The sequence below is a fragment of the Scyliorhinus canicula genome, chromosome 6 (genome assembly GCF_902713615.1).
Source record: "Scyliorhinus canicula chromosome 6, sScyCan1.1, whole genome shotgun sequence".
In the NCBI taxonomy this organism is placed as follows: domain Eukaryota; kingdom Metazoa; phylum Chordata; class Chondrichthyes; order Carcharhiniformes; family Scyliorhinidae; genus Scyliorhinus; species Scyliorhinus canicula.
Window position 1 is genome coordinate 64,120,318 of NC_052151.1, and position 261,255 is coordinate 64,381,572.

At 47.5% G+C, this 261,255-nt stretch overlaps 2 protein-coding genes across 12 annotated transcripts; one reads left to right on the forward strand and one right to left on the reverse strand.

Annotated features, from left to right (window-relative positions):
- The first annotated feature begins 15,639 nt into the window (after positions 1-15,639).
- tbpl1 (TBP-like 1) lies at positions 15,640-96,190 on the forward strand. 3 transcript variants are annotated; one of them, XM_038799388.1, is made up of 9 exons: positions 15,640-15,812; positions 42,318-42,433; positions 61,954-62,036; positions 62,283-62,475; positions 74,287-74,369; positions 76,703-76,766; positions 84,930-85,033; positions 85,323-85,417; positions 93,785-96,190. In XM_038799388.1, the coding sequence occupies exons 4-9, from the start codon at positions 62,341-62,343 to the stop codon at positions 93,862-93,864; spliced, it is 561 nt and encodes a 186-aa protein (XP_038655316.1). In that variant the 5' UTR covers positions 15,640-15,812; positions 42,318-42,433; positions 61,954-62,036; positions 62,283-62,340; the 3' UTR covers positions 93,865-96,190. The 3 variants fall into 3 exon arrangements, with proteins under 3 accessions (XP_038655316.1, XP_038655317.1, XP_038655315.1); XM_038799389.1 differs by having other exon boundaries at positions 15,653-15,816; positions 62,288-62,475; XM_038799387.1 differs by having other exon boundaries at positions 15,656-15,816.
- Positions 95,337-228,985, reverse strand: slc2a12 (solute carrier family 2 member 12). 9 transcript variants are annotated; one of them, XM_038799386.1, is made up of 7 exons: positions 166,225-166,333; positions 165,468-165,582; positions 153,894-155,228; positions 153,390-153,476; positions 143,352-143,484; positions 138,137-138,216; positions 95,337-95,530 (listed from the first exon to the last, which is right to left on the reverse strand). In XM_038799386.1, exons 1-7 carry the CDS (start codon positions 166,231-166,233, stop codon positions 95,490-95,492), a joined length of 1,800 nt encoding a protein of 599 aa, XP_038655314.1. In that variant the 5' UTR covers positions 166,234-166,333; the 3' UTR covers positions 95,337-95,489. The 9 variants fall into 9 exon arrangements, with proteins under 9 accessions (XP_038655314.1, XP_038655311.1, XP_038655312.1 ...); XM_038799383.1 differs by having other exon boundaries at positions 153,390-153,512; XM_038799384.1 differs by lacking the exon at positions 95,337-95,530 and adding an exon at positions 103,630-103,705 and having other exon boundaries at positions 153,390-153,512.
- Between the last annotated feature and the right edge of the window lie 32,270 nt (positions 228,986-261,255).

Below are 261,255 nucleotides of genomic sequence, written 5' to 3' on the forward strand. Positions count from 1 at the left end.
CAATTAGAAACATTTATTTAAAAAATGGTTGCAATCGGTAATCCTGGTATTTGATTAGCTTTATTGATAACTTAATATTTACTGTATAATTTCACGAGTAGCCAATAACCATCTTAAATTCTTTTCCTATTAAGAAGTGTTTGCCGTCGCCCTTTAAAGAGTTTCCTGGTTTCTTAGTTATTTCAATTCCTTCCCATTTGTAAATATTTTTCAGGGATTTGGTTCCGGTTATCGGGTTGTCAAGTGTTCATGATGTGATGGGAGAGAAAGAGGTTAATGACACACTAAAGCAGACCAGCAAAGTTAGCATTACATTTACCCCTTTATTGTCCAGCCAGAAGCTTTCTTCGTCACCAGTGCCACCTAATGGCAATGAGCGATAAATTCATTGCATCCTGCAATTATTAAATCCACAATGACAACATTTAAATACACCCAGAATTAATGGAAATGTTATATTTTTAGCTCTTGATACCAATATTGGTGGGGGAAAATACCAGCCGGTAGCATTAACATGTTGCACAAAAGTGTCAGCTGATTTTAAAAAAAGAACTCTCACCACTGAATCACAAATGTCTGGTTTCAAATCCCACTCTAGGACTTGAGCACAAAAATCAAGGTTTACACCCGAATGCAGCCTTCAGGGGGTGCATCATTGGAGGTGTTGTCTTTTAGGTGTGATTTCAAACCCAGGTCCTCTCAAGTGAAACCGAAAGAGCCCATGGCACAATTTTGAAGAACAGGGGAGCTATCGCCAGTACCAGGCCAGTATTTATTCCTCAGCCACCATCACAAATGGCCGGAGAATATGGTCATTATCATTTGCTGTTTACTGGAGGTTGCTGTGTGTAAGTTCTTTGCCACGTACATACATTACAGCCTCAAAATACACCTCAAAAATACTTAATTGACTGTTGTAAGGGCCCTTCCTGTTGATTTTTTAATTTCCAATTTATTTTATTTTGCCGTTAGCATTTTTGGTCGATAGTTGTTTAAGTCGAGAAGAAGAAGTGAGGAACTCAAAAGTTACAAAGTAGTACCCTGCGCTAGCTTCCGAACAGCAGAAGAATCTCTCTCTCTCTCTTAAACTAAAGGAAGGGGTGCTAGAAGACAACCAACTGAAACAAAAACCCATCTTTTTTACCTTCATCATTATTTTTAAACCCCTCTTTTCCCCTTTGTGTTTGTTTATCTGATGTGTGTATGTGTGTATATAGAAAGTGGGGGTGAATTAAAGAGGGGGGTTAGGAATTACATAATAGTTAACCAGTTGTATTTGCTGCCTATTGAATTATAGTTATTGTTATTAATGAAAGTAATTGTCTTTAAATTTACAAACCTGGTGATGGTAGTTGTTGGGCAGCCAAGGGACAAAGACTGCAGGTGTTTTTCTAAGAATTATTTGGTCGTTTCAATTGTATTACGATTCTGGGTTAAGTGGAGCTTCAATTGACCGCACGCTAGCCCAGGCGGCCATATCACTTTGAGATGCATTGTGATGTCAGGTGGTCGTGAAAGACTCAATATGCAAGTCTTTCCTTAATTTTGAAATTCAATTTCCAAAGTAAGAGATACAGTTTTCTCATTTTGAATTGAAACAAATTACGTTGTAATGATATGTCCAGCTCTTTATTCTAGCTTTCTAGTGTAGAAACTAAAGCCAAGCTTGAGTTACCCATGAAGGAATTGGGCTGTGTCTATGTGGAAATAATTGATTTTCTATAGAATCTTCCTTGATCTCAGGATGTGCAAAAGTATTTGGAGTGAATAAAGTACTTTTTTGAAATGTTACCTGCTGTAATATGGAAGAAATGGCAGCCAGTTTGTGCATAGCAAGCTCCCACAGAGGGCTGTTATGCTAATGGCCAGATCATTTGATTTAATGATGTTGGTTGGGCAGATGGGCAGAACACCAGGAGAATTTTCCTCCTTTTTTGTATTTAATGGGAGGAGGAGGGACTGAATGACGCTCAGCAAGAGGACATATCCTAACTGAACTTCAGGTATTTCCAGTGTTTAATATTGCCATTATGTCACTAAAGAATCTCCCAACTGATGTGACCACATCTCCAACCTCAGTGCAGGGAAAGATCCATATTGCCAGTGGTTGCTAAGGTGGTCCTTGCTATGGATTTTCACCCATCTGGTTCTGGCTAGGCAGCTACTGGAGACATGAGCAACCTCCTGCAGTGCACTGTTGCATAGTATTGTCACTGAGGTTCTCTCTGAAAAGTGAAAAAACTTCATTCCCTATTTCCAGACTGAAGCAGGTGGCGGAACCACAACAGTTAACACAGATTAGAGGTTTCCCCATGATGCAGGATACCAGCGACTGCACACATATTGCTTTGTATATATACTGTGTCAACTCCCTCATGTATCTGAACTGATAGGGATGACATTTGCTCAACTTGTAGCTGATGTGTGACCATAGACAGCGCATCATGCAGGGCAATACCTGGTATCCTAGCATTCATTCTGCAACATTCCACTATATTTCAACCACCATAACAAAACAAACAGTGGCTATTGTTTTGTTACCTGTCGAGATGGTAACTCAGTTACAGTCGACGCTCTGGAAAGAATGCTAGAAGTCGTCCAGTAGTTTGAAGGTAGGTTTATTGTGCTACACAACTTAAATGATTGCGTGAGCTCTTACTTAAAGAACTGCACTTGTAAATGAGGTTACACTTTTCTATGCTCTGCAACTAGGCCTGACCACACTAGCAGCCCTGAGCTCAATTTCCGTCCCTGTTCTCCTCACAGTCTGTTCAGCCAAAGTGAGGGGGAGGGCCTTCGGCGTCACTCTTATGCATTCCTGTGCTGCCCCCTGGTGGTCTTTCCATTACCCATCAGCCCCTTCTGTACACACTCAAGTAAGGATCACTACATCCCCCCTTTTCACTTTTTTTATCATCGTTGCAGAGCTGTAACTAAAAACAAATTCAAACAGTTAGTTTTATATACAAAGACAGAGCAGAGCAATGATTGTATCAGTCCATGTTCACAAGTTCAGGCGGCTGGGTGCATGTCTGATCCGGGTAGACCTCCTGAGTGGGCATGGAGATCCAGAATCTTTTATGTCTGTTCGAAACCCACTGCTGGAGTCCCAGGATGTTGCATGACAGGGTCCTGCAGATCTAATGTAGGGAATGCAGGTTGATGAGGTGGAACCTTTATCAAGTTCTTGGCAATTGAGTCGAAACAGTATTCCATCATCACGCTTCACAATGTAAGATCGTGGCGATACTTGGCGGAGAACCGTCGCCATGTTAGACCAACCCCCAGCCGGGTCTCGCAACCTCACCGTGTTGTTGATTGCTAACGGATGCAGCACTTTTGCCTGCCGGTCATAGTGCTGCTTTTGTACCTGACGTTGGTGACGCATCTTGTCCAGGACTGGCGAGTGATCGGGATTGGTGTAGTGTAATGCCGGTAGCGTTGTCCGCACATCACGATTGAAGAGCATTTGAGCTGGTGATAGCCCAGAGCTCAAAGGCGACGAACAGTATGACAAGAGGGCCAAGTGTATGTCGGACTTTGAGTCAGCAGCCTTGCTGATTAGTTGTTTAATAATGTGGACACCCTTCTCCACCGTGCCATTTGATTGAGGAAAGTGTGGACTCAACGTCACATGCTTGAAGTTGTACTGTTTTGCGAATTTCAACCACTCCCAGCTGGCAAAGCAAGGACCATTGTCGGACATGACTGTCTGTGGGATGCCATGCCTGGAGAAGGTTTCTTTGCAGGCTTTGATAACTGACGCCGCTGTGAGATCCAGGAGTTTCAGTACTTCTGGAAAGTTGGAGTAGTCGATGAGCAGAACATAGTTTCGACCCATGGAGTGAAACAAGTCTATGCCAACTTTTTCCACAGTGACGTAGCCATCTCATGCTGCTGGAGTGGCTCCTTGCATTGTGCAGGTCGATGCTTTTGACACGTATCACATGTGAGCACCATGTTCGTTATGTCCTCGTTTATCCCAGGCCAAAACATGATCAAAATGCTGCAAAGTCTTCCACAGTCGCGCGGCTGGCCTGTTGCTTTTACTGGTTGCGTTGGTTCTTTCTGGTCTCTAACCTGATCTTTCTAGTGCTGTTCAAATAATCAATACCTGGTACCATGTTTTGTTACCTGTTGAGATGGTAACTCAGTTACAGTCGCGCTTTGGTAAGAATACTAGAGGTCGTCCAGTAGTTTGAAGGTAGGTTTATTGTGCTACACAACTTAAATGATTGCGTGAGCTCTTACTTAAAAAACTGCACTTGTAAATGAGGTTACACTTTTCTATGCTCTGCAACTAGGCCTGACCACACTAGCAGCCCTGAGCTCAATTTCCGTCCCTGTTCTCCTCACAGTCTGTTCAGCCAAAGTGAGGGGGAGGGCCTTCATCGTCACAATTATACATGCCCGTGCTGCCACCTGGTGGTCTTTCCATGACCCATCAGCCCACACTCAAGTAAGGATCACTACAGCTATCGAGCAACAAGGACTATCCGACTGATGGCAAGGTTCATGACATCAGTTCACAACTGATGTGCATGAATTCACCAGGTACACACCAAGAGCAATGCCGCCATAAAGAAATTTGATAGAACAGATCTTTGGTGTCCTGAAGCAATGACTGCTCACTCTGGAAAAGACCTGTAGTACCCTTTTGAATGGCTATCAAGATTTGTTATTGTACACTAGATGCTGCCCAACACTGCCATCATGGGAGAAAAGCCCTAACCACCACCTATTAAGTAAGAGGCGGGGCAGCACGGTGGTGAAATTGTTAGCACTGCTGACTCACAGCGCCGAGGTCCCAGGTTTGATCCCGGCTGTGGGTCACTGTCCGTGTGGAATTTGCACATTCTCCCCGTGTTTGCGTGGGCTTCACCCCCGTAACCCAAAAATGTGCAGGCTAGGTGGATTGGCCACGCTAAATTGCCCTTCGTGTCCAAAATTGCCAATCCAACACGTTATGAGCAGGTGGAGAGTGAACTGATTCCCCTCTATTCAGCCTCCTCAGTTGATCACAAAGAGGTTTATCTTTATTTTCGCGAGGATATGCCTTTACCAATTGAAATGAATTTAACTATTTAAGCTGTGAGCAGTAAGGAGCCAATCAAACAATGTTTTCTTGAAAGAGCAAATTTATTTAGTCACTAAACCTGAGGGAAATTAGCATCCAATAAAAAAACCTAAAGGAATATGTGGTTCAGTGCCCTTTGACTGTCATTGAGGCATAGATTTTTAAACGTTGCAGCTGATTTGGATTTGCTGGTTTTATGGATGTAGTCAGATGTTGGAAATGTTGCAATTCTTACGAGTTCGCGGTTCGTTGGTAGATTTCTGGTAATGTTGGCTTCTGAACCAGGCCATACACTTATTCCAAAAGATTGAGGGGGAGAGACCCCAGACTTTAGCCTGTATTCTCTGCTGAAAACTTTCTTGCAATCTCTCTGCAGTGGCTTCAGCCAGGCCAGCTATACTTCACCCATTGTGTACTTCCAAATAGTTTTGCATAGTGTAATGATTCACAGGAGGCAGGAGTCCCGTCACCACACCAATATTTATTGCCAATAACTATATACAAGAGCAGCTCCAACAGTGCTGCTAGCATTCCAGTCAACTTAAGACTGGATCACAAAGCTTACACAGGTGCTTATATGGGCCCTCTCAATTAGCTATCATTGAGAGAGCTCATACTCCAATTGGCCAACCAATAATGCTAATTGGAGGTCATTACACCTCCCCCCCTCCAAGATCCGAGGAATTCCTGCCAGCTGGCATTCCTCTGAGCTTCTTCCTGCTCCTCATGTCCGGGGTCTGTCACCTCTGTGTCGTCTGCCGGGCCGTTCTCCGACGTGGGCGGGGTCTACCTTATAGGTGCCTGTCTTTTTCTTGACGACCTCCTTGGAAGTTGTTCTTCCTCCTCTTCGGGGAGAGGTGTCGCGGATGCCTCGTCGAACGTGTCCATCCCCGACTCTGACGATTGGATGACGGGGTCTGGAGAAATTGCTCAGGGCTGGGGTGTGGGTATCCTTTCCGTCTGGGCTATCCCAGCTTGAGGCGGTCCAGCTTCGCCTGCCTCCAGGTGTGGTTCCGCTGCCCTTATTTGGTCTAGGTGTTTCTTCAGCACCTTACCTCCTATCGAAACTTCATAGAATATGGGCCCTGTTTGGGACTCTACTGTGCCTTTGACCCACGTTGGTCCATTCCCATAATTCTTGACCCAAACCGGTGCCCCCACCTGGAAATGTCTCTGCTGCCGACTATTATCATGCCCCCTGCGTTGGGCCTCCTGTTGTTTCTCCACTTTCCCCATTAAATTTGGTAAAAGGAGACTCAGCCTCGTTCGCAGCCGCCTTCCCATTAAGAGTTCAGCTGGCGGTATGCCCGTTGTGGAATGCGGTGTGGTACTGTAATCAAACAGCCAGCGGGAGAGCTTTATGTCCATTCACGCTGCTGGCTGCTTCTTGAGTCCAGCTTTTAGTGTCTGGACCGCTCTCTCTGCCAGTTGGACGCTGGATGGTAAGGGGCCGTTTTGATGTGGCGGACTCCGTTTTCTTTTAGGAATTTTCCAAATTCCCCACTTGTGAATGCTGTTCCGTTGTCCGACACCAATACCTCCAGAAGTCCATGTGTTGCAAACGAGGCCCTGAGCTTTTTGATTGTCTATGCTGTGCTTGCCGTGTTTACCCGGTGGACGTCCAACGATTTGGAGTGGGCGTCCACCAGTGGCGGACTGGCCAGGATGTCAGCTTGCCCGATGGCAAGTGGGCCCCTGATGAAGTGGGCCCCCTATAGCAAATAAAAATGCAATAAAGAAACAAACACAGACAACTGTTTTAGTAATAAAAAGGAATAAGAAAAAAAAGAGAACAGGACACAAATAAGCAGTACATGAAAAGGAACGAAGCAGGGGAGGCAGTGGAAAGATGTGGAATAGGGGGGCCCGGGTTGGGCATAATTAAGGAAATTCCATGTTTTCAGCAAGAGTGTGTGAATTTAAAGATAAAGTTACAATTCGTGATTTGAGATGGTCGGCAACTTCAAAGGATATCAAGCAGTAGTCTTGGTTCAGCCGGTACATCGGTCCGGGGCCCGGAGAGCCAAGAAGGGGCCCGTGAATCTCTGAAGGGCCCTTAAAAATTATAATTAATTAGATAAATAAATCTCCAACTTCTTTCCTGAGATTTGTATTCTAACTTAATAAAATATAATTGTTTTTAAAAAGAGCAATACCAAATAAAAATGCAATAAAGAAACAAACAAATAATCACTCAGTGTATGAAGGAACGAAGCAGTGTTAAACGGATGTAAAAAGGAATGGAGGGGGGGGGGGGGGGGGGGGAGGCTGGTTCACCCGGGTCGGACATAGTTGGAAATCCACGTTTTCAGCAAGAGTGCGTGAATTTAAAGATAAAGTTACAGTTCGTGATTTGAGATGGTCGGAAACTTGAAAGGATATCAAGCAGTACATAGGGTCGTGAGGTCACTGAAAAGGAGAAGCGGTACCTTTGACCGTGAATCATGAGGTCAAAGATATTGAAGTGATAAGCCATGATCGGTAAACTCAAAGGGTTGCGACTTGTAACACTACACTGGTATCAAACTGGACATGTTAACTTTGGTCGTGGGACCATTCTTAATGTCTTACTATAGTCGGACCAAACTTCTAAGTTTCAACAGTTGTCTCAGTTGCTTGCTGGTGTGAGCACTGGACAGTGGATTGTCTCCTCTTCTGAAGCTGCATAGGCCACAGTAGTATTGACTAATGAACATAGCCTATTGAAGTGTAAGTAAGTTATTTTATATTTTTTATCAAGTAGGGGTTTATCTGGCGTTCCTTCAAGTTATTCTTGCAATCATCAATATTCATTTTTCCCAATGTGGGCTATTTTTAATTAAGTTTTTATTTCAGGAATATTACCCCTACCAGCATGGAAAAGAAAAAGAATAAATCTGGGTCACTAAAACGCAAAGAACAAAAAGAAGCAGAAAGGAAGGAATCAGCCAAGCGATGCAGGCCTATTACAGAGTTTATAATACCACAAGCACAATCCACATCAATATCCAGTTCTGCAACAAATAATCAAGAAGCAAGAAACAATGCACATGGTGATGATGCAATGACATGCGAGTTACAAGAACAGAGAAGAGCTACTTTGAATGTAGAGACAAATACAAGTGCATCCATTACTAATCAAGCCAGGCCCAATATTTCTTCTGGCTTCCTTGTTCCGGTATCTGTACTGCCTGTAGTTGCAACATCTGAACACATAGCTTCAACTAGTGACAGGGAATCATATATTCCTTCAAGCATAAATGACTTGGTTTCTGAAGCACATCCTGTAAATTAACCTACGCAAGAAAATGAAAGATCAATTACTGGAATCTTCCAATATCCATCACGAGCAAAGCTAAAACAGTTTTTTGCTGAACATCCACTTCAGCCACTTGATGATCTGCCATTTGATGCTCGTTTGTATGAGAGGAAAATTATGAATGACTCAGTCCCAAGAAAATGGCTAACATATAACAAAGAAAATAGATGCTTATATTGTTCATACTGCTTAGCCTTTGAGTTTCCCAACATTTGTAATCCATCACCCTTTGTACGTGGCTTTAGTGACTACAGGCGTATTAGCCAGAGCTTGACTTTACATGAATCGACAACAACACATGTCAGAAATACTCAGCAATATATCAGTGTGGTTAATGATGGCACCTTAGATAAATTTTTTGCAGCATCACTAATTAAAAGGAAAGAAGAAGTATTGAAGCAGAGAAGTATTGCCATGAGGATTATAGACATCATAAAGATGTTAGGCAAGCAAGCACTTCCTTTTCGAGGTCACAGAAATGAATCGGCCTACACTCTAGATAATGAGGTTCTGAATCATGGCAATTTTTTAGCTACAGTGAAGTTGATGGCAAAATATGACCACATTATGGCAGCTCACGTTTCTACAGTGCAAAACAAGTCTAAACAAAGAATCAAATGATTAGAGCAACAAGGAAAGGCTCAAAGTAAAGGCTGTGGTGGACTTGTTACATACCTGAGTAAAACAACAATAAACATGTTAATCAAAATTATGAAGAATATGATACAAGAAAGAATTAGTCATGAAGTTTCTCAAGCAAAATATTATTCTATTCAGGTTGATTCAACACAAGATAATTCATCCATTGATCAGTTTAGCATTATTATTTGGTATGTGCTTAAAGGTATTATCTGTGACCGACTACTTTCAGTTGTGCCAAGTAATGATGGTATAGGACAGGGACTTTTTGATCTATTGATTGAAACATTACAGCATCTTAAAATTGACCCCCAAAAATGTTTATCTGATAGCACAGATGGCGCTGCAAGCTACCATGGCCAGTATAATGGTTTACAAAGTAAAATTGCTGATGCGGCTGATCAACATGTTCATATATGGTGCTATGCCCATGTCTTGAATTTGGTGATAACTGAAACAACAAAATGTTGTGTGCCTTCAGTTTCTTTTTTCAATTTGCTCCAGAATATAGCAACTTTTGTGAAAGCATCATACAAGAGAATGGCTGTATGGATAGAAGTTGTTGGAAAACATCTAGGACAAGAAAAAAATGAACGATTAAAGCTAATTGGTGAGACCAGATGGTCAGGAAAATCCAATGCAGCAACAACTATATTTGGACGTTTTGATGATGCCGCTGCCAGTACTTTCGTAAATCTATTGACATGCTTATCAATGATACAAGATTCAGAAAAGTTTGATACAAAAACAAAACATGAAGCAAATGTTTTACTTCAAAGCCTTCTATAGTTTGAAACCATATTGACAGCATTTACTTACTTGTATATATTTGAAACTAGAACCCCGTTATCAAGTTATCTACAGCCAAGTGGTTTAGGTATGTTTACTGCATGGAGTTTGGTAGATTCAGCTACAACAAAGTTGAAGGAACAGACAAGTACATTTGATAATGTTCACAGCAAGGCTTTGGAATTTGTAAATAAATGTAATGACAGGATTTCACAGGTGAATATGGATGAAAATCAAACATTGGAAATTGATGCGTTGGAAACAGCATTGCCAGTTAAGAGGCAGAGGAAGAAGAAAAGAATGGCAGATGAGTTTATTGATGATGAAAGAAATTCCTCAGATTCTCTAGCTGATTTTCGAGTAAATGAGTTTAACCTAAGAATGGATTGCATTGTCCAGTCACTAGAATCACGCTTTGTACAACACAAACAGTTGTATAAAGATTTGTCCTGTTTGGACCCAGCTAAGTTTAAAACTATTGCCGAGAAGGTCCTTGAAGATGAAGCATTGGAAGGTATTATTAAGCTGTTTCCACAAATCAGCAAAGATCAAGTAATATTGGAATTGTTTTCTTTTGCTTCAAACTTTGATGTATTAAAGCTATTGCTTAACGATGGTGAGAATATGGATTCCAGTTGGAACAATTGTAAAATTTGCAGCACTTGCCCATCATGTGTACTAAAAATTCTGGCATCCAACAGATTTCATGACAAGGCATATGATAACCTTTATGAACTTTATAAAGTCATCTGCACACTATCAGTTACTCAAGTCCAATGTGAGAGGACATTTTCAAAGCTAAAGATCATAAAGACAAGGTTAAGAAATTCACTGTCTGAGGAGAATTTGGAATCATACATGTTGCTATCCATTGAAAAGGAATTGTTAGATGAATTGGATGCAGAAGCAATTATTGGCAGATTCGCACAATCATCTAGCGAACACAAACGATTGCTCTTAATATAGTGGACTGCATGCAATGCTCTATTGTGCTTTTGAACTATCTGTTAATGTGTAAATTGTGCAGTAAACTATTTAAAAATATCAACCAATTACTTAAAATAAAAATAAAATTAAAAATTCAATTATAACATTCTGTATTTACATTTGGTATCTACTGCCAGTAATATGTACAGTACATGTACACTGTAATTACTAAGAAATACACATTTTTTCCATAAACATTTTAATTGTACCCTTTTTTCCATATGTATTTTTTGAAAATTTTATTTATTCTTTATGAAAATTAAATGATAGCATTGTAGTTGTGGGTGGGCCCCCTTTGTCTCCTGGCAACCAATATTTTTAGACCCAGTCCGCCACTGCCTGCTGCATGTAACCATTTCTCCTCATGTCTCCATTGTTTATTTTGTCAATTGCCTTTCACTCTCAATCCACCAGTGGAAGCAGTTTTTCCCTATCTACTCCTACACTTGGGCATTCCCCTACTAACTGCCTTCAGCATGTCTTTGACTATCCCGCACAGTGCTACCCTAGAGGCCGCAGCACAACTGGTGGAGGAAGAAGTTGGAGGAGGAAGGGGAGACTACAGGTGACCTTGAAGGATGACTCCAAGTAGCTCTTTGCCTTCAGCTTTACTGACTGCACCACCTAGGCATGGGTAGCAACCACCTTGATTGACTGGCTGAATTATAACATCCAGAGCAATGGCAAATTGGAAGTTGAGGGGGAGCATGAATGATGTAATCCTGAGAGAGGACAGCAGATTCATACTCTATGGAACCAGTGTCACTCATCCAGTGCAACACCCCACCAATCCTAGTAATCTGTTGGTGAATAGAACGCTAGATTCCTAATCACCTTGCAAGCTCCTTTGAATACTGGTATTAAGAGACACAATGGCAGCAGCCTAATCATCCACTGCAGTACTCAAATGTTAAGTGACTTGCTGTTTGTGCTGTAATGTTAAAATATAAAGATATGGCTTTCCCTCTTTGGTTAGCCCCTGCTGTCTCTGATAGTGTGCCACCTTTTCCTGTAAAAGAGAGGGAATTGTGTCAGTTAGTGGCATGCATAGGAGGTCTTATGGTCCAGTGGTAGCATCTCTACCTCTGAGCCAGAAGCTCTGGGCTTGAGTCACAAGGATTTAAATGAGCCTCGCGGTGTCAGACATCAGTGCAGCTAAATGGCAGCCATTGCTATCTCGGAGTTTGCGACCCGAAACCCTCATGACCCTACAGGGAGATGTGACCCACAATTTTGGGAAGGCCTGTGATGCAGACTGATGGTATGTTATCTGTATACTAGTTGAGCAACTAATTGTATTTAAGCACGTTACAATTATGAGATTTAAAAGATGATTATATTTTAGGACAGGATCTTTAAATTTACAGTCACGTGACCTGTTCTGAAGGAACAGGCAGGAAAGTGGAGTTAAGCCCACAATCAGAACAGCCAATTGATCAGCTGAATGGCCTATTCCTAACCCTATTTCTATCAGCTGTGTATACCATTGTTATGGGCCCGGGTCAGAGAACACCAAAGTGTATCATGGAGCTCACCTGACCCACAACTTTTAATAGATTTCGGTTATGGGGAGCACAAAGGCCTACTTGACAGGTGTGATGCAACAGAGATCTAAAGTAGAACATAGAACATACAGTGCAGAAGGAGGCCATTCAGCCCATCGAGTCTGCACCGACCCATTTAAGTCCTTACTTCCATCCCATCCCAGTAATCCAATAACCCCTCCCAACCTTTTTTTTGTCACTAAGGGCAATTTATAATGGCCAATCCACCTAACCTGCACGTCTTTGGACTGTGGGAGGAAACCGGAGCACCCGGAGGAAACCCATACAGACACGGGGAGAAAGTACTTTTAAAACAAAACAATGTTTATTCTATGAATCCAGTTAACATTTTATAAACACACAGTAAACATCTTAGCAACTATCAACTCAAATACTTCCCCCAAAGAATACAGTACTCTATAAGTAACCTTTAATCTTTCCTAGCAACACCCATTAGACAAATACCCTCTTTAACACAGACATCAGGTTTAAATTCTCTACTGAGAGCAGTTATCACTTTTAAATTCGCAAGTGATCTGAAGGCATTATTTTCATACAGAGAGATCAAAATTACACCTTGTTTGGCTAGATGCAGCTCCAACTCTGAAAATGAAACCAAACACACACTTTAGCTGCCAGCTCAAAAACGACAGACAGCCCAGCTCCACCCACACTCTGACATCACTGCAGCTATTTGATAAACACCCCTTTCTTAAAGGTACATCCACTACAGCTATTTGATAAACACCCATTTCTTAAAGGTACTCTCACATGACTCCATCTACAAGATGCACTTCAGTAACTCAGGAAGGTTCCTTAGACAGCACCTTCCAAACCCACAACCACTACCATCTAAAAGGACAAGAGCATTAGATACCTGGGAACCCCACCACCTGGAGGGTCCCCTCCAAGACACTCACCACCTTGACTACGAAATAGTTCACTGTGCCTGGGTCAAAATCCTGGACTCCCTCCCTAACAGCATAGTGGCTGTACCGACACCTCAAGGACTGCAGCAGTTCAAGAAGGCAACTCACCACCACCTTCTGAAGGGCAACCAGGGATGGACAATAAATGCTGACCTAACCAGCGCCACCCAAATCCCGTAAATGTATTAAAAAATATATATACAAATGATTTGGGGAAAATGTAACTGATTTGATTAGTAAGTTTGCGGACGACACAAAGGTTAGTGGAATTGTGGATAGCGATGAGGACTGTCAGAGGATACAAAGAACAAAGAACAATACAGCACAGGAACAGGCCCTTAGGCCCTCCAAGCCTGCGCCAACCATGGTACCTGCCTAAACTAAAACGGTATACACGTACGGAGTCCACATCCTTCCATTTCCACCTATTCATATATTTGTCTAGATGCCCCTTAAATGCTCCTATCGTACCTGCTCCCGCCACCTCCCCTGGCAGCGCTATCCATATATTAACCACGCTCTGTATTAAAAACTTGCCTTGCACATCTATTCTAAACTTTGCTCCATGCACTTTAAACCTATGTCCCCTTGTACTTGACTCTCCTACACTCGGAAAAAGCATCTGACTATCCACTCTGTGGATACAGCGGGATATAGACCGGTCAGAGACTTGGGTGGAAAATTGCAAATGGAATTTAGTCCGGACAAATGTGAGGTAATGCATTTTGGAAGGTCTAATACAGGTGGGAAATATACAGTAAATGGCAGAACCCTTAAGAGTATTGACAGGCAGAGGGGTCTGGGTGTTTCAGACCACAGGTCACTGAAAATGGCAACGCAGATGGAGAAGGTAGTCAAGAAGGCATACGCACGCTTGCCTTCACGGACGGGCATAGTAAGCACAGTGGTTAACAATGTGGCTTCATAGCGCCAGGGTCCCAGGTTCGATTCTGGGCTAGGTCACTGTCTGTGCAGAGTCTGCACGTTCTCCCTGTGTCTGCGTGGGTTTCCTCTGGGTGCTCCAGTTTTCTCCCACAAGTCCCGAAAGACGTGCTTGTTAGATGAATTGGACATTCTGAATTCTTCCTCAATGTACCCGAACAGGCTCCGGAATGTGGCGACCAGGGGCTTTTCGCAGTAACTTCATTGCAATATAAGCCTACTTGTGTCAATAAAGATTATTATTATTGAGTATAAAAATTGGCAAGTCATGCTGCAGCTGTATAGAATATTAGTTATGCTACACTTGGAATATAGTGTTCAATTCTGGTCGCCACACTGCCAGAAGGATGTGGAGGCTTTGAAGAGGGTACAGAAGAGATTTATCAGGAAGTTACCTGGTATTAAGGGCATTAGCTATAAGCGGTTGGATAAACTCAGTTCCTTCTTGCTGGAACGACGGAGGATGAGGGATGACCTGATAGAAGTCTACAAAATTATGAGGGCAGAGTGGATAGTCAGAAGCTTTTTCTCAGGTGGAAGTCAATTACTAGGGACATAGGTTTAAGATGTGAGGGGCAAAGTTTAGAGGTGTGCGAGGGAAGTTCTTTACAGGGGGTAGTGGGTGTCTGGAACTTACTGCCGTTGGAGATGGTGGAAGCAGGTGATAGTGACGTTTAAAGGTATCTTGACATGAATAGTATGGGATAAAGGGGTACGTACGGGCCCCAGAAATGTAAAAGGTTTTAGGATAGCTGGGCAGCATGGTCGACGCTAGGCTTGGAGGATGGTTCTTATGCTGTTCTTTTCTTTGTTCTATCATTCCTCAGATAAGGAGACCAAAACTGCACACAATATTCCCACTACTTTATGGGATGTCCTGCCCTCTTTTGCCTAAATAGCTGTGGGTTAAGATAAGGCCGGTTCAGTCACATGAAAACCCATGTCAATGTGTGAATCTGGGTAGAGGTCATCCTCGAATATAGGGACTGGTACAAAGAGAGGGAGGCGGAAAGCAGAGATCAAAGTGGGAGACAATTGAAGTCAGAGGTACATTATTGCAGCATGATCGCTGGGGCTAAATGTCTTTGTGCTGCAGCGTTGAATAACTTCTGCTTTGGTAGTGTCAGAATCATAAACATCAGTAACCCACCAACAGTTATAAATGAAGCTTCGATCGGGTACATAACTGGTGGGGAACTTGGCAGCGTGTAACCGCAGCAGGAGGCTTGCCGCTGCCGCTGAGGCTGCTGCCAAGCGTTCGGCTGTCAGCCACCAAATGCGGCCAAGGCAGAACGGTTCAAAATTCCCAGCAAACTCCGGCCCAGTCTGCGCGCCACCGCCTCACAGGAAATCCCGCCCCTCCGCCGCACCCATTGGCTGGCCAGCGGAGGCGCCGTGCTCTGACTAGCGGGCGGAGCTGTCGATCAGAGCGCGCATGGACGCTTCCGGGTCTCGGTGCGTGCGCTCAAACAGTAACAGTGTTGGAACGTTGGTTCCTGGACCGTTAAACCGCCGCGTTCCAAACAACAACAAGGAGAGAGGGGGGGTGGGGGAAGAGCCGAGGAGCGAGCGGCTGCAGATCCCGGGCTGAGCTGAGGGACAGGCCGGTGGGTGAGGAGCCTTTCATTAGTTCCTTCGGCACTTTGTGAACATGCGCGGCAGAGTTCCGATATCCGGTTCTCCCGGGGCCTTGGGCGAAAATGGGAGTTTAGGAACCGGCGGCGGTGCGTTTTGTGCTGGCCTTGAACGGGCAGTGTGATCGGGGGCGGGCGCTGCCTCCTGGAGCTGATCAGTGAGGGAGGGATCAGTGTGTTGGCTGGTGTGGGCCCAGGGCTTGGTTCAGTCACAAAGTGCTCAGTTATTTTCGGACGAGGCAAAGCCCACTCCCCTCCCCCGGACCGGAAAGCTGCTGTGCGGGCTGGGGTGGTGGCTCCACAATTATCCCCATCCTCAGAATTGTCACAGCGCGGAAGGAGGCCAATCGGCCCATCCGCTCCATACCGGCTCCCCCATTGAACAATTAACTCCCGTCTTTGCCCCCGCACTTTTCCGATGGAGGAATTTGGACTAAGACTGTAATGAGGTCAGGAGACGGGTGGTCCTATTGAGCCCAAATTGAGTGTCAATGACTAGGTTGTTGCTGAGTATTGCCCAGTGGTCTGCTCTGGAGGTCCCCACCGTCACACATGCCAGTCTTTAGCCAATTCGATTCACTCCAGGTGATATCAAGAAACTGTAGGAGGCACTGGATACTGCAAAGGCTATGGTCCCTGGCAATAAAAGACTTGTGCTCTACAACTTGGTGCACCCCTTGCCAGGCAGTTCAAGTACAGCTACAATTTCTGTACACAAGAAACAGGACAAATCCAACATGCCAAATGAAATGAAATGAAAATCGCTTATTGTCACAAGTAGGCTTCAAAATGAAGTTACTGTGAAAAGCCCCTAGTCGCCACATTCCGGCGCCTGTCTGGGGAGGCTGGTACGGGAATTGAACCGTGCTACTGGCCTGCCTTGGTCTGCTTTCAAAGCCAGTGATTTAGCCCTATGCTAAACATCCCAATTGCTGCCCCATCTGTCTACTCTCAGTTAGCAGTACTATCAAGCGGCACTTGCTCAGCAATAACCTGCTCACTGACGCTCAGTTTGGGGTTCCGCCAGGGCCACTCTGCTCCTGACCTTATTACAGCCGTATCCAAACCTGGACAAAAGAGCTGAACTTAACATAGAACATACAGTGCAGAAGGAGGCCATTCGGCCCATCGTGTCTGCACCGACCCACTTAAGCCCTCACTTCCACCCTACCCCGGTAACCCAGTAACCCCATCTAACCCTTTTTGTTCACTAAGGGCAATTTATCATGTCCAATCCACCGAACCTGCATGTCTTTGGACTGTGGGAGGAAACCGGAACACCCGGAGAAAACCCACGCAGACACGGGGTTAGGAAGTCTAAATAACTGGCCTTGGTCTCAAAATAACATTTGACCAAGTGTGGCATCAAGGTGCTTTAGCAAAACTGAAGTCCGTGGGAATCAGAGGGAAAACTCTCCACTGGTTAGAATCATACAAAGAAGATTGATTTGATTTGGTTTATTGTCACATACTGAAGTACAGTGAAAAGTATTGTTCTGTGGCCAAGGAAACATACCCAGTATGTGCATAGTAGACAAAAAGAATAATCGACAGAGTGCATTGACAATGGTACATCAACAAATAGTGATTGGTTGCAGTACGAAACAAGGGCCAAACAGGAGTAGCATAGGGCATCGTGAATAGTGTTCTTACAGGGAACAGATCAGTCTAAGGGAGAGTCGTTTAGGAGTCTAGGTACTGTGGGGAAGAAACTGTTCCTATGTCTGGATGTGGGGGTGTTTATACTCCTGTACTTTCTGCCTGATGGAAGGGAATGGAAGAAGGCAAAGCCTGGGTGGAAGGGGTCTCTGAAAATGCTGTCTGCCTTCCTGAGGCAGAGGGAGGTATATACAGAATCAATGTGAGGGTGGCAAGCTTGTGTGATGCGTTGGGTGAGTTCACCACACTCTGCAGTTTCTTGCGATCTTGGGCCAAGCAGTTGCCATACAAAGCTGTGATGCAGCCGGATAGGATGCTCTCTATGGTACATCTGTAGATGTTTGTGAGAGTCGATGCAGACAAGCCGAATTTCTTCAGCTTCCGTAGGAAGTAGAGACATTGTTGGGCTTTCCTGACTGTTGTATCAACGTGAGCGGACCAGGACAGGCTGTTGGTGATGCTGACCCCCAGGAACTTAAAGCTATTGACCATCCCCACTTCGGAGCCATTGATACAGACGGCGGGGGGTGTCGTGGTATGCTTCCTGAAGTCGATGATCAGTTCCTTGGTCTTTCTGAAATTTAGAGAGAGGTGCACCATGCAATCAAGTGCTTTATCTCCGTTCTGTAGTCTGATTCAGCGTTGTTTGAGATGCGTCCCACCACAGTCATATCATCCGCAAACTTATAGATTAGTTGTGGTTTTTGGAGGTTAATCATGTCAGTCCCAGGACATGATTGCAGGAGATCCTTGGGGTAGTGTCATAGACCCACTGTTTCATCCATGACCTTCCCTCCATCATAGGTCAGAAAGGGGGAGTGGTGTTTGTGCACTTTTCACCACTTGTGACTCCTCCGATAGTGCAGCAGACCATATCCAGATACAGCAAAACCTGGACAACATTCAGGCTTAGGCTAATGTATGACGTGAATGTTGCTAAGTGTCATTCAATGACCATCTTGAGTCAGTGAATCTAACTATCTCCCCGTGACATTCCCTCATTGAATCCCCCACTATCAACATCCTGGGGATTACTATTGACCAGAAACTGAATTGGACCAGCCATGTAAATACTATAGCTACAAGAAGAGTTCAAAGGCTAGGAATCCTGTGGTGAGTAACTTGCCTTCTGACTTTCCAAAGCCTGTCACTAATGCAATGCACAAGTCAGGATTGCGATGGAATATTCTCTCCTTGCCTAAACAACACCACCTTTGACACCATCCAAGACAAAGCAGCCCTTTTGATTGGCAGCCCATTCACCACCTTCAACAATCATTCTTCCACCACGATGCATAGCGGAACTGTGGTGTACCATCTGCAGGATAAGCTGCAGCAGCTCACCAAGGCTTCTTTGATAGCACCCTTTCAAACCAACGATCATGACCAGCTAGCTGGAAGGATGCATGGGAACAGCACAAACTGCAAGTTTCCCTCCAAGCCACACACCATCTTGACTTGGAAATATATTACAGTAAGAAGTCTTGCAACACCAGGTTAAAGTCCAACAGGTTTGATTCAAACACGAGCTTTCGGAGCGCAGCTCCTTCCTCATTCTGCGCTCCGAAAGCTCGTGTTTGAATCAAACCTGTTGGACTTTAACCTGGTGTTGTAAGACTTCTTACTGTGCTCACCCCAGTCCAATGCCGGCATCTCCACATCATGGAAATATATTGCCATTCCTTCACTGTCTTTTGGTCAGAATCCTGGAACTCCTTCTCTGACAGCACTGCACCGAACCTACATGGGATAAAAGCAAATTACTGCAGATGCTGGAATCTGAAACGAAAGAGAAAATGCTGAGAAATCTCAGCAGGTCTGGCAGCATCTGTAGGGAGAGAAAAGAGCTAATGTTTTGAGTCCAGATGACCCTTTGTTAAAGCTGCTTTGGCAAAGGGTCATCTGGACTTAAAAGGTTGGCTTTTCTCGTTCCTTACAGATCTTGCCTGACCTGCTGAGTTTTTCCAGCATTTTCTCTTTGGTTACCGAACCTACATGGATTGTGGTGGTTTAAAAAGACAGCTCATCACCACCTTCCTGGGGAATTGGGGTTGGGCACTAAATGCTGGACTAACCAGTGACATCCCCATCCCATGGACAAATACACTTCATTATAACAGAGGACATTTTTAAAATGTATTAGAATTATATAATTATAATGGAAGACAGTTGTAATACCACACTCCTCTTACATACCCAGAGAAATGTGGGTACAGCCTGAGCTGGATCTGAATGGGACAAATACTTAGGGTAGGGTGAAGTGGCGGAAGGCAATCCATCTGACCAAGCAGCAGCTGCTACTTACTACTTCCACTGGTGAAATATGATGGCTGCTGAATTTCATTGATTTTTTTTGTGGAGCAATCCAGTCAGTCCCATTCCCCTGCTCTATCCCTGGAGCCCTGTAGTTTTATTTCCTAAAGTAGCCATCCAATTTACTTTTGAAATTGGTCACCTGTTTCCACCACCCTTGTAGGCTGAGAGTTCCAGTTTGTTACCACTTGCTGTTATAAAAAAAAAAGTTTCCTTCCCCACCCCTCACCTGCCAATCTTAAAACATTAATCCTTGTGCCATCAACTAATGTGAACAGCTTTTCTTTGTTTACTTTACCTGAACCTGTCATAATCTATCATCTCTCCCTTCAATGTTCTTTGCTCCAAGGAGAAAAACCTCAAGTCCTTTAACTTGCCCTTTTACCTAAATTCCGTCATCCTGGAACTATTCTGTAAATCTTATCTGCACCCTCTCAAGGATCTCATATCATTCCTAACAGGTGGATGGTAGTACAGTGGTTAGCACTATTGCTTCACAGCGACAGGGTCCCAGGTTCGATTCCCACCTTGGGTCACTAACTGTGCGGAGTCTGCACATTCTCCCTGTGTCTGCATGGGTTTCCACCGGGTACTCCTGTTTCCTCCCACAAGTCCCGAAATAAGTGCTATTAGGTAATTTGGACATTCTAAATTCTCCCTCTTGTGCACCCAAACAGGTGCCGGAGTATGGTGACTAGGGGATTTTCACAGTAACTTCATTGCAGTGTTAATGTAAGCCTACTTGTGACAACAATAAAAATTATTATTATTATGGTGACAGAACCAGATGAAATGTCCTATTTGTGGCCTAACCAGAGTGTTACATGAATGCAACATAACCTCCCTGCTTCTGTGCATAATACCTCTTTGAAGCCCCAGATTATATATTTTGTAAACTATTCTCTCAATATGTTTGCCGCCTTCAAAGATTTATGGATATTACATCCATCTGCCCTTGTACCCACTTTAGAACTGTGCATTTAATTCTATATTACTTCTCCCTATACCTTCTGCCAGAATGCTTTACCGTACTCCCCTCTTTTTAAAATTCTATCCGCCACTGGTCTGACCCTGCTGTTAGCCTATCTGGGTTGTGTTGAGGTCAATTGCTCTAGGTGCAGGTGACATAGTAACATTAACAGAAACATGGCTCAAGCCAGAACAGGACTGGATACTTACCATCCTGGGTTTTAAGCTATTTAGTAGGAACAGGGTAGGTGAAAAGGGAGGAGGTGTTGCCATCTTGGTCAAAGATAGTATCATAGCTCTTGAACGAGGTGCAGTTCCTGAATTAGAATCTGTATGTTTGGTATTTGCTGTAGACCTCTAAATAGTGGGGAGGAAGTGAGAGGATTTATAGACAGATTATGGAAACATGTAGGACAAGTATGGTTGAAAGAGCTTAGGATTTCAATTACCCTAAGGTAGACCGTGAAAGGGGTAGAGTGTGGGGCATGGAAGGGGAGAACGTTTTGGGACAGTCCTATCGGAGCAAGCTGTGCTAGATCTACTCCGACGAATTGAGGCAGGGCAGGTGCAGAACATCGAGTGGGTGAGCCAGGGTAGCGATCATAATATACGATTCAATATCAAGTTGGAAAAGAATAAAAATCAGTCACGGATTAAGATCCCAGACTGGAAAAGGGCAAATATTAGCGGTGTAAAAGTTGAACGGGAGCAGGTTGATTAGAAACGCATTTTGGTGGATAAAAAAATGGATGAAAAATGGGAGACTTTCAAAGGAGAGAATAGTGTAGAAATAAATACGGGTATTGATAAAATAAGGAAGAAAAAAGAGGCATATGATGCATATCGGAGTAATAATAGCAATAGAAATTGGGAGAGTATCTCAAATGCAGGAGAGAGACTAAGACTGGATTAAGGAAAGCTAAGAGGAAACACGAGGAAAGCATGGCAAGCTGTTCTAAAAACAAAAATAGTAAAATATTCGTCAAACATATTAATTGTAAAAGATTAATGAAGGACAGAGTGGGGTCCGTAAGGGACAAGCAGAGTCAACTGCTCACTGAAGCGGAGGGTATGGATGAGTACTTTGCTTCTGTCTTCACCAAACTAGAAGATGGTGACAATGGCCCAGTTGAAACTGTGGGTATTGAGCAACTGAGCAGTATAGTGATAGATAAAGAAATGATGCTAAATATGGTGGCAGCACTCCAGATAGAGAGGTCGCCAGGCCGGGATGGGATGTATCCTAGATGGCTGAGAGAGGTAAGGGAGCATATTGCGGAGCCGTTGACAGAAATTTTCCAGGCCTCTCTGAATACGGATTAGTCCCGGTGGACTGGAGGATTGCAAATGTTGACGCTGTTGTTTAAGAAGGGGGAAAAGGATAACCCAGGAAACTAGTCTTGTCAGCTTGACAACAATAGTGGGGAAACTGATTGAGGCCGTAATATGGGCTGAGATAAATATACACTCAAGAGAAAAATAAGTTAATACTGGACAGTGAAGGGCAGATCATGTCTGACAAATGTAATTAAGTTCTTTGACGAAGTGACGCAGGCAGTGAATGAAATTAGTGCCGCGATTTTGTATATTTGGACTTTCGGAAACCATTTGAAACAGTGCCGCATGGCAGGTTGGTTAGCAAATTAAAAATGTTTGGGATTGATGGGTCCTTGGCAGTATGGATTAGAAGTTGGTTAAGAGATAGGAAACAGAGGGGAGGTATAGATGGACATTTCTCAGACTGGAGACAAGTTGAAAGTGATGTTCCCCAGGGTTCAGTATTGAAAACCCTTGCTTTTTCTGAGTTCTAAAAATGATTTAGAAATGGGTGTTTTGGGCAAAATCTCTAATTTTGCAGATGATACAAAGCTAGGGAGAATAGTGGATTGTGAGGATGATGCTGAGTGACTTCAGAGGGACATTGACAAGTTGGCCAAAGGGGCAGACACCTGGCAGATGAACTTCAATGCAGCGAAATGTGAGGTAATGCATTTTGGTTGAAGAAACACGGGGAGACAATACATGTTAAATTGTACAACTTTGAGGGGAGCACAGGAACAGAGGAACCTCGGGATTCAAGTACATAATTCCTTGAAGGCTGCCAGGAAAATTCATAGAGTTGTTAAGAAGGATTATAGCATCCTTGGATTTATAAATAGTCATAAAGTATAAAAGCAAGGAAGTGATGCTACACCTCTACAAATCATTAGTCAGACCACATTTGGAGCATTGTGTTCAGTTCTGGGCACCTTATCTAAGGAAGGATGTAATAATAATTGCTTATTGTCACAATAGGCTTCAATTAAGTTACTGTGAAAAGCCCCTAGTCGCCACATTCCAGCGCCTGTTTGGAGAGGCCATTATGGGAATTGAACTCGCGTTGCTGGCTTTGTTCTGCATTACAAACCAGCTGTCTAGCCCACAGAGCTAAACCAGTGGTGTTAAAGCCCTGGAGAGAGTGCTGAGGATATTTACTCGAACTATACCAGGAATGAGGAATTTTATATACAGGGAAAGATTGGACAAATTGGGCTTGTGCTCCTTGGAGCAGAGAAGATTAAGAGACTACCTTATTGAGGGGTTCAAAATGCTGAACAATTTTGACAGAGTAAAGAAGAATATTCCGTTTCCACTAGTTGGTATGTCACTCGGGGTCACAATTTCAAGATGGTCAGCAAGAGAGTAAGGAGTGAGATGAGAAAATTCTTTATTCAGAGTTGTAGGCGTTTGGAATGCGCTGACCGGGAGAGTGGTGGAGGCAGATTCCATAGATTTCAAAAGAGAGCTGGATATATATTTGAAAAGTATGAATGTGGAGGGCTATGGAGATGGGCCTGGGGAATGGGACTAGCTGGCAAACTCTGTTGGGAGCTGGTGCAGACATGATGGGCCAAATGGTTGTCTTCTGAGCTGTAAATAACAAAAATTGGCAACATCCTCACTGCCACATATCCAAGTTTGGTATAATTGGCAAATTATGAAATTTTACTCTATATTCTAATACCAACGTAATTTTATAATTTGTCAAAAAAGCAGCAGTCCTAGCACTGATCATGGAAGAGCACCACTGTCTATCATCCTCTCGTCTGCAAAAAACTATTTACCACCACTCTATTTTTTTAACCATTCTGGCATTTTTGGTTAAAAATTTACATTACCCTCCTTTCATAAGCTTTCCTTTTGTTAGCCAGCCTTTAATGTGGTAGTTTGTCGAATGCTTCTTTGAAATCCATATAGACAGCATCCATTACATTTTCTTCATCAATCGTCTCTGTTAACCCATTGGATCAGTCAAGCACAATCTGTCCTTTGCAAACCTGTGCTGCAGATTTATTTCCCCCTGATTATTGTACCATTACTACTGTTAAACTGACAGCCCTATAGTTAGTAGGGATGTCCTTGCACCCTTTCTTGAATAAGGGTGACACGTTTGCAACTTTACGATCCTGTGGCACTTCTTCTGTATCTAGGGAAGATGGGAAATTATGCCAAGTCTTTCTGTTATCTTCTTAGCAACCTGGGATGCAAGCCATCCAGACTTCTCTCAGCATAGCCACCCTTTCCAAAACCTACTGCCTTTAAATTTTCACCCATCCATTACCTTTACCATCTCTGTTTCGACTGATATATTGTCAACTTTCTGTTCCTTGGTCTGACATCTTTGAATTTGTCTATATATATGTTTCTGGAACATACCTCTTCATTCCCCTGAGGAAGAATCAGTGCTACGAAAGCTAGTGTTTGAAACAAACCTGTTGGACTTTAAGCTGGTGTTGTAAGACTTCTTACTGTGCTCACCCCAGTCCAACGCCGGCATCTCCGCATCATTTCTTGTAGAGGTCAGGGTCGCCAGACTTGAATGCCTCAGACCGAGACTTCAGCAAGCAGTGACTATCCCTGTTCATCCATGGTTTCCGGTTGGGAAACACGCAGATTTGCTTCTTTGCACACAGTCTTCTACACACTTACTAAAGAAGTCAGTTACTGTAGTGGCGTACGCGTTCAGACTGGTCGCAGAGTTTTTAAATACTGACCAGTCCACTGATTCTAAGCAATCCCGTAGGAGATCATCCGATTCCTCAGACCAACAATGCATGATTTTATCCTGGCTGGATCCCCTCTCATCGCACTGAAGTTGCCCCCTTCCAATTTAAAAGTTCCAGTTTAGATTGTTCCTTGTTCTTTTCCATTACTAACTTAAACCTTATGATAGGATTGTTAAGTAATGGGTTAAGCAACATTGCAATTGTCTCATTTATGTTAAGTGTTCAATGATTGTCTCATTTATGTTAAGTGTTCAATGATTGTCTCATTTATGTTAAGTGGTCAATGATTGACACTGATATGTAAAGGGGCTTCAGGTGGACTCTGGAGCTGGTGATGATCTGTAGAGTTCTGTGCAGAGTGAGTTTGAACCATTAAAGGTGTGTTGGTGAAAAAGGAGCTGAACTCTTGCCTCTTCATATCACAGCATCTAGTACATGTTAACAATGGTAGCAGAGGATGGTTGCTGTGTAAATGTGAAGGCTTGAAAGATACAATTTTTCCAGATCAAACCAAGGAGTGGAAAAAAAGGGAAACATGGCTGAACCCAGGACAAAGATGGCTGGTTATGATTATCCTCCCCTATTTTCTGAAAGGGAATCATACGACCAATGGAGAAGTGCAGTAGTTATGTGGACTAAGGTGACTGCTTTAGGAAAGAGAAAACAAGGTATGGCATTGGCTCTTTACCATATGGCATTAAAATCCGAAACAAAGTGCTTTCTGAGCTGGAGTTGGAAGAGTTAGACTCAGAAGAAGGTCTGGCGACTCTATTACTTTATATGGACAAGATTTATAAGAAAGATGACTTGTTAAGTGCGTATGAAGCATGGTCGGATTTTGATAAGTTCCGGAAAATGGAGGATTTATCTATGGAAGACTATATAATGGAATTTGGCAGACTATATAAAAAGCTGCAGAAACACAGGCTGGAATTTCCACAGTCTGTGTTGGCCTTTAAATTACTTGACTTGTGCTAGAGTGAGCAACATGGATAGACTCCTGGTTTTGACAAAAGTTCAGTTTACGGATAACGATACCTTATTCGAACAGATGACAGCAGCTTTGAAAAAAGTTTGGGGGAAACATTCAATTCCAATTGCTCTGATGACCTAAATAGGTCAGCCTTCTATAAGGTAGAATATGGAAGATACACTACTAACAGGATGGCGAAATCGTATGGCTACGAACAGGCCTCAAGACTATAAAAGAAGACCGAGACAAGGAAATTATGAAGACAGAAACCCAGTTAGAACCTACAATAGGAGGATGAAACCCAGAAATGCACGGGGCATGATAAATCGATGTTTTCGATGTGACTCTCAATACCATTATGCTTTCAACTGTCCAACTCGTTATGATAGAGTATTTGAAGCGACACATGACACAGAAGAGTCAGAAGAGGAAAAAGATAGTGACCAGAAAGAAGGCATTGTCCTATTAAGAAGCTGTTTTGCGCTGGTAATGAGGGTGTTGGTTGCAGAATCTTTTAACTGTGCTGTATTGGACAGTGGCTGCACATTTACTGTGTGTGGGATTGACTGGTTAAAATGTTATCTGGACTCATTGGATGCTGAAAATCGTAACAAAGTTAAGGAATTTAAAAGTTCCACAAGTTTCAGGTTTGGGGATGATAATACTCTGAAGTCGCTAAAAAAAGTGGTGATCCCTTGCAATATTGCTGGAGTGAATCATTTTATTAGCACAGATGTTGTATCAAGTGAGATACCTTTGCTTCTGAGCAGACCGTCGATGAAGAAAGCACACATGAAGCTGGACATGGAACAGGATAAGGCAACAGTTTTTGGAAAGACGGTGGACTTACAATTTACACAGTCGGGACATTATTGTATTCCATTATTGACAAATAATGTTTCAAGTAGAGTGGTTAAGGATGTATTAATGACAGTTGATAATGTGACTTTAGCTGGTAAAAAGCTTATTGTAGTAAAACTGCATAGGCAATTTGCACATCCGTCTCCTCGGAGGCTGAAGAATTTATTAAAGGATGCAGGGGTAAGGGATGATGACTATTCTAAGCTGATAGAACAGGTTAGTGATCGCTGTGAAGTTTGCAGGAAGTACAGAAGGACACCAGCACGACCGATAGTAACCCTACCGTTGGCCAGGGATTTTAATGACATTGTGGCCATGGACCTTAAGATCTGGGATAAAGCAAATAATATATTTATTTTGCATTTTGTAGATTTAGCTACCAGATTTAGTCAATCAACGATTGTACGAAGTAAAGAAAAGAGAGTAATTTTGGACAAAATTGTGGAAAAATGGATCGGGACAGGAATGGGTCCACCAGCAAAATTCTTTACGGACCATGGGGAAGAATTTGCTAATGATGAGTTTAGGGATATGTGTGAAAACATGAATATCAGAGTTATGAACACGGCTGCCGAAAGCCCGTTTAGTAATGGTGTCTGCGAAAGAAATCATGCTGTTATCGATGACGTGCTTCGGAAAATTTTGGGAGGTCGACCAAACTGCACGCTAAATTCAGCTTTAGCATGGGCAGTACATGCAAAGAATTCATTGCAGATGGTTGGGGGCTATAGTCCTTATCAATTGGTGTTTGGTAGAAATCCTAAAATTCCCTCCATTTTGGATGACCAGCCTCCAGCTTGAGAAGGGACTACAATTAGCTCAGGTTTTGCTGAACATTTAAACATGTTACATAGCAGTAGAAAAGTTTTTTTGGAAGCAGAAGTCTCTGAAAGAATTCGCAGAGCTTTAAGACATAATGTACGGCCATCAGATGCCGTTTTTCAACAAGGAGAAATGGTATACTATAAGAGAGACAATTCTAATGAATGGAAAGGCCTAGGGAAGATCATAGGCATAGATGGCAAAACATTTATTTTGCAACATGGTAATCAAACTGTTAGGGTACATTCATCAAGGATAATGGGTACCGATTACAAATTTTCAAATTTAGATAGAGCAGACAGACAGACAAGACGAGGAACCAGAGTCATCTGGTACGCGTGTGTTACAGAACTATGTGGACCAGTTAACTGATATAGACAGGGTTTCTGGAGAGGAACACGTACTTCTGATAAATTAGATCAGGCCATTTTTCCGAAAGGGCAACTGCCAAAGGTTGGTACAAAAGTGACATACTTGCCTGAAGGGTCTACTCAATGGAAGGATGCAACTGTTATTAGTAGAGCAGGGAAGGCCACTGGAAAGTATAAACATTGGTTGAATGTACAGCATTCAGGGGAGGAAGTTAAGACAATGGATTGGGAAAACGAAGTTCAAAAATGGAGGGCACAGAAACGCAGTGCTAGTTCAGATAGTACATCGGATAGTGAACAGGTTCGCAGGAAAAGGTCGAGAACTATTGAAAGAACATCCCGCTACAGAAGAGAAAGATCAAGCAGTAGCAGTACAGAACGAGATACCAGGCAGGAAAGGGGACGTAGTTTATCAAGATCTCGGAACAGGAGACCACGAATACTAATAGAAGTAGAAGCCCACATGCATGTGAGATTTTGGTGGCTTCAAATAAATTAGATGAAAAAGTTATCAAAGATGCTAAACAGCAAGAATTGCATAGTTGGAGTGAATTTGGGGTATACACGGAAGTACCGGATGGGTTTAGCTCACTGGGCTAAATCGCTGGCTTTTAAAGCAGACCAAGCAGGCCAGCAGCACGGTTCGATTCCCGTACCAGCCTCCCCGGACAGGCGCCGGAATGTGGCGACTAGGGGCTTTTCACAATAACTTCATTGAAGCCTACTCGTGACAATAAATGATTTTCATTTTTTTTCATAGGGGACAAAAAGCTCTATCCCACAGATGGATTTGTACAGAAAAGGTTCTTCCAGATGAAACTTGTAAGGCAAAGGCCAGGCTTGTGGCAAGGGGATTTGAAGAAAGCTTAGACGATCAGGACTTGAGGGTAGATTCATCTACAGCAGGAAAGGTTATTTTAAAGATCTTCTTGGCTCTATTAGCCACAAAGGCATGGAACTGCAAATCTATAGATATAAGAGCTGCCTTTTTGCAGTGGCATCAGCTCCAGAGAGACATTTTTCTCCGTCCTCCTAAAGAAGCAGCTAACACCGATGGGGTACTGTGGAAGTTGAACAAATGTGTATATGGATTAAATGATGCATCTAGAGTGTGGTACTTTTCGGTGAGGTCAGTCTTGTTAAAGTTAGGCTGTTGCCAGTTGAAAGCAGATCCTGCAATGTTTTACTGGCACTATAAGGGAAATCTTGCTGGCATCTTCATGATGCATGTCGATGATTTTTTGTGGGGTGGGACTAGTGATTTTGAAGCTATTGTAATCTCTGGTTTGAGGAAAGAATTCAGGGTTGGAAGTCAGGCTTCCGGGGCATTTAAATATATTGGTTTGGAAATCGGACAGACTCAGTTAGGGGCAACTTTACGTCAGCAATCTTACTTGGAAAGCATCAGTCCAATAGCAATTAGTCGTGGCCGGGTTTCACAAAAAGACGCAATGGTTTCAAAGATAGAAAAAGAGCAACTGCAAATTTTAATTGGGCAACTGAACTGGTTAGGAAGACAGACTAGACCGGACGTGAGTTTTGATGTTTTAGAGTTGAGTACAAAGGTGAATGATCCCAAAGTGGAAGACATAATAAGAGCAAATAAAATGTTGGCCAAACTAAAAATGCAGGAGTGTGTTTTGAAGTTCCCTGTTTCAGGTGATCCTAGGCATTTGAAACTCATAGTTTATAGTGATGCGTCCTATGCAAATTTATGTGATGGGGTTTCAACCGCAGGAGGTTTTATAATTTTTCTTTTGGGGAACAATGGTAAATGTTGCCCTCTTGTGTGGGAAACAAAGAAAATAAGGAGAGTGGTCAAAAGCACTTTGGCTGCTGAGACATTAAGCTTAGTGGAAGAGGTGGATATGGCCTTTTATATAAGACAGATATTGACAGAAATTTTGGGATTAGAGGATTTAGGTAATATACCTATTGACTGTCACATTGACAATAAATCTCTGTGGGAAAATGTGCACTCTACAAAAAGTGTCAATGAAAAGAGGTTACGGATAGACATCGCAAGTTTAAAGCAGATGTTGGACAGAGGGGAAATAACAAAAATTAAATGGGTTGACAGTAGCTATCAACTGTCAGACTGTTTCACGAAAAGAGGGGCTAGTTCACAGAAACTTTTAGATATCGTGAATGAAGGGCGCCTGTTTCTGTGAATGTTTTTTTTCTCTTCTACTTAAAAAAAAAAAGGGGGGGGGAATCAGGTGTGTGTTTTAGTTTCTTGAAGTTTTGTTTTTACCTAATTGTTTTTTTTCTCCAAGGAAGGGGAGACTGTTAAGTAATGGGTTAAGAGGCATTGCAATTAGTTGTCTCATTTATGTTAAGTGTTCAATGATTCTCTCATTTATGTTAAGTGTTCAATGATTGACACTGATATGTAAAGGGGCTTCAGGTGGACTCTGGAGCTGGTGATGATCTGTAGAGTTCTGTGCAGAGTGAGTTTGAACCATTAAAGATGTGTTGGTGAAAAAGGAGCTGAACTCTTGCCTCTTCATACCACAGCATCTAGTACATGTCAACAAGGATGACAACTCTTATCTAAATGTTCCCCGCAGACACTTGGTTCACCTCATTTCCCAGCACCAGATCTAGCAATAGCTCCTTGCTAGTTAGGCTGAGTGCATATTGATCAAGGAAGTTCTGACAGCATTTCATAAATTTCTTGCCCTCCTTACCTTACTCTTAACATTATCCCAATTGATATTTGGGTAATTCAAGTCCTTCAACACGATATGGTAAAGTCACCGTAGTCCCGCATAGAAGCATAGGCCGCTTTCCCCCTTGAGGGGGAAAGAAAGCTGACTGGTGGTGGTTTAACCTGAGTATCACCACACCTTGGGCGGTGGGGCAAGGTTGAGAAGGTGGGGCCTTCATGAATAACCTGAACACAACTTTATAATTTGTGCACATTTCTGTGATTTCCCTGCAGATTTTCTGCTTTATCCCTCTTTCACTGTTCGAGACCTTCTGAATACCTCTGGTAGTGGTAATGGTACCAGTAATTTTAATCATATCATTATTGCTTCTCTGTTCTAACCAAATGGATTCTGTCCTTGCCCCTCAAGGACATTCTTTCCAACACTCCAGTCCCTTCCCTAATCAGTTATGTCACCCCATCTTTTATCCTTCCCTAACTTTTCTGTAAACTTTGTATACCTGAATATTAAGTGCCCAGTTCTCACCATTTTAATCCAGATTTCTGTTTTACCACTACATCACACACTGCTATTTGCGCTTACATCTCTCCAAACATGTTCACCACATTCTCCGTATTTAGATATATGCATTGTAAACCTGTCTTTGTATTCCTTGTAGTCCTTCTTGGTCTGGGTACTGTCTGATTGGTACTAATACATTTAGTGCACATCAACTTTATGCATGTTATTCCTCTTTTTGGCTTGATTTGCTAATTCGCAGTCCCTTGCAGGCTTAGTTTGAACACTCCCAACTGCATGTGTGAACCTCCCCACGAGGGCATTGATCCTAGTCCTGTTAAGGTGTAACATGCCCTTTTGAAAGGGTGTCTCCTGCCCCAGAACGGGCCCCAATGCCCCAAAAGTCTGAAGCCCTCCCTCCTGCACCAAGATTTAAGATGCATATTGATCCTCCTGATCTTCCTTATTCTACTATTGTTAACGTGCAACACTGGGAGCAATTTAGAAATTACTGTTGAGTTCATACATTTTATCTTTCTCCCTCTTGAATACTGATCATCAGACCTCGGTACCTTCTCTCTCTCATGTCATTGGAACCAATGCGTACCACAATTGCTGGCTCATTCTCTTAGCTGCAGATATTCTGCATCCTATGGCGGCACCACAATGACCGATATTGAAATAGCTTTATCCACCGAACTATGGAATAACGATATTTCTCCTGTGCTCTCTCCTCCTGTTTGGTCCCTTGTCCAATGGTACCATGATTTGGACCACGCTTCCTGAAGTCTCCAATGCTGACTACTGGTTTAAGAGTGGCACACCCCGAAGATTCCCGCACTTTCTGCCTCTTCCTATTCTTCCGGATGGCCACCCATCGACTAGCCTGAACTCTTGCTGCCTGTGGATTGGTCACCTCCTGGAATATACAATTGGCCTCCCTGATTCTCTGCAAATACTTAACTGCCCCTCAAACTCATAAACCGTGGGCTCAAGCTCCTGTAGCTAGAGACGCCTCTTGCACACATAGTTCCCTGAGGCAATTGAAGTGCTCTGGCGTTCCCACATGGTGCGGGAATTACAAGCATCAGGTCTCAGCTGCCCATTCATATTCTAAAAAATCTCTCTCCCTTCTTAGAAAATAGTTAGTACCTTGTTTAACCTATTAATTTTATACTTTTTATTTTTTGTTCTGAACATTGGTAACAACAACAACTTTTATTACCCTTGAGAAGGTGGTAGCAAGTTACTTTCACCTGGATCAGCTGCAGTCTATCTTCTGCAGATACTCCCACAATGCTGGTAAGGCAGTTGCAGAATTTTGTGATGAGGGGGCAGTGGTATAGTTCCATGGTGTAGGCCTGGAGAAGAACCTGCAGATGCTGATGTTCCCTTTCATCAGCTGTCCTTGCTTTTCCAGAGGTTGTGGGCTTGGGAAGTGTTGTGGATGGATCCTTGGCAAGTTGCTGTCTCTATTGACCTGCTCTATGCTAATACTTCTATTAACTCACTGTTATACTTAACTCATCCATTAATTTCTTCTCACGATACACTTTCTAATTCTCCCTGACTCATGCAAACTTGTTCTCTCCCCTGCTGAATCCCCTCTGCCACTATTGTCCATGGGTCTCTGCCTATTGAGTGGATGATCAGCCATGATCATACTGAATGGTGCAGTAGGCTCGAAAGACTGAATGGCCGCCTCCTCCTATTTTCTATGTTACTCCTTCTCTTATGTTATGTTCTAATGAATCCCTCCAGTCAGGGTTGCCCCTTGCCACAGTACCAAAATGGCCCTTATCAACGTCACAAATGACATCCCATTTGACTGTGATAAACTCTACTTAACCTGTCCGCAACCTTTGGGGCAGTTGATCACACCATCCACCTCCAATGCCTCCACCATCATCCAGCTGGATGGGACTGCGCTCACTTGGTTTATTTCTTATCTATCCAACTGTAGCTAGAGAATACCTTGTAATGGCTTCTCCTCTTGTTCTCAATTTGTTACCTCAGTCCTCCAAGGATCTATCCTTGAGCTCTGCTATTTCTCGTTTATATGCCTCCTTTCATGAGACCTATCTGAAAGCATATCATCTTTGTGTGTACGCTGACAACTTTACCTCAAGTGTTTTTCAAACTTTTTGTCCGGGGACCCATTTTTACCCATTCATTGGCAAATAGGGTTAAGGAAAATCCCAAGGCTTTTTACACGTACATAAAAAGCAAGAGGGTAGCCAGGGAAAGGGTTGGCCCACTGAAGGACAGAGGAGGGAATCTAAGTGTGGAGCCAAAGGAAATGGGTGAGTTACAAAATGAATACTTTGCATCAGTATTCACTAAAGAGAAGTAATTGGTGGACAGCAGCACGGTTCAATTCCCGTACCAGCCTCCCCGAACAGGTGCCGGAATGTGGCGACTAGGGGCTTTTCACAGTAACTTCATTGAAGCCTACTCGTGACAATAAGCGATTTTCATTTTCATTTCATGTTAAGTCTGGAGAAGGGTGTGTAGATAGCCTGGGTCACATTACGATCAAAAAAGACGAGGTGTTGGCGTCTAGAAAAGTATTACGGTAGATAAGTCCCCAGGGCCTGATGGGATCTACCCTAGAATACTGAAGGAGGCTAGAGAGGAAATTGCTGAGGCCTTAACAAAAATCTTTGGGTCCTCACTGTCTTCAGGTGATGTCCCGGAGGACTGGAAATAGCCAATGTTGTTCCTTTGTTTAAGAAGGGTAGCAAGGATAATCCAGGAAACTACGGGCCGGTGAGCCTTGCGTCAGTGGTAGGGAGATTACTGGAGAAAATCTTTCGAGACAGGATCTACTCCCATTTGGAAGCCTGTTAGTGAGAGGCAGCATGGTTTTGTGAAGGGGGTCTCGCTAACTTGATAGTCTTTCGAGGAGGTCACAACGATGAGTGATGCAGGTAGGATAGTGGATGTTGTCTATATGGACTTCAGTAAGGCCTTTGACAATGTCCCTCATGGCAGACTGGTACAAAAGGTGAAGTCACATGGGATCAGAGGTGAGCTGGCAAGATGGATACAGAACTGGCTAGGTCATAGAAGGCAGAGAGTAGCAATGGAAGGGTGCTTTTCTGATTGGAGGGCTGTGACTAGTGGTGTTCTGCAGGGATCAGTGCTGGGACCTTTGCTGTTCGTAGTATATATAAATGATTTGGAGGAAAATGTAACTGGTCTGATTAGTCAGTTTAGGGACGACACAAAGGTTGGTGGAATTGCGGATAGCAATATGGACTGTCAGAGGATACAGCATGATTTAGATCATCTGAAGACTTGGGCGGAGAGATGGCAGATGGAGTTTAATCCGGAGAAATGTGAAGGTCTAATACAGGTAGGGAATATACAGTGAATGGTAGAACCCTCAAGAATATTGACAGTCAGAGAGATCTAGGTGTACAGGTCCACAGGTCACTGAAAGGGGCAACACAGGTGGAGAAGGTAGTCAAGAAGGCATACGGCATGCTTGCCTTCATTGGCCAGGGCATTGAGTATAAAAATTGGCAAGTCATGCTCCAGCTGTATAGAACCTTAGTTTGGCCACACTTGGAGTATGATATTCAATTCTGGTCGCCACACCAGAAGAATGTGGAGGCCTTAGGTTTGGGTCTCATGCAGGCCAACCTTCGGGTCTCACGCGGGCCGACCTTCGGGCCTCACGCGGGCAGAACTTCGGGTCTCACGCGGGCCGACCTTCGCGACCCACCATTTTATCTTGCCTTTAATGCGAGAGGTGAGCCTGCTTGGTCCTTATTTACTTGTTTGCTGCTGACCAAATGGAGGATTCGCAATCGTTCCCAAATCACGTGACATCAGTGTTCGGGGCCCGTTACCTGCTCTCTACCTCGATTCAGGCAGGACGATTGCATTGAATTAAAAAAAAATCTTCCTCTGAGTCAATGCGCTGGTATCAGGAGGAGGCGGTGCTTCTCGCTTGGTTCTGCGCATGCACGTCGATGAGCGGAAACACATGCGCAGTGCGCCCACATTTTTTCATCTGGTTACGGCCATAATTTTCAAAGCCGCTTGCAGATGGCATAATTAAATGCCGGATGTTGCGTGCAAATTCATGCGATCGGGAACGCTGCGACAGACTGCTCCACGACCCTTCTGACACCCACCCGCGGATCGCGATCCCCGTTTTGAAAATGCCTGCTCTACCTCTCCACTACCTCTTTCAACCCCTCCACTGAGTCTAAATTATAGACTCCTCGTCCCACATTTCTATTCTGAGCGGGTAGAAAGTTCCTTGAGCTCAGTATTGGGAACACTGAAACCATTGTCTTCAGCCCCACGGCGAATTCTGACAGCTAGATACCAGCTCCATTTCTCTCCCTGACAACTTTGAGGCTGAACCAGACTGCTTGCAATTATGATGTCATATCTGACCTTTCAGATAAATCCTTGCCATCACTAAGACCCCATATTTTCAGTTCTGGAATTCACCTGACCCTGTCTGTTGATCTGCTGCTAAAACCCTCATTCGTACCCGTATTAATTTTAGACTTGACTATTTCAGTGCACTCTCAGCTGACTTCTCACATTCCATCCTCTAAACTTGAAGTCGCTAAAATTGCTACCCATGCCCTAACTAACATTAAGTCCCATTCATCTATCACTCTTCTATTCACTCAACGACATTGGCTTCTGGTTAAGAATGCCTCCATTATCAATATATTTTCCTTTTTTCAGATCTCTCCATGGTCTCCTTCCTCACCATCTCTGTAATCTCCTCCGACCCCACCACCCTCCAAGTTATGTCTTCCTCCAATTCTGGCCTCATGAACATCCCTGATTTTATTTTCACCACCATTGACAGTATGCCTTCAACTGCCTAGGTCCTAAGCCATTAAGGTGCATCTGAAAACCAACCTGTTGATTACATTTTTGGTCATTTGTCTTAATATCTCCTTGTGAGTTGGTAAATTAAGTTGCTGATGTCGCAAAATGGCTGATTGAGCCCTGAACCAAGTAGACGGTTGGCCAGGGATAATTGCCAAATTCTTCAAATGATTGAAGAAGTTAATGTTGGATCTAAATAGACATTACTGTAACTCTATTTGCTGGATTTATATGGAAATTATCACTATTTGAAGACTAAACCAGCTAAGTGAAAGCCATTCAACAATAGCTAGGTGCAGTGACCATTACGAAGGAGAAGGTTCTGGGGAAACTGAAAGGTCTGAAGGTGGATAAGTCATCTGGACCGATGGACTACACCCAAGGGTCCTAAAGGAGGTAGCTGAGGAAATTGTGGAGGCATTGGTGATGATGTTTCAGGAATAACTGGAGGCAGGAAGAGTCCCAGAGGACTGGAAAGTGGCTAATGTAACACCACTGTTCAAGAAATGAGGGAGGCAGAAGACGGGAAATTATAGGCCGGTTAGCCTGACTTCGGTCATTGCTAAGATTTTAGAGTCTGTTATTAAAGATAATATCGCAAAGTACTTGGAAGTGCATGGTAAAATAGAATTGAGTCAGCACGGCTTTGTCAAAGGGAGGTCGTGTCTAACAAATGTGTTAGAGTTCTTTGAGGAGGTAACAAGGATGTTAGACAAAGGAGGTGGACGTGATTTATTTAGATTTCCAGAAGGCCTTTGACAAGGTGCCACATAGGAGACTGTTAAATCAGTTAAAAGCCCATGGTGTTAAGGGTAAGATCCTGGCATGGATAGAGGATTGGCTGACTGGCAGAAGGCAGAGAGTGGGGGTAAAGGGGTCTTTTTCAGGATGGCAGCAGGTGACTAGTGGTGTGCCTCAGGGGTCTGTGCTGGGACCAGAACTTTTCACAATATACATTAATGATCTGGAAGAAGGTCCTGAAGGCACTGTTGCTAAGTTTGCAAATGATACAAAGATCTGTAGAGGGACAGTTAGTATTGAGGAAGCAAGGGCTGCAGAAGGACTTGGACAAGCTAGGAGAGTGGGCAATGAAGTGGCGAATGAAATACGATGTGGAAAAGTGTGAGGTTATGCACTTTGGAAGGAGGAATTTAGGCATCGACTATTTTCTAAATGGGGAAATGCTTCAGAAATCAGAAGCACAAAGGGACTTGGGAGTCCTTGTTCACGATTCTCTTAAGGTTAATGCGCAGGTTCACTTGGCAGTTAAGAAGGCAAATGCAATGTTAGCATTCATGTCAAGAGGGCTAGAATACAAGACCAGGGATGTACTTGTGAGTCTGTATAAGGCTCTGGTCAGAGCCCATTTGGAGTATTGTGAGCAATTTTGGGCCCTGTATCTAAGGAAGGATGTGCTGGCGTTGGAAAGGGTCCAGAGGAGGTTCACAAGAATGAACCCTGGAATGAAGAACTTGTCGTATGAGGAATGTTTGAGGACTCTGGGTCTGTACTCAGAGTTTAGAAGGATGAGAGGGGATCTTATTGAAACGTGCAAGATACTGCGAGGCCTGGATAGACTGGACGTGGAGAAGATGTTTCCACTTCTAGGAAAAACTAGAACTGGAGGACACCACCTCAGACTAAAGGGACGGTCCTTTAAAACAGAGATGAGGAGGAATTTTTTCAGCCAGAGGGTGGTGAATCTGTGGAACTCTGCCACAGAAGGATGTGGAGGCCAATTCACTGAGTGTCTTTACAACAGAGATGGATAGGTTCTTGATTAATAAGAGGACCAGTGGTTATGGGGAGAAGGCAGGAGAATGGGGATGAGAAAATATCAGCTATGATTGAATGGGGGGGCAGCACGGTGGCCTAGTGGTTAGCACAACCACCTCGCGGCGCTGAGGTCCCAGGTTCGATCCCGGCTCTGGGTCACTGTCCGTGTGGAGTTTGCATATTCTCCCCGTGTCTGCGTGGGTTTCGCCCCCACAACCCAAAAATGTGCAGAGTAGGTGGATTGGCTACGCTAAATTGCCCCTTAATTGGAAAAAATAATTGGGTAATCTAAATTTATATTTTTTTTAAAATGATTGAATGGGGGAGCAGACTCGATGGGCCAAGTGGCCTAATTCTGCTCCTATGTCTTGTGGTCTTATGACCTAATCGTTTGTATTGTTTGCTGGTCAATTAGGGTATTGCTTAGTTGAAGTTGATGATTAAGAGAACTGGCACTTGAAAAAATGGATGGTGGAATTATCTACTGGTGGTCAAGGTAAAAAGTGTTCCATCTGCTGAGGGCAATTCTCCCACTGTCTGCCACAATCTTGGCAAAGAGATCATGAGTCCAAATGGATATACCATATAATTGGACACGATATATAAGATGACTCCATTTTTCAGTGCTAAATTATGTTTAGGTCTGTACTCAGCATATATGTCAGCACCCCTCCTTTTCACTAAGGCATGCTATACTTGCATTAGGGGCCTGTTTTAATTTTTCACCTCCGAAATGTTGTTTTACTTGCCTAAGTTGGCATAAGGGATCAAGTAGGTGAGACAGGCTGTGCTACCAAGGAAATGGGTTGGAGTTCAGGATGCACCCACGCAGAGCAGACTGCACATGACCAACAGAAATATGTTCTCCAGCAAAATGATTGAAGTATGAACCTGGGTTCAATCTGATAGTCATTACACTTGCTAACTTATCAAATAATTGCTGCAGTGAGGGAATCCAGTGTTAGTGAAAAACTGGTTCAAGAATGAAGGGAGGAGGAATCATCCCTGAAGAAGATGACCAATATCAAAAGCACCAAAAGAGCCAGTTTTCTGCAATGCTTCATCAGACAACAACAAAAACATGAGTTCTCATTAAGCCACATCAGCCCCGTGGATGAAATACCCATGAATTTTCACATGCCCTGCAATCAAACTGGAATGAAGAAGGTTCAGAAACCGTTCTCCTGAAAACCACAGGATATGAGAAGACAAGTGGCACCAGTTTGCATGACCAGAACAAAATTGAAGCTAATGATAATTTTCAAATGTGCTGAAAATCAAGTTCACTGCAGGAGATTTTATGCATGCCTGTATCAAGGGTTGAATGGATGAAGGTGGAGTGAAGTTATATGGGCAGCACGGTAGCATTGTGGATAGCACAATCGCTTCACAGCTCCAGGATTCCAGGTTCGATTCCGGCTTGGGTCACTGTCTGTGCGGAGTCTGCACATCCTCCCCGTGTGTGCATGGGTTTCCTCCAGGTGCTCCGGTTTCCTCCCACAGTCCAAAGACGTGCAGGTTAGGTGGATTGGCCATGATAAAATTGCCCTCAGTGTCCAAAATTGCCCTTAGTGTTGGGTGGGGTTACTGGGTTATGGGGTTACTGGGTTATGGGGTGTTAACCTTGGGTAGGGTGCTCTTTCCAGGAGCCGGTGCAGACTCGATGGGCCGAATGGCCTCCTTCTGCACTGTAAATTCTATGTAAATATATCTCAGTAATATATGTCCTGTTGACCTACTCAAAAAAAAACTCCGCTTAGTAGTGGGTGACGTGTTCATATGACCTGAGGTCAAGACATGCTTGCAAAGAAATTGTAGTTAAACTAGGCGGTCCAACATCTGTAGTTGAACCTTTAAATGCTTACCTCAATAGACCATTCCAATATCATGTCTGAGCTGAATGGAATAGGTAGATTGTGAAAGAAAAAACCTACCTGAGGGGAACTAAGCCCTGTTTGATGTTCCGTGTGATTTCTTCATCAAACCGTAGGATGTCATTTGGGATGCTATTATTCATAGAATTTATAGTGCAGGTGCACATCACTCAAAAAAATGGAGAATATCCAGTTCAATGGATGGAGGAAATTATTATTTGTGGAGGGATGATTCTGAAATTGAAAGCCAAATCTCATCCAGAGTGCAATTCTTATGATGATGCCATAGTCAAAGCGACGTTGCATGGATTTGATGAACTCTTTGCATCAGATTCCAAAGACAATGAATTTAACCATTTAAACAATGTTTTGGTTGTGATTTATGGTATCCTTCCATTCAGTAAAATGTGTCAGATCGATTTAACTTGAATTGTCCATGTTATCTTTTTTCACACTTCAAAATGGGTGATTGCCAGCACCGGTGGTTCACATTTTATACTTGGTGAATAAATTGGCCATGCTCCTCAAAAAAATTTTAAGGTTTCAAAGGTTGACTTATATGCCTCAATCTAAGAAATGTTATTTCTTTTGAGAATTATTCAGAATGGGATGCTGTACTCCGTCTGTGTGCACATACACACTATACAATGTGTTTGTCAGATTTATTCATGTCAGATCTGAAATAGGTGACAGCTGCTGTAACTGGAAGTAACAAATAACAGCATATGTGCAAAGTGCATCACCGTTGAAGGCTGAACCTTAAGTTAGTTCTGCCACATTACAGTTTTCGTACAAAGATCATTCGAGTGCAATCCCCAAAATACCAGTGATCCATGTAATAACCTAATTTGATTTGATCAGCCCGATCGCTTGTGCTTTGGAGAACCTGAAGTCCGAGTCTCCTACTTGTTGAGCTTTGCCTGCATGTAGTTGAACTTCAGTATCAAATATTGACAAACCAAGTCACGGAAGTGTCCTGTCAGGGCTGAAATGGGATGTTGTTGCACGTGTGCCCTGTATATTGTGCTGTGTTAATATTAATATTATTATTATAGATCTGTCAGGTTTTTTTTGCATGTCTCAGAAATAAAACTGGAAATATGCTGCATTTATGTATTTATCCCTATTGATGTAAAGTCAACTAATTTACTCTAGTACTCCATCCAGCCAATCCTTGTATTAGTATATGGGTATTCATTCAATGATCTTGACGTACAAATGCTGCTTAATCACAGTTCTAACTATGGTAAATTATTGTTGAATTTATCTGAGAAATGTAATGTTTTAATTGTCAGAATTATATCAGTCTGGATTATTGGCAAGTCGTTTGGCATTTAATGGGTAGCTTCTAGCATAGTGGTTAGCACTGCTGCCTCACAGCGCCCACGTTCGGTTCCAACCTTTGGTGGCTGCCTCTGTGGTGTTTGCACAAACTCCGTGTATCTGAGTGGGTTTCCTCCAGGTGTTCCGGTTTTCTTCCACAGTCCAAAGATGTGCTGGTTAGGTGGATTGGTCATGTTAAATTGCCCCTTTGTGTCCAGATGTGAGCAGGTTAGATGGATTGGCTATGGTCAATGTGCAGGGTTATGGGGATAGGGTAGGGAAGTGGGCCTCGGTGGAGTGCTCCTTTGGAGGGTCAGTGCAGACTGGATGGGCCCAATACCCTCCTTCCGCACTATAGGGATTCTATGGATAAGATGGCATTAACATGAAGAAAGTAATACTTCACCATGAAGGTGGGGCAAATAGCCCTTTCATCAGGAAAGAGATGCATATATTTGAACAGTAATGTAAAGAAAATACACACTTTCATCCCCAACAATTGGAACTATTCTTCTCCATAATGTCAACCAATGTTTCGCAAAACGTTTCCCGATGTGACCCCATTTTAATGTCTCAGACTTGCTGTAACGTCAGAGTGAACATTTAGTGGGTGGGGGGTGGAAATCATAACTTTCATCATTTAATTATGCATACTAACTTTAAACATATGAAAATCAAGTGTTTTTAAAGTTGAACTGTTTTTGTTATAATGCTATCTTACTCACTGAGCCTAATGAGACTCATGCATACATATTGTGCAGCTTCTCAAAAGCTGGTAGTGTGATTGGTACGGCACATCTAATCTCAGATGTGGCATCCAACTTAATCCATATCACGATTTAATGCATACCATGTTTTTTTTAATTGGGTACGTTCAAAGCACATACACAGACTGCCTGTGCAAAGCTGCTCACTCCTCTCCCCTCTCAGTGAACTGTAATAGGGGAGAAAAATTGAATGTGGATATCATGGGACCTCAAAGCTCGTCCCAAGATTTTCCAGGCAGTTTCCACCCCAAAATCTTAACCCAACCCATAGTTTGGAAACTTTTGAAATAAACCTTGTATCCTTCATTATCAGCAATGCTAAATAAATGTAAGGCAACTTCTGAATAATCTTAGAAAGGGTGGCAACTTATTAAAAAAGTAACTTGTGGTACTGGTCTGAGATAGAAGCCTAAGGTGGAAATGTATCACAGAAGAAAGAGAGATTGCTGTTGAATGAAGAGTGCCAAACAATAGGAAGGTGAAACCGCACTGGTTTTTGAAATCTGGTAATTTTGTACAAGAACACAATGTGAACAAACCATGATTTAGAAATTATTGTACACCTGTAATGTTCTTTGTCCTCATTTTCGGAACTCTGAATAGTACATTAAAAAGTTACAAGATTTAGGCACTGTCTTTAAAATGATTGATATGCAGTCTTAATTTGTATTACTTCATGTTTTGACAGATAATTAATTCGCATTCCAGCCAACAACTGAATTTTGAGCATCTTGCCTTTGGAGGAGATGAACCTTGGGAATTGAAGGAAGAGGAGGGGGTAAAATCCGTAATTTCACAAATACGGTATGCTGAGGTCCATTTTAAAAAAAAGTCCTAGGTGTCGATTGATGCAAATCTTTGGGAATATCTACATGTATACCATGTAAAAGGCTGTCAACATTCAAGGAGACACTTAAAACGATGTCTTAAAATAAAAAGCAAAATACCGCAGAGGCTTGGAAACATGAACGTATGAATTAGAAACAGGAGTAGGCCACCCAACCCTCTAAGCCTGCCCCGTCATTCAATATGATTATGGCTGACTTGATTTTAATCTCCTGCCTACCTCCGATAACCTTTCACCTCTTGCTTATCAAGAATCTATCTACCGCTGCCTTAAAAATATTCAACGATTCTGCCACTACTCTCTTGAGGAAGTGAGTCCTAAAGGCTCTCAATCTTCTGCGTTTTAAATGAGCGACCCATATTTTAAACAGTGACCCCTAGTTCTCGATTGTCCCACAAGAGGAAACATTCTTTCCATGGCCACCCTGTCAAGTCCCCTCAAGATCTTGTATGTTTCAATCATATGGCATCTTATTCTTCTTAACTCCAGTGATGCAAGCCTAGTCTGTTCAGCCTTTCTCAGATAACAAATCAACCTATTTCAGTATTAGTCTAGCATGTTCTAGTCTAGTTTCTGATGCATTTACATCCTTCCTTAAATAAGGCAACAAATACAGTACACAGTACTCCAGATGTGGTCTCACCAGTGTTCCCCACTCTTGTATTCAATTCCCCTTGCAATAAACGATGACATTCTATTTCCTAATTACCGGCTGTACCTGCATCTTAAACCTCTTGAGATTTATGCACTCGGATACCAAGAGCCCTCTGCATCTCAGAGCTCTGTAATCTCTCACCATTCAGCTAATATGCTTCACTTTCAGACTTTCTTGTTTTATATTTATTTGCCAGATCTTTGCCCAGTCACCTAATTTGTTTATATCCTTTGTAGCCTCCTTATGTCCTCTTCACACCTTACTTTCCTACTGATCTGTGTCATCGGCAAATTTAGCAACCATCTCTATCTAAATAATTTATATAAATTGTAAAGAGTTGAGGTCCGAGCACTGATCTCTGTGGTAGGTCACTCGTTACATCTTGAAAGCCAGAAAATTGCCCACTTATGTCTCCTCTCTGTTTCCTGTCAGCTAACAAATCTTCTAACCATGTCAATATGTTACCCTTTACACCATGAGCTTTTATTTTGCGTACTAACCGGATCAAATGCCTTCTGAAAATCTAAAGTTAAATGCATTCCACGGCACATATTACTTCAAAGTACTCCAATAAATTGGCTAAACATGATTTCCCTTTCACAAAATATATGTTGACTCTGCTTGATTACCTTGAATTTATGCAAGTGTTGCAGACGACACTAAAGTCGGTGGAGTTGTAGACAGTGCGGAAGGATGTTGCAGGTTACAGAGGGACATAGATAAGCTGCAGAGCTGGGCTGAGAGGTGGCAAATGGAGTTTAATGTGGAGAAGTGTGAGGTGATTCACTTTGGAAAGAATAACAGGAATGCGGAATATTTGGCTAATGGTAAAATTCTTGGTAGTGTGGATGAGCAGAGGGATCTCGGTGTCCATGTACATAGATCCTGAAAGTTGCCACCCAGGTTGATAGGGTTGTGAAGAAGGCCTATGGTGTGTTGGCCTTTATTGGTAGAGGGATTGAGTTCCGGAGCCATGAGGTCATGATGCAGCTGTACCAAACTCTGGTACGGCCGCATTTGGAGTATTGCGTACAGTTCTGGTCGCCTCATTATAGGAAGGACGTGGAAGCTTTGGAACGGGTGCAGAGGAGATTTACCAGGATGTTGCCTGGTATGGAGGGAAAATCTTATGAGGAAAGGCTGATGGACTTGAGGTTGTTTTCGTTAGAGAGAAGAAGGTTAAGAGGTGACTTAATAGAGGCATACAAAATGATCAGAGGGTTAGATAGGGTGGACAGCGAGAGCCTTCTCCCGCGGATGGAGGTGGCTAGCACGAGGGGACATAGCCTTAAATTGAGGGGTAATAGATATAGGACAGAGGTCAGAGGTGGGTTTTTTACGCAAAGAGTGGTGAGGCCGTGGAATGCCCTACCTGCAACAGTAGTGAACTCGCCAACATTGAGGGCATTTAAAAATTTATTGGATAAGCATATGGATGATAAGGGCATAGTGTAGGTTAGATGGCCTTTAGTTTTTTTTTTTCCATGTCGGTGCAACATCGAGGGCCGAAGGGCCTGTACTGCGCTGTATCGTTCTATGTTCTATGTTCTATCCCTTCTTGAATAGCAGCTGTTTTAGCTATTTTCCTGTCCAGTGGAACCGTGGAAAATTAAAACCAACGCATTAATTATCTCTCGAGTCATTTCTTTTAAAGCCCTAAGATAAATGTCATCAGAACCTGGCAACTTGACAACCCATCTTTGTGCAATGTTGTGTGCTTGTTTCTTTAATTTTGATGCTATCTTTAACTTTTGTAGTTAACTAGGGGTGGTGAGTCCACCCCTTGGAATTTATCCATTCTGTGTATTCTCAAATATCTGCCACTGCATCTCGAATGACTATCCCTTAACCTAAATTGCCAGTTCACTTTCATGCCTTCATTATTGCCAAGTTTAATAATTAGTCTGAGGCCCACTCGTCTTTCCCTCAAACTGAATGTAAAATTCAGTCATATTATTAAATGTAGACACAAATACAGCATCTGTGGAGAGAGAAGTAGTTGAGATTTATGTTGTATGTATTTCTTCTTCAGAGCTAAACTCCGTTCATCAGTTCAGGTCTGAAGGAGAGTCATTTTCAACTCAATGGCAACGCTCTTTCTCCGATATAGACACTGCCAAACCTGATCCTTCACTGTCACTGGACCAAAATCCTGGACCTCACCTCCCAGCACATTGTTGGTTTACCTTCATCACATGATTGCTGTAGTTCAAGGCTCGCCATAACCTTCTGCAGAGCAATTAAAGATGGACTGGTATTGCTAGAAATGCTCACATCATTATCATATTTAAAAAGTTGGAAAGACATGTCATTGCAACAGCAGAAATGGAAGTTTCTTCTTCTAAGGGCAAAGAATGTGCAATAGATGCTGTTGGGTATACACCAACTAGCTGCACAATGAGATAAGCCTTAAAGGACGTGACAGTGATGATAGTGGATCCAATGGTTATAATATTCTAAAATCCCCCGGATGTAGGAAAGGTTCCAATCAATTTTTTATTTTTGCATTGCTTCCTCTTTTACCTCCTAGTCTATGGGATACCTATGTAGTCTGAGTTTCTTCCATGTCCACTTTTGAGTAAGATACCAACTCCTGCCATATTACTTCAATCTCCTTTTTGTTCTCCCCTGTTCTGAGTTAGAGAACTTTTGTTGCTTTGAATTGTACTTTACATATGCAATTTTAGCAGATGTTCATGAAGGTGGGACCCTAAAGTTTTTCCAAGTGTCAACTGTGGTCCAAAAGTAACATTTGCTTTTGCCTCCCAAGTGAAGAGATTGTGGTTTACAGACTTGAACACACAATCCAGGTTGACAGCTCATTGCAGTACCATGGGAGTACCACACTAATGGAGGTTGTAATCTTTGAGTTGAGCTCTCAATCAAAGCTTTATCAGCAGGACACAAATTTCTATGTTACTATTCATAAAGAGCAGATGAAGTTGATAGTGTATGAGCAAGCATTTATTATTCAACCAGCACCAAAACAAAATGTTAATTGGTCAGTTATTCAAGCCTGTATTTGCTACTTTGTGCAGAGATTGGAGGGGGGGGGGGGGGGGGGGGGGGGGGTGGCTGGCGGCTGCATTTATTCCTCTTTTACCGCAACTCATGGAATACCTATATACTCTGAATTTCCTCCATGTCCACTTTTGAGTAACATACTCAACTCGTGCCCTATTACTTCAATCTCCTTTTTGTTCTTTTCCCTTCCAGTCACCTAGTAATGTCACATTTTGTTCCTTCCCTCTTTTATATTTTGTTGACTTTGTAAATGGTTCCAACTCTTCAGGCACAGTGCCTCTCTTTTGAAACCTCTGTTAACACTTCCTGCTTCAAAAACTGCATTTGCATAGAATGCCTAAAGTGCAGAAGGATGCCATTGAGTCTGCGCTGATCCTACCAAGAGCATTCTACCTAGGCCCACTCCCCCCTCTATCCCTGTAGCTCCACCTAACCTGCACATCTTTGGACCGTGGGAGGAAACTGGAGCACCCGGAGGAAACAGATGCAAATTCAACACAAGCACCCAAAGACAGAATCAAACCCAGGTACTCTGTGATAAGACAGCAGTGCGAACCACTGTGCCGCTGCCTCTGTTACCACACATCAACGTTGCTGTCCAAATTGTTGAATGATATAATAGTTCCAGCATAGAAGGTGATCATTCAACCCATCATGCCTATATCTGCTCTCTACAAAAACACGTCAACCAGCCCCTCTGCCCTACCTTTTCTCTGTAGCTTGCAATTTATTTTTATCTTCAGATAATTATCCAACACTTTTTGAAAGCCATGATTGAATCTGCCTACACCACACACTCCGATCCTAACCACATAATACAATAAATAAATAATATTTATTGTCACACGTAGGCTTACATTAACACTGCAATGAAGTTACTGTGAAAAGCCCCTAGTCACCACATTCCGGCGCCTGTTCGGGAACACAGGGAGAATTCAGAATTCTCAGCTGGTACGGGAATTGAACCCGCGCTGCTGGCCTTGTTCAGACTGTGCTTAAACAAAAAAAAAAATCCTCATTACGCTGGTTCTGTTACCATTCACCTTACGTTGGTGTCTTCTGGTTCTAGAGCCTTCAGCCAATGGGAATAATTTCTCTTTCTGTCCAGGCCGATTAGTCTTTGGATATCTTTTATGAAACCTTACGTCAACCTTCTCAGCAATGAACGGTCCTGGCTTCCCCAATCTAGCCACCTAATGGAAGTCCTTAATTCCTGAAGTAATCTGTGAAAATCTTTTCTGCCACCTTTCTAATGCCTTCTTGTCCCTCTAAAACGTGGTATCCAGAACTCGGCAGAGTACTCCAGTTAAGGCCTAACCAGTGTAGATATACCCATTCTGCTTCTGCCCCCATCTTAATTTACATCCAATTTTGGCTGATCATGTTCTGTGAATAACCTTGGGTTATTCCACTATTTTAAAGGGACTGTTAGAAAACAAAGTTCTTTCCCGAAATTACAACAATTTTGGCTGTTATATGCTTTGATATATTTTTGAGGTTTGAAGTGCAAGTTTTTCCTTCCAAAATATTTGTATCAGGCTTGCTGAAATTTACATATGCTGGTGGCAGTAAAATATGTCACAAATGTGTACATGAGGAGCAGCACGGTGGCTTGTCAGCACCAGGGAGTGGGTTCGACTCTGGCCTTGGTGATCTGTAGAATTTACACATTCTCCCGGTGTCTGTGTGGATTTCGTCTAGGCGCTCCCATAGCCCAAAGATGTGCAGGTTAGGTGGATTAGCCACAATCAATGGGCGAAGTTACGATGATAGGACGGGGGAGTGGGACAGTGCTCTTTAGTGGGGGTCGGTGCAGATCCGATGGAACGGCATCCTGCAATGTAGGGATTCTATGCAAAGAGAAAAGCAGCCTACCTAGACACCTCTTTCTCTTCTCCCCCTAATTCAGTTTCCACGTTCCTACTCCCCAATTTCCCTTGCACAGACTTTGCAGCACTTATTTCTTCTGTTAAAGCAACCCCTTCTAATCCAGTTCTTAACCATCCCTTCTTTAACAAGTCTATCCAATTCTTCTATGTTCACCTCAGCCCCAGGCCATCAGTGTTGCTGGGCACCGCTGGTTTATCGGTGATCTTCTGTACATCAAAAATTTAGAAGTTGTGATGTTTATTATGACTTCACAGCATTCATTTCTATTTGTAATTCCTTAGATTGGGGTTTCCAAACTTTGCGCCTTGGAACCCTTGGTGACTTTCTAAGTGCACCTGGGAACCCCAATCATTCTCATGATGGCGATGCCCCTTTTTTGCCGCAAAATAGGTGCGAAGACAAATCAAATGTAAACCAGTCTTTTCTAGCTACAGGTAAATCTTATTTTTACGAAGTGGGTCAGGGTCACGGCTGAGTTTATTCTGTAAAACAGGATTTTCCTTAGAAATCGTAGTAGTTGGAGGAGAATTGGAAGTGATGAGTGCAATACTGTGTGGGGACAGTTTGAACGGAACGAATGATGACATGTATGGCTGAGGGGGATGGCTCTGATGAGGGGAAGGAGAACTTGCCTGTAAACCATGAATGGGCAAAAAAATGTAATACATTGATCCTTTGAGGAAACGGGCATCTTACAGTGTGTTATGGAGTGGGGTGGTAGTAGGTGATTTGGTGGGTCAGAAAGGTATTAGCGGAAGATGTAAAAGCAATGGGGAAACAAATGCCAGTTCCTAAATTATGCCAAAGATAGAAAGCATCTGCCTACATCAAACCATGTACGTGTATTGTGCCTTGGAGTTCTGCATTTTGTCAGTTTGAAGTTATATTTTTCTGTAAAAGCCACTTCCCACAGTAATGACACCATCTATGTGATATCTCTGATATCACATTACGTTGGTGAATCGCCCCTTCGTGTCTAAAGGTTTAGGTGGGGTTACGTGCATAGGGTGGGGATGTGGGCCTAGATAGGGTGCTCTTTCAGAGGGTTGGTGCAGACTCAATGGACCGAATGGCCTCCTTCTGCACTGTAGGGATTCTATGAGAAAGGATACTTGGCTCCAGGCATGATTTTGTGCAGAAATGGGGATATGGTATATCAAAAACAAGCTTTATTACGAACACAGTATTACTAATTTTAACTGTATAAATATAAATAGCTTTCAAGTACCAGTTTTACAATGCTTATCAGTACAATGACACCATTATTCTTAACTATTATCTTTATTTCCACTCAAACAATGCTCACCTCAAACTAAAATCCACTTTTAAAATACTGTTCGCAGACTCCGGAATACTTGCTGTAAAGAGACTTGGATAAACCACTTTGAGAAAGTGATATCCTTCAGGAAACAGCTGCAGATTCTTGCCTGTTTCAACTTGCTGTTTAAACTACATATCCTGTTCACAGGCAAACCTTTAACTTATTGTCTTTAGATCAGCTGCCTCTGGTCTGTCCCCAGTCAAGTCATTACCAGAACTATTTGGAAAGAAACTGCTCGTCTGCCCACAAACAGATCTTTAACTGAACTGTATTGAAAGTAACTACTTGTCTTCTGTTCACGTAAATACATAGAACATAGGAGCAGGAGGAGGCCTTTTGGCCCTTCGAGCCTGCTCTGCCATTCATCGCGATCATGGCTGATCATCCAACTCAATAGCCTAATCCTGCTTTCTTCCTATAGCCTTTGATCTCATTCTCCCCAAGTGCTATATCCAGCCACCTCTTGAATATATTCAAAGTTTTAGCATCCACTACTTGCTGTGGTAATGAATTCCACAGGCTCACCACTCTGTGTGAAGAAGTGTCTCCTTATCTCTGTCCAAAATGGTTTACCCTGAATCCTCAGGCTGTGACTGCAGGTTCTGGGCACATCTATCATTGGTAACATCTTCCCTGCATCTACCCTGTCTAGTCCTGTTAGAATTTTATAAGTCTTGGAGATCCCCCCCCCCCCCCCCCCCCCCCTTCCTCGTTCTTCTGAACTCCAGCGAGAACAATCCCAATCTAGTCAATCGCTCCTCATATGACAGTTCCACCTGGAATCAGTCTGGTAAACCTTCGCTGCACTCCCTTGAAAGCAAGAACATCCTTCCTCGGAGAAGGAGACCAAAACTACACACAATACTCCCAAGTGTGGCCTCACCAAGGCACTGTGCAATTGCGGCAACACATCCCTGCTTCTATACTCGAAACCTTTTGCAATGAAGGCCAACATACCATTAGCCTTCTTTACTGCCTGCTGCACCTGCATGCTTACCTTCAGCGAATGGTGCACAAGAACACCCAGGTCCCCACACACACACACACACGTGTCTGTCTGTCTCCCTCTCTCTGTCGCTCCCCTCTCTCTCTCGCTCCCTCTCTCTGTCTCTCCCTCTCTCTGTCTCTCCCTCTCTTTGTCTCTCCTCTCTCTCTCTCTCTCTGTCTCTCTCTCTCTCTCTCTGTGTCTCTCTGTGTGTGTGTGTGTCTCTCTCTCTCTCTCTCTCTGTCTCTCTCTCTCTCTCTCTGCCTCTCTCTCTGTCTCTCTCTCTCTCTGTGTGTCTCTCTCTCTGTCTCTCTGTGTCTCTCTCTGTGTCTCTCGCGCTCACCTCTCTCGCGCTCGCCCCTCCCGCGCTCGCCCCTCTCGCGCTCGCCCCTCTCTTGCGCTCGCCCCTCTCGCGCTCGCCCCTCTCGCGCTCGCCCCTCTCGCGCTCGCCCCTCTCGCGCTCGCCCCTCTCGCGCTCGCCCCTCTCGCGCTCGCCCCTCTCGCTCTCGCCCCTCTCGCTCTCGCCCCTCTCGCGCTCGCCCCTCTCGCGCTCGCCCCTCTCGCGCTCGCCCCTCTCGCGCTCGCCCCTCTCGCGCTCGCCCCTCTCGCGCTCGCCCCTCTCGCGCTCGCCCCTCTCGCGCTCGCCCCTCTCGCGCTCGCCCCTCTCGCGCTCGCCCCTCTCGCGCTCGCCCTCTCGGCGCTCGCCCCTCTCGCGTCCGCCCTCTCTCGCGCTTCGCCCCCTCTCGCGCTCGCCCCTCTCGCGCGCGCCCCTCTCGCGCTCGCCCCTCTCGCGCGCGCCCCTCTCGCGCGCGCCCCTCTCGCGCGCGCCCCTCTCGCGCGCGCCCCCTCTCGCGCGCCCCCTCTCGCGCGCGCCCCTCTCGCGCGCGCCCCCCCTCTCGCGCGCGCCCCTCGCGCGCGCCCCCCTCTCGCGCGCCCCCCTCTCGCGCGCCCCCCTCTCGCGCGCCCCCCTCTCGCGCGCCCCCTCTCGCGCGCCCACCTCTCGCGCCCCCCCTCTCTCGCGCGCCCCCCTCTCGCGCGCGCCCCCCTCTCGCGCGCCCCCCTCTCGCGCGCGCCCTCTCGCGCGCCCCCCTCTCGCGCGCCCCCCTCTCGCGCGCGCCCCTCCCGCGCGCGCCCCTCTCGCGCGCATCTCTCTCTCGCGCATCTCTCTCTCTCTCGCGCATCTCTCTCTCTCTCGCGCTCCTCTCTCTCTCTCTCGCGCCTCTCTCTCTCTCGCGCGCCTCTCTCTCTCTCGCGCGCCTTTCTCTCTCTCGCGCGCATCTCTCTCTCGCGCATCTCTCTCTCGCGCACTCACCCACATCGCCTTCTCTCACACAACACACATGTCTCCAGCCCATGCCTCCCTCTCTCTTGCTCTGAATCTGCTGTCCACGTTCTACCTGGTATGGAGATTTGAATTTGTGCGTGTGTAGGTTGGCTGAAACTTATTGATCAAAAATGAACAAAAATGGCTAATTCTATGGTTTATCTCCTCAACAAACATGTAATGAGGTGTACTTCCACACAGCAATATTTGCTCAACCAATTCCACGGACCCCTATTTGGGAACCCCTGCCTTTGATAATGCAGTACAGCATGTCTACATACAGAAGAATCTGGACAACATCCAGGCTGGGTTGTTAAATCACAAGTATCATTTGACCACATGGATACCAGGCAAGGACCATCTCCAACATAAATACCTAACCACTTGATATTACCATTCTCTAGATCTCACCATCAACATTCATTGACAAGAAATTAAACTGGGCCAGTGCTATAAAGGTTGGCTAATTTTGTATGTCAAGACTCGATTGAAACTAACCGCAAATAATTTGCTCATTTCTAAATCTCATCGGCACGGTGGTTAGCACTGCTGCCTCACAGCACCAGAGACACTGGTTCGATTCCGACCTTGGGTAACTGTCCGTGTGGAGTTTGCACATTCTACCTGTGTCTTTGTGGGTTCTTCCGGGTGCACTTGTGTCCTCCCACAGTCCAAAGATGTGCAGGTTAAGTGAATTGGCTATGCTAAATTGCTGATAGGCTGGGGGTTAAGAGTGCGATTGGGCCTAGGTGGGGAGCTTTTTCAGGCGGTCGGTGCAGACTCAATCGTGTCTTATTGCTGATCTGAATTGCTGTATTGTCTCCTCTTCATAAGAACACAGCATTGGTGAATCTGTGCCTACACTACTGAGTTAACTAAATGTGGACTTCACCACCTCCCCCACATACTGCCACCTATAAAATACTTTCTTCCAAACTATAAAGCGGCTTTACTAGATGTCAAATTAGCCATGAATGTTTATAGGTTATTAATTTGGGTCCATTGTGTAGGTGGACTCTGTAATATTCAGATGCAACTTTCTTGGCCTCCCTTTCTTGAGGGACAATGGGTGCACACCAATGGGTCACTGTTTCGCTTGCCAGTGTCTGGATCTCTGCAGTGGTCTCTCATGTCTTTCCAGTTGCAGTGTCTCTTCTCTTTGCCTCTTTTCACTCCCTCCTACCCTCCTGTCCATCAGCTTTGGAGATTGCTGGCAACTTGCTCCCAACACTTGTGTCCATGTCACAGGACTTCATGTCTGTTGTCTTTGAGGTGAAGGGATGCGGTGGCAAGTGGGTCTGGTGCCAGTGGCGTGCTTGCTGTACAATATTTCCTTGGGGATCCTGCCATTCTCCATGTGGTTCACATCTAGAACATAGAACATAGAACAGTACAGCACAGAACAGGCCCTTCGGCCCTCAATGTTGTGCCGAGCCATGATCACCCTACTCAAACCCACGTATCCACCCTATACCCGTAACCCAACAACCCCCCCCTTAACCTTACTTTAATTAGGACACTACGGGCAATTTAGCATGGCCAATCCACCTAACCCGCACATCTTTGGACTGTGGGAGGAAACCGGAGCACCCGGAGGAAACCCACGCACACAGGGGGAGGATGTGCAGACTCCACACAGACAGTGACCCAGCCGGGAATCGAACCTGGGACCCTGGAGCTGTGAAGCATTTATGCTAACCACCATGCTACCCTGCTGCCCCTGAAGCGCTTCTGCCTCAGTATGGATAGCAACACAGCATTGATTAACCTTTTGCCGACAGAGTACTGAGTTAACTAGATGCAGACTTCACCACCTCTTCCACATCGCGCTACCAAACACCAGAAAACAAGTGACCTTACAAGACATTGAAGTAGCCATGAATGTTTCTGGATGTTATTGATTTAGCTTGTGTAGGTAGACTTTAATATTCAGATGCACATGGTTTAGAGTTGAAGTATGGATGATCAAATTGATACTAAAGCATGTGCTAATTCTCCTTTTCGAAGGACTTAGTTTAATAACTTAACCTAAAGTTCCGAAAATTTGTCAGAACTGAGTTATTGTACTGTGCTAAAATCTGAATTTAGTTAATTGCTTTTAGCAAAATGTTAGCACTTTCAGTAGCCAATGTAGAACAGGAATCCTTAGTTTTTTTTCTGGTATTTTAAATAATTATGCAGCCAATGATGGTGTTGGAGCCTCCGAACCCTACACTCTGATAATCTTTATTAGTATCACAAGTAGGCTTACATCTGTGTTCTTCAAACTATTTTTCCGGGACCCATTTTTGTCAATCGGTCAACCTTCACGACCCACGCCGGCCAACCTGCGCGACCCACCATTTTCTCTTACCTTGTTTGCTGCTGATAAAAATGGAGAAAATGGTTTTGGGTCCCTTTGGCCCCCCCTACACACTCCTCCAATGGAACCTGTTGGATGAAGGTGAAGCCTTCCGGTGTTGGAAAGTATGGAGTCTCCATCTGTCCAAAGTTCTGAATTTTTTTCCTGTAAAATTTTATTAAATAACCCCCCGCCCCGAACTTGTAAAAAATAAAATAAAATGAGTTTAAAAAATGAAGAAACCCCCCCCCCCCCCCCCCCCCCTGAAATTGTTTTTAAAACAATTTAAAAATGGAAAAAAAAAATAATTAATAAAATAAATGAATAAAAACCACTACAGAACTGGTAAAACAAAAAGCTGCAACCGTTTAAAAAAAAATAGCAGCCGCACAGCGCATGTGTGCCCGATTATCGGCGCGCATGCACAATGCGGCAGAATTTTTTTTTTAACATGTTTGTGGCCGCTTGCAGCCAGTGTTATGAAAAGCGCAGGGATTTGCGCGATCGGGAGCGCCGCGGACAACGGCTCCACGACCCTCCCGACACCCGCCCGAGGCCCACTCGTGGGTCGAGCTCCCGACTTTGAAGAACACTGGCTTACATTAACATTGCAATGAAAACAAAGAAAAATACAGCACAGAACAGGCCCTTCGGCCCACGATGTCGTGCCGAACTTTTGTCCTAGACGAAGAACAAATTAATCTACACCCCATCATTGTACTGTAATCCATGTACCTATCCAATAGCTGCTTGAAGGTCCCAAATGTTTCCGACTCAACTACTTCCACAGGCAGTGCATTCCATGCCCCCACTACTCTTTGGGTAAAGAACCTACCTCTGAAATCCCCCCTATATCTTCCACCATTCACCTTAAATTTATTACCCCTTGTAATGGTTTCACCCGGGGAAAAAGTCTCTGACTGTCTACTCTATCTATTCCCCTGATCATCTTATAAACCTCTCTAAAGTCGCCCCTCAGCCTTCTCCGTTCTAATGAGAAAGGGCTGAGCACCCTCAACCTCTCCTTGTAAGACCTACTCTCCATTCCAGGCAACATCCTGGTGCATTGTCCTCTCCTCCTTTGAGCCTGTTCAAGTGAGATCGTGAGGACCATGCAGGCTTATCATTCGCATTAAAGTTAAACGAACGTGGCATGTGTCGCCGGTTTGGGTCCCATAGGTCAGCCGGTTGGCAAAAGTGGGAAAAAAAGTTTGGAAAAACACCGGCTTAAACCATACCACATCTCATATTTGATAATATTTCTCTATGTTCAGTTATGAGATGGCAAATTTGCAATCCCAATTTTTGAGGGAGACCATTTTTATGTCCATTTTTCTCAGTAAGATTCATTTGCTCACAAAGTGGTGAGACAGGGAATGCAATTCATCCTATTGTAGAGTACATTGGAAAAGATTATATAAAATGAAATGAAAATCACTTATTGTCAAGTGTAGGCTTCAGTGAAGTTACTATGAAAAGCCCCTAGTCACCACATTCCGGCGCCTGTCCAGGGAGGCTGGTACGGGAATGGAACCGTGCTGCTGGCCTGCTTGGTCTGCTTTAAAAGCCAGCGATTTAGCCCAGTGAGCTAAACCAACCCCTGTAATATAAATCATTTCAACAAAAATTGGACTACTTAAAAGCAGGTAACCCTTGAAATTTCCTACAATATTGGTAAATACAAATCTATTTCAAAAACAATAGATTAAACCAGTGAACATTACACAATTACTAGAAACACTTCTCCTACAAAGATTGTAATGCAACGTACTCGGGAATGTTTTTGACAATGCAAGATATGAAAGGAAGAGGAAACAGAAATAGCACCTGATACCATAAGTTTCATTTGAATCAGTGTTTCCATTACTAGCAAAAGCAAATTACTAAAATGATCAGCAGATGTAAATTGCTGCAGACACACATCTGCAAAATCAACTGAACAACAGAAGCATTTTCCAATACTTTGTATACACTGAGCATTTCAGTGGTGGAAAATTTGATTTTAATTTTTTACTCCTTTCCCTTGCTATTGTTTACTTCCAAAAATCCAACATCCTTTTCATATAAATACTTTTATTATTAGGTCAACTATGAATAAAACGAAGAAATGGTTGAGTTAGAATCCATATTCTATAGTTGTGACGAGAATCTGCAGAGCATGGGAAAACCAGGTCCGCAGGTGATGAAATAATATATGTTTGCCCTGCTCCTGGGTGGCTTTCACTTGTTAATAATGTTTATTTGCATTTATGTTAGAGTACTGTTAAAATCCCCTAGTCGCCCCACACCGTCACCTGTTCGGATTCACTGAGGGAGAATTCAGAATGTCCAATTCACCTAACAACACGCCTTGCGGGACTTGTGTGAGGAAACAGAAGCACCCGGAGGAAACCCACGCAAATACGGGGAGAATGTGCAGACCCAGCACAGACAGTGACCCAAGCCGGGAATCGAACCCGGGTCTCTGGCGCTGTGGAGCAACAGAGCTAACCACTGCTACCGTGATCATTAGCTGATAATCAGTTTCTATTTTGCTTTCCTGAGATTGCCATTGCCCTTCCCCATTCCATTTTAATGTCTGCCTCGCCCCTGTATGCCTAATACAGGATTTTCTAGGACACTTGTTTTCTCCGCAGCAAATTTCTTCTCATCAACTAAACAAACTTAATGAGTTTCGGATGAAGATTATTAATACATAGGATTTCTGACAAATCACCACAGGTGAGGGATGTTTGAAATTATAGTTTTTTTTTAATTTTAGTCTTTTTTATTCATTCATGTAATGTTGCTGGAAAGGCCACCAATTATTACTCGCCCCTATACAACTGAATGGCTTGCATAGTCACATCAGCGAATAGTATGAGGGTCAACCACAGTGTCGTCGTCTAGAGTCACATATAGGCTAGATTGAGTATATTTGGCAGATTTACTTCCCTAAAGGGCATTATTATTGAACCAGATGAGGTTTTTAAAAAATAATTCAGTAGTTTGTATGGCCACCATTGCTCCTACATGGGCAATTTTTATTCCAGATTGTTTAATTAATGACAGAGTGGGAACTCTGAAATGAAAATCGCTTATTGTCACGAGTAGGCTTCAATGAAGTTACTGTGAAAAGCCCCTAGTCGCCACATTCCGGCGCCTGTCCGGGGAGGCTGGTACGGGAATCGAACCGTGCTGCTGGCCTGCTTGGTCTGCTTTAAAAGCCAGCGATGTAGCTCAGTGAGCTAAACCAGCCCCTAATGTCTACCTCATTAGTCCAAGCATCTGGATCAGTGATGGGCAGCCTAGGCTAGTGAATGGGCTGCATTAGTGGCTTTTCATCATGTCCGAGTGAAATTGGGCATTTGTATGAACCGTGAATAAGATATGCATTTAAAACACACCAAATAACCAGTTACAGAATATACTCAAATAAACATTCATGTATTAATAGAACTATCATCAGCTACAAATGGCAAATCCAAATGTAATGTTTACACTTGCAGACTCTCTTCACTATTCAGCTATTCAGGTTTCCAAATTATTCAGTTTTCCAAACATTAGTTTGTTGCGCTTCTTGCATTTGATGTTTTCCATAGCTGAAAAGTCTGCTTGCATGTATGTGTTGATGCAAATATTGAGATCAACTTTGCAATGCAAGAGAACTGGGCCAGACCTTTTCAACATATTCTGCATATGGATTTGCTGTGTTGACAATGATCTGAACGTGAAAGAAGTTATTCTTAGATCCGTTGGGAACACATGGGCGAGCAGAGGGCTCAGTAATTTTCAAGGTATTTACTGATTATTTTAAAGAGCACGAGTGACCTTTGGAAATTCCCACATTCCTTTTCTCTTTATCTGGTTAATTTCATCTGCTTCCAGTGCACGGATATGAAGTAATTTCTCTTCAAACCTCCTTTTATCAACCCCAAGTTTTTGACATACTATGCCACATTTGCTCAGTGCATATTCATTTGAGAGCAATGACAGGAAGTGATTCAGTTCATTCTGGAAGAAAAGCCGTTCTCAAATCATGCTGCCAGTGTAGACCGTGCTTGTATGCGTACTAATGGATCATATTTTCTTGCCAGCATTTTCTTCAAGTTTGGGAAGTGAGTGTAGTCACAGGAAGGTAACTGAGTGGGTGTTAACTACAGGTGCAGCATGAACTTTGTTGCACTAGCAACTAGTGTGGGAGATTTCTCCCCTGCAGTAACTTGAAGTTCAGGTGACCATTGACTTTTTAAAACCCCGTATTATTCCCGAAGTTCTAGGCGGTACAGGGGACCTCCACCTAAACAGAACTCTCCTCCGGGCTATTAGCGAGGCAAAGACTAGGACAGCTTTCCCCGGACAGGCACCGGAATGTGGCGACTAGGGGCTTTTCACAGTAACTTCATGAAAGCCTACTTGTGACAATAAGCGATTTTCATTTCGTTTTTCATTTCATGCTCGCCTGCAGCACCGGTGAGTCTGATACACCAAAAATGGCTACCAATGGGCACGACTCCTTCCAGCTAAATGCCCAAACTCCATGAAATTGTATCAAAGAAGGAGACCCAGAAACTAACCAGCTCGGGACAAGCCCAAAACATGTGCATGTGATTCGCCGGCCCTCAGAGCACTCTTCACGTCTATCAACCATCCGTGAGAATAACCCACTCATACGCATCTTAGTCAGGTGCACCCTGTGCACCACCTTGAACTGGATCAGTACAGATCTTAACCAGCGCACTTCAATGTGCATGACAAGGTCTCCATATTCTGTTTCAGTGTGGTCAGTAAATTGCATGAACTGGAGGTGATGCAGGGGGCGAGCACATATGAAGCTAACAATCTGGACCACTTTGTTCATTATTTATAATCTTAATTATCACATGTAGGCATATATTGACACTGCAATGAATTTACTGTGGGCAACATGGTAGCACAGTGGGTAGCACTGTTGCTTCACAGCTCCAGGGTTCCAGGTTTGATTCCCGGCTTGGGTTACCGTCTGTGCAGAGTCTGCACATCTCCCCGTGTCTGCATGCGTTTCCTCCAAGGGGCTCCGGTTTCCTCCCACAAGTCCTGAAAGACGTGCTGTTAGGTCATTTGGACATTCTGAATTTTCCCTCTTGTATACCCGAACAGGTGCCGGAATGTGGCGACTAGGGGCTTTTCACAGTAACTTGATTGCAGTGTTAATGTAAGCTTACTTGTGACAATAAATGGGCTGCTTTAGCTCAGTGGGCTAAACAGCTGGTTTGTAATGCAGAACAACAAGGCCAGCAGCCCGGGTTCAATTTCCGGACCAGCTTACCCAAACAGGTGCTGGAATGTGACGACTAGGGGCTTTTCACTGTACCTTTATACTTGTGACAATAAAAGATTATTATTATTAAAAGCCCCTAGTTGCCACAATCCAGCGCCTGTTTGAATACACAGAGGGAGAATTCAGAATATCCAAATTGCCTAACAGCATATCTTTTGGCAGTTGTGTGAGGAAATCGGAGCACCCAGAGGAAACCCACGCAGACATGGGGAGAACGTGCAGACTCCACACAGACAATGATCCAAGCCTGAAACTAACCTGGGATCCTGGAGCTGTAAAGCAACAGTGCTACCGTGCCGCCTAGTTACAGCTTTCAGTCTGCCTCCCTTGTCAAGTTAGGGCATTTTTTGGTGTATAATGCAATGCTCACCAAATATGTTAGGTACGCAAATGTTCAACAAAGATCCAAATCAAGGGTATTTTCCTGTTGTGGAGGGGCACCCATCTGTTGTAAATAATAGAATTTTTATCCAAACCCGTGCACTTTAAATTAATCTGTTAAAGCCATGAAAAATTCTAATGTATTTCCAAGAGATCGAAATATTCTTCTTTCACGTTCAGATCATTGACAACACAGTAAATCCATATGCAGAGCTGAGCAATGTCGTTAGTATTTTTACATTCATCCAGTGCTACACTGATAGCCTCACTTGAATGCCCAGATCTGAAAAGCTGCTCTGCCAGATTGGTAGCAATTTCTTGCACTCTGCGACTCACAGTACTCCTGCTGAGTTGCAGACATTTAACAAGTTTGATCATTTCCTCTTGGTTTTAAACTCGGCACATATAACATATGCAGATTTGATGATACATTTTTCCACAAATTCATTGCCTGAGAATGACTTTCCATTTTTTTTTGTAAGTAACCAAGCATTACAAAAGCTATCCAAAGTCACGGCATCATTTTCATTTAATCTAAGTACGTGCCTCTAGTGTTTTGAAAATGAAAATCGCTTATTGTCACAAGTAGGCTTCAATGAAGTTACTGTGAAAAGCCCCTAGTCGCCACATTCCGGCGCCTGTCCGGGGAGGGTGATACGGGAATCGAACCGTGCTGCTGGTCTGCTTGGTCTGCTTTAAAAGCCAGCGATTTAGCCCAGTGAGCTAAATCAGCCCCTTCATGGCTTCCTTCAGATTTGAAAGCTATTGAGCACGTTGGGCAGAAGCTACTGGAAAATTTGCGTTGTGAGAGGAATGGTACATTTCATAATGCCTGTTAACATTGTACTTTTTAGGGACTGCTATCACCTCATTGCAAATTAAGCACAATGGTCTCGCTTTCTGTTGAGTAATAAAATAATCCAGCTGTCAACTCTCTTACCATTCTGCCCGCACCAATTTCTTTTCTCTTTTTTGCTACTACTTCCTCTGCACTTGATTTTGCATTTGATTCGCTTTCCTCACCATACCACTTCAACAAAAAGCAATCCATTAGGCAGGAGCAAAGTAGATAACAGCCAGAAAATCAATAAAGAAACGCAGCCTCTCACATGTGCTCTTGGAATTGAACACAGTGGTCTCCCTGCGTACACAGAATGCATTGGAGTGCTGCTTGAAAGGTGGGAACTGCAGCATTGCCATCAGCTGTAAGAAGGCGATCCTAGGGCAACACGGTAGCACAGTGATTAGTACTGTTGCTTCACAGCGCCAGTGTCACAGGTTTGATTCCCGGCTTGGATCACTGTGTGCGGAGTCTGCACGTTCTCCCCGTGTCTGTGTGGGTTTCCTCTGGGTGCTCCGGTTTCCTCGCACGAGTCCCAAAAGACGTGCTGTGAGGTAATTTGGACATTCTGAATTCTCCCTCGGTGTACCTGAACAGGTGCCAGTAACTTATTGAAGTGTTAACAATAATAACAATTATTATTACACAGTTGGAACCTCGCCCACATAGCAGCGCCAGCTGCCTTCAATCGCAAAGCGCGATCCCGGAATGAACTCTCGATTCTTTTGCCCGTCTGCTGCATTGTTGACGAGACTCAAAGGGCCGCACTTGGATCCCTGACGAACCGTATACTGACCGCAAGTTGCCTACCACTGCTCTGGATTATTATTCCAGTCACGTAACCACTCCAGGCCCATAGCAATGTGATTGGCTCATAACTGCACTCCGCCGGAGAAGGACCAAGCAAACCATTCAGTTGTATTGAAGAAGGCAGCGCAACACCACCCTCCCAACGGCACTTGGAAATGATGCCCACATCCTGTGAATGTATTAAACAACAATCATAATGAACTGTATTTTATTTGAGGATTATAGAAAAACAACATTGCCACAGACAGGATAGTTCTTTTGACATTTGAACATCAAAAACAGTAATACACCGTTAATAGATAATGATTTCCAGCCATGTACAATTTGTGTCTACAATTGAGGCATTAAAAAAGAACAAGATTAGCCCTCAATCTGTCAAATATACATTTTACCCAAGTTATTTCAGCTTTAACTATGTGCCCAAGTTCTGCTTTTAATGTTTGGGAGCAGAATATCCTTTGAACAGTTCTTTTTGTTACTGCGATAGGATTTTTTAATGAATGCCATTGGTTTTTTTTTTAAGGTATCCATTATTACATTGCAACACAGTTATGGAGCATTTAAGCTGTAAACCAAGCTGATGAGATACTTTTATTTCACTTGTAGGTTTACTGGTACCTTTTCTGCCAGACTTTGTTCACATCTGCCTTTTACTCAGACTCCAGAATTCGGCTGCCCAGCTGGCTATGGTGAGTATTTTTTCTATTGGCGTGAGTGAATTAGCAGAAAATTGTGGGCTATGTGTGGGCTTGTGCGGTATACTAAGCAAAATGTGACTTCCCTGCAGTACCCTCAAAATTTTATAGACTAATTTTATGAAAGCTGCTTTGAGTAAGGTGCTCCAAACATTGTGTAATAGTTGTTTGTTGGTGTAGAATACATATTTTTAGATATATCTGTAAAAATGAAGTTAACATTTTGTTGTTCTAATCTAGTATAGCACCATCTAGGTGGCATGCTGTCTCTTGGTCAGTTGGATAACAAGCCATACCCATGGAACCGGACAATGATATTGCACTGGATATTTTGATAACAAATGTAGTCTGTGTCTTTAAAACAAGATGCCATTTAAATCTGAGGACGATTGCACTGGAAGGAACAAATGTGATCTACAAAAGAGACGTTGGAGTAAGTTCTATTCTTTGTGTCGTCACTTCTGCATCATTATATTACTTGCAATAAACTCTGACCTCTTTGCTGCTGCAGCAAACAATGCTGATTTATTTAATAAGCGCTAGATTAATCTTTTCTGTTATTTTTAGTTGATTTTTATAACATGGAAAGTTCAGTGATTTTCAGATCTTCAGCTTTGGCAAAGATCATATATTTGTTCATGCTTAACTTAATGAACTCTTATGATTTCTATAGATAATCTTGGCATCAATGTTTTGCTCACAAGTCCATATAGACAAAATTGAAGTATATGACAAAGCAGATGGCTACTATAGACTTTGGAGTGCTAACTGACGTTAGATTTCAGACATAATCTTTTGGTGTATTTTCGATTGCTGCCTTTTTATTATTGCAGAATTCAAAGAATGGACAAAATGTCAGCATTAGCATTCTGTTTATTTGGTGTTCTGTACTGATTTTGACCTAGTTATCGTCTATGTTTAAATCCTCCATTTTGTAAGTTGAATGCCAATTAAACTGTAGCAAAGCTTCTGTTTTGATCAAGTTAAATTATTTTTCTCTTTGCTATTTATTATCCGTCAGCCAACTATAGACAATATTGGCAGCGGAGAGAAATATTATTAGTTGGATTAGTGTATCTCAGAATTATTTATCTTCCTGTGGAAAATAAAGATTCTGTAGTATTAATCACAAAGAACTGTGTATGTAGAATCCAGGTACAATCCTGTGCAGAAGAATGGCATTTGTCTGCCATGCCTGTGAAAGCTGTTTGTAGATAAATCCATTGTACACATTTTCGCTTTGAGTAGTTATCCAGTTATCTTTTGAAAAGGGGGAAGGCAGAAAGCAGAGGGGTAGAAAAGGAGGAGGCTGAGAACGGAGCGGTAGGAAAGGGGAAGCCCGAGAGCGGAGCGGTAGGAAAGGGGGAGGCTAAGAGCGGAGCAGCCGTGTGTACTACAGTATATACAAGATGCATGCAGCTACTTGACCCACCCAAGGCTCCTTCAACAACTACCTCCAAACCCACAACTTCTACCACTTCGGACAAGGGCAGCAGACACTTGTAAACATAACCATCTGCAAGTTCCCCTCTGAGCCACGGCATTCAGACTTGACATTATAGCATTGTTCCTTCTGCACCGTAAGATCAAAATCCTGAAGTACTTCCTAGCAGCACTCCAGGTGTACTTGTACCATGCTCCCATCACCTTCTCAAGAACAGCCACATTCCATGAGAATATAACAAATAAATGAAAAACTGCAAAGTAATGTTGTGGCAGATGGAGGAACAGTAGAGAGAAATTTTAAGCTAGATTAAGTAATTAGTTAAAGGATGGGAAAATATAAACTAAGTTGATTAAATACATAACCGTTCATCATTGTGGATATTGGAGGATATGTCTGTGGTGATGTGCACATGCATATCTGTATATGATTGTGCCAATGAATAAAATTGTATATAGCTACCAATGTATATAGCTGATGATCAATACATGTGATGACAGTTATGACCTCCTGCCAGTAGGTGGAACCAGTCACACATGGAGCCAGTCATATATATCGGATGACTGACGAGCCAAGGGCACTTGGTAGCAGGACGGACAACAGGACAGTCGCACCTCACCTTAGCTCTACAGTAACTTAGATATAATTGTGTTTACATAGGTTTGTTGGTTACCTCCCCACGTGTTAAGAATAAATACTTGCTGTAACCATACACTCATCTTCATGATCAGGAGAGTCATAGAACATACCATGGTACCAGGAGTGCTGAAGAACTAAAGGTAACTGCAGACAAGACAATCCACGCTGAAGAATAGAAGAACCTGAATGAACAGCTTCTCTACCAACCTGATGAACTAAGGATTTGTGACTCCACGCACAATGTGAGATGGATGGTTTGAAGGTACACCACCAACTTAAAGTCTCGGGCAATCTGGACACAAACTGGTGCGGGTTTGAACAGCAGTTCGTATTCTATCCTTTGGCCCATGGCTTCCAGGCACTGTCTGATGAAAGGCATGTGGCATATTGCATTGCTGCTAACGAAACAGGTCTGCAAGCACTTGAACTGTATAACTCTTTCAGTTTTGATAACAAAGAACAGAAGTATGATGAGGTAATTCAGCACTTTGATATTCATTGGTCTCCTAAAAAACAACTTTTGAACGAAACGTGTTCCATTCCCATGCCAAAAAAGATCAGGAATCGTTTGACAACTCTGCAACGGATTTAAGGATAATGGCCCAGTCGTGCAACTTTGGACACTTGCAGTTTCAGTGATCCGTGATCAAATTGTTTATGGGATCTCGGATGTTGCGCTTCCAGGAACGATTGTTGAGGGAAGACAACCTCACACTGGACGTCATCATCAGAATATGCCAGGCAAGTGAGCTATCTGCGCAGCGTATCGGTGCCTTCAGGACAGAAAATGTTGGCAGCAATCTTGGAAGCGATGCTGGCATCATAAATGCTGTGACGTAGTTCATAAAAAAACGTGGTTCTCCGTGCCGGTGCCCATTTTGAACGCACCGCTACGCGACATCAAAAGAAACGTCGTCTCGGTGCCACTTTATTCGCCATTTTGTGCCAAAATGTGGCAACAGAGACTTGCTGCGGCGATGCCATATTTTCAAAAAATATTGTTACAAGTGTGGCAGAACAAGTCACTTTACCCGCTGATGCACAGTTGTCCGGACAGAAAAGATGAGTCTGGACAAGGACAAAGGAGATAACAAGGGGCCAGTGTGAATACGGTTCTGAAGAATGGCGCAAACAGTTTGGCTGGCCGAAACATAGAAGTGGCCCTTTCAGTCTGCAGTCACAGTGAGGTGACTGCAGGAATTATTGAGGACAGATGGACAATTCCGGTAACGCTCAATGGAATGACCATCAAGTGCAAACCCGATACGAGAGCAAGGGGGAACCTAATCCCGTTCTCGGCGGTGCAGCGGCTAAAGATTGAACCTCACATCACCTCGGCAGGCTTCTGAAAGACTACAATGGTCAATGGATCCCAACTTTGGGAGAATGCGAGGTTGATGACACTGTCAAAGAGGAAATGCACAGAATACTATTCTCCGTGGTGGAGACGGAGTGTGATTCACTCATTGGGGTGCAGGCATGTGAAGAGCTCAGGGTCATCAAGATTGTGCATACCACAGAGTGCATGACACCCCGCCGACATATCTCAGTGGAGTCGATCTCAAATACACATCGGAGGTATTTCAAGGGTTTGGCACCCTAGCCTTCACTTTCCACATACGACTAGGATGTCAGACCGGTAGTGCATGCGCCCAGATAGGTGCCTGCTCTGCTGAGGGAGAATCTCAAGGCTGAGCTGCAGTGGATGACAACCCTGGGTGTCATTAGGCGCATAGAAGAGCTCACTGACTGGGTAAACTCAATGGTATTCGTAAAGAAACTGAATGGAGACCTGAGAATTTGCATGGACCCCAAGGATCTTAACATGAACGTTAAAAGGGAGCACTACCCTATCCAAAAGAGGGAGGAAATTGCATGCAAATTGGATGGAGCAACATGCTTCAGCAAGCTGTATGCGTCGCAGGTTTTCTGGCAGCTCCAGCTTGAATGAGGCAAGCACAAGACTGTGCACTTTCAACATGCCCTTCAGCCAGTACTGCTTCCAGCAGATGTTGTTCGGTATCATGTCTGCGTCAGAAATCTTTCATTGGGCCATGGACCACATAGTGGAAGGGCTGCTGAGTGTCCGTGTCTATGGCAACATCATAATCTGGGGTCCACGCGTGAGGAGCATGATGCAAGGCTCTTTCAAGTTGTCAAAAGAGTCAGTAAGAATGGCTTCAAACTTAATCAGGTGAAATGCCAAGTCGGCGTTGATACCATCACCTTTCTAGTAGATAGGCTATCATTGAAAAAATTCACGGCCATTATCAAGATGCAAAGACCCATGGACAAAGGGTGTGCTGCACATTCTGGGTGTGATTAACTTTGTGGAAAATTTCATTCCCAACCTTTCCTCCAAGACATCAAACCTCAGGGCATCCATTAAGATGGATGTTGTCTTCTGGTGGTCACCAAAGCACGAACAAGAATGAAAAGTGCTGTGTGTTTCGCTGACAACGGCGTCTGACCTGGCCTTTCAGACCCGGCACAGAAGACCAATATCTCCACGGATGCATTTCAGGATGATATTGGAGTAGTATCTCTGCAGCAAAGTACAAATGGGGATTGGCTGCCGGTGGCATATATTTCAAGGGCCATGGCAGAAACAGAGCGCAGATATGCGCAACCCGGGAAGGAATGCCTGGGGCTAGTCACAGGTCTCAAAATACTTCACGATTATGAATATAGACTGCCCTCATTTTTAGTTGAGACGGACCACAGGCTGCTGGTTGCGATAGTCTACAAGAACCTATGCTGGATGTCCCTGAGGATACAGCTACTCATGACAAACTCCCAAGGGTATGACTTTAACCTGATCTACACACCAGGAAAGTTTCTTGCTGTCGCCGACGCATTCTCGAGAGCTGTGGCCATAAATGAGGTCTGTAGGGGCAGCACGGTGGCACAGTGGTTAGCACTGCTGCCTCACGGTGTTGAGGTCCCAGGTAGGATCCCGGCTCTGGGTCACTGTCCATGTGGAGTTTGCACATTCTCCCGTGTTTGCGTGGGTTTCGCCGCCACAGAAAGTGCAGGGTAGCTGGATTGGCCACACTATATTGCTCCTTTATTGGAAAAAATGAATTGGGTACTCTAAATTTAAAAATAAAAAATAAATGAGGTCTGTCCAGGGGCTGATGAAGTTCGGCTACATGTCTACCTGGTGACTACGTCACTGCTGATATCAGATGAAAAATCGAGGCTAATCAAAGCAGAAACGGCCAAGAATCCGATAATTTAGAGGGTCAGCAGTTGTCTGAGGGAAGGTTGGCCAAAAGGCTGTGTGTAGTATAATGTTCGTGCCAAGCTCAGTGAGGTGAATGGTCTTTTAAGGCAGCACAGGATTGTTATCCCACATACGCAGAGGCCGTTTATGCTAACAAAGCTTCACAAAGGGCACCTGGTCATTGAAAAATGCAAATGCAGGGCTCGGGAGATGATATATTGGCCAAGCAATACCCAGAACATAGCAGGTATGGTTGAGCAATGCGATACCTGTCAGAAATTCTGCTGCAGACAGAGCAAGGAACTAATGCAAGTGGAATACTTTGTTGCCAGTCCTTGGCATAATGTCGATCTGGACTTGCTCCACTTAAACGGGAGAGACTACCTGGTTGTCATCGACTACTTCTCAAATTACCCAGAGGTGGCACAATTGCCCAACGCGACTGCTCACTGTATAATCTAACCAGTCAAATCTATCTTTGCCCAGCATGGCATTCCATCTGTTGTCATGTCTCACAATGGTCCTTGTTTCAGTAATCATGAATGGACTGAGTCTGCTCGCCGATTATGATTTACCTCGGGCCCACTCTATCCCTAGTCGAATGGGAAGGTGGAAAAGGGCGTACACATAGTAAAGCAGCTGCCCTGGACAGCTGAGAATACACATGTACCTCATCTTACTCAGCTACCGTTCAGCCCCACTGGTAAATGGCCCGTCACCAGCGCAACTGCTTATGTGCAGGCAACTGTGAACAACCCTGCCTGCGGAGGAAGCTCGTTCTGCAGGAACAAAAGTAGAAGAAAGTCTACGATAGGTCTGCAGAATCGAGGGCCCCAATGGGCAAGGCAAGCAACAGTTCTTCAGCAAGCGGGTCTGCACTCTTATAGGGTGTTTACTGAGGATGGCTCACTTCTGCGCCAAAACCGACAGGCGCTCCTCAAAGCACAACGGCCTTTTGTGCTTAACCCAGCATGCAAGTCTGGGTGTAATCCCAAGCTGGAAAAAGACACAAAATGTCCAACACATCTTGGTATTGCTGATGCATCTGCAGTGGTGCCGGGGGAAAGGCCAGCGATTTGATGAAGGTGGGGCACGCTCACCAACTCAGCCGGTCCTCAGACGGTCAACCAGAGTTAGACGCAAATCTGATAGACTGAACCTGTGACTGAATGTTCAAAAAATGTGGTTGTAAATGCACCTTTCTCCAAAGGAAGGGGGATGTGGTGATATGCACATGCATATCTGTATGTAACTGTACATAATTGTACCAATGTATATAACTATATAATAGTATGAATGTATATCGCTGGTGATCAATGCACGTGGTGACAGTTATGACCTCCCGCCAGTAGGTGGAACCAGACACACATGGAGCTAGTCATATGTATCGGATGACGGACAAGACGAGGGCACTTGGGAGCAGGACGGACAACAGGACAGTCACATCTCACCTTAGCTCCACAGTAACTTAGATATAATTGTCTGTATGTAGATTTGTTGGTTACCTCTCCATGTGTTAAGAATTTGCTATAACCATACACTCATGTTCTATGCTTGTCTTCATGACCGGGGAGCCATAGAACACAACAATATTGATTTATGAAACCTCCAAAAAAGGTGGTCAACTTGTATGCAAAATATAAAATGTTAACTGCTGTTGAGGGTGATTGCCATTTTGAAATGTGAAAAAATACTCTGGTAATTCATATTCAATAACTGCCATCTCAATTTAATAAATTAATTGCACAAAGATTCCTTTAATGCAATGAAAATGTTTTAAAATCCATCAAATTCACTGTCTTTTACATCAGATGCAAAGAATTTATCGAATTCCTTCTGAGTTACTTTGACTATGGCACCATCGTAAGGATCCAAAGATGTGCAGGTTAGGTGGAGTGGCCATGCTAAATTGCCCTGAGGAGGAAGTAAAAAGGCTTGAAGGTGGTTTAGACAAGTTGAGTGAGTGGGAAAATACTTGGCAAATACAGTATAGCGTGGATAAGTGTGACGTTATCCACTTTTGAAGGAAAAACAAAGGCAGAGTATTATTTAAATGGTGAGAGATTGGGAAACATTTATGTACAAAGGGATCCCAGTGTCATTATTCCAGGCATTGAAAGCATCGTACTGATGCAGCAAATATTCAGCAAGACAAAGTCTAGGAGGCAAAAGATCGTGACCTGCCTGAGGGGCCGACTGAGTACTTTGGAAAGATGCTGGCAGAGCTGTTGGGGGAAGGGAAGCTCCCGATATGAGCTGGGCAGGGCTCATCGGTCGCTCAGGCTCAAGCTGAAGGCAAACGAGCCACCGGAGGCAGTTATAATTTGCTTTCACAAGTTTCACGTCAAGGAGCAGGTCCTGAGTTGGGTGAAGCAAAGGTGTGTGGTTGGAAAGCGTTGATATTCAAATATACGGACTTGACAATGGAGCTGGCGACGAGGCGGGCAGCCTTCCAATGGATGAAGGCAGCACTCTATAGTAACGGCATGAGGTTTGCCGTGGTCTACCTGACGAAGCTGAGGGTAACCTAAATTCGAGAGACTTCTACTTTTGAGGCGGTGGAGGTGTCGTTAAGGCCGAAGGATTGGGACTGAAATGCGGGATGGGAGTGGGATGGGGACTGTGCTTTATCTCTCATTTTGGGTTATTTTTCTTTTGTGTGGGGGGGGGGAACAGCTGGGGTTTTTGGGTTGATTGAATAGGGAAGAGTAGTTTACCTTTGTTATACTCTATAGTTAGTTGTAATTATATTGCGTTTCGGGGTTATGCCGGTTTTCTGGGGTGCAGTTTTTGCTCTGGCTTTGTTCGTTTGTCTTTGGAAGGAGGCTGCAGCGATGGAAATAGTTCAGGTGCGGGATAAGATGGGGAAGGTGGTGGTGGCCTCAGAGCAGATCTATTATTGAGGAGTTTTGTCAGGTTCTATATAGATTCGAGTCACTGGGGCAGGAGTGGGAGATGAGGGCGTATCCGAGGCTGGGTGAGGAGGATAGAGCGGCCCGTGAGGGAGCAGGAGGCGATTGGGAGATGTAAGCAGGGAAGGCGGTGGGGCCTGACGGGTTCCCAGTTGAATTCTATAGGAAATTTAAGGATAAGTTGGCGCTGCTGATGATGGGAATACTTGAGGATGCGATAGGCAGGGGTGTCTTGCCACAAACGATGGGATAGGCTTTGATTTTGCTGTTATTAAAGAAGGATAAGGATCCAGTGGAGTTGGGTCGTTTCAGCACATATCACTATTTAATGTGGTTGCCAAGATATTGGATGATGGATTTGTTTATTGGCACGTGTACCGAGGCACAGTGATAAGTATTTTTCTGCGAGCAGCTCAAACAGATCATTTAGTACATGAAAAGAAAAGAAAATACATATTGGCAAAAGTGCTGGCATCAAGGTTGGAGGGATGTCTTCCGAAGGCGATTGGGGAGGATCCGACGGGATTTGTGAAGGGAAGACAGGTGTTCTTGAACGTGAGGAGGTTGCTGAATGTGATCCTGTCTCTGGCAGAGCGAAAGAATACTGAGGTGGTTAGGTTAGGTGGCATGGGTGCGGCTGTTGTATAAGGAACCAGTGGCATGTGCTTGCATCAACAGCATTAACTCGGGGTACTTTGCACTGCATCGGGGTACGAGGCAGGGGTACCCCATGTACCCCCTGTTGTTTGCATTGGCTATAGAGCCCTTGGCCACCACACTAAGGAGCTTGGGGCTGTGGAAAGGGATAATGAGAGGGGGCGCTGGAATATTGATGTCCGTATACGCTAATGATCTGCTATTAAATACCTTGGAATCGAGCAAGTTGTGGGGAGGATAATGGAGCTGCTCCACAAATTCGGGATGTTCTCTGGGGAGGATGGTTGCGAGGTTTCAAAGATGGGATGAGAGGGGGCTCAAGGAAATGATGAACTTGTTCCTTGTGGGGCCATTCACAAGCCTGGAGGAGTTAAGAGCGAAATTTGGGTTCGCGCAGGGGGAAGGTACCTGCAGGTTCGGGATTTTGCAAGAAAGATTTTCCCGACCTTCCTGATAGCCGGTTTTCATTGCTGGAGGCGGGGCCATCAGCGGGAGGCTGGAAAGGGTTTGTTTCAGCGATCTATGGGAGGATCCTGGAGGAAGACAGGGTATCTATGAAGGGGATTAAGGCAAAGTGGGAGGAGGAACGGGGGTAGGGGTGGCATAGAAGAGGGATTGTGGTGTGAGGTGCTGCAGAGGGTGAATACCTCGACCTCGTGTGCGAGGTTGAGGCTGGTACTGCTGAAAGTCGTACTTGGGGCGCAGCTCACAAAATCGAGGATGAACAGGCTGTCGAGGGGTTGGAGGATGGCTGTGAGCGATGTGGAAGGGGCCCCATATGTTTTGGTCCTGCCGGATAAAGGTTTTGGAGGACAATATTTAGCACAATCTCGGGGGTCTTGCATGTGGATGTGGAGCCCGGTCCCCTAGAAGCCATATTCGAGGCGTTGTACCGTCCTGAGTTGCAGGCAGGGGTGGATGTTTTAGCCTTCGCCTCACTGATCGCTCGTAGGTGGGTCCTGTTGGGTGGAGGTCAGTCTTCCCACCCTGTTCCTCGCATGGTGGTGGGATCTGCTGGAGATGTTGACCCTGGTGAAGGTGTTGAAGTTTAGGGTTGTTCATCATGCATTTTTAAGACTTGGTTACCTTTGATTGTTGAGGTGGGGGAAGGGTTTCTTAGGTTTGAATGGGACTTTCTGTTTATATATTGTAGGGTTGTTCTTGTTTTTCTTTTGTATTGTGAAAATATGGTGAATAAAAATATATATTTTTTAAAAGCGTCTCCATAATATATAGTTTGATCATAATTCTGCTGATTGTCAATCAAGTTGCGTTCTCAGCATAAGCTCCTCATTTAGGAATTCTTGTGTAGCATCTGTATGAAACACCTGCAGAAAGATCTCTTTTTTTTTAAATGGATTAAATGATGATTGTATCTTCAAATTCAATTGCCATCTAAAAATATAGGTTTAATGGGCATAGTACAATGCACAAAGAAGCTGAAATTCTTCCATTTGGACATGAGGTGTCACTGTTTGCTCATTTTAACCTATAAAATGGAGAAATGCTGACATAATTCCCTCTAGTATAAACCCCTCTGAACTAAACATTTTTTGCTGATTCTTTTATTAAAAATTTTATTGCAAGATAGATCATTTAATTTCTTGGCATCATTGGAAGTTTCATTATTCATAAAATCAGTAATTTATAATACTGCCCACTGAGAATTATTTCAATATTATGTTGCATAGAAGTTCCCCTTAATAGATATAGAAAATGTTTACTCATGCATTTATCTTTTGAGGATCCTTTTGTGAACAAAAAGGTCCATGATCACAACCAAGATTTCCTTTGTTTTCTGTTGTACGATTGATTAAATAACTTGCACACTTAAGAATTCATCTTGTGCGGTTGACTGTTTTTGTATTTTCACTGCAGCCATTACTGTCTAGGATAAAGAAACTCTAACTTCCATACAGCTCTTTATTAAAGGAATTTCCGATTCTATCATCTATTTCATCATAACTCAACCTGCGATAGTCAGCTAGGGTTTTTCACACTTTTGAGAGAACTACTTTAACTCCACCATCAGTGTGACTAATGTATCTTGTACACAGCGATAATGTATTTGTTCTGTGACTTCAAATAAAGAGACAGGCAGTTTGTTAAAGCAGAAAGCAAAGTAATAAAGAATGCAGAAATGTTACATTTGACAACTGTAATAGATTAACACTGAACAGTCATAAATATGAAGTTGATATTAATATAACTCAACATGACAAGATCAATTTGAATTAGAACAAATGGAAAATTATGGTGTGTGCTTGTGATTCTTGATGTATGCCCTCAACTGATGAGGCTGCATAATGGTTGCACATATTGAAAATTGGCCCTGTATTTTCCGGTGTATCTTTCAATAAAGAATTGAGAATCTTTCCCCACAGATGAAAGGCATGTAATTCACCATTGTCTTTCATTTATACTGTATTTAGCTAGAGACAGTGTACTGCTAGAGAGACAGATGGATCTTGGAAGGTGTATGTTGCAGATTAAGCAAAATAATCCTGGGCCTTTAGGAATTAGAAAGAAAGAACTTTTCCTCATCATTTGCAATGAAAATCTGGAACTCTCCCAAAAGTTACAATGTCGGGAGCAATTTAAATTTTCAAAACTGAAATCAAGTTTTTTTTTGTTAGGATACTAAGGGGTATAAATTGCAAGTGGGTGGATTGAGTTTGAGGTACAGATTAGCTATGATTTAAGTGAATGGCAATCGGGTTTGAGGGTCTGAATGTTCTAATCCTGTTTCCCATGTGCGTCTTGAATAATAGAATGACTAGAACTTCCACTTGCTCCCACAGAAATATTATTTTATTTTACAGGCACAGAGATCTTCAGTGCTATTTTTTAAAATTTGTATACACTTTTCACTGTAATAGTAAGTGTCCTGTATATAATCACTTTGATTTTTATGTGTGAAGTATTGATCTAGCTACTGATAAATTAGCAATCATACGCAGATTATATTAGTTTTAAAAAAATCAATGAAGTAGTAAGCCTAGATGCAAACCTTTCCTTGATGAATATTAGGCAAGACTTGCATCTAGAAATAACTAATTTAAAGCATGTATATAAAATTCTAATCATGTCGGGAATAAAAGTGTTTAAAATTATCAGATAAATCCTAATTACCAGTTTAAAATATGAAATAATAAATAGCTGAAAAATAATGCATATAAAATGCATTGTTTTACATTTAAAAAACACACCTAAATTTTAGGTACAAATTATATGCAAGTATTTTTACCAAGGCAGCCCTCTGACATTTTTGCATATAACATGATCCAAATTGAATGAAAATATAAATGTGGCATTCTCCGTCAATGTACAAGGACACAGATAATGGTTTGTTTTATATGTTTTCAGAAGGTGTTAATGAAACTGAGGAAACCCAGGATAACAGCCACAATCTGGTCCTCGGGGAAAATCATATGCACTGGAGCTACAAGGTGAGAATTACTTTTTGTTCTTTAAAATCCTTTTATTCTATTATTATTGTTGACTGATGTAATCTTGAACTTTGTTTTAATGGCTAGCATTATACATATATTGGATGACAACTGAACTGGGGAAGTTTAACTGTATTTTCCTGATAAGTGGGGTGAAAAAAGTCTATCCATTTTCATATAGACAGTGATGTAGTATAAAATAAGACGTTAACTCTAAAACTAATCTTTTTATTGATGAGTTCTTCCCGAGCTCAGAGGAGTTGGAGGAGGAGTTTGAGTTGCCAGGTGGGAATGGGTTCCGGTATCTGCAAGTGAGGGATTTTGTGCGGAGGCAGGTTTCCACCTTCCCGCACCGGGGGCTACAGGATAAGGTGGTGCTGAAAACAGGAGTAGGAGAGGGAAGGTTTCAGAGATCTACAAGGAACTGATGGAGTGGGAGGGAGCCCTGATAGGGGAGGGGAAGAGAAAGTGGGAAGAAGAGGTGGGTGGGGAGTTGGAGGCCGGATTATGGGAGGAGGCCCTGAGGCGAGTCATTGCATTCTTGTCGTGTGCCAGGCTCAGCCTGATACAATTTAAGGTGGTCTACAGGGTGCTCATGACTGCGCGGATGAGCAGGTTCTTTGAGGGGGTGGAGGATAGGTGTGGGGAGCTGTGCGGGGGGTCCTGCTAACCATGTGCATAGGCTTTGGGTATGTCTGAGACGGAGGGGTTTCTGGCAGGGCTTTGCTGACGTCATGTCAGAAGTTTTAACGGTGAGGGTGGTGCCGAGTCCAGAGGTGGTGATCTATGGTGTGTTGGAAGATCCGGGAGCTCAGGAGGTGAGAGAGGCCGATGTCTTGGCCTTGGCCCCCCTGGTGGCCTGGAGACTGTTCCTATTAGGATGGAGGAACTCAGCTCTCCAAGTCGGGGGTATGGGTTAGTGACATGGCGGGGTTTCTCAGACTCTAGAAAATTAAATTTGCCTTGAGGGGATCGCTGTAGAGGTTTGCCCGAAGGTGGCAACCGTTCATCGACTTCTTCGATGAAAATTAGACTGTCAGCGGGGGGTGGGACTAAGGGCAGAAGCACCAGTGGAAAGGGGGATGGTGGTACTGTTTGTGTAAGCCATGTTGGCTGGGAGTTGTCACTAGGGGGGATGTGTTAGTTATATTGTTTTGTTCTTGTTGAAACCTGATGTTTAAAATTGTTAAAATTATAGGTGCCTCAATAAAATATTTTCTAAAACAAAACTCTTCGTAAACGAATTATTGCTTTTTTTTTAAAAACCTGGGATGATGTCTATTAGTATACTGAGAGAAAATATGCTGAGGTGTCCTAGTTCAGAATTCTCTTGGTTCATTTGGCTTGTCATGAGGAACGGTTGAGGACTCTGGATCAGGACTCGATGAGTTTAGAAGGATGAGGAGATCTCATTGAAACTTAGAGAATACTGACGTGGAGAAGATGTTTCCGCCAGTTGGGGAGACTAGAACCCAAGGGCACAGCCTCAGACTGAAGGCCAATAATCCTTTATAATTGAGATGAGGAGGAATTTCTTCGGCCAGAGGGTGGTGAATCTGTGGAACTCATTGCCGCAGAGAGCTATGGTTTCCAAGTCCTGAATGTCTTTAAGACAGAGAAAGATAGGTTATTGATTAATAAGGGGCTCAAGGGTTACGGGAAGACGGCAGGAGAATGGGGATGAGGAATATATCAGCCACGATCAAATAGCGGAGCTGACTTGATGGGCCGAATAGTCTAATTCTGCTCCAATAGCTTATGATCAAAATAGCTTGGTCATAAATGGACAGAAATTCAATTACAAAAAAGATTTGGTCTAAATTTTGAGTTTTGGAACTCTTAAAGCAAAGCACTGGGAATGTATGTTTAGAATTCAGATGATCAATGTGCACCTCTATCTGTGGACACAGTGCACAAGAAACATGAGTGAAATTCAGATTTGATGGGGGAACAAAGCAATTGGCAGCAGTTTGCCCACCTGTTGTGCATCATGTCTGATTTTCTTTTTGATTAATGTCAGAGGAAAGGAACATTGATCAGGGTGTACACTGATTGACTAATCTGCAGCTACACAATTTGCATCCCAGCAAGGTTAAAATTTATTTAAACATTTGTCCGCTGTCTCATTCAATTGTGTTAATAAGTACAAATTAGACTTAATTAGATGTCAATCAACTATTATGTATTTCTTCATTTTATTAAGAACACTCCCTGCCCAATAATTTAATCTTGTATTTAAAAACTGTGATGCAGTTTTTATTGTACTTCACCTGAAATATAATGTTAGAAGATTTTTTTGTACTCAATTAAAAATATTTTCAAACTCAATTTAGTGAAGAAGATGCAAAAACTGGTGCTCGAAGATTAGCCCGCCTTCTGCAGAAACTGGGTTTTCAGGTAATTATTTTGTATGCCATATCTATATAGCAAGTCTAAATATTGAGCTATTGAAATCATTGCAATCCATTTAAGCTGGTGCTTTAGTTTTGTGGTGTCTAGATTTTAAATAAGTTGTGCACTGCTGTGTAAGATTTGCACTAAGGGGCGGCACAGTGGCGCAGTGATGAGCACTGCTGCCTCATGGCACCGAGGACCTGGGTTCGATCCTGGCCCCGGGTCACTGTCTAAGTGGAGTTTGCATACTCTCCCCTGTGTCTGTGGGGGTCTCACCCCCATAACCCAAAGATGTGTTGGGTAGGTGAGCTGGTCACGCCAAATTGCTCCTTAATTGCTAAGAAAAAGCAATTGGGTACTCTAAATTTATAAGAAAAAGAAGATTTGCACTGAGTGACCTGTTCTCTGCTACAATTCAAATTCTAATTTCAGATTAGAGTTGAGGGTGATTCTACTTGTGTGTCTTGCCTATGTTTAAATTCTTCTGGTGTTCATTAAGTCTGTTTTACCTCCAAGTGCAAACATGAGATGTTAAGTTGAGCCTGGCCAAATACACTAAACTTTATAATTTGGTTCCTCAGCATCATTGTTCTATAGCACTTGGGCTAAGGAGGTCCGGGTAAGAAGAAAATTATGCACATGTCAAATATTTTTTTGATTTCATTAGCACTTTTTTTTGTCAGCAAGGTGATGCTCAAGTTTGGTGTCTTTTCTTGCTAGGCCTCTCACGATGCTACTAGCTTAGAGATTTCTGGGTCATACATCAGTTCCACTGTAAGCAGCAGGGGCTGAATGTTTGGATTTTATATTTCTTGTCTCTGAAATGCTATCCAAAGGTGTCCCTGCTCCAGAAAAATTGGCTGGTTATTCTAAAAACCTCGCCTAACTTTATGATGGAACCACTCCAGGACACAGTGGGCTGGATTTTGTCACAGTCACGGAAGCACAAACGATGGGCTGGAAAGTTGGGGCAACCCCTCCACAGTCGCTTGGGGGATACTCAGGCTCATCTTGCAAATAATGAGCGATCTTTGGGCTCCTGACCTTTTCAGGAGTGAGGGCCTGCCTCTTAGTGCTGCCAGTTTAACGAAGCGGTGGCATCTGCTGGGACTACACCCAGACAATTGACACAGCCATGGATGCTGCCCTCTGAACAAGTAGGGTTTGGTGTTTCCAGGACCAGTCGTGCACATTTCGACAATGGATGAGGGCATGTGGTGTTGCCATTTCCACCGGGAACGGGCCCTCCATGGGCAACGGCAAGCCTGGTAAAATGGCACCAAAGAGAAAATGCTGGAAAATCTCAGCAGGTCTGGCAGCATCTGTAGGGCGAGAAAAGAACTAACGCTTCGGGTCCAGGTGACCCTTTGTCAAAATGGCAGCAGTGGAATTAATTGACCACTAATTGGAGAATATAAGACTCACTGCTGAAACTCACCAAGGCTCCTTAGCCCGCACCTTAAAAACTCTCGACCACTACTATCAAGAAAGACAAAGGTAGCAGATCCATGGAAACACCAATACCTGGAAGTTCCCTCCATGCCACTCACCATCCTGACTTGGAAATATATGGCCGTTCCTTCTCTGTCGCTGGGCCAAAATCCTGGAACTCCCTCCCTAACAGTACTATAGATGTTTGCACACCCCATGTACTGCATTGGTTCAAGAAGGCAACTCACCACCACCTTCTCGAGGGCGATTGAGAGTGGGCAATAAAATGCTCCATAACAGCAAAAAATATTTTTATCAACTGAAATATTAAACATTTCTAAAGTGATTTATTTTTTGTTATTTTTGATTTAAAGAGAGAGAAATGATACTATGTTAAACAGTCTGCCTTCCTCGTAAGTATTGAATATATGCACAATAATGCAAGGGCTAGTATGAACCGCAATTTACAATTTTATTTCCTGCTAATTACCAAAGGAAGTGTTGCAGAACACTTTAAAGGAATGAAAAAGTGCAACAGGTTGGTGGAGTTCAACAACAGGGTCAAAATATATTGTGGACTTTTAAAAACAGAAGAAATCTGAAGATGCAACTGCTGATGATGGGATGAAAGAGAGGTTTGGCAAGTGTCAGAGTGTAGAAGACAATATAAGCCTAGAGGAAATAGCAGAAATGCAGAGGACCAAAAACTTGGAGGAATGTGAAAGTTATGTGACGCAAGGAGCCAGTAGGTGTTGATATGAGCGAGAGTGATAAGGATGTGAACTGTAATGAGTATAAAGATCGCAGTATATATGTTATTTGTACCTTCTGGATCACAGAAGTGGAGTTGCCAGCTAGGATCACCTTGGAGGAGGTCGTTTGTAAGGTATTACTGACTTGAATTAGGATTTTGGCAACAGAGAGTCAGAACTAAGGTAAATGGAGTGATGCTTTGGAGATGACCTTGGTGATGGATTGAAAATAAAGGCGAAAGCTGAGAGCCAAATAGTGGTGGTGGTCAGATTTTTGATTGAAATATAAATAACAATGTAATTGGTATGCACTTAATCACAGTGTGTAACTGATAATTGATGCAAATCGAATTTTGTATTTATTCTGTAGCTACGGCCTGAACCAAGGTGATAAATGTTGAATGACCTGGATTTACTGAAGTAGCAATACGGCTATCCGCACTCGCTGTTATTGAGGAATAAATGTGTCAACAATTTCTGGCATCTGCACCTGTGTGGTTAAGCAGGGAAATCTAGAAGTTATTGTTAGTCGCCCTGCTCCTACTCAATTTTGCAATTATTGAGCAACATGCCATTTAAATAGATGAATGGTGTGAAATTCTCGTACTTACCCACTTGTTACCAAATATGTTGTTTTACAAGTACATTTAAGGGTAAAAGGATAACTAGGGAACAAGTAGGGCCTAATAAGGACCACAGTGGTCATTTGTGTGTGGAGCTGGAGGACGTAGGATTTTAAATGACTACTTGTCAGTGATCACTCGTGAGAGTGACGGTGTGGGTATAGAAATCAGGGAGAAGGACTCTGATAAAATTCAAGAGATTTACATAGACAGAGAGGAGGTTCTGAGTGAACTGGCAGGCTTAAAAGTAGACAAATCTCCAGGGCCAGATGATTTCGGATTTGATTTATTGTCACATGTACCACGGTGCAGTGAAGAGTATTGTTCTGTGTACAGTCCAGGTAGATCGTTCCGTACAGAAAAAAACATAGGACATACATGAAAAAATGAAATGAAAATTGCTTATTGTCACAAGTAGGCTTCAAATGAAGTTACTGTGAAAAGCCCCTAGTCGCCACATTACGGCGCCTGTTCAGGGAGGCTGGTATGAGAATTGAACTGTGATGCTGGCCTGCCTTGGTATGCTTTCAAAGCCAGCAATTTAACCCTGTGCTAAACAGCCCCAGGTTGTTAAGTGAGGCAACGGAGGAAATAGCAGGGGCGCTGGCAATAAATTTTAATTCCTCTCTGGCCAAGGGGCTGGTTTAGCTCACTCGGCTAAATCGCTGGCTTTTAAAGCAGGCCAGCAGCACGGTTCGATTCCCGTACCAGCCTCCCCGGACAGGCGCTGGAATGTGGCGACTAGGGGCTCTTCACAGTAACTTCATTGAAGCGTACTCGTGACAATAAGCGATTTTCATTTTTCACAGGAGAGGTACTGGAGGATAGCCAATGTGGTACCATTATTCAAGAAGGGAGGAAGAGATGAACTAGGAAACTACAGGCCAGTCAATCTAACCTCTGTGGTGGGGAAACTATTGGAAGCAGTACTGAGAGACGGAATCAATCTGCATTTGGAGAGGCAGGCATTAATCAAGAACAGTCAGCATGGTTTTGTTAAAGGGTCTGACCAGCTTAATTGAATTTTTCGAAGAGGTGACCAGGTGTGTAGGTGAGCGAAATGCATTTGACGTAATCTACTTGGACTTCAACGAGGCTTTTGATAAGGTCCCACATGGGAGACAGATAATGAAGATAGAAGCCTATGGGATCCAAGGAAATTTGGCAAATTGAACCAGAATTGTCTGAGTGGCAGAAAGCAAAAGGTGATGGTCGATGGTGTTTTTCTGATTGGAACCTGGTGTAGTCCTGCATTGATCAGTGTTGGGGCCCTTGCTGTTTGTGGTTTATGTTAATGATTTGGACCTGACGAGGGCGGCACGGTAGCACAATGGTTAGCACTGTTGCTTCACAGCGCCAGGGTCCCAGGTTCGATTTCCGGCTTGGGTCACTGTCTGTGCGGAGTCTGCATGTTCTCCCTGTGTCTGCATGGATTTCCTCCGGGTGCTCCGGTTTCCTCCCACCAAGTCCCGAATTACGTGCTAGTTAGATGAATTGGACATTCTGAATTCTCCCTCAATGTACCCGAACAGACGCTGGAATGTGGCGACTGTGACAATAATAAAGATTATTATTATGAATGCAGGTGGGTTGATCAGTAAGTTTGCGGATGTTATGAAAATTGGGTGGGCATAGTAAATAGTGAGAAGGATAGCCTTAGATTACAGGAGGATATAGACCGGCTGGTCAGATAGGTTATCAGTGGCAAATGGAATACAATCCGGATAAGTGTGAGGTGATGCACTTGGGCAGGACAAACAAGGCAGGACCCTGGGAAACACTGAAGATCAGAGGGACCTTGGTGTGCACATACATCAGTCCCTTAAGTCAGCAGAGCAGGTAGATACAGTGTTTAAGAAGGCTTGTGGTGTACTTGCCTTTATTAACCAAGGCATAGTGTTTAAGAGTAGGAAGGTTATGCTGGAACTGTATAAGACGTTGGTTAGGCCACAGCTAGAATATTATGCGTAGTTCTGAATCCACATTATAGGGGGAATGTGATAGCATTGGGTTGGATTTGTTTATTGTCACGTGTATTGAGGTACAGTGAAAAGCATTTTTCTCTGAGTAGCTCAACAGATCATTAAGTACATGAAAAGAAAAGGAAATTTAAAAAATGCATAATGGGGCAACACAAGGTACACAATGTAACTACATAGCATCGGCATCGGGTGAAGCATACAGGGGTGTAGTGTTAATGAGATCAGTCCATAAGAGGGTCGTGTAGGAGTCTGATAACAGTAGAGAAGAAGCTGTTTTTCAGTTTGTTCATGTATGTTCTCAGACTTCTGTATCTCCTGTCCGCTGGATGAAGTTGGAAGAGTGAGTAAGCCGGGTGGGAGGGCTCTTTGATTATGCTGCCCACTTTTCCCAGGCAGCGGGAGGTGTAGATGGAGTCAATGGATGCGAGGCAGGTTTGTGTGATGGACTGGGCTGTGTTCACGACTCTGTGAAGTTTCTTACGGTCCTGGACCGAGCAGTTGCCATACCAGGCTGATGCAGCCAGATAGGATGATTTCTATGGTGCATCTGTAAAAGTTGGTAAGAGTTAATGTGGACATGCCGTATTTCCTTAGTTTCCTGAGGAAGTATAGGCGCTGTTGTGCTTTCTTAGTAGTAGCGTCAACGTGGGTGGACCAGGATAGAATTTTGTGATGTGTACCCCTAGGAATTTGAAACTGCTAACCATCTCCACCTCGGCCCCGTTGATACTGAAAGGGGTGTGTACAGTACTTTGCTTCCTGAAGTCAATGACCAGCTCTTTAGTTTTTCCGGCATTGAGGGAGAGATTGTTGTCGCTGCACCACTCCAAAGGTTCTCTATCTCCCTCCTGTATTCTGACTCGTTGTTATTTGAGATCCGGCCCACTGTGATCGTATCGTCAGCAAACATGTAGATGGAGTTGGAACCAAATTTTGCCACGCAGTCGTGTGTGTACAGGGAGTAGAATAGGGGGCTAAGTACGCAGCCTTGCGGGGCCCTGGTATTGAGGACTATTGTGGAAGAGGTGTTGGTGTTCATTCTTACTGATTGTGGTCTGTGGGTCAGAAAGTCGAGGATCCAGTTGCAGAGTGAGGAGCCAATGCCTAGGTTTTGGATATGACCTTGGCTGGGATTATGGTGTTGAAGGCGGAGCTGTAGTCAGTAAATATGAGTCTGATGTCAGAGTCCTTGTTGTCAAGATGCTCTAGGGATGAGTGTAGGGCCAGGGAAATGGTGTCTGCTGTGGACCAGCTGTGGCGGTACGCGAATTGCAGTGGACCAAGACGTTCTGGGAGTATGGAGGTGATGCGCTTCATGACCAACCTCTCTTTACTTCATTACGACTGAAGTCAGGGCCACCGAACGGTAGTCATTGAGGCACGTTGCCTGGTTCTTCTTTGGCACCGGTATGATGGTGGTCTTCTTGAAGCAGGTGGGGACCTTGTAGTAGAGTAGGGACAGGTTAAAGATGTCCGCAGACGCATCTGCCAGCTGGTACGTGCAGGTTCTTGAGTGCACGACCAAGGATCCCTTCCGGGCCCGCCGCCTTCCGAGGGTTCACTTTCAGGAAGGCCGATCTGACTTCGGAAGCTGTGATGGTGGATATGGGTGAGTTACGGGCTGCTGGGGCGCTCGATAGCGGATTGTTGGTTTCCTGCTCGAACTGAGCCATAGAACGCATTGAGTTCATCGGGGAGGGGTGCGCTGCTGCCGGAGATACTGCTCGGCTTCGCTTTGTAGCTTGTTACATTGTTTAAGCCTTGCCACAATTACCGAGAGTCTGTCTGTGACTCTAGCTTGGTTTTGATATTCTCTCTTGGCATCTCGGATGGCTTTGCGGTGGTCATACCTGGATTTCTTGTATTGATCAGGGTCGCCTAACTTGAACGCCTCAGACCTGTCCTTCAGGGAATCAATCTCGCGATTGAGCCATGGTTTCCGCTTAGGGAACGTACTGCTTTCTTTGGCACGCAGTTGTCCACACATTTGCTGTTTGCTGATGAAGTCTGTGACGGTGGTGGCATGCTCATTTAAGTTGGTCGCTGAGTTCTTAAATATGGACCAGTCCACATATGGCCCGGAAAGGGTGCAGAGGAGATTACCAGGATGTTGCCTGGGCTGGAGAGTTTTCGCTGTACCAAGAGAGATTGGATTGATTGGGGTTGTTTTCCTTGAAGCAGAGGAGACTAAGGGGGGATATGATTGAGATGTATAAAATTATGAGGGACAGAGAGTAGACAGGAAGAATTGTTTCTCCTTGGAGGAGGAATCTATGACTAGGAGTCATAGATTTAAGTTAAAGGGTAGGTGGTTTAGAGAGGCTGTAAGGAAAAACCTTTCACCCGAAAAGGGTGGAACTCTGCCTGAAAGGGTCTTGGAGGCAATGACCCTCATAGCATTTAAAAAAGTATTTAGAAGTGCACTTGCAATGCCAGGGCATACAAGGCCAAGTGCTGGAAAATGGGATTTGAATAGTTAGGTGGTTGTTTTTGACCGGCGCAGACGGGATGGGCTGAAGGACCTTTTCAGTGCTGTTGACCTCTGACTGAAGTTAATTTTTAATGGTGTGGTAAGTCTTGATTACTACCAGACTCGCTGGAGGTTTCCCACACAAAACATTTTAACCAGCTTTGTGTGATTATAAAGTATGCAAGAAATTCAAGAGGATTACAGTACTGAACATTTTTTGAACCGGATTTGACCATGATCTTAGCCATACTCCATGCAGTGTCAAATGCAGTGGTGTGAGATGGTCTTTCTGAAGCTGCTCTGCAGAAATGGCAGGATTTCCGCATTCTAAAATAGTTGATACGACCAACTGCGTTCTTTCGAATTTATAAGAAAACAAAAGTAACCTTAGTCCCATAAATAAGTAATATTTCACTTTCTCAAAGTGGATTACCCTTGGCTGTTTTCCACATTATTCCTTAAAATTTGCAAAAGATGTTCCAGTTAATTATCTATTTTACCTCTAATGCGAATAATATTGAGTGACTGAAAAGATTATCATTTTGCTTCTTTTAATTTTAAAAATCTGTTTCTCTGTGGGTTTGACAATTCAGTGTCGATTACTGTTTAATTAAAGATGGTTTGTGTTATTCATTTGCCTGCCTCTAAGAGTGAGCTTCAGATTGCTACAAACATGTATAGGGTTATTACAGTCAGTGGAGCGGAGTCTTTTATGTTGTCAGCATGTGCTGGATAGTATCTCAGTGCCAAAGAGGGGAAGCTATTGTCCAAATGATCACACATTCCAAATGTATTTGTATTTCAATATTTTCACTGCCAACTATAAATTTAATACAGGCGGATGTTTAAATATTAATAGAACTACGTTAGATCATTTTTTTAAAAACCCTTCTCTCTTCATTCTGAAGGTAAAATTTGCTGGCTATAAAGTTGTCAACGTTCTGGCTGTATGCACTATGCCATTTGAAATTAGGCTACCAGAATTCACTAAACGAAATCGGCCAATTGCAAGGTATGTACTCAGAAGTTGGTGATTAATAATATGGTGGCAGCATTGTCCAGCAGCATCTGAGTAAAGACCAGAGAAATGAAAGATCTCTACCCCAAATACAAGCTCACCTTGTTTCTTCTCAGATGTTGATGGACCTATGTACTTCCAGAATTTGTTTTTATTTCAGATTTGCAGCATTTGAAGTGTTTATCTTCTTTCTCTCTTGCGTATTGCTTTTTTGTAAACAATCTCTAAGATTTTGTGTTGTTATTTTATGCGGTCACTGAAATTCAGTGTTTTTCTCTTGCAGCTATGAGCCAGAACTCCATCCTGCAGCGTCTTATAGAGTTAAAGCATTGAAGGCTACGCTTCAAATTTTTTCCACAGGAAGTATAACAATAACAGGTGTGCTTGCAAACCTCGGAAGTTAAAATCAGCTACTGTAGCCACTAGCTTCTTCATTTTAGGTTCCTCCACATTTCATAAGCTTTGTAAAAAAATAAGTATTTTAAGTGTGTAAAAATGTGTCCACCTTTTTAAGCATTTCCATTGCATGAGATCATTATGCCACTGTGCACAATTTCTTCCTCACATTAAGTATTTTCTCCAAAATATCTGCATAGTTCTTGGTCTGCTGTTCACCATCAATTGTGCAGTACTATTAAATTGCTTAACGTACATTTTCAGAATTTTCATTATTCCCTCCCACAACAAATTCATTGCTTCAGGTCAGAGATATTCCTAAAATATTAACTTGAAAAAGATGACAATTTGCAGTTGTCAAAGAAATTGTTAACTGTTATGAGAATAGTATTTAATAGCTAGTTACGTTATATTAAATAAAATCAACTCATTACTTTAGCGAAATTGATCACCAAAGCAGTATTATCCAGATGTTCTGGATACCATTGAGAAAAAAATATAGTTGCTGAGAAGCTACATAAGGATTCATTATTAATTCAGTGTTCTGTTTTTCTGTTCTACTGTTAACCTCTTTATGACTCGCAATTTAATTTCCTACCATTTTTGAGTACTAAATGCTCGCATTCATCAGCATAGACTTACTTTTCGTGGCAGTTTGCTTAACAAGTGATTTTTATAAATGGCTTTTAAAAAGTATCACTGCAACAAAGCAGGATGAAAACAAAAGTTTGAATTGAACACCTGCTTGACCTTGTATCATTATTGTGCTAATAATTTTTCATCAACACAAAATACACCAGTGGATAGCAAATACTCAAGTGAAGTATTGCAATTATTTTTTCAGTAATGAGGAGGATGATATGTGTTTTGAATAGAGAAAAGATTATAAAAATCAGATTCTGAAACAGCATCTGAATCACAGAGTAGACTGGATTAATTAAGTTGGCAATAAGACACTTGGTTGGCATATTGTAATTTCAGCTAGTAGTTTTGTTGACTTGGCCATATTTGGCATTGATGTTCTAAAGTGTTTTTTCACTGTACTGGATAATGGGTTTGTAAATTTACTGTTAGAGCAAAGCCAAATGCATGTATGGAGCATAGTTCTATTCTTAGGGGCTGTTTAGCACAGGGCTAAATCGCTGACTTTGAAAGCAGGCCAGCAGCACGGTTCGATTCCCGTAACATCCTCCCTGAACAGGCGCCGGAATGTGGTGACTAGGGGCTTTTCACAGTAACTTCATATGAAGCCTACTCGTGACAATAAGCGATTTTCATTTTTCATTGTTGAAATTGGTGTGGGCAGTCGTGATTTTAAAACTGAGTTAGAACATGAGATTGAAGCAGGGGTAGGCCATGACGCTGCTTGAGCCTGTTCTGCCATTCACTAAGATCATAGTTGATCTTCTATCTCAGCTCCACCCATGCTACTTGCATTTCGATTCCTTTCGTACTTGAAAATCTCTGTTCTCTGACTTGAATATGTTCAACAATTGACCATCAACATTTCTCTGAGATTGACTATTAAAAAGGTTCACAACCCTTTGAAGAAATTTCTCCTCATCTCAGTCCTAGATTGTTCTATTCTGAGACTGTGGCCTCTCGCCAGGGAAGCATCCTCTCATTATCCACCCTGTCAAGCCACTTGATCATCCTTCATTCTTCTAACCTCTAGAGACTATAGGCTTAGTCTACTCGATCATTCCTCAAAGAGCAATCCACTCATACCAGACATTCGTTTGGTGAGTCTTCATTGCACTTCTTCTAAGCAAAGCACATCCTTCTTAGGTAAAGAGAACATATCTGTACACACTACTTCTCTATTCTCACCAAGGTTCTTTATAATTGCAGTAAGACGTCTTTACACTTGTAAGCTAATTCCTTTATAATAAATATAACAATAACATTTGCGTTCCTCATTGCTTGCTGTATCTGCCTGTTAACTTGCTGTGATTCATATTTAAGGTACCCTGGCCTCTGTGAACACCAGCGTTTCCCCCCTCACATTATTTTAAAATGTTCTGCTTTTCCATTTTTCCTACCACAGTAGATAACCTTACATTTCTCCACATTACAATTCCATCTCTCATGTTCTTACCCACTCACAATCTGTCTAAATCCTTTTGCAGCCTCTTTGCATCCTCCTCACTTGAATACATTGCATTGTATCCTCTCATTTAAGTTGTCTGAGGCCCATACCAATGCACAACTTTTTTTCTTTTTTTAGTTAAGGGACAATTTAGCACCTCTCATCTAAGTTGTAGGGCAGACTTCTCCCATTCAGCGGCAGAGTGTCCACGCCGTCGGAAATGACCTCGCGACGTGAACAGGCCGCTGGGAGTACTGATTCTTGCCCCTACAGGGGGGCAGTATGGCGCTGGAGCGGTTCATGCCGCTCCAACCTCCCATCCCGGCGTGAACAGTGCGCCGCGGGATCCACGCATGTGCAGTTGCACCGGCGTCAACGAGGACATGCGCAGTGGCGCCAACCCGTGCATGCACGGTGGCCTCCCTCAACGCTCCGGCCCCGACACAACATGGCACGGGCGTTCAGGGGCTGGCGCGTAAGAAAATAGGCCCAGGGGGGGCAAGAGGCTGGCCCGCCTATCGGTGGGCCCCGATCAATCGCGGAACAGGCCCCATCGGAGACCCCCCTCTTCTCTCTTCTCCCCCCCCCCCCCCAGATAATTCCGCCCAATGTACGTAATGTGTATCTGCAAATAAAAGCTAGTAAGTGCATAAAGACATGACTTCAATGTTTTATCCTTCATTGCCTGGCTATTCAAGTTTTGACAATGATTGCTGTTTCCCAGAGGCTTCCTTATTACAAAGTTATTAATTAACCTTATGGTGCACAATGCTAGATCTAAAATAGTCTATTCCTTCGTTAGTTTCTGACACTTATTTAGAAAATAATCTTGAATGCATTCCATGAATCATGCTCCATACCATTATTGTAAATTTAGTTTGCCCGGTTTATATGAAGATTAAAATGCTACATGATTACTCTATTATCCTTGTAACATATATCTCAAATTTCCCAATTTATACTCTGTCTGACATTACAACTACTCCCACCATTATTTTCTTCCCCTTTTTTTTTCTTGGCTCCACTCAAACTGATTCTAAGTTGCAATTTCTTAGGAGCATGAATTCATGGAATGCATACAAGCTAAGGTCCTTTCTCTCTTCTGTCTTTATCATCAGGAAAACGCCTTTTCCTTTTCCATTTCTCCCTCCCTTTTCTAAAAAAGAAGAAAGGTATCCTGGAATATTTTAATTTCCAAACTTGATCACTCTGCAACCACATCTCCATAATGTGGGGACATGGTAGAGTAGTGGTAATGTCACCGGGATGGTAATCCAGAGGCCCAAGTTAATGCTCTGGTAATGGTAACTGGCGGATTTAAATTAATTATGATGAATCTGGAATATAAAGCTAGTTTCCGAAATGTTAATCATGAACAACCATCACTGATTGTTGTCAAAGCCCATCTGGTTCACTAATGTTCTTCATGGGGGGAAATCTTCCATGGTCTGGCCTACATGCAGCTCCAGACCCACAGTAATGTGGTTGACTCTTAATTACCTTCTGAAATTGCCTAGCAATTTAAGGGAATTAGGGTGGGCAACAAATGCTTGCCTTGCCAGTGATGTCCACATCCCATGAAAGAATAAAGAAAAAATAATGGCTTTTAGATCAAATCCATTAATTTCTGTATAATTCCTCTATATGTTGCACACAATCAAATAAAATGTTTCTAGCCTTCACATACCCCCATTTTGTCCTGATGTTACTCAAGTCTCTAATCCTCACAATACCTTTGCCAAGCCTTCATTTTCCATACCCTCGTTGATCCACTTTGTTTCTTTTTAACCAAATCACTACTCTGCTTAACAGATTCAGCATTTATTTTGAATTTATCCTTTCCTGGATCCCCTCTCTCTTCCACCCGCACCTCCTAACCAATTTAAAGTTTAATCTACCGCCCTAGTTTGCAAGGGCAGTGATCCCAGCTCATTTTTCTTTCTTCTTTTTATTTTATAAATTTAGAGGACCCAATAATTGTTTTTCCAATTAAGGGGCAATTAAGCATGACCAATCCACCTAACCTGCACATCTTTGGGTTGTGGAGGTGAAACCCACGCAGACATGGGGAGAAGGTGCAAACTCCACACGGGCAGTAACCCAGGGCCGGGATTCGAACCAGGGTACTCAGCACCGTAGTCCCAGTGCTAACCACTGTGCCACATGCCACCCCCAATTCCAGCTCATGTGAGTGTGCCTACCCCAACAGAACAGCTCCCTCGCCCCTGGTATTGATGCTAGTACCCCATGAATTGAAATCTCTGCCTCCCACACCACTCCCTACCACACATTATCTGTTTGACCCTAGCAAATTACATATGGCTCAATTAACAATGCAGAGATTATTACCTATGAGATTCTGCTCTTTAATTTCAACATTACTTCCTCAACCTCTTTCAGCAAAACTTATTTTCTAGTTGTGTGTATGTTGGTTCCTGGACGGATCACAGCTGGATCCTCTTCCTCTCATTCCAGGTTTTTCACGAGCCACACAATGATGTCCTTAAACATAGCACTGGCCAGGCAACACAATCTTCAGAACTGTTTTTATGCTTTGACTACTGCTTCCTATGACTCCGGCATTCCTTTCACTCCCCTCATTTAAATTACCTCCTGCACCATGGTGTCATGGACAGTTTGCTCATCCACCCTGTAGACCATGGTCCCATCTGCAAGAACTAGGAACATATGGTCCATCTGACTTCCTCAAGTACGATCTTGGCTGACCTTGGGATTCAAATCCATTTTCTCGCCCGTTCCCCATACTCCCTTAATTACCTGAGACACTAAAACTCTCACCATCCCAGCCTTAAACATATTCAACGATGAAGCATCCACAAACCTTTGGGATAGAGAATTCCAAGAATTTGAGTGAAGTAACTTCTCCTCATCTCAGTCCTAAATGATAGACCCCTTTTCCCAAGACTGTCTCTCGCCCCAAGTTTTAAATTCCTCGACCATCAGAAACAATTTCTCAGCATCTACCCTATGAAGCCCCTTCAGAATTTTGGGTGCATCAATGAGGAGCGCAATGTGGCTGTTCCCCCTTGTGGGAAAATCTATGACCAGGGAGCATAATCTCAGAGTTAGGGGTCACCCATTTAAAACAGAGAGGAGGAAGAATTTCTTCTGAGGGTAGTAAATCTGTGGCAATCTTCACTGTAGAGGGCTATAGAGGCTGAGTCATTGAGTATATTCAATGCTGAGATGGACAAATATTTAATCAGTAAAGGGACCAAGAGTTATAGAGATAAGTGGAGTTGAGGATTATCAGATCAGTCGTGATCTCATTGAATGTTGCAGCAGACTCGATTGGCTGAATAGTGTCCTGCTCCTACATCTTATTGCCCTTCATTCTGAAAAATGAAAATCGCTTATTGTCACGAGTAGGTTTCAATGAAGTTACTGTGAAAAGCCCCTAGTCGCTACATTCCGGCGCATGTTCGGGGAGGCTGGTGCGGGAATTGAACCGTGCTGCTGTCCTGCCTTGGTCTGCTTTAAAAGCCAGCGATTTAACCCACTGTACTAAACCAGCCACCATTCTTGTAAATACCATACAATATGAGCCCAATTTACTTACCCTCTCAACATAGGACAACCCCCTCATCCCTGGGACCAATTTAGTGAACCGTTGCTGCACAACCTCCAATGTGAATCTTTTGGGGCAGCAAGGTAGTACAAGTGGATAGCACTGTGGACTCACAGCGCCAGGGTCCCAAGTTTGATTCCCCGCTGGGTCACTGTGCGGAGTCTGCACATTCTTCCCGTGTCTGCGTGGGTTTCCTCCTACAGTCCAAAGATGTGCAGATTAGGTGGATTGGCCATGAAGGTTACGGGGATAGGGTGGAAGTGAGGGCTTAAGTGGGTTGATGCAGACTTGATGGGCCGAATGGCCTCCTTCTGCACTGTATGTTCTGTGTTCTGTTCTATCCTTTCTGAAACGTGGAGACCAAAATTACACAGTATGCCTGATGTGGTCTAACGAGACTTATTTATTCTTGTACTCTGGTCCCCTTGCAATAAAGCCCAATATGCTGTTTACCTTCCCAATTGCTTGTTACACCTACATGCTAACTTTGTGTTTCTTGTACAAGCACACCCAATCTCTCTGAACATCAGCACTTGCATGTTTCACACAACTTTCAAAAATGTACTGCTTTAGTATATGTAGACCAAAGTGAATAACTTCACACTTACATTATAATTCTCTGCCATCCTGTTGCACACTTGCTTAACCTATCCATATCTCTTTGCAGTCTCTGTGTCCTTCCCATCTAGCTCGGTATCATCAGCAAAGTTTTTTTTTTTTTAAATAATTTTTATTGAGAAATTTTGATTTTATACAACAATAACGCACCTTAGTAAAATACCGAAAATAACAATAATATTAACAATCATATACATTCGCCCCATCCCCATGAACAACCCAGCATTTTAACAACAACGCAAATTAACACACTATAAAGTTACAGAATAAACACTACAATAATGCCCCCCCCCCCGGGTTGCTGCTGCTATTGACCCAGTTACCTATCTCTGAGCCAGGAAGTTCAGAAAAGGCTGCCATCGTTTATAGAACCCTTGTATTGATCCTCTCAGGGCAAATTTGACCTTTTCCAATTTTATAAATCCCGCCATGTCACTGATCCAGGTCTCCACGCTTGGGGGCCTTGCATCCTTCCATTGTAACAGAATCCTTCGACGGGCTACTAGGGACGCAAAGGCCAGGACACCGGCCTCTTTCGCCTCCTGCACTATCATCAGCAAAGTTTGATACGCACAGGGCTAAAGAGCTGGCTTTTAAAGCAGACAAAAGCAGGCCAGCAGCACGGTTCAATTTCCGTACCAGCCTCCCCGAACAGGAGCCGGAATGTGGCGACTAGGGGCTTTTCACAGTAACTTCATTTGAAGCCTCCTTGTGACAATATAAGCGATTTTCATTTCATTTCATTTCATTTCATTACTCTTAAGTCATTAACATAGTTTGTATAAAGCTGATGCCCAAGCACTGATTCTTGTGGCATTCCACTATTTGCTGCCTGCCAACTTGGGAAAAGCCCTGTTAATGCCCACTCTATGCTTTCTATTGATTAATGAACCTCCTGTCCATGCTAAAATATTACACCCATCTCCATGAGTTCTTATCTTGTCGCTTTTGCTTTGGTGTGGCATCCAGTGGAATGCCTTTTGGAAATCCAGTATATTACATTCCTGGTTTCCTCTTTATCGACCCTACTCATTATATCCTTAAAAAAACTCTCATACATTTGACAAACAGAATTTCTTTTTAGCATAGGTCAACATGATTTTACTAATCATATTATGCTTTTCTATTTGCATTCTAATACTTTCTTAATAACGGATTCCAGCATTTTACGAATAACTGATGTTCGGCTAACTGGCTTGTAGTGCCCTATTTTCTCTCCCTACTTTCTTGAAAAGCAGTGTCACATTTGCTAACTTCCAATCTAATGGAGTCTAAATAATTTTGGAAAATTATAGCTAGCGCAGCCGCTATCCCTGCAGCAATCTCTTTTAGAACTCCAGGGTGTCGGCCATCGGGTCCCAGGGAGTTGTCAGATTTAAGCCCCTTAAATTTCTCCAATACTTTTTCTCTGATACTAATTTCCTTAATTTACTCACTTTTTACTTCAAGGTTACCATCTATTATTTCTGGTATGAAACTTGTGCCTTCTGATGAAAACACAAGTATTTGTCTACTATTTCCTCATTTATGATGATTTCTCCTGTCTCTGCTTCAAGGGATCAATGTAAACATTAGCTTCTCTCCCTCTTTCTAAACTCATAAAGGCTCTTGCAGGTGGCAAGGTGGCACAGTGGTTATCTTTGCTACCTCACAATGCAAGGGATTTGATTCTGGCCTTGAACGACTATCTGTGTGGAGTTTGCACATTCTCCCTGAGTCTGCGTGGGTTTCCACTGGGTGCTCTGTTTTCCTCCCACAGTCACAAAGGTGTGCAGGTCGGGTGGATTGGCCATGCTAAAGTTCCCCTTAGTGTCCAAAGGCTAGGTAGAGTTAGGGGATAAGGCGGGGGAGTGGGCCAAGGTAGGGTCGTCTTTTGGAGGGTTGGTGTAGACCAGACAGGCCGAATGGCCTCGTTCTGCACTTTAGGGATTCTATGATTCTGTTATATTTCTGGCTAGATTAAGAGCAAACTATTCAAAATGTTAACTTTGCACTGTAGAATTACTTATAAAAAGTATGATTTATAATATGCCTTTTTCTTTCTGTACCTCAGCACCCAGTATACAGTGTGTTGCCACTGCAGTGGAGCAAACTTATCCATTAATCTTTGAGTCCCGAAAGATGATCAAATAACCATTCCTATTCTGGGACCATCCTTTGATTATTGAATGGATGACTACACAGGCAAATTTGACCATATAATAATTCCAGGAATGGACATACAGTAAATGAGAGACTGTGAGATGCTTATAAAAATGTATGAACACAATGCAAATGTATTCATATTGGGATGTTAATATTGTTTTATTGTGAACTGTTTACATGACATGATGCTGCTGTTTTTCTTGGGAGAGCTCTCTTAGTCTGTGCAGTAAGGGGAACAAGGTTATAAAATGTGCACTACATTTAAAGTTGAACCATTTTTTCTGGTTGAGCTTTGTGTTTTATTGTGAGGTCTTTTTAAAAAAGAAATTTATGCTGTATATGGAAACCAAAGATGCCACCAATATCACTGTCCATTTCGGTTAGTGTTTAAATGAAATTAATAGATGTGTATTTAATTTTAAACAAGAACCCTGCCATCAGTCACAATTTCTTTCAAAATTTTTAAATAGCGTAATTTAGCCTTAGTAAATCCAAAACATTATTTGGGAAAGCAGTTTTAACTAACAGGTCCCTCACAAGTAATAGTAGTTGAAGTTAAATTCCCATTTAGTAGTGATTAAAAATTTCAGGTAGATATGGACTAAGAAGTTCATTTTAAAAATGATTTTGAGAGTTGATGTAAAATGGAGGGTTCCTAAAAGTTGGAGTCAAATCACATCCTATTAATTAAAAAATCTAGTGCATCAAGCCTTTTACACAATGTAGGGTATTGAAAACTGTTTAAATATTTGCATGGTTGCTTGTTGATTTTTAAAATTGATTAGCTAAGACAAGAAACTTCATATACGGCATCAACTAATAGATCAAAAAAGGCAGTGTGAAGTTTATTAAAATAGTTACATGCTGTGATGCATACCATTTATCATATCAACCATTGGAAATGTATCAAAACATAGTAACAAGTATTGCATTAATTATTCTAAAGCAGTATCTTAGGAAACTTTTTCTGTATTTGAAAATAACTTTCATGGGACTAGAATCGTATAGCCCATAATGCTGCAGAACGTGAATTTAAACTTCTACCAGGAGCCTCACACCCTCACAATAAAGAGAATCTCACTAATGTTGGTGAGTTCCAGTGTTTTTTTCATTTGTGCTTGCTACAAACTTTGATCGGTTAAACTCTTGAGGTATGAATATTTCATACTCCAGAAAGAATGGCGGTGACTACCCATCACCAGTGAGATTTCTTCTCTGAACCCAGATTTACTTTGTCTATGTTTTAATAAATACTGACTTGAAAAAGTGTTTTATGATCCGCAACCTTGATTTGAAGTTCTTTAATGTACCTATTAAAAAAGCAGACTATTGATTACTACTTATTTTAAAAGAAACTTCTATTGCCCTTCAACCATTACCAATATTTTAAAAAATCAATTGTTACAGTTTGACCATCGTTGCTCTGCATAATAAACTTATAATGTTGCCGGTATTCCATCAAATATTTTTGATTTATAATGAAAACAAGATTTCAATTCTGCAAATTACTAAGAGTTTAAAACTTTTGACTTTGTGCTATAAAAATCACACTGCACTCTGGCAGTGAACATGTTCTCGATTCACTCCACTTTTCCAAGCTGAATGTTTATTCCTCAGGTTGAGCGTCCATCCTCATGAGCATTACAAGTGGCATCTGTTTGATACAAGAATACTGTTGAATTTCAAACAAGAATTTACTTTATCATTGCGGTTGTAAGGTAATTCACAAACAAAAATTTTCAATTGGACATTACATCATCTAAATTAACATTAAAATTCACATAAAACATAATCCTTTGAGTACTGGATAGCACTTTTGAATAGCATATTTTCTGTTATGTATGTTTATTTTTGTACATTTCCAATCCTCAGCAAAGTTGTAGTAGGTAGATGTATGCACTGTAAAATATTGATTTACAATATTCTCACAATAAATGTAGTCCTGAGTATATAATAGTTGCTTATTTGATGTAGCAAGGCTTTCTCAGTATCAAAGGGTTATGTTGAGCGACAGAGTGCATCTGTCATGTAAATAGTCTACTTCAAAATATGTCAACATTGTTGCTTAGATGTTATGTCTTCATTCCAATTGGCAGCAGTTGGAATATTGTATTGCTTTTATACCCTAACCTTGGAAATTGCATCTGCTGTTGAATTTGAGTTGGAAAGGACAATTATGTATTGCAAAGGCTAAATGTTTGTGTTGATGAGATGTGGTTAAGATGGTATACTTTTTCATAGAAAATATGTAACTTTGATATGTAAACTGTAAATTCAGGAAAAAAACTTCAAAATCTACTCATTTGAAGAAAAATGTGTTTTGGATTGCTTTAAAGATTTCAATAACAAAGTCACCTTGTTAGCTTGACGTGTGAACACTTGAGTGTTGAAGATGGAAATCCTGGAGCGTCCGTGAATGCATGTTTCAATGAGTAAACATGTGTTCGCTCAAGGCTGAACCAGACAAAGCCATGGGGAATGATTTGGAATTGGGAAAATACAATTAGCATTGTAAGCTGCAGACTTTGTGTGTATTCTGACTGGCCTGCAGATAGAACACTCATTGTTTATCAGGGGTTTGTGGCATGTACTGGTAAGAATATTGCAATACTGCTCTGAAAATATTGTAACCTTATTTTGTGAGCGATAATGGACCACCGCGAAAGTGTGATGCCTTATTATCTACAAGACTTCAGTTTCAATGGAAATGGTGAACATTTGCTTTTCCTGGTGTGCATGATTGTGACATTGGAGTCTATGTACGAAAAGCAAGGTCAAGGTGAGTTCGGTAATACTGGTGGACCAAAGAAATTCATAGGCCTCTTCTAAAATTAGTTTTTTTTTGATTACTTTTATCAGAGTTACAAAGCCAGAGCTCAGAGTGTGGACAGGGGCAAACCCCTAAACCAGCTCCTTGCCTGCTCCAAAAACCAATTCAAATTGAATCCAATTCATGGGCCCCACAAGAGAGACATACCAGATCCAGGCATCACACCTGACCTCACGCTCACCTTAGCCAAAAGGCTGCTAGAAGCAGAAATTGATTCCAATATCATTGTCCTAGTTACAATTCTCGATCATTGTAAATGAATCAAATTTCCTTGTTAGTGGATTTAACATTACTGTGTTATCCCTAAAAGCTGCTGGGATTTGCTTCAATACTTTGAAAATAAGGTGATTATTTTGAAAGGGAATGCTGAAATGAATTAGAACTCTAGCCCCAAATATAGACTACCCCAGATCAAGAGCACACCGTCAACATTCACCCTCACCTGAGGTCAAGGCTGCAACTTCACACAGGCACTTGTGTGAGAAAGTGAACCACGACTTCCCTAAGGAAAGCGATTATGAAGTGATAATCGATTTTCCCAGATAGCCAGTTAAATAATTTGTTGCCAAGTTATAATTACCCAGGTATAAGGGTCTGGGGGGGGGGTCTCCTCAAAAATTGTATCTTCTCACTTTCAGAAAATACTAGAAAGCTGGGTTCTTAAACTGCATGCAGAAGACCGCAAGAGACATAATACTTTACCAACTTAATTACAAATTTATTACAGACTTATTTAACAGGTAATACACCTTAAAGTGGGTAAGCACATCACAACATTAATGACTAAAAGATAAAATATAGTCTTAGTTGTAAGAAATCTAATAAAACTTTAAAAATACAGCACCACTGCTAGTATCAATTCAGAATACCCAATCCTATTCAAAGTAATGTTTTACCCAAATCCCTGAGTGAATCAGTTGCTGGCAGTTGGATTCAAAAGCTGTCTGCTGTACCATATCCAACCGCTTGACAACTGGAGAAACATTGAGAGGGTGCTCCCAGTACCCTTCTACAACATTCCTCATCTTCTGAAAGGAAACGAACAGTTAGAAGTTCTAAACCAGTTTGCATCACTGTTTAGTAGCAATGGGTGTTGCCTCTTTGATTACTTCCTTTTAGATGTGCTATTATTCAAAAATTCTTAAATATGTGCTTAACATCTTCCCTGTTTACCTCCCAATTGTTCTTTTATAGAAGTGATTTTTTTAAATGGAGAAATAGATTTTGTGAAGTCTGTTTTTCTAATTTGCAGCGGTTAGTTCTCATTGTCTCCTGAAGGAGAGACAATACCATAAAAGCTTTTAAAGTTCCTTTGAAAATGACTTAAAATAACTAGAGCTTTTCCTCATCTTTCCTTAGTATGAAGCAAACTTGAAAGGCCCTGGTGTTACTTTGTGTGGCACAGACAATGTCTGTTTCATACCTGTTGAAACCAAAACTGTCAGCTAGAGCTGCCCATGTAAATGTTGTGAGGCTTCTGGGTAAAAATGGCTATACATGAATGTGTGGTCACTTATAATACCTGAAATACTTGTGAATTCTACCTATTCATGTATTTCCTTCACAGTGCTACATTTTGGCACATATCTCCTTTCTATTCTTTAGGAGCAGGAGAAGGCCATTCAGCACTGCTCTACCATTCAACAAGTTGGTCGACCTCAATCTGCACTATCCCCATATCCCTTGATATCTTTAATATATATTTACATACAGACCATTTTCTGATTTTGCAAATGGGAAATCAAGACCATAAAACCTTCAATTGAAGGTATAGAAGTCCAAGAAGGATGTGCAGAATCAATATTTTGTAATGAGAATAAATGTAATGGGAAAAGTTGATGGGAGTGTGACAGAAATTGCACCGAGAAGTAAGGTTTTGTAGACAAATAATTCTATGCAAGTCAATGATTTTTGGCAAAATTTGGAAAACAGTTGGTCTCCCATGATAATTTATTTTTAAATACATTTAGAGTACCCAATTTTTATTTTTTTTACAATCAAGGGGCAATTTAACGTGGCCAATCCACCTACACTGCACATCTTTGGGTTGTGGGGGTGAAACCCACATAGACAAGGGGAGAACATGCAAACTTCACATAGACAGTGACCCAGGGCTGGGATCGAACCCGGGTCCTCCGTGCTGTAGGCAGCAGTGCTAATCACTGTGCCACCATGCCGCCCTCTCCCATGGTATTGATTAGGGTGAATTAAAGAATACACACCCTTAAATTCCTGAAGTTAAAGATTGCAAAATTTCTATTTCCAGAAGGCTAGAAATTTTAAACGACCATGTCATTCAGAATGGAGCTGCAGGTGTAGTTTTTGAGCTGCTGCCTCTCCCAATCTATGTTGAAGTTAAAATCCCCCATTAATACTATTTTGGCTTTGCAACACACTTACCTAAGTTCTGCATTCATACAGTCTAGCACTTAAGAGCTGCTACCGGCGCAGGAGGTCTATACACAACACCTGTTGCAGTTTTAGATCCTTTACTGTTTCTCAGTTCCACCCACAAGGTCCCCACAGAATGCTTCCCCTCATTATATCCTCTCCCACCAATGAATTGATTCTGTTCAATTTCTAACCAGTTAGGGTACTGCCCCCCACTCCCGCCATTTCTCTTGTCCATCCTGTAAACTTTATAATCTGGTCTCTTTAGGTTCCCAGGCCTGACCATCATGCAGCTATGTCTCCATTTAGGCAACAAAATCTTATCTTCAATTTGAATTTGTGCCTGCAGCTCATTTAATTTATTCCTTATTCTGTGCATTTGTGCGCCATGCACTCTGAGCTGTCCCTCAACAATGAAGCTTTACCCATTTATTCTATTTTCTGGTTTAATTAATATACTACTTATAGTTTTGTCACTACCTGCTGTGCCGCAGTAGGACTTCTGACTTTCTTTACTCTGACCTGTCACTTGTGACTTGTATTTGAAACTATATTGAATTCCCCAGTGGCCTCCACCTCCCTCCCAGCCGCACCCCCCCTCCCAAATTTACTAATTTAAAGTCCTTTTTACCACTTTATTTAGCTTTTCCACTAGGACACTGATCACAGACCAGTTCGGGTGGACCCTGTCCCAACGGTACAGCTCCTTTCTGGCCCAATACTGATACCAGTGCTGCACAAAATGGAACCCCTCTTTCCCGTACCAGTCATTTAGCCACGTGTTTACTTTCCTGATTTTCTTATCTCTCTGCCAATTTGCATGTGGCTCGGATAATAATCCAGAGATTATAACCCTTTAATTTTGTTCCTAATTCCTGATCATCCCTAAACAGGTCCTCTGGCTTATGTTGTTGGTCCCAGGGTGGACCACAACAACAGGATCCTCCCCCTCCCTCCAAAATCCTTTCAAGCCAGTTAGAGATATCCCTCATGCTGGCACCAGGTAAGCAACACACCATGCTTGACTTGATCCTGTTTACAAAGGATGCTATCCATACTCCTTGCCTATTCAGTCTGTCTAAATCCCTTTGAAGCCCCTTTGCATCCTCCTCATAACTTGCATCCCCACCTAGTTTTGAGTCATCAACAAACTAGGAAATTGAGAGTGGCTGGGTCCCAAGCACTGATCTTTGTGATACTCCACTAGTAAAGGAAGTGCAATAATGAGAAAGGATATTGGCTCAAAAAATCTAGATGCAGAATCTGCATGGGTGGAGATAAGAAGCAACAAAGGGGAAAACTACTGGAAGTTGGCTAATATTTAAGGAATAAATGTATGCATTGTAACAGTTATACATTCCTTTCTGGTGCAAAAAACAGGAAAAGCGGCCAAACTAGCTAACGAAAGAAATTAGGGACAGCGTTATATCCAAACAGGAGTCACATAAAGTTGCTAGAAAAGGTGGCAAATCTGAGGCTTAGGAGCAGTTTAGAACTCAGCAATGGAGACCAAGAGATTGATCAAGAGGGGGGAAATAGATTATCAGAGTAAACTTGCAAGGAACATAAAAGCGGACTGTTAAAGTTTCTAAGTGTGTTTTTTTAGTGAAGATCTCTTACAATCCAAAACAGGAGAATTTGCAATGGAGAACAAGGAAATGCCAGAGAAATTTTAAAAACTACTTTAGTTCTACCATCACAGAGGAGGCACAAATAACTTTCCAGAAATGCTAAGGAACCAATGGTCAAGTAAGAAGGAGGAATTGAAGGCAATTTTAGTAAAAACAAACGCTGGAGAAATTGATAGGACTGAAAGTCAATAGATCTGAAGGGATAATCTACATCCCAGTGTACCATTAGGTAATCATGGTGGTTAGCATTGCTGCCTACGGTGCTGAGGACCCGGGTTCAAATCCCGGCCCTGGGTCACTGTCCATGTGGAGTTTGCACATTCTCCCCGTGTCTGCGTGGGTTTCGCCCCCACAACCCAAAGATGTGCAGGTTAGGTGAATTGGCCATGCTAAATTGCCCCTTGGAAAAGATAATTAGGTACTCTTAAATTTTTTTTAAAAATAAGCTAATCATGGAAATAGTGGATGCATTGGTTGCCATCTTCCGAAATACTACAGATTCTGGAACAATCTCAGCTGTTGGAGGGTGACAAATGTAATCCTATTTCAAAAATGAGGGAGAGAGAAAATGGGGAATTAAAGACCTGTTAACAATGTCAGTAGTAGGGAAAATGGTAGTCTATAAGGATGTTTTAACAGGATACTGGATCTGAATCCCGCATCGGTTGCGCATGTGTGATCAGTGGGCCTGGAGGTGACCATGATGTGAGCTGCTGGATGCAATCGAACCCTGACGGTGATTTCACGCTGGCTGGCCAATTCTCTGGCAGCTAGCGTGAAACATGCTGAGAAAGGTTCTTCATTTGGGGATGAAGGTTGGGCTAGGAAGGCAAATGGTATGTTGGCCTTCATGGCAAGAGGATTTGAGTACAGGCGCAAAGATGTCTTAGTACAGCTGTACAGGGCCTTGGAGGGAACACACCTAGAGTATTGTGTGCAGTTTTGTATCCTTACCTAATTAGGATATACTTTACAGAGGAAGTGCAGCGAAGGTTCATCAGACTGCGTCCTAGTCCTAGGAGGAGATTGGGCTGACTAGGCCTGTTTTCTCAAGAATTTAGAAAAATGAAAGGGAATCTCACTGAAACATAACATTCTGACAGGGCTGGACCAACTGGATGGAGGGATGTTTCCTCCAACTGAGGGGTGGTCTAATGTAAGGGGGCCCAGTTTCAGGATACGGGTATGCCATTTAGGATTGAGATGAGAGATTTCTCCACTCAGAGGGTGGTGAAATTGTGGCATTCTCTGGAGGCCATGTCACTATGGGGCATAGGGAGAAAGAGGAGTAGCCATGATCACAGGAGTGGTGGAGCAGGCTTGATGTGCTAAATGACCTACTCTTGCTCCTATTTTTGATGTTCCTATGTCAGAGTCATGGAGGTTTACAGCATTGAAACAGGCCCTTCGGTTCTACGCTAGTCCCAAGTCCTATCATAGAAAGGATATTAAACTAGAAAGAATGCAGAAAAGATTTAGTAGGATGCTTACCAGGACTTAATGGTTTGAGTTATGAGGAGAGGCTGGAGCATAGGAGACTCATTTGGCTCATATCCCTCAATACCCATCTTGCCCATATAACTGTCTAAATGCTTTTTAAAAGACAAAATTGTACCTGCCTCTACTACTGTCTCTGGCATCTCATTCCAGACACCACCCTCTGTGGAAAAAATTGCTCCTCTGGACCCTTTTGTATCCCTCACCATAAACCTATGCCCTCTAGTTTTAGACTCCCCTGCCTTTGGGAAAAGATGTTGACTATGTACCTTATCTATACCCTTCATTATTTTATAGACCTCTAAGATCACCCAAAGTCTCCTATGATCCAGCCTCTCCTCATAACTCAAACCATTAAGTCCTGGTAAGCATCCTACTAAATCTTTTCTGCATTCTTTCTAGTTTAATAATATCCTTTCTATGATAGGGTGACCAGTATTCCAAGTGTGGCCTTACTATTGTCTTGTACAAGTCAACAATACATCCCAACTCCTGTATTCAATGTTCTGACCAATGAAACCAAGCATGCCGAATACCTTCTTCACCACCCTGCTTACCGGTGACTCTACTTTCAATGAGCTATGAACCTGTACTATATCTCATTGTTCTATCACTCTCCCCAACTCCTTAACATTAACTGAGTAGGTCCTGCCCCAATTCGATCTACCAGAATGCATCACCTCATATTTATCTAAATTAAACTTCACCTGCCATTCACTGGCCCAATTGATCAAGGTCCCGTTGCAATCCTAGATCACCTTCACTGTCCACTATGCCACCAATCTTGGTGTCAGTGTGCCAACCTGAGAATGGTCCATGTTTTCCAATTGCTTTCTGTCAATTCTCGATCTCTTGCTTTTTTTCTTAACCAATGGGGTTATACTTGCATTTCCTGCCTTCCAATTTGCACAAACCTCTCCAGAAGCTATAGAATATGGAAGGTGACCACCAACATAACACTTTCTCTACAGCCACTCTTTCAACACGGGGATGTGGATCATCAGATCCAGGGGCTTGATCAATTTGCAGTACCGTAAATTTCTCTAATACTATTTTTACTAACAAGATTTTTTTCAGTTCCTCATTCTTATTAATCCCTTAGTTTGCTAGTGTTCCCGACAGGTGTTTTGTATCTTCCTCAGTACAAACAGACGCCAAGTACTGTTGTTTCACTGCCATTACCTTAATTCCCATTATAAATTTGCACATCTCTGCCTGTACTGGATGCACATTGGTCTTTGCTATTTTTTTTCCTTTTTACATACCTATAGATGTTTTACTGTTTGTTTTTGCATGTCGTCTGTTTACTCTCTTTTCTCATTCTTTATCAGTTTCCTGGTTCTCCTTTACTGAATTCCAAAATGCTTTCAATCCTCCGGCTGACTACGTTTTGTGGCAATTTTATACGCCTCTGCTTTTAACCTAATGCCATCATTAACTTCTCATAAATATGAAAGCAAATGACTGCGGATGCTGGATTCTGAAACAAAAACAAAATACTGGACAATCTCAGCAGGTCTGACAGCATCTGTGGAGAGAGAAGGGAGCTAACATTTCAAGTCTGGCTGACTTGCTCTTCTGATCTAAGATCCACTCTCACTGATCTGCGGATGATGCTATCCTTTATTACCACCTAATTTTCCTGTTTGCCCTTGGAACATTCAGTTCCCAGCCTTGGTCAACCTACAGCTATGTCTCTCATCATACATATTTATTTCCATTTGTGCCGGCAATTAATCTATTTTGTTACAAATGCTGTGTGCATTCAGATAGAGTGCCTTTAATTTTGCCTTTATTATTTTTACAACCTCCAGCCTTATCTTCTGGTGCACTCTTACATTTATACACTCTGTCCCTTCCACACTCAGATTATTAATTTCCTTATTGCTACCTTGTCCTCTCTTTAATTTACCACATCTGTTTCTCACATATCCATCTTTGAGCCAAGCAGTTAACTCTCTAATCTTCGAGGGCAGCACGGTGGCCTAGTGGTTAGCACAACCGCCTCACGGCGCTGAGGTCCCAGGTTCGATCCCGGCACTGGGTCACTGTCCGTGTGGAGTTTGCACGTTCTCCCCATGTCTGCGTGGGTTTCGCCCCCACAACCCAAAAATGTGCAGAGTAGGTGGATTGGCCACGCTAAATTGCCCCTTAATTGGAAAAAATAATTGGGTAATCTAAAAAAAATTTTTAAACTCTCTAATCTTCTTAACCCTACTCCAATTTTCTCATGGCTCGGGTAGTAATCCAGAGATTATTTCTTAACTTTAAGGTACTGCTATTTAATGTAGCCCCTTGTTGCTCATACTCTTAGCAGAATCTCTTTCCTTGTCCTACCTATGTTATTGGTGAGCCACAACAACAGGATCCTCCCCTCCCACTGCAAGTTCCTCTCCAGCACAGAGCAGATGCCCAAAACCCTGGTAATGGGCAGGCAACGCTGCCGTTTGGACTCCACCACATTCCTATCAACTCCTTGGGCATGATTCTCCAGCCTCGTTACACTCGCACTCCAGTGTAACGAGGCCGGTGAATAGCGGTTTCCGATGTAACCAGCCCGCGCCCCGAGGCGAATTCGGAATCCTGCCGAGAAACCAATTATCACCACTTAAGGCCCACTTCCATGCAATTAACTAGAGTAACCCGTCATCCAACGGCCACCTGTCATTCACCGGCCTCCCCAGGAAGTGGTCACCCTGGCACAGATCAGTACTCCTTTTGACAAACATGAACCTGGCAGAAGAGCTTCTGTGGGGAGCCGAGGAGGGGATAGCAATCTATGCTCACAGGCAAAGAGACGACTGTGGGGTGGGTGGGGGTGGGGGGGGCACTGGGCTTGCCACTCAAGTGCTTGTTGTGGAGGACCCCTGCAGGGATGGGCCGCCATGGGAGGGAGGCTCTGGAGGGGAAACTAGGGGAGCAATCGTTCGCGGCACCACCGTGGATCCCACCCCATTCTGGGGACAAACCCTGCCCCTGCCCCACTGATCACCCATAACTCCCACTGACTGTTGAGGCTTCTGGCTGCGGGGCTGAAGGCTATCGTTGATAGGGAATTGGTAGTCGTGGTTAAGTGAGCAGTTAGCACATGCCAAGTGGGGTCCCATGGGTAGGCGGGCCATTGGGAGTATGTGGGAGCCATTGCCTAGCATTCCGATCACACTTTGCCTGGACGCTGTGGGAGTCAACACCACACACGCAGCAGCCAACATCCGAACTACCAGGGGATGGGACACAGCTCCTGGGACATGTCCACGCTGGAGGGTGGCCGGGTGTCATGGGAATGGGGGGGTTGTTGACTGGAGAGACAAGCAAAGGATCGGGGGTCAGCCTGCATTGCGGAAGAAAGTGACAGAAGCATTATAATGTCTGTGCAAAAAGTTGTTTCATGTGCTGTTCAATGCCCCATTTCCAAATAGTGCTGCCCTTCCCCAACCACCGGCCCCTTACCTAACCAATTCACCCTCCCCCGGTGCCCTCAGTGATGCTCTGTGTCCCCAGGACACACATCTGAGGTGGAGGCAGCCAACTTCTTACCCTGTCCATGGTCTTCACTGCCCCCCGTGGGACTCCCCTGGGGCTGGTACTGGGTGACATCCCCAGTGAGGCAGACATACTGCTGAGACCCTCAGCCATGGCCGTCACCGACTGCATGATGCGTTGGACATTTTCATTCATGCTGCCGATGTCATGCACCAGGCTCTCCGCTGCGGCCGCCACGCTAGCAGTGTTGGCCTCGGTGCCACACATTGCCGGTGCCATCTCATGCGCCCATTGCCTCTGGGACTCCTCCAATTGGCTATGGATCTGCTGGAGTGATGCTGACCTCTCCTTCTGAATATCCAGGTTGGTCCTTATCATCTCCATCAGCTACAGGTAACTCTGTTCCAGAGGTTCAGCATCAGGCTGGGACCCAGCTGGATCCAGGTATCCAGCAGACCTCCAACTGCTGTCTTGCCTTGGGGTTCCTGCCTAATGTGTCGGTTTTCAGAAAAATGTAAACGTTCCAGCCACGCATGATAATTAGATATTCAGTTCATTTTCGGACTTCAGTTCTTTTTGTTTAGTTTAAAACTGATTTAGATGGATGGACATTCTGGGTCGTTTACACTGTTTTGACAGTTTCCATTGATCTTCCATTGCTGTTCAGGTGGAAGATTGGGAGAACCCTAGCAGAAATTGTGGTGAGTCAAACGCAGGTGACACAAAATTCCGCTTATGTTGAAGTCGTCAGCCATTACCACCGGCAGAATAGCAACACCGGTAGAACGATACCTGTGGTATGCCAAATTTCAGCACTGGTAACTCCTAATTAGTCCGAATGAACATGTCCAAGCTTGTCATGCGCCAAGCAAACCGAGCGGAGTTAGCCAACCCAAGTGCAAAACCATGGCATGCTGGGATGGTCATCATTTGACAGCAATATCTCCTTCTGCAAGGATGTGAAAAGCCTGCGAGTATGCCTAAACCTGTGAGCAAGTTGTTGGTCGGAGAGAAGATGAAGTTGATGTAACAAGTGGAAAACTGGAGCATTAAGCAGAAAGTGGACATTGTGTTGGAGTGGGAGGTTCCACCATCAAGTTTGTCCTCCATTGTAAATCCCAAGGCAAACGTCTTGGAACAGTTCAACAAAAAGGCATTTTCTCCAGCAAGGAAGAGGATAAGAAAGGTTACATATCCCAATACTGAAGAAGCTCTGCTAATGTGGTGCAAGGCAGCCTGAGCAGAAAATGTACCTTTCTCCAGTCCAATCCTGCACGGAAGGAGTAGGGAATTCCATAAATTTCCAACCATCTGTGGAAAGAAATTTCTCTTGATCTCAGTATTACTTGATCAACCCCTTATCTTGAGCCTGTACCCCTATGTTCTCGTGTCCTTAGGCAGGGGACCTCTGTCTGCCCTTCGGAATCCTGTACGCTTCAATGCGATCACCTCTCAGGAATATTTGCCACTGCCTATTTATCACCATATTTTTAGTTTATTTACCCGATCAATATTAACCACCTCTCCCCTCATTCCTATGTAATTAGATTTGTTTAAATTCAAAATTCTTGTTTTGGACTCGCAAACTTAATATTGAATTCCATTATGTTATCACTTTTTCCCAGAGTAATTTTTTTACTATGGAATTGCTTATTGCACATTACTGATCTAAAATAACTTTAACCATGGAATCCTACAAACTCATCTTCTAGGACTACATTTGTCAATTTGATTCGTCCAATCCATATGAAGATTAAAACCCCCATGATTATTGCATTGCTTTTGTTACGTGCTCCAAAGATTTGCTTAATGCTCTGTCCAACAGTACAACTACTGTTAAGGGACTGATAAATTACTCCTGCATATTCTGATCTTTATTCTTAATCTCTATTCTGATCTTTTGAATGGGTTTGGAAGACTTTGTCAAAGGAGTACATCTTATAAGTGATACACACTGCTGCCACTGTGCATTGGGGGCGGAGGGAGTGAATGTTTAAATGCATGGAAGGATTGCCAAAAAAGCAGCTTTATCCTGGATGGTGGTGAGCTTTATGAGTATGGTGGACTCGTGTGGACAAGGGGAGCGTATTCCATCACACCTGTAGATGCTGGACACGCTTTGGGCAATTAGGAGGTGAGTTACTCTCCACAGAAATTTCACCCTCTGACCTGCTCTTGGAGGCACAGTATTTATATGGCTAGTCCAGTTCAGTTTCTGGTCATTGATAAGCCTCAGGATGTTGATTGGGATTCAACAATGGTAATGTCAGCGAATGTCAAGGAGAGATGGTTAGGTTCTCTTTTGTTGGGGTTGGTTATTGTTTGGCACTTGTGTGGCGTGGGTGTTACTTGCTACTCAGGGAATGAAGGGTTGTGGGGAGAAGGCAGAGAATGGGGATGACAAACATATTAGCCATGATTGACTGGAGTTGATTGGCCGATGGCCTAATTCTGCTCCTATGTCTTATGGTCTTATCAACCCAAGCCTGGATATTGTCCAGCTTTTGATTCACATTGATACGAACTGTTTTGGTATCTGAGGAGTCGCTGAACATTGTGCAATCATCAGCGAACATCCCCATTTCTGACCTAACGATGGATCCCCCAACATATGACAATACACATCGGCACAAAATTATTTATTGAGTAAACGTTTTGACCCATGACTGAGATTTACCAGTCAGCACAGCATGAGAAAGAACTTCCTGCTTGTGATAGGCATCACACCACTTTTTGTATATGGTTTCCTGTTGTGTTTGTTTACTTTCACACAGAATCTCCAAAAAGTTCATTATATATTTAAATCAGGACATATTATAGTGCAGCTCTTGGTATGTTGGGTTTTACCCCCAGGTCCCACTCAATACTTGATCTTTACATTCAAACTGGGTGTTAAGAACAGAAAGATATATCACATTGGGTTAGGAACTCTAATCAGGCAATGTATGAAAATTCCTTTCAAGGTGTACAATACCAAGATTTCAAGTCGAAGTGTAAAGAAGGAACAGTAAGAATACGAACAAATCCCCAATTTAGCAGTGCATCTTGCAAATGCTATGCAAGTTGTCATCACTAGAAACTCTCAAACAGCTACATAGCAACAAAAGGGAGAACTGTTGGTGTAGGCTCTAGTTTAATGGAGGTAGTTGTAGAGCTGAACCATCTGCTGCAAGGTGACTTGCCAGGAGCCTCTCACTCCAGGGATGGCATTACCAAGGCACCAGCCTTCTCAACTGTTGTGCTCTGTCTCTGCCAAGGCTATAATGGGGATCATCTCCAGTGACTGCAACTTTGTTATCCACTTCAAGCAAGTGGGTGAGACAATATTGGTCAGGGACTGAACTTTCACAAGGTAAATGTGGATTATTTGATCCATTTTGCTTGTTCCACCATTTTTGTTCGCAGTGACCAATTTCAATTCCCTGTCCCTTTTCTGTGTCTTTTTTGTATTTGCCTCCCAAATAAGTACATATTTCTCTTAAACACCTGAGGATTTCTGCTGATCTGGGCACTGTGTTCCACAGTCTCATAACACTTTATTTGAGGAAATATTTTCTGATTTCAGTTCTAGCCAGTTTGAACGAAACCTGAAATTCTATCCCCATTATTCAAGTGTTTAAACATTTAATTAAAGTTCCCATTTTCAGGGAATATTACCCATATTTATTTAAACCAGTTCCCTTTATCTCCTCCAGAGAGGCCCTCTTCCTTCATCAATTGCCCATAGATATCCAAGCCTAAGCGAGGTCCGCAAGGAAAGTGTCGGGAAAGTCAGAAAGCCGATGGCAATAGTGTCCTGTTTGGCACAGTTGCGAGGCACAGAGGAGGTTGTGAAGATGCTCCGTAGGCAGTTAATTGAGAAGGAAGAAATGAACGAGTGAAACAGTAATGAAAGCGAGAAGATAATTGAGCAACTCCGGGAACAGTTAGCAGCTAAGGATAAGGAAATGTAAAATGCGCACATCAATCTTGTCTAGTTCACCTTAGTAGCTTCCAGACCCAGTATGATAAAGCCTACCAAGATACACAGCGCGCAGTCCTGGTAAGAGAGGAAACAGAACATCAGGTCGCCCAGTTAACTAGCAAATGAGCAGATTTAAAAGCAGCTTTGAGAGCGCTCCACAGCTCCATTAAGGAATAAAAGCAGAGTACCGTTGACCATGCTAAATGCTGACAGAAGATAGAAAAGTTACAGTCGCTACTATCAGTACAGAATGGCTTCAGGTACACTTTTGGGCAGGATTTAGATGAGGAAGATGCTCCTGATTGGCAAGAATTAAATGAAAGCGCCCCAAAATACGTAGAGAACACGGGAAATCAAAATCGAGCCTCGCACGTCCCAAAAGGAAAAGCACCCGCAGCACCGACTGCACAGGCAGCACACACCCCCACTCACAATTCAACCCCAATGAATCCGGTTACCACACAACGCAAGTCATCAGGTCAGGATGAGCCTGATATCGTTTACACCACCCCACTATCCATAACCCAATTAAGAGACGCTTGCACGAAAATTAGTCCATTCCAGCCCACCGCAGACCCACACAGCTTCTTTGAGGAGGTGCGCCAACAAAAAGTTATGTACGGCCTAGATGAGAAAGAACATAGAACATAGAACAGTACAGCACAGAACAGGCCCTTAATGTTGTGCCGAGCCATGATCACCCTACTCAAACCCACATATCCACCCTTTACCCGTAACCCAACAACCACCCCCCCCCCCCATTAACATTACTTTTTTTTTTAGGACACTACGGGCAATTTAGCATGGCCAATCCACCTAACCCGCACATCTTTGGACTGTGGGAGGAAACCGGAGCACCCGGAGGAAACCCACGCACACAGGGGGAGGACGTGCAGACTCCACACAGACAGTGACCCAGCCGGGAATCGAACCTGGGACCCTGGAGCTGTGAAGCATTTATGCTAACCACCATGCTACCCTGCTGCCTGAAGAAGAAGTAAAGCTAATAGTTATGAGCCTTAGCCAGTCCGTAAGATCAGCTTTTCCTGAACCCCAAAATGTAGCAGGAGGAACCCTACAGGAAATGAAAACAGCCATTTTAGATGCAATCGGGTATAACAAAGGAGATCCAGTCGAGGGTTTAAATCACTGCAGGCAAAAGAAGGGAGAACATCCGACGCATTTGCTGGTCGTCTATGGATTCATTTCACGGCAGTCTACAGACAATTGAACCACGCACACCTAAATGAGGAGAACACCACTAAATGGTCCCGCACCTTAGTCTCGCATGCCACAGACGCAGGTCAAAAGGCTTGTGTAAACTACGACCCCGCAGACCACACACACAATGAAGTTTCGGTGATGAAACAACTTTTTAGAGCATGGAAACAAACCCTACACCGGCAGGCAGATTAGGATGAGATAGAAGCAAACATGCACCCACTTAGGACTAGCCAGGACCCAGCATGGATAAACAAGGGTAGACACGAGGGACAGCACCCCAGAGCACAGGCACCACAAGGTTGTTACAATTGTGGCCACATAGACATTACACTCACGACTGCCGACAAAACAGCCCGAACCAGCAACGATACCAACAACCAAACCCCCCACCTAAGAACAATGTTAGGCCCATGCATAATGTTAGCACCCCTTCAGATGACTTAGCGTTTAATTCCCTAGATTGACGGTGTTCGGACTCCCCAACTTGGGTCTGTGACACACGCTGGGATAAATCAGGCAGATCAGTAGTTACAGGCACAGTTCGGGGACATACAGTTGATTTTCTTTGGGACACAGGAGGATCCCGCACCACTTTAAACTCCTCCACCATGTTTCAACAGGACAAATGGCCCATCACATGCACCATCACCCTGAGTCGATTCACCGGCCACATGCAGCAAGGATATATTACAGCTCCCGTACCCATTCAGATAGCGAACATTAGCACCAGACACCCTGTCGTTTTAGTTGACTTACCTTAAACCGCAGAGCACATTTTAGGCATTGACTTCATGAGCTCCCATAACCTATCATTTGACCCAGTAAACAAATGTGTATGGCGAATGGCTAAAACAGCTAGGGCTCCCACTACACTCACAGTAGGGGATTATGAAAACAGGATTTTCTCAGTAGGGGACTATTGGTTTAATCCACAATTAGTGCAGACCAGACGATTAGAGAGGTCCTCATAAAACACAAAGCTTCATTCGCACAACACAAACACGATTGTGGGAAGATCCCAGATACGGTAAAGATTTCAGATCCCGATTCAAAGCCGCAAAAGCAATATGGTTTCCCACAGCAAGCCGAGGGTGAGATTTCGAAAGTTAGTAACAGTTTGTCAGACCAAGGAGTTATTCGATCTGTAGCATCCACAAATAATGCCCCAATATGGCCCGTAAAAAAGCCCGATAGTTCATGGCGGCAAACCCCTTTAACAGCCCCCACTGTTGCCTCGTGTCCCGAGACCATGCTCAAACAGGGAGTACAGGCAAAATATTTCACAGTGCTGGACATCAGCAATGGCTTTTGGTCTATCCCACTAAACAGGGCCTCTCAGTATAAATTTGCATTTACATTTCAAGGGCAGCAGTACACGTGGACATGCCTCCCACAAGGATTCCATAACTCCCCCTCCATTTTCCACTGACAACTGGCCAATGGACTTTCTAAATTTTCCCGACCCGAATATAATATGTCGACGATCTGTTCTTGCAAACGGACACAAAAGAAGAACACGTAGAGCTCTTATCTGAATCTCTAGGCCTACTGCGATCAATCGGATGTAAGGTAAACCCAAAAAGGCCCAGACTTTAAAGAAAAAGATTCTTTATTTAGGCACCATTATCACCTACGGGAAGAGAGAAATTGAGCAAAAATGGATCGAGTCCATCGTTAAATTGCCCCTGCCCCAAAATGTCACTGCACTCCGGTCATTCCTAGGTTTGGTAGGTTATTGCAGAAATTATATAGATGATTTTGCCACCAAAGCAGCCCACTCTCAGAGCTCCTTAAAAAGAACGCCCCATGGGAATGGCTTCCACAGCACACAGGCACCATTGATGATTTAAAATGCACCCTAGGCACAACCCCTACTTTACAAGTTCCAGACCCAGACCTGCCTATTAAAAGTAGCAACCACCGACCCAACCCTATCAGCAGTGCTCCTGCAAGAATGACACAATCACTTAGGACCTGTAGCCTATGCCTCAAGAGTATTAGACCCTGTAGAGTAAGGATTCTCTGCCTGCAAGCAGCACTTGCTTGCAGTCTTTTGGGCAGTACAGTATTTTGCGTACATCACAGGCCTCAACCCAGTAACGATCTTGACTGAGCACACCCCCACGCAACTATTACTAGACGGTAGATTAAAGGATGGTTTAGTCAGCCAAATCAGAGCAGCTCGCTGCACATTACTGTTACGTTAAACCGCACCAAGACCAAACATTTCTGGCTGATAATCTCCAATACGCAGGGACCTCACATGAGTGCCAGATCATAGCAGCCCAAGACCACACAGGACCCTTTATCCCAAAGTCGCTGCACCCCCGAGCAGGCAGTAAGACACAGGATTCCCAAACCACAGGGAATACTTAAAAAATTTATGTGGACGATTCCTCCACAATCGAAAATGGAATTAGAATTACTGGTTGTGGAATTTACGTGGACGACGCACAGGGACGCCCGTCAGAAGAAATCTCTTTAAAATTGCCCGGCCACCTAGGTTCACAAGCAGCAGAACTCGCAGCCATAGCCTATGTAATTCAGCACCCCGACTCTTTTCCAACTCCCGCAGATATACACTCCGACAGCCTGTGTGTGTGCAATAGCTTAACAGAATTCCTGCCCCTGGGGGAATCTCGATGTTTCAGCCGATGGAAAACCCCCACCCTCTGCCCCGTTGTTAAAGCACATTCTCAAGACAGCCTCAGATCGCACAAACGGTATCATTAAAGTAAGAAGCCATTATCGATCCTCCCCACACGGTAATATAAAGGCAGAAGCCTTAGCCAAAGCAGGATCACGCCATGGTCACTTCTGGCAGTCACCCGAAAGTGAACTGATACACTCAGTCCAGGTTTCCCAGACCAATATTGAGGATCTATCTCAAGCCCAAAAAGCAGACCACACCCTCAAACAGGTTTTAGACGGCAACTTCCCAGCCCCCTTTGATTAATGTAGGGACGCACTGACTGTACAGGATGGCATAGTTTTAAAAAACGGAATTTATGTGGACACTCCCAGGATGGAAACCAGCTCATTTACCAATTTCATGATGGACACGGACATCAGGGGATAGACAATACCATTGCCCATTTAAGACCTTTGTGTTGGTGGCCCGATTTAAAAAGCGATGTAACCCATTATGTAGAGAATTGCCTTATCTGCGCTCAGAACAATCCTGAACGTTACTCAAAGAAAGGATAAGTACATCACACCCGACCTGTGAATGGCCCTTGGACAAATTTGCAAATCGATTACATTGGCCCCTTCCCCCTTGCAGAAACGGTTTCAAATATGTGCTGGTTACAATCAACACCTTTACTAAATGGGTAGAAGCATTTCCCTCAGGGACAAACGCAGCAAAGGCCACCGCTAAGATTTTGCCCCAACAGATATTCACATGCTGGGGTCTCCCCCCGCAGCATTGAGTCAGACCAAGGTTCCCACTTCACCGGCAGAGGCATGTAAAATGTTTTAACAATTTTTGGGATCAGGCAGAAATTCCATATGGCATATCACCCCCAATCCAGCGGCATTGTCAAGAGAATGAATCGAACTTTAAAAGCTACCATTAGGAAGATGGTGCAAGAGGACAATACCACCTGGGACACAGTCCTCCCATTTGCTCTCATGTTTATTCGGAACACAGGTTCCAGTTCCACAGGTTCCACCCCCCACACTCTCAGGACCGGACGGCCTATGAAGGGTATTGAATATTTATTAGGCCTCGAATTGGCTAGCCCTACAGTAACCGCCATCATCCACGAAAAAGCAGTCCAACAGGTTACAGATAACATTAAAGTGGCACAACTCGCTGCAGCTGGCCGATTAGGCGCTAGAAAGAAGCAGAGTAAAGTCTGCTTTGACAAAACCATCCACCCCATAGAGTACACAGTCGGTCAGCAAGTAATGGTCTCACTTTACAACCCCAGTTCTTTCCTCTCCCCAAATTTGCAGGACCCAACTTCATTTCCGACGAAGTGAGCCCCTCCGTGTACAAGATAATGTACCCCAACGGTAAAACTGGTTGGTTCCACATTAACCAACTCAAAGTCTACGGATCCCAATGTAGCCACTCCCACCACATCTCTCTGGCAATAGGAGACGATTATGCCCCGCCCATCCACAACCTAGTCCAACCCCTACGCCAACCCTCCCTCAGCCATGCTGGCATTTATCCCTTGTCCACGCCCACAGACCCGAACTTGTGTCCGCCCACAGGTACGGACTTTCACCTTGAACTTGACTCCGACGACAGCGAGAGCCTCCCGGATTTGATTACTATCCCTGAACACTGGCGCCATCTCTCTGCCCCCAGTCACCCCAGCCCTTGGAGCCACGGCTTAGACATCTTTGACCCCCTATATGCCCTCCCTCAGCCACCGCCACAGCCACCACCAACCACAGTAACTTGCCCTCCACTCCCACTGCCCTTACAACTCACAAACAAGCTCCTCTTTGGCTCCGCAACAACTCTTGCAGACTAGTAAGGCACAACGATTCAGATTATCCTACGGCCCACGCGGCCAACGCACAGAAACGGCAGACACGAGTCTGGCAACCGGGAGATGGTGATGATTCAGATACTGACTCTCGTTTCAGTGATGCTTTTACAACGCTGTTTGGTAGAGAACCCTGAGGTGTCCAGATGATGAGAAAGAGACACCGCCTCAGTATTAAGGTGTCCAAAAGTCTTATGGAGCCTGCCCAACTTTTTCCTTCTTTTTTCTACTACATGGGTTTAGTTCATGTCAGCCGACACAAAATTATTCTTCTGATTCCAGGGTACGATGCCCTATATCAGTTAAAGGCACAAGTTTATTGAGAAACAGATCACTGTTCTCCCAGTCTTTATGACAAGTTTCCACACGACTACAAACTTTTACCATCCACTCCGGGCACCCAGGTACGGAGTAACGGCACTGATCCCCGCCCTACCTGAGGACCCCAAATGCATCTGGTCAATTAAGCTCAGGGAGTGGAGTAACGGCACTAACCCCCGCCCTACCCGGGGATTCCACCCATTCTTATCCCGCAGCGGCCCACACGCACCTCATGTTCCCATCACTTCATACACTCTGCTGTACTCTGCGTTGCCTTTGGCAGGCCTTAGTTCACCTTCTCTACTCTCCCTTTGGTTGTAGTATAAAGAATGCATTTTGCCACATTCCGTACGCTCGCCCCTTCTTTCCTTTACCTTCCGCAACCTCCTGGTCGCTCCCCACCTGCCGTTTACATATATGACACAATTGGTTGCTATACACACTGCTACACGTGAACTACCTCTGAACCCTGGTACAAAACTATAAAACTGGCCGCCCTGAAATTCGGTTGGTTAAGATAAGCCTCAACCACCACTGGTTGTAAGTAAAGAAAAGACTGGTCGAAGAAATTGTCCGCCCTCTCCCTGCATCGACCACAAGCTGCGAGAGTCTCTGTATTTTAAACATTTGCATTTCTTGTCTCTCCAAAATTGTATTTAAACAAAAAATAAGGGAGTCACACATGGTGACAATCATAACGGGTCATTGGAGTAAGGAGAGAAAGACTAATAAAACAAGATATTAACCAAAGATAATAACAGATACTATGCTTGCAACCCCCCCCAGGATTACACGGAAAACAGAAAACACAGGATGAAGCACGGACAGCTGACATGCGTTTGGATCATCGCTGGACTTCTGCAACTGCGCACGCAACGGATTGTTTTAACAAACCCCACACCAGCCCGGGCACTACATCACACATAAAGCCAGATATCGAAACCCCCACCTGGTGCGAAAACATTGCCAAATGGAACCCCCTTTCATACATAGTAGAGGCCCTTCGAGTAATTGCAATAATCTGCAGTGTCATTCAGACACTCCGACTCCATCAATGGCAAGCAAAAGCCTCCAGCTCCCCGATATATACAGTCCCATCCCCCTTCTTTGGAATTCAACAAAATTGAACTCATGTACCAATCGCTGCTAAAAAATAAACCACGTACCTCTTTAACTTTATTAGGATTAATTAGAAATGTGATGCTGCTGTTTTAAATTTTGTACTGTATATAAGCTTTTTGATATTCACCAGCAGCATGAGAGTAGCTTAGATAGTGTTGGCTAGAGATCAACTGTGCAGCTAAATTAAATGTTTTATCGTGACCTGAATTAGCGTGACCGTTAGAGATGAATTAATTTATGGATGTATCAATGGAATATTAGGTAAATGTCCCAAACCATAAGATAGAGTAGATTAGAACCTTGCCTTGACCAAGGGTGACAGGTCCACCAAGGATGAACAGGGATCCACAGTGTGATCCACCACGCTTCGTGTTCAGGATCAAGAGGACAGAATGTAGCCATCTAAGATGGTCACCTGCAAAGGACCATGGGAATTATGGCCAAGCCAGGACTCAGACAGATACAGAGCCTATGTCTATCTGAAATGAAAAAATGAAAAATGAAAATTGCTTATTGTCACGAGTAGGCTTCAATGAAGTTACTGTGAAAAGCCCCTAGTCGCCACATTCCGGCGCCTGTTCAGGGATGCTGGCGCCGGAATGTGGCGAAATACAGGTAACCAGGCCTGATCGAAACCCCCGCTCGTTTGCATTTTAATGGTCCATTTCTCAGGACACTAGAACTCCAATCAAGCAACCGGTATAGCCACAGACTGATCGGCGCCACTCCCTGTGGTAGTCACTACTGTTGTATATATATCGCATATCAGGTGTATTATGGGAAGGCTCCTTGCTGGCTCCGCCCAGTAGGCAGAGTATAAATGTGTGGGCTCTCCAAGCTGCAGCCATTTCGGCAGCAGCTGCGGGAGGCTACACATCTCTGTGTAATAAAGCCTCGATTACACTCTACTCTCGTCGCATCGTAATTGATAGTGCAACAATTTATTACGCAGAGGTTTTACAACGATGGATCTCCGCATAAAGCCTGATCGCCTGCAGCTGCACCCTCAAGCAGACAACACCAAGCCGGCCTTCGCACATTGGCTAGCTTGCTTCGAGGCATACATCGGATCTGCGGCAGAACCACCCTCAGAGGCACAGAAGCTCCAGATCCTGTACACGCGGCTGAGCTCCGATATCTTTCCCCTCATTTGGGACGCGCCTACCTACGCTGAGGCCATGGTGCTACTGAAGGAGAACTACACTCAGCAGACCAACAAAATCTACGCCAGGCACACCCTGTCCACGCGGCATCAACTCCCCGGTGAGTCTGTGGAAGATTTCTGGCATGCCCTGCACGCCCTGGCAAGGGACTGCGATTGCCAGGCCGTTTCGGCCATTGAACATTCTGAGCTTTCGTTACGGGCAAAGGGTCATCGTACATCCTTCAGCACCTCTTAGAAGGGTCTAGTCTCAACCTCGCGGCGACCAAGAAACTCACAATCTCACTCACAGTCGCCCCCCGCAATGTACAGGCGACCGCCCGCGCCAACCCCATGCCTGCGCCGCGCGGCAGCCAACCAACCCCGAGGGACCCAAGTGCTATTTCTGCGGAAAGACAAAGCACCCCGGCAGCGCTGCCCGCTCGATCGCCGCTGTAACCAGACCCATTGTCCCTGCACACCCCACGTGCGACCCGTGGGCGCCACCATCTTCCTCGCCTCAGACCATGTGCGGCCCGCGGGCGCCGCCACCTTTAATGCTGCCCGCACATGGGTGCCGCCATATTCTCCGCCTCAGGGCCCCTGCTCGTCGGGCACCTCATCGGGCCGCTCATCACCTGCAACTGTCGCCAACCAGCCAGGGTCCTTCCAACACTATGGGCAGCACGGTAGCATGGTGGTTAGCATAAATGCTTCACAGCTCCAGGGTCCCAGGTTCGATTCCCGGCTGGGTCACTTTCTGTGCGGAGTCTGCACGTCCTCCCCGTGTGTGCGTGGGTTTCCTCCGGGTGCTCCGGTTTCCTCCCACAGTCCAAAGATGTGCGAGTTAGGTGGATTGGCCATGCTAAATTGCCCGTAGTGTCCTAAAAAGTAAGGTTAGGGGGGGGGTTGTTAGGTTACGGGTATAGGGTGGATACGTGGGTTTGAGTAGGGCGATCATTGCTCGGCACAACATCGAGGGCCGAAGGGCCTGTTCTGTGCTGTACTGTTCTATGTTAACACCAGTCGTGTATCGCCTCCATCACAATCGACCAGTCCCGACCGCACAACCATGCGACCACGTCGACAACAGTGAAGCTCGATGGGCACAAGACATCATGCCTTCTGGACTCCGGGAGCACTGAGAGCTTCATCAGGTTTGAGGGCTGATTCCATGGTAGTTTTTTTAAGTCGATTAAATTGATGCGACCATCAATTCACTCAAGGGCACGAGTAGAAGTAAATTGTGGCTTTAATCGACTTACAACTGAGCCTGCCTGCGACTAGCTGAACTGAAGGCAGGCTCGCAAGACCGCAGCACTTTATACTTCTGGTTGTGGGAGGAGCCATGGGCAGAGACATGGGCGGAGCCAAGGGCGGAGCCCTGAAAATGCTCCTCATCTCCCCCTGTGGCAGAGCCGCACAACGGCTCACAGATGGAGCCCACAGGGACACAGTGTGAATTTATATTATACATTCACCACATTCACCCCTTGTTAAAAAATCAAGTCCAGCGGGGGTGACGGGTCTATAAGTTGAGGCGGTCCGGTACTCGAATCGTTCGCTGGGACCGGCGGAGCACCGGGGTTGCAGCCGCTTCGGATGGCTGTGGGCAGATGTTCGGTGTGAATCCGAGGGTGGATTCTGGGGCTGGTTAGTTCCTAGCTTCGTTCCTGACCGGTGTGACGGGTGAAAGGGGGCGCAGGAAACCTGTAGGCGTGGGGGCGCAGGGCGTGGGGGGTCGGCTGGGGTGTGGTGTGAGGGCTACCTCGGCAGTAGTGGTGGATCCTGCAGGCGCCCGGTCCCGGAGGGAAACGGTGTCCTTTTGGCCGTCGGGGTGCTCGATAAATGCGTAGTGGGGGCTTGAATGTAGTAGTAGGACCATTTCTACCAGCGGGTCTGTTTTATGTGTCCGGGCGTGCTTCCGGAGGAGAACCGGGCCTGGTGTCCTCAACCAGGATGGAAGCGAGGCTCCCGTGGTAGTGCCCCTAGGGAAAACAAATAATTGCTCGTGAGGAGTCTGATTAGTGGCCGTACACAGGAGGGACCTAATTGCATGGAGCGTGTCGGGGAGGACCTCCTGCCAGTGGGAGGTCGGGAGATTCCTGGACCGTAGGGTCAGTAGGACGGTCTTCCAGACCGTCGCGTTCTCCCTCTCCACCTGCCCGTTCCCCCTGGGGTTATAGCTGATAGTCCTGCTCAAGGCGATGCCCTTGTCGAGCAGGTACTGACGCAGCTCGTCACTCATGAAGGACGAACCCCTGTCGCTGTGTACGTAGCTGGGGAAACCGACCAGGGTGAAGACACTGTGCAGGGCTCTGATGACGGTATGGGAGGTCTTATCGGGGCATGGGATGGCAAACGGGAAGCGAGAGAATTCATCTATGATGTTAAGGAAGTACACATTACGGTTGGTCGAAGGGAGGGGCCCTTTGAAATCGATACTCAGTTGTTCAAAGGGCAGGGATGCCTTTACCAGGTGGGCCTTGTCTGGTCTATAGAAGTGCGGTTTACACTCCGCGCAGATCGGGCAATCCCTGGTGATGGCTTTTACCTCCTCGGTGGAGAAAGGCAGATTGCGGGCCTTGATGTAGTGGGCGAGCCGGGTGGGTGACCCCCGGGTGGCAGAGGTCATTGTGGATAGCCTGTAAACGGTTGTCTTGCACGCTGGCGCATGTGCCGCGGGACAGGGCATCTGGGGGCTCATTGAGCTTCCCCGGGCGGTATACGATATCATAATTATAGGTGGAGAGGTCGATCCTCCACCTCAAGATTTTGTCATTTTTAATTTTGCCCCACTGCGAGTTATCGAACATGAAGGCAACCGATCTCTGGTCGGTGATGAGGGTAAACCTCCTACCTGCGAGGTTGTGCCTCCAGTGCCGGACGGCTTCCACAATGGTTTGAGCTTCTTTTTCGACTGAGGAGTGTCGGAGTTCCGAAGCGGAGAGGATTCTGGAGAAGAAACCTGGTTCAGAGTGGCAGCGAGAGCGACATCTGAAGCGTCGCTCTCCACTTGAAAGGGAACGGATTGATCTACCGCCCGCATGGCGGCTTTGGTAATGTCCTCTTTAATGCAGTTGAAGGCCTGGCAGGCCTCGACTGACAGTAGAAAGAGTGTGGTCTTAAATAGATGGCGGGCTTTGTCCGCATACTGGGGGACCCACTGGGCGTAGTAGGAGAAAAATCCAAGGCACCTCTTGAGGGCCCTGGAACAGTGAGGGAGAGGGAGTTGTAAGAGGAGCATACGGTCCGGGTCGGGGCCCTAGGACCCCGTTTTCCATGACGTAGCCGAGGATGGTTAGTCTGGTTGTGCGGAAAACGCATTTCTCCTTATTGTATGTGAGGTTGAGTTTTTGGGCGGTTTGGAGAAATCGGTGGAGGTGGTCATTGTGGTCCTGCTGGTCGTGGCTGCAGATGGTGATTTTGTCCAAGTACGGAAACGTGGCCCGCACTGGTCCACCATTCGATCCATTGCTCGCTGGAACACCGAGGCCCCATTCGTAACGCCAAAGGGGACCCGGAGGAAATGGAAGAGGCGGCCGTATGCCTCGAACGCCGTGTAGTGGCGGTCCTCCGGGCGGATTGGGAGCTGGTGGTATGCAGACTTCAGATCCATCGTGGAGAAGATGCGGTACTGGGCGATCTGATTGACCATGTCTGCAATCCGGGGGAGGGGGTACGCATCGAGGTGCGTGAACCGGTTAATGGTCTGGCTGTAATCAACCACCATCCGGAACTTTTCCCCGGTCTTGACCACCACCACCTGAGCTCTCCAGGGGCTATTACTGGCCTCGGCTCTAATAAATACCCTGTCCTGCAGGCTATACCTCCTGCTGCGAATGGCCACGGGTTTGCAGTTAGCGGTGAGGATAGCGAAGAGTGGAGGGGGGTCGATTTTTCGAGTTGCTAAACTGCATATAGTGAGAGGGGGCAGGGGTCCGCCGAAGCTGAGTGTTAGGCTCCTGAGGTTACACTGAAAATCGAGTCCGAGTAGGAGAGGGGTGCAGAGGTCTGGGAGGACATACAATTGGAAGTTGGACTAGTTGGCGGCCTGTATCGTTAGTGTCGCAACCGTGCGCCCTTGTATCTGGACTGAGTGCGACCCCGAGGCGAGGGAGATATTTTGCTGTGCTGGAAATATCGAGAGCGAGCAGCGTCTTACCAGGTCTGGATGAACGAAGCTCTCGGTGCTCCCGGAGTCGAAGAGGCACGGTGTCTTGTATCCGTTGACTTGAACGGACATCATGGAGCTTCTGAGGTGCTTTGGCCACGACTGGTCCAGAGTGACTGCGTTGAGTTGCGGGTAGTTGGTGGCTTGATCAGCGGTGCTGGAGCGGCCCCGTGATGACTGTCCGCGGAGGTCGTAGTCGTCGATTTGCATATCGGGTGATGGCCAAGATGGCGGCCCCTGTTGACCACACGTGGCAGGCAACGAGGAAGATGGCATCTAAGATGGCCATCCCCATTGATCGCACGTGGCGGGTGGCGAGGAAGATGGCGCCCAAGATGGCGCCCCATGAATTGCACATGGCCGGCCACGTGGGGGAGTATTGCCAAGATGGCGGCCCCCATGAGTCGCACATGTCGTGCGGAGGTGGAGTCGGCAGACATGCTGCCACATTGCGGGGTCTGCGGGCCTGTGACTTGGAGGGGCGATTGTTCTGGATAGCGTTTGAGTTTGAGGATTTGGTTTAAGCCAGGCATACCTTTGCAAAGTGCCCTTTCCGTCCGCAGCTGCTGCAGGTCGCATTGCAGGCCGGGCAGTGCTGCCGTGGGTGTTGGGGCTGGCCGCAAAAGGGGCACGATGGCGCTCCGTGGTGGGCGGGTGTCCGCGCGGCGCAGGCCTGGGGTAGTCTCTGGTCGGAGGTCCATGATGGGGTCGCGTGGTCGGCTGGGAACGAGTTTAAACTTTGAAAAGTGACCTCCAACGAGGTTGCTAGCATTACTGTGTCCTCCAGGTTCTGGGCCCCTTTTCTGAGGAGACGCTGGCGCACGTAATTGGACCGGACCCCTGCAACATACACATCTCGGACGGCGAGTTCCATGTGCTGGGAGGCTGTCACAGCCTGGAAGTTACATTCCCGTGCTAGAGCTATTAGGTCGCGCAGGTAGTCTTCTAGCGACTGCAGGGCGCTGGCGGCGGGTAGTAAAAATATGCCGCGCGTAAATTTCATTTACGGGCCACACGCACAGGCGGTCGAGTATCGCGAGGGCCTCGGTGTACGAGTCGGTACTATCAAGTTGAGTTCAAATGCGATGGCTCACTCGTGCTTGTAGAAGACTGAGTTTCTGTTCTTCAGTAACAGCGGAGGTAGTCGACGCAGCCAGGTAGGCCTTTAAGCACCAAAGCCAATGCAGAAATATTTCCTTCTCTTCTGCAGCCTGTGGATCGAGTTCCAGTCGATCAGGTTTGAGGGCTGATTCCATGGTAGTTTTTTTAAGTCGATTAAATTGATGCGACCATCAATTCACTCAAGGATATGAGTAGAAGTAAACTGTGGCTTTAATCGACTTACAACTGAGCCTGCCTGCTCCAGCAACTCGGCAGCAGCGTCAATGCTCCAGCACCTCGGCAGCAGGGTAAATGCTCCAGCACCTTGGCAGCAGCATCAATGCTCCAGTACCTCGGCAGCAGCATCAATGCTCCAGCACCTCGGCAGCAGCATCAATGCTCCAGCACCTCGGCAGCAGGGTCAATGCTCCAGCACCTCGGCAGCAGCATCAATGCTCCAGCACCTCGGCAGCAGCATCAATGCTCCAGCACCTCGGCAGCAGCATCAATGCTCCAGCACCTCGGCAGCAGCATCAATGCTCCAGCACCTCGGCAGCAGCATCAATGCTCCAGCACCTCGGCAGCAGCATCAATGCTCCCGCACCTCGGCAGCAGCGTCAATGCTCCCGCACCTCGGCAGCAGCGTCAATGCTCCAGCACCTCGGCAGCAGCATCAATGCTCCAGCACCTCGGCAGCAGGGTCAATGCTCCAGCATCTCGGCAGCAACATCAATGCTCCAGCACCTCGGCAGCAGCATCAATGCTCCAGCACCTCGGCAGCAGCATCAATGCTCCAGCACCTCGGCAGCAACACCAATGCTCCAGCCCCTCGGCAGCAGCATCAATGCTCCAGCACCTCGGCAGCAGCATCAATGCTCCAGCACCTCGGCAGCAGCATCAATGCTCCAGCCCCTCGGCAGCAGCATCAATGCTCCAGCACCTCGGCAGCAGCATCAATACTCCAGCACCTCGGCAGCAGCATCAATGCTCCAGCACCTCGGCAGCAGGGTCAATGCACCAGCACCTCGGCAGCAGCATCAATGCTCCAGCACCTCGGCAGCAGCATCAATGCTCCAGCACCTCGGCAGCAGCATCAATGCTCCAGCACCTCGGCAGCAGCATCAATGCTCCAGCACCTCGTCATCAGCATCAATGCTCCAGCACCTCGGCAGCGGGGTCAATGCTCCAGCACCTCGGCAGCAGCATCAATGCTCCAGCACCTCGGCAGCATCAATGCTCCAGCACCTCGGCAGCAGCATCAATGCTCCAGCACCTTGGCAGCAGGGTCAATGCTCCAGCACCTCGGCAGCAGCATCAATGCTCCAGCACCTCGGCAGCAGCATCAATGCTCCAGCACCTCGGCAGCAGCATCAATGCTCCAGCACCTCGGCAGCAGCATCAATGCTCCAGCACCTCGGCAGCAGCATCAATGCTCCAGCACCTCGGCAGCAGCATCAATGCTCCAGCACCTCGGCAGCAGCATCAATGCTCCAGCATCTCGGCAGCAGCATCAATGCTCCAGCACCTCGGCAGCAGCATCAATGCTCCAGCACCTCGGCAGCAGCATCAATGCTCCAGCACCTCGGCAGCAGCATCAATGCTCCAGCACCTCGGCAGCAGCATCAATGCTCCAGCACCTCGGCAGCAGCATCAATGCTCCAGCACCTTGGCAGCAGCATCAATGCTCCAGCACCTCGGCAGCAGCATCAATGCTCCAGCACCTCGGCAGCAGCATCAATGCTCCCGCACCTCGGCAGCAGGGTCAATGCTCCCGCACCTCGGCAGCAGCGTCAATGCTCCAGCACCTCAGCAGCAGCATCAATGCTCCAGCATCTCGGCAGCAGCATCAATGCTCCAGCACCTCGGCAGCAGGGTCAATGCTCCAGCACCTCGGCAGCAGCATCAATGCTCCAGCACCTCGGCAGCAGCATCAATGCTCCAGCACCTCGGCAGCAGGGTCAATGCTCCAGCACCTCGGCAGCAGGGTCAATGCTCCAGCACCTCGGCAGCAGCATCAATGCTCCAGCACCTCGGCAGCAGCATCAATGCTCCAGCACCTCGGCAGCAGCATCAATGCTCCAGCACCTCGGCAGCAGGGTCAATGCTCCAGCACCTCGGCAGCAGCATCAATGCTCCAGCACCTCGGCAGCAACATCAATGCTCCAGCATCTCGGCAGCAGCATCAATGCTCCAGCACCTCGGCAGCAGTGTCAATGCTCCAGCACCTCGGCAGCAGCATCAATGCTCCAGCACCTCGGCAGCAGCATCAATGCTCCAGCACCTCGGCAGCAGCATCAATGCTCCAGCATCTCGGCAGCAGGGTCAATGCTCCAGCACCTCGGCAGCAGCATCAATGCTCCAGCACCTCGGCAGCAGCATCAATGCTCCAGCACCTCGGCAGCAGGGTCAATGCTCCAGCACCTCGGCAGCAGGGTCAATGCACCAGCACCTCGGCAGCAGCATCAATGCTCCAGCACCTCGGCAGCAGCATCAATGCTCCAGCACCTCGGCAGCAGGGTCAATGCTCCAGCTCCTCGGCAGCAGCATCAATGCTCCAGCACCTCGGCAGCAGCATCAATGCTCCAGCACCTCGACAACAGCATCAATGCTCCAGCACCTCGGCAGCAGCATCAATGCTCCAGCACCTCGGCAGCAGCATCAATGCTCCAGCACCTCGACAACAGCATCAATGCTCCAGCACCTCGGCAGCAGCATCAATGCTCCAGCACATCGGCAGCAGCATCAATGCTCCCGCACCTCGGCAGCAGCATCAATGCTCCAGCACCTCGGCAGCAGGGTCAATGCTCCAGCACCTCGGCAGCAGGGTCAATGCTCCAGTACCTCGGCAGCAGCATCAATGCTCCAGCACCTCGACAGCAGCATCAATGCTCCAGCAACTCGGCAGCAGCATCAATGCTCCAGCACCTCGGCAGCAGCATCAATGCTCCAGCACCTCGGCAGCAGCATCAATGCTCCAGCACCTCGGCAGCAGCATCAATGCTCCAGCACCTCGGCAGCAGCATCAATGCTCCAGCACCTCGACAACAGCATCAATGCTCCAGCACCTCGGCAGCAGGGTCAATGCTCCAGCACCTTGGCAGCAGCATCAATGCTCCAGCACCTCGACAACAGCATCAATGCTCCAGCACCTCGGCAGCAGGGTCAATGCTCCAGCACCTCGGCAGCAGCATCAATGCTCCAGCACCTCGACAGCAGCATCAATGCTCCAGCAACTCGGCAGCAGCATCAATGCTCCAGCACCTCGGCAGCAGCATCAATGCTCCAGCACCTCGGCAGCAGCGTCAATGCTCCAGCACCTCGGCAGCAGCATCAATGCTCCAGCACCTCGGCAGCAGTGTCAATGCTCCAGCACCTCGGCAGCAGCGTCAATGCTCCAGCACCTCGGCAGCAGCATCAATGCTCCAGCACCTCGGCAGCAGTGTCAATGCTCCAGCACCTCGGCAGCAGCATCAATGCTCCAGCACCTCGGCAGCAGCATCAATGCTCCAGCACCTCGGCAGCAGCATCAATGCTCCAGCACCTCGGCAGCAGCATCAATGCTCCAGCACCTCGGCAGCAGCGTCAATGCTCCAGCACCTCGGCAGCAGCATCAATGCTCCAGCACCTCGGCAGCAGTGTCAATGCTCCAGCACCTCGGCAGCAGCATCAATGCTCCAGCACCTCGGCAGCAGCATCAATGCTCCAGCACCTCGGCAGCAGCATCAATGCTCCAGCACCTCGGCAGCAGGGTCAATGCTCCAGCACCTCCGCAGCAGCATCAATGCTCCAGCACCTCGGCAGCAGGGTCAATGCTCCAGCACCTCGGCAGCGGGGTCAATGCTCCAGCACCTCGACAGCAGCATCAATGCTCCAGCACTTCGGCAGCAGCATCAATACTCCAGCACCTCGGCAGCAGCATCAATGCTCCAGCACCTCGGCAGCAGCATCAATGCTCCAGCATCTCGGCAGCAGCATCAATGCTCCAGCACCTCGGCAGCAGCATCAATGCTCCAGCACCTCGGCAGCAGTGTCAATGCTCCCGCACCTCGGCAGCAACATCAATGCTCCAGCACCTCGGCAGCAGGGTCAATGCTCCAGCACCTCGGCAGCAGCATCAATGCTCCAGCACCTCGGCAGCAGTGTCAATGCTCCAGCACCTCGACAGCAGTGTCAATGCTCCAGCACCTCGGCAGCAGTGTCAATGCTCCAGCACCTCGGCAGCAGTGTCAATGCTCCCGCACCTCGACAGCAGCATCAATGCTCCAGCACCTCGGCAGCAGCGTCAATGCTCCCGCACCTCGACAGCAGAGTCAATGCATTCGGAACGCACATACAGTAGACACAGTTTGCATATCATTAGCGGGCCTGATCCGGTATTCTCCGGGACTTCCGCGATTCTCCACCTCCAATGGGCCGAGTCCCCGACGCTGCGGGTCACTTGTACTTTTAAAAATCGTGAAACTGTGTGGCGGCTGCTGAGGGAGAGAGGGGGGCAATGCAAGGTGTCCAACATTGCCATAATTTGCTGTCAGTTGTGTTGCTGGCCGGGGGCTTCTGCCAGGGCCGGGGGGAATAATGGGGTGTGGCCAGACGGTGGTGCCGGGGTGAATGAGCATGGAACACAATTGGCGCAGCTGGCAAGCCAACCAGGCAGTTGCGCACGTTGCTAACAGCCCACTTTGAACTTTGAACTTAGGGCCATGGATCGTATGGGTCTCCCCCCTCCCCCCCCCACCCCACAATCCACTCCCCTAGGTGCCCTCTGGCCCCACCCGACCCGTCAGCTGTATGGGCATGCTCCATCACAACCAGCGCCATCTTGTTGAGTGTAAGTGGGGATTGTAATGTGTTTGTGTGGCTGCAGGTTGTCAGCCCCCCAATTGTCAATCACAACCCAACGAATACCTCACCAGCTGTGGCACACGTTCTTCTGTTGTGAAAGTCAACGAATTCTGCATTGGCGTCAACATTCTGGGCGGGATTCTCTGATCCTGAGGCTAAGTGTTGACGCCGTCATAAACACCGTCACGTTTTATGACGGCGTCAACAGGCCCCCAGGAGCAGCGATCCTGCACCTCACAGGGGGCCAGCATGCCACTGGAGTGACTCACGCAGTTCCAGCTGCCGATACTGGCATCAGAACAGGCGCCGTGGGTCCGCACTGTGGCTGGCGTGAATTCGCACATGCGCATGAGTTGCCTTCTCCGCGCCAGCCCCAACATGGCGGAGTGCTACAGGAGCCCGGCGCGGAGGAACATACGCCCCCACCAGGATAAGCCGGCCCGCCGATCGGTAGGCCCTGATCAGCGAGCGGGCTGGTTCCGAGGGGCCTATGTTCCTCCGTGCCGGGCCCCTGTAGAGCTCCGCCATGTTGCCCGGGGGCCGGCGCGGAGAAGGGAACCCACATGCATGCGCTGAATCACACCGGCCGTAGCGCGCATGAGCAGAATCAGGCCGGGCGTTCTGTGCATGCGCGGAATCACTCTGGCCGGAGGCACGGGCAACACGGTAGCACAGTGGATAGCACAATTGCTTCATAACTCCAGGGTTCCAGGTTCGATTCCGGCTTGGGTCACTGTCTGTGCGGAGTCTGCACGTTCTCCCCGTGTCTGCGTAGGTTTCCTCCAGGTTTTCTCCCACAGTCCAAAGATGTGCTGGTTAGGTGGATTGGCCATGATAAATGGTCCTTAGTGTCCAAAATTGCCCTTAGTGTTGGGTGGGGTTACTGGGTAATGGGGATAGGGTGGATGAGTGGGCTTGGGTAGGGTGCTCTTTCCAAGAGCCAGTGCAGACTCGATGGGCCGAATAGCCTCCTTCTGCACTGTAAATTCTCTGAAAATACTATGAATTCTATGAACCCACGCGGGCTGGAACTGCGGTGACCACTTTGGCACCGACCTAGCCCCCTAGGAAGGGGAGCATTCCCCATTAGGGACCATTGACGCTGGAGTGGTTGGCGCCGCTTTCACGCCGGCGTGGGGACATAGCCCCATTATTGGAGAATCCCGTCCATTGACCACCAATGCAGCAACCATTCTTCAATGGTGTAGCTCTCACCTCAGAGTCCACAAGGTTATGGACTCAAGCCCCACTCCATAGACTCGCGCACATGTTGGCCTGGATTTGTGGTCATTGGCAAATGAAATAAATTCATTGAATATTTGCGTACACACTTTCTGTACTTCCTAATGTGATTTGCGATAATTGGAATACTTAAGAAGTGCAGCACCCTCTCCAAGGGTATCTGAATCTGTGTGAACAGGGCAAGCAATAGTATGTGTTGTTAATTAATTAGATTGAAGATTCCTTACTGAAACATGCAGAGGCTGAATCAGGAAGTACAGTTAGGATATTTAATTCTATGCCAAAAACATACAGAAAGTGAAACAAGGAAAGGGAAAGAAAGATTGGAGAAACAGAAAGAAAAATGCAATTTTCCATCTCCAACATATTTAAGCTCTGAAAGAATGAGTCAATTTTCAATGCGAGAGAGGTTGTTTAACAGTAATTAAGACTTAACGTGCAATTTAAAATACACTTAAAAGCCCTAACATTTTCTGGCAGATTTAACGGGTATCCAATGCACAAGTATCTCAACTTCACACCCTTTGTATGTTCGAACAGTTACATCTTTCAGCAAGAGACTGTTAGAATGAAGCTTATGGAGGAGCAGGAAAACTAGGAGAGCAGCCTCTGATTTTGAATCTTTGAAGTTACTGTTCAGGTTTTTCTTTAATAAGTGAGCTCTGATAGCCCTGTCATTACTCAGCACAAAATGTGGGCCATCGGAGGCATGTGCATTACAGAGGGAGAATCACATTATGAGAAACTGGACAGCTATGTACACTACAGGTGGGCAGATGTCCTGATGCACTACTTTCCCACTGTAACCTAATTTAAGAGTTGGTTGGCTCAGTTTGTACCAAGCTGAGTTTAAGCCAGGACGTTGTGACTTGGGGTCCCATTCTCAAATTTAAACACTCAATTCAGGCTGACACTTCAGTGCCTTACCGAGAATGCATTCCAGTTGTAGAGATGTTATAATTCAGATGAGTAGCATTACTACTATCTCATTTTAAAGACAGAAACAAAAATATTTGAAAAAGGTTATATAGTAGAATTTGAAAAGAACGCTTGCGCAGTAAGGCAGCAATGGAACACCGACATATTTTCTTTATTTCTATTTATTAAAACCACCATGGGTAACCAACTATCTGATATAATCTGCTGCTGGATATAATGCTTCTGTGTAGGTTTTATATTCAAATGATTTCCCACAGTAAATGATTTCCCATTCATGGGAAATTAGAAGCTATATTGTTGCTCAAGGGGTTGGCCATGGCTTAGAAGTGGTAGACGTAGTCGGCATGAACAGCTTCACTCACAGAATTTAGAAAGAGGTTAAGAGGCATATTCAACATAGAATGTTAGTTCCGTTTTTCTCTCCACAGATGCGGCCAGATCTGCTGAGTATTTCCAGCACTTCTGTTTTTGTTTCAGATTTCCAACATCCCCAGTACTTTGCTTTTATTTGAGAATAGATGACTCTGCAAGTGAGTGAAGTAGATACTTTTGATTGGTCATTCAAAATAAAACAAACAGTATTTTCCTTACTCACCGCATGTGTGTACTTAAAAAATAAAAACATTCTCACAGATCTGCTTACAGAGTAAGGCAACCCTCTGCTTGCAAACCCCCTTACTTTACTTATGCTGAGTGTGTTTATTTTGTACTGGTTGTCAATTAAAAATCCTGTGGCATAGAAGGAGGCCATTCAGCCCATCAACTCCATGCCAGCCAGTCAGTCCCATTCCCCTGCAAGTTTATTTCCTTCAAGCTCACATCTAATTTCCTTCTGATAATCCCCTCTTCCACCAACATCACAGTTATCACCACTCACTCCAGGAGTAAGGGGCTGGATTCTCCCAAAATGGGACTATGGCCCCATGCTGGCATGAAAACGCTGGAGTTTTACCTGAGAGATTCCTGGAAAAAGTACAGCCAGTCAGTCCCATTCCCCTGCAGGGGGCTAGCAGGGACCCGGAGTGATTCACGCAGCTTTAGCTGCGGATACGGGTGCCCGGACTTCCGGTTTTGAATCTACACATTGGCACGGTGTGGCCGCTGCTCCGTGGCAGACTCGGACCGCGGAGCCACACAAAAAATGAGACCCCCAATTGGGTCCCGGAGAATCGCCGGACCGTCGCCGGGCCCGATTTCGGCGTGAAAGTGGATTCTCCTCCTCCGTGCTGAACGCAATTTTGCTGCGGGGCTGCGGAGAATCTAACCCAAGGTCTTCCTGTAACTCTTATCCAAAATCTTAAACAGCTTTTCTTTGTACACCTTATTTGAACCTGTCATAATCTTGAGCATTTCTGTCAAATTTCCCCTCAGTCTCCATTGACCCCAGGAGAAAGTCACAGCTTCTCCAATCGAACCTTGTCTCTTAATTTCCCCATCCCGGCAACCATTCTAGTAAAATTCCTCTGCATCTTCTTAATACATTCTTCCTAAAGTGTGACACTCAGAACTGAATCTGATACCCAAGTTGTGGCCCAACCAGAGCTTCATAAAGGTTCAGCATAAGTCAATACCTCAATTTATGAAGGCCAAGAAACCATAATAATAATCTTTCTTGTCACAAGTAGGCTTACATTAACACTGCAATGAAGTTACCTTGAAAAGCCCCTTGTTGCCACATTCCGGCACCTGTTCGGATACACAGATGGAGAATTCAGAATGTCCAAAGACAAAGACAAGCATGTCTTTCGGGAGGAAACTGGAGCACCCAGAGGAAAACCATGCAGACACAGGGAGAATGTGCAGACAACGCACAGATAGTGACCCAAGCTGGGAATTGATCCTGGGACTCTGGCACTCTGAAGCAACAGTGATAGCCACTGTGCTAGTGTGCTACAGCCTTCCAAGATGTATGGAAATGAGCTCCCAGGCCCCTCTATCCCTGTGTACTCTTTAGAACTGTGCCATGCACTTTATATCGCTCTCCCTATCCCTTCTGATAAAATGCATTAGATCATATATCTCTGCATAAAGCTCCATCTGTGAAGTGTCTGCCCATTCTGCTAGCCTATTTCTGTTGGGTTGCAGTCAATTGGTATCAACCTCACTATTTTCCATCCCTCCAAGCTCGGTACGATCAGCAAAATGCATTCTAGTATCTAAGCAATTTCAGTTTATTTGTCCATCGAAAAAGTCTTCGCAATACTGGTATTTGGGGAACACCACTGTCACCCATCCCCCTGTCTTAAAAACAACCTCACATGAGGGCCAAATCCTTCAGTATCTGAATTGTCAGAGAACGGACATATGTGACGGGATTTAACGGAAACGTTTCTATGTTCATTTGTGGCGGGTTTTTTTAAAATTAAAATTTAGAATACCCAATTCTTTTTTTTTCCAATTAAGGGGCAATTTAGTCTGGCCAATTCACATCTTTTTGGGCTGTGGGGGGGAGACCAATACAGATATGAGAAGAATGTGCAAACACCCACGGACAGTGTCCCGGGGTCAGGATCGAACCCGGGTCCTTGGCGGCGTGAGGCAGCAGCGCTAACCACTGTGTCACCATGATGCCAATTTGTGGCAGGTTTTGCAGGGTGCTGAGCTCCCCACCACTATCAAACGACACTTAGTCATGTTTCTCTCCGGTTCACACCATGATTTTGGTGCGATCTACCAGCTGTTCATGCCAACGTGAAATTCCGGTCCCACACCGGCGCCAGGTTACTTGGCGGCGAGGGGTGCAATTGCCGGGAAATCCCGTTGACAATGGTGGGGTCAGTAAATCCTGCCCTTAGAATATTTTTCAGCACTGGGGAGCTGAACTCAGAATTTGGGCTGCCATTTTGAAAAGATTGCCCAATCTCTAACTGAGGGACCCCCACCCGTGAGCAATGCCACCCCACATACACATGGGCATTACCCTGCACCACCACTCCAAGTGAGGACACCCTGATTTTGGGTCCCTGGGGGCCTCCTCTTCAGGCCCCCCCCCCCCAGGTCCCCTTACAGGACCTCCCCTTCAGGATCCTCATCCATCAACCCCCCAACCTCCCACAATGGTTAGCACTTCTTCCTCACAGTGCCAGGGACCCAGGTTCAATTCCAATCTTGGGTCACTGTCTGTACTTTCTCCCCATGCCTGCATGGATATTCTCCAGGTGCTCCAGTTTCCTCCCACAGTCCAAAGGTGTGCAGTTTAGGACTGGCCATGCTAAATTGTCTCTTTGAATCCAAAAAGGTTAGGTGGGGTTACTGGGTTATGGAATGGAGTGGGGGCATGAATCTAGGTAGGCTGCTCTATCCAATGGTCAGTGCAGACTCAGTGGGCCAAATGCCCTCCTTCTGCATTGTAGGGATTCTGTGATAATTGTGCCCTAATACTATCCTATATACTGTATCCATGTCAACGTAACTAGTGTCCAACTTTCTAACCTTATGGGCTCTAACACTCCTTCTCGGTGGTACATCAGAAGTGGAGGCATCCTGTTGCCTGTCTCGCCCGGGGTAACCTGGGTATCCCTTGCAGTTGTTCTCTGGTGTGATGGGGCCTGGATGGGTCCGCCAGTCTTCCAGGTGTCACAGGTGGCATGCTACCACCCTGCCATGTCCACTGCCAGGGAGAGGTGAGGGGGAGTCAGAAGTGCTGCAGTGTTTCAGCACCTCCCCTGTGATGTCAGCAGCATGGTGCACTCCAAGCACTAAGTGCATTCCAATCAGTCATGCGTGTGATTGCTATGAACTTACCTCTCTTTGATGTGACCAATGTTTGTTAGCATTGGGGTTTCATCACTTAGGGTCACTGATCCATGAAGGGAGATGAATGAATCAAAGCATCTGTTGGTTTGTGGAAGCTGTCAATCACAGCCCACTGCAAGAAGGTATTGAATGGCTTGCAGTTAATGGATCGGTGGGGTTGAAACACAGGTCCCAGCTGTTCTCCTTTGAGGAATGGACACTGGAGTCTCCAGGTAAATGTTACAGCTGTAAATATTTTCACCCTCCCTGTCTGGACTGCTCTCTAGCTTCCTGACAGGGGTCTCTTTTCTGGGGCAGCAGTAGGGGGGTTGGTTTGTGGCAGGGGTGTCCATGTGGGGGTCCCTCTGGTTAGGGGGTCCCTGTGGGGGGGGGGGAATCCTTCAGTTAGGAGGTTCCTGGGGGCCTCCCTGTTTATGGGGTCTCTGGGGGATTTCTTCAAATTGATGCGGTCCCTGGGGTGGAGGGCGGGAGGGGGGGGGGGTGTCCCTATTAAGAGGGTCCGAAGGAGGGGGTGTAGGGGGTCTGGTAGAGGAGGGGTGGGCAGGCAGGTCATTGTGGGGGGAATTGGTTGGCCCTCGGATGGACTCTGGGAGAAACTCCCCTAAGAAGTTACCCCGTTGGCCTACCGCGAGGCCCACCATACCAGGGGGATGCTGGTAGAGACCACAAGTGATCCTCGTCCATGTGATTCCCAACCCCGGGGACAGGAGAATCACGGTGGCCTGGAGCATAGAGTGCCAGGCCCGCTAACTGAATGCAATTGGGTCATTAAGACATGCAGAGTGTTCGGGTCGGTGCCGTTCCCGATTTTCCACCGAAGGCCGAATCTCCGTCTCATCGGGAAACGGGATCTGGACATGACAGGACAGAGAATCCAGGCCATCATTCTTTTGAAAAATTCCACCCAGTGTCTTAGCTTAGCAAAAGTCCTTTTTGAAGAAGTTCAACATATGCCTGACCCGCCGATGAAATACATTCACACATCACATCATCATGACATTTCATCACATTCTCCATCTCCTTGGTCATTCAAGGAACCCTTTGATTTCTCCACCTTTTATCCTTGTTGGGATTTATCTAGCCTGTACCTGAAACAGTTTGTCCTTCAAGGTGACCCACGGTTCAAGGATCGGGCTGGGGTAAAATGCACACAAACCCAGGATCTAGTAACAATACTGGACCCTGGGTGGGCGTAATACTGACAGAACCCAGCACCACTCCGCTGTGCTCTTGGCAACCTGGACATCAACCTCCTGAGTCCTTGATCCTGGGGATAGCCTGCCGCTGTCCAGTTAAATGCATGAGTGGCACTTAATTTGGCAGGCCTTCTCTAAGATTATCTCTTTCAATCGTACTGATATCATTCTTAATTAACAGAGATATCCCTCCACCTTTTCTAGCTTCCGGCCCTGCACCCTTGAATATTTGGGTCCCAACCGTGGGCATCTTTCAGCCATGTTTCTGTCTGGCTATCAGATCATATTTATTTCTATTTGAGCCATCAATTCATCTGTTTTGTTATGAATATTATGTTGATTCAGATGCAAGGCCTTTAACTCTATCTTTTTACTATTTTTGCAGTCTCTGGCCTTCTCTGTTGTGCATCAGTGAGCATGCAGGACAGTACTAGAGAAGAGAATGATACCATTTTACATCAGAGCAGACTAAGAAAGACCACTAGGAACACAAAGACATGTTTGCAATGTATAAATAAAGAGGTGTGTGGTTGTGAGCTAAAAGCACAAATCTCACGAGACGAGTAATCCAGTGTCCTCAATTTTGCCTCTGGACCCCATGACGTCTCATGGTATCAGGTCAAGCATGGGCAAGGAACCCTCCTGCTGATTACCACATCCTGCATCCCTTTAGCTGATGAATTTGTACTCCTCCATGTTGAACACCACTTGGAGGAAGCACTAAGGGTGGCAAGAGCCAGAGTGTACTCTGGGTGGGGGACTTCAATGTCAGGATCTGATGACTACTGACCGAGCTGGCCGGCTCCAAAATGGCATAGTTGCCAAACTGAGTCTGCGGCAGGTTGTGACGAAACCAACAAGAGGGAAAAACATATACAACCTCATCCTTACCAACCTGCCGGCAACAGATGCATCTGTTCATGATAATATTGATAGGAGTAACCACCACAGGTAGGAGACAAAGTCCTACCTTCACATTGAGGATACCCTCCCATCTTGTTATGTGACAGTACCATTGTGCTAAATGGGATAGATTCAGAACAGATCTAGCAAGTGAAGACTGGGCATCCATGGGGCGCTGTGGGCCAGCAGAATTGGACTTAACCACAATCTGTAACTGGCATATTCCCCCACTCCACCATTACCACCAAGCCAGAGGATCACCGCTGGCTCAATGAGGAATGTTGGAGGGCATGCCAGGAGAAGTACCTGAAAAATGAGGTGGGTGAAGCTGCGACACACAGCTACTTATAAGCTGCAAGTAATAGTCAGAGCTAAGCCACTCCCCAATCAATGGATCACATGACCCCTTCCATCATTTTACTGATGAAGAGTAGACTGATAGACAGTATTTGGCCAGATTGGTTTTGCCTGGTTTCTTGTATACATTAGTGTGGCATGCACAGTGGTTAGACCTGTTGCTTCACACGCCAGGGACCAGGTTCGATTCTAGGCTGGGGTCTCTGTCTGTGCGGAGCCTGCACATTCTCCCCGAGTCTGCGTGGGTTTCCTCCGGGTGCTCCAGTTTCCTTCTACATGTCCCGAAAGATGTGCTTGTTAGCTGAATTGGACATTCTGAATTCTCCCTCAGTGTGCCCGAACAGGAGCTGTAGTGTGGCGACTAGGGGATTTTCACAGTAACTTCATTGCAGTGTTAATGTAAGCCTACTTGTGACACTAATAAATATTACTATTATTATTATAGTTCTCGTTAAATAAATGGTAATTGTGTTTAAACCTGGTGACTGTAATTATTCCACGGCCAAGGGCCAAAGACTTTGGGAAATTTTAGAAGAATTATTGTTTAATTCGCTTGCCTTGTGACTCAGGGACAAGTGGGGCTGGAATTGACTGCACAGTTGTCCAGAGTATTGTCACACAAGGTACAAGTCAGGAGTGTGATGGAATACTCTCCCCTAGCCTGGATAAGTGCAGCTTCAACAACACTGGAGAAGCTTGACACCATCCATGACAAAGCAGCCCGCTTGACTGGCGCCCCTTCCACAAGCATTCATTCTCTCCACCACCAACCAACAATGGAAGCCGTGTGTCCCATCCACATGTTACACTGGAGGAACTCACAAAGACTCCTCAGACAGTACCTACCAAACCCACCACCACTGATGTCGAGAAGAACAAGGGCAGCAAGTACATGGAAACACCACCACCTGGGAGTTCCCTGCAAGCCACTTATCACCCCGATTTATGTCACCATTCCTTTATGGTGACTGGGTTACTGGAATTCCTTCACTAAGAGCACAGTGGGTGTACCTACACCACATGGACTGCAGTGGTTCAAGAAGGCAGCTCACCACCACCTTCTCAAGGGCAATTAGGGATGGGCAACAAACGCCAGCCTTCCCAGCAAAGCCCACAGCCCTTGAAAGAATTTTTTAAAAATACCAATATTAGTTTCCCACTTTAGAGACTCAGTTGGCAGCCAGGTAGGAAGATCCTCCACGGGCCTTCCTTCCAATGGATTTAGTTGAGGTGGAGGTGGGGTTCCTCGACACCACCCTCAGCCCTGATTAAATGAAGACTCCACCATCAAACCCGTAATGGCAAGGGCATGAAATTCCACACTAGAAACTTTAGCAGTATGGATAGTTTGGTTTGTAGATTGTTTAGCATGATGATGGGTCATAAGATGCACCGAAACACATTTACAAACAATCATGTGCCAATAAATATTACCAAGCTATATTGGTAGACCATTGTATCCAGAGAATGAAGATCAATACGATTTTTGAATGAAAACAGAATTTGTAAAACTTCAGTGCGATATCACTTCAAAACAGTCATTTTCCTTTTGGAATACAAGTTACAAAGTAGAGTAGGCAAAAGAATTTTCCAAGCCCTGTGTATGGTATTGGATGCCAGTAGCCCAGATGGAGCTCTCACCGTCAATGCGTTTCCGAACCAGTGTTGGAATCAGTTCCTTTATACGTTCAGGTCGACAGCACAGATTAGTTATGTTGTTCCTGGAAAATTGTTAACATTTCATGCTGGTTAGAATTTAATTTGCTTTTCAACTACAAATCTATTTCTTTAATTACATTAACGAAGCGTATGCTGGGCATCAAGACAAGTCAACCAGTTTTCAAAAGATTACCTTTGCTCAAAGTAAGCCAGGCTGAAACGATATTATCAAGGACCCATTCTCAGCTGAAAATAACCATGAGCAAGCTAACGCCAGAGAAGCATGTTGTTGAATGCTAGTACAATTTTTCTAGTGAGAGTACAATTGTTAAAATGCTGTATTCAAATCACTTGTCATTTCATAGGGTTATAGAAAAGTCACAACACAGAAGGAGGTCATTCGGCCCATCTTGTTCATGCCAGTCCGAGGACATCCAGGTGCCCTTTCTAATCCCACCTTCCCGATCTATAGTCTTTAATCTTACAGCACTTAAGGTGCAGATCCAGCTGGTTTTTAAAAGAGTTTAGGGTCTCTGCCTCAACCATTAACTTGGGCAGTGAATTCCAGGCATCCACTACCCTCTGCATAACAAAGTTCTTCCTCATGTCCCCCTACACCTTCTGCCACTTATCTTGAATCTATGTCCCCAGGTTCTAGAATTCTCCACCAAGGGAAACATTTTATCCTGTCCACTCTATCTCTTCAACTCATAATTTTGTACACTTTAATTAAGTCACCCCTCAGCTTTGGCTGCGGAAGGGTGGCACGGTGGCACAGTGGTTAGCACTGCCGCCTCACAGTGCTGAGGACCCAGGTTTGATCCCAACCCTGGGTAATTGTTCGTGTGGAGTTCGCACATTCTCCCCTGTGTCTACGTGGGTCTCACCCCCACACCCCAAAGATGTGCAGGGTAGGTGGATTGGCCACGGTAAAGCGCCTCTTAATTTGGAAAAGAAAATAATTGGGGTCCAGATTCTCCGGTTTTGAGGCTACGTGGGGAGAATCCGTGGAAAGAATCAGCGGCACCCTTTCACTGATGCTGCAACATGTGAGGGGCTAGCAGCCGTGCAATGTAAAACCCCGGCCTCCACAAAATAAACGGCCAGAGAATTGCTGGGTCCGTAGCTGCGCATGAGCACGGCGCCGGCCGTGCCTGGACCTGACCTGCCAGATAGTGCCCCCATGGACACCCCCTTGCCACCCCCTGGCCACCCCTACCAGTCTCCCCAGCACTTGCAGAAGCCCCCCTGGCCAGCAGCACAGTCGCCATGCTGGGTTCCCTGGCTGGGACCAGCAGTGAACTGCGCCGTCGTGAAGTCGGCCCATCGGGGGCGGAGCATCGGAGAGAGGGCCTTCAGTTGACATGCTGAGGCCGTTCCAATGGCACACAACGCACACCACAATGACGCTGTTTCGGAGGGGGCCCCGTGAAACCTGCGTCAAACAGACTCCGCCTCCGATTTCACCGTAAAAAGGGATCTTCCGCCTGATCGCCGATTACGAAATCTGGGTCGAAAAACAGAGAATCTCGCCCCGGGTACTCTAAATTAATTTTTAAAAAGCTTTGGCTGTGAAAACCATGTCTAAAGTTTTGCTTCAAATGTCATGAGCATTGAAGCACAACAATTTGAAGCCATTCCAATCAATTGGTCAAGGAGTGACACTAATGGCAGCTCAGTGATCTACCAGTCTTCTCATCTGAGAAACTGGGCTGCTAAACTGAACAAGCATTGAGTCTCCGGAGGAGCGTGCTGTTCACCATAATAGTTACTTTAGTCACACTACGCTTCAAGGTGCTAGACGTACTTTTGGGGAACTTGCCTTCTACAGAACCTTGATTTGAAACCTTTTAAACTTTATTTGTGTCTACTGTTTCCAATTAATTTAGTATATTTTCTAAATACGTCCAAGTGAATACCAGAAACCAAGGCTGCAAATAACTGCAAGTAATTTCCCTAAGTTATAAGATGGCCCTAGCTGGACAATCATTAGGAAGCCTTCCAGTGCACCATCTTGGTAAGCTGTGCAACTTTAGCTGGTTAAACGCCAGCAATGTTAAGAACTTTTGATGACCCCGAAGCTTTGGGTCTGTCAACCCAGCACCTCTCTGGCCTTAGATCATTGGGGTATCCCAATAGAAGGGGGCTGTGCATTCTCTATCAGCCAAGCAGAAATCCTGGACACCTGCTTCAGATATGTGGCCGACCAAAACAAAACAAAATAACCTTATGTAACATTTTTTGTAAGCAAGCTGGCATCTTCTACAATTATACCAATGACACAGAACTCTATTTCAGATATACACTCTAATTTCCTGTTCAGTCCTAGATGAGCCATCGAGTAGAGATTGCTGAGGAGTTGCTCCTGCACTGTTGCCGTAACTTTGTCCAAACCACACACAAGCAATGTATTTGCCACTCTATGGCAAATTTACAGTTCTGAAAAAATCTGGGGCTTTACCGTCCATCAGCGCAAAACTGGGAAAAGCAAAACCATCCAATCTTGGCTCCCAGGACTGTAATAGAGATGATATGGAATTGGAAAGCCAGTTCAGGATTGCATTCTCAAGTCTATTCTTTATGATTTCCCTGTCCATACCCTTCAGAAACTTCAACTTTTCCAAAATGTCATCGCTTTTATCCCCTTCTACTTAAAATCGCAAAAAAATATTTATTAGCTTCCTGTGTACCTCAATTTGATTTTGAAATCTTCACCTTCCTTATCAAATCTTTGTTTTCCCTGAATGATCTCCCCAACTATTCCTGTAAATCTGATTCAGAATTATTCCATAAAGAACAAAGAAAAGTACAGCACAGGAACAGGCCCTTTGGCCCACCAAACCTGTGCTGATCATGATGCCCTAATTAAAAACAAAACCTGCCCTTATTCGGTCCGTATCCCTCTATTTCCTCCCTATTCATGCACCCATCCAGATGCCTCTTACATGTTGCTAATGTGTCTGCTTCCACCACATCCTCTGGCAGCGCGTTCCAGGCACCCACCACTCAGCGTGGAAAAACTTACCCCACACATCTCCCTTAAACTTTCCCCCTCTCACCTTGAACCTGCTCGCACTTGTAATTGGCACTTCTACCCTTGGAAAAAGCCTCTGACTATCAACCCTGTCTATGCCTCTCATAATTTTGTAGACCTCTATCAGGTCTCCCCTCAGCCTCCGTCTTTCCAGTGAAAACAATCCTGGTTTATTTAACCTCTCTTCATAGCCAACACCCTTGAGACCAGGCAACGTCCTGGTGAACTATTTTTACACTCTCTCCAAAGCTTACACGTCCTCCTGATAATGTTCCATGTTGCATGTGCCTCAGCTTTTTATGTATTTATTAATTCATTCACGGGATGTTAGCGTTGCTGAGAGGGTCTGCATTTATTGCCTATTTGAAAAAATGAAAATGAAAATCGCTTATTGTCACGAGTAGGCTTCAAATGAAGTTACTGTGAAAAGCCCCTAGTCGCCACATTCCGGCGCCTGTTCGGGGAGGCTGTTACGGGAATCAAACCGTGCTGCTGGCCTGCTTGGTCTGCTTTCAAAGCCAGCTATTTATCCCTGTGATAAACAGCCCCTGTGAAAATTGCTTATTGTCACGAGTAGGCTTCAATGAAGTTACTGTGAAAGCCCCTAGTCGCCACATTCCGGCGCCTGTTAGGGGAGGCTGTTACGGGAATTGAACCGTGATGCTGGCCTGCCTTGGTCTGCTTTCAAAGCCAGCGATTTAGCCCAGTGTGCTAAACAGCCCCTATGTGATTTATAATTGTTTATAATTGTTTATAATTTATAATTGTTCTTGGCAACATTTGGTGAAGGGGGACAACATGGGTGGCATGTGTAGCACAGTGGGTAGCACTGTTTCTTCACAGCGTCAGGGCCCCAGGTTTGATTCCCGGCTTGGGTCACTGTGTGTGTGGAGTCTGCACGTTCGCCATGTGTCTGCGTGGGTTTCTTCCGGGTGCTCAGGTTTCCTCCCACAAGTCCCGAAAGATGTGCTTGTCAGGTGAATTGAACATTCTGAATTCTCCCCCTGTGTAACCGAACAGGCGCCGGAATGTGGCGACTAGGGGCTTTTCACAGTAACTTCACTGCAGTGTTAATGTAAGCCTACTTGTGACAATAAAGGTTATTATTTAAAAAAACAAGGACAGAGTCGATAACTGAGCAGAACTTGGTGAAGGAGAGAATGCAGTCAGCAGAGTTTCAGGTGAACTAAACTTTTCAGAGGGATAAGTCAACAGAGCATTGCAATATTGTCATGTCTGGATAATGGTATGAATCAGATTTTTTAATGTCAATTTTCCCCTTCTATCCTAAAGACATCAACGTATTTTCAGAATAAAGCGTGATCAGTGCTGGACACCAGCAGGGATCAAAATATAGCAATCAGGAATAAAAACCTTGGTTGAAATTTTTTCTCTGTAACTGAAGGAAACAAAGGCTGGTTGCATTGCACACGGTCCAGCAGAGATCAAATATCCTAGCACAAAAATCAAATGTGGGATCTCCTTAGGAGCTGTATAAAAATGCTTAGCCTCCCCACTGTGATGTTTAGGTGTATGATGTGCTGAAACATATTAGCCATGTTTTGTCCATTTATTGGTTGCAGTGTGCTTAAATGCACCTGACGGGCCCTGTGCTGCCCAATGTAAATCCGCAGACAAATGATACACAAAGTTCAGTTGAGACATGAAACATTATTCAAATTGATGGGCCACCTCATGTCATTTGATGACTATTGCTCATAGGTTTTGAAGTGGAAGCTCCAATAAATACATATCAAACACAACGTAATAATTCCTGCATTTTCTGCTTCCATTATCTTTCCGTTCATGATTAAACTGGCACTTGCGCAAGTGAAATCTAGACATTGATTGGCTGGTCTTCAAAGGTGAGGTTTTAGGCAAGGAAAAGAATGAAACACTGTAGTTTGACCCTGTTTCATTAAACAAGGATAAAGGCTGAAGCCTTTTTGATGCAAATTTTCAATGGCCCTTTGAATGAAGTGGCTAGACCAGCCAAGAAAGTGAAGTTAATAGTGACAAAGAGAATTAGAAAGGATCAAAATGTACAACCTAACTATTGGTACACAAGTCCGAGATAACATTTTTACCCACTACATAATGCTGGCCATGACCGAATCTGGTTGGCTTGCCCCAATACCAAATTAATACTGGATTTCGACTTACCCCTGGTTCAGCTGTTCAGATATCATCTCTAGAGACAGACCTTTTGTCTCAGGTACGACGGATAAGATAAAAATCAGGCCGACAAAACTCAGTATTGCATATATTAAAAGCACCCACATGAGGCCAATTGATTCTGGAACCAGCAAATAACAACACATGTCAGCACATTTCCAAAGAAAACATAACAACAGGTTTATGAAACGTTTACACTCCACAGGTTTGCCATCCGGTCAAAATCAAAAGCACCACAAAAACTGGCTATAATGTTAATGCACTCTAAGGTCATGAGTTCAGTGCATGTCTCAGCCAGTTGTAACTTTAAAACTTCAGAAAGGTTTGGATGGAGGGGGCTGTGCATTCATTAAGCAAGTATTTAATTAACATCTACTCCCAATATTTCATTAATCGGAACATACAAGCATGGATAGACCAGACAATCCCTCAAGCTTGTTCTACCATCCAAGTAGATTATGGTTGGTATGTACCTTAACGCCATTTGCTCACCAATGTATTTCTTGATAACACAACAAAAATCTATCGATCTTGGTCTTGAAAAGTTTAATCGTTCCAGTATTCACAGAGTTTGAAGGAGTTCATTTTAATCTTAGCGAATAAATGGCACACGCTCACTGAATAATAATCTTTATCTTCACAAGTAAGCTTACATTACCACTGCAATGAAGTTACTGTGAAAAGCCCCGAGTCACCACATTCCGGCGCCTGTTCGGGTACACAGAGGGAGAATTCAGAATGTCCAATTCACCTAACAGCACATCTTTTGGGACTTGTGAGAGGAAACCGGAGCACCCGGAGGAAACCCATGCAGACATGGGAGAACGTGCAAACTCCACACAGACAGTGACCCAAGCAGGAATCGAACCTGGGACCCTGCACTGTGAAGAAACAGTGCTAACCACTGGTGCTACCGTGCCGCCCATTTAGTTGTGGAGGTGTGACCTACGCAGATAATGTGCAAACTCCACATGAGCAGGGACCAGGGGCCGGGATTGAACCCGGGTCCTCGGTGCCGTGAAACAGCAGTGCTAACCACTGAGCCACCATGCCATCCCTTACTGCACTGAGTTGAACCAGATGTGCCTTTGATAGGAATTCAATAGTACCCTCACCATGGTTGAATCTCGCACAGCCCTTCATATAATGAATTACTTTTTGAAATGCAGAGACAAATATTCTCCAGTGAAAAGCCAATACTCATGCCACCTCCTTGTATGAGATGGTGTGGAAGGGAAGTTAATGTGAGGATTAGTTGCCCTCTGAGAGAATACACTAATATTAGTTGCTATTAAAGAAAAGGCACTTGCTAAAGCACGATAGGAATGCTTGACTATATTTTAATACTGTTTTTGAACAAAACTTAGAAGTTCAGGTAATGCAAACAAAATACTGCAATTTGGACTTGGCCTTATGATGATAACAAGTTATTTTAGCAAGGGCAAGAAATACGTACCAGATAATGAACAAAGTGCATTCGCAAGGTTTGTTGAATATAAACACGGCCAGCCAGATGCTGTTTACTTCTTTAGTTGTTTATTTCAGACTATAAACATAATGGTTTCTGACATGTAATTTCAGAGGGCTATGAAGTGGCTATTTGGCTACTGCAGCCTCTCCACGATATCGTGTTAATAAAATCCTAAAACGAAGCTCGAAGTCTCTGTCTAATCATTATTTCCGTGACAGATGATTTGCAATATTTCAAAGTAGTAGCGCCATTGACTTGTCTTTTCAGTTCCATTCCAATTAGATTCATCTCCAGCTGGGCAGGATTGCAACTCACCATAAAGATTCACTCTGAACTCTGCTTAGGTCTTGGGGTCACAAATACATGATATGAAAAATTTTTTAAAAAGACCTGTGCTCATACACAACTTTGACAACTTCCCATAGTATTTTGCAACCAATAAATTACCTTCACAGTTTGGTCACAATTAGGATGCAGCAGCCAATTTGCACACAGGAAAGTGCCATAAAATGGGGTCTGCAGCCTTCACCAAGGATTACAGACAAAGTGTGGATGGAGCTCTGCTGCTGTAAGCTTTGGTAACATAGGGAATCAGGCAGCTTCTGAACTTCAGGGAGAATAATAATTTGCTCATTCCTCTTTGATCGGTTGTGAGGATTGTTGTGTTTGGTCTCTTGAACTTTATGAAGAATTCACCAAATACCTTTATCTGTCCACCTTGTGCCAACCAATTTCATATACGTCTTATTCCCCTCTATCTCTTGTTGTGAAGATGATCGGATGTGCCTCTCTTTATTTCCAGGTTCCAGGTCACATGACCTTGATCTGGACACCACATGGTGTGTCTGTACCGCCACCTGCTGGTTGGAAGTCTCACATCATCCCACTATGATATAGCCCAGGCATTGTCAAACTCGGGGGCGCGACCCGCAGGTGGGTCGCAGGCGGGTGTCGGGTCGAGGAGCCGTCCGTCGCGGCGCTCCTGATTGCGGAAATCTGCATGCAACAGCCGCAACAGCTGGCTGTTAAAACGCCGGCTGCAAGCAGCCTTCAAAATGGCCATGAACATGTAAAAAAAATGCGGCCGCACTGCGCATGTGTGCTGGATCATTGGTGCGCATGCGCAAAACTATGCACATGCGCATCGATGATCGGACATGCATGCGAAGTGCGGCCACTTTCTTTTTTAAACGGTCGCAGCTATTTGTTTTACAAGTTCGGGGGGTTTTATTCATATTATTCATTTATTTTATTCATTTTATATTTTTTTTACAAGTTCGGGGGTGGGGGGGTTAATTTGATAAAATTTTACCGGACAAAATGCAGAAATTTGGACAGATGGAGACTCCATACTTTCCGACACCGGACGGCTTCAACTTCATCCAACAGGTTCCATTGGAGGAGCGTGTACGAGGGCCAAAGGGACCCAAAACCATTTCCTCCATTTCTGTCAGCAGCAGACAAGGTAAGAGAAAATGATGGGCCCTGAAGGTTGGCCGGCTGGTAAAAATGGGTCCCTGGAAAAAACGTTTGAAGAACACTAATATAACCCAGAGGCATGTCACCACAAGGAAGGCTGAACAAGCTCTCACTTAATTATTTTTTTTCCAAACATGCACCCAGAGGCATTCTGTGTCATCAAATCTGGGCACTGGAAAATGGAGGGAAAGAGCAAAGAGATGGTGGAGTGTGTCTGATGGAGTGTGTTTGGTAGAGTGTATCTGCGAGTAATTTTCATCCTCCACGCATTCCTATTCTATCAAAGGCGTAAACAGAAAATCTCGGTCTATGTAAACACAAGGGCAGGATTCTCTGTTGGCTGATGGCGAAATCAGGAAACGCAATTGGGCTGAGAATAGGTTCCGACGCAAAAATCGCAGCAGGCGCCGATTTGACGCCAAATCACAATTCTCTGTCACCGCGATAGCGGCGCCAATGCGGTTTGGAATGCAGTGGACACATTTTGCATATCATTAGAAGGACTGACCCGGTATTCTATGGGACCTCCGCTTCTGATGGGGCGAGTTCCTGACGGCGAGGTTCACTTGTGCTTTTAAAAATTGTGAAACCAGCATCGTGGCTGTTGAGGGAGAGAGAAGGTGTAGGTCACAGAGAGGCGCGTCTGTGGGCTGGTGGGCTGGACATTGGCCAGGCTGGCTGGGGTGGGACGGGGACCCTGCCAGGGCCAGAGGGGAGGGGGTGATGATGGGAGAAAAGACTGGTGGCCGGGATGACCCCCCCCCCCTCCATGTGAGGTGGTGTTCAGGTATGGACCGCCATTGATACAGCCTGCAAAGCAGCCATCTTGGTGCACACCCTACTGATCACCCACCTTTGCCCCTGGTTCTGCAGAGTGACACCGGCCTTATGGGTGCCCCCACCCCTGCACTACACCCTCCGCCATTCCCCTCCCCAGCCACTACCCACTGGCGGGGCTTCAGGTGGCCCACCCAGGACAACGCCCACTGTCGCCCCTACATGGGGTCCTGGGCGAGGGTCGCAGAGTGTATGCTGGCATCAGGGAGGAACACCAGGGCTAGAGACCCCCACAGTGCCAAACGGGGCTACCATGTACCCCATTGGACCCAGTTGGGCACGGGGGTACACACCATGCCAACATGTCGGCCTTTCACCCAGCAGATAATGGATATTGCAATTCAACCAACAATGGTGGCCTTCCTGCTAGCAGGCGCAACCCTGGGGGATGCCCTGCGGCTGTACAAGCTGGTTCTGCTCGAGGAGGAGGAGGAACCTGCTGCAGCGGAGTGTGCAGTAACGTTGGAGCCACAGAGGAACAGGTGGCGGCCACCCAGAATGGAGAGCCAGCCGCCCAACAGACCGAGGAGGAAGAGATGCCAGTGAGGCGCCACCTGAGGCCTCGTGTGTACCGGCACCGCCAGTCAGTGGAGGACCTGCCGGACCGGGCATGAAGACTCCGGCTGAGCAGGGAGACAGTGCAACATATCTGCCAGATCATGGCACATCTGGCACCATGGGGGTATGGGGAAGGGCACCTGCTCCTGGTGGCCATCAAGGTGACAGTCGCCCTAAATTTTACGCCAAGGGGTCCTTCCAGGCATCGAGTAGGGACCTGTCCGGGATCTCACAGACCTCGGTGCACAGATGCAGCCGCGCCATCATGGAGGCCCTATATGCCCAGGCAGCTCAAGACATCCATTTCAATGCGGACTGAGCCCACTGCCCGGACAGTGGGATTTGCCGCCATCGCCGGGAGACCCCAGGTCCAGGGGTGATCGACGGGATGCATGCCCCCCTCGATCACCTGCAGATGACAGGCCGCTCTACACCAACCAAAAGGGCTTCCACTTGATGAACATGCAGCTGATATGTGACCACCAGCTGCGCATCATACACGTCAGCGCCAGATACCCAGGCAGTGTGCACAACACCTTCATCCTGGTGCACTCGACGATTCCTGACATGTTTGAGATGCACCCCGGCTGAGGGATTGGCTCCTGGGTCAGAGGGGTTATCCACTATGCCCATGGCTGATGACACCTATTCGGAGCCACTCTACAATGATGGCCATGCAGCGACCAGGGGTGTGATCGAGCATTGCTTCCCTGAGATGCAGTTCAGGTACCTGGACTACTCTGGGGTGGCCCTACAGGATAATGCTGAGAGGGTCACCCACATCATTGTAGCCTGCTGCGCCATCCACAACATCGTGCAGCAGAGGGGCGAGGCAGGACACGGCCCATGATTCCTCAAGAGACCTCCCACGGGATTCCTGATGGCCATTACGCCTCGTGAAATTTAATCGAATCTCGCAACACATTGTAATCTGTTTAAGAACCCACTTAGCCATTCCCGCGCCTGATCTAACGGCCACCAGGCATCTATCGGCATTGCTAGAGCAGACCCCAGCCAGGCGTCGTTCAGTGCTGGTCCTCAGGGGGACCAGATGAAACTGGACCTGGGGGGACCCCCAGGTGAACGGAAGGCCCTGGGTGGTATGCCCCTGGGAAGGATGGCATCCTGGTACTGCTAGTGCCACCTGGGCACCTTGACACTGCCAACCTGGCACCCTAGTAGTGCCACCCTGGCAATGCCACCCAGGTGCCAGCCTAGCACTGCCAGGGTGCCCAAGGGGCACTGCCAGGGTTACAGGCTGCCATTTTGTCCACACCAAGAGGGGTGTCCTGACCTGAGGTGGGGTGCGGGAAGCTCAATGACTCCCTTAGAGGGGGGGGTGTAAGGGGGTCCGGGTGTGGAGTTGGGGGGGGAGGGGGTCGACAGATCAAATCTCTTCCTGTACAGTGGAGCCCCACTCCCTGGAGCTCCTCTGCAGGAAATGATGCTCAGTGTGGTCTCAGGGTGGGGGTGGGGGGTGGGGGTGGGGGGTGGTTTAAAACAAAGCACTGTTAGCGTGGGGTTGTTCCCGGCAGTACAAACGTTGGGAAAAACTTTATTCATCCCGCCCAGAACAGACTCTATTTTTTTTTACAAAAATGGAAAACACCGGACAATCTCAGCAGGTCTGACAGCGTCTGTGGAGAGAAAAGGGAGCTAACGTTTCGAGGCTGGCTGACTCTTTGTCAGTGTTCCTGTGGTAAATGAGAACATTTATTCCTGCCAGGCATTTGACGAAGCTTTCCACTGGGTAATGGCTGGATGCTAAATAGAGTCTGAAGAGCTACCTGTGTCAATTGGGCTTTTGCCAGCTTCTTCCTGCGTCCTGAGCCGTCAAACATTAACAAAGCTTCAACAAAGAGTCATCCCTTCTCTCTCCACAGATGCTGTCAGGCCTGCTGAGATTGTCCAGTATTTTCAGTTTTTGTTTCAGATTCCAGCATCCGCAGTCATTTGATTATATCTAATTTTTTTTAGTTGGATCGCGCACAGAAAATGAGATTTGAAATAAAAATTTTAGAAAACTAAGGATAGAAATAATTTAGAATGCTTTGCAGCTTAGTTAGAATTCCCAGTAGATGTAGTTATTTTCCCAAATAGTATAAACAGATACAAAACTCCCCTGAACTGAAGAGGGCCGGTTAGGAAAGTTTGAAAAGGTAGGACAAAATAGTTTAATGGTACACAGCTCGCTCAGATGTGACAGGTAAAAAATAACTGGCAAGTCAATGTGCAGGCAGAGTCTGCATGTAAGTGTTATCTGGGTGGCCGTCCTGCTTTCCATTATATGGCATCATTCCCATTTCTTGTGAGCAGCAAAAAAATAAGAAATACGTGAAGAAGTGGCCTTAAACTATTATAAAGTGATTTCCTTATCATGGTGTGTTCCACCTCATCACCACCTCCCTCATTTTTCCACTGTTGTCAAATTATCAGATTGCTTATCCAACGTCCAGTACTAAATGAGCAGAAATTTCCGTCCCATCAAGTATTGGAGAGACTGAAGCCACTGGGCGGAATTCTCCACTCCCGGGAAAAATCGGGAGGGCTGTCGTGAACTCGGCCGAGTTTCACGACGGCCTCGGAGGCCGCTCCTCGCCCCTTATTCTCCCCTCCCGGCGGGGCTAGGAGCGGCGCTCCGTAAATCTTGGCCGCGGGGGCGTCGCGCCGAGAATGATGCGGCCGGCGTGCCTAATGACGTCAGCCACGCATGCGCAGGTTGGCCGGCTCCAACCCGCGCATGCGCGGCTGACATCATGACGCTGACGGCACGAACCCGCGCATGCGCGGTGGCCGTCTTTCCCCTCAGCCGCCCCGCAAGACGGGGTGACTTGATCTTGCGGGGCGGCGGAGGGGAAATAGTGCGTCCGATTTGTACGCCGGCCCAATGATCGGTGGGCACCGATCGCGGGCCAGTCCCCTCCCGAGCACAGTCGTGGTGCTCTTTCCTTGCTAGGCCACCTACAAGCCCAAAACGGGCTTCTCACTCCCGTTTCACGACGGCAGCGACCAGGTGTGTTTGCCGCCAACGTGAAACGGCCGCGAACGGCAGGCCGCTCGGCCCATCCGGGTCGGAGAATCGGCGTTCGCCGTGAAAAACGGCGAGCGCCGATTCTTCCAGGCCGGGGGGGGGGGGGGGGGGGGGAGGAGAATCGCGGGGAGCGCGAGGGGGGGCGTGAATTTTGTAGGAGGGGCCCTCCCGCGATTCTCCCACGCCGCGTGGGGAGCGGAGAATCGTGCCCATTATCTTTGGTCCCTGCTCCAAAAATATGAATATTGTGGCTCTGAAGTTTTGATCCTTTGTTGGCACTTCAGCGGGAGCTCAGTGGAATCTCCTCTCTTTTAAACAGGTACTCGAGGCAGCTGTTGGCAAATAGTGACTCTAAATCTCATGCTCATTCACACCAGATTGAGTGGGGATCTCCAATTGGTGCCCGAAGCTCACTGATCTCGGGCGGCATTCTCCCCTACCCGGCGTGACGGAGGGTCCCGGAGTAGGGGAGTGGCGCCAACCACTCAGGGGTCGCACCTCCCCAAAGGTAGGGAATTCTCCCCACCTTTGGGGGCCAGCCCCACGCCGGAGCGGTTAGCACCAGATGACTGGCGCCAAAAACCGGCGCCCCCGGCAGCGGGGCTGGCCGAAAGGCTTTCGCCTGTCCGCGCATGCGCCGGCAGTGACGTCAGCGGTAGCTGGCCGCTGACGTCACTGCCGGCGCATGCGCGATTCTCTTCCGCTTCCGCCATGGCGAAGGCCGTGGCGGGCGCGGAAGAAAATAGTGCAGCCAGGGCACTGGCCCGGAGTCTGAGCGGGGGGCCCCGATCGCGGGCCAGGCCACCGTGGGGGCACCCCCCGGGGTTCGATCGCCCCCCGCCCCTCCAGGACCCCGGGGGCCTGCTCGCGCCGCTGAGCCTGCCGTTCCAGAGGTGGTTTAAACCTCGGCGGCGGGAGAGGCCTCCCAGCGGCGGGACTTCGGCCCATCCAGGCCGGAGAATCACCGCAGGGGCCTCGCCGATCGGAGTGGCGAGATTCCCGCTACCGCCACTACTTCCCGGGTGGCAGAGAATCTCTGCCACGGCGGGGGCGGGATTTTTGGCGCCCCCAGGCGATTCTCCGACCCTGCTGGGGGTCGGAGAATTTCGCCCCTCATTTGTGTTTCGCAGGTCTATATATTCAGGTGCAGGGAACTTTGAGGCCGGTGCCTATTCGTTTCAACCCCAGGGCCTTCAATGAGGTGAAGTGTGTGCATCCAATCCATGTTCAGCAGGTATCCGGGTCGGGATTCTCTCAGCCCACGGCCGGGCCGAAGAATCCCTGTGACTTGCGTGAATCGCGCCATGCTGCCCCGACGCCGGGACGCGATTCTCCGCTGCGCCGGTCCCAGCGATTCACGGCCCTGGATGGGTTGAGCGCCCGTCATAAAAAAACCAGAGTCCCGCCGGCGCGGTTCACACCTGCTCTTAGCCAGCAGAACCTCGGCGTGGAAGGATCCGGGGGCGGCCTGTGGAGGGGGAGGGTGGGTCCAACCCCGGGAGGAGCCTCCGATGTGGCCTGACCCCCGATCAGAGCCCACCGATCGGCGGGATGGCCTCTCTGGCCTCCTTTCTTCCGCGCCAGCCCCTGTAACCCTGTGCCATGTTGCGTCGGGAGCCACTGCATATGCGCGCGTTGGCGCCGGTGCCACTGCGCATGTGCGGACCCTGTGGTGCCCAGTTCATGCCAGGATCAGCAGCTGGAACGGTGTGGATTGATCCAGTGCCGTGCTGACCCCCTGTAGTGGCATCAACATTCTCAAAATGCACAGCATTGCCTCAGGCTAGAAAACCAGTGTGGAGCTCGCAGGCTGCACAACCAGTTTTTCTTGCTGTATTAAACACAACTGGTGAAATTTCAAAGGAGAAACGAGATACACATTTTCAGCTGGAGGGGTGGGGCCTAAGAAAGTCGGCAATGCTGGGAATCCTGAGGTCTAGGCACCCCGATCTCCAATATAAATAAAAGGTACTGCCCCCCCCCCCCCCCAGACACAGTACTTGTTGTACAAAATGCAGGGAATAGTATACTCCATGGGGTCCACAAGAATTGTGTTCAATACAGATGAGTAGAGGTGCCTATTTTCTATGGGATTATACATGATTGTAACCATGTGGTCTCAGTCTGTGAAATCCTTTGATGTCGCCTGCACCTGTGCTCTTATTGGAAGGTGGTCGTCAGTTCCAAATAGCCCTGCTCTTTTCATGTATACTTCCCGTAGCGGGACCTCCAACCCTCAAAATCAGGAAAGGGAGGAATGTTGTGACTGTGCCCTTGAGTTCCATTATTTCCCTTTTCAGAGCCTGTCACAATGTGTGATGCCTCAGTTGGCTGCAGCACTGATACAGTTACATCCTACTGTGGATTTTACGACCCTCAGAAAAGTATCCTTTAGTTCATTCTCCCTTGGGCAGGTTTCCCCTATGCCTATGTTCTATTAAGGGGGTCACAGAGGGGCCTCCATTGGTAAACTGGACTTATGTTCAGGAAATGCAGATAAGCCAACAGGTTGGATCAGAACAAGCCCATTTGGGGGGAAATGGGGGTTAACTTATAAAATAACTCAAATAAAGCTGTTTCGAATGATGAGTCAATAGAAAAATTATTGGTTTCATCCCATTTTCCAAAAGCCTTTGTGGCTGTTCCTTACCTGCCACAGACAGAAAAGTTAAAGCAATGAGCAGATTTATGGTCCAGTTGAAGCCTCCTATGACAGCCACAGCTCTGCCTTTTATCCCTATTGGAAAAATTTCACTCAGCAACAGCCAAATTACTGCAACCAAAAGCAGAAAAAACAGTTAGATACTTAAATACTTTTCAGAGATAATCCTTTCACAATGTGCAAATAACATTTGCACGTCATGTTGAAAACAAAAAATAATCTCCATCGATATCTCAGTTGTTATAAGACCATAAGACATAGGAGCAGAATTAGGCCACTCAGCTCATCGAGTCTGCTCCGCCATTCAATCATGGCTGATATTTTCTCATCATCATTCTCCTGCCTTCTCCCCACAACCCCTGATCCCCTTATAGGACAACCTCGCGTACAGTTTATAACCATTACACTAACCATTACAATACTCTAAAACATTATAAAGTTTACCACCAATGGTATCATCTGCGTAGGAGTAACTTCTACATAAGTGTTTACCTGGTCCAAAACTTATAGAAAAGGCACCCACATAGACAAGCAGGCAACAAAGACACAACCACTTCAACACAGGAGAAACTTGTTCATTCGCATGTCCATCTTTCTCAGGGCTTCCCATAAATGGAGAGGAGGATGTATTTTGCAGTATTGCAATTCCCATATTGCCTTGATCTGTTATTGAGAGGTTTCTAGATTTTGATGAACTGAAGTCTGTACTTGAAGAAAAGGCAGTGACAGCCATTGAATTATATCCAGACAGTGTAGATGTGACATTATCTTGCCAGTGATGAGTGAGATTAGGGTATCTGCAGATATCTTCAAACTTTATTGGGATTTTATGGATCATCAGTGCCAATATAATCAATGATACAATTGTAACAGTACTTCCCATGAACAGAAACATTTTACGTCCTAGTTGATCAATGAGGGACATTGCTAGAACTGCGCCAAGCACTTTAATGAGTCCCATGCTGACTGAAGCTAGTGTTGCTGCTGATTCACTTGCAAAACCAACAGATCTTAAGATAGTGGATGCATAAAATAGAACACTTACTTGGCCTGTAGCTTGCATAAACAGGGCCAAGCCAAATCCTATCAAGAGTCGCATTCTCATGTTGTTCTTTGCCCTAAACAGATCTAAAAATGTATAATTACTTTCAGTGGCCAAGGAAGATTTGATGTCCGTGAGTTCAGTATCAATGTTGGAATATGACCTAATCTTCTTCAGGACAAGACTTGCCTTTTCATCATAACCTTTCTTCACCATAAACCGAGGACTTGGTGGAAGGAAGAAAAGGCTAATGACTTGCAGGACGACTGGTGGTATAACAATTGCGAACATGTATCGCCAACCACCTGAAGTGCTAGAAAACGTATAATTAAAAATATAGCCGAACAGAACACCAATAACAGTCATGAATTCAATCAGCGCGACCAGCAAGCCTCTTCTGTCTGGTGGTGCAATCTCCGATAGATAAATACTGGCTGAAAATACACCCGACGTTGTACCAACTCCCACGATGATGCGGCCTGCAATGAGCATTGGGTAGGAGGTAGACGCTGACAGAATGATGCTTCCCAATATAACACAGCAAGATGTTACAATGATTCCAATCCGTCTTTCCCAGCGATCGATGATGTAACCACCAACAAGTGAACCTACTATGCCTCCAATTAAGAGTCCACTTACAATTAATTCTTGTTCCTCACAGGTAAGCTGGAAATCAGTGCCCAGCTGTAGAAGAGCTCCAGAAATGTTTGCAATTCCATATCCAAAGCTAAATCCACTTGCAGAAGCAATTACAGATGCAACGATGAGAATCGGGCGAATAGGCGCTAGAAGAAAAGTTAATTGATTAGACTTCCGATGATCAAGCTGTACATGTCAATTAAAATAAACCTTGAGGATTTACCTAAATGCCTCCTGTGGGCTGCAACATGCTTCACCAAATCCAAACAAATTCACATTACCCATTGGGGATATTGGGTCTTGTTACTGGAGACTATATTTGCAAATGCCATGGGATACATTGGACCCAGTCCAATATCGCAGAGCAGTTCAAATGGAACCTAATGTTTCTGAGCATGCATTAGGCTATGGAAAACCTGAGATTTCTTTAAATTCTTGTGTTGCAAGCAATCACCAGGCTGCAATCTGGCATTCTTATACAATTTGCGTGGTGCTTTGTACAAATTGTAGGATTGGAGTAGTTCAGGGGAAAATTGTGTTGCTCTTCAGCCTCTGCATCGTGAATCATCTGTATGCAGTTCAGAAAATTGGGCAGTAGGAATTGCACGTACATGATAGACCCCCAGCAATTTTGCGTCAAACTTACATAGCAGCCAATATGACAGCTGGATTTTCTTTGCCTCTGTGATACTACAGAACTACTTCCAACATGTAGTTCCATAAATAATAATAATAATAATCTTTATTGTAGACTTACATTAACACTGCAATGAAGTTACTGTGGAAAGCCCCTAGTTGCCATAATCCGGCGCCTGTTCGGGTACATAGAGGGAAAATGCAGAATGTCCAAATTACCAAACAGCACGGGCGCGATTCTCCGCACTCACGACGGGTCGGAGAATAGCGGGCGGCGCAAATGGGGGAGACGGAGGGGGGGGGGAGTGGGGGAGACAGAGGGGGGGGACTGGGGGAGACGGAGGGGGGGAGTGGGGGAGACGGAGGGGGGAGTGGGGGAGACGGAGGGGGGAGTGGGGGAGATGGAGGGGGGGGTGGGAGTGGGAGTGGGGGGGGGGGTTAGGTAGAGATTGAGCGAGTGAGCCGTCCAACCCCGTAACACAATGTCTGCCACCGTGCCATGGTGTGCCGGTCACGAGGACACGGCCGCTGGTTCCCCTGTGGCTTACGGCCACAGGCCACTGACACACCGGTGAGGAGGACATAGTTTACTGGCCGTTGGATGCGAAAGTGACCAGGGGTTAGGCTGCCCGCGTGACAGCAGCGCGACCAGGCCACCGGGACACACAGGTATCCCGTGGCAGGCGGCTGCCGAGGTGTCGACTAACCTCCGTCTAACATGTCCCGTTTCTCTGCCTCCCACCACCCTTCTGTAGGTTAGCACAATGTCTGTGAACAGAACGGCTATGTTCTGCGCAGTGGTTGGGGCCGCTGCACTGCATTTGGCGATGCAGCAGCATCCACACCCACAACCCGCAGTGGATGCAGGGCCAGCTGCAGCAGCAGAGGGAAGGGCCAAGGAGTTGCCAGTCGTCGAGCAGCATGGGGAGGAGGAGGAGGAAGAGGAAGAGGAGAGAGTGAGGGTGCAGCCACGACGCCAGAGGCGATGACCAAGGCCGAGGGTGTACCGTGTCCGGGTCTCTTTCCTAACAATGACGGACATCACCTGCTGGAGGAGACTCCGGCTGAGTAGGCAGACGGTGATACATATCTGTCACCTCATGGCGCACCTCGCCCCACGTGGAACGGGGGGAGGACACGCGATCCCGGTTGCCATCAAGGTGACGGTCGCTCTTAACCTCTATGCGACCGGCTCCTTCCAGTCTCCGAGCGGGGACGTCTCTGGGATCTCCCAGTCATCGGTGCACAGGTGCATCCGGGATGTGACCGACGCCCTCTATGCCATCGCGGACCACTACATCACCTTTCCCGAGGACCAAGCAAGTCAAGACTCACGAGCTCGTGGATTTGCCAGCGTGGCCGGGATACCGAGGGTGCAGGGGGCAATCGATTGTGTTCACGTCCCCATGCGCCCGCCTGCAGGGGACAGGGACGTGTTCACAAACAGAAGGGGGACATACTCCATGAATATCCAGGTGGTATGCGACCCCCACATGAGGATCATGAATGTCTGTGCAAGGTTCCCAGGGAGTGTGCATGACTCCTATATACTGGCGCAGTCGTTCATCCCTGCGATGTTTGAGGGACGTCCCCCTCGGCTGAGGGGCTGGTTGCTAGGCGACAGGGGTTATCCGCTGAGGTCTTGGCTGATGACGCCTATACGGAGGCCTCAGACCAATGTGGAAACACGATACAACGAGGCCCATGCAGCAACCAGGGGTGTGGTGGAGTGCTGCCTTGGCCTCCTGAAGATGAGATTCAGGTGCCTGGACCGCTCCGGAGGGGCCCTGCAGTACCAGGCCGACAGGGTCGCTCGCATTGTTGTGGTCTGCTGTGCGCTGCACAACATCGCGATGCAGAGGGGAGATGACCTGCTGCAGGAGGCGGAGGGAGAAGCTAGTGGCAGTGGTGCCAGCACAGAGGAGGAGGAGGAGGAGGAGGAGGAGGAGAGGGAGGAGGAGAGGGAGGAGGAGGAGGAGGAGGAGGCTGGTGGAGTGTCAGGCGCAGCACGCAGACACGACCCAGGTGCTGGTGATGTCCAGGAGGCGGCACGACGGACCCAGCGAGGACGGCGGGCACGCGACGCCTTGGTGGCAGCACGGTTCACGCATCGCATGTGACGTCCCCGCTGAACACCAAACCACCACCTGCATCGCTAGTCGTGCAGAGGGTCAACACACAACTTCCACCACCACAAACCCCCCCCCCCCCAACCCCCTCTCAGTGTACACCCTTACCACTGGGTCCAGACGTTATGGCACAACATTGATGGCTGTGTCAGCGGGTGTGATCAGTGCCATGTGGAATGATGACAGCCCGCTCTGCGAAGAGCTGTGAGCTCAGAATCGTTAGAGAGAGTCTGACCCATGGCAATAGCTGAACCATCCACCTTGGTGGCCTCTGAGTTCGTCATGGACACTCTATCACGTGCCCGCGTGGGCTAGCTGTGGGAGGGGGGTGGGGGGGAGGGGCAGGGACTGCACACCCGGCACCGAAGTTTCACCGCTCGTCAACCCCAGCGACACTCGGTCACCATCACGATTTCTGTGGCTGTGGAACAATCACACCGTATTACAAGTAAGGTGGAACAGTGCGTTTAATGTTAACAATTATTTACAGGTGCCTAGCCCCTACAACTAAACTGTGCCCTTCACCCGTGCCAACTTACTCAGTGTCTATCTTAGTTGCCCTACGGGCCCTAAAACTACGTCTCAGTGATTCCCCAGATGATACAGCAGGAGTGGAGGAGGATTGCTGCGAATCGCCCCACTCGACTCGTTTCTCCTTGGCCAAGCGTTTCCTGGGGCAACCCGGCCTTGATGGGCCAGGCTGCTCTGCGGGCGTCTCGGGTGACATTGTGCCACCCTGCTCTGCCTGCTGCCCACCCGATGCACCAGGGGTGGGACGGGGGGAGGCCGAGAATTCCGGGACGTCCCGTGATGGACTTAATGGGACGGGCCCCGAAACCTCCTCCTCCCTCGGGGAGCCCGGTGGCCCCCGGGCCTCACTTTGGGACAGAGGTGCGAGCGGGGAGGTGCCCCGTCGCACCACCGACACCTGGCGCTGCCAGTCCTGGAGGCCTGCAACGGTATCGACCAGGATCCGAAGGTTTGCAGACACGGAGTCCAGGGAGTTAGACATTCCCGCCAGGGACTGTGCGATCTCAACCTGTGTGTGCACGACGCCATCCAGCACATGTGTCAGGCGGTTGATGCTCTCGGCGACTGACTGCTGCGACTGGGCAATGACCTGGTGAGACTGGGCCAAGGCCTGCAGGGCGCCGGCAATGTTGTTTTGCCTCTGGCACATTGCTGCCTGTGAGAGGGCAACCCTGTCCAGGGCCGAGGATGACGTGTGCACATTAACCCCAACGCCTTGCATAACCTGACCCATTGCCTCCACCGCGGATGCCATCCGTGCGGTGTCGGACTGGGTCTCTGCCATGAGCGGCACCACTCCCTGCTCGTGGACGCGGTTTGACTCCTCTAACAGCGTCTGCAGAGTCTGGAAGACAGCCCTCATCCCATCATTGTCTCCCTGGGTTTCTTGAGGCATCGGCTGTGCGGGTGGGTTGAGAAACTCCAGGAACTCCGAAAACGTCTGGGAGCCAGCTGCATGCTGGGCCTGGTCTGGCCTCCGCGAGTCCGGGCCCTCGGTTGCTCCGACCTCCACCTGCTGTACCTGCTCAGCTGTGATGTGCGAACCAGACTGTGACCCAGGAGACTCATCACTAAATAGGCCCGCCGGGGTGAGTGTCTCTAGGATGGTGGATGGTGTGGGAGATAGCAGTGCCGCAAGCCCGATGGTGTCGCAATTTAGCGCCTCCTCAATGGTGTGGGGCCGCTCAGAGTCCGGAGGGTTATCCCTGGCCATTTCCGTGGCTTGTGGTCTCGCCACCCTCTGGGCGTCCTGATCCGCAGATTGGGTTGGGGAGGATGGGACTCCCCGCTGATCGGGCACCCTCTGTCGTGCGGCCCCGGGTGAGGTGGGGGCAGATGCCTGTGTCCGTCTGCAGCCAGACGGCCCTGGTCGTTCAGCATCACGTCCTAGGGAAGAGAATGAGACGGGTTATTTAGATTTGCTCGGCAGGCCGCTGGACGGTCCCAGTGGGCAGCGTGTGAAGGGACAGAGGATGGGGGAGGTATCCCAGTGGGCAGCGTGTGAAGGGACAGAGGATGGGGGAGGTATCCCAGTGGGCAGGGTGTGTGAAGGGACAGAGGATGGGGGAGGTATCCCAGTGGGCAGCGTGTGAAGGGACAGAGGATGGGGGAGGTATCCCAGTGGGCAGGGTGTGTGAAGGGACAGAGGATGGGGGAGGTATCCCAGTGAGCAGGGTGTGTGAAGGGGCAGAGGATGGGGGAGGTATCCCAGTGGGCAGGGTGTGTGAAGGGACAGAGGATTGGGGAGGGGTGGGTGTTTGTCAAGGAGGGTTGTCTGACTTGTTGCAGCTCCGCCAACCTCGCATAGCGCGACATCCCGGGTGGCAGACCCCCCAACAAGGTCCAGTGCCCTCTGCTCAAATGTGGTGAGGGGGTGCAGGTTGGGCGAACCCCCTCCAGTCTGATGCCGCTCACGGGTGTTGTGAGCGGACTTGGCCTGTTGGGGGAGGGTACATAGGTAGATCATTACAATACGGCAGGTATCAGCAGTCCGTTCAGATACTGGCACAGTTTGGGGGTCAAGTTGTCATAAGACGATTGCATCTCTCCACGGGGCCAGAGCGCTGGGTCTGTGACAACTTTGTGAACCACCCTCAAATAACTCTGCCCCAATCCCCCTCCACCCCCCCGTGCCAGGGGGGGAGGTGGGTGAATAAGTAATGGGGGGTGGGAGGGATGGTTGTGACCAGGGGGCACCTTCTTGGCACTTACCCTGGCAGCCCTGGTGAGGTCGTGAAGCTTTTATCGGCACTGCTCTGCAGAGCGAGGGGTCTGCCCCACAGCACTGACGGCAGCAGCCACCTCACGCCAGGCCTGGCGTACCGCGCTGGCAGGTTGGCGATGCCCTCTCCGCAGGCGGATGATACCCCTCCTCTGCTCGACAGCATCGAGCAGCGTCTCGACATTGGCCTCCACAAAACGAGGTGCAGCTCTCCTGGGCTCCGACATCATGGCCTACAGATTCTGTGCTCGCCCGCGCCTTTTTACGGCGTCGGGCGGCGTCACGTGGGCGTGATCGTGTCGTCACCGCGTTCCGTCGTCATCGCGCACGTGATTGACACGGCCGCGTTCCTAGCCCATTTCCTGGACGTGAATAAGTTGGGAAATGGACCCTTCCCGACCGTCGTAAAACGCGCCCGTTTTTTACGACAATTTCGCGATTTTTCGCAGGTGCGGAGAATCGCACCCCACATCTTTCAGGACTTGTGGGAGGAAATGGGAGCACCGGAGGAAACCTCCGCAGACACAGGGAGAACATGCAGACTCCACAGCGACACTGACCCAAATCGAACCTAAGACCCTGGAGCTGTGAAGCAACAGTGCTATTTAGTGTGTTATTGTACTGCCCAAAAATATGGAATGGTTCACGAATTTGCGTGTCATGCACCTTGATGTCAAATTAGCACCATTTTTACTCAAAGACAGATTAGGTGATAACAGACCAATTGCAGATCCATAAATAAGGTTACATATGCTATTGGAAGATTTAGACACGGCAACAACAGTGGCAGTGAATTGTTCATCTATTTGGGTGTGCTGACAGTTCAGCATGTCTGCAAACAAGGGCTGCTGGTGAGCAGAATTTACTTTTTTGCTGTCACGATCAACATATTCTTCTTCGAATTCCCCAGCGAAACTATCTTTCAAGAAAGTTTCAATGCCTCCAAGGATTCTGATCCTTAGTAATATAGACTGCAAGATGCTGTCAATTGAGCACTCACATAAGTAACTCTTTGAGGCAAAAGAACCATAAAACAGCTTTTCCAGGGACTAATCCGACCCAGTTATTGAAATAGCAACAACCCCTATAACAGACAAAGCAACTTTAAATATTGTTCCTAAATCAAACTGATTTTTAGAACTGACATTTATAAAGTTGAAAGTAAATATTTTTGACATTCTGTAGAAGTTGTTGAGAGACTTGAGATGATTGGCAAAAAAAATCTTTTCAGATGAACGTGCAACTTAGAAAGGTCCACTAACAACAATAATACACATTTGCATAGCATCCTTAGCTAAGAAAACCATTCCAAGATATTTCAAAAATACAAGAAAAAAAACTAGCAATAAGACAGGAAGAGGGAAATTAGAAGAGGTTATGAAATGCAAGGCCCAAGAGGTGGACCTCACAGACAGATTAAAATATAGAAAGATTTGGAGAAGGGATTCCGATAATTAAGAATGACCGAGTTGAAAGTTCTTCTACCAATAGCAAAGTGTTTGAGGAAGCAGCACAAGCCTGCAATCTTTGGTAGGCATGAGAAAACTGGCAAAGGACAGAGTGGAATCAGTCACAAGGAATGATGCTTGTTGCACATACTATACCAAATGTGTACTCTTTCCCAGTTTGAGCCAGATTTGTGACCAATTTAACACTTGACAATGGACAAAAAGACTGACAACATGGATGCAGTCAAGAAGAAGTGAGAGAGTTGTAGGGCTAAGTATCATTCGCACACATCCAAAAACAGGGTATATATCAGCAAAGAGAAGGTGCTGCTAATTCATTGCCTATATTCAATTAGAATGTGACCATACAAGGTCAGTTCCAAAGATTTAGACAATGGAAAAGAGGTGCTGGAGGGGAATGGCATTTCCAATTGTATCAAACGCTACAGGAAGTTTCAGGAGGGCGAGAAAGGATAATGCACCACAGTCAATGTTACATAGGTGTCTTCATGACTTTGGCTAGAGCTGTTGCAGTGCCGTGAAAAGGATTGAAAATGTAACTGGATTTATCATAACAGCAAGTTTCAGGTAAGGTAGGCATGGATCTGGGAGCCAATGCGACATTCAAGATGAAGAAGAAATGGAAGTTCGAGGGATGGATGTCGTGGGAGAAGATTGGTGAATCAAATATGGGTGTTTGAAAAGAGGTTAACAATATCGGTTAGAAGGGACAAGGAAAGAGCGCTGGATGGATGAAAGGGAACTATTGAAGTAGATAATATGGCATGCGGGCACGATTGAGGAAACCAAAGATGGGTTTCATGGGTGCGATAAGCCTTCAAGAGAGTGGACGGTCCAGAGTAACAGGTCTGGGATAGAACAATTTGGAAACTCTGGAAAGGAAATGTTGCTGAGAGAGAAGAAAAGGAAGCAGTGGAGGCAGGTACACAGTTTATTTGGTCTTAGAGATGAATAAATCTGTCAACACAACATTAGTGCATGAGGTGAGAGTTGTGGGCAATGAAGAGATGGTTGGGTTCAAAACAAAGGAGCATGGAATTGTCTTTCCAGGATGATTGTTGTGTAATGGATGGTTCCAGCTGTAGAAAGTAAAATATGATGGAGTTGACGTAGTGAAGCCATATTTAATCATTAATGACTAAGCCAGTTATGCAGCAAGTACCTTTAAGTTTACACTCCTCTGATCAAAGGCTGAAAATAAGGATGCACCAAAAAGGGCAACAAGGCTGGAAAATAGGTAACAGTTTTGCAAGGGGCAAAAGTGCCAAGGGCAGAGATGAGACAGTGATTAGTTTGGTCTAGAGTCATAGCGGGCGGAACTTTATCGTATTTTTTCAAAGTGTCGGGCTCTGTCTGAAAACAGGCCTGTAGCTCTCCGGCTGCACAGCCCACTTTTCTCTCCAGACTTTGAGCCTCTGCGAAGAAAAGAAAATGAGTGGACGTGGTTTGCACTGTCAGTCTGGTGGGGCGAGGCCCAATAGAGCCGGCAAGCCTGGCTCCACAAAGATCGGGGGGGGGGGGGCATCTTTAAAGAGCGTCCTGATTAGAGGTGAACATCAACTCCCCTAAGCCCACCCCCCAACCCTCCCGCTGCCACAATCATCGGGCTCTTCTCTTCTCCAGCCTCCCCACCCCATAATCATTGGGTTCGCTCTCCCACCCTCCCACAATTATTGGGCTCACTACACCCCCCCCCCCCCCCCTGCACTGCAGGAGTATTGCTGGCATCTCCCCATTCCCCCCAGGCCCCCCCCCCCCCCCCCCCCCATTGGCCACTCTGCTCCCTGTGCCTGCAAATTACACCCCAATGGTTTGACACTCATCCCCACCACACATAATGGATCCTCCCCTTCCACCGTGGCTGTCCAGAGGGCCCACCCCATCACTGCCCCCTGGCAAAGGTTGGCACTGCCAGGTTGGTACAGTGCCATGGGTCAGTGCAAACCTGTGCCACAGGCATGTCCCTCTCCCCCAGAGGCTATACTTATTTCTGTGTCCCCGGAGGGATCCCCTCAACTGAATCAACATCCTGGGGGATACCATTGATTAGAAACTGAACTGGACTAGCCATATTAATTCTATGGCGAGTAACTCACCTCTTGACCCCACCCAAAGCCTGCCCACCATCTACAAGACACAAGTCAGGCGTGTAATGGAATACTCTCCACTTGCTTGGAGTGCAGCTCCAACAACACCCAAGAAGCTCAACACCAACGAGGAAAAAGGCGCCCGCCTCATTGCTACCCTTTCCATAAACATTCAAACCCTCCACCGCCGATGAACAGTGGCAGCTGTGTGAACCCTCTACAAGATGCACTGGATTAACTCACCAAGGTTCCTTAGACAGCACCTTCCAAACCCACAACCACTATCATCTAGAAGGACAAGAGCAGCAGATATCTGGAAGTTCCTCTCCAAGTCACTCACCACCCTGACTTGGAAATATATCGCTGTTCCTTCACTGTCACTGGGTCAAATTCCTAGAACTCCCTCCCTAACAGCACATGAGGTGTACCCATGCCTCAGGGACTGCAACAGTTCACAAAGACAACTAGGGATGAGCAATGAATGCTAGCCTAATTGAATAAAAAATATTTGTTTTTCAATCTTACATTTTAAAAGGTGTTGGGGCAGAACGGTGGCGCAGTGGTTAGCACTGCTGCCTCACGGTGCTGAGGTCGCAGGTTCGATCCCGGCTCTGGGTCACTGTCCGTGTGGAGTTTGCACATTCTTTGCATGGGTTTCGCCCCCACAACCCAAAGATGTGCAGGGTAGGTGGATTGGCCACGCTAAATTGCCCTTTAATTGGAAAAAATATTTGGGCACTCTAAATTTATAAAAAAAATTAAAAAGCTGTTGTTTGAATATTCAGTGAGGGAGAATCATGTGGTAAGAGGCTGGCTAATCATATTCAAACTTATTTAAATCCATTAAAATGAGGCTCTCGCCCTCTGTGGGCATGAACCTTGCAACGTCACTGGCGTTCAGGAAGCGCAATCTCTCCAGAGAGAATCGCATTTCACTATTCTCTCTGGACCTTCTGCCCATGTCATGGTTCTCCCTGATGGCAAACGTGACTGAAAATTGCACCCTGCACGTACCGGCTGGTCAAAGTTGAAAGCAAAGCAGAGATTTTGTGAAGGGGCTTTTTTCATGAAGAGGTTGTGGGAGAAGTACATTGGAGCACGGTAGGTTGTACGTGTAGGAAGGAAGAGTAGAGTAAGAGGTTGCCTTGACTGCGATCAAGATGTCAGGTTCAATGATGAGATGGAGAGGATATGGATGATGGGGTGAGAATAAGAGGAGTGTGGAGAACAGTGAAGTCAGAAGAGAAGGAGCTAGGACATTGAGATAAGTAACCGTAGCTTTGAGGAGTTCACCAGCACATAAAGCTTCTACCTTTTTTGGCTGTAGGCTGGTTCAGGATAGAATACGCAAAATCATTTTGAACCTCAGTTGACTCGGATTCATTGGCTTCTCCAAGTTCCATCTCAGTTTTCATTGTTTCAACTTGCTTTAGAAAAGAACAGAGTGAAATGTAATCTCCTTTACTTGTGTGCAAAGAGTTAACTTCTTGGCTCAGGCATAGCATAAAAACATGAAACACGCCTTTCTATCACTGTAGGGTGTTAAGCCATGAATTAAAATTCTATGTTCAAATAAACTCAGTTATTTCAGTAAAAATGCGTATTGTCTAAACACAAAGGGCGGGATTCTCTATCCGAACACGTGATTGGGCAGAGAATCGCGCGTGAGATAAAATTGTGGCCGACGGCATGCCATGCTCTGGCGTCTCGACAGCGGCGTGAATGCATTCTACTCTGCGCATACGGTAAACACCCAACCCGGTAGTCTCCCGGGCTTCCACGATGCTCCGCCTCCACCAGGACGAATTACCGACAGCGAGATTCACTTGTGGTTTTAAAAATCGAGAAACACAGGGGCAGCACGGTGATGCAGTGGTTGGCACTGCTTCCTCACGGCGCTGCTGAGGACCCGGGTTCGATCCTGGCCCCCGGCCACTTCCCGGAGTTTGCACAATCTCCCCGTGCCTGCGTGGGTCTCACCCCCACAACCCAAAGATGTGCAGGGTAGGTGGATTGGTCACGCTAAATTGCCCATTAATTGGAAAAAAATTCAAAATAAATAAACATACAATATACATCAGATCCCAGCCGGATCTGTGCTGTCAATACCATGGCTGGCTGACTTTATACAGAACCTAACCATGGATGATTTAGGGCTCCACGCACCCTCTTAGGAGAGAAACTCGTATTGGGTAAGACTCACAAGGAGATTGATTGCTCAACCCCATAGGTCTCGTGATGGTTACATCAAGCTAAACATTGCATCATATAGGTTTTGGGGGTCAAAGGTTCGCTGCAAGTGCGTCTATTCCAACCCTACACACCCTAATTTCCCCACCCCCCACCAACAGCACACGAAAAGTGCAGTCATCAGTTGAATTTCACCTCTGGTTTCTGTTCAATCATTTGCTCCAAATGTGCATTCCACAGCCTCAGAATTCTCGACTGAAAACATTTCCCCTCAATATTTACACTTAATTTTAGATCCATATCCCTTGGTGCGCGACTCCCCAACCAGGCAAACACACAAATAAACTCACAACTCTACGTGACAATCTACTGGATCACGTTTCAGCAGCAGGAGTTAAAAACTACAATCAATTGCTAAAAATGAATTATGTACCTCAACTTCTGTCTGTTCTATTCTCAAGTTTGAAAGAAGCTCTTTCCCCTGAAGACGAAGTCAGGCCATAATTGCAGTTTTGGTGTAGGATGCAAATGAGCTGATTGTAATTTAAAAGTACCTCATAATTTCAGGAGAGAAACTCACTTACTTCCTGCATACCTTGCATGCACAGTACAACTGACTCAGTGCCATATGGTTGCTATAACTACCTTGCACTGAACTACACAAAGAGAGAGAGAGAGACGTCTAAAAAAAGGAGAAATAAATAGATGTAAGGAAGCTAAACAGAACCATCACAATCTGAGACACCTTCTCTTCATCCAGGGAATTAGGTGAATGTCTAAACTCAGATGCAGGAAAACAGCGCTGGGAAAATAGAAGAAGCAATTTGAGAAGTAGGATGGGTTTTCAATTTGGTAGGTTATACCATGCTTGACAGCTCCATAATTTTCCCTTTCACGATTGTTTTGGAGGGGAGAGAGAGAGATGCAGAAGGAGAGGTGTGGAGTTGATCTTGACTGGGCGAGAGTGGCAGGAGGTGGGGCTTGTCATAATATGCTCTCATGCAGAGAACGAGGTAAAGACAGGCAATGACAGACACCCAGGATAGCCAATTAACACACAGGACAGAACACAACCAATCACCAGATAGAACTCTAGAGGGCGGCTTCCTACTATAAAATACACGAGGCATCAGCAATCCGTCTCTTTCCACTGGTGACAACTGTAGTGACAGTCAGGGTGTATATATTAGTTAGCACCTTCTACACGTGGCTCAGAGCTAGTCTGGTCTAGATAGTTAGAGTTAGCACACTTAAAGTAATAGAGTGTCAACCCACAGCAAGCTGTGTGCATTGTTACAGAAGTTCAATAAATCGTATTGAACCAATGTCTAAGTTTGGTGTCTGCTTTCCAGTACAACTGCATCCCAGTTGCAGTCCGTGTTACCCCAGGGTGAATAACACGACAGGGCTCAGGCATTTGACACTAAGGGAGTGAGGGTCATGGTTTGGGATTTAGAGAGAGACCATGGGGGTGGTCGGTGGCAAAAGTTGGTATTGGGACTATAGTGGTACATGGGAGAAGGTAAAGGGGCATAGTTTGGGATGGCGTTTATGGGGATCATAGGAGTTGGGTAGGGGGCATGAGATGGCATGGAGTGGGAGTGTGCGGGGTGTACTGAGGGGTATGAGGGGTGTGGGCCGGAGGCACTTTTCACCCTGCCTGCCCTCGCACCTAGAAACCCTGTGCTGCTGACTCCAGTCAGTTTCCGGGTCGAGTGGGCCCAACTCCCATTTCATCCCACCCCCCCAAACAAAATCCAACCATCTGGGGCACTTTTTCCTGCGTCAGGTTTCCGGAGCAGGGTGATGTGTTATGTAATTTGGAATAACACAAGCTGCCACTTGATGCAGTTTTGAGTAAAAGATGCTCCAGACTTTGAATTGAGTTCAATGTGTTTTATTGAACTGAGGTGTGAGGTATCAGGAGGTGGCAATTCAACATGTGGAAATGGAGGGGAAAGTGGTTGCAGGTAGGCAACTTTGCGCAGTGCCCGTCGATTCCTTCGCACAATGGAGCTATCAGCCATACGTACAACATAAGAGCAGGGCGCGGCCTGTCGAACAATGGCAGCCAGGGCAGACCATCACCATCCGGTATCTTGATCCTGACAGTGTCTGCCGGGGATAGCACGGCCAGATCGGTGGCATGGGCATCATAGCCCTGCTTTTGACGGTCTCTGAGCTGCTGCATCTTCTGCAGCACTGGGAGGTGATCCAGGTTGGGCAGGTGTATGGCTGGAAGCGTCATCCGCAGGTCGCTGTTCATCAGGAGTTGAGCCGGCGACATGCCAGTGGACAATGGAGTCGCCCTGTATGCGAGCAGTGCAAGGTATATGTCGGAAGCCGAGTCCGCAGCCTTGCAGATGAGCTGTTTCACAATGTGCATCCCTTTCTCGACTTTTCCATTGGACTGCGGATAGTGCGTTCTGGAGGTGACATGTTGGAAATTGTATGACCTGGCAAAGGTGGACCATTCTTGATCGGTAAAGCACGAGCCACTGTCGCTCACGACGGTGATTGGGATGCCATGCCTTGAGAACGTCTCCTTACAGACTTTGATGACGGTCCGAGAGGTGAGGTCCGGGAGCTTCAGTACCTCAGAGTAATTTGAGAAATAGCCGATGATCAATATGTAGTCGCGACCATTCACATGAAAGAGGTCAATGCCAACCTTGGACCACGGAGAGGTCACTATGTCATGCTGCTGGAGCGCCTCCCTACCTGCGCTGGCTGGAACCGCTGACAGGTAACACAGTTCAGGACCATGTCCGTGATGTCCTGGTTGATGCCGGGCCAGTGGACAGCTTGTCAGGCCCTGCATCTGCACTTCACAATGCCCAGGTGTCCCTCATGAATCTGGCATAGCACCAAGCGCTGGAAACTGAGCAGAATGACAATCCTGTCCAGCTTGAGGAGGATACCATCAATCACCGTCAGGTCATCCTTCACATTGTAAAATTGTGGGCACTGCCCTTTCTGCCAGCCATTGGTGAGGTTGTAGATGACGCGCTGCAAGAGGGGGTCTTTGGCTGTCTCATCACAGATGAGAACTACCTTCTCATCTGTCGCCGGGAGAGTGCTAGCACACAGCTGCACCTGTGATTCGATGTTCTGAATGATCTCCAGCGGCTCACTGGGCGAGGTGACGGAGTGGGACAATGTGTCAGCGATGGTGAGCTCAATGCCAGGTGTGTACACCAAGTTGAAATCATGCCTCCTACGTTTAATCAGGATTCTCTGCAACCGAGGCGTCACCTCGTTCAGGTCCTTATGGATGATGTGGACCAGAGGCCTATGATCTGTCTCGACAGTGAATATCGACAGGCCATAGACATAGTCATGAAATTTGAGGATGCCGATGAGAAGACCCAAGCACTCCTTCTCAATCTGAGCACATCTGGTTTCAGTAGGCGTCATCGCCCTTGATGCGTAGGCTACTGGTGCCTAGAATGATGTGTCATTATGTTGAAGCAACACCGCACCGATGCCTTCCTGACTCGCATCTGTAGCTATCTTTGTCTCCCGGTCTGGGTTGAAAAATGCCATTCTTATGTTCTTATGTTCTTCTGACTGGTGCAGTGGTGAGCTTGCCTTTCAGCTCCAGCCACTCTGGTGTGCCACCTCCCACTCAAATGCAGTTGACTTTTTCACCAGGTTGTGTAGGGCCGTGGTGTGTGTGGCCATGTTTGAAATGAACTTGCCCAGAAAATTGACCATACCCAAGAAGTGCAGCACCTTTTTGTCCTCCGGGACCTTCATCGCCTCGATGGCCTTGATTTTGCCTGTGTCCAGGCCACACCATGCTGTGAGATCTGGTCGCCTAGGAACTTGAGCATCAATGTGCCAAAACAACATTTGGACCTGTTTAACTTTAGGCGGTTGGCATGTACACAGCGGAATACCTTCTGGAGACGGGACACATGTTTTTCAGGGGTCATGGACCATACGATGATGTCGTCCACGTACACACGAACCCCTTCAATGCCTTCCATCATCTGCTCCATGATGCGATGAAATATCTCCGATGCTGAGATGATGCCAAATGGCATGCGATTGTAGCAGTATCTGCCAAAAGGCGTGTTGAAGGTGCAGAGCCTTCTGCTGGACTCTTCCAGCTGGATTTGCCAAAATCCTTGTGATGCATCCAATTTGGTGAAGAAGAGCGCGTGTGCCATCTCACTCGTGAGTTCCTCCCGCTTCGGGATGGGGTAGTGTTCCCGCATGATATTCTTATTGAGAACCTTGGGATCAATGCAGATGCTCAGGTCCCCCGAAGACTTTTTAACGCACACCATCGGTCAGTCGGTTTGGTGACCTTGGATATTATGCCTTTTTGCTGAAGATCTTTGAGCTGTGCTTCAGGTGCTCTCTCAATGGAGCAGGGACACGTCGTTGTGCGTGGACCACTGGCTTGGCATCAGGTTGTAGCAGAATCTTGTATCGATACAGCAGCATGCCCATCACGTTGAACACATCTGGATACTGGGAGAGGATATCGCCGATACCGGCCTGAAGATCCACACGGGAGGATGTTGTGATGTAAATCCTTTGAATGAGGTTCAGCTGCTTGCAGGCATGCGCACCTGGGAGGGATGCCCTGTCCGGCTTAACAATTTCAAAGCATAACCGTGCTTGTGTGTGTCGGTTGGATACGTGCAGATGGCAGGATCCCAGTGCCGTGATAGCATTCCCGTTGTAATCCAGGAGCTTGCAGGCTGAAGTCTGAAGTTTGCCTGTGAGAGGAGGTTGGCAGAGGCACCTGTGTCCAGATTGAACTGGATGGGGCAGTGGTTGACCTTTATCAATGCTCGCCATTCGTCCTCGGAATCCACAGCTAGGATTGACTGGACTTGCGATGAGTCTGGGGTGGCATATTCACACATTGTAATAATGCCCACATGGTAGGCATTGTCCAGGCATTCAGCAACTGGGTCCGTTGCACTGCCGGGATCAGAATCCTGCAGAAATTGTTGCACACTCCGGACACGCCGTCATCAAAATTGGGAGTGCTAGCTCCTGACTGGTGGTTCAAATCTGCAGAGGGCTGCATAATGGCCTGGCTTCCCGCAGTTTAAACAGCATCTGCCTCTTGCAGGGCAGTGTTTCTTTAAATGGGCGGTGCCGCAGTTCGAACACGTCGTGAAGCTGGCTTTCTGATGCTCTGTGCGTCATTGCACATGCGCAGTGAGGGTTTTGGCCGCTTTGTTATCCCGTTCGCATTGCGCATGCGTCGGGCCCCGGGAAGAGCGTGCAAAATGGCCGATTTTGTCAATGTTGAGGCACTGCATCCGGGAGATGGTCTGCACACTCTCCGCCTCATGGGAGGCTAGTTTATCACTTTCTGCCGTTTTGTACTGGGAATAGCGATTTTCAGTGTGCTCATGCACTGTGCATGTTTCAATCTCGACTGGCAGGGTCATGCGCTTGATCTTCAGTTACTGCTCTCTCTGAGGATCAGAGTGAACTCCAAAAACGATTTGGTCTCTGACCATGGAGTCAGTGATATCACTGAAGTTGCAGGATTGCGCTACCAGACTAAGATTAGTTAAATATGAGTTTAAGGATTCGGCTTTACCTTGCAATCGTTGCTTGAATATGTCGTGCTTGAAGATTTTGTTGGTGTCCACCTCACAGTGGCTGTCCAACTTGCCCAGGATGGTCTGAAACTTTGGCTTGAACTGGTCTTCAGCAGTTGAATATTTCCACGGCCTGATCACCCGCCGTGGTGAAGAGAAGAGCTATCTTCCATGCATCAGACGCACCATTGAGGTCTGATGCTTCGACATAAAGCTGAAATTTCTGCTTGAATGTCCACCAGTTGGCACGAGATCGCTGGAGGTCCTGAGCTGGTGAGGAGCCAGAATCATTTCCATTGTGCCGGCATACATTCGCTGGTCGTCACGGATCTTGCTGAGTTAAACTAACTAGATTGAACAGACTCCTGGTATCATGATGTGTTACGTAATTTGGAATAACACAAGCTGCCACTTTATGCAGTTTTGAGTAAAAGATGCTCCAGACTTTTAAGTGAGTCAAATGTGTTTTATTGAACTATTAGCACAGTTCTCAATGAGTTCGACTCTCTGTTAATCTAAATGTAGTAACTCAGTCTAACTGAACCAGCCTTGCTCTAAGCCACGTGCTGGGGTGTGATGCTGAGGATACATCCTGTCTCACTCTGTAGATGTTGGTCTTGGAAAGAGGCGGAGTATGAGTGCCTCATCTCTTTTATAGTGAGATACCACCCCTGGGTGTCCGACTGCTCATTGGTCGTGTCCTATTCTATGTGTTCATTAGCTGCATGTTTGCATATCATGACACCGGGTATTGTCCTGAATCTGCATTCCTGACCAGGGAGGGAGGAAAAACTCAGGCTTCTGACTACACAATGCAACATCCAATGGTTAACATTCAGTGAATGTCTCCAGGGGTGGAGCAGTGAGTGCGTTTTTAATGCAAAGCTGGCTGAGCTCAAGTAATCGAGTCCAAAAAAACCAGTCCTTGAAATGGAATCCAGAGAGAGAGAGAGAAAGAGAGAAATTTAGTCCAGTTGCATCACTGGAATGGCTTGTGATCTGAGCAGTGACAATCAAAGGCGAGTTGAGTATGAGCCACCAATTTGTGCTGTTTAGGTGGCAAGATGAGGAGGCGAGAGCCAGTAAAATAGTGGGGAGCCACACGGAAACAAGCCCCGCAGGGCTGGGGTATTTTCTCAGCAGTTGGCTGGGATACGGAATGGATTCCCACTCTGACGAGCCAGGCTTTGGCAGATGTGAAGGCTCCAGAAATTTCCCCTCTGATCCTCAGTCCCCTGAATTCTTCATTTTGCTTTTAATTTACCTGTTGGAGGCGTGCGGTCTCTAACCTACCTCACCAGCTCCCATCCATCTCTCTCAGTGGTAGGTAGTGATGAGGCATTTGCTGAACCTCTGATTGGGCCAGCAGCATCAGGAGACTGGGGAGCTGTCTTAATTGGACAGCAGGCCCAGAGACAGTCATCAAATGCTCGCTCAGGGCCTGGCTTTCCATTCCCACGTCGAAATTCTGAAACGTGTGGTAAAGTCCCGCCCAGAATTCCAGGCCTTTTGTGGCCTTTTCATTAGAGCTTGTAAAGTTAAAATGTAATATGCTTGGAACAAGTGAAAATGGAGCGGTGAAAGTCAAACAAAGCAGAAGGTCTGTGATCAGGTGGAGGTCAAGGGCAATTCCAAAGGGCATTCAACAGTGCCATACAACAGACTTGTGAGAAAAGTTAGAGTTCATAGGATAAAAGGGGCAGTAGCAACTTGGATACAAAATTGTCTGAGTGATTGGAAACAGAGTAATCAATGGATATTTCCTGGGCTGGAAGAAGGTTGTGGTGGCATCCCCCACAGATCGGTATTGTGATCCTTGCTTTTCCTGATCTATATTAATGATCTATATTTTTTTAATTATTCGTTCTTGGGATCTGGGTGCCACTAACTGGGCCAGATTTGTTGCCCATTCCTAATTGCTCTTGAACTGAGTGGCAGTTAAGAATCAACCCCATCGTTGTGTGGATCTGGATTCACATGTAGGCTCGACCGGGTAAGGACGGCAGATTTCCTTCCCTGAAGGACATCAGTGAACCAGATGGGTTTTCACCGACAATCGGCAATGGTGTCATGGTCACCATTGGACTTTTAAATCCAGGATTATTTGAATTCAAATCGCACCATACGCCATGGTGGGATTTGAACCCAGGACCCCATAGCATTATCTTGGGTCTCTGGATTACTAGTCTAGTGACGATACCACTATGCCACCACCTCCCTTGTGCGAGGGGACAATTTCAAAGTTTGTGGATGATACAAAACTTAGAAGCATTGTAAACTGTGCAGAACTTCAAAAGGACACAGGCAAGTTATGCGGTGATTCATTTTAGTAAGAACATGGAGACAAAATATAAACTGAGGGATACAGCTGTAAAGCGGGTGCAGGAATGGAGGAATCTGGGTGTATTTGTACAAAAGTCACGAAAGCTGACAGAACAGGTGGAGAGAGCAGTTAATAAAGCATATAGCATACAGTATGGGCAGCTAGGTGGCACGGTGGGTAGCACTGTTGCCTCATAGCTTCGAGGACGAGGACCTGGATTCAATTCTGGCCTCGAGCGACTGTCTATGTGGAGCTTGCACTTTCTCCCTGTGTCTGCGTGGGTTTCCTCCGGGTGCTCCGGTTTCCTCCCACAGTCCAAAGATGTGCAGGTTTGGTGGATTGGACATGATAAATTGCCCCTTCATGTCCAAAAGGTGAGGTTGGGCTATTGGGTTAAGGGGACAAGGTGGAGGCATGGCTTAAGTAGGGTGCTTTTTCCAAGGGCTGGTGCAGGCTCGATGGGCCGAATGGCTTCCTATTGCACTGTAAATTTTATGAACATCTATCCTGGGCTTTATTAATAGTGGTATAGAGTGCAAAAGCAAGGAAGTAATGCCGGACATCATACAGGACTCTGGTTAGACCTCAGCTGGAATATTGTGTACAGTTCTGGGTGCAACACTGTAAGAAAGATGCGAATGCATTGGAGAGAGTGCAGAAGAGGTTTACAAGAATGTTTCCAGGAATGAGAAACTTCAGTCATAAAGGTAGATTTGAAAAGTTGGGATTGTTATCCTTGTAGATGGGAAGGCCAAAAACAGATTTGATAGAGGTGATCAAAATCGTTGAGGGAGGGGGATGCGATGGACATAGTAGAATTAAACTGATTGTAAAAGAAACAAATGGGATAGAGAAAAAACCTTTTCACACAACGAGTAGCTGGGGCCTGGGGTGCACTGCCTGGAGGTATCTTGAAGGCAGGTTCAATTGAGGCATTCAAGAGGGCATCAGTTCAGTGGTTCCCAACCTTTTCCTGTAGGGGGACCATTGATTGTCATCAAACATTTTGCAGAATGGGGCACTTCCGGTGGCGACATGTAGGTGGAGGTCGCTCGTTGGGTGGCTCCCGCACGAGCTTTCATTTTTTTGGCCCTTTTCACTCAGTTTATGAGGGGAATTTTATATGATCAGTGCCCAGTAAAGTGGTAATCAGAGGATGTTGAAAACCCAATGGAAGAATAGGGATGAAAAGGAATGAGCCTGAGAGCTCGGGTTCAGTGCAGAGTTCTGTGGGAGGAGAGATGGCGAGATAAGCTCGCCGGCTGGGGCTGTACCATTACAGTGGGCACACTGGCCAAGGCGATGACGGTGGCGTTTGAGTGGCAGTTTGCTGAGCATTTTGGGTAGCATAGGAAGAAGATGGACAAGGTGGCTAACGGGGCACTCCCAGAGACAATGGGACAGACATCTATTTCGCTGTTGTTAAAAAAGGAAAGGGCCCGGTGGAGTGTGGGTCATATTGGCTAATATCCCTGTTAAATGTGTATGCCAAGATTCTGGACAAAGTTGGGTTGGTGCTGAGGTTGGAGGAGTGCCTTCCGCAGATGACTGCAAAAGGTCAGACAGGGTTTGTAAAGGGTAGGCCGTTGCCTTGAATACATGGCCCCCTTTTAAATGTGGTGCTCTCCCCATCAGAAGGGGGGAGCTGGAGGTGGTGGTAACGCTGGGTGTGGAGAAGACGTTTGATCGAGTAGAAAGAAGTTATTTGTTTGCGGTGTTGGAGCAGTTTGGGATTGGGCTTAAATTTGTGGTGTGGTCAATTTGTTATATAAGGAACTGAAGGTCAGTTCTTGCAAGTGAGGTAAACTTGTAATATTTTCAGCTGCAAAGGGGAATGAGACAGGGGTGTCCCATGCCCTCCTTTTGTTTGAGGCATTGCGTTGAGGTGCTTGGACTTATTTTTGGAAGGGCGGCTTGTGAGTTTGGAGGAGTTGACGGAGAATTTTGGGATTCCGCAGCGGAGGCCTTTAGGTATGTGTACGCGTGAGACATTGCAATGGAGGTTTTTCCGACATTTACGGTGACACCTCCCTCCTCATTGTTGGAGGGCGTGTTGTGGTGATGGAGTTGGAAAAGGGGGGATCATCTCAGTGATTTATGGGAGGATTTTGGAAGAGGACATAGCGTCACTGGAGGGGGGTTTAAGGTCAAGTGGGAGGAGTTGGGGTGGCATTGGAGGCGGGGTTGTGGTGTGAGGTGTTGTGGAGGATGAATGCCTCAACCTCATGTTTGAGACTGGGTTAATACAGTTAAAGGTGATGCACAGTGTGTACCTGACGAGGCCAAGATGAGCCAGTTGTTTGAGGGGGTAAAGGACACTTGCAAGTGGTGTGGGAGGTCTGACCAACCGTGTACATGTGTTCTGGTCCTGCCCGAAGTTGGAGAAATTTTGGGGGTTGTCTTTTCAGCACCATGCTGACAATCTTACACTTGGATTTGGAGCCAGTCCCCTGGGGGCCATATTTGGGGTGTTGGACTTGTCAAAGCTGCAGATGAGAGTGGGGGCAGACAGTCTTCGCCTCGCTGATTGCTCGCAGGAGTGTCCTGTTGGGGCGGAGGTCAGTCTCTCCACCCAGTGCCTTAGTGTAGCTGGGGACCTGATGGAGTTTCTGTATTTGGAGAAGGTTTATCTTGAAGGGGGTCGATTGAGGCATTCCACAAGAGATGGGGTCTCTTCAATTGAAAGAGTTGATTACCATCAACTACTAGGGAGAGGGGAGGTAGTTGCGGGGAATTAGGGATGGGGAGAGCTATTCTTTGAGTTATTGGGGTGACGGTTCGTAGAGTGGGGATGGTTTGTTGTTTTTCCGCTCGTGTCACCGTTCTCCCTGATGGCAATTGTGGGCTGAATAATACTCCCATTGCATTTATTTTAAATGTACGTTTGGGAACGAGACAACAAGACTAATGGACTGAGCATAAAGAGTCATCCAATTAGGTAACAATGGAACTGTTTCTCAATTCGTCTTGAGAAGCTGGTGCACTGTGACAGTGAACATAAGAACATAAGAACTAGGAGCAGGAGTAGGCCATCTGGCCCCTCGAGTCTGCTCCGCCATTCAATGAGATCATGGCTGATCTTTTGTGGACTCAGCTCCACTTTCCGGCCCGAACACCATAACCCTTGATCCCTTTATTCTACAAAAAACTATCTCTCTTTACCTTAAAAACATGTAGTGAAGGAGCCTCAACTGCTTCACTGGGCAAGGAAGTCCATAGATTCACAACCCTTTGGGTGAAGAAGTTCCTCCTAAACTCAGTCCTAAATCTACTTCCCCTTATTTTGAGGCTATGTCCACTAGTTCTGCTTTCACCCGCCAGTGGAAACAACCTGCCCACATCTATCCTATCTATTCCCTTCATAATTTTAAATGTTTCTATAAGATCGCCCCTCATCCTTCTAAATTCCAACGAGTACAGTCCCAGTCTACTCAACCTCTCCTCATAATCCAACCCCTTCAGCTCTGGGATTAACCTAGTGAATCTCCTCTGCACACCCTCCAGTGCTAGTATGTCCTTTCTCAAGTAAGGAGACGAAAACTGAACACATTACTCCAGGTGTGGCCTCACTACACCTTATACAATTGCAACATAACCTCCCTAGTCTTAAACTCCATCCCTCTAGCAATGAAGGCAAAATTCCATTCGCCTTCTTAATCACCTGTTGCACCTGCAAACCAACTTTCTGTGACTCATGCACTAGCACACCCAGGTCTCTCTGAACAGCGGCATGCTTTAATATTTTATTGTTTAAATAATAATCCCGTTTGCTGTTATTCCTACCAAAATGGATAACCTCACATTTGTCAACATTGTATTCCATCTGCCAGACCCGAGCCCATTCACTTAACCTATCCAAATCCCTCTGCAGACTTCTAGTATCCTCTGCACTTTTCGTTTTACCACTCATCTTAGTGTCATCTGCAAACTTGGACACATTGCCCTTGGTCCCCAACTCCAAATCATCTATGTAAATTGTGAACAATTGTGGGCCCAACACGGATCCCTGAGGGACACCACTAGCTACTGATTGCCAACCAGAGAAACACCCATTAATCCTCACTCTTTGCTTTCTATTAATTAACCAATCCTCTATCCATGCTACTACTTTACACTTAATGCCATGCATCTTTATCTTATGCAGCAACCTTTTGTGTGGCACCTTGTCAAAGGCTTTCTGGAAATCCAGATACACCACATCCATTGGCTCCCCATTATCTACTGCACTGGTAATGTCCTCAAAAAATTTCTACCGTCCTTCCTTTTTGTTGGTATAAACCTTTGCTGAGCACTGTGAAAAATCGCTTGGAAGGTTCTCCACTGTTCCTCAACTGTTCCACCATAAAGTCTTAGCTCCCAGTTGACCTTAGCTAGTTCTTCTCTCATCCCATTGTAATCTCCTTTGTTTAAACACAAAACACTAGTATTTGATTTTACTTTCTCCCCCTCCATCACGGTCCTCACGGTAGCATGGTGGTTAGCATCAATGCTTCACAGCTCCAGGGTCCCAGGTTCGATTCCCAGCTGGGTCACTGTCTGTGTGGAGTCTGCACGTCCTCCCCGTGTGTGCGTGGGTTTCCTCCGGGTGCTCCGGTTTCCTCCCACAGTCCAAAGATGTGCGGGTTAGGTGGATTGGCCATGCTAAATTGCCCGTAGTGTAAGGTTAATGGGGGGATTGTTGGGTTACGGGTATACGGGTTACGTGGGTTTAAGTAGGGTGATCATGGCTCGGCACAACATTGAGGGCCGAAGGGCCTGTTCTGTGCTGTACTGTTCTATCTATCTGTATTTTAAATTCCACCATATTGTGATCGCTCCTTCCGAGAGGATCACTAACTATGAGATCATGAATCAATCCTGTCTCATTACACAGGACAAGATCTAGGGCCGCTTGTTCCCTCGTAGGTTCCATTACATACTGTTCTAGGAAACTATCGTGGATACATTCTATAAACTCCTCCTCAAGGTTGCCTTGACCGACATGTCGACATGTAGATTAAAATCCCCCATGATAACTGCTGTACCATTTCTACATGCATCAGTTATTTTTTTGTTTATTGCCTGCCCCACCATCTCGTTACTATTTGGTGGCCGATAGACTACTCCTATCAGTGACTTTTTCGCCTTACTATTCCTGATTTCCACCCAAATGGATTCAACCTTATCCTCCATAGCACCGATGTCATCCCTTACTATTGCCCGGATGTCATCCTTAAATAACAGAGCAACACCACCTCCCTTACCATCCACTCTGTCCTTCCGAATAGTTTGATACCCTTGGATATTTAACTCCCAGTCATAGTAAAAGGAGGTAGGCAGAAAGCAGGAAATTATAGGCCAGTGAGTTTAACTTCGGTAATAGGGAAGATGCTGGAATCTATCATCAAGGAAGAAATTGCGAGGCATCTGGATAGAAATTGTCCCATTGGGCAGACGCAGCATGGGTTCGTAAAAGGCAGGTCATGCCTAACTAATTTAGTGGAATTTTTTGAGGACATTACCAGTGCAGTAGATAATGGGGAGCCGATGGATGTGGTATATCTGGATTTCCAGAAAGCCTTTGACAAGGTACCACACAAAAGGTTGCTGCATAAGATAAAGATGCATGGCATTAAGGGTAAAGTAGTAGCATGGATAGAGGATTGGTTAATTAATAGAAAGCAAAGATTTGGGATAAATGGGTGTTTCTCTGGTTGGCAATCAATAGCTAGTGGTGTCCCTCAGGGATCCGTGTTGGGCCCACAATTGTTCACAATTTACATTGATGATTTGGAGTTGGGGACCAAGGGCAATGTGTCCAAGTTTGCAGATGACACTAAGATGAGTGGTAAAGCGAAAAGTGCAGAGGATACTGGAAGTCTGCAGAGGGATTTGGATAGGTTAAGTGAATGGGCTCGGGTCTGGCAGATGGAATACAATGTTGACAAATGTGAGGTTATCTATTTTGGTAGGAATAACAGCAAACGGGATTATTATTTAAACAATAAAATATTAAAGCATGCCGCTGTTCAGAGAGATTTGGGTGTGCTAGTGCATTAGTCACAGAAGGTTGGTTTACAAGTGCAACAGGTGATTAAGAAGGCAAATGGAATTTTGTCCTTCATTGCTAGAGGGATGGAGTTTAAGACTAGGGAGGTTATGTTGCAATTGTATAAGGTGTTAGTGCGGCCACACCTGGAGTATTGTGTTCAGTTTTGGTCTCCTTACTTGAGAAAGGACGTACTGGCGCTGGAGGGTGTGCAGAGGAGATTCACTAGGTTAATCCCAGAGCTGAAGGGGTTGGATTATGAGGAGAGGTTGAGTAGACTGGGACTGTACTCGTTGGAATTTAGAAGGATGAGGGGGGATCTTATAGAAACATTTAAAATTATGAAGGGAATAGATAGGATAGATGCGGGCAGGTTGTTTCCACTGGCGGGTGACAGCAGAACTAGGGGGCATAGCCTCAAAATAAGGGGAAGTAGATTTAGGACTGAGTTTAGGAGGAACTTCTTCACCCAAAGGGTTGTGAATCTATGGAATTCCTTGACCAGTGAAGCAGTTGAGGCTCCTTCATTACATGTTTTTAAGGTAAAGATAGATAGTTTTTTGAAGAATAAAGGGATTAAGGGTTATGGTGTTCGGGCCGGAAAGTGGAGCTGAGTCCACAAAAGATCAGCCATGATCTCATTGAATGGCGGAGCAGGCTCGAGGGGCCAGATGGCCTACTCCTGCTCCTAGTTCTTATGTTCTTATGTTCTTATGACCATCCTTTAACCATGTTTCAGTAATGGCCACTAAATCATAGTCATTTACGATGATTTGTGCCATCAACTCATTTACTTTATTACGAATACTACGAGCATTCAGGTAAAGTACACTTATGTTGGTTTTTTTACCTCTGTTTTGAATCTTAACATCTCCAGTTTAATTCCTTTTAGTATTACTGGGCCTATTCACTGAGCTCCCCTCAGTCACTGTACCTTGTACTATTGCCCTTTTTGATTTTTGACTATGTCTTCTCTGCCTTGCACTTTTCCCCTTACTTCCTTTTGCTTCTGTCCCTATTTTACTACCTTCCAACTTCCTGCATCGGTTCCCATCCCCCGCCACATTAGTTTAAACCCTCCCCAACAGCTCTAGAAAACACCCCCCCTAGGACATTGGTTCCAGTCCTGTCCAGGTGCAGACCGTCCGGTTTGTACTGGTCCCACCTCCCCCAGAACCGGTCCCAATGCCCCAGGAATCTGAATCCCTCCCTCTTGCACCATCTCTCGAGCCACGCATTCATCCTATCTATCCTGACATTCCTACTCTGACTAGCACGTGGCACTGGTAGCAATCCTGAGATTACTACCTTTGAGGTCCTACTTTTTAGTTTAACTCCTAACTCCCTGAATTCCGCATGTAGGACCACATCCCGTTTTTTACCTATATCGTTGGTGCCTATGTGCACCACGACAGCTGGCTGTTCACCCCCCCCCCCCCCCCCCCCCCCCCCCCCACCCAGAATGTCCTGCAGCTGCTCCGAGACATCCTTGACCCTTGCACCAGGGAGGCAACATACCATCCTGGAGTCTCGATTGTCCACAGAACCGCCTATCTATTCCCCTTACGATCGAGTCCCCGATCACTATAGCCCTGCCATTTTTCTTCCTGCCCTGCTGTGCAGCAGAGCCAGCCACGGTGCCATGAACCTGGCTGCTGCTGCCTTCCCCTGGTGAGCCATCTCCCTCAACAGTATCCAAAGTGGTATACCTGTTTTGCAGGGAGATGACCGCAGGGGACACCTGCACTGCCTTCCTACTCTTGCTCTGTCTTTTGGACGACTCATGGTGAGAGTGGGTGGGGCAGAACATTGGAGGTTGATCATCTGATGAAACCTCCAGGAATATGTCCAACTAGAGTTGGAAATCCTGACTCTGGGAAGGTTCTGAAAATAAAGATTATGGGCATTACTACAAGCCATTCAGGGAAAAATAGTACAAGGATTAAAATGGGTAGTGTTTTTAGTTCTCTTTGAACAAATGTTGAAGATTGTTAACAAAAATATTGCGAGTCTGACAGTCAATAACATCAAAGGGTCTGTTCACCTTCCAGTTGGCATGGACAGGCAGTGTGCCCAGCTGGATGCACTGAATGACCAATGCCAGCCTACACCAGTGTTTATGCCTTTAGCAAGTCCATGTACACCACTTCAACCACCTCACCTTCATTAACCCTCTCTGCCGTCTCATCATGGTAGCATAGTGGCTAGCACTGTTGCTTCACAGCGCCAAGGTCCCAGGTTTGATTCCCGGCTTGGGTCACTCTCTGTGCAGAGTCTGCATGTTCTCCCTATGTCTGCATGGGTTTCCTCTGGGTACTCCGGTTTCCTCCCACAAGTCCCAAAGAATGTGCCATTAAGTAATTTGACATTCTAAATTCTCCCTCCGTGTATCCGAACAGGTGCCGGAGTGTGACGACTAGGGGCTTTTCACAGTAACCTCATTGTAGTGTTAATGTAAGCCTATTTGTGACAATAAAGATTATTATTATCAAAAAGCTCAGTCAAGTTAAACATGATTTGCTTTTAACAAATCTGTACTGGCTCTCCCTCATTAATCCATACATGTCCAACTGACCGTTAATTTTGCCCTAGATAGCCAAGGGTGAAGGAGTTCTCCTTCTACTCACACACGCATAAAGTGTACTCCCAGATCGATTTCTTAATTTTGAGCAGGATCTTACTGGCAGGAGTGGTGGACACGGGGCACTCGGTGATCACAATCTCAGACCATGCTCCGCATTGGGTTGACCTGCAGGTTAGTAAAGACAGTAACCAGCGCCCGCACTGGAGGTTAGATGTGGGACTTTTGGCTGACAAAGGGATGTGCGAGCGGCTGAGGAAATTTATTCAAAACTACCAGCAGGTCAACGACACAGGGAAATTTTACAAGTTCCCATTTTACGGGACGTGTCATGAAGAAGGTCCTCACAATATTTGGCATAACACAAAAATTCCACATAGCATACCATCCCCAGTCGATTGGTATCATGGAGCGCATGAATCGGACTCTAAAAGCAACCCTCAGGAAAATGGTCCAGGAGAATAACACAACTTGGGATTCAGTCCTCCCATTCGCTCTAATGTTTTTCCGAAATACTGTTTCAACTTCTACAGGTTTCACCCCACACACCCTCATGACCGGACGCCCCATGAAAGGTACAGAATTCCTTTTAGGACTTGACTTGACCAGCCCCAAAGTGATGACCCTCACCCACGAGAACGCAGTTAAACAATTGATTGAAAATGTAAAGACGGCTCAGCTAGCAGCCGCAGTAAAATTAGGCATGAGAAAGAAACAGAGCAAGGCCTGTTTCGCTAAGACAGTACATGCGACTGAGTTTCAGGTAGGACAGCAGGTCATGCTGTCTATCTACAACCCCAGCACATTCCTGTCGCCCAAGTATTCGGGTCCGTATTCGATTGCGGACAAAGTTATCCCCTCAGTTTATAAAATAAAGTACCCCAACGGAAAGACTGCGTGGTTTCATATAAACCAGCTAAAGGCATATGGCTCGCAGTCTAACCACACACACCACGTCATGCTTGACACAGGACATCCCGCCCTGCCCACAGCAAACTCAACTCCACCCTCCCCCAGCATGACTGACACACCCACGGACTTGACCTCGACTCCGCCCCCGAACTCCAGGCTCCGCCTCAGAACGCCCACCAGCAGCAGCAGAGACAGCGACTGTGACTTAGACGACAGCCACAGCACGCCTCCCTACTTTCCCCCAGCAACAGGCCCCACATTCGACGATTCTGAACACGATTCTAGTGACCCCTTCCTCATCACCTTCCTCAACAAACCCCACCTAAGGCCACCACCCTACGATGACGACCCCGACTTTGTACACTCGGACTTAGATAACACTGTTTGGCACTGTGACAACTCGTACAGGCTCGTCCGGAATGACGAGATGGACCCAAGGTCACACCATGCAGCCTTAGCAGCCATCATTCATTCGCGAGTATGGCATCCGGGAGAAGAGGATGACAATGAGTCTGACTCCCAAAACCAGAACCCCTTTGTGACCCTGTTCACAGATGACAATTGAGGTGTCCAGATGATGTAAAAAGAGGAACCGCTTGAGAGAGAAACGGTGTCCTTTTCTGATGGAACCTGCACGTTTATATTGCATGTTTGTTTGTTTGTGTTTGTATGTTTTTTTTTTCCAGGAACAGCAGCTCTGCGGACACACGCCCGATTTGTCCGCCGATACCTTTGAGAACTTGTCGGCATGCTTGTCAGCTGAGACCGCTAAGAGCTTGCCCGACCCCCGTTCACGACTGCTCCTCTGATTTGAGGGTACTCTTATCAGCAGAATCCTCTGGGAACTCGCCAGAGCCCCGTTCGTAACTGCTCTTCTGGTTCGAAGGTAGAACCATTACAACAACCCCCACGATGACTACACTCTTGCCCGTTCTTGTCAGGTCACTCAAGCAGTGGAGTAACGGCAGTGGTTCCCACCCTGTCTGAGGACCCCCCTTTGGTCAGCTAAGCTCGGGTATGGCACAGCCCTTCCTATCCGGGGATTCCATCCAAATCTTACCCGTCGCGGCCCATATGCACCTCATTTCGGCACTCTTGGTTTTTAAAAGTTTGGTTTTGTTTTGTTTAGTTTCAGGTGACCCTTTGGTTGCCACTCCCCAAGCTATTTACATCCACAAACATTTGGATGGTACATCGAAAAGCTTGCGAGACGGCTCGCACTGGTACTGTATTTTTGGAGTATGTCTGGTCCTAGAATTTGTTTTTGAAAAAAAAATGAGGGAGTCACAGAGAGTGACCAATTGTAAAAGGGAAGTTGACATTAGAGGACAGACATGCTAATGTTCAAGATATTAAACAAGATAGTAACAGACACTATGCTTGATCCCACAGATTTCCAGAAGCTCCAAGGAGAGATCAAGAGGAGAGAAAAGAAGAGAAGAAGGAAGAGAAGAAAGAAGAAAGAAGACCGCGATGAAGACCTATATGTTTTTAGTTATTATTTGTGTACATTTGCACGCAAACGCGAACCCCCTCACCCCAACCCCCCCCCCCCCCCCCCCCCCCCGGCCGTTAATGATTCACTTCCCCATAGCACCCTGAGTCCAGTAACGAGTAGCAATGCACTATCATGGTGTGAGAAATTCATAACATGGTATTCCCTTTCCTATGTAATCGAATCACTTTTAGTGTTGGCAATATTCTGCAGCATCGTGCAGACGATCCTAATGAGAAAATGGCGAAGGAGAGCCTACCGCTCTCGCACCCCGGTTTACAGGATGAGATCACCTATTTTCGGTTTTCACCAAGCCCCCGAACCCTTAGAGATGTAATAAAGAACTTTCATCCGTTCGCGTTTTGTAAATAAAGAAATGTGTTTCGTTTTGCGACTATAAGAATGTATTGCTCTGAGTTTGACTGCCAAGCCAGAGAAAAATGTAATTGCTGCTTTATTTGTCTATCGTTAGGAAGCTAGTATGTTTGGATGTTTGAGTGAGTATAATTTATGAAGGATAGTTAGAGGTACCGTTTTTGTTGTTTTGTAATGCATGTCCCTTTTATGACATAGCGCCACTTAGAAATTGTTAGGTAAAAAACATTTCCTGCATAGTTGAGGACAGTGTAGAGGCCATGGAAGACAGTTCGCCGTGGTCAGGGAATGAAGACAACATAGTTATGTGATCCTTCACGCTTCTCGTTAGGATGACAAGGGGGGAGTGTAGCCACCTGGGTTGGCCACTTCCCGACGTAAAATGGAGATTCGCAAAGAGCGCAGGGAAAAATGGACAGCATTCGAAAACAAGCAGTTTTCCAGAGTTCCTTTGTGTATTCAGTCTGCAGAAAGCAGACAGCACTGAAACCAGCAGTAATCTGCATATTGATGAGCGATCCCAGGGAATACTCAAAACAAGTCAGACTCCTCGGCGCCAGCAGGAGTCCAAGACAAAAGAAGGTTAACGAAAATCTAGGAACGCCCAGCGATCAGGAAACAGCCCCAGTATTGGGGAATTCAAACCGATCGATTGGTACGTGATCCAATCGATTGGAGTCAGGTCCGGGGTCCGCTCAAAAGGGCGCGAAGCCCCTGGGGCCTATAAAAGACAGGTCCCAAGTTCAATTCAGTCTCTTAGCCGGCCCTCCCAGCAGAACAGCTTAGCAGCTTGGAAGGACTCTTGACCGTGAGAAGGAGAGGCCTAGCTAACAGCTACACCGACAAGTAAGTGTCCAGTCAACGCACGCTATGAGATAGGCGCTCCTGACCCTTAGTCCGTACCAGTTGGAAGCCCGCAGCCCCAGGATTGAACAAGAGGCCATTGTTCCCTGACCCAGTGGGTTCTTTTCCAAAGATAAGTATTGGCCTGTAGTGGTAGAGATAGTCTAGTTTTTGTAGTGTTTATGCATGAGTAGCGATTAACTGTGTATATAATAAACGTGTTTTGATTTGAACCTTACTAATTGGTGTACCGAGATATTGATCAGCACTTGAACTTGAACCTCGTGGTGGTATCATAAAGATACCTGCCGACTCTAGAGCAAGGTAATAAAACAGAGCTAATTGAGAGTAAAACACACTCACCAGAACGAGCAACACTATTTAGCATCTCCAGGAAAACTCAAATAAAGATATCCAGCAGCTCGGATTAAGGTGGTTTGCTAAACCTGACTTTTCAAACACAGGTGTTCTATTGGCACTGTACCATTTTAGTGCACATTTTCACCCTTAGGTCAAAATAACCCTCCATTACTGAATTGAGAGAAATCCTAGCTTAATGAGCAGGAAGCATTACACTGAAATACCCGGCTGGCTGCCTGTTGTAGGCCAAATTTCTTTGCTGCCCTCTCACTTCCAGCAGTGGTGCTAACTACTGCGCCACTGTGCTGCCTTCGTTGTAAGAATTTTAACAGTAAACATTGCTAATCAATGTCAAGAGTCTCAATCAACAAAGTCCAAAAGCCATTTATCTTGAGAACAAGCTTTTTTTTTAATAAACAATTTTATTGAGGTAGTTTTTGGCTTTGTAAACAGTTACAGACATCAACAGAAAGAAAGCAAAAAAGGCAAAAATGTGCAAACATCCATGTAGTTTCAATACTTCAATCGTGACATACTGCACAAGCCCGCTCCTCTCCCACCGGTACTACCCGCCATTTTTTCCCTCCTATTCTACTCTACACCACCCTTGTTTTTAGCACCCGGGACATGATCCCCGCAAATCCCTCTCCGTACCCCCTCAGCTTAGGGCATGGCCAAAACATGTGAACGTGGTTCGCTGGTCCTCCCGCGCACCTAGCGCATTTGTCCTCGACCCCAAAGAATTTGCTCATCCGAGCCACCGTCATGTGGGCCCGGTGAACGACCTTAAATTGAATCAGGCCGAGCCTGGCACATGTTGCGGGCGAATTTACCCTACACAGGGCTTCTGCCCACAGCCCGTCCTCCATTTCCCCGCCTAGCTCCTCCTTCCATTTAAGTTTCAGTTCCTCTGTCTGGGACCCTTCCTCCCTCATGAGCACCTTATAAATATCAGAGACTCTACCCTCCCCTTCTTCCCCCCTAGAGACTATTCTGTCTAGGATCCCCATTGGCGGGAGGTGTGGGAAAGATGGGACCTGTCTACGAACAAAGTCCCGCAACTGTAGGTACCTAAGATCATTTCCCCTTACTAGCACAAATTTCTCCTCCAAGTTCCTCAAACTCGCAAAGCTCCCTTCCAGGAACATATCGCCCACCCTTCCCACCCCCGCCCGCCGCCATACTCGAAACCCCCCATCCATACTCCCGGGGGCAAACCGATGGTTGTCGCAGATTGGCGCCCAAACCGACGCCCCCGTCTCCCCTACATGCCTCCTCCACTGGCCCCATATCCGCAGGGTCACCACCACTACCGGGCTGGTGGAGTACTTGGCCGGCGGCAGCGGTAGAGGAGCCGTGACCAGGGCTGCCAAGCTGGAGCCCCTGCACGAAGCCGCCTCCACCCGCTCCCAGATAGACCCCGTACCCACCATCCACTTCCTTATCATAGCGATGTTGGCCGCCCAGTAATAGTTAATCAGACTCAGCAAAGCCAGCCCTCCCTCGCTGCGGTTCCTCTCCAACATCGCCTTCTTCACCTGCGGGGATTTTCCCACCCAGACAAAGCTCATGATCATCCTGTTAACTCTTTTGAAGAAGGAATGTGGGATAAAGATCCGGAGGCACTGAAAAATAAACAGAAATCTAGGGAGGATTGTCATCATTACAGTCTGCACCCTCCCTGCCAGCAACAGCGGGAGTGCATCCCATCTCCGAAACTCTCCCTTCATTTGCTCCACCACCCTGGCCAAATTTAACTTGTGCAGCCTGCCCCAGTCTCGTGCCACCTGGATTCCCAAATACCGGAAATCTTCCTCAACCAGCCTAAACGGTAGCCCTCTCAATCTGTTCTCCTGGCCCCTTGCCTGGACCACAAACATTTCACTCTTGACCGTATTTAATTTGTATCCTGAGAACTGGCCGAACTTCCTCAACATTCCCAGTATACTTCCCATCCCGGCCACTGGGTCTGACACGTACAGGATCAGGTCGTCTGCGTAAAGAGAGGCCCTATGTTCTACCCCGCCCCTCACCATCCCCTTCCATCCCTCTGCGGCTCTCAGCGCAATCGCCAGCGGCTCTATGGCCAGCGCAAACAGCAGCGGGGAGAGCGGGCAGCCCTGTCTGGTCCCTCGGTACAACCTAAAGTACTCCGACACTTCTCTGTTAGTCCTGACGCTGGCCCTCGGGGCCTGATATAATAATTTGATCCAATCTACCAATCTCTCCCCGAACCCAAACCGCCTGAGCACCTCCCATAGATAGTCCCACTCCACCCGGTCAAAGGCCTTCTTGGCGTCCATCGCCACCACTACCTCCACCTCCCTACCCGCCGGGGGCATTATTATCACATTAAGTAATCTTCTCAGATTGGCCGCCAGCTGCCTACCTTTCACGAACCCAGTTTGGTCCTCCCCAATCACCTCCGGTACGCAGTCCTCCATTCTAACCGCCAGTACCTTTGCCAGGAGCTTGCCGTCAACATTAATCAGGGAGATTGGCCAGTCAGACCCACACGCCTCCAGGTCTTTACCCCGCTTCAATATCAGTGATATAGTGGCTTGCGACATTGTCGGCGGCAGGGTCCCTCTGCCCCTTGCCTCATTGAAAACCCTCGCCAAGACCGGGCCCACCAGCTCAGAAAACTTCCTATAGAACTCTACCGGGTATCCATCCGGCCCCGGGGCTTTCCCCGACTGCATGGCCTTTAGGCCCCCCAATACCTCCTCCACTCTAATCGGGGCCTCCAGCTCATCCACTCGCCCCCCCCCCCCCCCCCCCCCCCCCCCACCTACTGTTGGGAAGGTTAACCTGTCCAGAAACCTTTTCATCTCCTCCGGTTCTTCCGGCGGCTCCGAAGTATACAGCTTACGATAGAAGTCCCGGAATACCTTATTCAATCCTGCCGGGTCCTCCACTTTGCGCCCCTCCCCATCCCTCACTCTACCTATTTCCCTGGCCGCCTCCCTCCTCCTGAGTTGCTGCGCTAACACTCCGCTAGCCTTTTCCCCATACTCGTACACCGCTCCCCTCGCCTTCCTAAGCTGTTCCACGGACCTACTCGTGGATAGTGCCCCCAGTTCCGCCTGTAGTCTCTGCCTCTCCCTGAGTAAAACCTCCCCCGGGGACTCCGCGTGCTCTTCATCTATCCGACCCGTTTCCCTGACCAATCTATCCATCTCTGCCCTGTCTGCCTTTGCTCTGTGGGCCCCAATTGAAATCAGCTCTCCCCGCACTACTGCCTTTAGCGCCTCCCACAGAGTCGCCGCTGAGACCTCCCCCATGTCATTCATCTGCAAGTAATTTTGCATACACCTCCGAAGCCTCCACAGATCCCCTCCTCCGACAGCAGCCCCACGTCTAGCCTCCATTGCGGGCGTTGATAACTCGCTCCCCCGATCTGCAGGTCTACCCAGTGCGGGGCATGGTCTGAAATGGTAATTGCTGAGTATTCCGTGTTCTTTACCTCCCCTATACAATCCCTGCTTAGTACGAAGAAATCTATCCTAAAATATACTTTATGGACGTGCGAGTAAAACGAGTAGCCCCTTCCTGTTGGCTGTCTATCTCTCCAGGGGTCCACTACCCCCATTTGCTCCATAAACCCTTTCAGCTCCCTTGCCATTTCTGGGAGTCTACCCGTTCTGGGACACGACCGATTCAAAGTCGGGTCAAGGACCATGTTAAAGTCCCCTCCCATTATTAGCCTGCGAGAATCCAGGTCCGGGATCTTCCCCAGCACTCTTTTAATGAAGTCCACGTCATCCCAGTTCGGGGCATATATATTCACCAGCACCACTCTTCTTCCCTCCAGCCTGCCCCGTACCATCAGGTATCTGCCCCCCCTGTCTGTGGCTATGCCCTCCGCCTCAATTGCACCCGCTTGTTGATCATGATTGCCACCCCCCTGGACTTCGAGTCCAAGTCCGAGTGGAAGACCTGGCTAATCCAGCCCTTCCTTAGCCTGGTCTGGTCAGACACTTTCAGATGTGTCTCCTGCAACATAATTACGTCCGCCCTCAGAGCCTGCAAGTGCACAAACACCCGCGCCCTCTTAACCGGCCCATTCAGTCCCTTGACGTTCCAGGTGATCAGCCTGGTCGGGGGGCACGATCCACCCCCCCCCCCCCCCCCCCCCCCCCCCACCACGCCGGTCAGCCATAGCCTTTCTCGGGCCGGCCCCCGGCCCGTGCATCACGCCATTCCTGGCCCGCCCGTTGGCTGCCTCCACCCTCGACCTCCTTTCCAGTGCCTATTTCAAGTCCCTCCCACATCAGCAGAAACCCCCCCCCCCCCCAACCACATCCCCCGATACCCCCACCACTGCCATCCACTGGCAGTGATCTCCCCCCCACCTGACTCCCTGACTAGCCAATCTGCTAGCCTGGTGACTCAACACTCCGGCGCCTTCCTGTCTCATTCCCATTGTTTCCCCGTCCCCCTCCCCACTCCCCGGCGCCCCATTCCCCTCTCTAACCCACTGGAGCAAGCCGGCTCCAGTGTCCTCCGCAAGCTGTACAAAAAGTACAAATCCGCCCAAAAAGGAAAAAACAGAAAAAAAGAGGAAAAAACAAAAATATGAGAAAAAAAAAAAAAACCCAAATCAATGTCCATGAACAAAGGAAAGAGTCCCAACTGTTCCGCTTGGCACCTTTGACCCAGCAAACCGTTGAACAGCAGTCCAGGCCCATTCGGCGTACCTTCCCACGGTAATCCTCGGTCCCTAATTTGCGTCCGTGGGGCCTCTTTTCGGGACCAGCCCCTGATCCCTTGCAAAATCCATCGCTTCTTCAGGTTCGGAGAAGTAGTGGTGTTGACCCTGGTGCGTGACTCATAGGCGAGCCGGGAACAGCAGACCAAACTTCACGTGCTTCTTGAACAGCACCTCCTTGACATTCTTAAAGGCTGCTCGCCGCCGAGCCACCTCCTGGCTTAGGTCCTGGTAAATGCGGAGAACACTGTTGTTCCACGTGCTGCTCCTGGCGCTATTTGCCCACCGCAGCACCCGCTCCTTGTCCACGAACCTGTGGAACCTAATCACCATCGAGCGGGGGGGATCCGCCCGGCCGCCCCTGCCTCGTCTGCACTGTGTGCCCCCTCCAGCTCCGGCAGTCGCTGAAAGGCTTCGGCCCCATCAGCTGCATCAATAGGTCTGCTACAAACGCTGCGGCATCAGCTCCCTCAGCCCTCTCCGGGAGGCCGACCATCCTCAGGTTGTTCCTGCGGACTCTATTCTCCAGCTCCTCCACTCTGTCCAGCAGTCTTCTCTGCCGCTCCTTCAGCCCGTCAACTTCTAGCGCCGCAACCGTCTGCGAATCCGCCTGCTCCTCCACCGCCTCTCCCAGCTCCTTAACTTTAACATCCTGCACATCCAGCCTCTAGTTCAGCTGATCCACTGCTTTCTGGATTGGGTCCAAGCTGTCACGCTTCAGCGCTTCAAAACTGGACTTCATTACCTGGAGCATGTTATCCAGCGCCTGCTGGATTGCTGAGTCCAGGGTCCGTGTGTCCGCCATCTTAGGTCCCAGGTAAGTTTCTTCAGGTCCTTGCTTCTGTCCCTTTTTCTCTTTTTTCATCTGCCTTCTGGACTCCCGCTGTTCCATGTGCCGCAGCCCGCTCCTCAGCACTTTCGCTGCCGCCTTCCTTCTCCCAGCTCCTTAACTTTTACCTCTTGAGCATCCAGCCTCTGATTCAGCTGATCCACTGCCTTCTGAAGTGGGTCCAAGTTGTCCTGCTTCAGCGACTTAAAACTGTTTTCCATCTCCTGGAGCATGAAAGGTCTGTGTGTCCGCCATCTTAAGTTCCAGGTCAGCTTCCTCTGCTCCTTGCCTCTGTCTCTTTCTCTCTCTCTTCCTCTACTTCCTGGACTCCCACGGTTCCATCGATTGCAGCCCGCTCTCCAGCACTATCGCGGCCGCCTTTTTGCTGCTCCGTGGTCCCGCTATCGCGGGGAATCAGCCCTAAAGCCCCGCCGGAGTGAGAGCCCGCCGAATGTGCGGCTCACTCGAACATTGCCGCCACCGGAAGTCGGCCTTGAGAACAAGCTTAATAGAATATTAATCAGAGGAGATGCTAATCACAAATATTCAGTGCTTTAATCAGCCTATACCCTGAATACAGTGTCCAATTCTGATCGATGAGGAACAAAAGAGGCACTCAAGTACAGGTGACCATACAGAGAAGTGGCCACAGGTATGATTCCTGATTAGTATCCGGTTTCCGTGAAAAGACTGGAGAAACTGATTTTTCATGCAGAGAGGGCAAGGACAGAAGTAACTTTAATAATAATAATTGCTTATTGTCACAAGTATGCTTCAATGAAGTTGCTGTGAAAAGCCCCTAGTCGCCACATTCAAGCGCCTGTTCAGGGAGACCGGCACGGGAATTGAACCTCAGCTGCTAGCATTGTTCTGCATTCCAAGCCAGCTGTTTAGCCCATTGTGCTATGAAAGATTGTTGAAGGCACTGTTATAGACAGCAGTGGAGAGATAAACAGAAACCCTCAATTTCCTTCCCTTCTGTCCATGATCAGCCTGATTTCTTTTTGAAAAGCTCTATGTGTGTGCAGGGCTGGGCTTGTGGCTTGTTAGCTCCCTGGGCAAATTGAATTTCAGTACCATTTCAATAATTACTTCATAATGAGAAAAAACACTACCAATGTAACAAGAGAATTTTTCATTACAAATAAATGAAAACAATCAAAAGCAACAAACATTCAAATACCTATATTATCTTAACTGAAACATTACGACATTTACAGTTTTAAGAATTCTTTACATGATGACAAAATAGGAGGAAAAAGAGAAAAGATTACCATGTACAATTAATTTTAAAAAGTAAAGCCAAAGCTAAATCAATCACAATAGGCATGCAAATCCTTATATTATCCCAATGAATTATCTTCAACTTCAGATCTACAAATTTGTTATAGTACATTCCATATTTATATTTTCGACAAAGTCATTTTCTTTTGACAAAATTGCGAGAGAATTTAGTTTGTGCCATGGAAGACTATGGGCGCGAATTTGCCATCGCGTTGTGTCTGGCACCGATCTGGGCGTCAGGGTAATGCGCTATCAATTACGCAAAGACGAGAGGAGGATGTAATCGAGGCTTTATTACACTGAGATGTGTGGCCTCCTACAGCAGCTGACAAAATGGCTGCTGTACGGGGAGCACACATTTCACTGGCCCCACCGTGGGGAAACCTGCTGTGTGGGGTACGAGGTACCAGAAGAAAGTGTCACCAGCATCTTACTGAAGGTTTTCCTTTGAATGGACTTGGAGGAGGACAGGGGGCCACAGCAGAGCAGGGCAAGAAACTATAGGGAAGAGGGACAGCTGGGCGAGGTGGCATCCATTACCCCTGCAGGCAGATAGGCAGATGTAGGACATTCCTTCCCCACCAGAAAATCCAGTGCCGCACCAGAGAACCTAGGCACTGGTTCGCTTTGCCCATGAGCCATTCTGCAACATGCTGTTGAATGCTAGATAATGGATTGCACACCTTTCAGGGAAATGGGAGCGAGAGCCCACATCTATTGCTTAACATGTGAATGCTCAACCGTCAGGTGCCTGTTTAGCATCTCCAGGCAAATTCAAATAAAGATATCCAGCAGCTCGGATTAAGGTGGTTTGCTAAACCTGACTTTTCAAACACAGGTGTTCTATTGGCACTGTACCATTTTAGTGCACATTTTCACCCTGAGGTCAAAATAACCCTCCATTACTGAATTGAGAGAAATCCTAGCTTAATGAGCAGGAAGCATTACACTGAAATACCCGGCTGGCTGCCTGTTGTAGGCCAAATTTCTTTGCTGCCCTCTCACTTCCAGCAGTGGTGCTAACTACTGCGCCACTATGCTGCCTTCATTGTAAGAATTTTAACAGTAAACATTGCTAATCAATGTCAAGAGTCTCAATCAACAAAGTCCAAAAGCCATTTATCTTGAGAACAAGCTTAATAGAATATTAATCAGAGGAGATGCAAATCACAAATATTCAGTGCTTTAATCAGCCTATACCTTGAATACAGTGTCCAATTCTGATCGATGAGGAACAAAAGAGGCACTCAAGTACAGGTGACCATACAGAGAAGTGGCCACAGGTATGATTCCTGATCAGTATCCGGTTTCCGAGAAAAGACTGGAGAAACTGATTTTTCATGCAGAGAGGGCAAGGACAGAAGTGACTTTAATAATAATAATCGCTTATTGTCACAAGTATGCTTCAATGAAGTTGCTGTGAAAAGCCCCTAGTTGCCACATTCAAGCGCCTGTTCAGGGAGACCGGCACGGGAATTGAACCTCAGCTGCTAGCATTGTTCTGCATTCCAAGCCAGCTGTTTAGCCCATTGTGCTATGAAAGATTGTTGAAGGCACTGTTATAGACAGCAGTGGAGAGATAAACAGAAACCCTCAATTTCCTTCCCTTCTGTCCATGATCAGCCTGATTTCTTTTTGAAAAGCTCTATGTGTGTGCAGGGCTGGGCTTGTGGCTTGTTAGCTCCCTGGACAAATTGAATTTCAGTACCATTTCAATAATTACTTCATAATGAGAAAAAACACTACCAATGTAACAAGAGAATTTTTCATTACAAATAAATGAAAACAATCAAAAGCAACAAACATTCAAAAACATATCAGCTCTTCTGGGGAAATTTGCATACATGCAGTGCGGTCAGCCTAATTTGAAGGTGTACCTGCGAAGAAGACCCGAGGAATTTGAGTGAAGGCAAGCATCCAGCAGAGGGCAGCAGAGCAGAGCTACTGATCAGCTGTTCTGGGGAAATTTGCATACGTGCAGTGCGGTCAACCTAATTTGAAGGTGTACCTGCGAAGAAGACCCGAGGAGTTTGAGTGAAGGCAAGCATCCAGCAGAGGGCAGCAGAGCAGAGCTACTGATCAGCTGTTCTGGGGAAATTTGCATACGTGCAGTGCGGTCAGCCTAATTTGAAGGTGTACCTGCGAAGAAGACCCGAGGAGTTTGAGTGAAGGGAAGCAGCCAGCAGAGAGCAGCAGAGCAGAGCTACTGATCAGCTGTTCTGGGGAAATTTGCATACATGCAGTGCGGTCAGCCTAATTTGAAGGTGGTTTGTGGAGGGGCTGTTGTTTAGTGACAATTAGAGCTTGAGCTGGATGAACTTCGGATCATTCGGGAGGCAGAGGTGGTCATAGATAGGAGTTTCAGGGAAGTAGTTACACCAAGGACTGGAGATAGATGGGTAACTGTAAGAGGGACTGGGAAGAAGCAGTCAGTGCAGGGACCCCCTGCGGTCGTTCCCCTGAATAACAAGTATACCGTTTTGGATACTTGTCCGGGGGGGGGGACTTACCAGGGGTAAGCCATGGGGTACGGGCCTCTGGCACGGAGTCTGTCCCTGTTGCTCAGAAGGGAATGGGGGAATGGAGTAGAACATTAGTAATTGGGGACAGATAGGAGATTTTGTGGGAGCGAGAGAGACTCACATTTGGTATGTTGCCTCCCAGGTGCAAGGGTACGTGATGTCTCGGATCGTGTTTTCCGGGTCCTTAAGGGGGAGGGGGAGCAGCCCCAAGTCGTAGTCCACATTGGCACTAACGACATAGGTAGGAAAGGGGACAAGGATGTCAGGCAGGCCTTTAGGGAGCTAGGATGGAAGCTCAGAGCGAGAACAAACAGAGTTGTTATCTCTGGGTTGTTGCCCGTGCCACGTGATAGTGAGAAGAGGAATAGGGAGAGAGAGCAATTAAACACGTGGCTACAGGGATGGTGCAGGCGGGAGGGATTCAGATTTCTGGATAACTGGGGCTCTTTCTGGGGAAGGTGGGACCTCTATAGACAGGATGGTCTACATCTGAACCTGAGGGGCACCAATATCCTGGGGGGGAGATTTGTTAGTGCTCTTTGGGGGGTTTAAACTAATTCAGCAGGGGCATGGGAACCTGGATTGTAGTTTTGGGGTACGGGAGATTGAGAGTATAGAGGTCAGGAGCACAGATTTGACTTCGCAGGAGGGTGCCAGTGTTCAGGTAGGTGGTTTGAAGTGTGTCTACTTCAATGCCAGGAGTATACGAAATAAGGTAGGGGAACTGGCAGCATGGGTTGGTACCTGGGACTTCGATATTGTGGCCATTTCAGAGACATGGATAGAGCAGGGACAGGAATGGTTGTTGCAGGTTCCGTGGTTTAGCTGTTTTAGTAAGCTCAGAGAAGGGGGAGAAAGAGGGGGAGGTGTGGCGCTGCTAGTCAAGGACAGTATTACGGTGGCGGAAAGGATGCTAGATGGAGACTCTTTCTCCTAGGTAGTATGGGCTGAGGTTAGAAACAGGAAAGGAGAGGTCACCCTGTTGGGAGTTTTCTATAGGCCACCTAATAGTTCTAGGGATGTAGAGGAAAGGATGGCGAAGATGATTCTGGAAAAGAGCGAAAGTAACAGGGTAGTTGTTATGGGAGACTTTAACTTTCCAAATATTGACTGGAAAAGATATAGTTCGAGTACATTAGATGGGTCGTTCTTTGTACAATGTGTGCAGGAGGGTTTCCTGACACAATATGTTGACAGGCCAACAAAAGGCGAAGCCACATTGGATTTGGTTTTGGGTAATGAACCAGGCCAGGTGTTAGATCTGGAGGTAGGTGAGCACTTTGGAAACAGTGACCATAATTGGGTGACCTTTACATTAGTGATGGAAAGGGATAAGTATACCCCGCAGGGCAAGAGTTATAGCTGGGGAAAGGGCAATTATGATGCCATTAGACATGACTTAGGATGTGTAGGTTGGAGAAGTAGGCTGCAAGGGTTGGGCACACTGGATATGTGGAGCTTTTTCAAGGAACAGCTATTGCGTGTTCTTGATAAGTACGTACCAGTCAGGCAGGGAGGAATGGATAGAGCGAGGGAACCGTGGTTTACCAAAGAAGTGGAATCTCTTGTTAAGAGGAAGAAGGAGGCCTATGTGAAGATGAGGCGTGAAGTTTCAGTTGGGGATCTTGATAGTTACAAGGAAGCGAGGAACGATCTAAAGAGAGAGCTAAGACGAACAAGGAGGGGACATGAGAAGTCTTTGGCAGGTAGGATCAAGGAAGACCCAAAAGCTTTCTATAGGTATGTCAGGAATAAAAGAATGACTAGGGTAAGAGTAGGGCCAGTCAAGGACAGTGGTGGGAAGTTGTGTGTGGAGGCTGAGGAGATAAGCGAGATACTAAATGAATACTTTTCGTCAGTATTCACTCAGGAAAAAGATAATGTTGTGGAGGAGAATGCTGAGACCCAGGCTATTAGAATAGATGGCATTGAGGTGCGTAGGGAAGAAGTGTTGGCAATTCTGGACAAGGTGAAAATAGATAAGTCCCCGGGGCCTGATGGGATTTATCCTAGGATTCTCTGGGAATCCAGGGAAGAGATTGCTGAGCCTTTGGCTTTGATTTTTATGTCATCATTGGCTACAGGAATAGTGCCAGAGGATTGGAGGGTAGCAAATGTGGTCCCTTTGTTCAAGAAGGGGAGTAGAGATAACCCCGGTAACTATAGGCCGGTGAGCCTCACGTCTGTTGTGGGTAAAGTCTTGGAGAGGATTATAAAAGATACGATTTATAATCATCTAGATAGGAATAATATGATTAGGGATAGTCAGCATGGTTTTGTGGAGGGTAGGTCATGCCTCACAAACCTTATCGAGTTCTTTGAGAAGGTGACTGAACAGGTAGACGAGGGTAGAGCAGTTGATGTGGTGTATATGGATTTCAGTAAAGCGTTTGATAAGGTTCCCCACGGTCGGCTATTGCAGAAAATACGGAGGCTGGGGATTGAGGGTGATTTAGAGGTGTGGATCAGAAATTGGCTAGTTGAAAGAAGACAGAGGGTGGTGGTTGATGGCAAATGTTCAGAATGGAGTTCAGTTACGAGTGGCGAACCACAAGGATCTGTTCTGGGGCCGTTGCTGTTTGTCATTTTTATAAATGACCTAGAGGAGGGCACAGAAGGTTGGGTGAGTAAATTTGCAGACGACACTAAAGTCGGTGGAGTTGTAGACAGTGTGGAAGGATGTTGCAGGTTACAGAGGGACATAGATAAGCTGCAGAGCTGGGCTGAGAGATGGCAAATGGAGTTTAATGTAGAGAAGTGTGAGGTGATTCACTTTGGAAAGAAAAACAGGAATGCGGACTATTTGGCTAATGATAAAATTCTTGGCAGTGTGGATGAGCAGAGGGATCTCGGTGTCCATGTACATAGATCCCTGAAAGATGCCACCCAGGTTGATAGGGTTGTGAAGAAGGCCTATGGTGTGTTGGCCTTTATTGGTAGAGGGATTGAGTTCCGGAGCCATGACGTCATGTTGCAGCTGTACAAAACTCTGGTACAGCCGCATTTGGAGTATTGCGTACAGTTCTGGTCGCCTCATTATAGGAAGGACGTGGAAGCTTTGGAACGGGTGCAGAGGCGATTTACCAGGATGTTGCCTGGTATGGAGGGAAAATCTTATGAGGAAAGGCTGATGGACTTGAGGTTGTTCTCGTTAGAGAGAAGGTTAAGAGGTGACTTAATAGAGGCATACAAAATGATCAGAGGGTTAGATAGGGTGGACAGTGAGAGCCTTCTCCCGCGGATGGAGGTGGCTAGCACGAGGGGACATAGCCTTAAATTGAGGGGTAATAGATATAAGACAGACGTCAGAGGTAGGTTTTTTATGCAAAGAGTGGTGAGGCCGTGGAATGCCCTACCTGCAACAGTAGTGACCTCGCCAACATTGAGGGCATTTAAAAGTTTATTGGATAAGCATATGGATGATAATGGCATAGTGTAGGTTAGATGGCCTTTAGTTTTTGACTTCCCATGTCGGTGCAACATCGTGGGCCGAAGGGCCTGTACTGCGCTGTATCGTTCTATGTTCTATGTTCTATATATTATCTTAACTGAAACATTACGACATTTACAATTTTAAGAATTCTTTACATGATGACAAAATAGGAGGAAAAAGAGAAAAGATTACCATGAACAGCTATCAAAAACAGCTTCTTCCCCACTGTCACCAGACTCCTAAATGACCCTCTTATTGACTGACCTCATTAACACTACACCCATGTCTGCTTCATCCGATGCCAATGCTTATGTAGTTACATTGTATATCTTGTGTTGCCGTATTATGTATTCTCATGTATTTTCTTGAATTGTTTAATTCCCTTTTCTTCCCATGTACTGAATGATCTGTTGAGCTGCTTTCAGAAAAATACTTTTCACTGTACCTCGGTACACGTGACAATAAACAAATCCAATCCAACAATTAATTTTAAAAAGTAAAGCCAAAGCTAAATCAATCACAATAGGCATGCAAATCCTTATATTATCCCAATGAATTATCTTCAACTTCAGATCTACAAATTTGTTATAGTACATTCCATATTTATATTTTCGACAAAGTCATTTTCTCTTGACAAAATTGTGAAAGAATTTAGTTTGTGTCAGGCACTGATCTGGCTGTCAGGGTAATGTGCTATCAATTACGCAAAGACGAGAGGAGGATGTAATCGAGTCTTTATTACACTGAGATGTGTGGCCTCCTACAGCAGCTGACAAAATGGCTGCAATACGGGGAGCACACATATTTATACCCCGCCTATTGGGCGGAGCCAGCAGGTAGGGATCTACCCCCGCACCTGTACAGGGGGCTTACTGTAAAGCACCTATATATACACATCAGATATATACAATATATACATCAGTGGTAACTACCACATTCACCCCCTGTTAAAAAATTAGTCCGGCGGGGATGGTGGAGAACTATTTACACAAAGTTATGTTTAAAATTACAGATAATATTACAAATTCAGGTGGTCCGGTGCCTTGATCTGTCGTCGAGAGCGCCGTAGTGCTGGTGGTGACTCAGGCGGCGGCTTGGTCTTCGGTGACTCAAGGAGCGTGTTAAAATCCTCTTCATCACCGATGTGAGCAAGGGGAGGACAGAATGTCCCAGAGCGGGGGCTGCGCCGGGGGAATGGAGGGTGGCTCCAGGGCAGGGGGTGGGGTGTGGAACCAGCAGGTGCCAGGTCCCTGAGGGAGACTGTGTCTTGGCAGCCATCAGGGTACGCTACGTAAGCGTACTGCGGGTTGGCATGGAGTAGCTGTACCCACTCGACCAACTGGTCTGCCTTGTGGAGTCAAACATGTTTACGGAGGACAACGGCTCCTGGAGCTGCCAGCCATGTCGGGGGCATAACCCCGGAGGTGGACTTCCAAGGGAAGGCAAAGAGTCGTTCATGGGAGGTTTCATTAGTCGCGGTGCACAGGAGCAACCGAATGGAGTGGAGGGCGTCGGGGAGGACATCCTGCCAGCGGGAGGCCGGGAGATTTCTGGACCGTAGGGTTAGCTGGACGGCCCTCCAGACCGTCCCATTCTCCCGTTACACCTGGCTGGTTACCCTAGGGTTGTAGCTGGTCGTCCTGCTCGTGGCAATGCCCCTGTTGAGCAGGTACTGGCACAGCTCATCGCTCATGAATGAGGATCCCTGGTCGCTGTGGACATAGGCGGGGAAACCAAACAGAGCGAAGATGCTGTTGAAGGCTTTGATGACGGTGGCAGATGTCATATCAGGGCATGGGACGATGAAGGGGAATCTGGAGTATTCGTCGACCATGTTAAGAAAGTACGTGTTGTGGTCAATTGAGTGTAGGGGCCCTTTGAAGTCCACGCTGAGGCATTCAAAGGGGCGGGAGGCCTTCACCAGGCGCGCACGGTCTGGCCGGTAGAAGTGCGGTTTACACTCCGCGCAGACCTGGCAGTCTCTGGTGATCGTCCTGACTTCCTCGATGGAGTAGGGCAGGTTGCGGGCCTTGATGAAATGGTAAAAACGTGTGACCCCTGGGTGACAGAGGTTGTCGTGCAGGGTCCAGAGTTGGTCCACTTGTGCGCTGGCACATGTACCTCGGGGTAGTGCATCGGGGGGCTCGTTGAGCTTACCATGGCGATACAAAATCTCGTAGTTGTAGGTGGAGAGCTCGATCCACCACCTCAAGATTTTATCATTTTTGATCTTGCCCCGCTGTGTGTTGTTAAACATGAAGGCAACCGACCATTGGTCAGTGAGGAGAGTGAATCTCCTGCCGGCGAGGTAATGCCTCCAATGCTGCACAGCTTCAACGATGGCTTGGGCCTCTTTTTCGATGGAGGCGTGCCAAATTTTGGAAGCATAGAGGGTGTGGAAAAGAATGCCACGGACCTGCCTGCCTGGTTGAGGGTGGCGGCCAGAGCAATGTCTGATGCATTGCTCGCGACCTGGAAGGGGAGCGTCTCGTCGACCGCGTGCATCGTGGCCTTGGCGATGTCGGCCTTGATACGGTTGAAGGCCTGGTGAGCCTCGGTCGTCCGAGGAAAAACAGTGGATTGAATGAGTGGGCGGGCCTTGTCCGCATAGTTTAGGACCCACTGGGCGTAATATGAAAAGAACCCCAGGGCCTTGGGGCAGTGGGGGAGGGGGGGTTTCCATGAGGTGCTGCATACGATCGGGGTCGGGCCCCAGAACTCGGTTCTGGACCACATAGCCGAGGATGGCTAAGCAGTTCGTGCTGAACACACACTTCTCCTTGTTATACGTGAGGTTGAGGAGAGTGGCGGTGTGGAGAAATTTGGCAAGGTTGGCGTCATGGTCCTGCTGATCATGACCGCAGATGGTGACATTGTCCAGGTACAAGTAAGTGGCCCACAGTCCGTACCGGTCAACCATTCAGTCCATCTCCCATTTGAAGACCGAGACCCCATTGGTGACACCGAAGGGGACCCTAAGAAAGTGGTAAAGGCGGCTGTCTGCTTCGACCATAGTGTATGGGCGGTCCGCCTTGCAGATGGGGAGCTGGTGGTAGGCAGATTTCAGGTCCACTCTCGAGAAGACCCAGTACTGTGCAACCTGGTCCCGTGGACGCCGCCATCTTATCCCACTCAGGACCCCTGCCCGTCGGGCACCTCATGAGGCCGCTCATCGCCTGCAACCACCGACGATCAACTGCATCTCGCCTCGGTCATGATTAACCAGTCTCGACCACGGTCGCCTCTATCACTTCCTCAGGGTTCCTTTCGGCATCACCAACGGGGTCTCGGTCTTCCAAAGGGAGATGGACCGAATGGTCGACCAGTACGGTTTACGGGCAACTTTTTCGTACCTAGACAATGTCACCATCTGCGGTCATGATCAGCAGGACCACGATGCCAACCTTGCCAAATTTCTCCACACCGCCACTCTCCTAAACCTCACCTACAACAAGGAGAAGTGCGTGTTTAGTACGCACCGCTCAGCCATCCTCGGCTATGTGGTCCAGAACGGAGTTCTGGGGCCCGATCCCGACCACATGCACCCCCTCATGGAGCTCCCGCTCCCCCACTGCCCCAAGGCCCTCAAACGCTGCCTGGGGTTCTTTTTATACTACGCCCAGTGGGTCCCAAACTATGCGGACAAGGTCCACCCACTCATACAGTCCACCCATTTTCCCCTGACGGCCGAGGCACAACAGGCCTTCGCCCATATCAGAGCCGATATCGCCAAGGCCGGGATGCACGCAGTAGACGAGACACTGCCATTTCAAGTAGAGAGCGATGCATCAGATGTCGCCCTAACCGCCACCCTCAATCAGGCAGGCAGACCCGTGGCATTCTTTTCCCGCACCCTTCATGCCTCAGAAATTCGGCACTCATCCGTCGAAAAAGAGGCCCAAGCTATTGTTGAAGCTGTGCGGCATTGGAGGCATTACCTGGCCGGCAGGCGATTCACTCTCCTCACTGACCAATGGTCGGTTGCCTTCATGTGCAATAACATACAGCGGGGCAAGGTCAAGAATGATAAGATTTTGAGGTGGAGGATCGAGCTCTCCACCTACAATTATGAGATTTTGTATCGCCCCGGCAAGCTCAACAAGCCCCCAGACGCCCTATCCCGAGGTACATGTGCCAGCGCACAAGTAGACCGACTCCGGGTCCTGCACGACAACCTTTGTCACCCGGGAGTCACACGGTTGTACCATTTTATAAAGGCCCGCAATCTGCCCTACTCCATCGAGGAAGTACGGACAATCACCGTGGACTGCCAGGTCTGTGCAGAGTGCAAGCCGCACTTCTACCGGCCGGACCGTGCGCACCTGGTGAAGGCCTCACGCCCCTTTGAGCGCCTCAGCATGGATTTCAAAGGGCCCCTCCCCTCCACCAACCGTAACACGTATTTTCTCAGTATGTTTGATGAGTACTCCAGATTCCCCTTCGCCATCCCATGTCCATGACATCTGCCACCGTTATCAAAGGCCTCAACACAATCTTCGCTCTGTTCAGTTTCCCCACCAACATCCACAGTGGCAGGGATCCTCATTCATGAGCGATGAGCTGCGTCAGTTCCTGCTCAGCAGGGGTATCACCTCCAGCAGGACGACAAGCTATAACCCCCGGGGAAACGGACAGGTAGAGAGGGAGAACGGGACGGTATGGAGGGCCGTCCAACTGGCCCTACGGTCCAGGAACCTCCCGGCCTCCCGCTGGCAGGAGGTCCTCCCTGATGCACTATACTCCATTCGGTCACAACTGTACACCACCACTAACAACACACCCCATGAACGTCTTTCTGCCTTCCCCAGGAAGTCCACATCTGGGGTGTCACTCCCGACTTGGCTCGCAGCTCCAGGACCCGTCCTCCTCCGTAGGCATGTCCGACTCCACAAGGCGGACCCGTTGGTGGAGAGGGTGCAATTGCTCCATGCAAACCCCCAGTATGCCTACATGGCGTACCCCGACGGCCGCCAGGATACTGTCTCCCTCAGGGACCTGGCACCAGCAGGTTCCCCACACACACACCCCTCCGGCTTGGCCACCCTCCCCTCCCCCGGCGCTCCCAGCAGCAAACCCCCAGGACCATCCGTCCTCTCCATGCCCATGCCCGAGGATGAAGAGGATTTTGGCACGTTCCTGGAGTCACCGAAGATCAGACCAGCATCGGCATCGCCGCCACCACTGCATCGCTCCCAGCGGCACATCAAGGCCCCGAACCGTTTAAACCTCTAACTGTCCACTGGATTTCAAAAGGCATTTTTTTTTCTCTCCAATATTGTAAATGTATAACTCATTTGTTGTATATAGTTCTTCACCACCCCCGCCGGACTCAATTTTAATAGGGGGTGAATGTGCTAAACCACTGTTGCACCTATATTAGGTGAGGTATGGTAGGACCTGTACTACAGGTACATCGGTAGTCCCTGGGGTATAAATGTGTGTGTCCTTCATTCAGCAGCCATTTCACCAGCCACACATTTTAGAGCAATAAAGCCTCAGTCGTATCCCACTCTCGTCTTTGTGCAATTGATTGTGCATCAACTACCCCCGTACCTGTAGTACAGGGGCCTTACCCTATAGCACCTATATATACATCAGTGGTAACTACCACACCAGGAGAGGCCAAAATCGGGCTACGTGCCAGGCGAAGTCATTGGAATTGTAAGCACTATCATTAACGAAACCCACTGATTTGACATAACGTCCAGCAACTTGTGAGCGTTAATAAATCTGACTGCTTGGATTTCACACCTTTGGGAAATGTTGCATTTGCAGTTTCTAAACAACTCAGTAAATCGCAGCCATTAATCTCACTGTGTTCTTGATACCATAATTTATCCTCCACCCGTTGACATGCGCCCACTAGTTCATTTTCACCTGGCAAATCTTTTAGGTTACTTAAAAATACCCATGATTGTTTGCGGTGGTTGAAGAGGTGGACAATTCATGCAAATGTGAATGCATCTGCAGCCGGCCAACCGAGATTTGTTGTGTTGCACGCTGACAATGCGCATACAACGACCTCAGTCTGCACTTCCCCACGCTCGCTGCCAAGTCATATGACAGTTTTAGGGGACCTTAGGTGAACTTGGCTAATATGAAGTTAAATAACACTAACTAAGATTGTAATCCAGTACCATATACCGTAAATAATTCAATTTATTCATTTGTTTTCTTTTTATTAATTTATTATTTTCTCTCTTTCTCTCTCCATTTTTTGGCATCCCTCCGCACATTGTGCCCCAGGTTAGCTGAGCCTTAAGACCACCCCGGTGTGTGCGTCAATTTAAAAAGGACCAGAAGCACACTTTTGTGTGTTTAAACAGAGGGTTAATTATTCACACACATACAACAAAAGACCTAAACACGTCAGTCACACACCACACATTCCAGGGAGATTGATAGTGCTGTGCATTTTTACAAGTATAAAACATAAGAATAGATTGCAGTTCTTGCTTCTTTGGATTACTGCAGGGTTTCTTGTTAGATAAGAATGTGCAGCAGGTCATGAAGTCAGGCACTCATAGCTGTTGTATCAGGGATTCCAATTTTTTACAGGTGAACCTGGAGCTTTGGAATCAGGCCAGGAGGCATTCAATAGACTTTTAAGCCGATTAGTTCTTAAAATGCAAAGGTGGCACATCCTTTCCCTGCTGGTGTCTTGTTCGTGTTATTCTGAAGACTGCTTAACTTGTGGATCTTGTCAACTTTCTTTTTGTTACATTGCAACCTGGAGACATTCCGGCCATTCACGTGAGCAGGATTCTCTGGTCCCACTGGCAATGCATCCTCACTGCGGGTTTCCCTGCAGTGGCTGGCTTCAATAGGAACTCCCATTGACAGCGGCAGAACCAGAGAATCCTGCCGCCAGCGAATGGAGCACCACCTCCTTCCACTGAGAAGGCCAGAGAATTATGCCCAATTAGTCTAGGAGCCCATTAACTCTGTGTTTTAAAGTAAGCTTCAAACAATGGCATGTTAATTTCACAAAAGAGTGCTGTTTAGGCATGCCCATTCAAGGGGAGACCCCCCCCCCCCTCCATTGCACCACTCATGCCCCCCATTCCCCCAATGCAGCATGGGAAGCATGATGGCACAGTGGTTAGCACTGTTGCCTCACAGCTCCAGGGGCCCGGGTTCAATTCCGGCCTCGGGTGACTGTGCGGAGTCTGAACTTTCTCCTTGTGTCTGCGTGGGTTTACCCCGGGTGCTCCGGTTTCCTCCCACAGTCCAGGGATGTGCAGGTTAGGTGGATTGGCCATATTAAATTGCCCCTTTGTGTCTAAAAAAGATGAGTACGTTAGGTTAAGGGATTCTTGGGATAGGGCAGCGGACTGAACTTGAGTGGAGTACACTTTCAGAGGGTTGGTGCAGACTTGATGGGTTGAATGGTCTCTTTCTCCACAGTACAATCTGTGTGCCTTTGACTGGGCATGACAATTGGGCATGAGAATGTGCTCTTTTTTTTAAAAAAACGGGTATCATTTCCAATTCTTCTTTTTCTGGAAGGATTTTAAAAATAATAAATGGTCATCCTACTAAGACAATGAGAGGCTGCCAGTCAGCTACAATACACATACTTTACACTCAAGTGGGTTGAAAAGAAACAGTCACTCAAACCTTGGGGAGTATGAAATACCTCACCTGATGTTGGTTTTTCATAAGCTCCTAATATATAGGAGCAGAATTAGGCCATTCAACCCATCGAGTCTGCTCTGCCATTCTATCGTGGCTGATATGTTCCTCATCTGTTACCGACAATGCTACAGGCCAAGAGCTGGATTGTAAAATCAGCCAGAGCATCTCCTCCCTAGAACACATGACTTAGGAGGAGGAGTCGGCAATTTAGCTTCCCACGCCTAAATACGGGCGGGATTCTCCAGTACCCAGCGGGGCGGGGTCCCGGTGGGACGGAGTGGCGTGAACTATTCTGTCGTTGGGCTGCCCCAAAAGTGCGGAACCCTCCGCACCTTCAGGGGCTAGGCCGGAGTTGGAGTGGTTTGCGCCCCGCCGGCCGGCGTGGAAAGCCTTTGGCACCATTCCAGCCGGGGCCGAAGGGACTCCGCCGGCCGGCGTGGGTCCGCGCATGAGCAGGGTGCTTTCACCTTCGCGCTGGCCATCGCAGAGGCTTACACGACCGGCGTGTAGGATTAGAGTGCCCCCACGACACAGGCCCGCCCGTGGATCTGTGGGCCCCGATTGCAGGCCAGGCCACCATGGGGGCACCCCCCCAGGACCCCGGAGCCCACCTGGGCCGCCAGGTCACGCAGGTAAGGGACCTAGTATAATTTATGCCGGCGGGCCCTGCATAGAACGAGTGGGACTTCGGCCCATCGCGTGTCGGACAATCACGTGTGGGGCCCGCCAACCGACACGGCGCAATTTCCACCCCCGCCGAATCTCCGGCGCCCGAGAATTTGGCAGCTGGCGGGGGCGGGATTCACGCCGCCCCCCAGCAATTCTCCGACCCGGCGGGGGGGTGGGGGGGGTTTGGAGAATCCCGCCCCACCTTCATGGCTGATCCCATCCTGGCCTCAACTCCACCGGCCTGCCCGTTCTCCATAACCCTTCAACCCATTACCAATTAAAAATATGTCCAACTCCTCCTTAAATTTACTCGCTGTCCGTGTATCCACCGCTCTACAGGGTAGCGAATTCCACAGATTCACAATCCTTTGGGAGTAGTTTCTCCTCAAATCTGTTTTAAATTCGCTACCTCTTATTCTAAAATTCTGACCTTTCATTTTAGAATGCCCCACAAGAGGAAGCATCAGCTCCATGTCTACTTCACCCATACCTTTTAGCATCCTGTATACCTCAATTAGATTTCCCCTCATTCTTCTAAACTCCAGAGAGTATAGGCCTAAACTGTTCAATCTCTCTTCACACGTCAAACCACTCGGGCGGGATTCTCTCACCACAGGACTGGGCCGCAGAATTGTTGTGACCGGCACGAATCGTGCCACGCCGCCCCAACGCGATTCTCCGGAGAGCGGAGAATTGGCGCCATTGGGGTCGGCGCGGTCGGCGTGGTGTCAGTCGGGGGCCGCTCTACGAAGCCCCACCTGGCGATTCCCTGCCGAATGGGCCGAGCGGCCGAACCAAAAACCCGAGTCCCGCCGGCACCGTTCTAACCTGGTTTTACCTGCGGGAACTCAGTGTGGAAGGATCCACGGGCGGCCTGTGGTGGGGAGGGGGCCTCCGCTGTGGCCTGGCCCATGATCGGGGCCCACCAATCGGTGGGCCGGCCTCTCGGGCTGGGGGCCTCCTTTGTTCCGTGCCGGCACCTGTAGCCCTTCACCATGTTGCGTCAGGACCGGCGTGGAGAAGGGAGACACCGCGTCTTTGCGGAAATCGTGCTGGTCCCACTGCGCATGCACAGACCCATGGAGCCCATTTGACGCTGGGATCGGCAGCTGGAGCAGCGTGGGTCACTCCAGTGCCATGCTGGACCCCTGTAGGGGTCAGAATTGCTGCTCCTGAGGCCATGTTGACGCCGTCGGGAAACGCGACGACGTTTACGACGGTGTCAACACCTAACCTCAGAATCAGAGACTCCCCCTCCTCATCTCTGGAATCAATGGGCGGGATTCTCTGATCCTGAGGTGAAGTGTTGACACCGTCGGAAACGCCATTGCGTTTCCCAACAACGTCAACATTTGACTTTGCAATTCTGCCGCCGTTCCGCCGTGCCTGTGCTAACCCCTTTGCAGTGTCTGAATAGCTTCAGCTGTGGCACCGTTTTTGCCGTCATGAAAATCTACAGTTTTCACGGCAACGTCAACACTTAGTCTCCAGAAAGGAGAATTCAGCCCAAGATACCAAAGTGATGTACTGAAAAGCTGGATTTGCACAGTAACCATCCTGAGAAGTGAAATCTACTGAAAACTGAGAAGTATTGGGAATAAAATTTAGAAATCTGCTCCATACAACTTCATGCAGGAAGACAATGGAACATAATGGTTAAAACTTCGAATCTCCACATCAAGACCAGGCAAAGAACAGTTAACTGTATACTCTTTTGATTTAGCTCCATCACAAAGTGTAAAATATTTTTTTCAGCCTAATCCTTTATTCTAACATCTGTACGGGGCAGCACGGTGGCGCAGTGGTTAGCCCTGTAGCCTCACGGCGCCGAGGTTCCAGGTTCGATCCCGGCTCTGGGTCACTGTCCATGTGGAGTTTGCACATTCTCCCCATGTTTGCGTGGGTTTCACCCCCACAACCCAAAGCTGTGCAGGGTAGGTGGATTGACCACACTAAATTGCCCCTTAATTGGAAAAAATTTATTGTGTACTCTAAATTTATTTTTTGTTTAAAATTCTAACATCTGTACTGATGCCTGTGTGGATCCAGGAAATGTATGTGACATATGATGAGACATCAAAATGCAATTCCCTGTTCTAAAAAAAAATTACAACAGCAAACATGGATTAGTTGAATTCATCTGGAATATACAGCCAGCAGGACTTCACAAAATATTTACCAAGCCATAGAGATCAGACACCAGGGCTGGGATTCTCCATTGCCCGATGCCGATATCATAATCGGTGATCGGGCGGAGGATGCATTCCAACCCCCAAATTGGGGTCGGCGCCGGTTTGATGTCGGATTTTGAATATCCGCCCCCTCCGAAATGACATAATCGCGTTGCACGCCACACACTATTGCAATGCCGTTGGCGCATCATCGGCAGGCTCTCCCGTGATGCTCCACTCCTGAAGGGCCGGTTTCCCATCCGTGCCGGTGACGTGTGGTCTGAGCAGTCGGGAACCCTGTTTGGCGCCACCACTCTCGGTTGGGATCCGTGCCGCTGGCCGTGGGGGCTCCCACGAGGGTTGAAGAACTTGTGGGGGGTGACCAGGGGGCCAGAGGGTGTCCGGAGGGTCGTGGATGGCGGCCCGAGTCCATGCACACGTGACGCCATGTTATATGGTGCGACCGCGGCAGGTGTTCACCGTGTGCATGCGTGGCCACAGATCCCGCCATTCTCTGGCCGCTTTCGGCACGGGAGCCAGGAGTTTCAGTCAGCACCGCTGCTAGCCCCTCACCGGTCCCGGAATCGGTGAGGGTTCGGTGCCTATTTTGGCGTCGTAAAATGCCCACGAATCCAGCCCTGATTGCTGTCCTGAAAGGCTGCATAAAAGATGGGCTGCGTTCTCCGATTTTGAGGCTATGTCTGGAGGAAGTGCCTAGTTTTACAATGAAAAAGCCGGCGTCACCACCGCACCGATGCTCCGTCCGATTGGGCGGTGCTATGTCTTTTCGTCCGACGTCATTTCGTCCAACGACACTTCGTCCACGTCTTTTGGTCCAACGTCTTTTTGTCCGCCCGTCTTTTGGTCCAACGTCACTTCGTCCAATTATCCAATTACAAATTAACTCCGTATAAAACCATTCAATTGATAAAATGCAAGTACAATACAGCAAGTGAATTTAGTTGCTAAAATGCAAGTAATTGATAAAATGCAAGTAAAATGCAAGTTGAAAAATGCAGTTTAAAAATCTGAAATTGCAGTTAAAAAATCTAAAAGTTTACTAATAATTTTTTTGTCTAAGACTTTTTGTAACTTGACTTTTTGTAACTTGTACCACTCCACTCCACTCCACTATTTGATAGACGATGAAGAAATACCTGCTGAATTCATCGTTTACTTCGACTTGACTTACATAGGCATTGTGAGAGGACGTGGTGCCAGACGAAGGAGTGAAACACCTACATTCCCGACAGCTGTATGGAATGTTAATCAGCGTGTTCTACAAGATCTACCGAGAACAAATAATGCTGCTGAGGGGTTTCATTCTGCCATAAAGCGTTCGGCGGGTGGAGCTCATTTGAATATCTGGAGGTTAATCAAAACTCTGAAGGAAGAGGAAGGGTTCATAATAGGCAAAAAGGCTCAAATTCTTCGGGGAGATCAGTCGACTTCATGTACGCGATATAAGAAAATAACTGAACGCCTCAAAAGATTGGCCGTTGAATATGATTCTACAACAAAAATTGATTTCTTGAGGAATGTTGCTTACAATTTACATCAATTTTAAGTAATTTCGGGAATTTGAAGTAATTAGTAAACTTTTAGATTTTTTAACTGCATTTTTAGATTTTAAAACTGCATTTTTCAACTTGCATTTTACTTGCATTTTATCAATTACTTGCATTTTAGCAACTAAATTCACTTGCTGTATTGTACTTGCATTTTATCAATTAAATGGTTTTATACGGAGTTAATTTGTAATTGGATAATTGGACGAAGTGACGTTGGACCAAAAGACGGGCGGACAAAAAGACGTTGGACCAAAAGACGTGGACAAAGTGTCGTTGGACGAAGTGACGTCGGACGAAAAGACGCGACACGGATTGGGCGGGGGGTGGGGGGGGCTAGCAGCCGCGCCACGTAAAACCCCCAGCGTTTTCGACATAAATGGCTGGAGAATTGCCGGGTCCGTGGCCATGCATGTGTACGCCGACAATCTGCAGCGGTCACGCCGTACGACATGGCGCCCGCCGCGCATGGACCCAGCTGGCCAAATAGTGTCCCCCTGGACACTCCCACCAGTCCGCCCAGCCCTCACTGAAGAACCCCCTGCCAACAGCACAGCTCCCGCCCAACTGTGGCGGCAATGGACACAGTCCGCAGCCGCCATGCCGGGTTTACGAAAACTCAGACCACACGCGACCCGCGCGGTCAGGAACCCGGTCCATCGGGGGCAGTGCATTGTGGGAGGGCCTCAAATCGATTCGCTGACGCTGTCGCAACAGCAACTGCGGGAACCTCGCTGATGCTGATTTGCAGGGACGGAGCATCCAAAAAACAGCGCCGGCCCCGATTTCGTCACAAACGGGGATTCTCCGCCAGATTGCCGAATACGATTTTGGCGTCGGCTCTGGATAATCCTGCCCGATGTGTCCTCTCTCGCCCTGGATGAGAAGAGAAATCTACGGCAAACCGAAATCCTTTGAGAATAAAAATTGGAAATCCACTCCATACGACTGCAATCAGCAAGGCAACTGAACAGGACATGTGTGTGGGCCCAGGGAATGCGTGTGACATATGCATGATTGTGATTACCTCATGTTTTAAATTTAATTTTGGAAATAGTCAATAAATTTGCCCTGTCCTTCATTTAAACTCGTATAATCTGAAAGGGTAAATAGTGAAATTGCTGCAGTATTGGCAAAGCATATTCGTTCTAAATTCAGTCAATAATGAACTATTGAAGGATAATCGCAACATAATGTAGAGCAGTGTTGTTCAAACTTTTTTCGAGCGACCCACGTTTACAGAATGGCTGACAATTGCGACCCACGCCACATTCACAAAATATTCTCCATAATTACTGTTAAATTGAGCAGCTGTTTCACCTTAAAAGCTTCACCCTGACACATTGCGAAAGGATTCAACTCAGGACTATTTGATTATATTATTTCTTCATATCAATTGTTAGCATTTGGAAAATTGCGGGCAAGCGCTGGAAAAATTAACAAGCTCAGTATTGCACAGTTTTAACAGCGTTATGTTCATCCGTTCAAAACCTCACACGACCTCGGTTAGGAAATTAAATTCAAAGCTTCAACTTCAGAAACAGGAGCCCTAAATGTTGAATGAAAAACACGTTCAGTCAGTACCATTACCCATGTAATTATATGACAGATTGAAAGCATGCTTAAGAAAAAACATTACTGCGCACAGCTCAGCTGGCCAATATTCAAAACTTGTCGACACAATCCATTCCATACACCTGCAGTATTTTACCGGCCCCTGTATACATGAGTGTAGTTTAGTCGGCAGCTAATGCCATCTTTGGCGAACAATTCAGGCCCTGATAAAGGTAGATACAAAAGTCCTTGCTGTAGAGGAATCGATTCAGCTGATGGAGTCCATGTAGCTACATGGCAAAGACAGATGCTTGGGGGAGAGTACCTGGGAAGAGGGGTTGGATGGCGATGGGGATCATGATGAAAAAAAGAAGTGTCCTGGATGGACAAGAGCCCTGGTGTGAAGAGACAATTTGGAAGTGGAAGGAGTGGATATAGGGGTTTGTAGGGGCAGAGGAGGCTGTATATGCAGCTTAACTGAGAGAATGATAAAGGACACATGGGGTTTGTTAGTGGCATACTGAACTCAAGAAATAATACAGATCCTGACCCTGAACACAGTAGCAGGATATGCCACCCAAAAAGAATTTTACAGGTGCCTGTCTGACTGCAAACTTCCCAACTATACTCTGGCCCAGAGAGACAAGGAAGTCCACGGCACTGGCTTCTACTTTAGCTCACTCAGCTAAATCGCTGGCTTTTCAAGCAGGCCAGCAGCACGGTTCAATTCCCGTACCAGCCTCCCCGGACAGGCGCCGGAATGTGGCGACTAGGGACTTTTCACAGTAACTTCATTGAAGCCTACTCGTGACAATAAGCGATTTTCTATTTCTATTTCTATTTCATCAGCCTCACGCGTCATACACTAACGCAATGAGAATTTACTTAGAGAGAAAATGGAAAATATGGTCAGGCGATAGTTGGAGGTCATTTTGGTGATCTTTTGACGACCTATTCTACACCATCCTGTCAACCATTCATGGGTGGAGATCCCCACTTTGAAAATCACTGGTGTAGAGAAGCACAGCAACCACAGTGCACACAGCAAGGTCACACAAACTAACAGTGAATGAGATATCTTGCCAATGCTGGTTGAGGGATTAAGCTTGCCAAGACATTGGGAGAACTCGCCTGCTGGTCTTTGAATACTGCCAGTGAATCCTCTGTTTATGTACAACAAAGTCCCCAAATAACAATGTGGTAAATGAGGAGACAATCTGTTTTTGCTGGAAATGATGATATAAATATTGGCAGGGACACCAGAAGAATTTTCCTGCTCTTCTTCAAATAGTGCTCTGTCACCTCTCACATCTAGCTGCTTGATGAGACCATCAATTCACGCGACACATAGTTAGAAGTGAACAGTGGTTTTAATAGTCTTACAACAGAGCCTGCCTGTGACACGATGAACTCCAGATGAACTGCAGGCAGGCTCTCAGCATCAACCTTTATACTTCCGGTTACGGGGGAGGAGCCGTAGGTGGAGCCAAGGGTGGAGCCCAGCACAAACTCCCGTACACTCCCAGTACATCTCCCCCTAGTGGCAGAGCAGCGCAACTGCTTGTGTGCCGAGCTTACAGAGACATAGTATAACATGTGTAATACAGTGTGAATTACGCGACTGTGATTCACCACATTCACCCCCTGTAAAAAAAACAAGTCCAGCGGGGGTGGTGGCTTACAGATTGAATCTGTCCGGTGGCCGAGTTGTCCGCTGTGATCGGCGGAGCACCGGGGTTGCAGCTCCTTCTGGTGGCTGGATGAGCACTGTCGGTTGGGGTACGATGGCGGACTCCGGGGGTGATTCCGCTCGAGCGTCGTACCCGTTTGGTTCGACTGGGGACTGGGGGCGCTGGGAGCTAGATGGCGCGCAAAACAAATGTAGTGAGCTGGTAGGTACGGGGGCATGGGGGGCGAGTTGGGTTGGATGTATTGTGAGGGGTACCTCGGTGGTGGTAATGGGGGGTTTGGATCCTGCAGGTGCCTGGTCCCGGAGGGATACAGTGTCCTGACGGCCGTCAGGGAACTCTACGAAGGCGTACTGGGGGTTCGAATGCAGTAGGAGCACTTTCTCTACGAGTGGGTCAGTTTTGTGCGCCCTGACGTCAACCATGCCGGGAGCGAAGCCCCCGTGGTAGTGCCCCTGGAAAAACTAAAGAGCCGCTCGTGAGGGGTCTGGTTGGTAGTGGTACATAAGAGGGACCTAATAGTGTGCAGCGCGTCGGGGAGGACTTCTTGCCAATGGGAGATCGGGAGATTCCTGGACCCGAGGGTCGGTGGGACGGTCTTCCAGACCGTCGCATTCTCCCTCTCCACCTGCCCGTTCCCCCTGGGGTTGTAGCTGGTAGTCCTGCTCGAGGCGATGCCCTTGCCGAGCAGGAACTGACGCAGCTCGTCGCTCATAAAGGACGAACCCGGTCGCTGTGTACATAGCTGGGGAAACCAAACAGGGTGAAGATACTATGCAGGACCCTAATGACTGTGTGGGAGGTTATATCGGGGCATGGGATAGCAAAGGAAAAACGGGAGAACTCACCTATAACAGTCAGGAAGTACACATTCCTGTTAGTCGAGGGAAGTGGCCCTTTGAAATCGATAGCGAGGCATTCAAAGGGCCTAGAAACCTTGACCAGGTGCGTCCTGTCTGGTCTGTAGAAGTGCGGTTTGCACTCCGCGCAGATCGGGCAATCCCTAGTGACGGCTTTTACCTCCTCGGTGGAGAAAGGCAGATTTCGGGCTTTAATGTAGTGGGCGAGCCGGGTGACCCCCCGGTGGCAGAGGTCATTGTGGATGGTTCTTAAGCGGTTGCTCTGTGCGCTGGCACACGTCCCGCGGGACAGGGCATCTGGGGGCTCGTTGGGCTTCCCCGGTGGATACATAATATCGTAATTGTAGGTGGAGAGTTCGATCCTCCACCTCAGAATTTTGTCATTTTTAATTTTGCCCCTTTGCGAGTTGTCAAACATGAAGGCAACCGATCTTTGGTCGGTGATGAGGGTGAACCTTCTACCTGCGAGGTAGTGCCTCCAGTGACGAATAGCCTCCACAATGGCTTGTGATTCTTTTTCGAATGAGGAGTGTCGAAGTTCCGAAGCGGAGAGGGTTCGGGAGAAAAATGCGACTGGCCTCCCTGCCTGGTTTAACGTGGCTGCAAGAGCTACCTCTGAGGCATCGCTCTCAACCTGGAAAGGGACGGATTCATCCAACGCCCGCATGGCCGCCTTGGCGATATCCTCCTTGATGCAGCTGAAGGCCTGGCGAGCCTCAGCTGACAGGGGAAAAAGTGTGGCCTTAAAGAGTGGGCGGGCTTTGTCCGCATATTGAGGGACCAATGGGCATAATCCGAAAAGAATCCCAAGCACCGTTTAAGGGCCTTGGGACAATGAGGGAGAGGGAGCATACGGTCCGGGTCGGGACCTAGGACTCCGTTTTCCATGGCATAGCCGAGGGTGGCTAGTCTGGTTGTGCGGAAAACGCATTTCTCCTTGTTGTATGTGAGGTTAAGCTTCTGGGCCGTCTGGAGAAATCGGTTGAGGTTGGCATCGTGGTCCTGCTGGTCATAGCCGCAGATGGTGACGTTATCCAAGTACGGAAACGTGGCCCGCAGCCCGTACTGGTCCACCATTCGGTCCATTGCTCGTTGGAACACCGAGACCCCATTCGTGACGCCAAAGGGGATCCGGAGGAAGTGGAAGAGGCGGCCATCGGCCTAAAACGCCGTGAAGTGGCAGTCCTCCGGGCGGATTGGGAGTTGGTGGTATGCAGACTTCAGATCCACCATGGAAGAAATCCGATACTGGGCGATCTGATTCACCATGTCTGCAATCCTGGGGAGGGGGTACGCGTCGAAGAGCTTAAACTGATTAATAGTCTGACTATAGTCTATGACCATGCGGAACTTTTCCCCCGGTCTTGACGACCGCCATCTGAGCTCTCCAGGGACTGTTACTAGCCACTATGATCCCCTCACGTAAAAGCCGCCAACCTCGGAGTGAATGAACACCCTGTCCTGTAGGCTATACCGCCTGCTGCGAGTGGCTATGGGTTTACAGTCTGGAGTGAGGTTGGCAAAGAGAGGAGGGGGGGAGATTCGCAGCGTGGCTAGGCTGCAGATAGTGAGTGGGGGTAGGGGTCCGCCGAAGCTGAGGGTGAGACTCTTGAGATTGCATTGAAAGTCGAGTCCCAATAAGAGTGGGGCGCAGAGTTCGGGCAGGACGTATAGTTGGAATTTAGAATAGCTAGCGCCTTGGATTGTTAGAGTTGCGACGGTGCGCCCTTGGATATGGACAGAGTGGGAACCCGAAGTGAGGGAGGTAGTTTGCCGTGCAGGGAAAACGGGGAGTGAACAGCGACTTACCAGATCTGGGTGTACAAAGCTCTCAGTGCTCCCGGAGTCGAAAAGACACGGTGTACTGTACCCATTGATTTTGACCGTTGTCATAGAGTTGTTGAGATGCTTTGGGCGCGATTGGTCCAGTGTGACAGCGTTGAGTTGCGGGTAGTCGGCGGCTCGGTCGGCTGCGCTGGGATGGCCCCGCGATGAGTGCCCGCTGAGGTCGCAGTCTTCAATCGAGTTTTCTGAGTGTGGAGAGGGTGGGGCCCAAGATGGCCACCCCCGTGGATCGCACGTGGCGGGCGGCGAGGAAGATAGTGTCCAAGATGGGGGCCCCCATGTGTCGCCTGTGGTGGACCGCGTGGTGGGGGTCCGCCAAGATGGTGGCCCCCATGGATCGTACGTGGCGGTTGGGGGCGGAGTTGGGGCATAGGACACTGCGTTCTGGTGCCTGCGGGCCTGCGAGTGCGGAGAGCGATTATTCTGTGCCATTGGAGTTTTAGGGGCTGGGGCCTTCCTTGCCAGACACACTCTGGCGTAGTGGCCTTTTCGCCCGCAGCTGCTGCAGGTCGCGTTGCGAGCCGGGCAGTGCTGCCGCCGGTGCTAGGGCTGGCCACAAAAGTGGCAGGCAGGGGCAGCCTGGTGGCTGGGTGGCCGCGCGGTGCAGGCCTGGGGGAGTCGCTGGTCGGGGGCCCATGACGGGGTCGCGCAGTCGGCAGGAAACTAGGTGAGGCTGCGAAATATGACCTCCATAGTTGTAGCGAGTTCAACAATATCTTCTAAATTTAGGGCCCCCTTCTCCAGCAGTTGCTGGCACACGTAATTCGATCTAAGGGCTGCCACAAAGACATCGCGGACAGCAAGTTCTCTATGCTCTGTAGCAGTTACAGCCTGCTAATTACAGTCCCGGGATAAGGCTTTTAAGTCTCTGAGGAATTCTTCTAGTGATGTAGGGCGCTGGCGGTGAGTAGTAAAAACGTGGGGCGCATAGACCTCATTGATAGGCCTCACGTACATTCTATTGAGTAGGGCTAGGGCCTCTGTATATGAGCTGGTACAGTTTAGCTGAGTAGATATATGATGGCTCACCCTCGCTGAGTTTCTGCTCCTCCGTCGTTTCTGGGGTGCTTGCTTCAGCCAGGTAGGCCTTAAAACATTGGAGCCAATGTGAAAAGATTTCTTTCGCCTCTGCATCCTGCGGGTCGAGTTCCAGTCGATTAGGCTTGAGGGCTGATTCCATGGTCATTCCTTACTGTTTCTTAAGATGATTAAATTGATGAGACCTTCAATTCACGCGACACGTGGTTAGAAGTGAACAGTGGTTTTAATCGTCTTACAACAGAGCCTGCCTGTGACACGATGAACTCCAGATGAACTGCAGGCAGGCTCTTAGCATCAACCTTTATACTTCCGGTTACGGGGGAGGAGTCGTGGGTGAAGACAAGGGGGAGCCCAGCATAAACTCCCGTACACACCCAGTGCATCTCCCCCTAGTGGCAGAGCAGCGCAACTCCTCGTGTGCCGAGCTTACAGAGACAGTAATACGGTGTGAATTACGATACTGTGATTCACCACACTGCTTCAGCATGGTAGCACTGTTGCTCCACAGCGCCAGGGACCCGGGTTCGATTCCCGGTTTGGGTCACTGTCTGTGCGGAGTTTGCACGTTCTCCCACTGTCTGCGTGGGTTTCCCCCAGAAGTCCCAAAAGCCATGCTTGTTAGCTGAATGGGACATTCTGAATTCTCCCTCAGTGTACCCGAACATGCGCTGGAGTGTGGTAACTAGGGGCTTTTCACAGTAACTTCACTGAAGTGTTAATGTGAGCCTACTTGTGACACTAATACAGATTATTATTAGCAGATAGGCTGAAGCAGGGGCAGAGATGCTTGATATTCTGGAGGTAGTCTTGGTAAACAATCTTTGTCATATAGTAAATTTTAGCCAACTATTTCCCCATAGGGAGTATCACAGCTGAGTTCAACCTCAATAGCATCTAATATCATGTACTCATACTTTCCAGTAAAGGTCACTGGAAAGTGGTCAGGATTGGAACCCTTGGATTGATTGCCTTCCTTTTCCTTTCCTGGAAACAATAGTGAACTCTTCTGAGTTAATGCAGCCTGAGGAGTAAGAGCACATTTTGCCCAAGGTCTGAGCATTTTCTTGTAAGCACAATTCAAGGATCTGAATATAACTGTGATGAATAGTTACTGTATTACTGTACCCTTATCGTCATGGAAGGGGATGTCCCCTTTAAGACCGGGCTTGGAACCCTGGGGGACTCCACCTCTGGCTCCGCCCACCAGGGAGTTGTATATAAGGGGCCGCCCTGCAGGCGGCACCCAGTAAGCACCCGTCTCGGCATCAGGCTAGTTCTTAGCTTATTAATGTCTTCTTTACCATTCTACTCTCTTGCGTCGTTATTGAGGGTACTATAATTTAATAAGCTAAACTACGTTAGGATGGACGCAGGCCTCAAGCCAGAGAAGCTCAACATGGAAGCACGGACACCGGAGGCCACAGAAATTTTTTAATACTGGCTCCGATGCTTCGAAGCCTACCTGGACTCCTCAGAGACTCCCATCCCGGGGCCACGCAAGCTGCGCCTACTCCACGCCCGGGTGAGTCACAGAATCTCCGCCTTGATCGAGGCGAATACTTATGACAAAGCGGTCGAGATCCTATGCAAGTAGTTCGTGAAACCCATAAACGAGGTATATGCGGACATCTCTCTACCTGCATCTCTCTACCTGCCGGCAGCGCTCAGGGGAAACGCTGGACGAATTCGTAGAAAAGCTCACCGCGCTCGCCAGGAACTGCAATCATCAGGATGTGATGGCGGAAGTCCATATGAGCCTGCACATCCGAGACGCTTTTGTGTCCGGCATCCGCTCAACCTACATCCGGCAGCGTCTCCTCGAAAATGGAGCAAAAGACCTCCAGGACATGGTAACGCTCGCCACCTCGCTGGAAGTGGGTCGCCACAATCTCGGCACATACCCCGCGGATCCTGCGAGCCCCCCTCGGACTTCCCCAGACTCGGCCATGCTACGGGCCTGCGCCGCGCGGTGACCTGCCCAGACCGGGGGCACACGATGCTATTTCTGTGGGCAGGGCCAGCACCCACGTCCACGCTGCCCAGCCCTCTCCGCCATCTGCAGTGACTGCAGGAAGAAGGGGCATTTCGCGAGGGTCTTCCTGGCTAGGCCCAAGGCCCAGAAACAAAAAGATCATCGGGCCCGAAAATCAGGCTCACAAGCCCGTAGGCCTCGCAACGCGGCTGCGCACTGACCGGACGCGCCCCTTCCAACGCGTCATCGGCCTCGTGTAAGTCATGGGGGTGGCCATCTTGCCGGCGGCCATCTTCTCGACCCAACACGTGAGACCGAAGGTGGTGGCCATTTTGTGAATCTGACTTGGCTGAGGACTCAGACTACCCGCAACTGGGAGTGATTACACTCGACCAAACGTGGCCAAAGCACATGCAGAATTCCATGATGCAGGTCCAGGTCAACGGGTGCGACACTCCCTGCCGCTACGACTCCGGGAGCACGGAGAGCTTTATCCATCCGGAAATGGTAAGACGCTGCTCCTTGCGCACCCATCCCTTGTCCCAAACCATAGCCCTCGCCTCCGGGTCTCACTCGGTCCAAATCACGGGGTATTGTATTGCGGATCTCTCGATCCAGGGCGCCGAATATGCTCGTTTCAAACTTTATATCCTCCCTCATCTCTGCGCCCCTCTGCTGCTCGGGCTGGATTTCCAATGCAGCCACCGAAGCCTGACACTGAAGTTCGGCGGACCCTTGCCCCCCCCTCACGGTATGCAGCCTTGCGACACTGAAAGTCGCACCCCCCTCTCTATTTGCGAACCTCACTCCCGACTGTAAGCCCGTTGCCACCAGGAGCCAGCGGTACAGTGCCCAAGGCATGACTTTTATCAAATCAGAGGTCCAGCGTTTACTGGGAGAGTGGGTCATCCAGGCTAGCAACAGCCCCTGGAGAGCACAAATGGTGGTAGTACGGTCCGGGGAAAAGAAGCGGATGGTTGTGGACTATAGCCAGACCATAAACCGCTTCATGCAGCTCGATGCGTACCCCCTTCCTCGCATAGCAGAAATGGTCAATCAGATCGCCCAATACCGGGTATTTTCCATTGTCGATCTCAAATCCGCCTACCACCAGCTCCCTATCCGACCGAAAGACCGCCCCTATACTGCCTTCGAGGCAGCCGGCCGGCTCTTCCACTTCCTCAGGGTCCCCTTCGGCATCACAAATGGGGTCTTCATCTTCCAGAGGGCGATGGACCAAATGGTGGACCAGTGCGGCTTGCGGGCTACATACCCGTACATAAGAACATAAGAACTAGGAGCAGAATTAGACCGTCCGGCCCTTCGAGCCTGCTCCGCCATTCTATAAGATCATGACTGATCTTTTCGTGGTCTCAGAACCACTTACCCGCATTCTCGCCATATCCCATAATTCCTTTATTTTCAAAAAAACATCTACCCTATCTTTAAATATATTCAATGAAGTAGCGTCTACTACTCCTTTTGGTAGGGAATTCCATACTTTAACCACCCTCTGAATGAATAAGTTCCCCCTTGATTCAGTCCTAAATCTGTCCCCCCCTAATCTTGAGGCTATGCCCTCTTGTCCTACTTTCACCTATCAGTGGAAACATCCTTTCTACTTCGATCTTATCCATTCCCTTCAAAATTTTATGTTTCTATTAGATCCCCCCTCAACCTTCTGAATTCCAGTGAATATAATCCCAATCTACTCAGCCTCTCCTCATACGATAACCCCCTCAACTCCGGAATCAGCCTAGTGAACCTCCTCTGCACCCCCTCTAGTGCTAGCACATCCTTTCTCAAGTGTGGAGACCAAAACTGCACACAGTACTCCAGGTGTGGCCTCACCAGCACCCTGTACAACTGCAACATTACCTCTCTGCTGTTAAACTCAATCCCCTTTTCAAAAATCGCAATGAATAACAAAATTCCATTTGCCTTCCTAATTACCTGTTGCACCTGCAGACCAACCATCTGTGACTCATGCACAAATACACCCAGGTCCCTCAGCATAGCAGCATGCTGCAGATTTTTACCATTTAAGTAATAATCCATTCTATTGTTACTCCTACCAAAATGCACGACTTCACACTTATTGACATTATACTCCATCTGCCAGACCGTACTTGGACAATGTCACCATCTGCGGCCATGATCAGCAGGACCATGACGCGAACCTTGAAAAGTTCCTCCAGACCGCCCGAGCCCTCAACCTGACCTATGACAAGGAAAAATGTGTTTTCCACACAACCCGACTAGCCATCCTCAGCTATGTCGTGGAAAACGGGGTCCTAGGTCCCGACCCCGACCGCATGCGCCCCCTTAAGAAACTCCCACTCCACCGTAGCCTCAAAACCCTCATACGGTGCTTGGGGCTTTTCTCCTATTACGCTCAGTGGGTCCCCAAATATGCGGACAAAGCTCGCCCACTCATAAAGACCACGATATTTCCCCTGTCGGCTGAGGCCCGGTTGGCCTTCACTCGCATCAAGGCCAACATCACCGCTATGCACGCGGTGGACGAAACCATCCCTTTCCAGGTAGAGAGCGATGCATCAGACATGGGCAGCACGATAGCATTGTGGATAGCACAATTGCTTCACCACTCCAGGGTCCCAGGTTCAATTCCGGCTTGGGTCACTGTCTGTGCGGAGTCTGCACATCCTCCCTGTGTGTGCATGGGTTTCCTCCGGGTGCTCTGGTTTCCTCCCTGATGCACAATCAATGGACACGAAACGTAGGTGAAGTCCAAAACAAAAGGCTTTAATTAGCAAGAAGTGAGACCGGCAGCAGACGTACAGGAAATGGCCTGGCTGCAGGGGAACACGGGTACTTATACCCCGCCTCGTAGGTGGAGCTACCTTCATCTTAGCGAATAGGGATAAGAAGCACATGATACCTGGGCCAATGGGCAGCGAGCCCTCTGCACCAATGGCAGCTCACACTCCCAGGTACCGTAATACCCCTAGTCATACTACCACACTCCCACAGTCCAAAGATGTGCAGGTTAGGTGGATTGGCCATGATAAATTGCCCTTAGTGTCCAAAATTGCCCTTAGTGTTGGGTGGAGTTACTGGGTTATGGGGCTAGGGGGGAGGTGTTGACCTTGGGTAGGGTGCTCTTTCCAAGAGCCGGTGCAGACTCGATGGGCCGAATGGCCTCCTTCTGCACTGTAAATTCTATGATAATTCTACGATCGCCCTGACTGCTACCCTCAACCAGGCAGGCAGGCCAGTAGCTTTCTTCTCCCGGACCCTCACCGCCTCCGGGATTCAGCACTATGCAGTTGAAAAGAAGGCACAAGCCATTGTGGAGGTTGTGCGGCATTGGAGGCACTAGCCGGTAGGAGGTTCACCCTCGTTACCGACCAACAGTCGGTTGCCTTCATGTTTGATAATGCACAATGGGCAAAATTATGAATGATAAAACCTTGAGGTGGATGATCTCTCCACCTACACGTACGATATCAAGTATCGTCCAGGGGAGCTCAACGAGCACCCAGATGCCCTGTCCCATGGCATGTGCGCCAACGTGCAAGAGGATCGCCTGCGGGCCATCCACAACAACCTCTGTCACCCGGTGGTTACCCGGCTCGCCCACTTTATCAAGTCCCGCAATCTACCTTACTCCACCAAGGAAGTCAAGGCCATGACCAGGGCTTGTCAGATCTGCGTGGAGTTGCAAACCGCACTTCTACCGGCCAGACAAGGCTCGCCTCGTAAAGGCCTCGGGGCCCTTTGGGCGACTAAGCGTGAACTTCAAAGACCCCCTCCCGTCCACCAACCGCAATGCCTACTTCCTAACCATCATCGACGAGTTCTCCCGCTTCCCATTCGCCGTCCCCTGTCCCATACATGACCTCGGCCACCATGATAAAGGCACTGCTCAGCATCTTCACCCTGTTCGGTTTCCCCGCTCATATCCACAGTGACCGGGGTACATCGTTCATGAGCGATGAGCTCCGTCAGTATCTGCTCTGCAAGGGCATCGCGTCGAGCGGAACGACCAGTTATAACCCGCAGGGAAACGGGCAGGTGGAGAGGGAGAATGCGACAGTTAGGAAGGCTGTCCTAGCCCTACGGTCAAGGAGTCTCCCAACCACCCGCTGGCAGGAGGTCCTACCCGATGCCCTGCATTCCATTAGGTCGCTCCTCTGCATGGCCACGAATGAGACCCCTCACAATCGCTTGTTTGTCTTCCCCAAGAAGTCTACCTCCGGGGTCTCGCTTCCACATTGGCTGATGACTCCGGGACCTGTTCTTCTCCGGAGGCACGCGAGGAGCCATAAAACGGACCCCCTGGTCGAGAGGGTCCGACTACTACATGTGAACCCCCGATATGCCTACGTCGAGCATCCCGACCGCAGGCAAAACACGGTTTCCCTCTGGGATCTGGCACCCGCTGGTTCCCCCACCACAGACCCCCCCCCCCTCACGGTTTCCTTGCGGGACCTGGCACCCACTAATGCCACCCCATGTCCCCCTCTCCGTCGGTGGACAGCGACCGCGCGTGCCCCCTAGCCCCCCCCCTTCCACACCCTCCGCCGGCGCCGGAACCGCTACCCTCAGCCCCGGCTATCCTCCCTATGCCCCGACCCCCTACCCCGACCAAAGCTCCGACCATCGTGCTCCTGGATGTACCCTCAACTAAGACATCCGTGTCCGCCGCACCACCACCCGAGCTGAGAAGGTCGATGAGGACGATCCGGCCGCCGAAACGAATAGACTTGTGATCCCACTTCACCCCTGACAGACTTTGTGTTTTTTTTAAACAGGGGGTGAATGTGATGAACGGTTACTGTATTATTGTACCCTTATCATCATGTAAGGTGATGTCCCCTTTAAGACCTGGCTTGGAACCCTGGGGGACTCCGCCTCCGGCTCCGCCCACCAGGGTGCTGTATATAAGGGGCCGCCCTGCAGGCGGCACCCAGTAAGCACCCGTCTCGGCATCAGGCTAGTTCTCAGCTTATTAATGCCTTCCTTACCGTTCTACTCTCTAGCGTCGTTATTGCCAATTCCCAAACACTTCAAAATCACCGTTAGCTATCCAGCTTGAAGCACAACATTAAATCAGTCATAATAAGTTCAATGCACTTAATGGTACAGTGTAATCAAGAAAGCACAATGTCACGAACATTCCTAAATCACAAACCTAACCTTGGAAACTTTACGTTTTCCTAAACATAACTGTGCGACTGCCAAAATATTTGATACATATTGACAGATCAGATATGCATTTTTAATAAAATTTAAACAAACCACTGTAACCTACAGTTGAAAATCAATACATAGGAAGGGGGAATACATGCAGGAAGCAAGCGAGAATGAAGGCTTTTCCGATGACGGAAGGAATCTTTTTTTCATAAATTTAGGGTACCCAATTTTTTTTTTCCAATTAAGGGCAATTTAGCGTGGCCAATCCACCTTGAGTGGCTGCAGCTGCTCTCTGTCTCTGTTGCTGAGTGCTGTTTCCAATGCTGACTGCTGCTGAATTGCCTGCAGGAAAGAGAGAAGGAGAGAGAGGAGAGAGGAAAGAGAGAAGGAAAGAAGTAGGGAAGGAAAAACAACAACAGGAAGGTGGCTGCAAAAACAAGGTGGGAATAAACCCAATTTGGGGGCTTGTTTGTTTGCTGGGCCCCTCCCAGGCTGAGGGCCCGGCCCTATCCAGTGTCTCCCAGCTGCTAGTTCCATATGGTGAGCTTGTTCCAGGACGGGGACATTGAGTGGCTGCTGGGCTCCTCCTGGGCTGAAGAGGAGGAGATCGGTTCCATTGGGTGGTCGTTTCAGTGGGGAGCACCGACTGTATTTTGCTGAGCCCTACCTGGGCTGAAGACTTATTTAAACCAGCGTCACTTACCTCAGTGTGGTGACCTAGGGTGGGAGCACGGACTGTGTTTTCTTTTGCTGGTTCCCCTCCTGGGCTGAAGATCCCCAATCCTCCCACCCTCCAGCTTCACCCGGAGTCTCAGGAGTCTCTCACTTCGGGCACCATTCCATCTACGGTGCCCCACCCTCCTGTGTTGCTGACTTCCTCCAACAGTGCTCCTTGTTCTCTCTTCTCTTCCCTTCCCTGCTTTGCTCCCCCGTATACCTTCCAAGGGGGAGATTCCACCTCACTCTTCCCCTGACATCCCCCTCCCCACTATCTATTTTGTTAATTAAATTCCAACGTGACAAAGCCCTCATTGGGGTGGGCGTAGCACTTGCCCTGATGGCCACTCCACCTACGCCATGGTGGGGCCGACCAGAGCCACCTATGCGGGGGTGGTAGCCTCTTCGGCCTCCACTGCTCCCGCAGCCCCGCCACCTTTCCGGTTGCTGACCCGAAAGCTGGGCGTAAAGTGCTACGCTCACCCCACCATCACCATAGAGGTGTGCGTTCGTGCGATGGCCGGGGTTGCCGGTCCCTTGGCCATTGTGGCCGCCTCTTGAATGTACGGGAAAGTAGTGTTCTTCCTGAGGGCTGAGAGGGCGGTTCACCTCGCCCTTGAAAAGGGACTCGCAGTGGGCGGGACCTACGTGGCAGTCGACCCTCTTGAGGTAAGTCCACAAGTGAACTGCGCTGTTGGGAACTCGGCCCATCGTAGGCGGAGAATCGCGGAGGCCCGGAGAATACTGGATCAGGCCCTCTATGCAAACTGTGTTTACTGTATGTTTTTTCCAGACTGCATTGGTGCCGTTGTCGAGGTGACGGAGAATTGCAATTTGGTGTCAAATCAGCGCCCGCTTTGATTTTGCCAATGGAGCCTATTCTCTACCCAATCGCGTTTCCCAATTTCGGCATCACCCAACGGAAAATCATACCCATAACCTTTCCTCCATCATGAAATGAAATGAAATGAAAATCGCTTATTGTCACGAGTAGGCTTCAATGAAGTTATTGTGAAAAGCCCCTAGTCGCCACATTCCGGCGCCTGTCCGGGGAGGCTGGTACGGGAATCAAACCGTGCTGCTGGCCTGCTTAGTCTGCTTTATAAGCCAGCGATTTAGCCTTGTGAGCTAAATGTTCAATCCCGCTTGATATTCCTCAGAAACTGAAACAATCCATGTTCACATGCAACAAGATCTGGACAATATTCAGCTTTAAGCTTTTAAGTGGTTAATAACATTCACGCCACACAACTGCCAGTGTAGCAATGATTATCTCCAGCAAGATTGAATCTAATTATTCCTCCGTGACATTAGCATAGGTGAAGACCCAACCAGAAACACCTGGGGAGTTACCATTGACCAGAAATTGAACTGGACCAGTGCCATAAGAACAGGTCAGAGGTTGGGGATTCTGTGGCGAGTAACTCACCAAGTCAGGAGAGTAATGGAACTGACCCTAGTAGCCTAGATAAGTGCTGCTCTAACAAAACAAAAGAAGTTTGAAACTTCTAATAACGCTGCAGTATACCACATACACCGCAGTGGTTAGAGATGAGGCACAAATGCTAGCCTTGACAGGAATGTCCACAGCTAGGAACAGTTCTAAAAAAAAATCCAAAATATTTCCTTAAGTGTGAATACTGTCAGTCCACTGAATGAACTAGTCAAGTAATAAAACCTACTCGACTGTTGACAAAGCAACAAATGACACACACATCGTATCAAAATAAATGTTATTACATAGGTAAGACTGCGTTTGAGACACAATTGAACATCTTGGGGGGGAGGGCATGGTAACACAGTTGCTTCACAGCTCCAGTGTCCCAGGTTTGATTCCCCGCTGGGTCACTGTCTGTGTGGAATTTGCATGTGCTCCCTGTGTCTGTGTGGGTTTCCTCTGGGTGCTCCGGTTTCCTCCCACAGTCCAAAGTTGTGCAGGTTAGGTGGATTGGCCATGCTAAATTGTCCTTGGTGTCCAAAAAGGTTCAGTGGGGTTACTGGGATTATGGACATCGGGTGGAGGTGCAGACTTAGGGTGTTCTTTCAAAGGGTTGATGCAGACTTGATGGGCCGAATGGCCTCCTTCTGCACTGTAAATTCCATGATGCTATGATTTAACTGGGTTGCCACCCCTAGCTACTGTGACTATCGTATTATCCCTTGTGCTTTATCCACATATTGTTCTTACTTCCTGTTCTAGCTGCCTCTTAGCCTGTCCATTTTTCATTTGTCACAACTGCTTGATACACATCCTGAATCAGTAACTTACCTCAACTGTGACTGAATGCTTTTATAACGCATTGTTTGCTTGGCTCCTTACTCATGCAGACCTGGGGCTTACCTAACCAAATATATGATTCTTACTTCTTGCTACTCTCTTGGCTCAGAAACCTCAAACAGCTAGAATTTTAAAAATACCTTCATGATGAGATTCTTTCAGCCCATGCACTCGCTGTCCACATTTACACTCTCTTCGACTCCAATAGACGCCGCTAAGCTTTCAGGCCACTCTTATATTACAAATCAGGGTGTGGCTATGTTTGACAATCAAATACTTCAGCTGAAGAAAAATACTACAGCTGGAACCACCACAAACCAGCTGATGTTCAAAATTAAAGCTCTTAAGTGCACTTAATTCTAGAATGTAAACATTAGAGGTGACAGCACTACCTCAGAATTGATTTTGGCAATTCAGTTTTAAAACAATGAATATACGTTTTCTGAAACGTTTGCTCAAAGCTGCCCGATATTTGATCCAATGATTGTTAAACCACCCATGGCATTGTGTAGGAAACCTGTCTCCAAGTGTGAATGCAGCAATAGTCCCACCAACAGCAGCGAAAATGATCAGATAACCTTATTTTGCTAGTCGGTTGCCTGAGGGATAAACATCTCATGCTTCCCAATGCAGCAAAGGTAACACACCCACTCCAAAGTCAGTCAGCGTGTGAGAAGAGCCAGTGGGAAATATAAAGCTTAACTGAGCCATTGCAAGGACGCAAGAGAAAATGAGAAAGATGTTTATAGATTTGAGAAAATAGTCAGTATTTCGCTTTATCAAGTGGATGGTCAAAAGTAAGCACTTGACAAAATGTTTCTTGTCAATGTGTTGTCGCACATCCGTGGGTGATGTCCCACGAGTCAATGATGACGGGGATGTAAAACTGCCTGTGTGCCTTATAGGATTTCTGCCCCTAAAAGGCGCTCAGCCAACTCACAGGATTAGTTTTGTGATTGTTAACCATGCACGGACACACTACAACAAAGTAGACATTTCAGCTGGAACTTACAATTGCATTTTCTGTCACAAAATATATATATATATTTTTCTGTCACAAAATATTAAAAGGATAATAAGTAGCCCCAGGGTTTAGCCATGCCTCCCTGCAGGATCTCCTTCATACTGTCTGGGAAAGGCCGTCAGCTCCTGTTTCAAAGTGATGGCAGCAGGAAGACTTCCTGCCTTGACCAAGGTGACCTGGATAAGGGGTAGCAGTGGAGGTTAGTAGCTGTGGAGTCCACAGACAAAACTGGGTTCAGTGCGGAAAACTCTCAATGCAATGCATGGTGTGGTCACTAGAAAGCGACACTCAGAGGAGCATTTAGCAACGTAAAACTGTGAGTGGAGAAAGATAATGTATTGTTTCTCAAATCAGAGGCGGTTCAACTCTGGTGGAGGAACATAGGGCAGGATTCTCCATTTCAGCGGATAAGTGCCGGCTAGAATGAAGAATGTGTGGCAGTTCTACAACGAAGAAATCGGCACCGAACCGTCACCGATTCCGGGACAGATGAGGGGCTAGCAGCGGCGCCTAGTGAAACTCCCGACTCCCACGCCGTAAACGGGATGATGACACTGCGGTTAGCACTGCTGCGATCTATGTTCGATTCCCACCTTGAGTCACTGTCTGTGTGGCGTTTGCAAGTTCTCCCTGTGACTGCATGTGTTTCCTTCGAGTGCTCCCGTTTCCTCCCGCAGTACAAATATGTTGAGGCCATGTTAAATCGTGCATAGATATGCAAAGTAGGATGAGGTTACAGGGTGGGGATTGGGCTGAGCAGGATGACCTTTCAAAGGGTCGGTGCAGACTTGATGGGCGAATGGCCTCTTTCTCTACTGTGCGGATTCTATGATGATTCAGGGACAGAAACAGAGCCCCGTTTTGGGCAGGTTTGGCGGGGTGTTTCTGCCGCGCCGAGAACGACACCGCTATTTAACGGCACTTTGCCTTTTTTTTGGTCTCAGCAAGTAATGCCTCACGAGGCAGCACTCACATCATTTCCTGAGCTTGTCAGTGGAGGAAGAGTACTCCCGGATTAGGGTGCTATTTTAAAATGCTACCCTGATTTTTCAATCCCTCTCAGCCACCCCATAGCAGCCACCTGACCCCCCCTCTTCCCCCCCTACCCACTGCACCCAACTTACCTCTTGCGTGGTCCTCGGGTCCCCCCTCACCCCACCCCGCAGCCTCTCGACTCCCCCAACCACCTACCCACTGCACCCAACTTACCTCTTATGTGGTCCTCGGGGATCCCCCTCAGCAAGCCTTTTAAGAGCAAGGCAACCCTGGGTCCGATCCATGGAACAGGCAACCTGGCACCTGAACACCTTGGAATTGTTTTTTTTTAAATAATTTTTATTCAAATTTTCACATTTTCACAAAAAAGAAAACAATAACAGAAAATTCTAAGAACAAAAAAAAACAGACCCCCCCCCCCCCCCCCCATAAATACAAAAGGGAAACAATAAATTAACACCCGTCATTGGCAAAAAACAGATATTCAACCCAAAACAAAAAGACAAACCCCCCCCCCCCTCCCCCCACTGCTGCTGCTGCTGACCTTTTGTTTTTACCATTCTGCCAATGAGGATGTGAAGCAAGGGTTAAGAGCCAGAATGAATGGGATACATTGGGATACATTAGTGGAAAATCACCAGTAGAGGAGTTTGTTATTGAAGCCATTGAAGGAGGATGAACTTGTTAAGATAAGGGAGTTGATATCTGAATTTGTGAGCCGACTCATGACTGTAAGCCGAATAGCCTTGAGAAACAAGGAAGATGGCCGGATGACGGAATATGAAATGTGGGAGCCGCTTGCAACTATGGCTAACACCTGCTGTTTAAGCTAAGACTGCTATATACTCTTGTGCCAATAGATAACCTCAAAGTCTGTAAAATCATGTATCGAAACGATGGCAATGACAAGTTAATCATGTATTGGATCTATGGCAATAACAAGTTTATGCTTTGTAATGGGGGCAAGCTCAAGTGAATGTAAGGGACAGCCCCCTAATAATACATAAAAAAAGGATGTTTTGAGCAATACTTTGGCACTCTCCAAGGTGGTTCCCCGGAATACCGAGAGAGCGGCCCCGATCATAATAAAGAATATTCTGAAGTACGGACGTGTTCGAGACACGTTCCGGACTGAGAGACAAGTGAATTAGAGATGCATTCACACCAGGAGATCTAGGACTGGTTGCCATCGCCTGAAAAACCCCTGCACTAACCCCCTTAGGGCAAATTTCACCCTCTCCAATTTAATAAGCCCCGCCATATCGTTGACCCAGGCTTCCACGCCTCCTGCACTCCCGGCTCCACTGCAACCCCAAATATTGCGAGTCCCCAGCCTGTATTGGCCCTGGATCCTACCACCCTCGATACCGTCCATGCTACACCCTTCCAAAATTCCCCCAGCGCTGGGCATGCCCAGAACATATGGACATGGTTTGCTGGGCTCCCTGAGCACCTAATACACCTGTCCTCGGTCCAAAAAACCGGCTCATCCTTGTCCCGGTCATATGAGCCCTATGCAGTACCTTAAACTGTATGAGGCTAAGCCTCGCACACAAAGAGGAGGAATTCACCCTTTCTAGGGCATCCGCCCACGTCTCCTCCTCAATCTCCTCACCCAGCTCCTCCTCCCATTTATCTTTCAGCTCCTCCACCGAGGCCTCGTCTACCTCCTGCATCACCTGGTACACTTCCGAGATCCTCCCCTCTCCAACCCATACCCCCGAGAGCACCCAGTCCTGGACCCCACGCAGCAGCAGCAGGGGGAACCCCGCCACCTGCCGCCTGACAAACGCCCTTACATGCATGTACCTAAAGGTGTTCCCCGGGGGGAGTCTGAACTTCCCTTCCAGCTCACCCAGGCTGGCAAACTTCCCGTCTATGAACAGGTCCCCCAGCCTCCTGACACCTGCCCTGTGCCAACTCAGGAACCCGCCATCAATTCTCCCCGGAACAAACCGGTGGTTCCCCCGTATCGGGGACCCCATCGAGGCCCCCACCTCCCCCCTGTGCCGCCTCCATTGCCCCCAAATCTTGAGGGTAGCTGCCACCACCGGGCTCGTGGTATACTTCATCAGAGGGAGCGGCAGCGACGCCGTTGCAAGCGCTTCCAGGCTCATACCCACACAGGATGCCATCTCCAGCCTCTTCCATGCCGCCCCCTCCCCGTCCATTACCCACTTACGCACCATCGATGCGTTGGCAGCCCAATAATACCCACAGAGTTTGGGCAATGCCAGCCCCCCCCCCCATCCCTGCCCCGCTTCAAGAACATCCGTCTCACCCTTGGAGTCCCGTGTGCCCACACAAACCCCGTAATGCTCCTGTTAATCTGCCTGAAAAAGGCCTTCGGGATAAGGATGGGGAGGCACTGGAACAGGAACAGAAACCTCGGGAGCACCGTCATCTTGACTGACTGCACCCTACCCGCCAAAGACAGCGGCAGCATGTCCCACCTCTTAAACTCCTCCTCCATTTGCTCCACCAGCCTTGTGAGGTTTAGCTTATGCAAGGCCCCCCCCCAGCTAACTGGCCACCTGAACCCCCAAGTACCTGAAGCTCCTCTCCGCCGTTTTCAGTGGGAGCCTCCCAATCACCCCCTCCTGGTCCCCCGGGTGTACCACAAACAGCTCGCTTTTCCCAAAGTCAAGCTTATACCCTGAGAAATCCCCAAATTCCCGGATAATCCCCATCACCACTGGCATGCCCCCCATTGGTTCCGCCACATACAACAATAGATCATCCGCATAGAGCGACACTCGGTGCTCCTCCCCACCTCGCACCAGTCCTCTCCAATCCCCCGACTCCCTCAGCGCCATAGCCAAGGTTTCAATTGCCAGCGCACAAAGTAAGGGGGACAGGGGACACCCCTGCCTCGTCACTCGGTATAGTCGAAAATACTCCGACCTCCTCTTATTCGTGGCCACACTCGCCATCGGGGCCTCATACAACAGCCTCACCCAACTGACAAACCCCTCCCCAAACCCGAACCTTTCCAGCACCTCCCACAAGTACCCCCACTCGACCCTATCAAAGGCCTTCTCCGCATCTAGCGCCACCACTATCTCCACCTCCCCTTCCATTGCCGGCATCATAATAACGTTCAAGAGCCTCCGTATATTAGTGTTCAGCTGCCTGCCTTTCACAAACCCCGTTTGATCCTCATGGATAACCTGCGGCACATAATCTTCTATCTTCGTGGCTAAGATCTTTGCCAACAACTTGGCATCCACATTCAGCCTGTATGACCCACACTGCAGGGTATCCTTGTCTTGCTTAAGGATCAAGGAGATCAGCGCCCGAGACATCGTCAGGGGCAAAGCCCCCCCCCCCCCCCTCCCTCGCCTCGTTGAAGGTCCTAACCAACAGGGGGCCCAGCAGGTCTGCATACGCCTTGTAAAATTCAACCGGGAACCCATCCGGCCCCGGCGCCTTCCCCGACTGCATGTTCCCTATCCCTTTAACCAGCTCCTCAAGCTCAACTGGCGCCCCCAGACCCTCCACCCGTCCCTCCTCCACCCTCGGGAATCTCAGCCGGTCCAAAAAGCGCCCCATCCCCCCCTTCTCCGCCGGAGGTTCGGACCAATATAGCCTCTCATAAAAGTCCCTGAAGACCCCATTAATGTCTACCCCCCTCCACACCACATATCCTCCCCGGTCCTTAACTCCACCAATCTCCCTAGCCGCATCCCGCTTACGGAGCTCATGTGCCAGCATCCTACTCGCCTTCTCCCCATACTTGTACACCGCACCCTGAGCCTTTCTCCATTGAGCCTCCGTCTTTCTGGTGGTCAACAAGTCGAACTCAGCACGAAGGCTGCGCCGCTCCCTCAGCAATCCCTCCTCCAGGGCCTCCGCGTACCTCCTGTCCACCCTCACCATCTCCCCCACCAACCTCACCCTTTCTCTCTGCTCCCCTCTCTCCCTGTGGGCCCAAATGGAGATGAACTCCCCCCGAACCACCGCCTTTAGCGCCTCCCAGACCGTCCCCACTCGGACGTCCCCATTATCGTTGGCCTCTAGGTACCTCTCGATGCATCTTTAAACCCGCCCCCTCACATCCTCATCCGCCAGCAGCCCCACCTCCAAGCGCCACAACGGGCGCTGGTCCCTCTCCTCCCCCAGCTCGAGGTCCACCCAATGCGGTGCATGGTCAGAAATGGCTATCGCCGAGTACTCTGTCTACTACCTCCGCAAGCAGCGCCCTACTCAAAACAAAGAAATCGATCCGGGAGTAGACCTTATGCACATGGGAGAAGTATGAAAATTCCCTGGCCCTCAGCCTTGCGAACGTCCAAGGATCCAGTGGCGGATCCAGCACCGTGTTGAAATCCCCCCCCATTATCAGGCCCCCCACCTCCAAATCTGGAATCCGGCCCAACATGCGCCGCATGAAACCCGCATCATCCCAATTCTGGGCGTATACATTGACCAGCACCACCCGCTCCCCCTGCAGTGTGCTGCTCACCATCACGTACCTCCCGCCGCTGTCTGCCACCACACTCGACGCCTCAAACGACACCCTCTTCCCCACCAGGATCGCCACCCCTGGTTTTTTGCATCCAGCCCCAAATGAAACACTTGGCCCACCCACCCCTTCCTCAACCTGACCTGATCCGCCACCCTCAGGTGCGTCTCCTGAAGCAGAGCCACGTCCGCCTTCAGCCCCCTCAGGTGCGCGAACACGCGGGACCGTTTGACCGGCCCATTCAGTCCCCTCACATTCCAGTTGATCAGCCGGATCGGAGGGCCACCTGCCCCCCTCCCCCGTCGACTAGCCATCACCCTTCCGTCGTGCGCCACGTGCCCGCGACCCCCGCTCAGCCCGTTCCCCACAGTGACAGACCGCCATCCTGATCCCCTCTGCACGCTCCAGCTCCTTCTTGACCATTCCAGCAGCAACCCGGTATCCCCCCACTCTTCCTCCCCCCCTCCAACCCTCCCCATCCCCCCCCAAGCTAGGGCCCCCCCCTAGCTGCGTAACTCCGGTCATTGTACTTCCGTAAGTCAGCCGACTCCTGCTGACCCCGGCTGCTCCCGCCACCCCAATTACCCTCCCCAGTGTCCCCCAACCATTCCCCCAATGCCAACCCCGCCCCCTGCTTCTCCAGCGCGGGACAGAGGCCCGCGCCCCCTATCCCAAGCCCCGCCCCCGACCCAAAACGCGGGAAGACAGGCACATGACCCAACAGGGCCGCGAACCCCACCCAAACCCGTAACCAGTGAAATAATAAAAATCCCAACATGATATGATAAAATACCCAAGTAACCAGATAACAGTCCCGAAAAGCAGAAAAGAAAAGGTAAGACAGCAAAAAAAAAACATCGTCCAATAGAACCAAAAAGAGCAAAAGGATATCAAGGAGGACAAAGCCTCCGGGCTGCGTACAACGTTCCCCAGCCCCCAGTCCTCAGTTCAAGTCCAGCTTCTCTGCCTGGACAAAAGTCCAGGCCTTCTCCGGGGAGTCAAAATAAAGTTGGTGGTCTTTATAAGTGACCCACAGGCATGCCGGCTGTAACAGGCCAAACTTGACCCCCTTCTTGTGGAGCACTGCCTTCGCCCGGTTAAACCCAGCCCTTCTCTTCGCCACCTCCGCACTCCAGTCCTGGTAAATCCTGATCTCCGTATTCTCCCACTTACGACTCCTCTCCCTCTTCGCCCAACAAAGCACACACTCACGGTCGACCAAGTGTTGAAATCGGACCAGCACCGTCCTGGGTGGATGCATCATATTTGTGACGTCAGACGGGCACATAGAGTTAAAAAGTGGGCAGCATGGCAGCATTGTGGATAGCACAATTGCTTCACAGCTCCAGGGTCCCAGGTTCGATTCCGGCTTGGGTCACTATCTGTGCGGAGTCTGCACAGCCTCCTCGTGTGTGCGTGGGTTTCCTCCGGGTGCTCCGGTTTCCTCCCACAGTCCAAAGATGTGCGGGTTAGGTGGATTGGCCATGATAAATTGCCCATAGTGTTGGGTGTGGTTACTGGGTTATGGGGATGGGGTGGAGGTGTTGACCTTGGGTAGGGTGCTATTTCCAAGAGCCGGTGCAGACTCGATGTGCCGAATGGCCTCCTTCTGCACTGTAAATTCTATGATAATTCTATGATAAACATTGGGTGAAATCTTACCAGAAGTTGACAGAGTGTCAGGTTCCGACTGATATTGAGCCTCTTTAAAGAAATTAAATGAGCGGGCGTGATGTATGTCATCATTCTGGCAGGGCCTGATAGAGCTGGCAACCGGAGAGTCGATATAATCCCTACAAGTGCAGAAGGAGGCCATTCGCTCACCGAGTTTGTACCGATTCTCTGAAAAAGCACCCTCCCTAGGCCCAATCCCCGACCCTATCTCCGTAAACCCCCGTGCATCGATAATGGTCAAGTTTCCAATTTAACTACATATGAAAGTTTGGGGGTGGTGGGGACCGGGCCTGATGCCTGCTAGAAGAGGCTGGGTCTTGAAGGTATAGACCCTTTTGGGAGGGCCCTGATGCCTCAATACCAGCGAACCTTGTGGGGAGGTGCCTGTACATTCACATTGGGATTGAGGTGGCCTTCCTCTTTTCTAACACCTGAAAGCACTTTGCCTGGATGTGGTCAGGAGCTGTCAATCATATCAAGAGCGTTTATAAACGCTCAAAGTTAGCATCAAAGCTGGGTACTTGAGATGTATTCAAGGGAAAGATAAATAAACCCCTTCAGTGGCGAACCATTACGCTGTCAATCACAGGTGAGTGAAAGGTATTGCTGTGTAGAATTGAACGGATGTCTAGCATTTGAAAGGATGTCAGGGGATTTATAGTCTTTTCAAGTGTTGTCTGGTTTCAAGGAAGCCTCTGACACTTGTAAAAGATACTGTCTTAAAGGCTTTTGTCTGAAGGAGAAGATGCTAGAGAAGGGAAAGTTTACTGCATTGATTCTTCACTGAACTGCCTGGACTGCCCATCAGCTGTCAGGCTGAGCAGTTCAGGCTGAGGAGGCCACATCAGAGTTTAAAAGGTCAGCCCAGGAGGACGCTGGTGAGCAGAGGGCAGCTGCAGAGCTGCACACCAACTATGGACTGCCCTGGCCACCAGGCCAGGCAAGGGTGTCACTGTCTGTCAGGGTGTGGGTGCCATCGTGGCAGGGGACAGTGCACTTTTGGCAATGCCTGGGGGCAAGGACAGAAGATGGAGGTAGAAGGGGGGAACTGTTTGGGTTGGGCTGAGGGGGATGGCTGAGGGGTCTGGAGGGTCACGTCACCCTCGTGCACGCATGGTGTGGTGGGGGCTGATCCATTCTTCCCATAGTAGGAGAGAGAATGCCCCTCTTTGATGAGGGGTTGGGGTGGCCTCCTTGCCAGCGCTGGGTCATGATTTGCATTGTGGGGGGCCTGCCGCTGAACGCTGATATCTGGAGCTTGCTCAAAATAACGGCCCGATGCTGAAATTTAAATTGAACCCGGCATGATCTCCACTACACATAAATTTGCATGGTGAAAAACTGTGACTTGTACATGGGCGTACATGGAGTGCCAGCGGAGACCAGTCCCCATTGAGAACACTTCGACGCCGGAACGGTAAATCTTGGTCTTAGCCATTTTTTGGGTGAATTCCACCCAACTGGCAATAATTCATTTTTTAAAGCACTATCCAAGTTGTTAATCACATTAAATTGAAAGACAAATGTTTCACCTAACATGCAGGCATGTAGCTAATAATCAAGATAAGTGTATTTAGTTTACCAATGTGAATGGTACCAGGTACCACCAATCAGCTGACTGGATCGGCAGTACCAGAGGGTTGACCTTGGAAATCTAACTTATTCTTAATGAATCAACATACAGCTCCCTAAAGGCCTGAACAAACATTGTTTACTTAATGACTTGTATATGAATGAAATGAAATGAAAATCGCTTATTGTCACGAGTAAGCTTCAATGAAGTTACTGTGAAAAGCCCCTAGTCTCCACATTCCGGCACCTGTCCGGGGAGGCTGGTACGGGAATTGAACCGTGCTGCTGGCCTGCTTGGTAAGCCAGCGATTTAGCTTAGTGAGCTAAACCAGCCCCTATGAAGGTGAATGAAGAAACAGGTTTATATTGAATGGGAATCTGAAGATTCTGCAAATTGCCGCATTCCTAAAGAACATAGGGATCACACATACAACAGCATATAATCTACCAGAATGTTAAATATCTATATATATATGTTTGTATATGAGAAGCAAATATTGCCAGCAAATCAGCATTGATACCCACCCCTAATTGCCCTTGAAAAGGTGGTGGTCTTCTTGAACTCCTGCAGTCCCTATAGTGTAGGTAAATCCACAGTTCTGCATGAGAGGGAGTTCCAGGGTTTTGGTACAGTGACAGTGAAGGAATGTTGATATAGTTAAAAGTAGTGATAGTGTATGAATTGAAAGGGATGTTCCAAATGCTTCGTCTCTTTAATACAACAATGATCACTCCCTTTACTTTTTGTTGCGGGACATGAGTGGCCCAGTGGTTAGCCCTGCTGCCTCACAGGGACCATGGTTTGATTCTGGGCTTGAGTGACTGTCTGTGTAGAGTCTGCCTATTCTCCCTGTGTCTGTGTGGGTTTCCTCCGAGTGCTCCTGTTTCCTTCCACAGTCCAAACATGCACGGGTTAGGTGGATTGCGTAATTTAGCCACGCCCATGAAAGTAGAATTTTTTTTTTTTTTTTATCGCTTATTGTCACGAGTAGACTTCAATGAAGTTACTGTGAAAAGCCCCTAGTCGCCACATTCCGGCGCCTGTTCGGGGGGTTCGGGTATGAAGGGTGTTGGGGGGGGGGGGTGCAGGGCAGATATGAAGGGGCCTCTGGAAGGTTGGGGGGGGGGGGGTGATGGTGCAGGAGCTCCTGGAAGGGGAGGAGCTGAAAGGGGGCGTGGGGTGCTCTGATCCGGCGGGTTCTCAGTGACTCCATTGCGGGGTGTCATTACTTGGGGGGGGGGGGGGAGGGGGGGATAATGCCCATATGTATGGGGGGGTGACATTGCCCATCGATGGGGTGTATGAGGGACCCAAAAGATCACTTGGCAGCCCGATCTCTGAGGAGCCGGCCTGGCCAGCATGTTCAGCTCTCCAGTGATGAAAATTATTCTAAAGGCGGGATCTATACGAATGGGTTCAGAGTCTCATAGCGCGCATTTAACCAGATCTTTCCCTGTTCGGAGTGTCGAGAAACACCACACCATTTGGGATTGCCTATTCGGGTAGATTGGTTGTCAGCGGGGAAAGCACGGTCAAGGCCGCACTTAGTCCCGTTTCCGGCACTGAGGAGCTGTTTTTAAATGGCGTTCCGATCTCCCAACTCCCAGATGCGACCCCTGAACCTTCTCCCAAGCACCTCACCTATAAGGGGGTCCTCGGGCCCTTGTCCCTGCACCCACGCATGGCACTCCTAAAATAGAGGCAAAATAAGATCATGAATTGCCCATAACTTCCTGGTTCCCCAGTGTTGCATTTACAGTGTATCCCAAAGATCGGCTGGGGAATCCCTTAGGAAGTTCCCACGTGAGGGTGCTAACTTCCTCTGGACAATTGGGCTGGGCTGGGAACCACCCGACAGAGGTGATTTAAATCACTAACTTCTGCCAGTTTTACCCTGATAGTTACTCTGAAAGAGTTAGAAGGAAAGAAAATCACTTCTAGCTCCAGAGTAATTACTTAAATAATCCAGTTAGTGATATTCATGTCCCTGAGAATCCATCTATGAAGTTTGCAGAGATGCAGTGAGGAGGTGTGACAGATTGAACTGCAGAAGAATGAGGAGTCACGGCAGCTGGAAGTCCTGGGAATCTTCTCCGTGCCAGGAAAGTGAGCACATAAGTGGAGGAAGTTCTTGTTATGATCACAGGCCAGTTGAACATTGTGGGAGTGGTAGCTCATCCTGTTGGTGGATCTCAGTGGCCAGTCAGTTAGTCTTGATGGCCAAATGCATGCAATCAATGCTGTCCTGTAGCTGGGAGGATCCGGTCATGGAGGTGAATCCCACTTCCCTCTGTCGCTGTGATGTCCCATCTGTCTCAAATTGAATGCATTGTTCACCTTTTGCAAATCGCTACTTTGATTGACCCCATTGAAGAATGAGGTAGGTCGCTGGAGTCAGCCTTTTGACTTCCTGACAATGGAACCAGCATGCTATTTTAGCTGCTGCTTGCCCCTGTTCCCAGCTCCAGCAGAACCGAAAACATTTCTGTTCAATGACCTTTCATCAGAACTAGTTTGTTTCAAAGATTCCCTGAATAAGGATCTGAAAAGGATTTAAAGATGTAGCACAAAAAAACACACTACCTGGAACTTCTAGTGGTTTAGAACGTCTGTGTGCTGAAAAACTGACATGCTGTCAAAACTTTTAATCGTGCACTCATCAGGAGCTCATCAGGGGCTGGTTTAGCTCACTAGGCTAAATCACTGGCTTTTAAAGCAGACCAAGCAGGCCAGCAGCACAGTTTGATTCCCGTACCAGCCTCCCCGGACAGGCGCCGGAATGTGGCGACTAGGGGCTTTTCACAGTAACTTCATTGAAGCTTACTCGTGACAATAAGCGATTTTCATTTCATTTCATCAGGACAAATGCAAGAATGCCAAATTCCAAAGGGAACAACAATTTGTACAGCAGAAGAAAAGCAGTGCTGATTGGTTGGCAAGTTGGCTCTGATTGGTTGAGAAGTTGCCATGGTGTATGCAACAGGGAGCTATGCCCCCCTGCTTTTGCTTATTCAAAATGATGCAACACTAATAAATGTAGGTTCTGGCAAGTATAAGTGAGCTACAGTTTGAGCCTGGCCGATCATCTTAAACTGGTTGTTAGTGTAGCTCTTAGCACACTCAGGATTGTTCAGCACATCTCAGTGGCTCATGACTTTGGCATTTCCAGAGCGGATATTCTATCATCAGGAGAACCCTCGCAGGAATTATACCCGCTACTGTTTTTCAACAATTTCCAGGATAACATCAGCACGGCTTCCGTAATGGAGCTTCAGGAAGTATGAACAGCAGCATCTCACTTCACGCAAAATCTTCATCACTCTAATTAAAATTATAGTTCGCAACCTTCATCGGTCTTCAGGTAGGTACAAAAACCAGCCACTTCACTGATCCATTTGGATTCAGCAGCATTTGCAACCATGCAGAACTTACATTAGAAGTAGGATTCAGTTTAGAGAAGGTAGACTGGGCAAATGTCTATGAGGTTAAGGTTGTCTAGAACAAATTAACATTTAATTTGCACCTAGATTGTGTTGTACTTGTTATGGAAGTACACGTTGTCATAATATCCACTCATGTATATAATGAGATGCAGACAGGCAGTGATTGACACATAGGATGACCAGTAAGCATACAACACAGTACAGCCAATCACCAGACAGGACACTACCACTATAAAGCCAGAGGGCACTAGGTTTCCCGCTCTCTTGGGACCCAGCCACTGAGACAGTCAGAGTCCACGAGCTAGCCAGTGCAAACACCATGCAGTAGCTAGTAAGTCTGGTCAGGCTAGTACAAGGTCACCAGTCAGATCAGTATAGTGCCGACCCACAGCTGATTATGTAAAGCAGTTCTGTATTTGAATAACACAGTGTTGGATCTTCTCCAGTGTTAGACGTCTGTTTCTAACTTCCCTGCATCGAGTGCAGTCCACATCGAACCAACCTGCCTCACACATCAGGTGTGACGTCAGGGCAGGTTTCGTGGACTTCTACGAAAGCAAAACTGTCGCCCCACCTGGACTGATTCAATGACCGTTAAGGGGCTAGTACCCGCTCGATGTGGAACACAATCGATTCCAATGGGAAGTGACGCAGGATTTGTCAGGTTTGCGATTGACACTCAGGCGGCTGAGGAACTGCAGCCACGTATACACATTACAATCCCCACACACACCATCCCAGCCAGCAAGATGGCAGAGAGGAGAGCGGCTACACACTTCATGGATGCTGAGCTTGAGACTCTGCTAGCCACTGAGGAGGAGAAGCAGGCGACCCTGTACCCCAGGCCAGAAAGGAGACTGCCAGTCGCTGTCATTCGCTGTGCCAGGATGCAGGTGGCAGAGGTGGTCAGTGCCGTCAACCGTCTGGACAACAGTGCCAGAAGAATCTGCACAACCTCCTCAGGTTGGCCAGGGTGAGTAGTCAGCACTGTGCGCCTAGCAACAACCCTCATCCCACAAACCCGTAACTCCCCCCATCCGCAATGCAACCAAACCACCACCCTGCATCACATGCCGGCACTCATACCGGCAGCCATGGCCGGGTGCCCTGGCCACTGAAGCCACCAGCTACCCACCTCTTGTCTGCATGCGTCGGACTGTCTAACACTGTGCATTTTCTGTTTGCGCCCACCCCACAGGAGAAGGCTTCCCATAACTGCCGGAAGCGGGATGTGGTGATATGATCTGCATACTCGTCTGCCATTGGGCCAGAACGGCGACTTACCATTGGCTCTGGTCGGTCATGTGCCTCTCGACCGATTGGCCGAGAGACTGAGTTAACCATGCCTCTATTAACGAGGTATAAATGCTCAGACGCCTGACGATTGTCCCTTTCCACTGTAGACGATCGCAGAGCTGTGTTCTAGTCAATTAAAGCCAGACTTTGGTAAATCACTCGCCTCGCGTGCAATCGATGGTACATTAATTTAATTGACTACGACTTTGAAGATGGAGTTCCGCATCAAGCCCGAATGCCTCCGCATCAGCCCGCAAACTCCGAACTCTGCAGAACTTTTCAAACTCTGGCTGACTTGCCTTGAAGGGTTTCTAGCATCTACAACCACCCCCCCCCCCCACCAGGGCACAGAAGCTGCACGTCCTCCACTCCAGCGTGGGTATTGACGCTTACGCAATAATCAAAGAGGAAATGGATTATGATGACGCTATACAAAAGCTAAAAGGACAATTCATCAAACCGATCAACAGGGTATTCGCCCGACATCTGCTGGCCACCAGAAAGCAGGTCCCCGGTGAGTCTCTAGACCAATACGCCCGGGCCCTCTATGCCCTGGGGAGAGGTTGCGCCTGTGTAGCGGTGTCCGCTACAGAGCACATGGAGCTACTCATCAGAGACGCTTACGTGGCTGGGATGCTGTCTCCCGTGATCCGCCAGCGGATGCTGGAAAGAGACGAACTCAGTTTAACGGAGACGCTGACTCTCTCCGCCTCCCTGGAGGTCGCAGATCTAAGCGCTCTCACCTATGACCCTGGCCAGGACGCCTCCTGGCACGCTTCCCACCAGCCACCCGCCACTCCCGGCCTCCCTCAGGCTTGTGCCGCGGGACGCCCCGATAAATCCGCGGGGCCCCGCTGCTACTTTTGCGGGTACGCTAAACACCCTTGCTTGCGCTGCCCAGCCCGCTCCGCCCTCTGTAAGAGCTGCGGGAAGAAGGGCCACTACACGGTCTGCCAGGCCAAAACGCTGGCTGCAGCGCTTCTGGAAGCTGCACAGCACTCTCCCCCCCTCCCCCAGACCTCTGCGAACGGCCTGTGTGCCTCTCTCTCTCCCCCAGGGCCCCTCCAGCCGCTCCCGACTCGCGCCCCGCCGGCCGGCAAGCGCACCTCCCCGGCCCCTCCAGGCCTCTGCCAGCCTGCCCCGCACGTTTCTCCCCCCCGCCCCCGGGCCTCGGCGCCCGACCGGCTCGCCTCTCCGGGCCCCCCCCGGTCCCTGCCTGCCCGCAGAGCGACTCCGCTCCCCCCACCCCCGGCCCCCCGCACCCGGCCTGCGTGCCTTACCTCCTCCCACAGCTGCTACACCTAACCGGCGTCCTGGAGCCGGCCTGCGCTTCCCTACAGCTGCTACACCTAACCGGCGTCCTGGAGAGGGCCGGAGCGTCCCCACAGCCGCTACACCTAACCGGCGTCCTGGAGCCGGCCTGCGCGTCCCCACAGCTGATGCACCCGGCTCGCCTCCTGGAGCCGGCCTGCGCGCCTCACCTCATCAGCTCGCAGCGCCGGCAACGCTAGCTCCGCCACCAGCGGCCACGAGGGCTTCCTGGGCGCCGCCATCTTGGGGTGCCGACCCCACGTGCGGGTCCTGGGCACCGCCATCTTGGGGCCCCGACCCCACGTGCGGATACTGGGCACCGCCATCTTGGGGAACAGACCTCACATGTGGATCCTGGCCACCGACTTCCAGATCTGCCACGCAAGGTCCCTCCAGCATCGAATCGGACGGCGACGACGGATTTTCTCCACGGCTCGCGGCCGTTCACCTCGCATATGGATCCTGGCCACCGACTTCCAGATCTGCCACGCAAGGTCCCTCCAGCATCGACTCGGACGGCGACGACGGATTTTCTCCACGGCTCATGGCCGTTCAACTCGACCAGTCTCATCCACGCACGCTCGCCAAAACGACTACGCTGATCCACCTCAATGGCCACGAGACGGACTGCCTGCTGGACTCCGGGAGCACGGAAAGCTTCGTTCACGCTGACACGGTAAGACGCTGCGCGCTCCCTGTCCATCCCGTAACACGCAAAATCGGTTTAGCCTCAGGTTCACACTCCGTCCACATCACCGGGTGCTGCATCACGGACCTCACGGTCCAAGGGAAGGTTTTAAAAAATTATAAATTCCTTGTCCTCCCTGACCTTTGCGCACCGGCACTCCTAGGACTGGACTTCCAGTGCAACCTGCAGAGCTTGACCTTTCAATTTGGCGGCCCTATACCCCCCTCACTGTCTGCAGCCTCGCGTCCCTCAAAGTGGACCCTCCCTCCCTGTTTGCTAACCTCACCCCCGATTGCAAACCCGTCGCCACACGGAGCAGACGGTACAGCGCCCAGGACCGATCCTTCATCAGGTCCGAGGTCCAGAGGTTGCTGACGGAAGGGGTCATCGAGGCCAGCAACAGTCCCTGGCGAGCCCAAGTGCTGGTGGTCCGGACGGGGGAGAAAAACCGGATGGTCATCGATTATAGCCAAACCATCAATCGGTTTACGCAACTGGACGCGTATCCTCTCCCCCGTATTTCTACCATGGTAAACGAGATCGCGACATACAAGGTCTTCTCAACTGTGGACCTTAAGTCCGCTTACCACCAGCTCCCCATCCGCGCGAGTGACCGCAAGTACACCGCGTTCGAGGCTGACGGGCTCCTCTACCACTTTCTTAGGGTTCCGTTTGGTGTCACAAATGGGGTCTCGGTCTTCCAACGGGAGATGGACCGAATGGTCGACAAGTACGGATTATGGGCTACCTTCCCGTATCTTGATAATGTCACCATCTGCGGCCACGACCAGCAGGACCATGACGCCAACCTCCAGAAATTCCTCCAAACCGCAAAACTCCTTAACCTCACGTACAATAAGGATAAGTGCGTGTTTAGCACCGACAGTCTAGCCATCCTCGGCTACGTAGTGCGTAACAGAGTGATAGGCCCCGACCCCGAACGCATGAGCCCCCTGATGGAACTCCCTCTCCCCAATACCCCCAAATCCCTCAAACGCTGCCTGGGGTTCTTCGCTTACTACGCCCAATGGGTTCCCAACTACGCGGACAAGGCCCGTCCCCTCATTCAGTCCACGACCTTTCCGCTGTCGACAGAGGCCTGCCAGGCCTTTAGCCACATCAAAGCGGACATCGCAAAGGCCACGATGTGCGCCATCGACGAGTCCCTCCCCTTCCAGGTCGAGAGCGACGCATCAGAAGTTGCTCTGGCGGCCACCCTGAACCAAGCGGGCAGACCCGTGGCCTTCTTCTCCGAACTCCGCCATCCCTCTGTGGAAAAGGAAGCCCAGGCCATAGTCGAAGCTGTGCGACATTAGAGGCACTATCTGGCCGGCAGGAAGTTTACCCTCCTCACAGACCAACGGTCAGTAGCCTTCATGTTTGATAATGCACAAAGGGGCAAGATCAAAAATGACAAGATTTTACGGTGGCGGATCGAGTTGTCCACGTACAACTATGATATCTTGAATCGTCCTGGGAAGCTCAATGAGCCTCCTGATGCCCTGTCCCGCGGTACCTGCGCCAGCGCGCAGATAGACCGCTTCCGCTCCCTCCACGCGGACCTCTGCCATCCAGGAGTGACCCGTTTCTATCATTTCATAAAGACCCGCAACCTGCCCTACTCCATCGCGGAAGTCAGGTCAGTAACCCGTGACTGCCACATCTGCGCCGAGTGCAAACCGCACTTCTACCGCCCCGAGCACGCACACCTGATCAAAGCATCCCGCCCCTTCGAACGTCTTAGCATTGACTTCAAGGGGCCCCTTCCCTCTAACAACCGCAACATTTACTTCCTGGCGGTTATCGACGAAGACTCCCGCTTCCCCTTCGCCGTTCCCTGTCCCGACATGACCACATCGACCGTCATTAAGGCCCTCCTCTCCATCTTCTCCCTGTTTGGCTACCCCGCGTACATACACAACGATCGGTGGTCCTCATTTATGAGCGACGAGCTGCGTCAATTCCTGCTCGACAGGGGCATCGCCTCTAGCAAGACGACCAGCTATAACCCCCGGGGTAACGGACAGGTCGAGCGGGAGAATGGTACCATCTGGAAGACCATACTACTGGGCCCTCCAGTCTAGAAATCTCCCTATTTCCCGATGGCAAGAGGTTATCCCCGATGCCCTACATTCTATCCGCTCCCTCCTCTGTACAACAACTAATCAGACACCTCATGAGCGTCTTCTTGTTTTCCCCAGGAAGTCGTCCTCCGGATCCCCTCTCCCGACGTGGCTGGTCACCCCCAGACCCATCTTGCTCCAGAAGCATGTGTGGGTGCACGAGGCCGACCCGTTGGTGGAGCATGTCCAGTTACTCCACGCTAACCCGCAGTACGCGTATGTGGAGTACCCCGACGGTCGGCAGGACACGGTCTCCCTCCGGGACCTGGCACCCGCCGGCGTGCAGCCCCCCCCCACCACAGACCCCCCCTCCCCTTTTTCACCCCAGCACCCCACTCAGCTTCCCCATCCCTCATCCATAGCGTCTCGGCGGCCAGCTCAGGTGACGGAGACTACTCGAAGTCTATCGCTCCCGGACTCCAGGACATCAGCAAGACCATCAGCCGATCCGACGACAACTCCTCCACTACGGCGCTCAGCCAGGACGTCAAGGACCACCAAAAGACTGATCGAATCCTTCTAGAGTTCTACGGTCCCATGGACTTCCTTTTGTAAATATCGTTATGTCTGGGCCAGTGGCAAGCCCCCAAATTCGATAAGGGTACGGAGAGAAAATTATTCTCCCGACGGCTACTCATATCACCAGTTCTCCCCCCCCCCCCCCCCCCCCCGGGTCTCGTTCACACGCAACCCCCCCCCCCCCCGCCTTCCTTCTCCGTAAGGGGTGAATGTGGTGATATGATCTGCATACTCGTCTGCCATTGGGCCAGAACGGCGGCTTACCATTGGCCCTGGCCATTAACGAGGTATAAATGCCCAGACGCCTGACGATCGTCCCTTTCCACTGTAGACGATCGCAGAGCTGTGTTCTAGTCAATTAAAGCCAGACTTTGGTAAATCACTCGCCTCGCGTGCAATCTATGATACATCACGGGAGAAGACTGGAGGGGGACGGACGGACCTGCAGCCCCTCACCGCAGCAGAGCAGACGACACTGGACGTGGTCGGCGGGCCCGAAGAAAGGGAAGTTGCCGGTGTCGGCATCGGGCGAGGAAGTGAGACCCTACTAAGTTACGATACCCCGTGACACGTATGTCACCCACACCCCACCACCACCCCTCCGGCAGATCCTCAAATGATAGGCGGGACACACGAGGCCTTATGTGGCCCCTCCTTAGCACCTCCTCTTCCTCCTCAGCCGGTTGTGTGGCTAGCTGTCTATCCTCACCGGCGGCCTCCTATGCCACTGGGGCAGGCTGCGCTGCTCCCCCCTGCCCCCTCCCCCCAGCCAGCCTGGCTAGTGTCAGGACCGGCAGCTCATGTTCGTGCTTCTGCATGTCCTACCTCCGCCCTCTCCCTCATCAGACACGGTGACTTTTTCTCAATCTTTAAAAGCAGAAGTGAACTTGCCCATCAGGAATTTCCCCCCAATGGGGGCGGAGGATCACGGAGAATCATGGAGGCCCCAGAGAATACCGGGTGGGCCCGCTAATGATATGCAAACGGCGTTTGCTGTACGTGTGGAGTGGAATGAATTGACGCCACTGTCGAGGCACTGGAGAATTGCCATTTGGCCTCAACCCGGCACCCGCCACGATTTTGGCGTCTAAACCGATTCTCCACCCAATCGCCTTTCCCAATTTAGGTGTCGGGAATGGAAAATCCCGCCCCAAATCCTTTGTCTCCCCTTGGTTACCTTCAGCTCCCACAGGAGGATGAGCAGGCCATTGACATAATGGGCTGGCCTGGGACAAGATTCTCCATTCTTCGACACTGATTTTGTAATTGGCGATCGGGCAGAGAATCCCTTTTTACGCCGTCATCGGGGGCGCCGCCTGTTTGGCGCAGGTTTTGTATGCTCCGCCCCCTCCGAAACTACCTCATCGCAGCGCGCGGCGCACGCATCATCTGGAGGCCCTTCCCCGATACTCCGCCCCCGATGGGCCGAGTTCACGACGGCGCGGTTCACTTCTGGTCTCAGTCGTGCGGGAACCCGGCATGGCGGCTGAGGACGGTGTCCAGCGTCGCCACAGTCGGGCGGGAGCCATGCTGCTGGCCAGTGGGGCTTCAGCGAGGGCTGGGGGGACTGGTGGGGGTTGGCCAGGGACTGGCCAGAAGAGCACCATCTGGCAGGTCGGGTCCACGCACGATCGCGCCATGCTTTCCGGCATTACCGCTGCAGGTCGTCGCCGTGCGCATGAGCGGCCATGGACCCGGCTGTTTATTTCGTGGAGGCCGGGAATTTTACATCGCAGTATCGGTGAGGGGGCGGCTCTGAATTTTTCCACGTAAAATGCCACAGATCCTCCGCACAGCCTCAGAATCGGAGAATCTGGCCCCCGACCTTTTAATCATTTCATTCTATACAGCTTCCAGCAGATGGTGCTAATGGACCTCGGAGCTCTTTGCTGCAGTCCTTAAATTTATAAACATTGCCACCTTCCTATCTGCACAAATTTTAAGCTGAGATGCAGTTGGGATGAACGTAACAAATTAATCTGTTATTTATTATTATACTTACATCTTTCATTTTTCTCCCCCATGTTTTCAACTCACTGTGAAAGGGAAAGGAATGAAAAATGACAGCTGGATCGTGCCAGAGATCGAGCATCACTAAGGGGACAATCCTGGAGGGTGCAAGGGTGGTGGGTTTTTTGTGAATTGCTTATTTACTTCAGGTTCCCAAAGTTCCACTCGCTGGACCAAATTCACAAAACATTGTAATTCCCTGAAGCTATATTTACCAATTCATTGCATCAAGACATTTGAAAATGAAATTTGCTTATTGTCACGAGTAGGCTTCAGTGAAGTTACTGTGAAAAGCCCCTAGTCGCCACATTCCGGCGCCTGTCCGGGGAGGCTGGTACGGGAATCGAACCGTGCTGCTGGGTCTGATTTAAAAACCAGCGATTTAGCCCAGTGAGCTAAACCAGCCCCTTCAGAAAGTAACACCATTTTGTTCAACAATGTTGCGGTATTTTAAATTCACCTAAGGGAAATTAAGTGTTGAAACAAAATCACCAAAGCTCAGAATTAGAGGCCAGACTTATTTTATTGCAACATGTTGGGCTGTGTTCTTTGGCGGCGCCCGCCACAAGATCGCCATGAATGAAATGGGGGCCGTGTAAAGTTCCATTGACTTTGGGTGGGAATTTCTGGTCGCCGGGCGGGTGAAGCTGAAGAATCCCGACCCTTATTTGTCATTTCTTCAATCGGGTCAGAACCTCTTGTGCAATATAAAAGTACTCAGATATCGTTAATCTCGCGAGGCGTTCGAGCATCGCAAATGATAATAATCACAAGTATTGGCTTCTCCCGGGATTTAATGGCCCCGTCCGACACCAAGTCGGGCGCAACGAGGCCGCTAGTTTTTGCCTGATGATTCCTCTTGTTGGAGAATCTAGAACTAGGGGCTACTGTTTCAAAATAAAGGATTGCCCATTTCAGACAGAAATGAAGAGAAACATTGGGCTGGATTCTCTGATTTTGAGACTAATTACTGACGATGGCATGGGAACAGTGGCACAACAAACGGCACAACAGCTGCACCAATTCAACTACTTTAAATGTGGTATTGTGCGAAGCAAATAATGGCATGATGGGAAAACTAGTCAAGTCTTCTTGGTACAATTGAATTTAAACTGATTTCACATAACCTAAGGCACAGATACAAAATAAACAGATACAAACAGCCGAGGTCAACTTGACCTGAGAACTGGGTGACTCTGAAACACAGATAAGACGTGTTCATCATGAGACTAGAAGCAGTCTCAATACATACCAAGCTGAAAAACTGTCTCTTCCTGTACGTAAACAAATTTGTCCATTTCTTAAAACAAAGACAAGATAATGATATGAGACTCCAGTCCCCTAAAGGTCAGCAAGGTGACGCCATTGTAACGATTATTACTTATGTTTTACTTTCGATCAAATTCCTGACCAAGCTGTATTCATGTTATCTTGATCCTATAATGTATAAAAATCGCCTTATTCTTCTGTAACATCGCAGACTTGGGACGGACTCAGCAGTTTGTACTTGACTGCTTTCCGACTTCAAGTCTCAGCCATTACTGCTAGCAGTTCTAATTCGTAAATAAAGTTCAGTTTTGCTTACCTAATGAATGTTGTTTGAATTTCTCTATCACAGACAGACGCGGGGAAAATATTGAATACGACACTAGCACTATTGCACGTGAAACGTAATGAATTCCATGGAAAATGGTGACGAATTCACCGGGTCCATGATTGGCGCACATGAGGCTCACACGCCACAGCCGCACTTAAACGATCCATCCCCCACATCCACCATTGCAGCCAACAAGGTGGCTGGAAGGTGAGCAGCGCCAGGGTTCAGGGACGCTGAGCTGGACATCCTCCTGGATGCTGTGGACGAGAGAAGTGTGAACCTGTACTCCGGCCCGGGAGGAAGGCCGCTAGGCGCCACCATTCACCATGCCTGGGCACAGATGGCAGAGTCGGTCAGCGCCGTGGGCAGGGTTCTCCGTTCTGGCATGGAGTGCTGGAAGAAACTCCACAACCTCCTCGAGGCAGCCAGGGTGAGTCGGCTGCTCCGTGCCCCTGACACTAATCCCCCCACACACCCTTCCCCTGATGCCAGCACCCATGCCAGCTGCCATGGCCAATGAGGCTGCCATCTACTAAACCCCTGGGCTGTATGCGTCGGACTGTCCAGAGGTTTGGCTGTTTGTGCATCCCCCCCCCCGGCCAAGGAGAAGGCTGCGCACAACTGTCGGGAGCGGGAGAAGACTGGAAGGGGAACCAACAGACCTGCGGCCCCTCACCATGCCCGAGCAGAGGCCGAGTGGAAAGGGAGTTCACTGAAGTGGAGGTCCTGTGGGGGTCACCCCAGCTGCTCGGCCCGTTCCTCGCCCCCTCCACCTCCACTGCGGCAGGGGGCACCCCACCCCAGTCAGCATGGCCAATGTCTGTGCCGGCAGCCCATAGTCATGCCAAGCCATTTCCTGCCACCTCTCTCTCTCTCGCTCAGCAGCCACAACGCCAGGTTTATCATTTTGGAGAGCACAAGTAAACCGCGCCACCGTGTATTCGGCCCATCGCCGGTGGTGAATCATGGAGGGCTCGGGGAATGGGGGCTGAATTCTCCGATTCTGCAGCTATGACCGGAGGATGTGTCTGGTCTTACAACCAAAACATCGGCGGCGCCTTCGCACCGATGCTCCATCCTGTGGGGGGGGAGGGGGGGGGGGGGGGGGGGTGGTGGCAGCCACACCACGTAAAGCCCACGGCTTTACCCGCCGATATGCTGCTGAATGGCCGTACAACATGGCGTCGGCCGCATGAGGACCCAACATGCCAAAAAACTGCCCCCCTGTAACCACTGTCGCCACCCGCAGACCACCCCATCAGTCCCCCCGGCCGAAGCCCCCCTGCCAGTGGAATGGCTCCCCAACGAAAGTTGAGAGGTCACGTGTCCCACGTCGTCGGGAAGTCAGCGCATTGGGGGCGGAGCATCGGGGGAGGGCCTCAGCTGACCTCCCGAGGCCGTCCCAACGGTGTGCGCCGTACTCCTCGAGTACACTGTTTTTGTGGGGGCGGAGTATTGGATAAATGGCGCTGCCCCCATTTCGCCATAGAAACACATTCTACGGCCGATCGGCGAACACGATTTCAGCGTCGCCAATAGGAGAAGAGAACCCCACCCAGGGTGTCAGGCCCACTATTGATATGTCTGCTGCACTTTTACCCTGCGGGACGAGCGACGCATTTGCGCCATTTCCATGGGGCCGGAGCATCCCGTTGGCGTCAAACTGTGTATACCGCGAATTTTGCCGTCAGAAGCCATTCTGCACCCAATCGCGTTTCCTGATATCGGCATCGGCAAATGGAGAATCCCACCCATTTTCTCTCAGAGGGTCTCTCTTCCTCAAAAGGCAGTAGAAGCCGAGTCTTTGAATATTTTACCGTCAAGGTAGATAGTTCCTTCATTAACAAGTGGGGTGAAAAGTTGTTGGGGGTTAGGTGGGAATGTGGAGTTGAAGTTACAATCTGATCAGCCAAAATCTTGTGGAATGGCGGAGCATGCTTGATGTGCCAAGTGGTGTACTCTTGCTCCTGATTTGTATGTTCATACAGAACTACCCAGCGCTCTGTGTCACCGGGCATGATTTTATCCCATTGCATTTGAGTGCCTTTGATATAAAAACCAGAATTCCATGAGTCTATTTGATTATGTTCATAGAATCATAGAATCCATACGGTGCAGAAGGAGGCCATTCAGCCCATTGAGTCTGCACCGACCCTCTAAAAGAACACCCTATCTAGATCTGCTCCTCCGCCCTATCCCCTTGACTGCACTTAACCTGCACATCTTTGGACACTAGGGGGCAATTTTAGCATGGCCAATCCACCTAATCTGTAAATCATTGGACTTGACCTATTCATGATATTTTAATGATCTATTTTCTTGGACCCCCATGTCTCTGGACCTCTGATAGCTTTTCACCATTCAGAAAATATTGTTTTCTATCCTTTTTAAGTCCAAAGTGGATGACCTTGTATTTACCTACACTGAAATTTACTTGCCATAGTTTTTCCCATTCACTTAATCTATGAGTAGTTCTGTGATGCTATGCTATCTACACTGCTTACCATGCCATCGCTCTTTTTGTCATCAGAAAATTTGGAAATGCGGCTTTTTATCCCATCGTTTCAGTCAATAATATAGGGTGAATAGTTGTGGCCGCAATACAGATCCTTGTGGGCCACCAGGAATCACATTTTATAATTAGAGTACCTTCCCATTATCCTTACCCTCTGTCTCCTGCCACGCTGTCACTTGCTTTTTTCTAAATTTGAAGTATCCAGTTCATTTATTTTTCCAATTAAGCAGCAATTTAGCATGGCCAATTCACCTACCCTCCACATCTTTGGGTTGTGGGGGTGAGACCTACACAGATACGGGGAAATGTACAAACTCCACATGGACAGTGACCCGGGGCCGGGATCGAACTCGGGTCCTCGCCGCTGTGAGGCCACTTTCTTAACCATGTCAATAGTTTACCTTTAATTCCATGAACTTTAACTTTATGATGTGGAGATTCCGGCGTTGGACTTGGGTGAGCACAGTAAGAAGTCTTACAACACCAGGTTAAAGTCCAACAGGTTTGTTTCAAACACGAGCTTTCGGAGCACTGCTCCTTCCTCAGGTGATTCACCTGAGGAAGGAGCTGCGCTCCGAAAGCTCGTGTTTGAAACAAACCTGTTGGACTTTAACCTGGTGTTGTAAGACTTCTTACTGTGCTTTAACTTTATGTAATAGTCTCTTATGGTGGAACTTTGTCAACTGCCTTCTGGAATTCCATCTGAATGACATATGCATTCCCCTGCCTTCTACTTTAGCCACCTCTTCAAAACATTTTGTTAGGTTTGTCAAGCTTTGACCTCTCCTTTACAAATCACACTATGGCAAACGTAGGAAACCTGTGGGCTGTTGGACTGTACCAAGACATTTTCCCATGTTTTCATTATGGAAAGCCATACTCAGTAGTCGTACTTCGGGAGCAATTCCAGGCATGCTTCTCACAACTTTCCACCCATTTGGTTGGGAAGGGCAACGTGGGGATTTGTACTGGACCAAAATGCAGGCAGCAATGGATGCTCATACAGGACTTAAATCAATTGAATAAGGAGCCCCATAAAAATAGGCAGTATTGCCCAGCCTGCCCATCAAATATTGTATACAAGATACAGCTGAATATATTCATTTCATTTGATGTAATGCTCGTTCTTGTTTAATGATCTCTCTCGTCATTGAGTTTTTTTATTGAATTTTGTACTAAATAATGTTACATAGGATGTAAAAGGAAAAAAGCGTAATTTCATTCTGCTTGCTTTGCAACAAAAATAAAACACTATGCAATATTTTCTCATGTTTACTTTCCCTCTTTATCTTAAAACGGCTGCTGCTGGATTGAGATCACGAGCTGTACTTCAAAACCCAACAAAATTATTAAATCCGCAAATATGCCACTTTTATCTATTTCCCTATTTGTTCTTCATATCGCATCAGTTTTAAAATAGTGAAGGGTTTGAGCGGATTTGGAGCTGTTCATGTCTTGAATGCGAGAGTATTTTCATCCAGCAGAGGGAGCTGCTGACCTTAAACAGCCAATGTTCGCACTTCCAGGTAAGAAAATTTCCCACTCAACGTGAAGGCATTTCAGCTAACCAGTCTTCATCATAGAAACATAGAAAACAGCAGTAGGAGGAGGCCATGCGGCCCTTCAAGCCTGCTCCACCGTTCAATATGATCATGGTGAGGGTGGAGGTTAGAGGTCAGTCTTTGTCTCCCTGGAGGGATGAATCTGGACCAGACAGGGAGGAAGTGTCTTTTTTTTCTTTAGTCAATTAGGGAAGGTAAGAGGCTCCTGGCTATGACCAGGAAGAAAATACGTGCCGATGACCAGGAAGAAAATTTTAATCCAAGTCAATGCAGGGTCTGCTAATTTCTCAGTAATTCTAGTAAAGAATCATAGAATTTACAGTGCAGAAGGAGGCCATTCGAGTGTGCACTGGCCCTTGGAAAGTGCACCTTAATTAAGCCAAAATCTCCACCCTATCCCCATAACCCAACCTAACCTTTTTTGGACACTAGGAGGCAATTTCACACGGCCATTCCACCTAACCTGCACATCTTTGGACTGTGGGAGGAAACCCAGAGGAAACCCACACAGATACGAGGAGAAGGTGCATATTCCGCACAGACAGTGACCCAAGCCGGGAATTGAACCTGGGACCCTGGCGCTGTGAAGCAACTGTGCTAACCACTGTGCTGCCATGCCGTCGGGAATGGCTCGATATTTTGTTGTGTTTTATAGTATCAGGGGCAATAGAGAATTTACCGAGTCTCACTGTGAAAACTGCTTTTCATATGTAATTGAAATAAAGCAGTTAGTTAGTTTTTGGTTGGCTTCATCACACCGCAGAGATGACGCCAAACAGTTACACTGAAGTGGGACAAGGGATTCTGAGCTCTCACTCTCCATCCGTAAGAAAATCGGTGCAGGTTTGTGCAATTTTCAACCCTCCCTCCGTGCGAATCATGCACCTCATTTTAATGCATTAGCATATTGTTAGCAAGCACTCTCTCCAGCCATTCTCCCTCGAGGAATATTCACCAGGCACTGGCGTAACATCACGTTGGTGCCATATACAACAGGTCTACAAGTGTAAACCTGGTGGCCTCACCTCTGAGGGGATATTGGTTGGGAGTGCTCAGGGGCAGATATGAATCTCCAGGCTGTTCACTGTTCAGGGTGCACAGATAAGTTCTACTCAAGGCCAGGGTTGGGGTTCAGTCACAAATTCTCAGGGGGATAGGTTGCCAGTAGGCCTTACCTTCCCTTCACCAGGGTACCCCTTGCTTTAAGGTGGTCTGAAGGCTGGCATGCAGGCATTACTTCCTTGCTGGGCTTGTGCTCAAATCACCACTGAGGAGTGCCCATCCTTACTGTCAGCCCATGGGCATCTCATTACTGGAGAAGAGTGTCTAGGCCTGTGCTTTGATGCAGAGTTGGGTGGGGGAGGCTGCCTGCAGCAACAAGTCATCAATGTGGCAGGTTGAAGAAATGAAGTGCAGAGTTCGCATGAGGGTTTGCGGAGCGTAGATCCATGAAGTTTTTAAAAATTCGTTCATGGGATGTAGGCGTCGCTGGCTGGTTCAGCATTTATTGTCCATCCCTGAGAGCATTTAAGAGTCAACCACATTGTTGTGGGTCTGGAGTCACATGTAGGCCAGATGGGGTAAGGATGGCAGGTTTCCTTCCCTAAAGCACATTAGTGAACTAGATTAGTTTTTAACGACGATCGGCAATGGTTTCATTTAATAATAATAATAACCTTTTATTGTCACAAGTATGAAGTTACTGTGAAAAGCCCCTAGTCGCCACATTCTGGCACCTGTTTGGGTAAGCTGGTACAGGAATTGATCCTGCGCTGCTGGCCTTATTCTGCATCACAAACCAGATGTCTAGCTCACTGAGCTAAACCAGCCCTTCTAATTCCAGATTTATTTTAATGAATCAAATATCACCATCTGCCATGGCAGGTTTTGAACCCGGATCCCCAGAGCATGACTCTGGAACTCTGGTTTACTAGCCCAGCGACAATACCACTATGCCACTGCCTCCCTTGGCAAGGTGGAGGATCTGGTGAACAAAGTCATGTTTATTGACATGTGTTTTTTTGCAGTGGAGATCTATCTTAACTAGAGCCTCTGCTTACCCGTTCCCACAAGGTTCCTACAGATATTTCCTAACCCTCCCAACACATTTAGATCTCTGCCCAGGATCCACAGCTGAGGCTGAGGTGGTCAGCTGCCTTCCACATCCGGATGTCTGAGATGACTTTGGCAGGCGTCCCCTAAGGGCCTAAACCTTGAAGGTCTCAGCCATGGAGGTCATGAGCTGAGCCATGGAGCAGACACTCTCTGCTAAGGTCTCCACTGCAGCGCCATCTTCGCCGTGTTGGATTGACGGCACCATCTCCTCAGACAGAAGGCAATTGGCCTCCTCTGGTCAGCCTTGCTGTCTGAGGAGGGATGTTGTCACCCCTCCTGTTTCTCATGGCTTTGTCTTTGCAGTCCCATAAGTTGTGGGACGACCCAACCCGGAGGCATGTCATCGGCCAGGGACTTAGCAGAGTCCTGGGCTCCGGCATCCCTCCGTCTGCCGGATCCCTGGTACGTTCCTGCCGCCGCCTGATGTGGATTATCAGCTGTGAGGTGCTCATCAGTAAATACCCCAGATGCCTACCCACTATGTAATCCCAGAGAGGTGTGAGTATCTGCACTGGCGGAGGTTGCAGGTGACAGCTATGGGTATGTCTGAGAATTCTCCCTCTGAGCTACTCGGGCCCACGGTTTTCAGGGGCTGACAGGATAATCTGGGCTGCTCTTCTGGTTGCCATGAAAGGGAAGGGAGATGGCAATAATGCATCATGGGGAATACAATATGTGAGATGTTTATTCAAGAGAAGCTTTAGGAGTGACTGTGTATTCTTCGGGTTCTCACTTTTGGTCGCTGCCCCCACTTTGCCATCCAAACAGCTGTGGTTTCACTCCTCCCCGGCCAGCTCAATGGCTCTTTCCTCATGGGGGAGAGATGGGGGGGGGGGGGGGTCAGGGCGCGGAGCTCCTGCATGACTCTGGGTGGTTGGGCCCTCTCATGCCTGTTGTGCTCAGATTTGCCCTGAGGGGGATACAGATGAGGAGTGTGTAGGCGGGCGCCCTGCCAGTTCAGATGGTTGAGGAGTGGCATGCGTGGGACTGGAGTGAGAGCAGAGTTGAGACTGGGGGGAGGGGGGGGGGGGGGCACCAAGATGGTTGGGAGGTGGAGGGGGGCAGATAGAGGGTCTCGAGACAGGTAGCCACCCACGAGGAGACTGGGTGAGAAATCACCTTGGAGGCGTGAGGGGTGGGCGAAGGGGTGCGTTGTGAGACGACAGATGGCATACTTACCCTGGCTGCGCGAAGAAGGTCACTCATTTTTTACAGCACTGCTGCCCTGGCAGGAGGGAGCTGGCACTTGTTAAGGCTGAAATACCTTTCCCGCCTGGGGGTGGTCACCTTGTTGGTGGGCCGCTTCCTGGATTGCAGGGTACAGAACATTCCACCTCAGTTGGACTCCATCCAGAAGTCTGATCAGGGCTCCCTCTGGGAATCTTGGAGCTGGCTTCCTGGCTGCCATTTCACGTGCAATTGATCTGGAACAAGTGCTGAGGAGGCGTTTATATGGAGCTGCCCAGTGATTGCAGTGATGAGGATTCCTCGAGGCGAGTGAAACAGAGGGAGGCTGATAAGAAATCAGCGTGATTTCCGTGGAGCTAAAACCTTTTGTTTGAGAGGCTCAAATTCCGTGAAAAATCCCACTGGTGGTGGCTCACTGCTTTTCTCACCGGAACTGACACTTTCCTGTTTTTTGGTAAGATTCGGCCTAGAAATGTGTAGCAATAACTGTGAAGAGTGATTGGAAAATGATTATCTTCATTAAACCCACAAAATGTAGTTGGTGTTATTTATGGTCTATTGATGGTATGAAATGTTCCTGACTCATAAAAGCCGGTCGTGGCTGTTGGGCGCTTCTCCCGCAATCAGGAAGGCCACAATCAATCGCTCCGCGACCCTCCCCTACACCCGCCCGTGACCCACAAGGGGGTTGCGACCCACAGTTTGAAAAACCCTGCGCTAGAGGAAGGATCGCCTTAATTTAAACAGATGAAGGCTACTCTCATCTCAGAAGTGCACCACACCAAACATCAGAGGAGATGGCAGACAACGGGCATCATTAAACAGCTATCAGTTTGCTGCACTGTGACCTTGCGTCTCACTGATTGGAGATACAGTAGTAATGTCAAAGGACTAGAATCCAGAGGCTCTGTCTAATGTTTGGGAGCTAGGTTGCAAATCCCACCATGGCAGCTGGTGGAATTTAAATTCAATTAATACACCTGAGATTGAAAACTAGTCTCAGTGATCATAGAACATGGAACTGATTTGCATCCCGCTAACGGCATGCAGATGAAGGCCTGACCAGAAACTTCCACCCGCGTCCATTCTCTCGGCGATAGCAGGAAAACACTAAACTTCTGGAGCAATATGGTATGCAGACATTGGGATTCACCTGGAACACAGAACATACAGTGCAGCAAGAGGCCATTCGGCCCATTGAGTCTGCACCGACCCACTTAAGCTCTCACTTCCACCCTATCCCCGTAACCCAATAACCCCTCCTAATCTTTTTGGACACTAAGGGCAATTTATCATGGCCAATCCACCTAACCTGCATGTCTTTGGACTGTGGGAGGACTCCGGAGCACCAGGAGGAAACCCACGCAGACACAGGTAGAATGTGCAGACTCCGCACAGACAGTGACCCAGCGAGGAATTGAACCTGGGATCCTGGTGCTGTGAAGCCACAATGCTATCCACTGTGCTATAGTGCTGCCCATCATAATTATTGATTGTTGCAAAAATGCCCATCTGCTTCAGGGAAGAAAATCTGCTGTCTTCACCTACCCTGTCCTATGTGTAACTCCAAACCCAGACAGTAACCTGGCAAGTCATACAGTTCAAGGGCAGTTGGGGATGGGTAACAAGTGGTGTCCTTGCCAGAGATGCCCACAGTCCATGAAAGAGTAAAGACAAAAGTGGGCCCATCTCAGCAGGCTGTCAGTGCAACTCTGCATCCAGCCAGTGCACTGACTCCACCCACAGAACAACAGATAGTTTAGATGTCATACATCTGACAAGTACCAGAACTAGTTTGGTGTTAATTCAAGCTACTAGCATTGAAAACTGAGGAAATAAATACACTGCACTTAACTTGTTTGTTATTGGTTACAATAGAGCAGGAACCTAGCATAAGGTGGGACTGCATGGTGTTGAGCAAGTGGAATCATAGAATTCCTACAGTGCAGAAGGAGGCCCTCTGAGAGAGCCCCCCGACCTAGGCCCACTCTGTCACCCTATCCCCTTAACTCCACCTAAACTGCACATCTTTGGACACTAAGGGGCAATTTAGCATGGCCGATCCACCTGTGGGAGGAAACCGGAGCAACCGGAGGAAACACACACAGACATGGAGAGAAACTGCAAACTCCCCACAGACAGTGACCCAAGGTCGGAATCGAACCCGGATCCATGGTGCTGTGAAGCAGCAGTGCTAATCACTGTGCTACCATGCAGCCCTAATCAAAATGTAAATGTAGACCAAGTTGATTTTGTTTGAAGCTTGTGGCCAGACAAGGAACCTGATGTATAAAAATTGAAGATCATTGCCACACCTGGAGTATTGTGTTCAGTTTTGTTCTCCTTGCTTGAGAGTGGCACTGGAGGGTGTGCAGAGG

Bases quoted from the DNA above. Each gene is read 5' to 3' on its own strand.
- slc2a12 (XM_038799378.1), bottom strand. The intron at 155,229-165,467 runs GTAGAAGCTTTA...CTTTTCTTCTAG, and splicing joins CCAGCCTACAGCCAAAAAAG to CGCCTATTCGCCCGATTCTC. The intron at 138,217-143,351 runs GTAAGTCGAAAT...ACAATTTTCCAG, and splicing joins TCTGAACAGCTGAACCAGGG to GAACAACATAACTAATCTGT.
- tbpl1 (XM_038799388.1), top strand. From the start codon at position 62,341: ATGGAACCGGACAATGATATTGCACTGGATATTTTGATAACAAATGTA. The intron at 62,476-74,286 runs GTAAGTTCTATT...ATATGTTTTCAG, and splicing joins TCTACAAAAGAGACGTTGGA to AAGGTGTTAATGAAACTGAG. The intron at 74,370-76,702 runs GTGAGAATTACT...AACTCAATTTAG, and splicing joins ATATGCACTGGAGCTACAAG to TGAAGAAGATGCAAAAACTG.